Source organism: Rhinatrema bivittatum, chromosome 8 (assembly GCF_901001135.1).
Source record: "Rhinatrema bivittatum chromosome 8, aRhiBiv1.1, whole genome shotgun sequence".
NCBI classification, from domain to species: Eukaryota; Metazoa; Chordata; class Amphibia; order Gymnophiona; family Rhinatrematidae; genus Rhinatrema; species Rhinatrema bivittatum.
Genome location: NC_042622.1, coordinates 12,594,333 through 12,882,264, shown reverse-complemented (window position 1 = coordinate 12,882,264; position 287,932 = coordinate 12,594,333). Strand labels below are relative to the sequence as shown.

At 47.7% G+C, this 287,932-nt stretch overlaps 1 protein-coding gene across 1 annotated transcript; it reads left to right on the top strand.

Annotated features, from left to right (window-relative positions):
- Positions 1–45,499: 45,499 nt before the first annotated feature.
- SLCO4A1 (solute carrier organic anion transporter family member 4A1) lies at positions 45,500–172,928 on the top strand. The gene is given in 18 exon segments (XM_029612402.1): positions 45,500–45,798; positions 52,070–52,114; positions 73,137–73,608; positions 73,610–73,649; positions 73,652–73,846; positions 73,849–74,019; positions 74,022–74,140; positions 74,142–74,160; positions 80,653–80,743; positions 96,904–97,025; positions 111,060–111,171; positions 153,480–153,634; positions 154,879–155,074; positions 166,161–166,326; positions 166,440–166,612; positions 169,375–169,439; positions 169,878–170,026; positions 172,057–172,928. Coding segments are annotated over 16 exon segments (2,121 nt in total). The 5' UTR covers positions 45,500–45,798; positions 52,070–52,114; positions 73,137–73,443; the 3' UTR covers positions 172,240–172,928.
- Positions 172,929–287,932: the final 115,004 nt, after the last annotated feature.

Sequence of the window (287,932 nt, the reverse complement as noted above, 5' to 3'; positions counted from 1 at the left end):
CCTGGGTACGGCCGTTACGTTTGCCAACACTGTCGCAGGCCCAGGAAGATTGCAGCAGGACACTGCCATCGTCGCATGCTCCAGACGCCGCTGACGCTCCCAGGCCGCGGTTTTCCTTTAGGCGCATGAGCATTGTATAGGCCCTGCAGCAAAGAAACTCTGAGTACCACCCTCCGATGACGTCAGGCCGACCGGCCTATTTAAGCAAAGGCTTTGCAGCATTACCTCGCCTCAGCAACGGGTCTCCTGCATCTGCAGTGTGTGTTGTCTCTGCGTCTTGGTTCTGGATTCCTGTCTGCGTTCCTGGTTCCTGTCTTGCCTTGTCCAACCTTCCTTGTCTAGCTTTGCCTTGTCCTGTCCGTCTCGTCCAGTGTCTTGTCTGTCTCCGTCCACCCCTGGCCTGACTTCCGGATCTTGGCCTCTTGCCTGGATGTGACCACGACTGCCTGCACCTGATCACGTCCGTCCGCAGCCTGCCTCACCCTCAGCCTGTCTTTGACTCCTCAAGTCTTCTGTCTACCCTAACCCCCGGCGTGCCCTTGGACTTTTGTTTACCTGACAGCCTTAGAGATCCACCCACCACCAGAAACCAAGCACCGCTGTGGCGGCTCAGGGAAAACAGCACTAATCTCTGAGTTCTGAAACTGCAGGTTTGATTCCTGCTTTCGTACAGTAGGAAGAAAATCAAAAAGTACTAGTAGGCACTAGTAGACTTTTTACTGGGCTTGATGGACTCTTGGTCTGACCCAGCCTGGCATGTTCTTATTTTTTTCTTCTTAAACCAAGGGCTCAACCTGTGGGGAAGGCAGCTGGTAAAGGTGAAGTTCCAGCTTGCCCCACTTCAGGCGCGTTCATCAGCTGTCGGAGTAGGCCTCGTAGGTTGTCAACTAGGCCACAGCAACAATGCTCATACCCATGCCACCCATCACAGGATGGAAGATGAAATGTGTTTGCCATCCAGCTGAAGGAAGACAACGTTGGCTTGTACGCACACCAGTATTGGCTTGATATTCTTTCCTTAAAAAGAAAATATAACTGGAAAGGGGAAAAAGTACAACTTGTTAGGAGAAATTTAATCATAGCCTTATTGTCTGAACTGCTCAGAATCAATGAGGTCAATATTTGGAGACATTTAGCCCGATAACTCAAACGTTATCGGGCTAAATGTCGACTTTTGAATATTTTGGCTCTTATAGATGTATAACTCAATATCTATCTCCAATGTAGCTGGAAAACATAGGAGTGTACTGAGTTAAATTAGCTGGATAAGTTATTCAGTTACCTAAGGGGGTCATTTTCAAAAGGGATCGCACGCGATACCTAGATAGGGGCGGGTACTGGGCGGCGGCCACACCGGAAGGGGAGGAGACGTGGCGGCACCGGGGCGGACGCCACTAAGACGTTGCTGATGGCGAAAAGGTATGAGCCCTTTTCGCCGCCAGTTTCGCGCCCAATAGCACCGCCTTTTACGATGGCGCTATTGAGTGCGAAAGCCGGCAGCGATAGCACCACGGAGGTGCGATCACTGCCGGCTTTACAGGCCCGCGCCCCCGCTTTGCCACCCCACCCCCGTTATTGCCGGATTTTCTAAGGTCTGCGACCTTAGAAAATCCAGGCCTAAGTTAGCCAGATAGACATATCCAGCTAACTTAGATGGGACATACGGCAGCATGGCTAATATTCCCATAGAAATTGCTACTCAGACGGATATTGAGCAGGTCTAACTTAGTCAGATAAGTTATCTGTCTAAGGCTGAATATCGCTACTTAGCCGGATAACTTATCTGGCTAAGTAGCCGCTGCCCTGATGAGTCCATTGCTTACCCACAACTTATCTAGTGGCTGCTTAATACAACTGGATATTCAGTGACTGCTAGACAGCCAGATAAGTCCTACTTATCTGACTATCTGGCGTCTGAACATCGACCTCTAACTGTTTAGGATTTTTTCTTGTTCCTTTTCAGGCTATTCCTCCTTCACACAGAAAGCTGCTCAAGTTCATTTATGGTTTAACTTCATTCAAGGAAGGTGGTATGTAAATGTAACATAACTTAACAAAAAATATAGATGCGTGCTGCATTCATGTTCAGTGCGGTTGCATTTAAACAAGAAAATTCCAATAATTTCGAGGTGGATGCCTCTCACTGTAGACACAAGAAACAGTATTCTTTTAATCACAGATCCTAACTGAAGCCCAAATTTGAAGCTTTCTCAGAACAAATCCCCAGCAATAAACTGATTGAACAATTGCTCAATAGTCCATTTGAAAATTCAGTCCCCCGACGAGGGACTGTGTTTCGCAAGGCTGCATCGGGAGGGACAAGTCCAAACCGAGCAAATATCGGGTTCTCTTCGAGATGGTCAGAACAGGTGTTGGTCAGAATGACGTCATCAGCCGGGGTATTAAGTCCGATTCACAGAAAGGGGATTAAAGGGCACAGTGAATGCGAGCTCAGAAACAAATGTCCGTTTTTGAAAGCAGCTTTCGGATGCTCGATGCAGCCTCAGCTCACAATTCCTTCAAGCCCTTTTTAGCTTGAAGGAATTGTGAGACATTTCTAAAATGTATTTTTTGTTTTTTTAGTGTGTGGAAGGCACTTCCTAAAGAATTGAGACGTGAAGACAATTATCTTCATTTTAGGTGCCTTTTAAAACCTTTGTTTATTTAAGAAGGCTTTTTATTGATTTTTGATGCTATCTTAGGATGCCAGTATTGTACATGATGGTCTGTTTGTGTTTTTATAATGTCTGTTGTTTGCTTGGTGTGATTGTATTGATATTGCATTATCTTGTACATTGTTCAGGGTTCCAGATGGACATTATGAAATTTAAATAAATAAACCTGAATACTTTTAGCCCCACTGAGGGGAGCTAATTCTCAGAAAGCCAATTAACACAGGAGATAACGCTTTTTAGCCATATAAATTGCTTTGAGAATTGATCTCTATAAAATCTATGAAAGATATGGGGATTTAATACTATTTTCCCATCTCTTTATGGAGGGAATTTTCAAACTTCTGGACCAGGTGCAAAGCTCAGGGATATTTTGTACCTGTGGACCTGGTACCTAATTTTTAAAGGGAAAGTACTTGTCGATTTACCTGTGATGGAGCCCTTGCGTGTGACTGTAGACTTGCTGTCTGGGCTGGAGAAGCCACGCCAGCCTGCAGGCAGGTGTTGAGGCTGCATAGTGTGTATAAGGGAAAGGTGTGCAGCTAGAGTCCAGTGACTGCTTAGGGAGGACAGCTGGGAGTGAAGGATGCATAATCAAGGCTGTGTAGATAAGAAAACGTTTTCTTTTTATTCTTACAGTTCACTGCATGCTGACCTCGTATGCAGCATTTCCTTATATCCATGCTTATTTTCTGATTGTAATAAGCATGTTTTAGGTTTCTGTGAGTGCTGGAGGTTTCCCCATGGAACCAGGGTTAGTGTTTCAGAGTATGCAAATGAGATGGTATAAACATTAGGGATGTGCATTCGTTTGCAACAAAATAGGAAATAAAGACGATATTTCCTATTTCGTTGCATTTTGGGGGGCTGACGAAATGAAAGGAAAACCCACAAAATTTCATGTGGTTTTCCTATTGTTTTTTTTGGGGGGGGAGAAAGGGCACATTAAAAAAAACCAAACCCCAAATCCACCCCAACCCTTCAAATTTAATTAATTACAAACCCCCACCGTCCCAACCCTCCAAGGCTTCCCGAACCCCCCCCCCCCCCCCCCCCCCGAGACTTGCCAAAAGTCCCTGCTGGTCCAGCAGGGGTCCCGGGAGCGATCTCCCCCTCTTGGGCCGTCAGCTGCCACTAATCAAAATGGCGCCGGTGGCCCTTTGCCCTTACCATGTGACAGGGACGAGCCATCCATTTCTCCTATCATGTGACAGGGGCCAATCAATGGCAGCGGTAGCCCCTGTCACATGGTAAGGGTAAAGGGGATGGGATCCTGCAATGGCATTGCTGCTCCGGCCCCTCTTCTGGTGTCAGACAGCTCTGGTTGGGTGGGCCTAATGTTCATTATTGCCCAGTTCACCTCTGTTCAGCCTCCTTTGCAGCCTCTGCTCCAGCTTTAAATGGAAAAACATATGTATTATCTACTGTCAAACAGCTGTTTGGTTCAGCCACCTTTCCAGGCACAATATGGATGGACTGAACCCTTTGAATATACAGTAATGTCCGAGACATGAGGAGGTGATAAATTATTCAACTGTGTGTTAAGGATGTGCCTTTTTAAACAAATACAAAAAATGCAACTAATAAGGCTATTTACGGTTTGTTCCACCAAAACTACCCCGAATTTTTCAGATATTTACTCATTTGTCATACTTTTTAAAAATGGGCCTGAATGCTGTGGCCTAGCTCTAGGGGCTGCCTGGAACAGGACAGGCCCTCTAGAAATACTGGGGCCAGGGAGCCCCTCTGACCCCTTCCTGGATCCAGCACTGAAACGGGCAGCAGTGGTTTCCCAGTCACAGCCACCTGGCTCCCAGCACTTTACAAGTGGCCCTGTCTAGCTGGGAACTGCGCCAATGGACGTCTCTTTGGCACCTTGTACTGGTGCGGCTGGCACAACGTTTGATGTAAAGAGGTAATAAGGGCCGGGAAGGGAGCTCCCTGGTCCCCAGCACTTGTAAAGGTCCCAGCTCTGGTCCGTTCAGGGCAGACCCCAGAGTCAGGCCTCTGTGACAGGCCAGGTCTTGATTTAGGCCCCGGGGCCTGGCTCGAAGCAGTTTTTTGGCCCGACAAAGCCAGCCAAGGCCGCTGGAGGTCTATTTTCTTTAGCGGTTCTTTGTTTGTGTTTTTTTATTTGGGGTTTGTTTTTTCTTGTTTAATGTCTTTTTTTTAGTTTTTCAAACAAACCGAACTGAAGAAAACATTAAATAAACTGAATAAAAATGAAAAAAAACCAACCCAAAAATAAACAAACTGAAAATTTTAGGGTTGCATCCCTAGTGCACACAGAGCCAGCAAAAAGCATTGTTCTTTTAATATAAAGGCCTCCGAGAAGCAGCAGAGGGACAACAGATGCCGAGATAACTGGGACAGTGCTTGAGTGGCTTAGTGACTGAGGTGAACACGTCAGGATGACACGAGACGAGAGCATCATCTTGCTATGCTCTGGAAATAGGTGCTCCACAGGATTGTGCTATGTAACATCGACCCATTTATGCAAGTTGCTCTCGGGATTGGGCCTAAATCACAGGGCTTTATGCAGACGATGTGCAGTGCTTCCTAACAACACTGTCAGCATGGTCAGCAATGTTTCCTCCAAGGACTGACTTGCTGTGTGCAAAGGTTTTTTGCTCGTGAGCAAAGATTTTTGGTTTCATTTTGCTATGTGCCCTACTTTCTTTGATGCAAAAAGCCTATCAATTCTATGCTCACAGCAACCCAGTCCTTAGAGGAAACATTGGTAACAGCACGCACACAAGCTCTCTCACATGCACACACACACACACACACACACACTAACACACTTTCATACTCTTTCTCACATATACATACTCATTCTCACAAACGCACACTCTCATTCCTTTCATTCACTCTCCAGACTCTCACGCACATTCACACTCACTCCGTTCTCCTCCTCTTCCACACACACACTCATCTCAGTAACTGCAAACCCTTCACTGCCAAACACTTTGAGAAGTACCACACAAACCCCTGCAAAAATGAAAGACACCTAGAATCTTGCCCTACCATACCAGCACTATCTCAGGACTCAAAACAGCAGCAATGCAAATATTACACCCATGCCCTAGAACATAATACACCACCTACTGGGGATAACAGAACAAGCCGTAGTGCTACAAATTCCTACAGAGAAACTACATGCCAGCAGAAATACTGCACCTCAGTCACACATGCAGAACACAGACAGACCCTTACCTAATGTAAAATAAGAGACTACAAATTAGAAACAGAAACATCCAGACAAAAACCAGACTCTGAATTGTGGCATATTGAAGAAAGAACAAAATACAAATATGAAATGCATATTCCCAAAGATGCCAATCACTAAAAATTCAAAATAATTTTTTTTTACCTTTGTTGTCTGATTTTATTTTTCTAATCGATTGGTCCCAGGCGTTTTTTCCCCACATTCCCTTTCTTGGGTTTTTCCAATTCCTTTTACAGAGTTTCTTTTTTCATTCTGTTTCTTCTCTCTTCACCTGCCTTCTTTACATCTTCCCTCAAACCACACACTCAGGCTCTCATTCTCACAAGCTGTCTCTTTCTAACACACATGTTCTCACTCTCACGTGCTCTCACACACACAGGGTCCCACTCTCACATGTTGACTCTCATACACACACAAACACACACACACACATGGCTCTCAGTCTCAAATGCTCTCTCACACAAACACACATGCTGTCTCTCTCACACACAGCTCTCAATTTCACATGCTAGCTTTCTCTCATATATTCATATTGGCTCTCTTTCACATGCTGTCTCACTCACACACACACACACACACACACACACACACACATAGGCTCTCACATGCTCTCACGCACACAGGCTCTCAACTCACCCTTACTCTCACACGCACTCTCTCTTTCTACAGGGCCTCAGCTTCCCTTTCCCGGCCCTCTGGGCCTCCTCTTCTTGGGCTGCCGCGACAAAGGCTCCATAGCGGCCCTGCCACAGACCGTGCTCCTTTTCTGCATGTGGGCCAAAGCTCCTCCTCCTTCCTGCCTGCGCACCTCTAGCAACTTTTTTTTTTTCCAAGGCTGTGCTGGCAGTAAGGAGGAGCACCTGGAGTTTGGGGCCTTTTCCTTTCTTCGGGCCGTGGTGGGATGGGCTCCATCATGGCCCCGCCAGTATTTCTGTGCGTCTGTAAGAAAAGTTTTGCGTGGCTGCGCACACGCGCAGCTTAGAGGGAACAGTGCTTCTGAAATAAAAGCACAGTCTTGTAATCTCTCTTAACCTTTTTCTTTCTTTCAGTTGCTACTTGTTTTCGTGCAGTAGCTGGAGCACTATGGCCTTGAAGAACATATTATGCAATCTCTCAAGCTCCCATGTCAGGAAATAGTAATTTTAGTTGCAGTTTTGCTAGAGAGTGGAAGGGCCTGGATGGCTGGAATTCTGCCTGACCCTGAAACTGCTGATGTGAGCTGCTAAACTTTTGTATGTTCAGTCTTCATTGGCAACTGGATTAAAATGAGGTGATGTCCTGCATTTGCTGTTGTGTTCTTCTCTAACGGATGGGAAGGGACACCATGCTGTGTATGTACTTCAGCCAAAAGGAAGGAAACTGCTTGCATCTGACATTAATCCTCATTATTAATCTCACCATTCACCCGTCTGTCTTCTATAGAGCACATTATCTCAGTACCTATAGCACGGCAGGGGCAGTCCTTGACTGATACAGAATCAAAGCCTTTTCCATAGAGTGCTAAGAAAACGAATGCCATTCTCATTCTGGGTCAGATCAAAGGGGCATCGAGCCCAATATCCTGTCTCCAGTCCTAGTCACAAATAGCAAAGACTAGATCCAGGGCCAGGCTGTTATGAACTGTGCTGCCCGCGGGTTCCCCCGCGAGCAGACTCACTTACCACGTTGCTGTTCTTCACCCAACGTGGCGGGACGCCGCCGTCGGGCCTCCTGTGCGGCTGGAGCCGCGGTCTCGCCTGCCCCACGCAGCCCGGAGGCCGCCCCGGATTGTCATCCCCTCCGCGATCGGAGCCGCGGCCTTCCTGCCTCTCCCAGCGGGGCCGGGACTGTCCACGACACCATTATCATCTTCGCGGTGCTAGGCCGCAAGCCCCGGTTCCATCCAGCACCTGGAGCCGCCCCCCGGGGCTCCCCGCAGCGGCTGGAGCCGCTGCCGACGTCAGGGCCTGCTCCTCAGGCCCAGCCTGCGTCTGTACGCAAAGACGCTGTGCAGGCCGCTGTCCACGGTCCTGCACAGCCCTGCTTCCTGCTCCTTAGGCGCCGGCGCGCGCCTCTCTTCATGATTTAAAGGGCCAGGCACAGGAAATGTGCTGGCCCCACCTAGGGAGTGGACTTCCTGCCTTGTATTGGAGTGTCATCCCTCTGGAGGCTCCTGCCTTGTAAGGGCTTCTGTTCTTCGTGGAGCTCCTCGTCTCGTCTGCCTTCTACCACGTCTTCGTGTTTTGATGTTTTGCCTGAGGTCCTGGTCCATGTTCTGATGTCTCGTCATGATCTTCCACATCCTGATGTGCCTGCCTTTCCGGATGTTCTTTCCTGTGTCTTCGTCTGGTGCTCCTGAGCCTTCTGTTCCTGTAGAGCTGTGGTTCTCGGATGGTGTGTGCCCGAGAATGTAGCGGTCTGCAGGTGGGATTGGTCCCTGTGCTCCGGAGCCTCTGTTCCCGCCAGCCATAGATGGAGCTTCAGGTGACATCGATTCCGTCATTGGAGTTCCTCCTTGCCTGGGTCTTCCCTGTGCTTGTCCTGCTCTCCTCGTGGTCCGTGACCAGCCTCCAAGGGCTGTGTAGGGCGCGTAGTGGGACAGGGTGGTCCGTGACTCAGTCCCACGGGTGGCCTGAGTAGGGCACCCTGAGAGACAGTGCAAATGTCCTTCCTCCCAGCTGTTGTCAAGTTCCAAGTGTCTTCGTCCGTGATGCCATTGCATCAACCCAAGTGTCTTCGTCCGTGATGCCGTCGCATCAACCAAGTGTCTTCTTCTGTGATGCCGTCGCATCAACCAATGTTCTTCGTCTGCGATGCCGTTGCATCGACCATAGTCCTGTCTACGTGTCAAGTCCCGTCTGCCCTTAACCTCAGGCCAGGCCTGCTGCTCCATGCTGTTCCTCGAAGCAGGTCCGAAAGGGCTCGGAATGGTCGGAGGACCATTCAACTTCCAACATCCTTGGGTGTTGGCCTTGGGAGCCTGCAGGCCTGGCAGAGGGTCAGACAGTCAGCCACGCTGGGACACGCCGTCAACCCTCGGCCCGGCCCGGAAGGTCTGGGCTCGGGCCGAGGCCCAAGGGCACACTAAAACACCCCCGTTCGTAACAGAATGTGAGGCCTTTAGAGGCCGTCCTTCATAACACAGGCAGTGTCCATCCCAAATCTATCTGGCTCATACTGGTTTTTGGAGTTTTCCTCCGGGAACTTGTCTGAACCCATTTTGATCCTGGCCATCTTAACTGCTTTCACCACATCCTCTGTTTAAGGAAGGTTCCTGGACACGTGACCCTGATATCAAACAATATGTAAGATCAGTAGATGATTATCACAGTACTATTAATCTACTTAGAATCCACAATTCTTATGAATCATAAAAGACATTAATGCGTTTGATGTCTGTCATTCTGCCACCTTGCATATAAAACGCCGGTCTTGTCTAATGCCCTGTTTCCCCTCTAAAGCTAAGCAAACACAAGGGGCTTCTGTGAGCTGGAGGCATCCTGAGAGCCTGTGCTGAGGGACCCCTTTTAGATGCCCGTGCTTCCTTCCTTGAGTCTGGCAGTCGCGTCTGAAGAAGGGACCTGTGTGTGGCATCAAAGCAGGCAAAGAATCCTGCTGACTCCCCCCCCCCCTCCCGATCAGGGCCCAGCATTTATAGGGATGGGCTGGGCACCCAGCAAACTTTCATTTCCTTAGTTCCTTTCTCTTTCACGTTTTCTCTATTTTTAAAATGAAACAAACGAACCAAGGAAAAAATGTTGGGCCTGCCCCTCACCTTCCCCTTCTGCCTCCACCAACACAACCTCCCACAGCGCTAACACCAGCCCCTCCCCCCATCCATCCATGGGTCCAAGGGGCAGCAGCGATCCCTCCCTAGTCACTCCCAGTCTTACCTCTATACCGTCTTCTCGATCAGAACCGTTATCCAAAGCAGCGGTACAATCAGGATCACTCAAGTGTGCAGACAGTGACAGAAATGCCTTCCCGAATCCGCCATGTCGCATCTTCTCAGGCCTTTCTATGCACCGGGCCTCCCTCGCAAAATTTCGTTTCACGCAAAAGCACATCCTTAATCACCTTTGAGAGGTCTGGATTCAGGCCACGGCGGATATTCTGCAGGTCCACCTGCAGCTTGAGTCCCTGCTGCACCGTCCAGTTTGTGAAAAAGCAGTTTTACAGCGAGTCAGACCCTTAAAGACCACCGTGTTCTTCAAAATAGAAATGACCGCGCTCTTCCTGCTGACCCTGAAGACCTTCGCTCACGTGGACTTGGCCGGTAAAGAATGCAACAGGAGCCGGTGGTAATGTCTTCTTAATAACCGGCTGGTGCAGCTGAGCGCCTGAACACAGACGGTGAGATTACGAGGACAGATTAGGGGGCACGAGAGGACGGCCTCATCATACTCAGCAGTCTTGTGACCCTTTGTGCTAACGTTTTCCTTCATGAGAAAACAGCGGCAGGGAGACAATGAATCACCTTCTCGGTGGAAATGCTAGGAAAACCTGCTTGTTCTAATAGGTGCCCTGTCTGTTTTCTTTCCTAGTAGAATTACCACTCTTGACTGGCGCCGGCCTTTTATCTGTTCTCTAATTTTGCCTCACATAAGCTCTGCCTTTCATTATCATCATTGTCATCGTGATTTCTATGGCGCATATCCAGATGTGCGCAGTCCCCACTCCTGGGAGCGTACAGTGTGTTCACGACAGACTAACAAGACACACGGACAGATCAGAGGCTGAGAGATAAAACAAGGTAACCACGATGGGGCAGAACTGCGCCAGGTGGGATTAACCGAGGAAGGGGCAGCTCTTGGAGATGAAAAGACGGGAGTCACAGTCCCTATCTCACAGCTTCACGGGAGCCAGCGTCAGCGCGGGAAAGAAGACGTCTATCCGTTTCCCAGGTCTGTCCCGCAGAATCTTTTCCATGCTGGACATCTTGTCCATGGTCCGCTATCCTGTGCTGCAGTTACCGAGCTGTCATCCATGGGTTGGTGTTCACCTCTCCTGAACCGCTGCTGTGTCAAATCTTCATCCTGGCGGGGTTCCTGCCCACTGCTCTTGGGCCTCTTGCCGGCTGTCTTTCCCTATCTGCTGGTCGAATTCTTTAAAGAGTTTTTTTCTCTTGTTTTGCTAATTCTGCACGCGCTGGTGGATTTGCAGTCATTCCCTCCATTCGCCAGAACAATTGCCAGTGCTTAACGATGAGACTGATGACGTTTGCTCGCTTTTGTACTTCAGCGCTATTTGATCATTTAGGTCTGCTGATGCCCTTAAGTGTGCCTGAAGGACTATTATGGTACCTTTATATATGTAATCAATATCAGTAAGACTCATACTGCTTTCAGCTCCTGGGATGTACATTCTTGGCATACACTAGTTCTTACAAATTATGTGATGGGCATGAAAGAGGTTTCCTGTTTTTATACCTAATTTTCCAAGTAAAGGTGTCTGTCTAAGTGTGCCTTTTCAAAGTACATCTACTCTCAGCTCGCTTTCAAGTAGTCCAGAGGATGTCCATCTCCTACCATCGGTCTAGGACCACTCTAGTGTGAGTGTCAACTAACCAAGCATCACTAAGTTTCTGCCCAGCCTTAGGACCCACTCCTAAGATGGGAATTACAGAACTTTTGTGCCTACAATACTTCTGCTCTGCTTTAATCTTGAGTCTCACCACCAGTGACTTAGAACTACCAGTTCATCTAGCCTGAACATCGGCAATATGTCTACACTAGGGAGTTCAATTACCATCCAAAGAACTTCGGCTTACGTGCTTTGCCAAGCATAATTCCATCTGTGACCGCCAGCAGTGACTAAACTTTCTTCTACCATCCTTAACTAACGTATACTAGGAAGTCATGCTTGCCTTTACTTCCTGTCATCTAGACTGCCAAAATCATCCGGTCACCGATACTCCTAAGCTCTGTTCCTTGAATTATTTGTTGGTACCCAACATAAGGAGGGGGTACTGTTGCAATCCTGCCCGCTAGGAGTGCAAGCCGGCTCCCTACCTTCGCGGCCAGTCGGGCCGCTGACACTGTTTTCTTCGCGGCAAGCGTGCCGCCATCGTTGGGCTCCTCTCTGGCTGCCGCTGGTCCTGCGCGGCAGGGTTGGGCCGCCAGGAGCTCTCCCATGTGGCTGGGGATGCCGCTGCCGCTCTAGCTCTGCCGACTGATCCTCTTCGCAGCAGGAGCTGCTGCCGGGGTCCTCGCATAAGCAGAGAGGCCGTCCCTGCCAGTGCCTGCAGCCTCCCTACTCTCTCTGCCTGACTTCTTCACGGCATGGAGCCATTCCAGCAGCCTGCCTTTCGTCCAGCTTCTTGGCAGGTCTGCTCCCGCTGCCTGCCTGCTTCTCCTTGGGCCTTCCACGTGGCTGGGGACGCCACCAGCCTGTCCTCTCTTCTTCCAACTTCCTTAGGTGCGGGCGCGCGCTTCTCTCCTGCTCTTCAAGGACCAGCCAGGTGTGGGCCCCTGCTGACCCCTCCCTGGGCGTTGTCTTCTTCAGCCCTACAAAAGGTCTTAGCATCCATTCCAGCTTTGCCTTCACAAGGAGTTGGTCACTCCTGGGATCCTGCTGTCCTTCACTCCAGGAGTTGTCCTTGTCCAGCACTTCTTCAAGGTCCTGTGTTTCCTGTTCTTCGTTGGAGCTCCATGTCTCGTTCAGATGTCCGTGATCCAGTTCCTGTTGTCCATGTACCAGTCCAGATGTCTGCCTGCTGTTCCTGATGTCCGTGATCCAGTCCTGAAGTCTGTCTCCTGATCCTGTACTCTATGTTCCAGTTCAGATAATTGTTCTCCATTCCTGATGTCCGTGATCCTGTCCAGTTGTCCTGAACCCCTGGTTCCTCGTGCCACTCTTCCTGGTGTGCCATATCATGGTCTGCGACCAGCCCCACGGGCGGGCTGTGTAGGGTGCTTCATGGTGCAATGCCTTCCTCACTTCTGCAGCACTAGCCTCCGGGAGACTTCCGCTTCTGTACTTGTCCCTGGTCTACGGAGTCCCTTGTGCTTGCTCCGTCCATGCCAAAGACTCTGCCAGAACCTGTACCATCAGCGGGGTCCGTACCAGCCACTGGCGGCTGAGAAGGGCGCACCTCGGTGCAGGCCTCTACAGCTTCTGAGACATGTCCCTTTTCATTGCTCCACATCTCGTCTAGAGGCTCTTTGAGTCCAGCACGGTCTGTGACCAGTCAGGGAGATGTTTTCAGTTTTGCTAACTTTCCTTTCAGGAATGTCACCTTAGTACTTGTGTCCAGGCCAAATGTCATGCCGATGTCATCTGAGAAACTCTTCACTACACAAGAGTTGTTCTGTTAAATTGTTACGATTCTGCCTGTGGCTAGGCCATGAGCAGCCTCTCACCTTCAGCTTTCCTGCTTCGCCGACGCCGTCTTCGGTGCTCAGCGGCGCTCAGAGCCACTGTTCTTCAACCTTGCGGCCAGGAGGCCGCCACTGGTGTTCCCTCGTGGTCCGTAGACCGCCCTCACCATCTTCCTGCATGGCGGGCAGTGCAGCCGTGCTCCCTTGCCACCAGGAGGCTACCGACGCTGCTTCTTCACGGCCTGGAGCCGCTGCCATCATCCTGCCCTTGCAGCATGGAGCCGCTCTCGCCTGGGCCTTCCCATGGCAGGGAGTGCCACTTCCATCTTCCTCTTCTTGCAGCCGGTAGGCCGCCCCGGAGCTCCTCTTCATGGCCCGGAGGCCACCGGCACTGTCTCCTCCCCTGCGCAGGGAGTCTCCGCCTACAGTCCTCTCTCCTGCGGCAGGAGCTTCCTCCGACACCTCGGGCCTGCTTCTCCTGCTCTGCAGTGGTCTGTCGCTGTCCCTGGTCCTGCCTCCTTAGGCGCGGGGCTACGCCTCTTCCCTGGATTTAAAGGGCCAGTCCTGGCTCCTCCTCATGATGTCATCTTGTGTGTTCCTCGTCAGCTCTACAAAAGGGCCCATCCTTCAGTTCTTTGTTGCCTTCACAAGAAGTCAGTCATGGAGTTGGACTGCTCCTGGATCCTCCATTCCAGCTCTTCGGTCCAGGAGTCTCTGATGTCGTCCTCCTCTGCTTCTTCAAGGCACTCTGTTCTTCGTGGGAATTCCCTTGTCTTCATTTGTGATTCCTGATCTTTTGTCTACATCTTCGTTCCATGTTTGGTTTGTCGCCGGATCCTATGTCCTTGTCTTCAGATGTCTTCGTCGTCCGATCTTCCTGATGTCCTCACCTTCAGATCTTCCTGAAGTCCTCACCTTCTGATGTCCTGTCTTTCCTGAAGTCTGTCTTCCAGTTGTTCTGCTTCTCGGAGCCTCCTCGATACTCTTGGTTGAGTGACCTGGGGGTCTGAAGTCCAGATCCAGATGCCTCAGATGTCTTGTTCTCCAGGTCACTTGATACCTCCTTGATGCTCTTGATTGAGTGTCCTGGGGGTTGAAGTCCAGATGTCCTGATGTTCCAGGCGTCTTCATGTCAAGTTATCCTCATCTTCAATTCCTTTGATGTCCTCATCTTCAGATCTTTCACTATCAAGCATTCAGACCCTTTTTTGGCTTCTTTGTCAATGAAGCCTTCAGACTCTTTGGCTCCCTCGTCAGGGTAGCCTTCTTCTCGGATATCCTAGTTCTGGATCTACCTCCTAGTGGGCCGTCCTCTCTTCAACTTCGGTCTTGACCTTCTGATTCGTCTTCCGCGCTGGATCTGAAGCCTCCGCTTCTTCAGTTTGGCCTGCGCTGATCACTCCGGGTCCCCGAAGCCTTAGTCCAGGATGGTTGCTGCTATGAGTCTTGGCCGGATTCCTTCATACTGAGTTTTAACTCTTCTGTCGTCTATTCACTCATCAAGTGTCTTCATCAATGTTCCTGATGTCCTTCTGTTCAGCCTTGCCTCAGCCTTATCAAGTACCTTCGTCTGACCCAGTCTTCAAGTATTGTCCGACCATGTCTTCAAATATCGTCTTCTGACTTTGAGTTCCTGTCTCGTTCAGTACCATCATCTTCCCACGACCTCTGTCTGTCCTGACGCATTTGCCATTTCCATACGGCAGGTCCGAAAGAGCTATCGAGTGGCCGGAGGGCTACCCCAGAGACCAGCATTGCATTGTTGGGTCTCTTCTGATGCTTCAGGTTCGGTGGAGGTCAGAGTCCCTGGTCTTTAGCCTGTCTGCCTGTGCTTGGACACATCTCACCTGCCTCGGTGCTTCCACGGAGCTCCTCTCTGCAGTCACGCCGTGGTCCAACGACACACAACTCTCCCCAGAATCGGGATCACTCCCTAGCACTCCTGCAACAAAATAGGTATCCCAGGTGCTGTAGAGTTTGAAGTTATCAACAAATAGTAGGTGAGATGCCACTGGCAGAGGATTGTTAGCTCTAGGATTAAGGCTAATTTCATAACATAATGAATTAATTAGGGTAGTCAGCAGATTTAATGCAAGACAAATCAAAATATGTGACAGGGAATCTGCCTGAAATATTCCCTGCTGGATCTGAATGTCAGGAATTACGTTTTGATCATCCTCATAGTACATGGTGAACCTGATATACTCAATCAGTGCAGGGTTCACTTTGTACATTTGTACACTTTGTACATTTCAAGACAATTTATTATCCAGGAGTGCGAGATGCTATCAAAAGCTTTCTTATAACCAAATCCATTCTATACTGAGGTTTTGACTATTTATACAGCTGGTATGATAGTTTTATTCAGCATCAATTGGTCTTTGCTTCCCTATTATTAGAATCAAGGTAAATTCTCTCTGTGTCTGCTGCAGTGAATAGTTTATAGATTGCAGGTAGGCAGGTTATTGTTCAATAGTTTTTGGGAAAATTATTTGGCTCGTCCTTTGGAAGGAGTTCATTCTCACTCTGATCACTTGTTTTATGCAGTTTGCTAGGGCTTGGTGGAGAGAGGTTAAATATTGAAGCACTCCATCCGGGCATTTCAATTTGGGGTGCATTTTAACCTGGCTTCCAGCTCGGTTGTTGTAACTTCAGGCCATGCCTTAATTTTTTATGTCTGCCTGTTCTGGGCAGCCATTCTGCTTCTCTCTTGTGTGCTACAGGATCTTTATACAAACTTCTCCAAAACTGTTCTTTTCCTGCTTTCATTGGTGGTGCCTGACGACCCCATTCCCGAGTCTAGAAGTGCAGTATGTGCGTTCTCTGTGTGTAAAAGATTTGGAATGGCAGCTTACTGAGTCGTCTCACTTTTGTACTAAATCATTTTCTTACTGTACACAGTCACTCAGCAAGCACTCTCAGATCACTCGCCGTGCTCGTTTTGGGACTGGTCTGCTATGCATGTGTGTGACCACACCAGAGTGCACCAATGGGAGCGGAAGAGGGAAGGCTCAACCTGGGTCTCTCTCTTTTATCCCTCCAAAATAAAAAGAACACCTTTCTCCTGCCCTCCTCTATTCTGGAGCCTTGCTGCTCTCCCTGCCCTGCTTCTCTCCAAGGCCCAGTGCTGATGCCTTACCCCTCACTCAGGGTCTTGGTCTGTTGATACCACTGTGTTTGCTGCCGTACCCCTCATTCTATGCCTTGGGGCATTAATGCTCTTACTGCTGCCTTACCTCTCACTCTGTCCTGCTTTGCCCCTTCGTAGTGCCCTGGGATCTTCGTTAACACTGCTATTGGTGCCTTTTGCCGCTCTCTTGGGTGTTCATGTACCACTTTTGCGCCTCTATTGATGCCTTGGGGTGTTCAGTGCACCATTTGTGATTTTTGTTTTTGTTCCTGTCTTGGTGCCTTGGGGTGCTCCTGACGCTGTTGGTGCTGCTTTGTCCTTCTTACTGTGCCTTGGAGTATTCTATCCTCTGTTGGTGATGCTTTGTCCTTCTTACTGTGCCTTGGAGTATTCTATCCTCTGTTGGCGATGCTTTGTCCTTCTTACTGTGCCTTGGAGTATTCTATCCTCTGTTGGCGATGCTTTGTCCTTCTTACTGTGCCTTGGAGTATTCTATCCTCTGTTGGCGATGCTTTGTCCTTCTTACTGTGCCTTGGAGTATTCTGTCCTCTGTTGGCGATGCTTTGTCCATCTTACTGTGCCTTGGAGTATTCTATCCTCTGTTGGCGATGCTTTGCCCCTCTCGTGGTGTCTTGGACTCCCCATGCCATTGTTCATTACCACTGTTCCCCATTCCTGGAGTCTTGGAGTGCTGTTACCTCTGCTGCTGATGTTTGCCTTCAAGTTTCATTAAACTTGGATAGAAAACTCCAATCTTAGAGTCCACAGCTCGACACCCAAGGCCGGCCCAGAGGTCCCAAGGCCTGCCCAGAGTAGGCCACAGCCAGGTCCTTCACCAGTACTGGAGTTGGGGAGTTCCTTCCCCACCCCTCTTATCACTTCTTGGATCTAGTGTTGAAACGGACAGCAGTGATACCCAGTTGTTCCCACCGGGGTCCTGTTGCTTTAAAAATACCACTGCCCAGTTAGGGATGGTGCCAAAGTGACATCACTTCAGCATCTTACTCCAGTGCAGCCTGCATCATTTTGTTTTATGGCCATAGAAATGTGATTACTTTACATTATTAGATTTGGTAAATTGCCTTTCAATAAAATAAATGTGATGTGTACGCAAATGTCAGTATATAAAAATTTATAAATCAATAAATCAATAAATCAAAGCGATGTACAACTTAAAATTAAGCTCTTCCTATCCTTTGCATATTCTATAATTGATTTCACGACCCTCCGGATCCCGGTATCATTCCTTCTCTGTACTCTTGCTCCCCCTGTATATTTTGTACTCCTGCCCCTTATTTAACCTTATATATTCTCCATTTATTTTCTGTTCCTGTGCATCCCTTGTATATTTTGTACTCCTGTACCTTTCTTAACCATATTTATTTTGTATACTTAAACCTTATTTAACCATGTGTTACCGTTCCTCTCGCTTCGCTCCTGCTCTATATTGTTGGGGTCTCCCCGACCCCCCCAGTTTCTCTTAGTTCTCCACTCCCCCTCCCTCTGTTATTTGTAATTTCCACCTTTTGTTATTATGTAAACCGATATGATGTGTACTTTAATGTCGGTATAAAAAAAACCTGTTAAATAAATAAATAAATAAATAAGCATAACTAACCAAAACTTAATCAACAGTAAAGCATCACAAAAAAACCCAAAAATGCAACAAATATAATGCAGAGATTATGTAATAAACATCATATTAATAGAAACAATACAAACTGAAAAGCTACAATAACATTTCTATAGCGCTTCACGACATATGCAGCACTGTTCAAACACACAAAAAAAGACAGTCCCTGCTCTGGAGAGCTTACAATCCAATAAGACAAACATACCGGACAAGAGACAGGGAATTTCATAATGTAAGACAATGGTTAAAAAAGAATACTTGGAAAGAATAGCAAGAGTAATAACATTACAAAAAAAAAACCCCATAAAATTCAAATTAGAATGATCCTTAAGCTTCAAAACTTTGGAAAGAAGAAAGCCTGAATAGATTTTATTTATTTAAAATGATTCATAACCTGCACTCTCCTGATGGGTTGGGGTGAGGAACAATTAAAACACTGCAAAAACCCCTTAACTTCTGTACAGGAGGACAACATCCAATACAGCAAGCAAAAGAAGGAATCTGAAGCCGACCTCTCAGCCGACAATAACGTGAGGGCTGTTCAGCCAGAGATCAGAAATAAGGCGGGCACCCTTCAATCCGGCAAGCGCCTTTCTGTGTGATAGTGTTAGAAGAGAGGCCGGGCGTGGGCTCCATGCTCTCGGTCAGGCATTAGAGAAATCTCTCTCCGAGTCTCTGCAAGGCAGGCAGGATATTCACAGTAACGTAACATAGTCTGGTAACCCCCCCCCCAGGTGTCACCCCCTCAGTCCCTCCCACCTGGAGGGCTGTGGTGTAGTCTGGTAACCCCCCCCCCCTCCCAGGTTTGCCCCCAGATGTCACCCCCCTCAGTCCCTCCCACCTGGAGGGCTGTGGTTGGAGGCCTCAATACCATTTAGCCCAGCCATTTTAGGAAGCCTTGGAACAGTGAGGATGTTTAATTTTTACTCCGCGGTGAGGCCTCCCAGCTTCAGTTGGAAGCGATACCTCACCGTGCACTCCCTGCCAGAGGGTCCTTCTTCCACTGATTTACAGACGAGAGAGATTTTTACGTCTGACTCCCTTTGGACAAAAGGGCTCTTAACCAGAGGGCGGAAGACCTGCGAGTCCACTCCACACCCGAGGTGGACAAGCACCAGTGAAGGCTGAAAAAAAAAAAAAAGGACGCGTACCTACAGAGAAAATCATTCACGTATCAACGGGCTGACGTAATCTTTACTATTTATGGACAAATGGACATTTATTTAATTATTATCAAATCAGTAAACTTTAATGTAGGAGCCAAAGCCTGGTCCTGGCGTCCCACCCCACGAGATGCACCTCCCCTCTAAACACACGGAAAGAAAGTCACCAGGCTCTGGGTCATAAGTGAGAGCCCCCCCCTAGAAAAAGCCCACTGGGATAAAGAGTTCGAGCAAGGGAGTCGATCGCTGGCCAGAGCAGCCCCGAAGAGCATAAATGCGTCTGTGTGCCCTTGGGATTAAAAACCTCCACTAAGGGTTACAATAATAAATCAGTAACCTAGTAATGAGGGCAGAAAAAGACCAAATGATCTATCCAGTCTGCTCAGCAATTTCTTTACGGTACTTTCATGGGGAAAATATCCAGTAACACTTGATGGCAGGATCTTAGCACCGTAGCCGATGCATGAATCTGTTAATCCAGGGCATTTTTAAATTATTCCGTACTTTGTAAATTAAAAAATTTAAAATCAATCCACCATTGGATTGGGAGCCAATGCAGGGAGCATAGAATGGGGGTAACATGCTTCTGTCTTTGGGGCATTGAGAACAGGTTTGTGGCAGGACTTTGGACTATCTAAGTGCATGCAATTAATTTGCTGGAAGGCCCAGGTACAATGAATTAAAGTAGTTGACAGATGAAAAATTGCTGGGAGCTGTTCTCCCATAAAACACATAGGAACATAGAGGAGATTTCCCTGGGAGCTGTTTTTCCGCAACACACGTAGCCACATAGAGGAGGCTTCCCTGTGAGCTGTTCTTCCACAACACACGTAGCCACATAGAGGAGGCTTCCCCGGGAGCTGTTCTTCCACAACACAAGTAGCCACATAGAGGAGGCTTCCCTGGGATCAGTTCTTCCACAACACACGTAGCCATGTAGAGGAGGCTTCCCTGGGAGCTGTTCTTCCACAACATACGTAGCCACATAGAGGAGGCTTCCCTGGGAGTTGTTCTTCCGCAACATTCGAAGCCACAAAGAGGAGGCTTTCCTGGGAGCTGTTCTTCCACAGCTCACGTAGCCACACAGAGGAGGCTTCCCTGGAAGCTGTTCTTCCACAACACACGTAGCCTCATAGAGGAGGCTTCCCCGGGAGCTGTTCTTTCGCAACACACGTAGCCACATAGAGGAGGCTTTCCCGGGAGCTGTTCTTCCGCAACACACGTAGCCACATAGAGGAAGCTTCCCTGGGAGCTGTTCTTCCGCAACACACGTAGCCACATAGAGGAGGCTTCCCTGGGAGCTGTTCTTCCTCAGCTCACGTAGCCACACAGAGGAGGCTTCCCTGGAAGCTGTTCTTCCACAACACACGTAGCCACATAGAGGAGGCTTCCCCGGGAGCTGTTCTTTCGCAACACACGTAGCCACATAGAGGAGGCTTCCCTGGGAGCAGTTCTTCCACAACACACGTAGCCACATAGAGGAGGCTTCCCCGGGAGCTGTCCTTCCACAACACATGTAGCCACATAGAGGAGGCTTTCCCGGGAGCTGTTCTTCCGCAACACACGTAGCCACATAGAGGAGGCTTCCCTGGGAGCTGTTCTTCCTCAGCTCACGTAGCCACACAGAGGAGGCTTCCCTGGAAGCGGTTCTTCCACAACACACGTAGCCACATAGAGGAGGCTTCCCCGGGAGCTGTTCTTTCGCAACACACGTAGCCACATAGAGGAGGCTTCCCTGGGAGCAGTTCTTCCACAACACACGTAACCACATAGAGGAGGCTTCCCTGGGAGCAGTTCTTCCACAACACACGTAGCCATGTAGAGGAGGCTTCCCTGGGAGCTGTTCTTCCACAACACACGTAGCCACATAGAGGAGGCTTCCCTGGGAGTTGTTCTTCCGCAACATTCGAAGCCACAAAGAGGAGGCTTTCCTGGGAGCTGTTCTTCCACAGCTCACGTAGCCACACAGAGGAGGCTTCCCTGGAAGCTGTTCTTCCACAACACACGTAGCCACATAGAGGAGGCTTCCCCGGGAGCTGTTCTTTCGCAACACACGTAGCCACATAGAGGAGGCTTTCCCGGGAGCTGTTCTTCCGCAACACACGTAGCCACATAGAGGAAGCTCCCTGGGAGCTGTTCTTCCGCAACACACGTAGCCACATAGAGGAGGCTTCCCTGGGAGCTGTTCTTCCTCAGCTCACGTAGCCACACAGAGGAGGCTTCCCTGGAAGCTGTTCTTCCACAACACACGTAGCCACATAGAGGAGGCTTCCCCGGGAGCTGTTCTTTCGCAACACACGTAGCCACATAGAGGAGGCTTCCCTGGGAGCAGTTCTTCCGCAACATACGTAACCACATAGAGGAGGCTTCCCTGGGAGCAGTTCTTCCACAACACACGTAGCCATGTAGAGGAGGCTTCCCTGGGAGCTGTTCTTCCACAACACACGTAGCCACATAGAGGAGGCTTCCCTGGGAGTTGTTCTTCCGCAACATTCGAAGCCACAAAGAGGAGGCTTTCCTGGGAGCTGTTCTTCCACAGCTCACGTAGCCACACAGAGGAGGCTTCCCTGGAAGCTGTTCTTCCACAACACACGTAGCCACATAGAGGAGGCTTCCCCGGGAGCTGTTCTTTCGCAACACACGCAGCCACATAGAGGAGGCTTCCCTGGGAGCTGTTCTTCCGCAACACACGTAGCCACATAGAGGAGGCTTCCCCGGGAGCTGTTCTTCCAAAACACACATAGCCACATACAGGAGGCTACCCCGGGAGCTGTTCTTCCGCAACATTCGAAGCCACAAAGAGGAGGCTTTCCTGAGAGCTGTTCTTCCGCAACACATGTAGCCACATAGAGGAGGCTTCCCCGGGAGCTGTTCTTCCACAACATTCGTAGCCACATAGAGGAGGCTTCCCTGGGAGCTGTTCTTCCGGAACATGTGTAGCCACATAGAGACTTCCCTGGGAGCTGTTCTTCCGCAACACACGTAGCCACATAGAGGAGGCTTCCCTGGGAGCTGTTCTTCCGCAACACACATAGCCACGTAGAGGAGGCTTCGCTTGGAGCTGTTCTTCCGCAACACACGTAGCCACACAGAGGAGGCTTCCCTGGGAGCTGTTCTTCCAAAACACACATAGCCACATAGAGGAGGCTTCCCTAGGAGCTGTTCTTCCGCAACATACGTAGCCACATAGAGGAGGCTTTCTGGGAGCTGTTCTTCCACAACACACGTAGCCACATAGAGGAGGCTTCCCTGGGAGCTGTTCTTCCGCAACACACGTAGCCACATAGAGGAGGCTTCCCTGGAAGCTGTTCTTCCACAACACACGTAGCCACATAGAGGAGGCTTCCCTGGGAGCTGTTATTCCACAACACGTGTAGCCACATAGAGGAGGCTTCCCTGGGAGCTGTTCTTCCACAACACGTGTAGCCACATAGAGGAGGCTTCCCTGGGAGCTGTTCTTCCATTACACACTGTTGCGGGACCGGGCCATACCCCGGTCCCTCCACCCACCTTGGGGCCAGCCCGGCCCGTACGAGTTCCTCTTCGGCCTCCCAGGCCCGTTCCGTGGCCTGCCGCGGCGTCTCCACTGCGAGGGAGACGCCATTGATTCCCCGTTGCTGGCCCTGCCCCCTAGGCGCGTGCGCACGCGCAGGGGCTCTTCTCTTAAAGGGGCCAGCGCGGGAAAACCAAGGACAGCTCCAGGATGACGTCAGACGCTGCAGGGTATATTACCCTGCAGCTGGGATAGATCCTTGCCTTGCAACGAGGTTCTCAGGAGTTCCTGACTTGCTAGTTGCCGTCTGCTCTTGGATTGCTTCTGTCTTCGACCCGGCTTGCTCCTGACTCCGTCTCCTGCCTCCACCCCTTGGTTCTGGTTTCAACGTCCGACTTCTGGCTTCTGACCCGGCTCCGTCCCCGACTTCGTCTTCGACTGCTGTTCCTGGCTTAGTACTGTCTCTGACCTCTGGCTCCGACCCGGCTCCGTCCACGACTCCGTCTTCTGCCTCATCCGTGGCTTGGTTTCTCCTCCGACTCCCGGCTTCCGACTCAGCTGTCTTCCTGGTCTTCACTGGCCCAGAAGATTCACCTAAGTCCCAGCGGCCGGGCCCCTATGGGCACCTCCTGGGGGAGTACCGGCTTCCAGGGAGAAGACTCATCAGTCACCGGGGCGCAACGTCGTCCGTCCTTTCAGCCTTCGCCGAGTCCTTGGTCGCATAGGACTCCACCGTGTCTCAGTGTCGACGCCTTCTCTGAGCCCTCCAAGCCGCCTCCCGGTTGGGACGCTTGCCGTGGTTCTCCACAGCGCACAATCTTCTGTTCCAACCAGCCCAAGGGTTCACAACCATAACACACACGTAGCCAGCTGGAGGAGGCTTCCCTGGGAGCTGTTCTTCCACAACACAAGTAGCCACATAGAGGAGGCTTCCCCGGGAGCTGTTCTTCCACAACACACGTAGCCACATAGAGGAGGCTTCCCCGGGAGCTGTTCTTCCACAACACACGTAGCCACACAGAGGAGGCTTCCCTGGGAGCTGTTCTTCCGCAACACATGTAGCCACATAGAGGAGGCTTTTCTGGGAGATGTTCTTCCGAAACACAAGTAGCCACATAGAGGAGGCTTCCCTGGGAGCTGTTCTTCCACAACACACGTAGCCACATAGAGGAGGCTTTCCTGGGAGATGTTCTTCTGAAACACACGTAGCCACATAGAGGAGGCTTCCCTGGGAGCTGTTCTTCCACAACACACGTAGCCACATAGAGGAGGCTTCCCTGGGAGCTATTCTTACGTAACACACGTAGCCACATAGAGGAGGCTTCCCTGGGAGCTATTCTTACGTAACACACATAGCCACATAGAGGAGGCTTCCCCAGGAGCTGTTCTTCCACAGCTCACGTAGCCACACAGAGGAGGCTTCCCTAGGAGCTGTTCTTCCGCAACACATGTAGCCACATAGAGGAGGCTTTTCTGGGAGCTGTTCTTCCACAACACACGTAGCCACATAGAGGAGGCTTCCCCGGGAGCTGTTCTTCCACAACACACGCAGCCATGTAGAGCAGGCTTCCCTGGGAGCTGTTCTTCCACAACACACGTAGCCACATAGAGGAGGCTTCCCTGGGAGCTGTTCTTCCACAACACACGTAGCCACGTAGAGGAGGCTTCCCTGGGAGCAGCTCTTCCACAACACACGTAGCCACATAGAGGCGGCTTCCCCAGGAGCTGTTCTTCCACAACACACGTAGCCACGTAGAGCAGGCTTCCCTGGGAGCTGTTCTTTCACAACACACGTAGCCACATAGAGGAGGCTTCCCCAGGAGCTGTTCTTCCACAACACACGTAGCCACGTAGAGGAGGCTTCCCCGGGAGCTGTTCTTCCTCAGCTCACGTAGCCACACAGAGGAGGCTTCCCTGGAAGCTGTTCTTCCACAACACACGTAGCCACATAGAGGAGGCTTCCCCGGGAGCTGTTATTTCGCAACACACGTAGCCACATAGAGGAGGCTTCCCCGGGAGCTGTTATTTCGCAACACACGTAGCCACATAGAGGAGGCTTTCCTGGGAGATGTTCTTCTGAAACACACGTAGCCACATAGAGGAGGCTTTCCTGGGAGATGTTCTTCTGAAACACACGTAGCCACATAGAGGAGGCTTCCCTGGGAGCAGTTCTTCCACAACACACGTAGCCACATAGAGGAGGCTTCCCCGGGAGCTGTTCTTCCACAACACACGTAGCCACATAGAGGAGGCTTTTCTGGGAGATGTTCTTCCGAAACACAAGTAGCCACATAGAGGAGGCTTCCCTGGGAGCTGTTCTTCCACAACACACGTAGCCACATAGAGGAGGCTTTCCTGGGAGATGTTCTTCTGAAACACACGTAGCCACATAGAGGAGGCTTCCCTGGGAGCAGTTCTTCCACAACACACGTAGCCACATAGAGGAGGCTTCCCCGGGAGCTGTTCTTCCACAACACACGTAGCCACATAGAGGAGGCTTTCCCTGGAGCTGTTCTTCCGCAACACACGTAGCCACATAGAGGAAGCTTCCCTGGGAGCTGTTCTTCCACAACACACGTAGCCACATAGAGGAGGCTTCCCTGGGAGCTGTTCTTCCTCAGCTCACGTAGCCACACAGAGGAGGCTTCCCTGGAAGCTGTTCTTCCACAACACACGTAGCCACATAGAGGAGGCTTCCCCGGGAGCTGTTATTTCGCAACACACGTAGCCACATAGAGGAGGCTTCCCTGGGAGCAGTTCTTCCACAACACACGTAACCACATAGAGGAGGCTTCCCTGGGAGCAGTTCTTCCACAACACATGTAGCCATGTAGAGGAGGCTTCCCTGGGAGCTGTTCTTCCACAACACACGTAGCCACATAGAGGAGGCTTCCCTGGGAGTTGTTCTTCCGCAACATTCGAAGCCACAAAGAGGAGGCTTTCCTGGGAGCTGTTCTTCCACAGCTCACGTAGCCACACAGAGGAGGCTTCCCTGGAAGCTGTTCTTCCACAACACACGTAGCCACATAGAGGAGGCTTCCCCGGGAGCTGTTCTTTCGCAACACACGCAGCCACATAGAGGAGGCTTCCCTGGGAGCTGTTCTTCCGCAACACACGTAGCCACATAGAGGAGGCTTCCCCGGGAGCTGTTCTTCCAAAACACACATAGCCACATAGAGGAGGCTTCCCTGGGAGCTGTTCTTCCGGAACATGTGTAGCCACATAGAGACTTCCCTGGGAGCTGTTCTTCCGCAACACACGTAGCCACATAGAGGAGGCTTCCCTGGGAGCTGTTCTTCCGCAACACACATAGCCACGTAGAGGAGGCTTCCCTTGGAGCTGTTCTTCTGCAACACACGTAGCCACACAGAGGAGGCTTCCCTGGGAGCTGTTCTTCCAAAACACACATAGCCACATAGAGGAGGCTTCCCTAGGAGCTGTTCTTCCGCAACATACGTAGCCACATAGAGGAGGCTTTCTGGGAGCTGTTCTTCCACAACACACGTAGCCTCATAGAGGAGGCTTCCCTGGGAGCTGTTCTTCCGCAACACGTGTAGCCACATAGAGGAGGCTTCCCTGGGAGCTGTTCTTCCATTACACACTGTTGCGGGACCGGGCCATACCCCGGTCCCTCCACCCACCTTGGGGCCAGCCCGGCCCGTACGAGTTCCTCTTCGGCCTCCCAGGCCCGTTCCGTGGCCTGCCGCGGCGTCTCCACTGCGAGGGAGATGCCATTGATTCCCCGTTGCTGGCCCTGCCCCCTAGGCGCGTGCGCACGCGCAGGGGCTCTTCTCTTAAAGGGGCCAGCGCGGGAAAACCAAGGACAGCTCCAGGATGACGTCAGACGCTGCAGGGTATATTACCCTGCAGCTGGGATAGATCCTTGCCTTGCAACGAGGTTCTCAGGAGTTCCTGACTTGCTAGTTGCCGTCTGCTCTTGGATTGCTTCTGTCTTCGACCCGGCTTGCTCCTGACTCCGTCTCCTGCCTCCGCCCCTTGGTTCTGGTTTCAACGTCCGACTTCTGGCTTCTGACCCGGCTCCGTCCCCGACTTCGTCTTCGACTGCTGTTCCTGGCTTAGTACTGTCTCTGACCTCTGGCTCCGACCCGGCTCCGTCCACGACTCCGTCTTCTGCCTCATCCGTGGCTTGGTTTCTCCTCCGACTCCCGGCTTCTGACTCAGCTGTCTTCCTGGTCTTCACTGGCCCAGAAGATTCACCTAAGTCCCAGCGGCCGGGCCCCTATGGGCACCTCCTGGGGGAGTACCGGCTTCCAGGGAGAAGACTCATCAGTCACCGGGGCGCAACGTCGTCCGTCCTTTCAGCCTTCGCCGAGTCCTTGGTCGCATAGGACTCCACCGTGTCTCAGTGTCGACGCCTTCTCTGAGCCCTCCAAGCCGCCTCCTGGTTGGGATGCTTGCCGTGGTTCTCCACAGCGCACAATCTTCTGTTCCAACCAGCCCAAGGGTTCACAACCATAACACACACGTAGCCAGCTGGAGGAGGCTTCCCTGGGAGCTGTTCTTCCACAACACACGTAGCCACATAGAGGAGGCTTCCCCGGGAGCTGTTCTTCCACAACACACGTAGCCACATAGAGGAGGCTTCCCCGGGAGCTGTTCTTCCACAACACACGTAGCCACATAGAGGAGGCTTCCCCGGGAGCTGTTCTTCCACAACACACGTAGCCACATAGAGGAGGCTTCCCTGGGAGCTGTTCTTCCGCAACACATGTAGCCACATAGAGGAGGCTTCCCTGGGAGCTGTTCTTCCGCAACACATGTAGCCACATAGAGGAGGCTTTTCTGGGAGCTGTTCTTCCACAACACACGTAGCCACATAGAGGAGGCTTCCCTGGGAGCTGTTCTTCCACAACACACGTAGCCACATAGAGGAGGCTTTCCTGGGAGATGTTCTTCTGAAACACACGTAGCCACATAGAGGAGGCTTCCCTGGGAGCTGTTCTTCCGCAACACACGTAGCCACATAGAGGAGGCTTCCCTGGGAGCTATTCTTACGTAACACACGTAGCCACATAGAGGAGGCTTCCCTGGGAGCTATTCTTACGTAACACACATAGCCACATAGAGGAGGCTTCCCCGGGAGCTGTTCTTCCACAGCTCACGTAGCCACACAGAGGAGGCTTCCCTGGGAGCTGTTCTTCTGCAACACATGTAGCCACATAGAGGAGGCTTTTCTGGAAGTTGTTCTTCCACAACACACGTAGCCACATAGAGGAGGCTTCCCCGGGAGCTGTTCTTCCACAACACACGCAGCCATGTAGAGGAGGCTTCCCTGGGAGCTGTTCTTCCACAACACACGTAGCCACGTAGAGGAGGCTTCCCTGGGAGCTGCTCTTCCACAACACACGTAGCCACATAGAGGCGGCTTCCCCAGGAGCTGTTCTTCCACAACACACGTAGCCACGTAGAGCAGGCTTCCCTGGGAGCTGTTCTTTCACAACACACGTAGCCACATAGAGGAGGCTTCCCCAGGAGCTGTTCTTCCACAACACACGTAGCCACGTAGAGCAGGCTTCCCTGGGAACTGTTCTTCCACAACACACGTAGCCACGTAGAGGAGGCTTCCCCGGGAGCTGTTCTTCCACAACACACGTAGCTACATAGAGGACGCTTCCCTGGGAGCTGTTCTTCCATTACACATGTAGCCAGCTGGAGGAGGCTTCCCTGGGAGCATTTCTTGCATGGGAGAGAATAATAACTCATGTAAATTGCATTTTAACTCTACTGTATGTACTTTATTTTGCAGGGAAAGAGCGCCTGCAGAAACAGCAGCTGCAATTCTCTGAAGGTCCTTTCTTATGTGTTTTAAAGTTAGATGGATATAATTAACATATACAGTTGTGCTCATAAGTTTACATACCCTTGGCAGAATTAGTAAGATACGCAGCATTGAAAACATGAGTGATCAGACAAAACACGACTGTTATTTTTAATGTGTTTCAAATTAAACTATTATGCATAATATAATAGCACAATCATTAAACAAATCATAGCAAGAAAGGAAATAATAAAATGGTGCTGTTCAAAAGTTTACACACCCTTAGTTCTTAATGTCGTGATTGCCCCTTTTTGCATTATTGGCGGCTTGAGCTGTTCTGCCCTTTATTTTCTCATGTGGTAAGGCTGCCCATTCCTTTGTGGGGGGGAAGGAAACCCTCCAGATCCTGTACATTCTTTGGTTGTCTTCATGAACTGCAGGTTTGATTTCTCCCCAAAGAGGCTCAGTGATGATGAGGTCAGGAGACTGTGATGGTCACTCCAGAGCGTTCACTTTCTTCTGCAGGCAATGAAAGCTCGACTTGACCTTAAGTTTCAGGTCATTGTCATGTTGGAAACTCCAAGTGCACTCCTTGAGTGGCTTCCTGGCTGAAGAATGCAAAATCTCCTCCAGTATTTTCTGATAAGATGCTGTGTTCATCCGGCCATCAATTTTGATTAAATTCCCTGTGTCGCTGTAGCTCACCTCCCCCCCCCCCCCCCCCCCCCCCCCACCACCACCAAAAAAAGGCAGACATCCATCTCCACGCTTCACAGTAGTGATGGCGAACTTCTCTTCATGGGCCTTGTTGACTCCTCTCCAAACATAGCGAGGTCGATATTCAAAAGTCATTTAGATGGATAACTGAAACGTTATCCATCTAAATGGCTAGGCAGGGATATTCTGTGCCATATGCGCCTACATTTTCTCGATGTGCGCCTAGAATTTAGGTGCTTAAGTCGGAAGTGTTCTGGGGGGCACGCGGGAGGTGTTTCAGGATGGGCCTCAGTTAGCCACGCTGCTTAACCAATGCAGCTAACTCTGATTGGCCCTTAGGGCTAAGTTTAAGATAGCTGAAGATATTCAGCGGCATAGCTGCACCGTTGAATTTCCCCTTTAAGTTAGCCGGATAGTTATATCTGGCTAACTTAACTAGCTGCTCCGTGGCTAAATATTGACTTTAGCATCTATGGTTGTGACCATAAAGTTCAATTCTGGTCTCATCACTCCAGATTCTTTTGTTACAAAAGTTTTGAGGCTTCTCTAGGTGCTGCTTGGCATATTGTAAGCGGGATGTTTTGTGGCATTGGTGCAGCAATGGCTTTTTTTCTAGCAACTCTACCATGCAGCCCGTTTTTGTTCAAATATCTCCTTATTGTGCACGCTGAAACACCCACACCACTTTGTTTCAGAGAAACCAGTATTTCAGAGGAAATTGCTTGTGAGTTTTTCTTTGTATCCTGACAAATTTTCCTGGCAGTTGTGTCTGAAATCTTTCTTGGTCTACCTGACCATGGCTTGGCATTAACAGAACCCATAATTTTCCACTTCTTGATCAGAGTTTGAACAGTACTGACTGACATTTTCAAATCTTTGGATATCTTTTTATATCCTTTTCCTGATTTATAAAGTTGAACTACTTTTGCTCACAGATCCTTTGACAGTTCTTTTGCTTTCCCCATGCTTCAGTAACCACCAGAGTCAGTGCAGCCCTGGATGAAATGCACAAGGGTTTCTGAAAAGCTAAGAAACTCAGCGACTATTTATACACAGACACTAATTACAATCAAACAAGGCACAGGCTACCCTTCATAGCCATCTCAACCTGAGTGTGTGAACTTGAGTGTATATTATCAGCCCAAACATTCAAGAGTATGCAAACTTTTGAACAGGACCATTTTATTATTTCCTTTATTGCTTTAATGGTTGTGGTATTCTGTGATGCATAATAGTTTTAATTTGAAACATATTAAATATAACAGATATGTGTTTTGTCTGATCACGCATGTTTTCTTAAAACACTGCACATCTTACAAATTCTGCCAGGGGTATGTAAATGTATGAGCACAACCCTATATTATGCTTTTGTGTGCAAACCCCTTCTGAGGAAGCATAATAGACTTAACATGTCATCAGAGCTTTTCATGGAGATCCTTTGGTTTTAAATATGTATATTTATTAGTGTTGTGTTCTCCATGTGGGAACAGAATTAGCTTTTCCTTGATGGGGAGCTGGCCACTGTTTACATTTAATATTACATGGGTTGGCCTATGCCCAACAGTGCACAGCCCATGTACTAGCATGTGGGTTCCAAATCTACAGACACTTTGTTGTTTGTAACCAGGGCTGGAAAAATAAACTCTGGCTAATCAGCAGGTCTGACCCATAGGGGTGCAGGTCCTGTATCTTAGCAGGGTGCAAGATCCTGTATCCTAGCATGGCTGACCCATAGGGGTGCAGGTCCAGGACAAATCAGCCTTCCAGTACAATTCTCTTTAATACTCCACCCCTCACACAGCATAATCATCCCCAACATCCCTTTTCGTTAGCATATCTTCTCTTCCATCCCTTCTTCTCACCTGGGTCTGCCTGCTTCAGTGCTAAGCCCCCAGACTGAAACTGGGAGAGAGGACGGCAGACACTGCTACAAAGTGCCGCCTAGAAAGTAGGATCACAGTGTGTGTGTGTGTGTGTGTGTGTGTGTGTGTGTGTGTGTGTGTGTGTGTGTGTGTGTGTGTGTGGGAGGGCCTCCAAAGCAGTCACCTTGAAACTGATATAATAAGATGGGTGCAGCAGAGTACAGTTTAACCCCCAGCTGTGTGCACATTTTTTTGTGTGCAAACTTTAATGTCGATGAAATAAGAAGTGCTGAGAACCTATGCTCAGCATTTTCTGCGTATAAAAATCTAATTTATGCGCACAAAAATATTTTCTGTACCAAAATCACTTTTGTGTGCATAAATTATACTTTCTGCACATAAATCACGCTCTGTGTGAATTGATTCTGTGCCTAGACTTTTATGCGCACAAAAGTGCCGTGCTGTTGTGCACATAAATCAGGAGTGCGAGAGGCTTCTTTTTGCCTCTAATATTAAAATGTGCGCTCAGCCGACGCGAAAGCCTGAGCGCACATTTTAATTCAGGTTTGCATGCTTTTTACCTCCCGTGCATTAGGTACGTATTTATTTATTTAAAAAATGTGTAGCCTACTAATCTACCCAGGCAGGGGGATTATGTGGGACACAGATTACATGAGAGCCGTCATGGGAGGCAACTTTGAAAAGGAGCGAGGCAGGGGAGGCTCGAGGCAATCCGCTGCCCGAGGCGTCCCCCCATGAAGGCCAGGGCGGGGTTTGTCCCCTTTGGTGATTTGTGCTGGGGCAGGGTGGAGGCAGTGACAGATTTAGGATTTAGCCACCCCTAGGCACCGTTGGTGCTGTCACCCGACCTCCCCACTCCCAACAGCTCAGAAGCTGTAAGGCACGGGGTTCTTTGCTCTGCTCACCTCCTCTCCTCAGGTCCCTGAATTGAGAAGGGGGGAGGGGCTGGATTAGGGAAGAGAGCCGCTTTTCTTGGCTCTGCCCCTCTGCTCTCGATCTCTGCACTGGAGCAGGAAGCGGAGGGTTGTTCTCTGCTGAGTGAGATTCAGCACAGCCGAGAGGCAGCAAATCTTCAGCTGCCCTGCTGCCACCCCCCAGAGGTTTGCCGCCCCGGACACAGGCCTAGTGTGCCTGGGGGGGATGGGGAAGGGGAGCAGAAGGGCAGGTGGAGTCAGCAGTGCCCAAAAAGTGACAGATAAATATGATCACTGACTGTCTTTCTAGGAAGCTGGCAGCCCTGCCACACTCCTGGGACCCCTAACTGTATTTCTATTCTGCCTTTCAGCCATTTCAAAGTGGATTACATTCAGGGTGTGTAAGTATGCCCCTGCCCCAGAGAGCTCATAATCTGAGGCAACGGAGGGTAAAGTGACTTGCCCAAGGTTACAAGGAGCAGCACTGGGATTTGAACCCTGGCTTCCCTGGTTCCCAACCTCCTCCACTCCCTATTGCCCATCTCCCACCCTTCCCCAGCATTTGCCCCCATGGGGAATGTCGGGAGTCCACCTGACAGACTCTCGCTTAGGCCGGTGCAAGGGGATTAGACGTCCTAGACAAACCTTACAGCCTTTCATTCCCCCTTCCATTCCTTCCTCACAGAATTAAAAATGATGCATTCTTTTCCATTGTAAAATGTATTAACTGCTTCCCCAACGTAAAAAATAGAGCTTGTATATGGGAAAGGGACATTCAAAGTGCAATCTTCTGAAGTAAAAACAATAGTTTAATAGACTTAATACACGACCTTTCTCATAGTAATCAAGGCGGATTACTGGATCCCATATGGTATTAGGCTTATGGTAAAATGCACTGGGGGTGGACTTGGCCCACAGAAAGCCAGGAATAAACTGAACTACAATTCCAGTACAGTAAGCCTTCCCTATCATAACTGCCAGCACTCAACCTATGAAAAGCCATACTGCAAATATCACATCAGGCCCTAAACACCAGTACTCCTCCTGTTAGGCAAACAGAATAAAGCCAGGTTGTTGGAAATCCCTACACAGTAGCTACATGCAGGCAGAATACCTAAAGCCTCAGTCACACACGCAGAACACAGAGAGACTCTCACCAAATACAGAATACATAAGAAATTGCCTTGCTGGGTCAGACCAAGGGTCCATCAAGCCCAGCATCCTGTTTCCAACAGAGGCCAATCCAGGCCACAAGAACCTGGCAATTACCCAAACACTAAGAAGATCCCATGCTACTGATGCAATTAATTCTTCAACAAACATCAAAATAAGGGAATGCTTGTGTAATGGTGATTTTGTGTACGGTGGCTATATTCAAGGGCAACCAATTTGAGGCTGTCCTTTTATTCGCCCCGTCTATTTCTCTTTATTATCGTAATCTTGCAGTAATATAATTTTTTAATAGCGATATTTTCTTTTTTCTTTTTGATAAAACCCCAACTCCCTGTTTGCTGAGGCGACCCGTGAGTAGATAAATGAATACTTATCGAGGCATCTGTCTCTATTCCTTCTTATAGGGTCGCGTCTGCTTGCCCGACATGGGCCATGTTTCGGCACGGGTGTGCCTGCTTCAGGGGCTACAGGAGGGGTAGCTACTGCGTCCTTGCTGGGTACACAGTGGCTGGTGTATCTTCAACTATGTAAAATTAAATACAAGTAATCTAAGTTTACTACTTGTTGTAACCGCGTATTTTTCTCACTCACCATTTTCAAGTCGCAGGAACTTACTTTTGTATTTACCGTGCTTCTGTTCGTGGGCGACGCCTCCTTTTCCCGTCTGAGGCGCGTATGCCTATTCTGTGCTTTTATACGTACCGCGGGTGTACATCCATTTTCTTCACTAAACCGAGGCTAAATCAGGTGTGCTAAATGAAAATGATTATTGACCTGTGGGCATTTTCCAAAAAACCTTGTATGCGCGGTATCTTAACTACTTACTGCTTTACCTTGTGGAATCTAGATTTTCCTTCTTCCGTAGCCCTACATACCCTTAAATCTACATTTAATTGATTTAGATCTCCTGAACTGACCTTCGAAGATGTGATGCGGACCTGGTGGGAGACTGATTTGTTCTTCGGGGATGTGGTGCGGACCTGGTGGGGGACTGAACTCTCTCACGTCCGTCTAGAATCTTAAAAAAAGGGGGGAGGGGCATGTCTGCTAGCTGAGGGGCGTGGCTCTACTAGAATTGTTGCTACTAAGGTGTATGCGGCATTCTCATGTAATAATGTCCGATTTCTATAGCCTCCTTCTGTATCCCTGAGGCTCCTTTAGCGCTACACTCTTTCTATTCATTTGATTACCCTGAAGAACCCTTCAATTCATGAGGCGGACCTGGTGGGAGACTGAACACTCTCACGTCCGTTTGCTGTCTTAAAAAATGGGGCGTGTCAACCAGCTTGAAAATATGTCCTACTAGGGTATGTGCTTTTTTGTACTAATGGTGTAGCCTATTAAGGGATTAGTACCGTTTTAAACCATACCCATGACATGATATATAAACTACTGCTGTAATCTGCAAAGACCTACTTTGTGTCTGTCACTGTTTATGAAAAAACTGTCCAGTCTATTTCACGATTAAGCCCTTTAGGGGCAGTGGAGCCCCATGTGTAAATAAATTTCTGTTCCATTTGTAGCAGTTTCAAATTCAGATCTCCACCTCTTGGATGTGTGTGCAACTGGAATATCACTGCTGCTTGAAAATCCTCTGGTGTGTGGCCCAACTCTCGCCAGTGATCAGTGAGAGGTGCCCCTTCTACCTGATGTCTCAACCGACTCACGTGCTCCTGAATCCTGTTTTTCAATTTTCTCATAGTTTTACCTATGTATATTTTGTAACAGGAACACCAGAGTGCATATATAACCTGTGTGGAGTCACAATTGTACTCATGTTGAAAATGAAAAATCTTTCTCCCTGGTATTAAGAGTGACATGCCTTCATATACCTGACTGCAGGCGCTGCATTTCCCACATTTCTTATGACCACCTTGCTGGTACATATGTTCTGCTTCCATGGGTAACAGATTGGAATGAACCATGAGGTCCTTTAGGTTTTTGGCCTTAGTTAGGGCAAACATTGGTTTTTCCCCGGAAACTTGGATGGATCTGCAAGATAGACCAATGTCTTAAGATACTCCTTTTCAGCATCTGCATTTGTGGTGTATACGGGAGAACACAGACCATCCTTTCATTCTTCTGTGGGGTTTTGGATGTGAGGAGTAAATCTCTGTTGGCCCATCTCGCTCTTTTGTATGCTCTCTGTACTACTGCTGCTGGATATCCTCTTTGTAAAAACCTCCTGGTCATGTCTTCAGATTGTGCCTTGAATTCCTCTATTGTGGAACACAGTCTCCTTAGACGTAAAAATTGACCTATCGGTAAATTGTCTCTTAAATGGTTGGGATGAAATGAAGAATAATGCAGTAAGGTATTGCGGTCTGTGGGTTTTCTGAAAATGGAAAAATGGAACCCTTGTACTGTCAATGAAATCTGGATATCCAAAAAAGCAATAGTGTGGGGATTGTGTTGACTAGTGAATCGTAGATGTGGATCACAGCTATTTAGCCATCTGATAAATTCGTTCAGTTGTTCTTCTCCACCTCGCCAGATGAAAAATATATCATCAATGAACCTCTTCCATTCTTTCACGTGGGCATAATATGGGCTCTGATACACCCATTTTTGTTCGAATGCTGAGATATACAGATTTGCCAGGTCGGGGGCCATGGTGGCCCCCATTGCTGTCCCTTTTATCTGTTTATAGAAGTTACCTAGGAACATAAAGTAATTTTCCTGTAGCGCTATACTTGCCAGTTCTACTATGAAAGCATTTGGAATTCTTTGTGGTACTTGCTCTGTAGTCAGGATGTTCATGATGAGATCTATGGCTTCAGTTTGTGGAATCGAGGTGTATAATGCTGTGACATCTACTGTGACCAATATAGTTGTTGTAGGATCTGGATGAATTTCTTGTAAACTCGTCATGAGGTGTGCTGAGTCTCTTATATATGATGCTATTTGTGGTATAAACTTGCGTAGTGAGCGGTCTACAAACTGTGACAGAGGTTCCAAAAGGGATCCCTTTGATGAGACTATAGGTCGTCCTGGTGGCTGCTGTAGAGATTTGTGGATCTTCGGTACTGTATAGAATACTGGGCATACTGGATGCTTTACCGTGAGGAACCGTGCCTCTTTTTCTGTGATCCAATTGGCTTTTAGAGCTTCTTCTAGTCTTGCGTCTATTACTTTTTTTATGTCTGTAGTAGGGTCAGCATCCAGTTTTTGGTAATATTCACGATCATTTAATTGGCGCTCTACTTCACTGATGTAGGCTGCCCTATCTTGCACAACCACTGAGCTGCCTTTGTCCGCTGGTTTTATGATGATTTTAGAGTTTGCTCTGATTTCCTTGAGTGCTTGTTCTTCATTGATTGTTAAATTATGTCGTCGTGATGGGTAATGAATGACTCTGTTAAAGCTGCCTTGACGTACTACCTCCGCAAACGTGTAAATCACCGGATCTCGGGCAAGCAGACGCGACCCTAGAAGAAGGAATAGAGACAGATGCCTCGATAAGTATTCATTTATCTACTCACGGGTCGCCTCAGCAAACAGGGAGTTGGGGTTTTATCAAAAAGAAAAAAGAAAATATCGCTATTAAAAAATTATATTACTGCAAGATTACGATAATAAAGAGAAATAGACGGGGCGAATAAAAGGACAGCCTCAAATTGGTTGCCCTTGAATATAGCCACCGTACACAAAATCACCATTACACAAGCATTCCCTTATTTTGATGTTTGTTGAAGAATTATTACTGCAAGGGAAGAGGTTGGTTGATGTATACTGATGCAATTAATAGCAGTGGCTATTAGGAATGTGAATCGTTTTTCTGATGCTTGAAAATATCATACGATATTTTCAATCATCAGAAATCAGGGGCTCCCCGAAACCGATAGGAAAACCTCACGAAATTGTTTGTGGGGTTCTCTTATCGTTTTGGGGGAGGGCGGGAAAAACGGCACACAAAACAACCCCTAAACCCACCCCGACCCTTTAAAACAGCTCCCTTAGCTTCCCCCCCCCCCCCCCAAAATGTTTTAAAATTACCTGGTGATCCAGTGGGGGTCCCGGGAGCGATCTCCCGCTCTCGGGCCGTCGGCTGCCACTAATAAAAATGGCGCCGATGGCCCTTTGCCTTTACCATGTGACAGGGTATCCGTGCCATTGGCCGGCCCCTGTCACATGGTAGGAGTAATGGGCAAGTCACTTTACCCATTGCCTCAGGTACAAACTTAGATTGTAAGCCCTCTAGGGCAGTGGTTCTCAACCTTTTTTCGGCCAGGACACACCTGACAGATGGTTCTCACATGCGTGACACACTGAACATGTGACCATCACGGGACAAAATGTAAATATACATTCTGCATCCTCAGGAACCACGTCGACCCCCAAAAATGGGTGCAGAGCAGAACTAGGACATTACCCGTACAGCTCACCATACAAAAAAAAGATATTCTGGATCTGATGACATCTCAGTAAACGCAAAGCAAACTCTCTTTACTGGCAGGCACAATACCCCTCCTTATGAAAAGACAGTAATTAACCAGGCCCTAAACACTAATACACCTCCTATTGGGAAAACAGAGCAAGCCAAGCTGCTATAGATACCCACTTAGAAATAATTGTAAAACTATACTAATAAATGTTACAAAACAGCTGATGAACAGAATAACATCCAACAATTAAAAACTCATAAAAATTATTAAAAATTATCTAAATATCAAAATATTTCAAAACAGCAGACACATCACATAACACCCAATAATTAAAATGGCAATCAATCAAGAAAAATAAACTTAAAAAGCTGCCTTTACTTACCCTCTCCAGCAACTCTCCTACTCCTTTCCCTTGCAGGCCAATAGCACTCACCAGAAGCAGCAAGGGCTGCTGAAGCTCTGTCCTTACAGTCCTCTTCCTTAGGGCCCACAACCAGTCACAACCAGTCTCTGTCTCTCACAGACCAGTAACTTCCCTAACTAGTATCTCTTCCTCACACACACACCAGTCACCTCCCTGACCAGTCTCTGTCTCTCACACACACACACCAGTCACCTCCCTGACCAGTCTCTCTCAATCACACACATGCTGTCACTTACATACAAGCTCACACATACTCTGTCACTTACAACCACACACACTGCCACTTATGCACCCATTGTACCGCACACACACAAGCTCTCACTCATGCACCCAAGCACCCATTCTACCACATACACACACACACTGCCACTCATGCACCCATTGTACCGCACACGCACAAGCTCTCACTCATGCACCCAGGCACCCATTCTACCACACACACACACACACACACTACCACTCACGCACCCAGGCATGCATTCCAACACACACACACACACACAAAGCTGCCACTCACCACCCAGGCACCCATTCTACCACAGGCACACAAGCTCTCACTCATGCAATCAGGCATGCATTCTAACACACACACACAGCTGCCACTCATGCACCTAGGCATGCATTCCAACACACACACACACACACACACACAAAGCTGCCACTCACGCACCCAGGCATGCATTCCAACACACACATACATAAAGCTCCCACTCATGCACCCAGGCACCCATTCTACCACACACACACACAAGCTCTCACTCACGCACCCAGGCACCCATTCTACCACAGGCACACAAGCTCTCACTCATGCACCCAGGCACCCATTCTAACACACACACACACAAGCTCTTACTCATGCACCCAGGCACCCATTCTACCACACACACACACACACACACACAAGCTCTCACTCATGCACCCATTCTACAACAGGCACACAAGCTGTCACTCATGCACCCAGGCACCCATTCTACCACAGGCACACAAGCTCTCACTCATGCACCCATTCTACAACAGGCACACAAGCTCTCACTCACGCACCCAGGTACCCATTCTACCACAGGCACACAAGCTCTCACTCATGCACCCAGGCACCCATTCTAACACACACACACACAAGCTCTTACTCATGCACCCAGGCACCCATTCTAACACACACACACACACAAGCTCTTACTCATGCACCCATTCTACAACAGGCACACAAGCTCTCACTCATGCACCCAGGCACCCATTCTAACACACACACACAAGCTCTTACTCATGCACCCAGGCACCCATTCTACCACACACACACACACACAAGCTCTCACTCATGCACCCATTCTACAACAGGCACACAAGCTGTCACTCATGCACCCAGGCACCCCTTCTACTACACACACACACAAGCTCTTACTCATGCACCCAAGCACCCATTCTACCACACACACCCACACACACACACAAGCTCTCACTCATGCACCCAGGCACCCATTCTACCACAAGCTCACATGGAGCCTCTTCTCATTGTTTGGCCTCCACTTCTCAGCCACCTCTGGCCAGACCTCCCGCGGTACGCAACGTCTCTCCAGCCGCCTCCTGCAGTGTGCAGGGTCTCTCCGCTCTTCAGCGGCCGGCAGCGGCGCACAGCGTCTCTTCGGTCTTCGGCCCCGCCGCTGGCAACGTGCAGGTCTCTGCGCTCTTCAGCCACCGGCAGCGGCGCGCAGCATCTCTTTGTTCTTCGGCCCCGCCGCTGGTGACGCACAGGTCTCTCTGCTCTTCAGCTGCCGGCGGCGCGCAGGTCTTTTCGTTCTTCGGCCCCGCTGGCGTTGGCGCGCAGTTCTTTTCGTTCTTCGGCCCCGCTGGCGTTGGCGCGCAGCGTCTCTTCGTTCTTCGGCCCCGCTGACGTCGGCGCGCAGTTCTTTTCGTTCTTCGGCCCCGCTGGCGTTGGCGCGCAGCGTCTCTTCATTCTTCGGCCCCGCCCCTAGGGAGAAGGGAAGCACAAGCGGGGCAGTGGAACCGGGAGCCGCGACACACCTGCCGGAGCTTGGCGACACACTGGTGTGTCGCGACACACCGGTTGAGAACCACTGCTCTAGGGATAGGGAAATATCCTACAGTACCTGAATGTAATCCACTCCACTTTGAAGTGCTGCAAGAAGTGGAATATATAAATAGTCATCCTGAGATAGTCAAGGGTGGAGGAATGTTGTGTTTGTGCCTATTCTTGCCCTTGCTCTACCCTCTTTACCTTTGTGGCAACTCCCTTTGACTCAGATGGACAGATGCAGCCGCAGCTTCTCCCTGCCTCTTGGTCCTGGTGTCCCCGGGCTGGCTTGATGCTATGGATCCGCCATGTTCCTGATGATGTAAGGGCGCGAACCTCGGGGACGTACTGACGTCATCCGTTTTCAATTTAAAAGGTCTTTGTTTGCTAACTACAAACGAGTTAGCAAGGAACTCCAACGGGACTTGCTTCGGCAGTCCACGCTACTTGCAACCACGCTCCGAGTCAGCAAGAGGAACTCTTTCCCACTGCTCGGCCTTTTCAAATTTACCAGGAGTACCCACTCCTCGGGGGCCCCGCTCTCTCTATTCTTGATTTCAGATTGTCGGACGGGATCCGGTACTCGCTCCTCGAGGGCCTACGTTCCCGAAGACTCAGAAGACTCCTATTGCCTGGAGGCAATCGCAGACGTGAACACAGTGAGTCCTATTACAGACAGGAACCGGTACTCGCTCCACGAGGGCCATTGTTCCTGATCGCTAAGACTCCCTTCAGTCTAAGACGTTATCGCAGGTACGGAGATCGTGAGTTACCATAGCAGATTGCGGATAGGAATCGGTACTCGCTCCACGAGGTCCTTTGTTCCTAATTCCTTTCTCATACTCTCTTCTTCCTCAGAAGATATTGCATACCTATATCTTATGGATTATTATTGCAGATTATCAGATAGGAACCAGTACTCGCTCCACGAGGGCCTACGTTCCTAAATCTCTCCTAGCCTCTCTTCTATTCCAGAAGCCATCCCATACACAGTTATTGTGAGTTCTATTTCAGACTGCTTACAGAAACCAGTACTCGCCTGCGGCTCCTGTTCCTGAATACTGAAGACACTCTGTTGCATACAGAAGACACTACATAGATCTACTATTGTGAGTGTATCATCTATCATTGGTTATGCCCAGCATACCCTGTCTACTCACTACCTATGGTCTCTCCTTCCAGCTCAACAACTCAAGAGATTGTGGTTCCAGTATCAGAGGGACTTCAGCCCTGCCAGGCATATCAACTCACTACTGCCACCTCTGGTGGTTCTACTTCCAGTCTAATAAAGAACTATCTGTGTTTGTCTCAGTACTCCAGCCTAGCAGACGGTCCCTCTCAGAATCTCCACTTGAGGGCGCTGTCAACTGCCATCGGCCCAGGGATTCACTATTTCTACTAAGTGTTATTCCTACACTAATAAGAGTGATATCATCATCTACCACTCTGTGGGAGCCAACCCACATCAGACCATTATTCCTCTCTCTGCGGAAGCTGATCCATATCAGATAGCTATCACCCATGGGAATCATACAGGTTGCATGTTCATCTTCCACAGGAACAAGGCATAACAGTTGCTACTCCTTCCCTCTGGAAGAGCAGAGCACTAACAGATTGCTACGCCTTAGTAAGATCCATACAGATTGTTACTTCGCCCCTTGGCGGGGTGATCGCTTATAGCTTGTTAACCCCTCCTTCTACGGAAGTATCCAGCATCCAGATTCATAACAGATTACTAACTCCTCCTCTCTGGGGGAGCAGATCTATAACAGATTGCCAACTCCTCCCCTCTGGGGAGCTGGCCTCTAACAGATTATTAACTCCTCCCCTCTGGGGAGCTGGTCTCTAACAGATTGCTGACTCCTCCCCTCTGGGGAGCTGGTCTCTAACAGATTGCTGACTCCTCCCCTCTGGGAAGCTGGCCTCTAACAGATTGCTGACTTCTCCCCTCTGGGGAGCTGGCCTCTAACAGACTGCTGACTCCTCCCCTCTGGGGAGCTGGTCTCTAACAGACTGCTGACTCCTCCCCTCTGGGAAGCTGGCCTCTAACAGATTGCTGACTCCTCCCCTCTGGGGAGCTGGCCTCTAACAGATTGCTGACTCCTCCCCTCTGGGGAGCTGGCCTCTAACAGATTGCTGACTCCTCCCCTCTGGGGAGCTGGCCTCTAACAGATTGCTGACTCCTCCCCTCTGGGGAGCTGGTCTCTAACAGATTGCTGACTCCTCCCCTCTGGGGAGCTGGCCTCTAACAGATTGCTGACTCCTCCCCTCTGGGGAGCTGGTTTCTAACAGATTGCTGACTCCTCCCCTCTGGGAAGCTGGTCTCTAACAGACTGCTGACTCCTCCCCTCTGGGGAGCTGGTCTCTAACAGATTGCTGACTTCTCCCCTCTGGGGAGCTGGCCTCTAACAGATTGCTGACTTCTCCCCTCTGGGGAGCTGGCCTCTAACAGATTGCTGACTCCTCCCCTCTGGGGAGCTGGTCTCTAACAGACTGCTGACTCCTCCCCTCTGGGGAGCTGGTCTCTAACAGACTGCTGACTCCTCCCCTCTGGGGAGCTGGCCTCTAACAGATTGCTGACTCCTCCCCTCTGGGGAGCTGGTCTCTAACAGATTGCTGACTCCTCCCCTCTGGGGAGCTGGTCTCTAACAGATTGCTGACTCCTCCCCTCTGGGGAGCTGGTTTCTAACAGATTGCTGACTCCTCCCCTCTGGGAAGCTGGTCTCTAACAGATTGCTGACTCCTCCCCTCTGGGGAGCTGGCCTCTAACAGAATGCTGACTCCTCCCCTCTGGGGAGCTGGTCTCTAACAGATTGCTGACTCCTCCCCTCTGGGGAGCTGGCCTCTAACAGATTGCTGACTCCTCCCCTCTGGGGAGCTGGTCTCTAACAGATTGCTAACTACGCCCTCCTGGCGGGATGAGCACTAACAAGGAGGCTGCACAAATGTTCTCTTCTCCCTTATATGCACACACTCTCATTTTCATAAATATATTCTTATATGCTCATTCACGAGCGTCCGTTTGCAGTCTCATACATGCTCCCTCACACACGTACTCTTCATGCTCCTTCACACACTGACACACATGTTCCCTGATTCACACACTCCTTCATACAGTGACAAACACACACTTCCTCATACACATTCTCCGAGTCACACACTGATAGGCACACTCCCTGACTCACGTTCCTTCACACACTGACACATAGGTTCCCTCACTGAAACATTGACAGGCGTGCTCCCTGATTCACACATTGACACACGCTCCCTCAAATACTGACAAACATGCTTCCTGACTCACATGCTCTCTCACACACTGACACGTGATCCTGGACTCTCACGTTCCCTCATGCATGGACACACATGCTCCGTGACTCACTTACAATCCCTCATATAATGGCTGATTCACACATTCCCTCACACACTGACACACACACTCCCTGACTCACATGCTCTCTCACACACTGACACATGTGATCCGGGACTTTCACGTTCCCTCATGCATGGACACACATGCTCCGTGGCTCACAACCAATCCCTCATATGCTGGCTGACTCACACATTCCCTCACACACTGACACTCACTCTCCCTGACTCACATGCTCTCTCACACACTGACACGCACTCTCCCTGACTCACTATTCTCCCCACTTACATTGGTGGTCAGGGGAGAATCGGGCACATGGCCCCCAAAAAATAAGAACTGGGTCTTCTTCCTGTTGTTACTGCCTTTTGGTGTGGAAAAGGAGGAGAAGCTGAAAGGCCCTGATGCTTTCATGTTATTTTATTATTATATTTTGCTGGCCAAAGCTGGGCAGGTATGAGGCGAGGCAGCGGGAATAATTTCCAGAGCTATGGCAGCAGAGCCATGGAGGGGGCTCTGCTGCCATAGCTCTGGTATGGTTGCAGCGGCTCCGCAAGCTTGGGGCCGCTGCAACCATACCAACCGTGCAATTGCCGCAGCCACAGCGGTGATTTTTACCATCGAGGAGTGGGGATGTGGCAGCAGTAGGACACCCAACAACTTGCCCCAGTGCCGCAAATAGCAAATCGAGCGATCTCCCTCCAAGCCCCTCGTGCTCCCTTTCCCGGGCTAGTTTTTTTTGGGCGGGAAGCAGGGCATGAAGCGTCAGAGAGGCTGAATGTGATAGGTTGCAGCCTACTAATGAGATCAGCCAATGAAGCATCGGTATGCAAGAGATTAAAGAAAAGAAGGCCCTTGTAACTAACACCAGTACATCGCTCGCACTGGCCTGCGGCACCCCCCTGAGTCATGGTGTGTGCTCTCCCGGGTCCAACACTCCAAAAGCAGGTTATGAATGCCGGGTGAGGTGGCCGTGGCAGGGAGGTTTGAGGGTACTTTTGCCGCCTCAATATCTTGCCGCCTGGGGCGGCTGCCCTACCCTGCCTCAATACAGACCCGCCCCTGGATTGAGGGTGCTAAACTCAACACAACTTACTCCTCCCGGAACACAGTGAAGGAGTTTGCTGAATATTGGGGTGCTTAAGCACCCACCGAACTGGCACCTGTGCCTGCTCCAGTGGTGGTAGTTTGTTCCGTGGTAGTTTCTTCATGGAGAGGGTGGTGAATGCCTGGATTTCCCTGCCGGAGGAGGTGGTGAAGACAAAAATGTTGCAAGATTTCAAAAGGGCATGGGATAAACACTGCGTATCCCAAAAGGCAAGGGGGAGGGGAATGAAGAAAAGAGTGCATGGGGGTAACTTGGTGGGGTGGCAGTTACTACCCTTAATAAATAAGCCTTCATACTAATGATGCAACTCCATCACTGCTCGCTGTTTCAACAGCAGAGGGAAAAGAGGAAAAGGATTCAGACTGCAACCAACAAGGACATTGAATTTTATGGCCTGGGAAAACAAATAAGCATGGGGATAACTTGCTTGATGCAATGGTTACTACTCTTAACCAAAAAGACTGATAGGACACTTCTGATGCACTCCAGGATTGCTCTCTGTAGGCAGAGAAGGAAATTGGCCTCCAACAGTAAGCAACAGGAGCCCTGACCTTGGCGGGCTGAGTAACTGATAAGTATGGGAAACTGGTAACTATGGGATGAGCCATAAGGTCCTGTTCTGCCGTCATTTCTGTTTCTGTTTCCTTGCACCAAGACTGGCAGCTTCTTTTGTATTACCTGCACGGACCCACTCTGTTTTCCAAGCCGATTCACGGCACCTCTGTTTTTTGCCATTTTCTTTCTGGCCTTGTTTTATTTATTTATTTATTTATTTATTTAAATCTTGTTCAACCGATTCCACCTGCTCCTTTTTTTTTTTTTTAGCGCTCTGCAGGGCTCCCGCTTTTATCCGGTCCTCGCGCCGCCGGGGCGCGAGCGGAGAGCTCCACGTGCACCGCCCTTTCCCAGCAGCTCGCGGAGCACCCTCGCGCCGCGGCTGGCTCCGCCCCCCTCCGCTGACGTGGCTCCCTTAATAGGGGAACTCCCGATTTCCTTGGTGCATGCGGGCAACGTGATGGTGCCCTGAGCTGCTGAAGGCTCCGAGTCCAACAAAAAGGTGGCACCTGCCACTGCTATGATGGCCTTTATTTCTATGCACCGCGGAAATAGCTTTGCTTTATTCTTTTTGCAAGCTGGCATTTGCTTTTCTTGAAAATTCTGCCTCCCCCCCTCCTAGCCCCATTGTGAGATTGGTTGGAAGCTGATAAGACCATGGCCGAGTGTTCTGTTCCGATTGGGCAGGATCCACGTCAATCAGCCTTTCGGGTGGGCGGGCTTCTGAAAATCTGAATGGGTGCGTGAGATTATTTAAAAAGAATACAAAAAGTGCGGGGTGACGGAGCTGCTGCAGAGGCAACCCGGGAGGAGAGCGGTGACCGGCGAGTGTGCTCCTGTCTCTAGCAGGTGTGTGCAGCGCCTGCCCGTCGGGATTCATCCTGCCCGCCTCCCATCGAGGTGCCTTACCTGTCCGGTGCATTTATGCAGAGGGGGGGTGAGTGCAAAGGGAGCTTTCCGACAGCGCCGAGGGTGCGATAAATACCGCGCTCTCTGCCCTGCTGCTCATCCTCCGCAGGGCAGCGGAGGTGCCGGGGGCTGTGTTCTGGGACCTGACCTGATGCAGTGCAGACTGAGAGAATGAATGAATGAATACATACAAAGGGGATCCTCCCCCAGGCTGTCTCAGGCTTTCCTTTATGTAAAGTTGGTTTTAGCACAATGAAACGTTGTAGGCTGTTGGGTCACATTTGCGTTAAGAAACGGAAGAATAAAGGCCATTTTGTTTCCATTTTATCAGCAGGTGACATTTTATTTAAATAAATGGAAAAGAGGAACAAAATGCAATTCTGTATTAACCCTTTCGTTCGCTGTTTGGACACTATAGGAACGTTTTTGGGTGTTTTTTTTCCTTGCCTCTCTTTGGGCTTTCCCCATTTGCTGTCTGACGAGAACATGCCCGGTCCCCATGTGGCCGCGCCGCACGTGTGCGCCCACCATGGCGGAAGCAATGAGACGGGGTTCGACCGATCCGCTGCTTCCATTACGCGAACTGGGTGCTCGCCTAGAGCGGCAATAGGCTGGGGGTGGGGCCTAGAACCAGATAGAGCGCTGTACCACAGGAAGGGAGGGCTGGTCTGGGGTCATGGTGGCCGGTGGCTGAGTCAGGGGTGAATGACCCTAGGGTGCTCGCCCCAGCCCTTAGGTTCGATCTCTCTGCCATTCCTCTCGGAGGAGGTGGGAAACGAAAGGACTGCGCTTGCAGGGGGTTAGACACCTGCTCCGTGTTGCAGGCTCTGTATCCCCCCCCCCCTTTCAGTCAGGTATCAGGAAATAACATTTTAATGGCAACTTTTTATGACTGAAGCAACGCCTGGGCAGAGCTTTGTAGAGCAATCGAGTGTGGCCTTGTGCGCGCTTCTTCCTATTTATTGTCAGTGTCTTCTGTTCTAGGAGTTAATCTACTGTGGAGAAAGGGATTAGATTAAGGGATGGGAAATGTCACAAAATGAAAAAGAAATCCTTGTCATTTTAAACTCTTGTGTTCTGTACAGTTTCCTTATTATTGCCTCTCAAAGTGACATAGGCATTTTTTTTTAAAGACGGTAATTCACCCCCAGAACATAGGGCGGTATATCACATTGTGTATGTGATATACCGCCCTATGTTCTGGGGGTGAATCACATTATGTATGTGATAAATGGAAAGCGACTGCCCATTCGCTCACCTTTTAGGACAGATCAAGCCATTCCAGCTTAATTAGTCCATTCTGTATTACTGCATGTTAATGGGGCTCACACTTGTGTGTTTCGGGGGGAGGGGGCTTTTCCATCAGTTTATTTCCACAGGACTTTAGTTATGGATTTCAGTGATTTTCCATGGGTATTTCTCTCCCATTGTTCTCCTCCTCCTCCTCGATGCAGCCAGTATTTTTCCACATACATTTTTGGTAAATCTTTGGGCTGGGACGACTGATAACAAGCAAAGCATTCTGGGCTATCTCAGTCCCAGGCAGGCAGAGTCTGGGAACTTGGCCCTGGTACAGAAGTGCCCAGGCAGAGGTTGCTCCTCCTCCTCCTCTCGCACTAGCAGCTGTAACAAGGAGCAGGGACTTTACACGTACACCAGGCACAAACCAGAGCAGTCAGACTGCCTACAGCAAGTTTGGGTCTTGCAAGCAGTGTAGTGACCGGGTGGGGGGTCCACATAAACTAAAGCCAAGCCTAATAGCTGGTCTATTCCTTCTATATTTATCTATTATATGGTAATGACTCATTTTTTTCCCTGCAGATTGGGTGAGGAAATGTTAACGGTTTCAGAGTAGACAATGTGGTTTTTAAACTTGTGTTGCTTCTGAAAAGGCTGCAATGTTTAAAGCCTGGAGATTGTAATTTTTGCAGTAATAAGCACAGACAGGACAAGAAGGTGCAGGATGAGAGGCTGGAGATTCAGCAGTTTGCTCTTTCCGCTGCTGCTGGCGGCTTCAGTTTTCTTATGATGGCACCGGGGTTCATTAGCAGGTGGGGAATGAGGGATTGGTAAAAGAGGAAGGTGGAGAGGAATCTGTGAGAGGAGGCTTGGAAGGGGTGTTCAGTAAAGAGAAGTCTGTGAGGGCATTTTAAGTAAGGCTACTGTCAGATGAGTCCAGTGGCCAGGGTGAGGCGTAAGGGAGCTGATGGCAGTACCTGCGGCATGAAGTATTGAGAAGATATGTGAAAGAAGAGCAAGATTGTGGAGGATTTTAAGTGCCAGTTTTAGGCCCCCTATCATCTGCACCTGAGAATAAAGCCTTTAATTGCTGTTACCCTCTCCTTAAATGGTAAAACTGGTTACAGAGCTCCAGCTCACGCAGTCGTTAGCTGAATGCATGATGTCCATGTGAAACAAGAGGGGATAAAACCATACTTTTATAATTTTTTGGAAATGATGCTGTTCACGTGGTGGATAGTTCAACCCCAGTACCTGTTGAGAATTTTGGACTCACCTTTCCAAATCTGGGCACAAGGTACTGTAGGCATTTACCTGGCCTTAGGGGGCTCTCACTTGTACCTGAGGCAATGGAGAGCATCAGTGGGAGATGCAGGATTTGAACCTGGAGCTTCCCTGCTGCTTAGCCCCAGTACTCTAAGCACCAGGTCAGAGCCTCCCAAACCTTTAGCCAATGTGACCCCCATGTTAGCCCCTGAAAATTCACACGACCCCAGAGGATGAGCAAAAACAAATGATCAGGGCTGCAATGCTCCACTCTCACCTTTACTGCACTCCAGCTGATCCTCTTCTCAGCCGCTACCCTCTCTAAAGGACCCCCTCTTCTCCTCCAGGGGAGCCCCACCCCCTCTCAGCCCTCTTCCTTTCTGTCCGCTGATCCTCTCTCACCCCCAGCCCCTTCTTAAAATACCCAACTGCTTTTCTATCATCCTCCCTCTCACCATTCCCACCTTCCTCCCATCCCCATCACTCCTCTATCACCTCCTCCTCTCCTCTCTCATTCCCCCAGCTGATCCCCCCCCCCCCTCCCCACCCCTGCTCTTACATCCATCAGTCAATCTTCCTTCATTTCCCCCTCTCTTCAACCTGCAAACCATTGCTACAACCAAACCCCCCTTCTCTAAACCTCTCCCTGTGCCCAGAGCAGTGGCAACATTTTTTTCCCTTTGGGCACCGGGCCAAAGACGGATGCCAGCCAGTGAGAGGAGAGAGCAGGCTGCTGAGGGGGGCAACGTTTTTCTCAGGGGCAGGTTATTTATTTATTTATTTATGAACTGGGAGGAGGAAGAGCCAGAGACAAGATTAAATCAGCGCTAAATAGTATCTAGTCTTCATTCAGGATTATAATAAAACATGTACTCAGGGACTGGATTATTTCCACTATCATGACTTCCGCACCGTCGTCCAAGCCACCCTTTCCTCAAAGCTGGACTACTGTAATGCCCTCTTCCTTGGCCTACCCTCCTCCACCACCAAGCCCTTACAAATGCTCCAGAATGCCATCGCCAGGGTCATCACCAACTCAAGGAAAGCTGATCACATTACCCCAATACTCAAAGAACTCCACTGGCTCCCCATCGCATCCCGAATTCTCTTCAAAATTCTAACCATAGTGCACAAGTCCATCCACTCGCACAATTCCAATTGGTTGGATGAACCCTTTCGTCCTATACGCACTGAACGACCCACTCGCACTGTCAACAAAGGCACCCTCTCCATTCCCCCTTTGAAAAAAGCCCACCTCTCCTCTACTAGGGACCGTGCACTATCCATTGCAGGCCCTAAACAATGGAACGCCCTCCCTACCACTCTCAGGCTAGAGCCATGTTACGCCAAGTTCAGAAAAAAACTTAAAACATGGCTCTTCCGACAAGCCTACCCTGATTAAGTACACCGACTTCTGCAAGTATCTTGCCTACGCCTTGTATATTCCTGTAAATAGTCCGTTGCAGTTTTTATTTATTGCTTTAATTCCTCCACCTCCTGCTCTTTGTATACTCCTCCTTGTTCGCCCTCCCTGTTCATTGTAATTTCTACCTTTAAAGTTACATTGTAAACCGGTATGATGTGTGCATACTAATACCGGTATATAAAAGTTTTTAAATAAATAAATAAATATATATATAAATATCGTATACTCAGGGCTGTAATAATATCAAATGTTCCTGACTAAATAGTGTCAGTTCATAAAGCTCGGGACTGATTAATGTATCGTCAGAAGCCAAATCAGGGATGTGGTATGTCAACTGGAAAACCATGGTGAGTTATTATAGTCATGGCAGTCATAGATCGGTTCAGGGGTGCCCGAGGATAGAGAAGGCAAGGCAATCTTTAGTGGCTTGTGCACGCAGCCCTCCCCTCCCCCGACCTGCAAGCAGCAGCGTTAGAAATGAAAGGGAGCACGGGGGCCAGTGCAAGCTCACGGGCTTCTAAGCGTCACCACAGAAATCCACGCAGGGCTTGCGACGGTCCACTGGCAGCTCACGGGCTTCCTCCCGTCACCACAGAAATCCACGCAGGGCTTGCGACGGTCCACTGGCAGCTCACGGGCTTCTTCCCGTCACCACAGAAATCCACGCAGGGCTTGTGACTCTCCACTGGCAGCTCACGGGCTTCTTCCCGCCACCACAGAAATCCACGCAGGGCTTGCGACGGTCCACTGGCAGCTCACGGGCTTCTTCCCGCCACCACAGAAATCCACGCGGGGCTTGCGACGGTCCACTGGCAGCTCACGGGCTTCCTCCCGTCACCACAGAAATCCACGCGGGGCTTGCGACGGTTCACTGGCAGCTCACGGGCTTCCTCCCGTCACCACAGAAATCCACGCGGGGCTTGCGAATCTCCACTGGCAGCTCATGGGCTTCCTCCCGTCACCACAGAAATCCACGCGGGGCTTGCGACGGTCCACTGGCAGCTCATGGGCTTCTTCCCGTCACCACAGAAATCCACGCGGGGCTTGCGACGGTCCACTGGCAGCTCACGGGCTTCCTCCGTCACCACAGAAATCCACGCGGGGCTTGCGACGGTCCACTGGCAGCTCACGGGCTTCTTCCCGTCACCACAGAAATCCACGCGGGGCTTGCGACGGTCCACTGGCAGCTCACGGGCTTCCTCCCGTCACCACAGAAATCCACGCGGGGCTTGCGACGGTCCACTGGCAGCTCACGGGCTTCCTCCCGTCACCACAGAAATCCACGCGGGGCTTGCGACGGTCCACTGGCAGCTCACGGGCTTCCTCCCGTCACCACAGAAGTCCACGCGGGGCTTGCGACTCTCCACTGGCAGCTCACGGGCTTCTTCCTGCCACCACAGAAATCCACGCAGGGCTTGCGACGGTCCACTGGCAGCTCACGGGCTTCTTCCTGCCACCACAGAAATCCACGCAGGGCTTGCGACGGTCCACTGGCTCGCAGGCCACTGTTAATGCTGCTGCTTGGGGCACTTGCGATGCCATTTGGGGTCCCGACCCACAGTTTGGGAAGCCCCTGCACTAGGCCATTCCTTGGCTGCTGGTGAGAGAGAGACAGGACCACCATTTCTGCTGTCTCAACACCTTGTGGATCGGTTTCCTCAAAATTACCCTGAACTTTGCAAACGATTGTGTGACCTTTACTAGGCAGGCATTTTAAACCTCAAGGGAATTTGCAGCTTATGCAGAAGCTATCAAGAGGGCACATGGAGGTGACTGAAAACTTCTGCTGAACATTATCAAGGTTTGTGACACACAATCACTTTTTTTTTTAGCAGTAATTAACCTATCAAGCCTGTATTTGGGGCCTGGTATTGGATTAGACTGAATGGGTCATTATATTGGCACTGGTTGTTCATATTGTTAGAATAAAAAGTGAAACAAAGTAAGCACACGAGATTTTTCCCATGGAGCATGGACTTGTTTTCACCTGAACTGCAATATGATATTTTCATTCTTCTGCTGTCAGGATTCATTAGTGTAAAAGAACTGAGGCACTCCCCGCATAGTTTTACAATTCTTGTTTTGGGTGTAACATTTCTACAATGCCTCTTTGTTCCTAAATATTTCTAAGTGAAATGGGCTCTCTAATATTTTGCTTCGAAGCTTTGTAAGTGTCTTTTTTTTTTTTTATAATATACTGTTTCTACCTAGATCCCTGGCTGTTATTGCTGGCTAGCACGTCCATGCCTCCCTCACTACTTTCTTTTTTTTCTTACACAGGCTCCTCTTACTGAAGGGGCAGAGCGGTCCCTGGGCCCAAATCTGGTAAGTATAAGACAATATTTCATTGTGACTATTGTAACGGGCAACTATTAACAGAAACATCTGAGACACATCAGATTCAATTTTATTGAAATGAAAATAAAAGGAGTAGGCAGGATGGGAGTGGTGCAGTGGAACTGCAGGGCATCAGTTTTCAGAGACCTTTGAGAGGCACTGGCGTTTCCCTTTCTGTATCCAATTCTCTGGCCTGAGTAGGGATTGGGCTCAGGTCGGAGCAGAACTGAAAGGGCCTTCCCCAGATTCATGGTCCACCAACTCTGCTACCGTTCCCACACAGGATCCATAAAACGAGAAGTGGATTATGTTGGGTTCTGGTAGGTTAAGAGCCGAGAGTTAAACGCATGTCCCCTGACCTACACTGCTACCCAGCTTCTTCAGGGCATGATGGTCACTGTACTTACTGTTACCGCTGCAGGTCACGATTCCCTTTATTGGACCAACAAAAAAAGATGGTGTTGAATGTGAGATAGCTTCCTTCTTCGGCTGTGCATGCACACAGGAAAAGCTTGGAACTGTTTGAGGCTCTTAAGCATCCTGCAGTGCCAGTAACCATTTTATTTATTGTTTGTTTAATTCACTTTAGGACTTGTGTGCTTAGGGCAAGGAACAATAAAACAACATTATTCCTAAAATAAAATAGCTATTAAACATCATGCCATAAAACTGATGAAAACATCAAACAGCCTTATCTTATGATTAATGCAGTGCAGGCAGTCCAGCCCATGAAGACTCCTTCTGAGCGTACTTTTCAGTTTCTCCCGCCTCTTTTTTTTTTTTTTTTTTCCCTCTCTGTGGAAATATGGGGTCTTGCTCTAACTTCAGCAGTGGGGAAATAAAATATGCTTTGATAAAGGGAAGATGCGGTCAGACAAAGCAGAGTTCCTTAGGGAGATGAGAACAGTGGTGGATGAAGGAGCTGCGGTGGGCCTTGGTTATCTGGACAGCAGTGCATCACTTTGCTCTTTTCCCTATTAACTTTCGTCTGCCATTCCGCTGTCCAGTCCCTTACTCTCGCACAAGCTCCTTCTGCATTCCCTTGCCATCCCCTTCTGTTTTAACAACTTTGTAGAATTTTGTTATCTTCAAATCTGATCGCCTCACTTGGGTTACTTCCTTCCTCCCCCTGCCCACTAACGAATACGTTAAACAGCACTGGACCCAATAAAGATCCCTGGGCCACTCCACTGTTGACCTTTCTGCCTTTAGAAAGATGATCAATTAGTCCTCCCCTCTGTTTTGGTTTGTTTCATTCAACTGAACTGAAATAAAACAGCAAAAGAAAAGAAAAACCGAATGAAAAATTAAAAAAAAAACAGTTCCCCTCGCTCCCTGCCAACGAAAGGCAGCACAGAAATAAAAATACTACCCCCTTCTGGACCTGATCTCAGCCCATCTGCGGGGGTCGAGCTGGGGCAGGAATGAGCTGGGGTCCCCCCTGGCCCCGAGGCTGCTCCCATGTTCTTGTACAAGCCAAGCTCAGGGCCAGCCGGCACCATCTGGAAAGCAGGACCCAGCTCCTTCCCCCTCCCTGCAACATCATGGACAGGGTGAGAGTGGGGGGGGGGGGGGGGGGAAGATACAGGAATTCTCAGGGAAGGGGGAGAGGGGGTTAAAGTTTTTAGTGTTGCTGAGAGGATTTTACCCATTTCTGAAATGGTGGAGAGGGGAAGGGCAGAGTATTTTGTCAGTTTATGTCCCCAGAAGGCTCTCTCCTCCCCGGCACTCCCTCCTCTAACTGCCCACACCCCCTTCTCCTCCTCCTCTTATAGATTGTTTAGTGCTTGCAGCCCCCTGTATTCCCTCATCTTTCAGTGCAGGTCACTTGCTTGCAGAGACCTGCTTAAGCCAGCTGAAGTGCTCCTCCGTCTGGGTTACAATTTGGGCTTTATATCGTGAAGGTGGTGGGGTGCGGAGAATTGTACACAAAATCGCCACATGTTTTGACAAAATAATAATGAAATCAGCCCCCCTCCCCCTCCTTAAATGGGGACCTGGTGAGGCCGAAGCGATGGGGGATGACTCCTGCCCCTGCCGGCTTGGTGCCCATGCCGGCGGGGGCAGGAGTCATCCCCCATCGGCTTCTGCCAGGTCTGCAAGCCGGCACCTTTAAGCTGCTGCTTCCTTCCCCCCCCCCCTTGGGAAACGGTGGGGGGTGGAGGGCACCACTGACCCCCAACCGGTCCCTTCTTAGAGGGACCGGTTGGGGGTCAGTGGTGCCCTCCACCCCCCACCGTTTCCCAAGGGGGGGGGGGGAAGGAAGCAGCAGCTTAAAGGTGCCGGCTTGCAGACCTGGCAGAAACCTCCACTCTGCTCTGGGGGCTGATTTCGGTTTTTGTTTGCTCGTCCTCTTTTCTTGGCATGCCAAGAGGAACGGCAGCAAAACCTGCCTGTGTTTCCTAGGACCGAGGCGGGTAGAGGTGTGCGTCTTAAATTTATCCAGGCGGTTCCTTCTGGTTGGAAACAAATCCATGCCCCCTAATCGCAGCTCTCCACCCCACTGGCACTTTCTTACAGAAACTCGACTCCATCACCTCCCATCTCTAAGCCACCCAGTTTATTTTATTTTATTTTTGCAAGCATGGCCTCCCTCTTAATTTAAAGCCTCTTGCTGTCTGCCTGTCTTGACTAGTTAGCTGTACAGTGCTGTGTACTGTACCCTGTCTGTAGGAACGCTGCCTGCAGGATCCGAGCGAGCTGGGCAGATACCATAGAGGATAACCATGATCATTTCCGGGTACCCACCGAGATCTGAAAGAACAGCAAATTCGCTGCACCAAGAAACCAATTAAACTCTTACGTAAATTTGTCCTCCAAGAGTTACTTTTTCTGTGTGGGACGAGCCAAATAGGGCTTTCTGTCGCAATTCCAGCAGACGTCTGAGGTCCAGAACAATCTGGGACTCTCCCTCCCTTCATTTCAAGATTAAATGCCAGGCATAGTTTGGCAGAAGAGCACTGCAAGGCACTGGGAGCAAAACCATTGACCCGAGCAGCAGCTCTTTGCCTTAAATTAGGACCCGTAAGATAGGGAGTGAACTTATCCCTCCTATGAAAGTCGGTACTGCAGGCACCTTTGCGTTTTGTTCTTTAAAGTGCTCAGAAACAGTGAGCTGCTCTTTCAGCATTCAGGCTGTGCTTGGCACCGGGATAGTTGCAAGACAGGAGAAGGTCTGGATGGTGCTGAATCTCCGGGGTGCTTACTGCATGCCCTGGACCAGACGTCTGTGTTAGTTAACCCCTCACTGCTGCCGGCTCGCTCACTCGGGCGTGGATTCTCAAAAAGGTTGACAAAGGCCCTCGCTGTTTGGCTAAACTGGAGAAGCTGTAAAATGCGCAAGGTGCATGCATTTAGCAGGGTAAGAGATGGGCAGCGCCAAAGGCCTGCCCAGGAGGTGTTTTATGGCCGAGCCTGCTGGCACTAAGTGGCAGAGTTCAAGCAGCTAACACAGCTGGCTGAAGGCTAACTGGAGACATTTGCGTTTAGCTGGATTTTGGAGACTTTTCAGCCGAAAACCTAGCCAGTTACATTCTGCGGAAAATTTCCCTACAGATAATTGGTTAAAATTAGCCCATCATCAGTCTTGTACAGCCGTTTTTTTGTTTAAACTGACCCTTAAGTCTTTTCTCCCATTCTGTAGCTCTGGGAACAGGCCTGTTCCTATCAGAACTGGATTGCTGCTTCATGCCAAACCTTGCAAATCTAACTGAATTCATATGTAAAGAGATCTGTAATTCACATATATTACAGGACATTTTACAAAGTGGGGGTAAGCAGAATTATACATGAAAGCGCCAAGAATTTGGATCTATCTTATATATCCTTCCCAATATCAACACTGATCATTAAAACCACATCGTTTAGGTCATGGCATTCTCCATCAAGACTCTTTCTGTACATTTCCCTGATCACAAACTGCATAAAATGTAGAGGTTGCTTGTGAGATTGCAGAGTCTGGATTGTGACCCAGTCTGAGGTTGTGTGTGTGTGTGTGTGTATATATACATTTTTTTTTTTTTTTTTTAATTAGCTTCTTCTGGTATAACTTTGGAAGGGCTCGACCTAGCAATATCAAATTTTATGTGAAGTGAGGTGGCTGGGGGCATCACTCCTTTTTCTGTTTTAGAAATAATTTGGGGAGGGGAGAAGCAGGAGGGGGGGCAAAGTTGGCATTTTGGTCATAAGAAAGGCAGGAGCTGCTTGAACTGAGGTTATCTAGAACGCCAACTGGTTTAACGGGGCAGACGCTGGAAGTGTTCACGAAGATCCTGAAGAAATACCAAACAGACGGCTTCCCGGGTCTTCGGATTATTCTCGTTTCCGAGCGTGCTGGCTGTCAATCTGAACAAATTTAATGGTGTCCCAGTCACTTGTTTTCCACTCTGTAAATATGCGAGCAGTTTAGCAAGACTCGCCCTAGTGCTGTTGTCAGTGTAAATCTATTTTACAACAGGTAGGAAGTCATGAGGGAAGTAACTATGTCAGGTTAAACACTTTACAGGAGCCCAACACATTTGACAGCAGGGTTGTTATAAAGTAAGGAGGATCAGTGATTGGTTAAATGACTTGATAGCATGCATTAAGGACTCAATTTGCCCACATTGGTTTTGGCCTCTGGAGAGTAAAAAAACTGAAACATCTACTCTTTTATAAAGACAGATGTTTAGGAGATATCTGGCAGAAAAGGAAAATAGTTATCTTGGTCTGAAACAGACGCTTGTAGCTAGCACAGATCTGCCCCAGACACCTAGCCCCCCCCCCCCCCTCCCCTTGCCTGCTGATCTTTTACCCCCGCTCATCAGCCTGCAGACCTGACCAGGCTCACTCTCTCTCAAGTCAGCACTGAGCGCTACTCCCAGTCACACTTTTGGGAGACGCTTTGACAATTTTGAAACTCTTACAGGCCGTTGCAACATCGGCAAGCGTTTAAAGGGGCTTTCGTGATTGAGCACCTGCTCCCTTAACGCGCATCTATCCCCCTTTCTCCTGGGTGCCCAATGCAAAATAGATGGTCTGCCCCAGTAAAAAGGAGGTGCTAGGGGCAATGGCAGTAGCGGGTGCCCAGGAGAGGTGGCTGTCAGCCGTTTTCCTAACCTGTCCAGGGGGCACACTTTTTTTTTTTTTTTTTTAAATTATTTTTTTTAGGGGAACTAAAAAATGAGAAATGTCCAAAACGTAATATCGCTAGGATATTAAATCTGAGGAAGAACAGAAAAGCAGTATCTGCTGCTTTTCTGCACACTTTTTGGGCTCCTCCAAAATTAGTGCCTGCTGCTGGGCAGGCGTTCATTTTGCTGAGTAAAAATGTGTGCCTCGGGCATGCTCCTTTTTTTTTTTTTTTTTTTTTTTTTTTTTTATGGGGGGCATGCAATCGTTACCCACCCACACGCGATTGGACGCCCTAACACCTGTTTTGCATCGGGGATTATGGATGCCTTCAGAAACGCAGTCCCCTCACAGATTGAGCCAGTGCACAGTATAGTAGTGAGCTGTTAGCTATGCTTCAGGAAAACGGGAAATTTAGCTAAAGGAAATCCTCTTATACCCCCTTCATAAGGGTAAAGTATCAGAAAACTACCCTGAAAGTGGCCCAGAGATCCAGCCAGATTTCCCTTCAGGATGAGCCCTACAAGGGATTCTGGGCTCGGGGAGATTCCCTTCAGCCTAACCACAAACAGAGGCCCCAGAGGGTCAGGCAGGAACCAAGATTAATGCTAAGAGCTATGTGTGATGCCCAATATTTATAAGATACCTGAACTTCAAGGTAAGCTGTAAATAAACTGCACTTAAGGAAACAGGCGGAGTCTGCCTCCTTTTAACGCTGGCTGTTTCCAAGCCGCCTCCATTACCCACAACACTAAAATAACAAAGTAAAGTTCCAATGAGGTTCCCTATATACCGATCACTGTCTCTGTTCTAGGCCAGGGCCACGCTGTGGCCTGTTCCAGTGCCTGCGTTTTTGTAGCTTATAATACAGCATCGGGCTTGCCTTCATTTCCATTCGGAATGTGCGATCATGGACAACATCTGTTTCATATCATTTTCAATCTGAGACAACACGAAAAACACTTTTTGTGGTTTAGCACACGGTAAAATGATTTGCTGCATGCTAAAATTTAGAAAACAAAAAGAAAAATGCAAAGTAAGTTTTGTTTGTGTTTTTTTTTCTTTCCCTAGTTATTTTTAGATTCACATTTTTTACTTTCTCTCACGCAGGTCCTGCCACTCACCTTTGCATCTACAGGCTTTTGTCATGCATGCAAATCCATCATCATGCGGTGACATCTTGCATACAGTGAGAGTGCAGAATGTAAGGAAGGATTGCATCCTCCCCTACCGCCCCCCGGGGTACCTGCACTTTACTGAGAACTTTTTGTTAGAACTTTTGATTGTATTCTGCCTTGAGACTTAGCTTAGGAAAATGCAGAATATCAGATGTTCATACATAAATAAATAGCAGTGCCCTGAAAGGCTTTCTGGATATTGCCCGCATGGCCAAAGCCAGCACTGCAATAGATATCCGCCAAGCTCTACAACAGGGTTACTGATCAATGCCTTTTTAAGGAAGAAACGTCAAGTTTCTTCAATGGCTGAAATCACATTGTAAAACTTAGACATAATGTAGTAATGCTGTGTGCACACTGATCCAAGGCTTCCTGGTAATGGCTTCTCTGCTTCTGACCTGTCACTCAGGCCGATACAGTAAGGTGCGGGTAGAAAGAGGTGCGTTAGGGCCGGGCGCACCCGCGTTTGCCGCATGCACAGTTCGGATCACATACCGCTCGATACTCTATTTAAATGGCATGCAAATGCAAGCCGCGTCCAAACCCGCGTCCATGAAGCACAATCCATTTTACTGTATAGGCACACTTTGATTACTGTGTACAATTCTGGTCGCCGCATCTCAAAAAAGATATAATTGCGATGAGAAGGTACAGAGAAGGGCTACCAAAATGATAAGGGGGAATGGAACAGCTCCCCTATGAGGAAAAGACTGACGAGGTTAGGACTTTCAGCTTGGAGCAAGAGACGGCTGAGGGGGAATATGTGCCGTTGAGTGGTGATAGGACCTTTATGCTAGCCCAGGGGATGGCATAAAATTTGCTGCGTTGCAAGGGTGCATTGGTCGCGGAAAATGTATTGCATTGTGGGGGATTAGCCTCAAGCACATGAATTTACATCTGATTACCGGGTGTTAGCTATGCAGTGATTTAGACGCACGTTTTGGCCGCGTTAATCCCCCTATTGGATCAGGGGTTATGGACGCGCGTCCAATCGTTAAGCCATGCACAGTGGCTAGCGCACGGTATTGCATCGGCCCCTATGTTGGGAGATCATGGGTGATATTTTTCAAGACTTGACGAGAGACACTTAGAGGGGTTTGCAAGGAAATAATATAAAACGGCCTTGAAGCCGATCTTCCCCACCTAGGGGATCCTGGGCTCTTAAAAAGGTTTGGTGTGCTGAAAACTGAGCCATTAGGGCCTGGTTTCAAAAAGTATTTACATACTTAAAATTGGGTTTTACAAGTGCAAATGCACTTTACACCTGTGTAAGTGGGCTTTTGAAAATTGCTGTAAAATATGCCATAGGATTTACTCGTGTAAATGGTGATTGAAAATTGCTATGATAGTAGGTTACATTTACATGTGTAACTCCTTTGAAAATTAACTTCTTAGGGTCCAAATTTTGAGATATGAACTCTTTGAGTCTAATAACAGTTTTTCCACCTAGGGGTTCAATTGCAAGAGGACCTTGCAAAACTGGGAGACTGCTGGGGATTATTAGGACAGGACTGGAGAATAAAACAGAGAATATCCTAATGCCTCTGTATCACTCCATGGTGCGACCTCATCTTGAGTACTGTGTGCAGTTCTTGTCACCGCATCTCAAGAAAAATACAGCAGAGTTAGAAAAGGTACAGAGAAAGGCGACCAAGATGATAAAGGGAATGGAATGATTCCTCTGACAGGGCTTCCCAAACTATGGGTCGGGACCCCAAACGAGGTCACAAGTGCCTCAAACAACTGTGTTCTTTAGGTACCAGCAGCATGCAATATTAGTAGAGGAAGGAAGTCAGTTTGGGGCCTATGCGTCTGCACACACTCGGGACCTGAAGTGGTACTGCCCTTGCATGAGTTTCTGTGGTAAGAGGAAGGTCTGCAGGAGGTGGGATTGGGGCCACTGCGGGGTCTGAGAGATTGCACTAGCTCACAGGCCCAAGCTAATTTTCCTTACTAATGAGGTTACTGCTTGTAGATCACCATCAGGTTTGGGACCAACCATGAGCAGAGAGAACCAAGTGTGCATAAGCCACTAGAGGTTGCCACTGCTCCTTTCCACTCATCCACCAAACAGAAAAATGTTGGCCCTGAAAGCAGCCTGCCCTCTCTTCCCACCAGTTCTCATTCACTTTCAGCCTGGGGCCCAAAAGAATTTGTTGCTTCTGACAGGCGGATGTTTGAAGGGGGGGATCAGTGCAGAAGATTTGAGGGTTGGATCTGGTGGAGAGTGACTGTGGACGACGAGAGAGGAGGAATAATGGAAGGAGGTCTAGGGGACGTAAAAGTTGTGGAATGTGAGAGATCATCAGCAGAGGTGTGTGTGAGAGAAGAGATAAGAATTGAGAGATGGGGGGGTGAGAGGAAAGACATGACTAAAGATCTTTGGGGTTTTAATAAGGGCTTGGGATGACAGGATCAGCCTGGGGGATGTAAGAAGGGTGGAGGTTGACAGAGGGGGTCCTCCTCCCACAGGAAAGGAGGTTAAGGAAGAGGTGGAGATTAAGAAAAAGGATCGCCTGGAGGGTGGAGGTTGAAAGAGGAATCATTGGACTGTAGGGAGAGTGAGAATGGAGTGATTGATAGAAGGAACCACACGCCTGCTAATTTGTTTAAGTTGAACTCTGGGGTCATGTGACTCTTCATGTGCTAAAGTGGGTCACACTGGCTAAAAGTTTGGGAAGTCTTGCCACATGAGGAAAGGACTACAGGTTAGGGGCTGTTTAGCCTGGAAAAGAGACGGCTGGGGGAAATATGATAGAGATCTGTAAAATGAGTGGAGGGAACGGGTAAATGCAAATCGGTTGTGAGAGTAAATAACCAATTTGCATTTACCTGTTCACTCATGTTGGAGCTGTGCCTTCTCAAGCAAGCCTGCAGTTTGGAGACTCTACAATTGCCACGAGGACACCGTTTTCAGAAAGAACCTCAAGAAGGCTATAAAATTAAATAAATAAAATAAATAAATATGCAGCGGACAAAAAAGAGGGACCTGCCAGAAAATCCAGATAAGATTCCATAAGGACACCGGCAACTGCAGGGGAGGTCTAAGATGCTTTCACCCCCCCTTTTTTTTTTTTTAAAAAGAAAAAATGAGCCAAACCTGGATGAGCCAACAAGGGTCAACTATCCACTTGACATCAAACAGGCAAGAATGGCCACCTCTGCCTTCATGATTTAAGAGCCAACACCTTACTCAATCCAACCTGCAAAAATTCCAAGCCTCAAAACACTCGCCAACCTGCACTCGGCTAAGGCAGTGGAGGAACTCTCTCACTCATAGCAAGGTGTCAATTACTACGTGGAATATCCATGCTTCAGCAACTAGCCCTCTCAAGGGCCATACTAAGAGAAATATCAAGTGGATCTTCATGAAGAACAGTCCCCTGCCATATCAGAACTCTGGAACCGGGTAATCAGAGTCCATCAGGAGTCTTCGCAAATCTGCATACCACAATCTCCTGGGCCAATCCAGTACCACCAAAAGCACCATCCCTATGGTATAACTCGATCTTTCAAATCCTTCTGCCCAACCTGGGCCATGGGGGAAAGCATATAGGAGTTTGCCCTCTGGCCACTCCTGCATGAGGGCATGGATGCCCAAGTACCTTTGATGTCTCCTGAAACTGAAAAAGCAAGGAACCTTCGCATTGTGAAATGTCTCCAGCAGGTCTAGAAATGGGAGGCCCCAGTTGTCCATTATGAGCAGGAATGCCTCGTTTGATAATTCCCATTCTCCTGGGTCCAGACTATCCTGCTGAGAAAGTCCGCTCTTACATTGTCTTTTCCTGCAATGTGTGAGGCTAAGACCTCCTGAAGATGCACTTCTGCCCATTCCATGAGTTAGGCTATTTCCTGTGACACATACTGGCTTTTGTTCCTCTCTGGCGATTGATGTAAGCCACTGTTGTCAGACTACTTGACCCTGCAATCAGTCAATGAAATGTAAGCATTCCAACTGGATGGCCTAGACTTCCAGCCGAATGATCCTCCAAAGAGACTCGTCTGTATTCCAATGCTCTTGCACTCTCAACAACTAGCCCCCCAACCTTAGAGGTTCGCTTCCATCGAGAGTACTAGCTAGTCCAATGATGTAGAGAAACCCCATTTCTTAGATGTCCGCTTGCAACCACCACAGCAAATGTATGCTGATCTCCACCAGTAGGCAAAGCCATATCGAATAGACCTAAGATTGTGGATACCAACAAGCCAGCAGAGTGTGCTGAAGAGGGTGCACATGTGCCCTTGCCCAAGGAACCTCCTCTAGGGTGGCATTCATCAACCGTAACACCTGTTGATAGGACCACACTTTTGGGCATATTGTTGTCAATCGCAACTGCACCAACAGCTGCTAAAGGCTGTCTTCGGCAGGAAACCCTGCCTTGCTTCATGTCAACCGAACCCCAAGATACTCCCAGTATCTGGGATGGCTGTAGATTGCCCTTGCCAAGTTCATCACCCAATCTAGTTCCTGTAGTAAGAAGGCACCTTGCGAGAGACCTGAAGGCTCTCTTCCAGACTCTTGGCCCAAATCAGCCAGTCATCTAAGTACGGATGAACCAGAATACCATCTTTTCTCTACACCGCCGCAACCAATACCATAGCCTTGGAAAGGTTCTGGGCACTGAGACCAACAGAATGGTAGCACTCAAAACAGATGTCACCCCAAAGCAGAAACTGTTGATGCTCCAAACGAATGAGAATAGAAAATATGCCTCTGACAAATCCAGAGAAGTCAAACTCCCCCGACTGTGCTGCCATTATCACTGAGTGTCAGGCTTTCATGCAAAAACGAGTCACCTGCAATGACTGATGACTGTTGACTCCCTTGAGTTCTAGGATGGGATGAAAGGAGCTCTCAATCATGGGCACAATGAAATAAATGGAATACCGGCCCATAATTTCTTGTAATATGGGCACTGGAACTACAGCCTGCAGGCTGAGGAACCTTGACAGCATACACTCCATTGCTTGTCTTCTGCGGAGAGTTACAGGGAGACTCTATGAAATGTCCCGAGGGACACTGAGAAACTCTAGAGCTTAGCCATCTCTTATCACCTGCAGAACTCATGATCTTGACCCACCTCCAATAAAAAGATACAGGTGACACCCCCCCCCCCCCCCCCCCCCCCCATTTCCTGTTCCCGGGGATGGGTCAGCACACCTGCATTGAGTGGCTCAGGGGACACACCACTACCCGAGCCTGTGCCTCCAGGCTGCCTGGAATGAAAGGACTGAGACCTACCCAAGGGCCAAATCATCTGAGAAGCCCCTCCTCTGAAGGGTCGAAATCATCTGAAAACCCATAGCATGACCTCTTGTGCCGAAGGAGTGCAGCATCTACTTCTTATCCTCTGGTAACTGAGGAACCTGAGACTCTCCCCACTTATTGGCCAATTTTTTTTTTCCACTCACTTGAAACAAGAGTGATTCTTTAAAGGGTAATTTCGTGCGCTCAGACTTTGAGATTGTATCAGCCAACCAATTCCTGAGCCCTAGCTTGCCGAAGTGCGGGCCAGATCACAGCCGGCATCTGCCGGTTACATCACTGCCCTGGAATTCGCATCAAACTCATCGACTTCCTGAATCAAGAGCGAGCAAGAAGCTGTATGCAAACTCATTGCCACCGCTTCGAGGCCTGCTAAAGGATGGCCTGTGGTGATGGTCGTCCGCTTGGTGACAGCACACACAAGCGCATCCACTTTCGGAAGCGCACTTGCTCTCTCAACAAGCCGGATTGTTCCCCTTCAAAATTTAGCTTTCCGGGGTGCCCCGTTCAATATCAATCAATTCTTGAATAGCCTCCATATTAGGGAAGAAACATGAGGCTTTATGCCAAGAAAGTCAAAATGGGATCTTTCTTTGGCTCAGAAACGAAATTAGCCCCTGGCCCCGCCCGGTAGCTTCAATGTCTGGGAATTCAGAGCCGGTAACTCATCTCTGTGGAAGAAACGCAACATAGTCCTATACGGTTTCCAGCCCCGGAGGATTTTTTTTTTTCTTTTCTCCAGGGAGTAAGGATCAGCTTCATCAATCCATAGCTATCTGGGTCCCTATCGGTGAGACCCGCACCAGGCCTACACATACTCAGAAGCTCACCCGCAGCACCAGGCGTGTGGGAACCGCAGCCTGCAAGCCTGATCTGTAAAGATGGCTGGAGCCAACTGCACTTGAAGAAAGTCCACCCAAGAAAGGTAGAGGGGTCCATGCCAAAATCAGGTTCTGTGCCCACTCAGCTACCTTCCCCCCTCTGACGAACCAGTTAGGGGAGCCTCAAATATAGGCGAAACCTCTGGCAGCTTTTATTTTTTTTTTTAATTCATTCCCACATCATGCTGGGAAGGACTGGGCTTAGCTAAATCAGACAGATAACTCTCCCTGAGCCTCCAAATGGTGCTGACACAAGTTAGAGGGGACAGCAGGCTGAGATGCCAAAATATGGGAAGCAGCACAAAGGTTAAGGCGCTTAAACTTTCAGTAAGATCCAACAGGTATCTTAGAACTATGCGGCCAGCTGTGCTTGCAATAGGTGCTGAAAAAATTAGGTGCCTAATACATTATTCAGGTAGACGCTCAACTGAGCACCTATCTGGGCACTCCACTTTGTATGCAACTTGAGCACCCGCCTTGGCATCATTAAGTGCACCAATGTGCATCTGAGCACTGAGCGCCCAGGAAGGAGCCCTATGCGCCCAACTGAGTGCCCAGGAAGGTGCACAACCGGGCACAAAAGTGCGAACCAAAGTACCTGAATAGGACAGCCTTATGCATAGAGGATAAAAGCGCGTGAATGCCGCGGAGGCCTGCCTTGCGGTGAACAAGCCCGAGATCAGGGCCTAGCCCAGAAGGCTGCTCACTCTCCAAGCTCTCCAAGGCGACAATGGACATCAGATCAGTGCGCCAAGGGGAGATGAATCCCTAAATCATCTCCTCCTTACTTATTTATTTTCAGCTAAATCCATGCCGACCCAAAATCAGCTACTGGACAAAGGCACTCATCTGAGGGAGGGATCTGAAGGTATCAGCTCAGGAAAACACCTTATGGTCCCTCCCTCAGTTATCACAGGAGGAGCAGGGCAAATTAATTTCTTCTTTTTTTTTTTCTAAGCAATCCCCAATAGTGATGCACATCCACCATCTGCTGGAGACGGAGATACTGGCAGCCTGATGTCAATGCAGGATATTTATACCATGATGTCAGCTTTGTTCAATCTCCATCTGCTGGTAGAGGTGCATAACCCACTGGTCGTGGATCCTCCTATCCAAATGCTAAGAAATAATAATATTTCCTCTGGCTGGTTAACGTATGTAAGGACCTAGGGACCTCTAGAGGTGCCAAACAAGCAAAATAAACATTGAACCAACTGAAACCAGAGTAAACAAAAGACACCAAAAAAAGCAAAACAATTGTATTCTCGGCACATCCCTAATTAGTATGTGTTAGAAACCTTCAAGAGATTTGGATAACTATGTTCTGGCCATCATTCAGGTTCATCTTGTAATGCTTAGCTGAGAAAAAGATGCAAATAACTCCATGCATCTCGTACACTAGGTGAAGGCTGATACATTTGGCTGTGTTTATTCTTTGGTACATGCGTCATTCCTTCTGACTAAGAGAATATGAGATACATTACGGTTACGCCTTTCTGATAAGTGTCTGCGATAGCTGGAGCCCATTCATCAGCAGCCTTTGTTCTCCCATATATATGTGTGTGCTGAGGGTTACAGGCTTTTTCATCCCCGTTTCTCTGCCTTTGCTTTTTTTTGTTGCTTAGGATATTCTTTCGGTGGTAGAAACTCAGTTACCTCTTTGCAGAGACTTCTGGGGGCGTCAGGAGTGCTCCAGAGCTACAAACCCAAGAAAACCCCATGCTACTGAGGCACCAGGCAAGGCACACGAAATGAATTTGTTTGTTTTTTCTGCAGAGTTGCAGTGCATGCAGTCTGGCTTCTTAAGGAGTTCCAGTTCAGTTTTTGTTCACATTTCTGTTTATAATTTGGTGGTTCCTTATACGTTACTTACTGAGAGGGTCTGTGTTCTCTGTGTGTGATTAAGCAGAGGGATCCCACTGTCATGGTTTCTGTGTAGGGATCTATAGAAGTCCAGCTTCTTCTGTTTTCCCAATAGTAGGTAAATTTGAGTTCCAGGAAAACTGTTGCAATATCGCAGTGCCATCTTTCTTGGAAACAAAAGGTGCTGGTACTCACATGGAGGATGCATGGTTTTTTTTTTTTTTAGGTTTTTTTTTTGAGGGACCACAGGGCAAATCAAGCAGGTGGAGGAAAAGGTGCTAGTACTCACTACTGGTAAGTACCTCCTGAGAAAAATCCCTGAATATTTGCAATGTTAGCTTTTCATAGGCAGGGTTTTGCTATTTGAATCCTGAGAGAGCTGTTTTTAGTATGGCAGGTTTGCTAAGTTGGCGTTAAGGAGGTAATTTTCAAAGGGTTTACGCACTTCAATCTAGATTTGACGTGCGGAAGTGGCTTTTGTAAATTGCTACATTTATCACGTAATTCCTTTGGAAAATACCTCCTTAGTGTACATTTTGCTGATGTTTTGTGGTGGTCTCTCTTTCCTGCCCCTAAAATTGTGGGTTCTGTGTGCCTGTATACAGTGTATATCCCATACACAAAGGAGGTAATTTTCAAGCGGATTTATGCACTTAAATTGCTAGGATTCATGCTACTTTTATGCGTAACTCCTTTGAATATTCACTCCAGAGTTAACAGGCAGAACGACGGCAGGCAGAGCTTGCTACTCGTCTCGGTTCAAGGCACATTAATTGAATACGAGACCCTTTTCGGGCCTATGCAATAAAGTGCACGTTAAAAATGTGCATCCAAACTGGGTGGTTCCGTTTCTTAATGCACGCACATCCAACCTCTCCCGGGCGCTCACTGCAATATGTAAATGAGCTGCACGCAAAACGGACGAGCTAGGGATACATTGTCCTATCCCTAGTGCGTGCATGGCATCGGGCGCCCGGGAGAGGTGGATGTGCATGGGTTTAAGAAAAACTGACTTTTTTTTCCTATAACAGCTATTTTACCATCACAATATGTACACACAACAGACACAGCCCGGAACGTGTATATCGTGCACCCCCGGAGGGTTTTTTCTTTTAATGTCGAGGCTTTTTTTTTCATGATGCTGCTTTCTGAGGTTGTTACTCTCCTTAGTAATTGCAATGACACTAAGTCGGAGGAACCACAGCAAAGCATTTTTATTGTTGGTTGAGCCTTGGACGTGCAGGAAGACTCTACGCCCTTCTCCAGGGCAGGAGTAAAATTTTACGGGTTAAAAAGTGCACCTTGGGTGCACAGGGATTTTTTTGCATTTGGAGTAATAGCCAATAGCCTCATCTACATGACGTTTGCACACGAAGGCTATTAACTGCGCCTTTCTCTGAATGTTGCGTTTTGGTCGCGCTAATCCCCCTTATTGCATTGGGGGTTATGGACACGTGTCCAAAACACACATCCAACCACTTGTTAAAGCTGTGTGCTGGGCTGGGTGCACTTTATTGCATCGGCCCCTTTGAGGAGGTAATTTTAAAAGCATTTACGTGCTTAAAATTGGGTTTTACACATGTAACACACTTTTTGAAAATTGCTACAATATATGCCCATTGACTTGTAAATATTTAAAGTGCACTTACCTATTGACATGACTATCTCCTTTCGTTCCTCTGTGCTGCAGCCTCACAGACTGGTGATGCTAGCTCTTCTTTTGATTGAGAGTCCTCTCCATGCCTGTGCCATGTAGGCCGGTGTGCCACATGACATTTGTGTTAATGTAGATTGGGAAACATTGCAGTAAACTAAGGAGACAGCAGCTTAACTGAACATAATCTTGGTTCCCAGCTGTTCGTCTCAGTTTCTCAGGTGATGCTGGCCCCCCTAGTGCTCTCTTACTTGCACATTGCCAGTATTGTTAGTCCTGGGGGAATTCTGTGCAGAGCACAAAATTCTGCACAGAAAATAGCAGAGGAGACCCTGGCATGCCACGAGCGAAGAAGGCCCCTGCGCGCCATTCGTGGGGAAGATGAAGGCCCCCATGTGCCGCAGGACGGCCTCCGCTCGCGGTGAAGACTAAGGCCCCCATGACAATGAACGTGTGTGCGAGGGGGGGGGGGGAGATGCCAGAGTGTGGATGCCAGAGAGAAGGAGCCTATATGAAGAGATGGTAAGGAGTGTGTATGAGAGAGTGGAGCGGGTGTATATGTGAGGATGCGAGTCCTATGTGAAGGGGTGTGTGAGAGAGACATAGGTACCCTTGTGTGAGGACATATGTGTGAGAAAGAAAGGGGGCTTGTGTGGGTGGGTATGCAAGAGAGAGGAAGAGTGAGGGGGGGTGTGGATGTGTATTAGAGAGAGGGAGCCTGTGTGAGGGGCAGTACTGAGAACGGGGTCAAACTCTGGGACTGGGGATAGAGTGGAAGGGGTTGAGCTTAGAGGTGGAGGGAGAGATACTGGCAGGTGGAGGAGTTGGGACCGAAGAGGGCAAAGTGGCCAGGGGAGTAGGGAGAGCGAGTGGAAGGGACACTTGCAGAATTTTCCTAGAAATTCACTGTATCTAATAGCTTTCTTCTGTATTAATTTAAAATGTAAATTACTTAACACAATTTACATGAGAGTCTTTATTTTGACCAATACTAAAGTTTGCAGACTGCTCAGCTTTTGTGCGCAGCTCTGCCCTCTTCCCATGGCGGTATTGGCGGGATGCACGCGCTCCTCCCCGGGTTTGCGCGGCCTCACGCAGTAGTCCTGGAGTGCAGGGCCCCTGGGGTGGCTATCAGAAGCCACCCCAGGGGCTGAGTAATTCTTTTCGGGCTGACACGTTCTCCTCTCCCATCGGTTAGGGGTTTCTGCAGATAAAGAGCGATTGGTTGCAGAGCTGGAGGAGCCTTGATGGCCACGACGATTTGTACCGTTGCTGCCCAAGCGGTTAAAAGGAGTCCTTTTTGCAGTAAAGTACCGTTAGGGAGTAGGGGTAAAAGCAAGCAGCAGCAGGTGGCTCCTTCGAGGCTTCAGCGCTCTGCCACAGCGTTAGAAAGCAGCGCCCGCGGCCCGCGGGCCTCCCTCCTTGCTCCTGCTTTCCTTCAGCCATTCGTGCATGGCCTCGGCACCTCAACGGTAAAGTTTCCTCAAAGCAAAAAGGGAATTTCGTCAGGTGGCAACAGCGCCCGACCTCGCGGCCCGGGGCTCCTCGGCCTTTCATGGACGAAGGTCTCGTATTGGCTCCCCTCCCCCTTCTCCCCTCCAATTTCATTGAGCAGACGCCTTTAGAAACTCGGGTTGTCCACGAGAGGAGGAGCCCGCTATTGGCTACCTGTACTCGGAGGAGAAGAGACTCTGCCGCAAACTATTCGTCCTACTGGCCCAGCGCGCTCCCTACAGATTCCGCTGCTTCTGTCAATGAAAGGTCCGCAAGCAATTGGCTCGTTCTTTCGCATGGATTGTAGACCGAGCAATTAGATTGGCGCGCCTCTGTTTCCTAGCGACCTGGGCGGCGGAGGCGGCCGGCGTGGGCAGGGCCGTGGGGGGCGGGGCTTCGCTCTGAGCAGTTGGCGGTGGAGCTCCTCGGGCCGGCGGTAACATTGTTTATCCGTTTCCGCGCCCCTCCCGCCGGCAGCACCGGGGACCTACAGGGCAGCCCTCTAATGGGCGCTGGGGGGAAGCATGCCGGGGCCTTAGTGCTGAAATACTGAATCTTATTCTACTTCAGCTGGATTTGCCGACCCGCGGCCCTCCACGCTGCGGTGTCTTCCACTTTTACCCCTCCCCCCCCCCCCCATGAGCCTTCCTGTTACCAACCCCCCCTCCATTGCCCAGCGCCAGAGACTTTTCAGTGCCAGCATTCCTCTACCAACCCTCAACTTCATCATCCAAGTGAGCCTTCACGCCCCATCCCAAGCCCCCCAAGCAAGCTGCCTCACTCCCATCCAGGAGCCTTCCTGCTCCTATCCTCCTCAAGTGAACCTTCATGCCCCCCATCCCAAGCCCCCCAAGCAAGCTGCCTCGCTCCCACCCAGGAGCCTTCCTGCTCCTATCCTCCTCAAGTGAACCTTCATGCCTCCCATCCCAAGCAAGCTGCCCTGCTCCTGCCAAAGAGCCTTCTGGCTTCCATCCTTCCTCCCTTTCCTCACATCACTGCACCCAACCCCCCCCTCCCCCCCCCCCCAGAGAAATATAGATCGCCTGCGCTTTTTCTGCCATCATGTTTCTATCTGGTCTACCACCATCTACACAGAACTGCTAAACTCGACAATCCCTTCCACTCCCTTAGACAACTGTGCTTACAGTCCCATGCTTTCTTGAATTCAAATGCTGTTTTCATCTCCACCAACTCCACTGGGAAGTCATTCCATGCACCCACCACACTTTCTGTAAAGAAATACTTAGATTACGCCTCAAGTCTATTCCCATTTATCCTCATCCCATGACTTCTTGATCCAGAGTCTCCTTTTATATTGAAAGATATCCAGAGAAGGGCAACCAAAATGATAAAGGGATGGAACCAGCTCCCCATGAGGAAAGGCTGAAGAGGTAGGGCTGTTCAACTTGGAGAAGAGACGGCTGAGAGGGGATATGATAGAGGTGTTTAAGATTATGAGAGGTCTTGAACGAGTAGATGTGACTTGATTATTTACACTTTCGAATAATAGAAGGACTAGGGGGCATTCCATGAAGTTAGCAAGTAGCACATTTAAGACTAATCGGAGAAAATTCTCTTTCACTCAACGCACAATAAAGCTGGAATTTGTTGCCAGAGGATGTGGTTAGTGCAGTTAGTGTAGCTGGGTTCCAAAACGGTTTGGATAAGTTCTTGGAGGAGAAGTCCATTAACGGCTATTAATCAAGTTTACTTGGGGAATAGCCACTGCTATTAATTGCATCAGTAGCATGGGATCTTCTTAGTGTTTGGGTAATTGCCAGGTTCTTGTGGCCTGGTTTGACCTCTGTTGGAAACAGGATGCTGGGCTTGATGGACCCTTGGTCTGACCCAGCAAGGCAATTTCTTATGTTCTTATGTTCTCAACTTTCCACCAGGGTTTAGGTGTTTAAATCTTTGTCCCCATGTGCTTTAGAACGAATATCACTGACCATTTTTATAGGCACTCTGTGGACCGACGCTGTCTTCTTTATATCCTTTTGAAGGTGCAATCTCTAGAACTATGCGCAGTATTCCAAGTGAAGTCTCACTAGGGAATTATACAGGGCCTTCATGCTGCTTTCTCTCCTACATTTATTTATTTATTTAACGCTTTTATAGACAGACATTCGTTTGCACATCATATCGGTTTGCAGTGAACAATCTAAGGCACGAATGGAAGTTTACACTTTAACACTTTAAACAAAATAACAGTATTTTATGGCAGGAGGAATAGGGAGAAGGATAGTGAGGGGTAATAAGATTAGTGGATGGAAGAAAATAGGAACAATTGACTATAATTTTTAATAAACTGCAGAGATACATGCTCCCATCCCCCTCCTTCAAGTGAGCCTTCATCTTTCAATCCTTTGCCATCTCCTCGCCCAATTTAGCACTCCCACCCTCCATTATAGAGTTGCCAACTTTTCCATGAAACAGGACCAGACGCTTGGGGGGGGGGGAGGAGGGGGCGGCCAGCCGCAGCTGCCCCTCCCTTCTTTTACCTTTTCAAATTGAGCGTTGATTTTTTTCCTAGTCAGATTCTGCCTGCCTGACTTTGGGTTCGACTCTCCTCTTCCTCTGCGACTTCCAGGAGGCCAGCGTGAAGCAGCAACAAGTGAGGCAGAGGAGGAGGAGAATCAAACCGAGCCCCGAAAACAGGCAGATGATTGGAGCGCTGCCAGGTTGGCAGCCACTGATTGGCACCTGGCCTTGCCTGACCGGCTTTCACAGTGTCCGGTTACTTTTTGTAACCGGACCTGTACAACAAGCTGGAAAACTGGGGCTGTCTGGTCCAGAACTGGGCAGTTGGTCACCCTACTCATTAGCCTTTCTGTTTCCTAACCACCTCCTTCACCTCCTCTCTTCCATTTTATCCCTTCAATTCCCCTGTTCTCCGTGAGCCTTCAAACTACTAACTCTCTTCATTTCCTCCCAACTTCATCACTTCCAGAGCCAATAGAAGTTACTGGAGTTGGTTCTGGGCTCAGCAGAGTTAGTAGCATCAGGTTGTGAGTAAAGTGCTCATAATCCCCACAGTGGCCCCCAATGCCCCTTATGGGAATTTGAAAACATACTGTAGGGGACTGCTGCGGTGACTGTGAGCATGCTGTGGCTCATTCCCTGCCGCCAAGACCAGTCCTTACAACTTCCTCTGCCTTAAGAGTGGTGCGCTGGGAGGGAGAAGAGCTTCTGCTGCTAGGCATGTATGTGGGTTGCCAGCAATTTATTTTGCCGGTTTAAAGATCTACCTTCATTAAAATTCAGTCAGGGCTGGCCAAGTAACAGCCAGTTGACAACTTTGAAGTCAACAGTCGCAACCCCAGCACTCAAAAGAGAAGCTTTTGACCTCTGTCTGTTTGTTTTTTTTACCATAATGCTCTGTGTTCCTATCGGGTACTGTGGCAGCTAGAGGGGCATCAGCCTAATATCTCAGAATATCTAATTCATCAGGAGGACCCTTGGCTCCAAAAGTGGATTTTCAGTACTATTATAAATGTATTAAACAGTATTTTTATGGTTTTCTGAGTGAAAGTTGCTTATTTTTACCCATTTGTTTATTTTGCAGAACATGCTTTTGCATCTCTTCATCTGTGTTTTTTTGAATACTATTTGGAAATCAACATTGTGCCATCAAGTCTGAATCAAGTTCGGAACCATATCAGCCTGTTTAGAGCTTCAGAGGAGCGAGAGAAAGAGGGGGGAAAAAAAGTGAGCGGACCCTTCTGGGAATTTCTTGTGGATAGAAATGCCGCATACTTTGGCAATAGAAAACTCCTTCAGTTCGAAGCAGGGAGCTTCTGTGTTTCAACACCCTCTTTTCCCAATGTGAATGAAACTTGATTTGGACACGTCAAGCTCGTTGGAGCCATGTGATGCCCCACTGTGTACTTACGGGACCCTGCATTCAAAGTCCTTCCAGCTCTTCTGACTCTTACACTGAGCTTCTCTCTAATGGAAAATCTGTCACCACAGTGCAGTATGAGGAGGAGGAGGACATCTGTGAAATTAAATTTGTACCATCACCGTCTGAAGAGCAGAAACTTGTGTGGCTGGGGGACATTTACACCAAGCTTCCTAAAGTTTTCAATACATCCAAAGGTGTCCTGTTTTTCCTTTCGGTTGCCTCTTTCCTGCAGGGGTTGATAGTAAATGGTTTCATTAACACAGTAATCACCTCCAATAGAACGCCGGTTTTGACCTCCGCAGCAAGCCACAGTGGCCTGATTGCCAGTACTTATGATATCGCAGCATGTATCTGTTTGACATTAGTAAGTTACATGGCGGCACTGGGCACAAGCCCCGGTGGCTAGGATGGGGTGTACTGATTATGGGCATTGGCTCTCTAGTGTTTGCATTACCCCACTTTGCCAGTGGCAAGTACGAAGTGAATTTCTCGGAGAAGACTGGCATGTGCACGTCCAAACCATACGTATCAGTGTGCAGAAGGCAGTTTCCCATCTCTCCCACTATAGATTTGTCTTCATGCTGGGGCAGTTTCTTCATGGGGTTGGAGCCACACCACTCTACACACTGGGGGTGACTTATTTGGATGAAAATGTCCAAGCCAATCTATTCTCCTGTGTATGTCGGTAAGTAAGTGTATCCAACTTGGATGTGTCAGGCTGGTTTCCTGACTCAAAATGGAAAGCAGACACGGGAGGGGGGGGTTTGTAGGAAATTGCAGATGCATCAAAAACAGTGGGCTTTCCCTGCTTTGTTTGGTTTTTAATCCACTATCAGTTTTGTTGAATTGACCATTACATTGCAGGGCCTACAAAGATTTATATAAGGTATACAAATAGTTCCCGAAAGGGTTTTCACAGGGCTCTTCTTGTTTATCTTCCTTAGCAGACAAGACTGTCCTTTATACATAAAAGCAATAGTATTGGCTCACACATCACCCTGTGCAATATCCTATAATAGCCCTTTAATATCATGACTGTAAGAAGGTAAAAAGGAAAGGGTTGCTAGTTTGTTGCCTTGTTTAGTACACTAGGGGGCAGATTTTAAAAGGGTTAGGCGTGTTACCCTTTCAAACCCCTCCTGTGCGCGCTGAGCCGATTTGGATAGACTCAGCATGCACATATGTCCTGGGGCTTGAAAAAAGGGGCGGGGGAGGGGCCAGAGGCCCTCCGAAGGCCCGCTAGGCCGGGGGCTCGCAGCGCCGTCATTTGGGCTGGCATGCGCAAACCTACACCTGCCCAAAAGGCAGGCACAACTTAAATAATAAAGGTGGGGGGGGGGGGTGTTAGGTAGGGCTGGGGGGTAGGTTAGGGGAAGGAGGGGGGGGGGGAGAAAGGAAAGTTCCTCAGAGGCTGCTCGCAATTTCGAAGCAGCCTCGAAGGGAACGGGGAAAGAAAGCCATCGGGGCTCCCCCTAGGGCTCGGCGCACGCAAGGTGCACAAGTGTGCACCCCCTTGCACGTGCAGACCCCGGATTTTATAAACATGCACACGGCTGCGTTTGCATGTTATAAAATCGGGCGTCGAATTGTGCACGCCGGGTTGCGCGCACAAATCTACGCCCGCGCGTAGGTTCGAAAATCTGGCCTTAAGGGTCAGATTTAAGGATCATGGAATTTCAAGGCAGAAAATGGAAAACAAACCCTTTCTGCAAGTCCGTTTGTTTGCACACTTTTGAAGTTACACGTCTTTTGAAGTTTCCAGCTACAAACTGAACACTAAGGGGAATGAATATTTAGGGCTGAGTAGAGCCATTTAAGCCTCAGTTCTAAAATATCCCTCGACTGCTGCAAAAGAAACAATTCCTAAAGTTGTACCTCATGGAGATTTACTTTATTTTTATTTCTGGATCTTATTCTTTCCAATTTTAGCTCAAGGTGCTTTACAACATGTTTTCAAGTAGAGCTTACAATCTAAGTGGGTATTTGAGGCAAACAGGAGTTCCCTGTACGTACCCGGATCAGTCCAAACTGCTGGGTTATTCATCCCTGCCAGCAGATGGAGTCAGAGAAAGTTTTACTGACACTGTCTCATAAACCCTAGTGCCATCTGCAGTTCTGAAGTTTTTTTTTTCTGGGGCTGTATTGCTTTTGAAGCCTTCCTCCTGGGGGTTTTCTTTTTGGCTTGTTAGGATTCTTTAAGGGTCCTACCCATCTGGTTGAGGCGGGCGGGCCGGGGGTTTGTCACCCTTTTTGTGTTGTCACCGTGGGGTGTACATCTGGTTGACCAGATCCCTCCCCTCACGAGGCGCTTAGGTGGCTGCAGGCTTCAGGGGGAGTTTGTTGGTTTTTTGTTCCTTCTGTTTCAGGTCTGTGTCTTTTACCAACAAAGTTTAAAAAAAAAAGAAAATACTTTACTTCTAAGAGCTGAACAGGCAGCACAGCAGTGTGGGTGACCTCCTCCTCCATTTTCCGGTAAGATCGGCTCGGTTCTGGGGGGGGGGGGGGAGGACAGGACTGTTTTCAGGGTATTTTTCTCCATATTCCTTGGTGTTTCCCTCCCAGCCCCGCTTCCCCAGCATGGCTCGTGGTGCCACGTGCAGGGTGTGCAGCTCTGCGCGTTCGTGGCTGAATCGGGCAGGTCTCTACGCTTCTTGTTTGGAAGGCGGGGAGGGCTCCTCCGCCACGAAGCGGCTCAGGTGAGAGCGCTATTTTCGGCCAGAGCTCTGTCCTTGGTGCTTCTTCCTCAGACGGCGTGGGACTGGGTGGCCAATCTTGGATTTTTCGGCGGCTGTTCCCGTGCCGTCGGAGTGTGGGGGAGGGTCCCATCATGTTTGTCCCCGGCTGTCACTCGGGAGGGGGGGGGCGGAACAGGAAGAGAGGGAGGCGGCCATGGTTTTGCCTGGCTCTACTATTCCTTTGTTAGGCCTGATGGAGCTTGAGCAGTGAGGGGGGGTTTCACCTGAATTTGTACTTTTAATGCATGATGCTTGTTTGGCCAGCCAGTAGCCCCACTAGTGCACTGCCTTTGGCCAGGTCCGTTTCAGGCACAGCCTGGGGGTGCAGTGGGGGCTGTTTCTAGTCAGGCTCAGTCGGGGGGATCCTCAGGGGGCTGGTTCTGGTCTGGTCTAGAGGAGCAGGCCCTCAATGCTCTTAGCTCACAGACTGCTTGATCTGCTGGCACATGGCTCTCAGGCATCTAGACAGCCTCCCAGAGACAAAGGGGAGGAGTCTGACCAGGGGAATCAGGGGGTCCGGTTGATCCGGTGACCTGGGGGACGACCTGGGGATTTCTTCTCCAGAGCCAGAAGACTCCAGGTACGTCTGCTTGTTTAAATGGGAGGAATTGGAGGGGTTGCTACCATTAGCCTTTCAAGTGTTAGGAGTTTAAGATGCCTCAGAGTGATGCGGATTCAGAAGGAGCTGACCCAGTCCTTGTTGGGGTGAGGGGTCCCCCAGTGTCATTCCCATTCCATAAGTCGGTTAGGAAGTTGGTAGATGTGGAGTAGGGGACGTTTGATGCTGGTCTGACAGTTGCTCAGACCATGGGGAAGCTTTATGCTCTTCCTGAGGAGGACTTTGAATGTTTTGCTCTCCCTAAGGTGGATGCGGCAGTGTCCGCAGTGACTAAGAGAACCACTATTCCTGTGATTGAATCCGCGGCATTAAAGGATATGCAAGATCGTAAGTTAGAGGTTCACCTCAAGCGGATTTTTGAGGTCTTAGCTTTGGTGTTAAGGGCTGCGATTTGCACAAGCTTCATGCAGTGTGCGTGCCTCCGCTGGGTGCAACAGATGCAGGGGCACCTTCCGGCGGTGGGGGAATACGCAGATGCATCTGAGCGGGTCGAGGTGGGGCGTATGCTCTCTATGATGTGGTTTGTACTTCCTCTAGAGCTATGGCTTCAGTGGTGGCGGCCAGGAGATTACTTTGGCCGCGTAATTGGTTGGTGGAAGTTTCTTCAAAGATGCATTTGGGCTTCTTACCTTTCAAAGGTCGCCTTTTGTTTGGGGAAGACCTTGAGCAGCTGATTCAATCTCTGGGTGATAATAAGCCACTCCGTTTGCCCGAGGTTAAGCCTAAAGCTAAGAGATTCTTTCAGGTTCATTCTCTGAAAGGAGATCTAGGCCAGTGAGGGCTCCATTTGCCTCTCAGAGACCGTTCTTCTACCCCTCGAGGATAATCTTGGAGGCAGTCCTTTTCGTGGGGCTCGAAGGCCATTCCGAGGGGTCTCAGAGGGTTCAGCAACTGGTGGCAAGTCCCCGCATGAGGCGAGGCCGGTCCACTCTGTCGTTTCCTATTATAGGAGGTTGCTTGACTCAATTTTATGATGAGTGGGGCCAAGATTATGCAGGACCAGTGGGTCCTCAGTGTGGTATAAAGACGGCTACGTTTTAGAAATTGCTCAACCTGTTCAAAAGCTGTTTCTAACTTCCCCCTGCGGTCCAGTGAGCAACACGTTGGCAGTACGGGAGACCCTAAGCACGTCTTCAGAGCTTGGGAGTGGTAATATCGGTCCCCTCTGTGGAGGTTCGCACAGGGTGCTATTCCATCTATTTTCTGGTCCCGAAGAAAGAGGGTACGTTCCGTCCTCTCCTCGATTTTGAAGGACGTCTATGCCGCCCTAAAGTTCCCCGCTTCCAGATGGAGACCTAGATACTATCGATGCCAGTCTCTCTGGCTGGGGAGCGGTTTGTCAACATTCAGTTCAGGGCATCTGGTCTGTGAGAGAATCTGCATGGTCTATCAACCGTTTGGAGACCAGGGCAGTCCGTCCAGCCTTGAGGGAGTTCTTACCATTGGTGAAAGGTCTTTCCAATTGGCAGGGCAGAACCAAGAGTCAGTCAGCTCGGGAAGCTCAAGTCTTAATTCATTGAGCAGAGTCCCACCTAGAGGGAATAGCTGCATCTCACATAGCTGGGGTTGAAATTGTCCAAGCGGATTTCCTAAGTCGGACTCGGTTAGATCCAGGCAAGTGGGAATTGTCATAAGCTGCGATGCAACTCATCAGAAGTCAATGGAAGTCTCCTCACGTGGATTTAATGGCGACTCGTCAGAATGCCAAAGCATTTTGTTTCTTCAGTCGAAGGCGACAGCATGGAGCCGAGGGCATCGATGCTCTAGTTCTGCCCTTGGCCTCGGGGAGGGGGGTCCTACTTTGTGTCCTCCCCCCTCCCCTTGGCCGTTGGTGGGCAAGGATTTGTGTCGCATAGTAAACATCATGGGGAAGTGATATTGGTTGCACCGGAGTGGCCGTGGCGTCCTTGGTTTGCGGATCCCATCAACATGGCGGTGGAAGAGCCAATTCGTTTCGGTCATCTGAAGGGCAGCCTCTTCGTCAGGGTCCCATATTTTCAGACCAGGCTGCTTCACTTTTGTCTAGCAGCATGGCTTTTGAGAGACTGAGGTTGAGGCGTAAAGGTTATCTGGCATCCTGTCTTCACCACCTTATTGCAAGCCAGGAGACAGTCCAGTAATCTAGCTTATGTTAGAGTATGGAAGGTGTTCGAGTCCTGGTGTGCTACTCATGGAATTCGCGCCCTCCAGTCCTCCTTTCCCGATATTTTGTCCTTTTTGCAAGATGGTTTCGCTAAAGGCTTATCTTCTAGCTCCCTTAGAGTTCAAGTGGAGGCCTTGGGCTACCTTCGGGGCAAGATTGGGGATTCTGCTATTGCAACTCATCTGGATTTTATCAGGTTCTTTGGAGGGACTAGGAATTTGTGGCCTTGGTTAGGAGAGTTTGTCCTTCCTGGAGCCTTAATCTGGTCATCTGAGGTTTGTATGTGGTGCCTTTTGAGCCTTTGCGTAGAGCGTCGCTGAAAGACTTGACTCTCAAAGTAGTTTTTCTAGTAGCAATATGCTCTAAGCGGATTTCAGAGTTACAAGCATTGTCCTGTCGGGATCCTTTCCTTCAAATTTCCGATTCAGGGATTTCGTTGTGGACGGTACCTTTTTTTTTTTTTCCTAAGGTGGTTTTCGCTTTTCATGTGAACCAAACAGTGGAGCTTCCAGCTTTTCCAACGATAGATGCGTCCGTTCCACATGTGAAAGAGCTCAAAAGGTTAGATGTTCGGCGAGGCAACGAATGAGTTCAGGAGGTCCAACCACCTTTTTGTTTTGTGGAGCAGCGTGACACGAGGTTTCAAAGCTTCTAAGGCTACTATTGCACTTTGGTTGAAAGAAGTCATTGGGTCCACTTACATTACTGCCGCTAGGGAGATTCTGGCCGGTCTGCGTGCTCATTCTACACATTCGCAGGCGGCCTCCTGGGCAGAGGCGCAATTGATGTCTCCTCGAGAGATTTGCAGAGCGGCGACTTGGAAGTTGCTACATACTTTTGCGCAGCACTATTGTCTGGATTTGGGAGATTTAGGTTCGCCTTCCTTTGGCGGGAATGTTCTGTGAGCGGGACTCTCTGTGTCCTACCCTAAGTAGAGGGCTTGGGTACATCCCAGCAGTCTGGACTGATCCGGGTATGTACAGGGAAAGGAAGATTTTGGTTCTTACCTGCTAATTTTCATTCCTGTAGTACCACGAATCAGTCTAGAATCCACCCATTTTCCAGGAGGTGGAGAGTCGCCTGCTCAGCTCTAGTGTTATCTTATAAAAACAGATTTGTTTATTTACGATTCTCATAATTTTTCAATATTTTTGCTTAGTTGTTTGGTCATTACGTTTTTCTGCTTTCTGCTTGTGTACAGATCTATACTGAGGAACTGCAGGTGGCACTGGGGTTTGAGGCAGTGTCAATAAAACTTTCTCTGTCTCCATCTTCTGCCAGGGATGAATAACCCAGCAGTCTGGACTGATCCGTGGTACTACAGGAACAAAATTAGCAGATAAGAATCAATTTTCCTATAAAATGATTAGCCCAAGGTCACAAGCAATGTCATTGGGAGAAGTGGGATCTGAACTCCTGGTTTGCAGTCCATTACTCTTAACTATGCCTTCCTTCTTTAGTGCGTAATTTTTTGTGCATCTTTGAATTTTTCAGGATAATGACATTTTATCATCTAATTTTGGTACCTGTTTTATTTCATGTAGTCTTAAATTACATAAGTGAATAGTCATCCAGATATTGCTAAAATAAATTTTAGGACAAATTATAACAAAGAGCTTAAAGATTTCTAACTAATACTTCCAGATATTACACCCTTTCAAAAATTCTTTATATCATCAGGTATATTCTATACTGCTGCAATCATTGGACCTGCAATGGGATACCTGATTGGAGGAGTGTTTCTTAATGTTTATACAGAAATCAACACTCAGTAAGTTAACATCAGCATTTCTTTTGCAAAACTGAGGCTTCTTGGCATAAATGTATTGGAATACATTTGGGAATGCGGGTTTAGGAATCATTCTGTGTTCATTTAATTTAAATTACCTTACCTTTCAATCCCCACCCCTTAGTGTAGTTTATTTTATACTTGATTAATAAAATGTATACAAGCTTTCTGTAGTTATAGTGTAATTAAAGAGGGCATTCTTGATCACATCATATATATTGACATTTCCTCCTTGCATGACACAATTTGAATTTTGTACAAATTTAAATGACATTTTAAAACAATTAAAGGCATAAATACAAAGGTATGTGCAAATCAATAAATAAGCGTAAAGTGAAAAACAAGCATGAAAAAAGAAAATCGGTAAAAGTAACTTGACAAATCCATAACAAACAACTTAAGAATGCAGTTAAAATTAATCAAATACAGAAGCAGTAAAATAACCAAGACTACTTTAGGTGGAAAGGCTTGCAGGATCAGAAAAGTCTTCAGAGCTCTCCTAAACTTAAAATCTTTTTTTCCAAACGCAAGGCTAGTGGAAAGGAATTCCAGAGGCTAGGTGCTAGAAATGAAAAGCAGATTTCCCTGGTTCTGTCCAGGGACATTAGTGTCTTTAGGGGAGGGTAGTACTAATAAATCATGTTGGGAGAAACGCAGTGATTGCCAAGGGTAGTAAGAAACTAAGTAGCTAGAGAGGTAAGATGGAGTGTCCTAGTGAAGGGATTTAAACATTAAACACCCAGTCTTAAACTGGATGTGCAGGGAGCCTGGGAACCAGTATAATTCTTGAAGATGGCGGGTGACATGATGCCATATTGACTTATTTTAAACTGGAAGAATCAGTCCCTCCATTTTAGAGTAAGCGAATATGACATTCTCCTAGTACATGGGTGGGCAAATTATTTTTTTGTGCTGGGGTCACATTACAAGTTATCGAGCGCAACAAGGGTTGGAGTGTGGGGCAGGGCAAGATGCAGCAGGGCGAGGCAAGGCGGGTTCCCACACAGCAAACAAATCTCCACCTCTTGCTGCAAGCATTTTAATATCCAACAGGCTTAAGTGCCATCATTTGTAGCACCCAAGGAGTCCCTTCAATCATGGATCCCAGCCTCTACCAAAATCAGAAAAACCTTCAACCCAGCAGGTACAAGGGGTTTTCCCAGCTAGCAGACCACCTCACCTTGGACACAAATGCAGGCCATAATGTATAAATACGAAGGTGCAGACAAAAAACTGGGCTGGAAACCACTAAAAGCCAGACTGATATGCAGTGCAACAATGCAAAAACATTCCTCATAAAGCAAAGTCAAAAAATATAAATCAATCGCAGCAGTACGGAAGCCATACTACTAAAAAGCATAGTTCAAAACAGGGCACCACTTAATATAAAGATTAAAAAGTACTTTAAACATTTCCCCAACAGTAGACATATCAAACACCCAATAATTAAAACTAATAAGGATAAAAAATTCCACCCCCGCCCCTCCATACCTGGAGACTTCATTTCCAGTCACCCTGAGATTGTAGACTTGGATTAGTAGGGGGAAGGAGAGGAGGGTTCACACGGTCTTCCTCCTTTCTCTGTCGCACACACAGACTCATGCACCCGTCACTCCTCCTCCCTCTCAATCACTCTTTCCCTCTCTCCCACCCACCCTCTTCTGTTTCTCATTCTCACCCCTTCCCACCTAGTCATGCCCTTCTCTCCACCCACCTACTCACTCACTTACTCATTCCCTTCCCTGACACTCACCACCTCCCTTTCAGTTTCTCACACTACCCTTCCCACTCATTCATGTCTCTTCCATTTCACTCACTCAACATCCACACCACTTTCCCCTTCCTTCCCATGCCTCCCTTTCTGTGCCTTCCCTTACTCCCCTATTACTCCCCACTCCCATTCACAGCAGCGCGAGGCCTCAGCGAGCACAGCATTAAAACTTGCCACTGCTCCAACTCCCTTGCTCAAGTGTCATGCATCATCAAGGGCGATGATTTGGTCTTTGATGTCGGGCAGGCAGGTTGGAGCATCGGTGGGCCACACATAGTGGAGAGTGTCCAAGTGATAGGTGGGCCTGAATAAAAACCTGTTAGGGCCAGATTTGGCCCGCGGGCTATTGTTTGCCCACCACTGTCCTAGTATATAGTATACTTTCCTAACATAAGTATGATTTTTAGAGCCATCAATGGGGAAGGTACAGCCTGTCTCACTAATTTGTTAATGTCATACACTCCATCAAATTTACTTTCTGGGGCTAAATTGTTGCTAACTATACCATCTGTCAAGCAGCCTCCTTTACACGAAATTTGGCATGGAGCCTTTTATGATGTAGGATCCGTTGTGTGGAACTCTTTGCCGTCAGAGCTCCAGCCAACAACTTACTGTGCCCAGTTATTTCTTGAAGCTTCCTCTTAAGGGTAGTTCTACAGTCATGTAGCACAGGGGATTGACAAAGACATCAGCCATAGGTTAGAGTATTTGGGATTGTCTCTCTTATTTAGGTTGTTTGTATTTAAAATAATTGTGTATATGTTTTTATGTAATCCGTCTGGCACAGATGGACTTCTATAGATAGAATATAAGTACTTCAAATAAATCTAAAAGCTGAATTTTAAAAAGTTGCAAGTGTAAAAATCAGCATATGTGCGTGCAAATAGGGATATCCTTGTGTATATGCTATTTTAGAAACCTACAACATACACGCGTAAGGTGCGGTCTAGGAGCGTTCCCTTCTGAGGCCAACATTTACGTGAGAAAGTTGCTATTTTATAAGAAATGTACCTGGGTAGATTTGGTAGCTTTCTTGCCTAAATGTTAGTCCTGCTCTATATCTGAAGTGATCATAAATGTCTTAAAAATGTAATACTGACTAGGTGTGTGGGGGGGATGGGGAATCTTGATAAACTAGGGGGAGTCGAGGCTGAAGAGCCAGGAAGATCTCAATGACCTGTAAATGGATTGGGCAAACTGGTAGGCTGGTAATACTGGTAATTTCATCGCTGCGCACTTTAGAAAATCTCTTGATTTACATGCGTAAAACTCGACTTACGGGGGATAGATCGTATAAATTACATGTGTAAATCTCCATGCATATATTTTTAAAGTTAGAAGTAAAAATACTTGTGTATAGTAGTTGTGCGACACTTAGCCGGAGCAACTGTGGGCCAAACTAACGGGCCGATACAGTAAAATCGCAGGAGAGTGGGCGAGCGCCCACTCTCCCAGCGCGCTCACAGGCCACTCTCCTGTGCACGTGATGCAGTATTTTAATTTATTTAAATTAGGCCCGGCGGTAAAAAGAGGCGCTAGGGACACTAGTGTGTCCCTAGCGCCTCTTTTTTGACGGAAGCGGTGGCTGTCAGCGGGTTTGACAGCTGACGCTCAATTTTGCCGGCCTGGGTTCTCGAGCCCGCTGACAGCCACGGGTTCAGAAACCGGACGCCGGCAAAATTGAGCGTCCGGTTTTCTACCCGCCAGCCGCAGGCCCATTAAAATTTTTTTTTTATTTTTTACTTTTTAAACTTTCGGGACCTCCGACTTAATATCGCCATGATATTAAGGTCAGAGGGTGCACAGAAAAGCAGTTTTTACTGCTTTTCTGTGCACTTTCCTTTGGGTAGGTACTAATTTCTGAAAGTAAAATGTGCAGCTTGGCTGCACATTTTGCTTTCTGAATCGCACGGGAATATCTAATAGGACCATCAACATGCATTTGCATGTTGCGGGCACTATTAGGTTCGGGGGGGTTGGACGCGCGAACAAATGCCGGCTAACGGTGCGCACTGTACTGTATCGGCCTGTAAAAGGAGCAATTACGAAAGCAACTAATAAAAGTAAACAAAAGCAAGAGAAATAAGAAACCTATCTGGATCTTAAAGGAGGTGGCTGACAAAATAAAAGCAAATATAAAGGATCCCAAAGGAAGGAACACAAAGAAGAATATCTGGCGAAACTGAGAGAAACGAAGAAAGTAATCAAGAAAGCAAAAAGTCCGACTGAAGAAAGGATTGCCAAAGAAGTTAAGAAAGGTGACATTTTTCAGATACTTCAAAGAAAGGTTCGAAGTGGTATAGTGAAATTGAAAGGTGAAAAGGATCAATGTGTGGAGAGAGACGAAGAAATGGCAGAAATATTAAACAAATGCTTCAGTTCTGTGTTCACTAAAGAAGACCCTGGAGAAGGACTGTTACTAGTTAACAAGAAAATGGAGGAAGTTTGAATAGACAAAACTCTGTTTATAGAAGAGAATGTATGGGAAGAGCTAGGAAACTGAAAGTGGACAAAGCCATGGGGCCGGGTGAGGTTCATCCCAGGATACTGAGGGAGCTCAGAGATGTGCTGGCGGCTCCGCTGCATGACCTGTTCAATAGATCCCTGGAAACGGGAGTGGTGGCGAGAGATTGGAGAAGAGCGGTGGTGGTCCCGCTTCACAAGACTGGGAGCAGAGAGGAGGCTGGAAACTACAGGCCGGTCAGCCTCACCTTAGTGGTGGGAAAAGTAATGGAGACTCTGCTGAAGGAAAGGAGAGTGAACCATCTACAGTCAGGAGGATTCCTGAACCCGAGGCAGCATGGATTCACCAGAGGAAGGTCCTGTCAGACAAATCTGATTGCCTTTTTTTGATTGGGTAACTAAGGAATTGGTTTGAGGAAAAGTGCTCGATGTGACCTACTTGGATTTCAGCAAAGCTTTTGATACGGTCCCACATAGGAGGCTTGTGAATCTATGAATATTTTTATGTAAACAGTTATGATCTTGTGAACTTCACAAGGAATGACGATATACAAAACATTTAAATAAATAAAATGAGAAGCTTCGGAGTGAGGGCCAAGGTGGTGGCCTCTATTACAAACTGGTTGACGGATAGAAGACAGCGTGTGATGGTAAAAGGAGCCTACTCTGAAGGGAGAGAGCAGTGTTAAGCAGAGAGCCGCAAGGATCTGTGTATGGGACCAGTCCTGTTCAATTTCTTTGTGAGCAACATTGTGGAAGAGATAGAAGGTAAAGTTTGTTTTTTGCGGACGACACTAAGATCTGCAACAGAGTGGACATGCAGGAAGGAGCAGAGAGAATGAGACGGGATTTAAGGAAGCTTGAAGAGTGGTCAAAGATATGGCAGCTGGGATTCAATGCCAAGAAGTGCAGTCATGCATGTGGGGTGCGGTAATCCAAATGAGCTGTACGCCTTGGGGGATGAAGGGCTGTTGTGCATGGAGCAAGAGAGGGACTTTGGGGTGATAGTGTCTGTGATCTGAAGATGGTGAAGCAATGTGACAGGGCGATAGCTAAAGCCAGAAGGATGCTGGGCTGCATAGAGAGAGGAATAACCAGTAACAAAAAGGAGGTGATAATCCCCTTGTACAGGTCCTTGGTGAGGCCTCACCTGGAGTACTGCGTTCAGTTCTGGAGACCTTATCTCAAAAAGGATATAGACAGGATGGAGGCGGTTCAGAGAAGGGCGACCAAAATGATGGGGGGGGGGGGGGGTATCCATCAAATTACTTATGAGGAGGGGTTGAAAGACCTAAATATGTAAACCCTGGAGGAGAAGAGGTGCAGGTGATTAAATGATACAGATACCTGAAAGGTTTAACTTTTCCCATTGGAAAGAAATCAGTAGAACTAGGGGTCACAAATGAAACTCCAAGGAGAACGACTCAGAACCAACGTCAGGAAATATTTCTTCATGGAGAGGGGGGTGGATGCCTGGAACGCCCTTCCAGAGGAAGTGGTAAAGACAAAAACGTTGAAAGATTTCAAAGGAGCATGGGATAAACACTGTGGATCCCTGAAGGCTAGAGGACGGGAATAAAGATGAGAGTGCATGGGGATAACTTGCTGGTGTGGAGGTTACTACCCTTCACCAATAAATCTTCATACTCTTGATGCAACTCCATCACTGCTCTCTACTTTAATGGCAGGGGGAAAAGGGGAATTAGATTCAGACAGCAACCAACAAGGACATTGGATTTTATGGTCTGGGAAAACAAATAGTTATTAAGAAGAAAACCATATCGACTGAAATGCCACTATTACAAAATTAATGACCAAACCCTCATATGTGAGCAGATATATGGAAGTGACAATGCATTATCTTATATTCACTTATTCAGGTAATTTCTTCAATACCAAAGTGATGTAATATAATCATAGAGTTTGTCATCAATTTTTAGATTTTTTTTTGAAAATATTAAACTTTTTTTAGAAATTTTTTAAAGTTCAATTTAACACCTCAAGGTAACAAATAAGACACTTATCCTTGAAGTTGTGCAGCGGAGGAAAAATTTCCAATGCCCTGCCTCGTTTGCCCTCATTCACCAGACACGGCACATGTTTCGTATGAAAACTTCGTCAGGGGCTCAAGAGCAAATATCTCTAGAAAATGAGAAAACATAATTGAAATACAAAACAGAATCAATCATTATGAAACTGTTCTTAACTGCATTACATACGTGTCTTTATGCGTTTAACTTTTCCAAAAAGCCGCATTAAGGCTAGGCGTTTCTTAATAGCTGTTCTATTTCTACCACAATTTTTCCAGTTTTTGTGTTGCAATTTGGGAAAACAAATAAGCATGGGGGTAGCTTGCTGGTATGGCGGTTACTACCCTTAACCAACATGCCTGATACTTTGGATACATGTCCAACATTGCTCTCTGCTTCAATGGCAAGAGGTAACAGGGAATTGGACTCAGACAGTAATCAACAAGGGCCCTGACTTTGACGGTTTGGGAAGCTTAGTAAGGGGGTGACTTGTATGGCACAGCAGATGCGACTGTAAGCTTCCTGGGAAGACTGCATGAACCGTTGGGTCCTTTGCTGCCGTCATTTTCTTTGTTTCTGTGTTTCTGAGTCTGAAAAGTGCTGCTTATCTGGCTAGATAAGATGGATGGATAAGTCTCAAATAGAGCTACTTATCCAGATAAGTAATACTATTTAAGACTTATCCAGCTATCCTAGGCCTAGATTCATCAAAATGCTGTAAGTAATAAATCAGAAACATGGCGCGTTAGCATCCTGCGATAAAAAGGACGTGGTTAGGGAAATTACTGATATACTGCATTTTCCTTCTTACTCCAAGTTATTTATTTCCTTGTTACATGTAACTGCTACATGTTACATGTAACTGATATACTTCATTTTCCTTCTTACTCCAAGTTATTTATTTCCTTGTTACATGTAACTGCTTTTCTGCACGATTGTTCAAATTGTAAAGTTTATTATAATTGCACCCCTGTTTCTTGTGAACCAGCATGATGGGACTACCGTCTTGAATGTTGGTATATAAAAAAACTTAAATAAATAAATAAAAATAAATATACTGCATCGTGTATGTAAGTTTCGCAACTCGTAATACTCTATCGCATCACATGACACTTTCACATCACAAATCATTTAATGTCTGGCGCATTATTTTCTCTGTTTATACATACCAGCTTCTTCCAGCTGCCCCTTTGACAGTGTGTCAGGCATCGAGGAGAGGAGTTTGTTGGTTGGAGTATAAGAGTTTTTTTGTGATTATCTGAGTGAGTAGTCCAATTTTTGTGTTTTTCATCTACTTTCCTGAACCTTTTGTTTCTTGTGTTTATCTGTGTGTGGAAGTTTTTGTTAGTTTGTCTTGTTTGTTAGTTTGTCCCTTTTTGTATAGAGGTGAGGAGGAGTAAGGAGATGGAGAGGATGAGCATGGAAGGTGTGGGGAGAGGAGTAGGGAAGGAGTAAGATTAGGGACAGGAATAGAGATAGGGAGAAGGAATAGGAGGAGGGAGAAGGGGCTAGGCAGGTAGTGTGGCAGGAGAAGGAGAGCAGGGTAGGGCTAGACAGAGATGGCGAGGGGGGTGGAGTTGGCAGGGCAAGTGTAGGGGGGAAGAGGAAGGGAGAGGAACGGGGAGTAGAAGTGAGAGTGAGGAAAGTGACACCTCTCTGGAAGTGGAAGTGGCAACCCAATCCTCTGGTAGCCAGGCAGCAAGTCTGCCTTGTCTTCGCGCCTACAAGTTCAGTGTCAAGGACAACTAGCTGCTCATCCCTGGGGTCCTTGAAAATTACAACCAGCTGTCTGGAAACTGGGCACTGAAGGCATCCAGGGCAGCCAAGGATCACATATGGTGCATCATCGTCCAGACCATATCTTGGCACAGCAGAATCAAGAGGACCAAACAGCAGGTGACCCACTGCTACTGGAACGTCAAGGCACAGTTCAAAAACAAGGTGGCATGCCAGAGCAAATATCTGTGCCAGACGGGAGAAGGAACCCCTTGCCCAATCCTGATGCCAATGGAGGAGCTCCTGATTCAACAGCTGGGAACGGATGTGTTCGAGGGGATGGACAAGGCCCTGGACATGACGCAAGCCGGGGCTGGGAAGTTCACATCACCTCTAAATGTCAAGTCTGCTACAGATTTCCCCATTTTTTTGGCATAAGATGCTCTCATTGATGCAAAGTGCGCATCTTATGCCAAACAGTACATGTGCACTTCTTAGTCTTTATTCTTATGTCGTCTTCTTTGTTTCCACAGCTCTCGCCCAGGAAACCCAAGGTGGTTGCTGTTGTTGGGGCTTGAGGTACTGCTGACTGTTGCGCCAAAACTGGCCTGCCTGGGCTGGTAGACTGATGTGCCTGGGTGTCTGCTGCATCCTGCTGGCAATGTGGCATGCTGGAGGCAGGTGGTGACTAGCCAACCTGCTCCCAGTGTAGGGATGTCCCCTCTATGAAGCACGAGAGCGTAAGGCTCGTGTTGAGGGGTAAGGGTGTTGCGAGAGGAGCCAGTATTTGGCCTCTCCTCCTCGTCTTCTTCACTCCCCTGCATCTGTGCATACAGTTGCAGTGAAAGGTGGGCTGTACTGCTGGTCCCTGGGGCTTCACAGCTGGGGCAGGTGGTTTCCTGGGCGAGTGCTGTTGAAACAAAGAAGAAGACATAAGTATCAATACTAAGAAGTACACATGTATTGTTTGGCATAAGATGCGCACTTTGCATCAATCAATGTGAGCATCTTCTATGAAAATATGTGGACATCTGCAGCAGACATGACATTTACAGGTGAGATGAACAAACCAGCCCTGGCTTCTGTGGTGTCCAGGTGCTCGTCTGGTCCTAGCAGTTTGATCAGGCACAGCTCCATCGGGGTCAGGACTATGGGGCAAGGGGCTCTTCCCCTCATCTGGTCCAGATACTTATTGTGGCTCACCACATTGGTCTTCAGCTGGGCCTTGATGTCATGGTAGCAGTGGGCCACCTGTTCCCTGGTCCTCTTTATCCCACTGCGCCATATCTGGCCCTTAGCTATCCTGGACATCTTTGCTGCATAGTTCCCAAAACAGCATGCTGTAGGTTTGAGAACTCCTGTGATGAGCATCGAATGTGAACTTGTGCGCATGATGATGAGGCCAACCTGCTGCCAGGAGAACAGAGTGCCAGTTCTGTTTCCAGAGAGGTGGCACTTTCCTCGCTCTCGCTCCTCTTCCCCCTCGTGCACCTGCCCTGGAACTCCCTTCCCTCTGTTTATCCTTACACTGCTCTCCTCCGCCCCAGACTCACCTGCCTATCCTTCTGTCCTCCCCTATCCCTATCCCCCCCCCCCCCCTCCCCCCTCCTCCTCTCTTCTCTCCCCACGTCTTCCGCGGTTCCATTCCTTTCCACCACTCCTCCACCACCACCACTCCTCTACCACACACAAAGGTGGTAACTTTTAAACAGCCGCGCAGGTGTACATATTGCACATGGCGGCTTGCACGAATGACCGGGGCTATTTTATAGTGTGATACGAAAAGGAGTGTGTGCTACTAAGTATGAGGGACCTATCCAATAAAGAAATTCCAGAAGCCCTGCTTACTGCGGGTGGAAGAATTAGGGGCTAGAAACAGTACGGTATATGTTTGACTGGCATCATGCCACGAAAGGAATATTGCCAGCTGAAGGAACTTTTGAAAAGCTGTAACATTTAAAAGATGTTTTACTGTTAGAAGGTTCCCATACAATCTCCACATTAGTTCCAGCTCCTGCATTACAGGGGAAAAGGTGTCTATTATGGTGCAGGATATCTTAGATGACCCCGCATACCAAGCTAATTTATATGATTAACTCTAACTACAAACATTTAGAAAAATGGGGGTGTGATACATCTGGTATCAGTAGGATATGACATTTTATTTAATAAACTACTTTAGCATAAAGTAGTATATGTATATATTCAATGCTAAAGTAGTATATGTGTATATATATATTTTTTTTCTACAACTTGTTTAATTAAATAACTCTTATCTTTAGCCTTTTTTCCACAACTCACTCCTTCTGTTACACTTACTTTCACCTTCAAATAACTTACAATAGCATACACATGTATATGTGCGAACGATTATAAAAACAGCCCTATGCACATTCATGTGTACGAAATTTTGTACAGACATGTACTTGTGCATGCAAATGCTGGCTGACCCACATAAGTGGGGGGATTTTATTCAGTATGCATGCCAACACAACTACCATTTTCCCCAGTCCGTTCCCAGTTCGCCCAGATAAAGGCACTCTGCTTCCTAACCACCCTAATTAACCTTCCTCCCTTTTACTCTAATAGCCCTGACCCTTCAAACCCAGCTGACTAGCCCTGATTTTTTTTCTTTTAAAACGTACATGACTGCCATAGCAGAAGTAAAGTTATGAGCGCAGTTGTGCACATAAATAATTATGCTCAATTTCAAGTGACCTTCCCAGAACGTCCATGTTTCACCCATGCTCTGCCCAGACCACGCCCCTTTTGAGCTTTTTGGTTTGTGCACATACTTGGTGCTTCTTAAAATCTGCGCCGCACGCTCTGGCCTGAGACATGCACATATCTCCCGGCTTTGGTTGCACACAGGGCTTTTAAAATTCATCTTTAAAACTTACACACATAGATAAAGATAAGAGACAAAGATAAAGGTAAACAAATGAGAATACTAAACAGGACAGCTCACTTAGAATTGCAAAGAACCTCTGCTATCCTCCAATCAGCTGAGAACTCACCTCCTCTCTTCCCTATGCCTGACACACCCTCAGAGAGGAAGCTGCAGGACGCTGGTATATATAAACAAGGAAAAAATATGTAAAATGACATATGACGCGCTAATGTGTTGCACAGCACGATACTTTGTCATGCAATGGGATACATTTTTGCGAGTTGTGCAACTTATGTACACAGTGTGGTAGATCAGAAATTTGCCTAACCATGCCCATTTTTTTATCACGGATGCTGAAGTGCCAAATTCTGCTTTATTATAGCATTTTGATGAATCTAGGACTTAGTGAATCAGGCCAGAAAGAATTTGTGAAGAAGCTTGCCATGGAGGCAAAAACTAATAACAAAGCAAAAATCCCTTAAGGGAGTCCCTTGGATTACTAGATGACCAAGGTGTAAAAGAGGTACGAAATGGCAGGAAAACTGAATTAATCTTTTTGTCTTGGTCTTTACTGATGAAGATGTTAGGGCTGATATCCACATCAAAACATTCTTGGATGGTGATGATTCTGAGCATCTAAGCAATCTCTGTAGTAATGGAAGGTGCAGTGGATCAAATTGTCAAACTTATGTGTGACAAATCACCAGGCCCATATGGTATCCACCCTAAAATCTTGAAAGTACTCAAACATGAAATTCCAGACCTACTCCTAGTAATCTGTAACCTACCATTTTTAAAACAGCCACAGTTCTTGTTGACTGAAAGGTGACCGATATTATAACACCATTTTTAAAAAGGGTTGCATGTAGGAAATTATAGACCAGTGAGACCTGATGTCAGTGAGGGGCAAAATGGTAGAACCTATTCTTAAAAACAAAATTACTGGCTATACAGGCCAAGATGGCATTGTGAGGAGCTCTGTATTGTATAGATGTTTTACCTCTTTTCTTTTCTGGTCTGACAATGTGTGAAGCGTAAGGGGAAGTTGCAGATTGTTCCCTCTACTATCCCTCAGCCATCCCCGATGCATCAAGCTGTGATTCCAGAGTTCTTTCTCTCATCCCCTTTGTCATCAAGAGAAGGCCTTGTCCTTGCTGTGTCTAAAGGAGCAGAATAGCAACCAGAGACATTTGGGAGGAAGACTCTCATGAGTCCAAACGACAAGATCCCTTCCTTCCCCAGAGGTTTTAGCGATGGTTGTCATCAGTCCTTGCTAAGGTTTCCACCAGTCACGGTTTGGAAAGCCAGCGCAATGGGGGCCTTGATGACTGAAGGAACATCGTTGCCAGACTCTGACGGATGGAGTCCGCAGCCAGAAGCATGAGGGAGACACAGAATGCAGCCTTGAGGGAGGGGTAGCGTGGGGCCTGAGTTCTCTGGTAAGAACAGTTTCTCCAGTGCCCGAGTTTCTTTCCATTCAGTGCCCAGGTTTGTCTGCGGAGGCTCCGGTTAGAAGGCCTTTACACCAAGCTCTCCCCCATCATCTTAGATAGTATCTGGATTATCTATCCTCGATGGAGCTACCTTGTCCTCTTTGACTCTTTCCGTTAATAATATGAATAGTAGGATGCCAACCCAAGAAATCTCTGTTTTAGCCCACTCTCAGCAGATTACAAATTTGAATCAAAAGACTGAGACATTATCTGATGTTCAATTAATGCTTTTTCAAGATAAGCTTGTGATCCACCATAGAACTGAAAATTTAGAAAATTCTATCAAGATGTTAAATATAAGTTCTAAATGTTCCAGTGGTTTCCATGATTACTCCAGCAGAACTATTCAAATCCTCTATGTGCGATAACTTTGGTATCTCACAAGGAGCTAAGCCCTGTATCAGGAAGGCTTTTAAACTTCCTGATAATAGGAGGACAGAGGCTGAAGTGGCTGGTCAGGTACCATCTTACAGAAGATTTCTTCCGTTAAGATGGGTATGTCAGCCATTTTGGAATCTATGGTGGTAGATGAATCACATAGGGCCACTCTTTTAGTGACATTTACCTCTAGGCAGGATCGTGACTTGGTTTGCCGATAGCTTTTTTGCTGCGCACAGGTTTTGTTTATGGGATACAAAGTTAAGATATTTCCTGATTTCTGTTGAGCTACCGAGGAACGTTGGAGAACATTTTTTGATCCTAGATCTCCTAGGGTTGTTGGGCTTTCTGGATCTTGAAATGTGGGTGGGTTGTGGGTCTGATCCTGCTCTGTATTTTGGGGATTTAAAGTCTTCCAAGAAGAGGTTTGTTTATTGTTTTGTCCTTGAATTCACCTTAGATTTTCTGGTCTCCCTCTTTTTTATTGTGGTCTATGTAAGTAATTGTTAGTTTTACTTAGCTTTTATTTTCTTTCTCTTTGTCATTGGATTGATTGCTGTTTTTTTTTCCTTTGACAGGAAAATTCTTCTGATAAATTTTGTGAACGTTCTAAATAAAAAGTTAAAAAATAATTATTGGCTATATAGATAGACGTTGCTTAATTGGGAAGAGGTTACATGGTTTTAGCAAAGGGAAGTCTTGCCTTACCAATCTATTAGATTTTTCGAAGGTGTAAATAAACATGTGGATAAAGGTGAACCAGTTGATACAGGAGTGGATTTTCAAAGTAGCATACAGTGTAGCAATTTTCAAAAGTCCATTTTCACACTTAAATTCAGCCCTATGGAGGAAATTTTCAAAGGAGTTACACATGTAAAAGTAGCAGTTTTCAAAAGTCCATTCACGCACGTATTTGAAAATTAGCTCCATAGCGTGTTTGGAGTTTTAGAAGGCATTTGACAAATTCCCTCATGAGAGTCACCTCAGGAAATTAAAAAAATTGTGGGATGGGACTCAGTGTCCTATTGAGGATTGGTAACTTGTTAAAAGATAGGAAACAGAGAGTAGGACTAAATAGCTTTCCAAATAGAGAGAGGTTATTCTTGGGGTGCTCAGGGTTCTGGACTGGGACTCGTAGGGTGTGGTCGGGCCTATTGGTTCTGTGGGAAGAGAATGATTTTCATGATTTTTGACCATGGAGAAGGGGTGGTGTGGGGTGGACCCAACCTTCGTACCCCAAGGTTTAAATAACGTTGGAGGGGTTTGGGGGAGGGAGAGAATAGGGCTGCAAGCTCTTTTCTTTCTTTCTTTTAACATTCTGCCAGTGCCTCTTGCCCAGATATGGTTTGAAGATATCTGGATAAGTAGCAAGTTATCTGGCCACACAAGGCCAGCTAACTAAAAATCCTAAACGGCTTTATTCAATCATAGCCAGTTAGGTATTTTTGTTATTCAGCTACCTGTAGCCAGATAATTTAGTGAAGATATGGGACAAGTTATCCGGCTGACATGTCTGCTAACCAGCCTACTGAATATGATCTCTTAATATCCTTGAGGACAATACAGTGAAATCCTGAGCTCAATGCCCAGTGACGGTCAAAAAAACAAATAGAAGAATGTTAGAAATGATCTGAAAAGAAATGGAGAATAAAATGTAGATTATCATGCCACATCTTGAGTGTTGTGTGCAGTTCTGCTCATCCCCTGGAAATAGAAAAGGTGCTAAGAAGGGTAACAAAAATGATAACGGGGATGGGACAACTCCCAGGTGATGAGTTAGGTTAGGGCTCTTCAGGTTGGAAAAGAGACAGCTGAGAGGAGATATGATAGAAGTTTATGAAATCAAGGATGGGAAGGAGTAGGTAAATAAAGATAATTATTTACCCTTTCAAATAATTCTACAATAAGGGGACATGCATTAAAACTAACAACCATCAGATTTAAAATAAATTATATAAAGTAATGTTTTACTCAACACACAAGCTGTGGAATCTGTTGTCAGAGGATGTGGTCAAGACAACTATTATAGCAGGGTTTAAAAAGGTTTGGACAAATTCCTGGAGGAAATAAAACATTAAGACCATAACATAGGATATTGGGCTTAATGGACCCTTGACTGACCCAGAATGGCAGTTTCTTGTTTCCAACAGTGGCCAATCCAGGTCACGAGTACGTAGCAGGATCCCAAATAGTATTTATTTATTTAGATTTTTATGTTCCGCTTTTTGGCACTTCAAAGCATACATCAAAGCAGATTACATTCAGGTACCATACGTATTTCCCTATCCCCACAGTAGCTTTCCCTAAATCTGTCTGGTTATTAATGGTTTATGAATTTTTCCTCCAGGAACTTGTCCAAACCTTTTTTTTTTTTAACCCAGCTATGCAAACTGCCTTTACCACATCCTCCAGCAATGAATTCCAGAGCTTAATTGTGTATTGAGTGAATGAATATTTTCTCTGATTTGTTTAAAATGTGCTACTTAGTAATTTCATGGAGCATCCCCTTGTCTTTTTATAGACCACCATCATATCTCCCCTTAGCCATGTCTTCTCCAAGCTGAGAAGCTCTAACTTCTTTAGTCTTTCCTCATATTGAAACCGTTCCATCCTCTTTATCATTTTGATCACCCTTCTCTTTATCTTTTCTAGTTCTGGTATATCTTTATCCAGTAGACTAGGAAAAGCCATTGTTATCCCTGGGAGTGAGTAGTAAGAAGTAGATCTGGTTTATGGGATTAGCCAGGTACTTGTGACTCAGACTGGCCACTGTCAGAAACAGGATGCTGGGCTTGATGGAACTTGGTCTGACCCAGTATAAGAACATAAGAACATAAGAAATTGCCATGCTGGGTCAGACCAAGGGTCCATCAAGCCCAGCATCCTGTTTCCAACAGAGGCCAAACCAGGCCACAAGAACCTGGCAATTACCCAAACACCTAGAAGATCCCATGCTACTGATGCAATTAATAGCAGTGACTATTCCCTAAGTAAACTTGATTAATAGCAGTTAATGGACTTCTCTTCCAAGAACTTATCCAAACCTTTTTTGAACCCAGCTACACTAACTGCACTAACCACATCCTCTGGCAACAAATTCCAGAGATTTATTGTGCGTTGAGTGAAAAAGAATTTTCTCCGATTAGTCTTAAATGTGCTACTTGCTAACTTCATGGAATGCCCCCTAGTCCTTTATTATTCGAAAGTGTAAATAACCGAGTCACATCTACTCGTTCAAGACCTCTCATGATCTTAAAGACCTCTTGATATCCCCCCTCCTTATATTCATATGTTCTTGCATAGCTGTTATGTAAACTTGAACAGCCAATGCAACACAGAAGATTATTAGTCCACTTGGTCTGCCCATTTGTAGATAAATCTTTTTTGTTTGTTTTCCACAGCACTGATCTCACGCCTGAAAACCCGCTTTGGGTTGGAGCCTGGTGGATTGGGTTCCTGGGAGCCGGATTTGCTGCAATTCTTGTCTCTGTTCCCATCTTGGGTTATCCTAAAATACTACCAGGTACATTATTATTATAACTGTATTTATTTATTTTTATTTATTTAACAGCTTTTCTATACTGACATTAGAATGCACATCATATCGGTTTACATCTCAACAGCAGGTGGAAAATACAATGAACAGGGGTGGGAGAGGGACAACAGTGGAAACTCAAGGGCAGGAGGCTCTAGGGGGAGCCTGAAAATTGATCTAGAGAAGTAACAATAACTCGAGAGGTTACATATTTACATATGCAAATAACTGTACATTATGAGGAAGGCAATGTATTCATCACTTTACCTTTCTTATTCTTTGTTTTTTAATAAGCTCTTGTGCACAAGCTGCTCAATGCTTCCTTGAAATTCAATATGAAAATAGCAAAACTATTTTATAATTTTGTTTTTTTAAATGATCCATAGAAATAAAGGTCAACACACAAGTTATATATGACAACTTTTTATTGCATTAACAATGTATTTTTGACTGGGGGTGAAGTAATTAGCTGTGGGTAGTCCAGCTAAGTTAATTGGATAAACTTATTTAGCTAACTTGTATTAGAAATTGAAAAGCACAAATACTAAGCTATCTAGAAGTTAGTCAGATAAGCTTGTTGGCTAACTTTATGACTACTCAAGTTATCTGGATAATTTAGTTGGACCACACTGGTTGGGTTGGGTGTCTTCCAAACGACAAGCAGGGCCGAAGTAGCCATGACATCTGAATGACGTAATCTGATGGCGCCAAAGAGACTCTTCTTGCCTGGCTCTTAGAGCTTTTTCTCTACTGAGCATATGCTGGCGTTCCCATACACGCGCGTTCCCTTCTAACCCTTCAGTCTTCTTTTGTCAAAGATTCTGGGGCAGATCTTTAAACCTGCGCGCGGGCGTAGATTTATTCGCGCAACCCAGCGCAAACAAATCTATGCCCGATTTTATAACATGCGCATGCTGCAGCGCGCATGTCATAAAATCCAGGGTCAACGCGCGCAAGGGAGTACACAATTGTGCAACTTGCACGCGCTGAGCCGCGCAACCTTCCTCCATTCCCTCCGAGGCCGCTCCGAAATCGAAGCGGCCTCCGAGGAAACTTTCCACCCACCCACCCCCCACCCCCAGTCCTATCTAAAACTCCCTCCTTACCTTTATCGGTAGAGGCAGGCGTAATTTGTGCACGGCGGCTGTTCTGGAGGCCTTGGTCCCGCCCACGGAACGCCCCTTTTTCGAAGCCCCGGGACATATGCGCGTCCCGGGGCTTGCGCGCGCCGCCGCACACAGGGGCAGCTTTTTGGGGGTTGCGTGCGTAACCCTTTGAAAATCTGCCCCTCTGTGCGTGCATGTACCCTCTCTCACTTTCTCTAATCCGTTTGGTACTTTATCCTGTCTTTTCATCTTTAATTTGCTTCGAGTTGCCTCACTGCCTTGACAGCCCCTCAACAGCACTTTTCAGTTCTACCAAAAAGGTTAGTTTAAAAAAAAAAAAGGTGTAAGGAATGCCAGATCCAAGAAGGCCACCTTCAGTGGCTTTAGTGATTGCATGTGTGGTCAAAAGATGTCCATCATTGAAGGCTATGATATTGTTACAAATGTCAGGGGCCTACTCATGACACAGCTAACTGCAATGACGGTGGCCATATGTCTCTAAGATCCCAAAACATGGAGAACTTTGCAGGTCGATAAAAAGTTGTTCCTCCTCGGAGCGGGGCCTTCTCAAACTCCTTCTGTACCAAGCTGAGCAGGAGCTCCAGAAGCAAAGCTTTCCCTTCTGTGGCACCAGTTACTGGATCCATTGCTCTATTAGAGACAAGCAGGGAGCAAAAATGCAGCAAATAAGAGACTTTGAGCCCTTCGCAGGCTCTATGGGGCTCATCAACACATAAGAAAAAGAAGCACTATGCGTCAGAGCCGGTGGCACAGAGGTGCTGCTGAAGTTGAGGCTGGGATCAGTTCCATTGATGCACCTGGCACCATTGATGCACTATGCCCCAGCGCTGTCGAAACACAAGCTTTCAGTGTCTTTGATGCACCATTCTATTCAGCCTCAGATCCATCAACTCCCTGCACTCCAGTGCAATCAGAGCACTGTTCCCCAGTCCCATCAGTGCACTTGATGGATTTGAATAAGGAAGAACCATTGAGGGGTTTGAGGATGATTCATTATCCATCTCAATGTCCTTATCTCATCCAATCTTCTCCAGCAACATATCCAATATACTTCATGCTGCCTCTGGTCTCCATGCATTCACCAGTCAGTTGACCCAGGAGGGGGCTTTTTCCTGGAGTCCATTAGGAGCTTCTCAAGAGGATAAACTGTTACTGGTTGTTAGTGTTCATGGTAGTTGTGGGTGGATCCTTGGGCCAGTGGCAGATAACCACACCCCTGGGGGAAGATCCCAAGAGGGACCAGCGGTCAGGCTCAGAGTTAGGAGACAAACACACACTAGTTCTTTTATTAGACAGTATACTGAACCACCGGAGGTGGCAGTAGTGAGCTGGAAGTGCCCGACTGGGCTGTAGTCCCTCAGATACTGGCCCAAAAAACAAAAAGGAAGTCGGTCAAATAAAGCCGTGAGGAAAGAAAACAAGGAGATGCCGAAAGTCCTTAAATGTTTATTAAAAAGCACTTTGAAAACATTGTCAATGCTGTCAACTTGATTTTGAAACATACACCATGTTTCGCCTTTTTTTCAAAAACTGAGAGCTGAACTTGCTGGTTATTTAAACCAGTATCAGCCTGACTGTAGGAGCGCTGTGATTACAGTCAAATTGGGTACAAAATACACATCATGTATTGGCAATGTTTTCAAAGTCGGGAAGTCCCTGATTTCCTGCTGCTGATACACACACATCATACCGTTATGAGCCTCGGAGCCCATCTGAAAGACAAAATCTCAAGCGCACAATTGTTTGAGCCCTAGAGCTAGTTTTACGGATCAATATGGAATAAGTACATCAACAAGACAATGGAAAACATGTCACTCTTCTGATTGTCATTTGAAATGAGCCCCTGAAGCAGCCCTTTGTTGGGCGAAACTCAGGCCTTGAGTCGGGCAATTGTGGATTAAGTGTTTTTTAATAAACATTTTTAAGGAATTTCGGCATCTCCTCATTTTCGTCCCTCAGATACTGGAACAGCTATCCTGGATACTGAGCTGTAGAGAAACTGAATATAGTGAGTAGGCAGGGTATGCAGAGTTCAGGAGCAGAACCTTGATGGCAACACTCACACAATAGTCTCTTAGAAGCAGCTCAGGAGCTGGAATGGATTAGGCCCTCGAGGAGCGAGTACCTGGTTCCAGGGAAAGCTCTGAGAGAGAGATGGTAACTCACTGGTGTTGTAGGCATGATGACTTCCTGGCCGAAGAGGTATTCAGTGGCAAGTCTGGGAACGTGGGCCCTCGAGGAGCGAGTACCGATTCCAGACTGCGATCTGAAAAGCAAAAGAGAAGCGAGGCTCCCGAGGAGTGAGTACCCCTGGTAAGTCTGAGGAGGCAGAGAAGCTAGGAGCATAACCTTAGCTAACTCCTTGCTAACTCGAATAGTTAGCGTTTTTAGAGACCTTAAATATCTGGTGCGGATGACGTCACCTCAGGGGGATGCCCCTGAGGTTTGCGCCATTGCTGGTACTTAAGTCGGGGCTGTGCGCGTGCCCTTAGGCTGCTGGGAAACATGGCTGAGTGCAGCGTCTAGCCAGTTCGGGGACGCTGGATGGGAGCGGCACGAAGATGCCGCCGCAGCCAAACTTCCAACAGGCAAAGAGGGAGTCGCCAAAGAGGTAAGGTGGGCGTAGTGGAGACGTCGGGCAGCGACTGTCGCAACAGTGGTCTCAGAATCTGATTTCTTTTTCCAGTCTCCTGGTAACCGAATTGGTAAAGGCTTACTGGCAGCAAGTGGCAAGGAGGGCATTCTTTAACTTCTCCTGTTCAGAGAGACGGATGTGTTCCCTCAAGGGAGAGTCCCTCTTGCTTCCATGCCTTGGGAGCTCTCATCAGGTCCCAAGTGAGGTATCTAGCCCCCAACCATCCGTCTCTGCAGAGGAATCTAGCCAGTCTGAGGAGGGTACTCAGGACACCACTGTCTGGAGGATGTCATCTGAGATGACAGAAGTCCCCACCCCAGTTGCCTTCATCGTTGGAGTTGTAGGTTAGTGTCCCTTCATCCCTTGGTTCTGAGGAAGGGTCTACATGAATTCCCTCAGACCCCCTACCTGATCCGCCAGAACATTCTTCACCATCGGAAGACCTCTCATACTACAAATTCTTGGATAAGGCGATGAGCATTAACATCCGAAAGGACAAGGACTCCACACCAAGGTCTTTGGACTTCTCTGGAGTCTGAAAACTCCATCCAGGTATGCAGCAATCTCAGTTTTTTGATCCTAGGGGATATACAGATGAGAATGTGGGAGAATCCAACACCCTGTCCATCAGTAGCCAGGAAGCTAGATCTGAAATATAGAGGCCAATATTCAGTACTACTTGGATAAGTAGGTGGTGGGTAGAATGCAAGCATAATGTTGAGGAATTACTTATCCACGATGGGCCTAGCCGATCTGGCCACACAGATGCAGGAACAAAAGACCAAATTAAATGGCCTACTGAATAGGTTCCTGCAACAGGCCCAGCATCAATTTGAGCAAGTAAACAATTTGCTACAAACCTTGTCTTGATGTTTTGATATGCTGCAAACCCAGTTTCCAAGTCCAGCCCCAGTACCAGCTCTGGGTCATTGTGCACTGCTACCTATACAAAGGGTGCCAAGTGACATTTAAATCCGCACAGGATCTCCAGGCGTCGCGCGTATCCAACTGACAGGCAATCGAGCTGCTATTAGCCCCAGTGAGGATGCCTGTTGAGTTTGCCATCGGGCTTTAATCGTGCCACTTTTTACTTTGGAGCTAAGCCTAGGCAATTTCCATTGCACTTCCATAAGCGGCGCGAAGACATGCCCACAGCAGCATCACAAAGTGTTATGGATTTGCTCCCCCAGAGGGGAGAAGTTAGCAATCTGTTATGGGTTTGCTCCTCCAGAGGGGAGGAGTTGGCACTCTATTATAATCTCCGTGCTGAGTTGTAATCTGTTATGGTTCTGATTTCTGATGGGCGGAGACATCAGATGAGAGCTAGCACTTTGTTGTGCTCAGCTCCTGAAGTGGGAGGAGGGAGCACACTGAAGTAAATAGGTGAATCCTTGGGCCGATGGCAGATGACAGCACCCCCGGGAGGATATCCTGAGAGGGACCACCGGCTAGGCTTGAGTATGGAGACAGACACAGATAGTTCTTTTATTAAACAGGTTAGTAGAACCACCAGATGTGGCAGTAGTGAGCTGGTATGCCCGGCAGGGCTGAAGTCCCTCAGATACTGGAACTGCGATCCCAGGGTTGCTGAGCTGTAGAGAGACTATAGGTAGTGAGTAGACAGGGTATGCTGTATACATAGCCAGTAGTAGATGACAATCTCACATAGAATCTTAAGAAGGCTCAGTAGCTGGAAAGAGTTAGGCACTTGAGGAGTGAGTACCTGGTTCCAGAGAAAGCTCTGAGAGAGTGGTAGCAACTCACGATTGTCTGTATCTGTAATAGCTTCTAGGCAGTAGAGAATCTTCAGAGTCTTCAGGAACATGGGCCCTTGAGGAGCGAGTACCGGTTCCTATCTGCAATCTGAAATAAAGAAAAGAGAGCGAGGCTGCCAAGGAGCGGGTACCCCTGGTAAGTCCGAGGAGGCAGAGTAGCTTGGACGAATCAGTATTCCTAGACTGAGTTCAATTCGTAGTCCTTGTCCTAGTCCGTCCATCCATGCTAACTCCAGTTGTAAGCGTAAGTGAAGACCTTTTATGTTGGAAGCGGATGACGTCAATACAGGGGAATGCCCCTAAGGTTCGCGCCCTTGCTGGTACATACATCGGAGCGCGCGCGCTCTACGTCATCAGGAACATGGCAGATCCGCAGCATCGAGCCGGTCCGGGGACGCCGGGGAGAAGTGGCATGGAGACGCTGCCACAGCAAGCCATCCATCAGACCCGGAGGGAGTTGCCAAGGAGGTAGAGAGGGTGGAGCGAGGGCGAAGAGCAGGCCCAAACGCAACACAAAGGGCGCCAAGTGACATTTAAATCTGCACAGGATCTCCAGGCGTCGCACACCAAAAAGAGCGCAACCAAATGGGCATGCCCCTTGGCGCGCCCTTTTGCGCATATCTATAAAATCATACCCATTTTGCAACCACCAAACTAACAATTATTTCACATCAATACATGCTATGGAATCACTCAAAAATATACCCATTTTATTAATCGCACGTTCAAACAAATAATACCTATTCAAAAAACAGATACCCTCCTCACCATCCCCATTCTTTCTAACTTTCACTCAACAGCATTTACCCTCATAACAATCATTCTATTCAATGCACAATCCATTCTAAAAAAGATTCCCATCCTCCATGACCTTCTTATCGACAACCGCCCAGAAATATGTTGTATCACAGAATCTTGGTTAAAAGATTCAGACATTGCTCTAATTGAGCAACTACAAAAAACACTCTATGATACACACTCAGTGCCCAGAAAAAAAAGAAAGGAGGTGGTCTTTTATTTTTAGCCCTAAAAAATTTAAATTCAAATTCCATTATATTAATATACACTCTCCTCTTGAAATTGCCCTCAACAAATCTAATCAGCTACAAATTATTCTTTTATATGCCCGTCCACGTCTCCTAGAGCACAACCCTTCACCACTTATTGAAGCCATAACAAACAACATCAACATGAACACCCCAGCTATCATTTTAGGAGATTTTAATTTACATGTTGATAAAACTCCCCTTTCAATTTCATGTCAACTTTTACTAGATACCCTGACAGCCATTGGCTTCAAACAAATAATTAAATCCCCGACTCAAAATGCTGGACACACTCTAGATCTAATCTTTATAAATAACAAAATTGATCTCTATGAACCACCCACAGCAACGTATGTTCCTTGGTCAGACCAAAAACTCATTGAAGCTAAAATTCACCTTAACCCTATCCATATTGAACGACACAATCAAATCAAACACATTAAATTCCAAAACTCTGTGCTAGTGATGATTTAATTCAAGTACTACCCAACAGCTTAAAACTATTAAATAAGTCTAATATCAACTCCGCTGTAAACTCCTGGCTTTCCATTACATCTGAAATTGCCAATAATAAATGTCTATTCATTCAGAAAGCAATTCAAATTAATCCAAAATACAAAACTCCTTGGTACACCCAAAAACTCCGAAACATCAAAAATATACTAAGATCAACTGAAAAAAAAAATGGAGGAAAAATCCTACAGACCAATTAAAGGACAAATATAAAACCATTCTTTACATTTATAAAATGGACATTAACAAAGCCAAAAAAGATTTCTATGCTGAAAAAATACATAACTATCAGTTTAACCCTAGAGAACTTTTTGCTTATATCAAAGACCTTACCCAGCATGAAAGTACTCTTACAAATACAAATAACAAATTGATCAACTGCGATGACTTCGCCAACTTCTTTAGAGACAAAATCCTAAATATTATCACAAAAATCCAACCTATAAAGGATCAGACTCTAAACATCCCAAATATTTCTAATACCAGATGGTCACAATTTGAAAATACATCATCCACTGAAGTGCAAAATATTATACAAAAAATGAATCCAGCATCACACCCTATTGATGCTCTTCCAGTAAAAATACTCAAATTAGTTTCTAATATTATTGCTAGGCCAATTGCTGACATAGTAAATATTTCCCTCAAAGAAGGTATTTTTCCTGATAAATTAAAATGTGCAGTTATTAAACCAACTCTCAAAAAAACCTCAACTTGATCAATCCAACATTGCAAACTATAGACCTATTTCCAACCTCCCTTTTATAGCTAAAACATTAGAGAAAATTGTTAATCAACAACTCTCAGACCATCTAGAAAAAAATAATATACTTTTCCCTGCCCAGCATGGATTTAGAAGTACCTTCAGTACTGAAACACTTCTATTATTTCTCACTGACACAATTCTCAAAGGTTTCGATGATGGCCAAAAATGTATCCTCATATTACTAGATATATCTGCAGCCTTTGATACAGTCAATCACCTCATCCTTCTTAACAGATTAAGAGAAATTGATCTCTGCGATAACACTGTCAACTGGTTTACATCCTACTTACCTAATAGATCATATGTTGTCAGAGCAAATAACACAGAATCTAGACAGATATTTCTCCCACATGGTGTACCACAGGGATCTTCATTATCATCAAGACTTTTTAACATCTACCTTTTACCTCTATGTAAACTCCTTACAAACCTCAAGTTAATTTACTTCATCTATGCTGATGAAGTCCAAATTCTACTCCCAATCAATGACAACTTGGACAATACAATAAGCACTTGGAACACCCACCTTAAATCAATTCAACTTCTCTTAACAAAAATGGCTCTCTCCCTTAACAACAAGACTGAAATTCTATATTTATTTAATAAAAATTCACCTCTACTTGATCCCCAACTCGTCAGCTACTCTACAGATAAAGAATTTATCCTTACAACAAAAGATTTGGGAGTCACAATTGATAATGAAATAAACCTAAAGAAACACATTAATAATACAATAAAAGAAGGATTCTTTAAACTACAAATGTTAAAAAGAATTAAACCACTTCTACACTTTGAAGACTATAGAACAACTTTGCAAGCCTTAATATTCTCAAAATTAGATTACTGCAATGCAATTCTTCTAGGTCTTCCAATTTCAACTATAAGACCTTTGCAACTTCTGCAGAATGCAGCAGCTAGATCCCTTTCCAACTGCAAAAGATCTGAACACATCACTCAGATTCTTAAACAACTACATTGGTTGCCAATTTTTCACAGAATAACATATAAAGTCCTAACTCTGATCCACAAAGCTCTTTATAGTAACAAAACAGAATGGATGAAAGACACGCTTCTTTTTAAAGACTCAATTAGAAACCCATGTTCAACAAATACTGGTCTTCTCTTAACCTCTTCACCAAGAATGATACACCATCAATTTACAAGGGACCGTGCTTTTTCCATCGCAGGACCAGCATTATGGAACACTCTACCCACGGAAATAAGACTTGAACAAATGACTGAAACTTTCAAAAAGAAAATAAAAACTTGGCTATTCAAAAAAGAATTAATAACATATTAAGATCAATCACCCATCTTTCATTCATATCCTCTCCTTACTTCCCATTATCCTACCCCTTCCCGTTAATTTGACCTTCACTACATTCTATAACCTTCCCTCGTTTCAACCCACCTTCAGTCATTGATCACATTCCTATTTCTAACATATGTGATATATATATATATCTTAGAATTCCTATCCCATTTTGTTCCCTCATTTGTTATATTTTGTTACATTGTATCCTCTTTTTGTTTCTCAAATTGTTGTATGTAAACCGACGTGATGGCATTTGCTGAATATCGGTAAATAAATAAAATAAATATTCAGACCACGAAGTCCATGTTACAACTCCCACCATCTCTGAGGTATAGTGGTGAACCTAAGGGATGCAGAGGATTCCACAATGTTTGCAAGATGCATTTTGAGCTATAGCCAGCTCGTTTTTTGTTTTTTTTTTGGGGGGGGGGGGTTCAGACTGTATCAAGATCATCTATATTCTTTCCCTGCTGGATGGTCCCGCTCTTGCCTTGTCATCTCCCTTGTGGGACCAAGATGACGTGTTTCTCAGGAACTTGGCTAACTTCACACAACAGTTTTGCCTGATCTTGGACATGGGCATGTCTTGTCTGCTGCCACAGAATTTCGTATTCAGCAAGGCACTTGCTCAGTTGGCAAGTGCACAGTGGAATTTAGTACCTTGGCTTTTGAGTTCGGTTGGGCTGAAGTTAGCCAAACTGCCATTTTTTGGCAAGGATTAATCCAGAAGAATAAAGGACGAATTAGCAACTCAGGATCTCTCTCCATCCCTAGAAGCAATTATCGCCATGGCTATACAAATAAATTTGAAATTTTAGGAACAAGTACGAGAGAAGAAGGCCTCCCATTGGACTATTTCTATGGCTCCTAAACTATTGAACCCCCTGGATGCCACCCCAGAGCCAACGAGGGATATTGCCATCAAAGAGCCCATGCAATTGGGCAGTACACAACTCTCCGTAGATGAAAAACAGATGCAAAGGCAGCATAATCTTTGCCTCTACTGCACAGCACAGGGGCATTTTGTTAGCCACAGACCCATGAAACTGGAGACCTCCGTAAGGAGAAGTCTAGTTGGGAGAGCAGTTTTTCACGATCCTGTTTCTTTCCCACAGTTAATGATACTGGTGTGTTTCACCTTCGGAAAATACTCAGTTCAGACTGAAGCCTTAGTAGATTCTGGAGCCTGGGGCAACTTTATTCAGGAATTACTTCGCCAGTGTAGGTGTTGTACCACCAGTTTAACCACCCCTTGTGTTATCTCTTTCGTTTACGGAGAACTCTTACCTGGCCGCTTTACTACAACCACCATGCCTATCATCAAGAAAGCCTTAAGTTCTAAGTGCTGTCTAAAGTATCCAGGCCTCTTGTACTTGGATTACCCTGGCTCAGTCTCCACCAATCAGCCATTGACTGGAGCACCTTATAGATCATCCACTGGGGTCCATCCTGTCAGGAGCATTGTGCTGTTTCATCCTTATCTCAGGGCACTCTGCTCTGGAGCATCTTGCTTGAAGTTCCATATCTACTTCTCCAGTATACACCCTGTTCCAGCTTTTACCAGGAGCCCTAGCACCTTGCAATCCTGCTGACCACTCAAAAGCTCTGAAGTCTGCCATCATGGAGGTAGAAGCCACTGCCAAGACAGCAGCGGCTATCCTCATCCAACACAATGATATCAGAACCTATAAGTTATATCTTTCCCCTGCTGAAGGGTCCTTGTCAGTAGTACAGGACCAATCAGCGGATGCTTCCTCAGTTCAACTTTGAAACTAAAGACTCCCTGGAAATCATGTTGAAACCCCCGAGTTCCATGATGATAAAGAGGTACCTTCAATGTTTCCCAGAAGCTGAAGATAAGAGGCTGGGGAAGGGTCATCAGAGGAAGGAGTTCTGTTATGTTTACCATTCTCGGGATAGCCCTTTGAGTGGCTGCACTCACCCAAATGCCTCCAGCCATGCCCTGCCGCTCCATGTGGCAGGGAAACGCCTCCACTTCTGCCCTGGTCCCAAGTGTGTGCATGTGGCACACACCGTGCTATGAAGGCCCTGTGGTGGCTGTGTATTTAAACTCTGGCCATGCAACACAGAACTGCCTTAGCAACAGGTCCCTTGCTTTGCTCCAAGCCTGTCTTCAGCTTCAGCCTTCATCCAAGCTTGTCTTCAGCTTCCACCTTGGCTGGCCCTTCAGCCTTGTCTGGTGTCCAGCCTTAGCCTGTTCCTTGGATCTGACCATAGTCCCAGCCCCTTGGACCTTGTCATAGCCTGGTCCGTGCCAAGTCTCATTAGCCCGCTGTCTGCGTAGACCTTAGGGCTTTGCCCCCGAGGTTGCGCCAATTGAGCCATGACAAGAGGGGCTCATGCTTATGTTCCTTGCCAAATTGGATTGCTATGTGTTTCCTTGTTCTCTTTTCCTTCCTGTGCTAAGTTACTCAGTATTGTACCTATCAGTGCACGCAACTCTTGTATGGTTGTCGTGGAGAATGATACCTCATAGTTTTCACATGGTGTTTATAAAGGTAATAGTTCTCCTTGATCAGCAGGGTTGCTCATAATTGAGGGCTAGGCAAAGTGTATAAACTTAAGTGAATAAAGCTCTTTGGGGTGACTTTTTTAAAAGCGTAGCTCATGTTAAAAGGTCCATATGTGCAAGTGTATTTTAAAGCTGCAAATTACTCGTGTATATACACATGCACAAGTGGAGAAACAAAAAAAAAAGCGGAGTTGGAGCATGTCAGGTGCATTCTGGGATGGGTCCAACATTTATGCGCATAAATCCGTATTTTAAATCTGATGGCCACAGTGCGCAGTGGCTTATTAACCGCGTATATTTACTTCTCCTCTTGATGAGGTGTAAGTCTGCAGACATTTCTTTTTAGGTTTAAAACGACTGGATGAGGTCCGGATGACCTCGAAATGGACTGGGCAAACTGGTGGGCTAATGGGTAAAATTGGGAATGGTCTTCATGCGAGCAGGTTTTAAAACCAGTTACCTGCACATGTTAAAGCTGACGAAGTCCTAAGGGAGATGCGTGAATTATAACCGCTTAAAATTAGGGGCACACTTAGGTGGAGTAGGCGTATTTTAAATCATACGTGCATACTTGCACGCATGATTTAAACTTCCTTCTTATGTTCGCTTGCATACACATACGGGTGCCTGCCTGCTGGTTTTAAAGTTACTGACCCTGTGAATAAGTTGCTGCAAGCTAAGCTCTAGACCTGTTTGAGCCTAAAATATGTTTGCTAGAAATCATAGTTCATATGAATGAGCATAGCTTGGAAAAAGTAGAAGTGAGATTGAGTAAAACTGTAGCTGCAAAGCAATGTTATAGGCAGACTTTCCTAAGCGTATATATCAAAATGCCTTTAAACTAAAAAAGTATATGCACATATTTGCCTTTCATACTTGAGCAGGTGCATTTTATAGTGCATGTTTAATGTTAGGCTCAGTGGCTGATATCTCCCAGCAAAGAAAACCTACATAGAGAGACAAAAATACAAGAAGAGCAATTGGGGAAAGGGATATGGGAGTAACAACCGCCATACCTGTGTCCCCAGGATGATTTTTAGAGGGCCAAGGCCTATCATTAAATTCCTCTCTTCTTCCCCTTCCACATTGTTATTTATATCTCTCATTCTCCTTTGTCACTTTATCTTCTTAATACTTTTTCCCAGCTTTCACATCCCAGTTCCTTTCCCAGCTTGCCAGGTTACCAACAAAGTAAAACAAACTTAAATAAAACTTTACTTGTTCTCCTTTAAACACATACAGAAATGTTGTTTTATCGCAGAGTCTGATTCACTAAGGCCTTTCTCCCATTCGGTGGCTATGAGAGAAAAGCTTACTGAATGTGGCCAGAAATCCGCCAGTGGAGTCACATGACTCTTCCTTTTTAACTGCTGAACCTTCACCTCTTTCCTTCTCTAGCTCTTTATTCCATTTTCATTAGCATTTTTGCATTCATCATTTGTGATTTTGTGTTACCTTTTTTTTTATTGTTGGGTAGGAAGGGTTTTCACTACTGACACTTTCGGGCCGACGCCATATTGGCATGTGCTAAGAGGGTGCTCATGATTGGGCGCCTGCTCCCTTAACGCGCGATGATGCAACCTCTCTAGGGAGCTAAAAGAAATTGTGCGCCCCCTCGGCAGTGGGCACCCAGGAGAGGTGGCTGTCAGACGGTTAGGAAAGCAGACGCTCAATTTTAGAGCACTGCCAGGTTATTGTTTTCTTAGGACTCCTTTTTTTTTTTTTTTTTAGTTAAAATGGTTTTCTTTCTATTTTCAGTCAGATGGCTAGAGTTTGGTCAGGGGGTGTGTTGAACAGAGTGCATTTCCCAAGTCCAAAGCAGCAGAAACAAGAACTTGGTCATTAGGTATTATTTGCAGGGTTATAAGTATGCTAAAGGTTCACAAACACTATTACCAGGAAGAGAAAGGCATCACAATACTAACTATGCAGTCTTCCTTTTTGCTTTTTGCCTTAACTCCAAGACATCGGAAGATTTTGGTTTAGTTTTGGTTTTCTACAGCTGGACCAGAATGTTAGTGGCAGAACCTGAGTAAACCGATTCTGGGGAGAAACCTTATGAGATCATGGAATTAGTTTGGCAACCTAATTTCAACACATGCAGCAATGTCCTGAGGGTAGGGTCCTCTCCTCTCACCTACCCATGCCGCCCTGAGAAAAGTACTGTTCATTATATCACTTTTAGTATTTAATCATTCCTGGGGGGGGAGAGATATGTTAATTTAGTTCTTTGCTAATGCTAGAAGGGCAGATTTGTTACAGGATTCTGTAAATGGTGTGTCTTGCATTAAACCTCATTATTGCCACTATAGGGTCTCAGCGGTTCACTCTTAAGAGATGTTCTGAAGCACATCAGTTAAAAGATGGGAGTCACAAAGCAGCCTTGGACCCAGAATTTGGAAAGACTGTGAAAGACCTGCCCAGGTAAAAACCTGCAGCAATAATATGATCATGTAGGCCCACATTGTGTTTGAAAGTATTATGTCGCAGCTTGGGTTCTTGCTGATAGAATTTCTTAATCTAATGTTTGAATAAACATGGGGATGTCAATATTCAGAGCCATTTAGATAGAGAACTTACAAGTTTTGACTATTTCCCTTGCTTATCTGGCTACAATTCAGCCACAAAACAAGGGGTGTGTTGAGGGCATTCCAAGATGGGGTTGAGTTATCTGAATAACCCCGATATTTGGAATTAGCCGGACAAATTATCAGGATAACTGCCTGAGAGCAGATAACGTTAGACTTTACCGGCTACATTCAAAAGAAAAAAAGATCTAGAAGTGCCTCGCTGGAGGCCTGTGCTTCCATCACAGCTACTGAGTGATGGCAGAAGCGCCTGGCCTGAAGATTCAGGGACAGGGGAGTGGGAGGGGAAGCGTGGGAGCACTAGAGGTGTAAAAACTATTTCATATTCACCCAGCACGGGGAGAGGAGGAGGGGAGTGAAATACTTTTGCACCTGGGGGGAGCTGTGTTTGGACCTTTTTTTTCTCCCCCCCCCCAGCAGTTCTTTTGATTATAACCAGTTAAGTGTAAAGTTATCCAGCTTATCAGAGCTGGATAACTTTATACCCAGCAATATTCAAAAGAATATCTGGTTATGTTTACATTTATCTGGCTACAGTTAACTGGATAACTGTTCATCCCAATGACTATCCTGGACTTGCTATCTGGCTAGCTTTAGCCAGATAACTTGCCCATTCTCCTTTTTATTCCATACAAGTTTGACTTTCAGCAGCTTTTTAACATTCCCCATGGGGAGTGAGGATGTCAGGGCATCCTCACTACGAATTACCCTAATATCTGGTAAAACTATGGCGTTCCTAATGGGGCACCAGCAGAGGTAGCACTAATAGCCCCTTCCTGCCCAACCTCCACAGAAGAACAGGGATTGCTTTCTAATTTAAACATGCCATTCCACTATATCTTGTGATTTTCTTTTTCCAGAAGGAAAGGATATCGGTGGCTCACATTAGCGGGGCTATCATTCTGCCTTTATACTTCATTATAGCATTCGACTTAGACCACTTTCTGGAACAGTAGAGTGCTATGAAGGCAATGTTCAAAGGGATTTCAGTGGGTAAAACGGTTGTCTGAAAATTAGCCACCGTCTTTCTGGGTTCTCCCTCGATATGCAGGGCTGAATTAGTCATGACATGGGGGAGGTCATCTGATGGCACTGAATGGACCCTTCTCTCTAGCATGCATGGGAGTTCTGCCTCTTGAGCCTCTTCAGACACAGACAACTATCATCTTTCTCTTTCTCTTGTGCATTTTAGTGTTTCTAGCCTCTCTCTTCATTGTCTCCTGCCCCTGCAGCTCCCACAACAGCACTTTTCAGTGCTACTAAAAAAAATAAAAATAAAGGAAGTTTAAGGAGACCTGGGAAGGACACCACCCCAAGTGGCTTTCTGTGACCGAATTATGTGTCTCTCTCTCTTACCGCTGCCTTGTATACAAATCCATGATTCTGCCAATTGCTACCACTGTGGCAGGATGTCAGGAGCACAGAAAAACCGTGCATATAAAATGGCCAAACACAGCCACTGCTCTTCTCCCACGCCGCTGGCTCCAGTAAGGAATCCTCTCTCCATTTTCCCCCAGGTTCCTTGGGAATTTCTGGTGCGTTGCGATTAAGCAAATCAAAGAAGTGTGGGGTGCTGGAGCACTGAGGCTCCGTGCATTGTACCCAAACTAATTCCCCATGGGGGCCTATGAGGTCTCCCATAAGAAGCGTATTCTTCCGTGGAGAAATCGTCCTCTAAGCAAGAGAGTCACAGAGGGCATTCAGTGCGGAGCATTCGGTTCCATGCGTGCACAAGGCAAGACACTGATTGCTGTCAACGCACTTGCACAGATGAAGCAATCAGCGCCGTCGAAGCTCCCCCTTGAGCACTCCCCTTCCTCCTGTCCGAGGACTTCACCTACACCAACTTGCTTCTGAATATGAGTAAGGCACTGGAGGTCACCGAATAGCAGGATGTCAACTCCAGGACCAAAGTGTTTGGTCTTTTGAAGATCCTGGAAACACCTGCAGAGGTGGTAGCAATCCCCATCCACAAGATCCTGTAGGACTTTCAACTCAAGATGTGGGAAATCCCTCTCACTGGCCACCTGGAAACTCAGTCTCAAGTAGAGTCCAACAGTTTCTGGAATGTGGGGTTGTGCAATTTCCCTACCAATCAGTGGTAGTCAAATCGGCCCTAAAACAAGCCAAGAAGACCCGCCTCTACTCTAACTCTGCTCCAAGCAAAGAGCCTTGTTTCTTGGACAGCTTTGCAAAGTCAGTGTTCCACAGCTCGATGCTGAATTAATTCAGTTACACTGACTTCCCATTAGAGAAGATAAGAGGTGGTTGGCACCTTATAGACTAACCAGTTTAATGAGACATGAGCTTTGGAGAGTCAGATGCATGAAGTATGGTACAGGAGGAGGGTAATATATACATGGTTGGGAGGGTGAGGATACAGAACAAAGAGAAGGCACTGAAATAGGCAGGCGGGGTGTAGAAACAATTGTTAATAGCATTAGAGTCCAGACTACTGATAGCTGAGGTAAAGTGTGAAAAGAGAGAATGATCTGAGAACAGTTAAAGATGGTTCTAGTATGCTATGAAGCTCTTGTCTCTTTTCAGACCTAGGGTGATGGTGTTAAGTTTTTGATGAGTTCCAGTTCAGAAGTTTCACGCTGGAGTATTCCTTTGAAGTTCTTTTTTAATTGTGTTATAACCTTATGGTCAGATAGGGAATGTCCTGGGAGGTTGAAATGTTCTCCTACTGGTTTCTGAATATTGCCATTTCTAATGTCAGATTTATGACCATTTATTATTTTCCTTGGGGATTGAACTGTTTTTCCTATGCAGAGAGCAGAAGGACATTTCTGGCAGGTGATGACATATATTGTATTGGAAGAGGAGCAGTTGAATAAGCCCTGGATGTTGTAGTTGATGTTATTGGGTCCTATGATGGTATTGCCAGGGTTAATATGTGGACAGAGTTGGCATCTGGGTTTCTGGTAGGGTCTGGCTCCTGCATCTGACGAAGTGGACTCTGAAAAGCTCATGCCTCAATAAATTGGTTAGTCTATAAGGTGCCACTCGCCTCTTCTCCTTTTTGCTACACCAGACTAAATATAGCTACCCCTCTGAAGATCTGAACCATTAGAGAAAAGTTAAGTTTAAAATCATAATTCTGGTGTATAAGGTGGTTCAGAAGGCAAGTGCTGAATATTTAAGGAAATTGGTTAGTACCTAATGGTGTATTGATACAAATTTTATTCGTTTGAGAGGTTTATAAGGTGGTACACTGGAAGAGCGCATTTTGGGTGTATCATCAAAATGTGCAATTTGGCACCATTTGATATTAGGTTGGAAACTAATTATCTGGCATTCAGGAAAAAGCTGAAAGCATCATTGTTTTCTAGTTATTGAGGATATGCGGGCTATAGAGAATTTTATCAGGCAATTGATGGTGGGTTAATGATTAACTCAATTTTATTTTCTTATTATAGCAAGCTATTATAAACCAGCCCATACAAGCTTATCATATGTTGGAACCTTAAAATGTGGACTGAGCTATGTCTGAATCTGAGTGATGTGTTTTGAAACTCCAGGGAGGAAGACTTAGAACCAATGTCAGGAAATATTTCTTCACGGAGAGGGTTGTGGATGCCTGGAATGCTCTTCCAGAGGAAGTGGTGAAGACTAAAACTGTGAAGGATTTCAAAGGGGCACGGGATAAACACTATGGATCCCTTAAAGGCTAAAGGATGGGAAAAAATAAAAAAGCTAAACCGGCATGGAGTGGCAGATGGTACCCTTAAGAGAAACATGGGGGTAACCTGCATGGAGCAGCATTACTACCCTTAAGAGAAAAATGGGGGTAATCTGCACTGAGCGGCAGTTACTACCCTTAAGAGAAACATGGGGGTAACCTGCATGGAGCAGCAGTTACTAACCTTAACAGAAACATGGGGGTATCCTGCATGGAGCGGCAGTTACTAACCTTAAGAGAAACATGGGGGTAACCTGCATGGAGCGGCAGTTACTACCCTTAACAGAAACATGGGGGTAACCTGCATGGAGCGGCAGTTACTACCCTTAACAGAAACATGGGGGTATCCTGCATGGAGCGGCAGTTACTAACCTTAAGAGAAACATGGGGGTAACCTGCATGGAGCGGCAGTTACTACCCTTAACAGAAACATGGGGGTAATCTGCACTGAGCGGCAGTTACTAACCTTAAGAGAAACATGGGGCTAACCTGCACTGAGCGGCAGTTACTACCTTGGGAAGCTTGCTGGGCAGACTAGATGGACCATTTTGGTCTTTTTCTGCCGTCATTACTGTGTTACTATATGAACCTGTCATAAAAGGGTTTTCAACCCTGAAGAGACTGCAAGCCACCACAGACAAGGTGAAGGAATATAAAAATATGTCAAAAACCCCTGTGTGCTCTCCTGTGAATGACAAATGTTCTGTAATAACCAGCATCCAGCACTCAGTGTTAACAAGTTGGGAAAAAGGCTGCACTGTTTAGCCTGCCAAGAGAACAGCACTACATAGCCAACAGAATGCTGGGAGATCATTTAAGGTACAAAAGGCGCAGTTTGCTGGCTCTGTGTGTATGTGCGGGGCGGGGATAGCCAGGAAGAGAAGAGTACATCTGGCAGCTCTGCAATCTGTTCTTCTCCTGAAGAGCTAATTATCAAGAGGGAGAGACAGAAGTCTGCCCTCTGAGGAAATAGAGAGACAGACAGCTGTTTTTACATCATAGCAGAGCTACATGTAAAATGCCAACAAGGGACAGAGGAGCCAGGAGCTGAAATGCTGAGAGACTTCCTTTTCAGAGTTATCCACGCCCAGGAGCACATGGCTAGAATACCTTCCTAAGAGATTGAGTTAAGTAATCTAAACTTTTCACAGAAAGTATCTTAGCAGAGGAGGGAGAAGGTTTATTTCTTTGCCTTTTGTCAAAATTCAGTATCTCATCTTAACTGCTTCAGCCTTTCAGCCAAAGTCAAGCATAAACCCTTGCTGGCAGGTCCAGCCACTTGAGATAGGGCTGGGACAGAGAAGCTGATGGGCCATGGTCTTTCTGGAAGAGACTGAAACCAGGCCAGCTTTCAGTTTAGTACCAAGTAAACCATTTGGGGAAGCTCCCCAGGAGAGAGACAGAACTTCCACATACTGCAGTGCTCATCTATTTAGTTTGTCATCTAGCCAGCTCCACCTCCAAGAGGGACTTCTTCATTTTCTTGATTTTTTTTTTTCATAGAATTATGGGGTAGATTTTAATAAAGTATGCCCGCGCGAACAAGAGTATGCCGGATTTTAATAGATACGCGCGTAGCTTCACGTATCCTTTAAAATCCGGGGTCGGTGCGCGCAAGGTTGTGCAAAATCGGCAGCCTGCGCACGCCGAGCCGCGCAGCCTGCCTCCGTTCCCTCCACCCCCCTCCCCCCCCCCCCCCCCCAACCTTTGTTTGAAGAGTTATGCCTGCCAGCTGCGCGATTCCCCGGCCCGGGAGCAGTTTCGGAGGTCTCGGCCACACCCCCGGGCTGGAACCACGCCCGCAACCCTGCCCCCGGATGACGCACCGCCGCAACACGCCCCCCGACACCCCTCCCCCCCCCCCCCCCCCCCCCCCAGGAAAGCCCCAGGACTTGCGCGCGTCCCGGGGCTTGCACGCGCCCCTGAGCCTATTCAACATAGGCTCGGCGCCCGCAGGGGGAACTTGGGGCAGGTTTTCGGGGGGTACGCACGTATCTTACGCGCCCCTATGTGTTTGGGACAGAGTGCAGCCTTTATAAACTGGTGTGAGATTGGGGTGGATCTGTTCCCTTCCCCCCCCCCCCCCCCCCCCCTTTTTGAGTACTCTGTGGTAAAGACAATTTTTGAAAGCTGTGCACTTCCCTGCTTTAAGAGGCTATACCCACTATTATTCTTGCATTGCTTGATTTAAAATAAGAACACCACTACTGTACTTTTCCCATTTAATGTTCTGGTTGGTTTTTCTGTCTACTTACACAATACCAGTAAAAGGGTTATTTACTGTTTTATTCTGGTCTGTGGTGGCACAGGTGAGAGGTTGTTTGGGAAGGGCACAGAATTGTGGTATCGGGGTGACCGGGACCTTGTCTCACCCCCCACTCAGGCTATGAACCTGAAGATAAAACATATTAGTAAATATGGGGTATTTCATAATCCAGGCCAAGGGGGTGCCACATTATTAAATATCACATTGATTATTGTAGTGAAAGAAAATCTGTTGCGGAAAAGGGGCAGCCTGGATTTGATTATTGTGGTGATAGAAAACCTGTTGCAGAAATGAGCTGCTGAGAAACAATGGTTGATATTGTGATTGAGGGATAACATGGAATGGTTTACCAGAGAGGAAGATGATGTTCCTTTAGCGAGGCCATGCTGCAGTCACACGGGTGTGCAAGAGAATGTGGAAAGACCAGGCTGACACAGGAGGGGAGATGGAGGAGAGGAAGAGCTGTAGCTGGGGAGTGTGTGCCCCTGATGTCCCCACAGCTTTTTCCACACCACCATCCTGTCAAGTGCTGAAGAACTAGTAGAGCCTCCTATGAGTCCCCAGAAGTGCCACCCAATGCCTGTGAGGAGAAGATGATGGCACAAAATGAACAGATAGCCAGTCTATTAGAAGGCTCTTTACAGGCCCATCCCTGAATGACAGCTCGTTTTTCTTTCTTTTATTTTTACAAGTTTTATCTGTTTGTCTTATTGTGATTATTTTATTATGAATGTTTTAATGGTAACCTGCCCCGAACTTTGTAGGGTGCGGGCAACAAGTCCTTTTAAATAACTAAATAAATATTATATTGTTTTGATTTTTGAACAGGATCAGGTTTTACCTGTAAACATGGTATATAAGAAATCAGAACTAAATAAATAAAATAAAATATCTGCATGACTGTATAGAGAAACATAAGACTAGAATAGAAGAACATGCCATACTGGGTCAGACCGAAGATCCATCGAGCCCAGTATCCTGTTTCCAACAGTGGCCAATCCAGGCTACAAGCACGGGCAGGGTCCCAAAGGGTATAGAGAGTCCATGCTGCTTATCCCAGGAATAAGCAGTGGATTTCCCAAGTCCACCTTAATAATGGTTTATGGACTTTTCCTCCAGAAACTTGTCCAAACCTTTTTTAAATGCAGCTACACTAATAGCTTTTACAACATCCTCTGGCAGCAAATTACAGACCTTAACTAGTGTGAGTAAAAAATATTATCTCTTATTAGTTTTAAACATATCACCTACTAACTTTATTGTGTGTCCCCAAATCTCTGTACTTTTAGAGTAAACAACTGGTTAACATTTATTCGGCCCACTCCATTCATCATCATCATCATCATCATCATCATCTCCCCTCGACTGTATCTTCTTCTTTAGCCTTCCTTCATAGGGGAACTGTTCCATCCCTTTTATCATCGTTGTCGCCCTTCTCTGTACCTTTTCTAATTCTGCTCTATATTTCTTGAGATGTGGTGACCAGAACTGCACACAATACTCAAGATGAGGTCGCACCATGGAGTGATACAGAGGCCTAATGATATTCTCTGTTTTATTTTCCATTCCTTTCCTAATAATCCCCAGCTTTCTATTTGCTTTCTTGGCTGCTGCTGCTCACTGAGCAGAAGATTTCAACGTATTATCAACGATGACACCTGGCTTCTTTTCCTGAATGGTGACTCCTAATGTGGAACCTTGCATTATGAGGCTATAATTTGGGTTACTCTTCCCTAAGTGAATCACATTGCACTTGTCTGCATTAAATTTCATTTGTAATTTGCATGCCCAGTCTCCCAGTTTTGCAAGGTCCTCTTGCAATTTCTTAAAATCCTATTGTGATTTAACAACTTTGAAGAATTTGGTGTCATTGGTAAATTTGATCACCTCATTGTTTTTCCCATTTCCAGGTCATTCATAAATATATTAAAAAGCAGTGATCCCAGAACAGATCCCTGGGTCATGTCACTACTCAGCTTTTTGCATTGGGGAAATTTACCATTTAGCCCTATTCTTTGTTTTCTATTGTTTAATCAGTTTGCAATCCACAATAGGAAGCTGCCCCATATCCCATGACTTTTTAATTTCCTACGAAATCTCTCATGAGGAACTTTATCAAAATCCTTCCTGGAAATCCAGATCCACTATATCAGCTGGCTCACCTTTATCCACGCGTTTATTTACTCTGTCAAAAAATATAGCAGATTGGTGAGGCAAGGCTTCCTTTGCTAAACTAATTTGGGCTTTGTCCCATTAAACTCTGCCTATTTATATGTTCAGCAGTTTTGTTCTTTATGATACTTTGTACCATTTTGCCTGGCACAGATGACAGTCTCACTGATCTGTAGTTTCCTGTATCACTCCTTAAGCCCTCTATAAAAATTGGTGTTAAATTGGCAATCCTCCACTCTTCAGGTACCATGGATGATGTTAATAGCAGGTCCATAATTTCAGTTTTCAGTGCTTTTGGCACTCTGGGATGTATATCATCTGGTCTAGGTGATTTGTTACTCTTTAATTTGTCGGTTTGCCCTAGTACATCTACCAGATTCCTTGAGATTTGTTTCAGTTGTGCAGAATCATCACCTTTGAATATTATTTCTGGCATGGGTATGTCTTACATCTTCCTCAGTGAAGACCAAAGCAAAGAATTCATTTAGTCTCTCTGCTATGGCTTTGATATCCCTAAGTGCCCTTTGATCATCTAATGGTCCAACTGACTTCCTCGCATGCTTTTTACTTTGAATGTACCTGAAAAAGGTTTTATTATGAGTTTTTGCTTCCACAGCAAGCTTCTTTTCAAATTCTCTTTTTGCTTTCCTTGTCAATATTTTGCATCTGATTTACCAATGCTTATGCTGGTTCTTATTTTTTTCATTCTGATCCCTATTCCATTTCTTGAAAAATGTTCTTTTAGCTATTACAGCCTCTCTCACCTTACCTTTTAACCATGCCAGTAGTCATTTAGATTTCCTTTCATATTTTCCAATGTGTGGAATACATCTGGTCTGGGCCTCCAAGATGGTATTTTTAAACAGCGTCTATGCTTGATGTAAATGCTTAACCTTTGCAGATGCTCCTTTCAGTTTTTTCCTGTTTTCTTCTTTTTATCATAGTCACCTTTTTGAAAGCTAAATGCTGTTGCAGTAGATTTCTTTAGTGTCCTCCCTCTAGTTATTAATTCAAATTTGATCCTGTTCGATCACTATTGCCAAGGGGCTCCAACACTGTTAGGTCTTGCACCAGACCCCTCTTGTTGGTTCTTGTACCAGCAGTCATTTATTTCATCTGGGAACTTTACTTCTCTAGAATGTCCTGATGTAACATGCACCCATTCAGTACTGGGGAAATTGAAATCACCCATTATTATTGTGCTGCTGATTTTGTTTGTCATTTTTTATTTTTAGTCTGCTTTTCAGCACTTCAAAGCGGATTACATTCAGGTACTGTAGGTATTTCACTGTCCCCGGAGGACTCACAGTCTTAAGTTTGTACCTATTAGCTTCTCTAATTTCTTTTTGCACTTTATTGTCTGTCTGTTCATTCTGGCCAGGTGGTCAGTAATATACTCCCACTGCTATTTTATTCCCCTTCTCACCTGGAATTTCTATCCATAAAGATTCAACGTTGCATTTTGTTTCCTGCAGTACGTTTATCCTGTTTTACTCAGTGCTCTCTTTAATATATAGTGTCACCGCTCTACCAATTTGATCCATCCTATCATTGTGATATAATCTGTACCCTGGTATAAGTGTCCCATTGGTTACCCCCCCCCCCCCCCCCCTTCTGCCAGGTCTCTGAGATGTCAATTATAGCTTCCTCTTCATCCAGTGCTATACATTCTAACTCTCCCATCTTATTTTTTAGACTTCTAGCATTTGTATTCAGTGATTTCAAAGTATGTTTTTTGTTTGTATTATTATTCTGCTTATCAGTTGGCCTTTTCCATTGTGAAGATCTATTACCTCTGACCAAACAATGGGACTTCTCTCTGGGTCTAGCACCAAATACTGTCATCAGATAAGTCTTTAGTCAGTAGCCTTCTAGAAAAGTACATAAAGCACTAGGTCTTGTTCATCTTAAGGGAGCAAAAATGTGCAGGTGCCAGGTCCTGGGTCGTAGCTCACTGCTCTAACCACTAAGCTACTCCTCCACTCAAGATTTGGGTCCTGAGTGGAGGAGTAGCCTAGTGATTAGAGTGAATCCAGGCTTCAAGTTCCAGAGGCCCCCACCCCTTGCAGCAGAAGAGAACAAGAAGGCTTATCTGCATATTCTACCCAGCAGCCCATGGGAGAGATCACCATGAGGGAATCCAGGCTCAGGCTCCACAGCCTCAGTTTTCAGAGGCCCTGCACTCGGAAACCCCGCCCCCTTGTAGCAGAAGAGAACCAGAAAGCTCATCTGCATATCCTACCCAGCAGCCCCCGGAAGAGGACTCCAGAGGTCACTGTGAGCAAATCCAGGCTTCAGGCTCCAGAGCCCCAGTTTCCAGAGGCCTGTACCCCTTGCCAGCAGGCCTCTTCCATCTAGCTGGCACAGGAACTCTGTACAGAGGACCAGCCAGGCTTGTTTGGACAAGTCATCTTCGATTGCATTTTTTTTCCTTAATACCTTAGGCCTCATGGGCCTTTTCTTCTGCAGGGCTTTTCGTTTTGGGGCATCTGTTTGGAGGATCTACCCTTAGATCATTCTGCTAAGCAGGGACTACTACACTAACTAGATTCCTGGGAAACTGGGGATGGCATTGCTGGAGGCTCTGGAAAGCGATGAAGAATCTGTGTCAATGCATTGGTCAGGTTGTTAAGAACATAAGAAATCAGAGCGGATGACGTCACCGCGCGGGTCGGACGGCTGATCCCGAGCTGCTCCCCGACCGCTCCTAGCATCAGCCTTCATCGGCGCCCGGAGGCCTCGGTTTTCGCCCTAAAACGAGGATCTGCCTCAGCAAGTCCTGCTATGGCAGCTGGCAAGAAAAAAATCGATTTAAAAAAAATTTCTTTCGCCGCGGGTGCGGCCGAGCTGGAAACGGGCAGTGTGGCCAAAATGGCGGACGGGCCAGGAATCTCTCCCGAGGCGGAGGGGGAGGTGACCCCAAGGTCCCCTGAGCGGGGAGACAACGAAATGCCCTCCCGATCCGAGTTTACAGCGTGGTTTGGGGCGCTGCGAGCAGATATGGCACAGAATAAGAAGGACATGGAGGCAATCATGTCAAGCCTAAAAACGGAGGTAGCAGAGATCGGACACCGAGTGGAGACCTTGGAGGAGGGCCTAGAGGAGCAACAGACTTACAGCCACACTCTCGGTGAGGACCAGCAGAAGCTCATCGATGCCCAGGACGTATTATCCAGGCAAGTGGAAGACTTGGAAAATAGATTAAGAAGATCTAATCTACGATTTAGGGGCATTCCAGAGACCCCTGATAATAGTGACTGTATAAAGGTGGTTCAGGACATTTGTAAGATTCTGCTTCATCCTGAGACGGCTCCAGCGGAGGAGACATCTATTGCTTTAGATAGAGCACACAGATCCCTGGGGACTCCAAGAAATAACCAGGCCAGGGATGTCATTGCTTGCTCTCACAATTTCCAGGTGAAAGAGCGGGTGATGACGGCTGCCAGGGCTCAAGGCTCCCTGCAATGGCAGGGGCAACGGATTGAAATTTTTCAAGATTTGTCCTTCACCACCATTCAAAAGAGGAGAGAGTTCCGGGCTGTGGTGCAGGTCCTGCGTGATCAGAACCTTCGATACCGATGGCTGTTTCCCTTTGGACTGAGCTTTTCTATTAATGGTATCTCCTCCAGGGTTCAAAAGGTGGCAGAGGCCGAGGATATTCTGCGCACGGCAGGCCTCCTGACGGAGGCACGGAGACCGGCGAGGACTGGTACACTGGAGACGCCACTCAGGAGAGACTTTCCAAAGTGGCAGCGGGTGCCCAAGGGTGGTAAAAGGCTTCGAAGGAACTCTGAGGACTCTAATGCCTCCAAGGGGCCAGGCTGAGGGGCGGGACTTCCGAGGAGGGACACCTCCTCGCAGACTCTAGCTTTGTGCGGGCCCTGTGTCACGCCTGGATCCACAAAGGCTGAGGTCTGTTGCCAGGTTCAATTGTTTTCTACGTTTTAGGTTGATGGGGCGACCGTTGTTTCTCTGTGTTTATTCATGTGCGAGCGGAAGGGGGGACGGAGCTTGCTCGGTGATGGCATCGCTCTCCATGCTTCAAGCCCACGTAATGAGTGGGCGCATAAGGGGTGGGGGGGAAGGGTGGGTGGAGGGGGAACTGTTCGAGCCTTAGATGTTTTCTTCCTGGCATTGCATTCGGGTGAGGGGGGTAGATTACAGCTCCTTGGCTGGGTATGGTTGGGGGGTGGGGGTCAGTGTTTACCTGTAGGGAGGTGGAAGAGATTTTTTCTATTATGTATTATTTAGATGGATAGTCTAAAATTAATCTCTGTGAACACGAAAGGTTTGAATTCGCCTATGAAAAGGAAAACCTTTATTCAGGATATGAAAAGGTTACATGCTGATATCGTGTTTTGTCAGGAAACGCACCTGCTCAAGCGGTATGAAAAGCTGTTGGCTGCTAGGGACTACCCTCATTTCTATCATTCAGCGGCAACTAAAGGGGATAAATATTGTGGGACTGGTATCCTGTTTTCCCAGCATGTTACCCAGAGGTGGGCACGATCTTAAGGGACGTAGAGGGCCGCTATATTATGCTGAAGGTGAAGCTATACAACACACAATACACGCTGGTTAATGTTTACGCACCCACAGGTGACCAGGGAGCTTTCTATGGGAAATTATCCAAGTTATTGGGAGACTGGGCGGAGGGGCACTTAATTGTTGGTGGGGACTTCAATCTCACTAGAAACCCTTACCTTGACAACACGGGCTCTAGTCCGGGAGGGAGACGTAAGGAGAGACAAGCCCTCAAACATCTGATTGATGATAGGGGCCTTACAGATATCTGGCGACTATTAAACCCCACGGCTAGAAATTACTCCTTTTTCTCACACTCGCACCATTCCTATTCTAGGATTGATTATTTCCTCCTTGACAAAGCATTGGTCAGCCAAGTCATGGACGCTGATATTGGTAGTATCACCTGGTCTGACCATGCCCCGGTGTGGATCTCGCTGCGGCGGTGTGGGGGGGACCAGGGGACGCGATTCTGGCAGCTCAACGAACGTTTACTGGATGATAAGGCCTTTGTTGAAAAGATTAATGAGGCCATACGGGACTTTCTGGCTATTAATGATAATGGGGAGGTGGCCCCTGGTACACTATGGGAGAGCTTGAAGGCCTTCCTACGAGGCTTATTTATTTCTAGGGCGGTCTATGTTAAAAGAGACAGTGCTAAGAAACGCCTACAGCTTCTAGAATCTATCGCACACTTAGAGCTCCGTCATAAACAGACTATGGAGACCCACATTGCACAACAGCTACGGGAGGAACGTAGGGCTCTTCATGAATTAGAGATGGGAAGGGTAGCGCACCAGTTAGAGCTTCTCAAACAACAACATTTTGAATATGGCAATAAAGCGAGCAAGCAACTTGCACGGAAATTAAGGGAAAAGGAGGCAGCCACTCATATTACAAAAATCCGAACCTCGGATGGGCAATACATTCACTCGCAAGGGGAAATAGGCCAGAGATTTAATGCGTTTTATCAAGACCTGTATGACTCTGACCCAACTATCACAGACCCTGAGATAGCTAATTACCTGGAGAGTGTTCACCTGCCGCCCTGGAAGAGGCTGACAGACAGCGGCTAGACAAGGAGGTGTCACAAATGGAAGCTCTTCAGATTATTAAAGAGCTCAAACTGGGCAAGTCCCCGGGATTGGATGGGTACTCTGGGAAGTTCTACAAGGTATTCGGGGCCCTATTAGCACCACCCCTTATCAACATGTTTAATGACTTGAAGGATACTGGCAGAATCTCCCAACAAGCCAACACTGCGGGAATTACTATCTTGGCTAAACCCGGGAGGGATCACACCCTATGCGGATCTTATAGGCCGATATCTCTCATTAATCTAGATCTCAAGATACTGGCAAAAATTATGGCCAGACGGCTGGGGAGTGTAGCCCATCTGCTGGTGGCTCCAGATCAGTCAGGGTTTATTCCAGGGAGGTTGGCTTCCGATAATGTACGGCGGGTTGTTGAATTGATTGAACATGTCCAGAACCATGATATCCCGGCCACTCTTTTATCCGTGGATGCTGAGAAGGCCTTCGATAGAGTACACTGGCCTTTTTTATTTAAAGTAATGACCAAAATGGGGCTGGGAACGAACTTTCAGTCATGGGTTCATAAATTGTATGACCACCCCCAGGCCCGCATTAAGATCAATGGAGCATACTCCTCTCCTTTTGAGGTCAGGTGGGGCACTAGGCAGGGTTGCCCCCTGTCCCCCCTGTTGTTTGCCTTGACATTGGAACCTCTGGCGGAGACGGTTCGCGGTTCGCAGTCCATTACTGGCATCTCCGTGGGAGGGGCTGAATACAAAGTCTCCTTGTTTGCGGATGATCTCCTTTTCACGGTCACCAACCCTGACTCCTCATTATCCGCTTTGGCACAGGAAATTAGATTGTTCGGGAGGGTGTCTGGCTTCAAGATGAATGAGGACAAATCTGAGTTGCTTAATATTTCTATGCCCGATTTAGTGTACTCAAGGATGGCTGCACATTTACCCTTTAAGTCGGCAAAAAAGTGGATAAAATACTTGGGGGTCAAGATTTGCCCGGATCTGCGGCAATTATTTGACTTAAATTACACCCTGCTTGTCACTTCCATTCAGTCTATCCTGGATAGATGGGACAGAATGAATCTCTCTTGGGTGGGGCGCATTGTGGCGGTCAAAATGACGATTCTCCCTAAATTTGCTATTTATTCCAGACCTTGCCCGCTAAAGTCCCTCTTAAAGCTCTGACTCTTTGGCAACGAAAGCTCTTTCGATTTGTCTGGAAGAGACGGCCTCCACGGGTGGCTAGGTCAGTTCTATATAAGTCTCAATTACAGGGGGGTCTTAATTTCCCTAATCTGTTATGGTACTACGTAGCTAATTTATTAGCTGTGATTATCAATTGGCACTGTCACAGTCAGATCAAGCCCTGGATAGTAATAGAGAAGGCGATTGCAAGGTCTCCTCCCTTGACTACCCACACACTCCGACAGGGGACGGACTAACAACTTTCTCCCGGGTGGTGCTGGACACTTGGAAGTCTTGGAAAAGGCGGCTTGTAGGTGATCTGGTGATGTACCAACATACATCGTTCTTGCATAATCCATTGTTCCCCCCCGGGGCTGGACGCAGCGTTCATTCGACGTTGGCAGCACAAGGGTCTCACTACTTTGGGGCAACTTTGGAAGGGTGGTCTACTCGTCCCTTTCCCCCATTTACAGGCTCAGTTTCATTTAGATCAGTCAGACCATTATACCTACCTGCAGCTTTCCCATCTTTTTTCCACTTACAGGCTATCTCAGCTGTTCTCTCAGGTACAGCCACTTTTTCTCACATTCTGTAGGAACGCCGATCAGGTTAAGAGACATGTCTCTCGGGTTTACGCTCTATTAAATAGGGGCACGGGTGTGGCTGACACGCATCTAGTCCACTGGAACTCTGATCTGGGTGGTATTATGACTGAGAAGATCTGGGAAACGTGTTATCAGCGCATATCCAGGTGTTCTATTTCAGCCACTTTGAAGGAAAATGGCTATAAACTTCTCTATAGATGGTACCGCACGCCGGATAGATTACACAGGATGTCCTTGCGCCCGAATGCTAACTGCTGGCGGTTGTGCGGCAATATAGGCACCTTTTTTCATATGTGGTGGGAATGTCCTAGCGTTGCCCAGACTTGGGCTTACATCCAGGATTATATTCAGCATACCTTAAATCTCAAAATTCCTCTAACTCCCCAGCTTTGTTTATTACAGGTGGACTCCGGAGAGAGCTTTGGTGACGCAGGTGGCTTTAGCTACCAGATGTGAAATAGCGCTCTGGTGGAAAAGGGTTGAGACCCCTGCATTACGTGATGTCCTGAACAGATTAGATAAAGTGTATCTTATGTGTCATCTGACCGCTACTAGGCATGATCAGCTCCCTAAATTCCAGAAAGTGTGGGCTCCATACATAAAGGGGATCCTCAAGGACTGAAACTCCGGAAGCCTTCTTATTGTTGTTATAGAGGTTTTCGATATCACTGACACCATTTTCGGGGAGACGTACTCTCCTCTCTCTGACAATTTACTTATTCAACCATGTTTCACTTCTAGGTTTACCTTCTCCCTGGTGCAAGGCTTGGAAAGGTTTTAGGCGAGGTGGGAGGGGGGGAGGGAAGGGGGGCTGTGGTTCTGAGGGGAAATAACCAAGAAGCATCCATTTAGTGTTCTCAAAGTTTTTATTGTCAATTTGTTACCACTTAGTTTGTACATTATAGTGTTGAGAGGGAATATGCTGTTGTTGTAACATGCTCATATTGTGCCACCCAGCGCTACGGCGGTGCGACACTGATCGGAGACGGTCTTTGAAGACATATTGTCCTGTACTAGTGGCATTGAGTAATGTATGTTCTCATGTCCATTGCTATCCTCTGTATTTGGGAAGCTATTCCCACTTATGTTAACAATTTGGTACTAATAAAAATATAAATTACAAAAAAAAAAAAAAAGAACATAAGAAATTGCCTTGCTGGGTCAGACCAAAGGTCCATCAAGCCCAGCATCCTGTTTCCAACCGTGGCCAATCCAGGCCACAAGAACCTGGCAATTCCCCAAACACCAAGAAGATCCCATGCTACTGATGCAATTAACAGCAGTGGCTATTCTCTAAGTCAACTTGATTAATAGCCGTTTATGCATGTTGCCACAGTGGTTAAGCCTTAAGTAAAGGCTGTTGTCCGATCCCATCGGGCCTGGGTGTGGATGATCTGAGCCCTCCTCAGACGCACCAGCTCTGCTGGTATATGGTAGAGGTGGAGTCCATCCCTCCCTTCCATGTGCTTGAGCATCTTGTGTATTGTCCGCTCTGCTGCTGCTGCTGTGAGCGGTGGTGGTTGAAGCGTTGTCTGGCGCTTCAAAGCCAGCATGTCAGGGTTGATGGGTTAATCTTGCTGGGTGTCTGCTGCCTCCTGCTGGCAACATGGTATGCTGGAGGTAGGTGGAGGCCGGCTGAGCTTCCTCTCATGGTAGGACGGACAGGTTAAGGCTCATGCTTAGTGGTAGTGGTGATACTAGGGGTGTCAGCATTTGGAGGTGTTCTTGCGGCGGCTGCTGCTCCTGCTGCTGCTCCTCCTCTGTCACTCCACTGGCGTTCAACATCCATTTGTAAGGGTGCAGTGAAAGGTGAGGCTTCGCTGCTGGTTCCTGGGGCTTCATGGCTGGGACTGGTGGTTTCCTGGGCAAGAGCTGTGGAAACAAAGAAGAAGACATAAGTCTGAATGCTAAGAAGTACACATGTACTTTGCATCAATCAATGTGAACATCTTATGCCAAAGTATGTGGACATCTGTGGCAGACTTGACATTTACAGGTGAGCTGAACTTACTGGCCCTGGCTCATACCCTCGTTTATCCCCTCGAATACATCCGGTCCCAGCCATTGAATCAGGCAAACCTCCATGGGGTCATCACAATGGGGCAAGGGGCTCCTTCTCCAGTCTGGCGCAGATATTTATTTCGGCTCGCCACTTTTTTCTTAAGCTGGGCCTTTATGTCGTGGTAGTGATGGGCCACCTGTTTTTCAGTCCTTTGTATTCTGCTGCACAGGATATGGCCTAGGCAATTGTGCACCAGATCTGGCCCTTGGCTGCACAGATCCCAAACAGCAGGCCATGCTGTAGTTCTCAAGGACCCTGGAGATGATCATGTAGTTGTCCTTCACGCTGAACTTTAAAGCATGAAGATGAGTCTGCCACCCGATGAACGAAATGCCACTTCTGCTTCCAGAGAGGTGTTACTTTCCTTGCTCTCACTTTCACTCCCCTTCCTCCCTCCCCTCCTGCACCTGCCCTGCCAATTTCCCCACACACTCTCTGTCTATCCTTACCTTGCTGCCACAATCGCTTGCCTATCTCCTGTTCCCAGCCGCCTCCTCCTTTCCCTTCCCTCCTCCCTATCTCTACTCCCGTCCTTGTTTCTAGGCCAACATTTCCTCTTTCTCCTCCTCCTACCACTCCTGCCCTCCTCTTCCCCTCCCTCATCCCCCTTCTCTCCTCACACCTCTCCTCTCTTCTCACGCCGCTCACGCTCCATCCTCTCCAGATCTTCACTCCTCACCACTCCTCCACACCATCACCACCACCACTACTCCTCACCACTACCACTACCACTCCTCCACCACTATACAAAGACAAACAGATAAACTGGACACACACTGATAAAGACAAGAGACAAAGGTAAAGGTAAACAGAAGATTACCTTTACCTTAACAGGACAATGCACTTAGAAATCGCTAAACTCCTATTCCAGCCACCAAACTCCATCAACTCATCTCTCCTCTCTCTCCCATGCCTGACACACTCTCAAAGAGGCAGCTACAAGAAGTTGGTATATATAAACAAATAAAATAATGTGCGAGTTGTAAACTGACATGTTTTGCGTAAAATGACGCGCGATACGCTAGTGCGTCATTGAACGCAATAACGTATCACAAGTTGCACAACTTTCCTATACACTGTGGTAGATCATAAATTTGCCTAACCACTTCCATTTTTTTTTATCTCTAATGCTAGCACACCATATTTCTGCTTCATTTATAGCAATTTGATGAATTTAGGCCCTGGATTGTGAGCCCTATGGAGACAGGGAAATTCCTCCAGTACCTGAATGTAATCCATTCTGAAGTGCCTGAAAAAGCAGAATATAAATCAAATTAATTAATAAACTAAGGTCTCTGATCCTCTCCCTGGAGGGAGAGAATGAACCTTACTACCAAGTCCTCCTGGACATGGAATAATGTCAATGCCACCTCATTCACTCTGTGTATGAATATTTCAATGCTGCAACTTGTTTGTCAGCAGCCACCATCACAGCCTTTTGCATGGCGTGATTCCAGGTCAGCAGCCTCAGGGAGGACATTCACAAAAAGCTTGCCAGTGCATTATGTGCATACAATAACCATTTTGGTGACAAGGTCCAAGACAAGGTGATACAAATTAAGGACCGACATGTAGTGAGTCAATCTCTTTTGGGGACGATGGAGCAGTCAACCACATCTAGATGATTCTTCTCTTACAAAAGACCTTTTTACCAATGATGGCCATTCCAGCCCTTTCCAAGGTATAGAGCCCAGCCCACTCTACCTTCACAGCACCTCCCAGTGAGGGGACATCAGCGGGAATGGTAACAGCCAAGCACCAACTGCAAGCCTAACCAAAGCTGGCTCTCAGTGTTTGATGATTCCGCAGCCCAAGGTCCAGGATCCCCCAGTCGGAGGCAGGAACCAACAGTTCCTGACCAAATGGAAGAACATCATAGGGTCCATTGGGTCCTCCGGCTTGTGGAATGTGGCTAGCCCTTGAGTTTTTCATGCACCTAGTGCTTATCTCGTCATCCAGTTTCAGTTCAGAACCATCTCATATGTTCCAGCTAAGCTTGGAGGTGGAATCGTTACTCTTTCAATGGGCGATAGAACCGGTCCCATCTCAGGAGCATGACCAGAGGCTTTACTCCAGATATTTCCTTATCCCCATGAAGTCAGGAGGTCTGCGACCCATCCTGGATTTATGGAAGCTAAACAAGAGCATTCTGCTCCACACCATTTTATCCTTCATTCAACAGAGGGATTAAATGTATACGCTGGACCTGAAGGATGCTTATGCTCACAACCTGATCCATTAGAAATAAGAAAATAAGAAGTTGCAATACTGGGTCAGTTGTTGTAGCCCCTTTATCATTTTGGTCGCCCTTCTCTGAATTCTTTCCAGAGCAACTATATCTTTGTTTGAGATTCAGTGACCAGAATTGCACACAATACTCAAGATGCGGTCTCACTATGGAATGATACAGAGGTACTATGACATTCTCTGTTTTATAAAGGATCCCAAAAAGTGGAGCACAGGGAAGTATATCTGGTTAAACTGAGGGAAACAAAGAAAGTAATCAAAAAAGCAAAAAGTCAGGCGGAAGTAAAGATAGCCAAAGAGGTAAAGTGAGGTGATGCGTTGTCCTCTCGCACTGAGGATAAGTCTCCCAGGGCTACTGCCCAGGAGGGAAGGGTTAGATCGGTCATCATAGCTGGTGATTCAATTATTAGAAATGTAGATAGCTGGGTGGCTGGTGGACGTGAGGCTCACCTGGTAACTTGCCTGCCTGGTGTAAAGGTGGCGGACAGTGCTGTGAAGGAGCCGGCTGTCGTGGTACATGTGGGCACCAATAACATAGGAAAATGTGGGAGGGAGATTCTGTAGCCAAATTTTAGGTAGAAAGCTGAAATCCAGAACCTCCAGGGTAGCATTCTCTGAAATTCTCCCTGTTCCACGTGCAGGGCCCCAGAGGCAGGCAGAGCTCCAGAGTTTAAATGCGTGGATGAGACGATGGTGCAGGGAAGAGGGATTCAGTTGTGTAAGGAACTGGACAATTTTTTGGGGAAAGGGAAGACTTTTCCGATAGGACGGGCTCCACCTTAACCAGAATGGAACCAGGCTGCTGGCACTAACTTTCATAAAGGAGATAGAGCAGCTTTTAAACTAGACAAGGGAGAAAGCCGACAGTCACTCAGCAGTGCATGGTTCGGAGGAATGTATCTTTGAAGGGTACTAATGAAACAGGAGAGTTATGGCATCCCAACAGAGAAGTTCAAATAAAAGCAAAAGTAGCCCATGTGCCAATAAGTAAAGAATCACCTGAGCTAAAGAATTCCAAATTATCCCTATCAACTGAAAAGATGGTTGTGAATACAAACAAAAAACGCACTTTGAAATGTCTGTATGCCAATGCCAGATGTCTAGCAGTGAATGATGAGATTGACATAATTGTCAATAGATGGTGGGGGTGTAGCACTTTATTTCTGAGAGGGTATAGAGTCCAAGAGGATAAAGATCATACAAGAGACTAAGGGGTAGATTTAAAAAGAAGCGTGCATGCACATATAAGCCCGATTTTATAACATGCGCGCGCAGGTGCGCATGTTATAAAATCCAGGGTCAGCGCGAGCAAAGGGGTGCTGCGCTGGCTTCCTCCGTTCCCTTCCCCCTAGCCTGACCTTCCCACCCCTTCCCCTAACCTTTCCCCCCCTAGCCCTACTCTAACCCCCCCCTGATCTTTATTTTACCTTTTGCACGCGCCGGCCAATTGCCGGCACACGATCTCTGACACAGCGGCAAATGGCCGCTGTGCCAGGAGCTGCTGACCTCGCCCCCGAACTGCACCCACCCCTTTTTTCAAGCCCTAGGACTTACACGCATCCACACGCGTTTGACACCAGGTAGGGTAAGGTCTTCCTCCCAACCACATGGATACGGAAGTTGACATCCCAGGTGCTTCAGTTGATGAACACAATTCACCTGACGGTATGGAGCTATCTCCAAATTCTCGGCTGTTGGGGAGATACTGGTTCCAGAGATGGTTTTCAAGGATGATGATTCAGATGAACTGAACCAAATCACTTTGAACCTGGAAGATGTCGTAGGCCAGATTGACAAGCTAAAGAATAGCAAATCACCTGGACCGGATGGTATGCATCCTAGGGTACTGAAGGAACTCAAAAATTAAATTTCTGATCTATTAGTTAAAATGGGTAACCTATCATTAAAATCATCCATTGTACCTGAAGACTGGAGGATGGCCAATGTAACCCCAATATTTAAAAAGGGCTCCAGGGGTGATCCAGGAAACTACAGACCAGTGAGCCTGACTTCAGTGCCAGGAAAAATAGTGGAAAATATTCTAAAGATCAAAATCACAGAACATATAGAAAGACATGGTTTAATGGAACAAAGTCAGCATGGCTTTACCCAAGGGAAGTCTTGCCTCACAAATCTTCATTTCTTTGAAGGGGTTAATAAACATGTGGATAAAGGTGAACCGGTAGATGTAGTGTATTTGGATTTTCAGAAGGTGTTTGACAAAGTCCCTCATGAGAGGCTTCTAAGAAAACTAAAAAGTCATGGGATAGGAGGCGATGTCCTTTCATGGATTACAAACTGGTTAAAAGACAGGAAACAGAGAGTAGGATTAAATGGTCAATTTTCTCAGTGGAAGGGAGTAGATTAAATAATTTTGTGTCATCTGCAAATTATCACCTCACTCGTACCCCTTTCCAGATCATTTATATATATACTAGCCGTTAAGCCCGTAACAACGGGCTACATTTAAAAAAAAAATTTTCGGTCCATTTCCTTCCCACTCCCTCCCCCTCATTCTCCCTCCTCCCTCTAGTCCCCCTCCCTCTCCCCCCTACCCCTCTATTCTCCCTCCCCCTCTCCTCCCCCCTCCCCTTCCTTCCCCCTCAATCTCTCCTCCCCCCATTCTCTCCTCCCCCTTCCCCTTCCCCTCACTCTCTCCTCCCCTCACTCTCTCCTCCCTCTCCTCAGTCACTCCCCCTCTCTCAATCCCCTCCCCTTTCAGATCATCCACAACCGGCAGACGGAAGATATCCCGGGGGGGGGGGGGGTGTCCCTTCCGCGCACGCGGCGCCGCTACTGCTCGTCGTCGCTGCCGCCGCTACTGCTCCTCCCACTCCTGCTTCTCGCCGCCGCCGCTCCTGCTCCTCGCTGCCACCGCTCCTGCGGCCCCAGCGCCATTTTTTTTTTGGGCACGCTCAGCTCTGACCGACGTGCTCGCCCGCGCATGCGCGGTAGAACTGCTCTCTACTGTGCATTTGCGGGCCGTCGGTCAGAGCCCATTTATAAGGTAGATTAAGAAGAACCGGTCCTAGTACAGAGCCCTGAGGGTCTCCTCTTTACTTTTTTCCACTGTGAAAACAGACCTTTTAATCCTACTCTCTGGTTCCTGTTTTTTTAACCAGCTTGCAATCCACAAACGGACATCGTCTCCTTTCCCATGCCTTTTATCCTGCTGACTATCAGGCACAAGTTCTTCAGCTTGCTGCTTTGTCCTCTCACCGGCTTACTGAACATGGCTCTCCCGATGTCGTCCTTTACACTTTAGAACCTACACTGGTGATTAATGGGTCACAAACAGGCCGAGACTGGAAGAAGTGTGGGAGCGCCGGCCCAGCCACCTCTCCTGGGCACGTGATTCTCTATTTAAATGAGGTGCTGCGCTAATAAGGAGGTGCTAGGGAAAATAGCGCGTCCCTAGCACCTCCTTATTAGCGGTAGAGGTGGCCGTCAGCGGGTCCAACAACTGACACTGAATTTTACCAGAGTCGTTTTTTGAACCTGCTGACAGCCACGGGTTAGGAAAACGACACCAGGAAAATATCGCTAGGATATTAAGTCGGAGGATTTACAGAAAAGCAGTTTTTCCAGGTTGCTTAGAACTTAACGCCTGCTCTTGGGCAAGTGTTACTTTCAGTATCCCAGCTGAGTAACTAATAGGCTCATTAACATGCATTTGCATGTGATGAGCGCTATTAGTTTTCAGGGGGGTTGGCTGCGCGTTTTTGACACACTCTTATTACCCCTTATACTGTAAGGGTTACTAGCGCGTCAAATGCTCGGCTAAACCGTGTGCTCGGCCTGAAATCTTGACCCGGTAGATTGCAGAAATGCTTTCCTCTTTTATCAAAACCGCACTGTATGTCTTTAGGGGAACGTTTACCTTCATTTGCAGCTAGCAGGATTTGGGAAATCAAATTTCCAAAGCTCTTAGAATTCCTTCTTTATTCAGTACTAATTCTTGTAATCTTCTTAGATGTTGGCCTTTTCTGGCACAGCAGAAACGTGGAATTTCTTTTCATACAAAAATGTAGTTCTGCTGCTCTCGCAACCTCATTGCCAGGTTAACTCTTTGAGAAGAGCCATTATTTAGAAAGTAATTTAGAAAGTAATTACAGCTAGGAGGAGGGCTCCCGATGGTCCATGTTACCTGCTTTTTTGGGTCCTTTTCTTAATCTGATATTCCCAGATCTAACTACGAAACACATGTATGCTGTCTGTTCCCATTTTAACCAGTCATTAAAGGCTGCACAGTTTTCAAAAGATATTTATCTACACTGTGCCTACAGAAAATCTCTTCAGAAAATGCTTCCATGATGGTTATTATCTTTATATGCATTCACTAAAATCAGGACGCTTTGCCTTATAACCAGTCACTATAGTTTTGTTTCACGCTACTAAGCAAGTTCTGGTAGAGTGAGAAATACTCTTGCCCTGGCATCTCTCGTTTCCTCTAATATAAGCATAAAACAAAGTAGACAGGAACTGCAAATCGCATTATGTCCACAGTGTTGCAGGAATCGGGACTTGTCAGCGTTAATGGTGATATGGAAGGCATTAGTACTTAATAGAGAGAAAAGAATAGAGCACTGCTGCCAGACATTAAGTATACATGGTAATGCTACTTTTATTAGTGTCCTGTGGCTTGTAAAAACTCAGTGTTCCCAAACTTGAAACAGTAAATGAGTCACAGTGCACTCGTGCAGGGCTCAGACTGCTTAGGGCTGCTCAAAACTTTTCCACTCCTGAAAGAACACTAAAACATACTGATGGAGCTCAGGCCTTTGGCATGGCTCGTAGAACTAATTAGGTGCAGTGTTAAGTCAATCTAAATCTTATTATTACACAACATTTTTGCTCAGGAGCCAATTTTTTTTTTTTTTTTTTTACTTCCAGTGTTTGAGGGGCTGAGGCAATAAAGAGCGTTCAGCCTAGTGAACGGGTCTACACACGGTTGGGTGCACATTTTGGATGCACTAGACTAGCACCCGATGCAATAAGGAGATTAGCGCGCCCAAACCTGCACCCAAACTAATGCATAACCTATAGCACTCATCACATGTAAATTCCATGTAGATGAGGCTATTAGCTATTACCCCTGATGCAGGAAATCGCAGGGTACCTAAAGCATACCTTTTAATGCAGCAAATTTAACTCCATTCCCGGAACTGGGGTAAAGTCTGTACTGGGTAAATGTAACATCAGGATTTGCTAGAGACATAAAGTTTCTGGATGTAATAAATGACTGCTTCATGGAGCAATTGGCTCAGGAACCAACGAGAGAGGGAGCTATTTTAGATTTAATTCTTAGTGGAACGCAGGATTTGGTGAGAGAGGTAACGGTGGTGGGGCCACTTGGCAACAGTGATCATAACATGATCAAATTCAAACTAATAACTGGAAGGGGGACAATAAGTAAATCTGCAGCTCTAACACTAAACTTTCAAAAGGGAAACTTTGATAAAATGAGGACAATAGAAAAAAACTGAAAGGTGCAGCTGCAAAGGTTAAAAGTGTTCAACAGGCATGGACATTGTTTAAAAATACAATCCTAGAGGCGCAGTCCAGATGATTTCCACCATTAAGAAAGGTGGAAGGAAGGCAAAACAATTACTGTCATGGTTAAAAGGTGAGGTGAAAGAGGCTATTTTAGCCAAAAAAAGCATCCTTCAAAAATTGGAAGAAGGATCCATCTGAAGAAAATAGGATAAAACATAAGCATTGTCAAGTTAAGTGTAAAACATTGTTAAGACAGGCGAAGAGAGAATTTGAAATGAAGTTGGCCTTAGAGGCAAAAACTCATAATAAAAACTTTTTAAAATATAACCGAAGCAAGAAACCCGTGAGGAAGTCGGTTGGACCATTAGATGACCGAGGGGTTAAAGGGGCTCTTAGGGAAGATAAGGCCATTGCAGAAAGACTAAATGAATTATTTGCTTCCGTGTTTACTAATGAAGATGTTGGGGAGATGGTTTTCAAGGGTGATGAGTCAGACGAACTGAACCAAATCACTGTGAATCGGGAAGATGTAGTAGGCCAGATTGACTAAAGAGTAGCAAATCATCTGGACTGGATGGTATGCATCCTAGCGTACTGAAGGAAATCAAAAATGAAATTTCTGATCTGTAAGTTAAAATTTGTAACCTATCATTAAAATCATCCATTGTACCTGAAGGCTGAAGGGTTGGCAATGTAACCCCAATATTTAAAAAAGGCTCCAGGGGCAATCCGGGTAACTATAGACCAGTGAGCCTGACTTCAGTGCTGGGAAAAATAGTGGAAGCTATTCTAAAGATCAAAATCGTAGAGCATATAGAAAGACATGGTTTAATGGAACACAGTCAACATGGATTTACCCAAGGGAAGTCTTGCCTAACAAATCTTATTTTCTTTGAAGGGGTTAATAAGCATGTGGATAAAGGTGAACTGGTAGATGTAGTATATTTGGATTTTCAGAAGGTGTTTGACAAAGTCCCTCATGAGAGGCTTCTAAGAAAACTAAAAAGACATGAGATAGGAGGCGATGTCCTTTCGTGGTTAAAAGACAGGAAACAGAGAGTAGGATTAAATGGTCAATTTTCTCAGTGGAAAAGGGTAAACAGTGGAGTGCCTCAGGGATCTGTACTTGGACCGGTGCTTTTCAATCTATCTAGATAAATGAAGCTTGACCGACGTGCCGCAAATGCGCAGTAGAGAGCAGCTCTACTGCGCATGTGCGGGCGGGAGAGCACGTCGGTCAGAGCCGGAGCTAAGATGGCGCTGGAAGGAGCGGCAGCGATATCGGGAGAGTTGGGCGGCCGAGCTACAATAGCTGGGCGGAGCGGCGGCGATATCGGGAGGAAATGCAGCAGCAGGAAGGAGCAGCTGAGGTGCGTGCCAGGGAGGGATCCCCGGAGACCTCCTGTCTCCATGAGCAGGCCGCAAGAGCACAAAAGGGAGAGGGAAGGGGGTGTGGATGAGCTGGGAGGGGATGAGAGTGAGGGGGGAGGTGAGAGTAAGGGAAGGGGAGGGAGAATGAGGGGGCAGGTGAGAGTGAGGGAAGGGGAGGGAGTGGGAGGTGAGAATGAGGGGGAGGTGAGAGTGAGGGGGGAGGTGAATGAGGGGGAGGTGAGAGTAGGGGGAGGGAGAATGAGGGGGAGGTGAGAGTGGGGGGAGGGAGAATGAGGGGGAGGTGAGTGGGGGTAGGGACAATGAGGGGGGAGGTGAGAGTGAGGAGAGGGAGAATGAGGGGGGAGGTGAGAGTGAGGAGAGGGAGAATGAGGGGGGAGGTGAGAGTGAGGGGAGGGAGTTTGAGTGGGGGCAGGGGAGGGAAGGGGGGTGATTGACCAAGGGGGAGGAGGATGAGTGACTGAGGTGAATGAGAAGGGGAAGGGGGAGTGAGGGAAAAGAAGTGTAGACGGGTGCAGTGTCCGAAAACGAACCAAAAACATTTTTTAATGTAGCCCGTTGTTACGGGCTTAACGGCTTGTATATATATATAAATGATCTGGAAAGGAATACGACGAGTGAGGTTATCAAATTTGCAGATGATACAAAATTATTCAGAGTAGTTAAATCACAAGCAGACTGTGATACATTACAGGAGGACCTTGCAAGACTGGAAGATTGGGCATCCAAATGGCAGATGAAATTTAATGTGGACAAATGCAAGGTTTTGCATATAGGGAAAAATAACCCTTGCTGTAGTTACATAATGTTAGGTTCCATATTAGGTGCTACCACCCAAGAAAGAGATCTAGGTGTCATAGTGGATGATACTTTAAAATCGTCGGCTCAGTGTGCGGCAGCAGTCAAAAAAGCAAACAGAATGTTGGGAATTATTAGAAAGGGAATGGTGAATAAAACGGAAAATGTCATAATGCCTCTGTATCGCTCCATGGTGAGACCGCACCTTGAATACTGTGTACAATTCTGGTCGCCACATCTCCAAAAAGATATAGTTACGATGGAGAAGGTACAGAGAAGGGCAACCAAAGTGATAAAGGGGATGGAACAGCTCCCCTATGAGGAAAGGCTGAAGAGGTTAGGGCTGTTCAGCTTGGAGAATTGATGGCTGAGGGGGGATATGATAGAGGTCTTTAAGATCATGAGAGGTCTAGAACGGGTAGATGTGAATCGGTTATTTTCACTTTCGAATAATAGAAGGACCAGGGGGCACTCCATGAAGTTAGCATGGGGCACATTTAAGACTAATCAGAGAAAGTTCTTTTTCACTCAACGCACAATTAAACTCTGGAATTTGTTGCCAGAGGATGTGGTTAGTGCAGTTAGTATAGCTGTGTTTAAAAAAGGATTGGATAAGTTCTTGGAGGAGAAGTCCATTACCTGCTATTAAGTTCACCTAGAGAATAGCCACTTCCATTAGCAATGGTTACATGGAATAGACTTAGTTTTTGGGTACTTGCCAGGTTCTTGTGGCCTGGATTGGCCACTGTTGGAAACAGGATGCTGGGCTTGATGGACCCTTGGTCTGACCCAGCATGGCATGTTCTTATGTTCTTAAGTCAATTCATGAGCCCTTGGCTCATATAAAATAAATACGGTCCTCTATGTCTCCTTTTACTTAGTATCATTGTGACACTTAAATTAACTGCTTGCAGTGATAAAAAAAATAAGAGGTGAATTTTAAAAGCCCGTCGCGCTCCAAAACCGGGAGATAGGTAAGTATGTGTGGGCAGCTCGCACCAAGCCCGTGAATGCGCGTATCTCCCACTACGTGCACAAGTGAGAGAGCCAACAGGGGTGGGGTGTGGGCAGGTCATGGGCGGGGCCAGGGCAGGTCATGGGCGTACCGGGACTTTAACGTGGAATGTTCACTTAAATATTTCCGTGCACAAGCGCGCACCAGAGTCCCCTGCCGCATAACTTTAGTACTGCATGTGTGTAATAAAATAAAAAAATCGAGTCTACTCAACAGGGCTTGAAGGGTCGAGGCTAATGGGGACAGGGAGACTATTAAACTAGGGAGGTGGGAAATCCTATCCCTTAACTGCAGGAACTGGGAATGAACCAGGAAAACCCTATGGTATCAGCGCGCATCCCTTGTAAAATTCCTCCATTTGTGCACACATGCATGTATCCATATAAAATTGTGTGCACGTGTACGTGCATACATCCTGTTTTATACTATATGCATGTATATTATAAAATGGCTGCGTCCTTTGTGCACCCGCACGGCTGTTTCAAAGTTACCGTCCAAATCTGTATTGGCTTGATTAAAAAAACTTCTTCTGGCCGCACCATTTAGATGCTTATAGCATGGGGCACTTAGCTCTGGGCATTTTCAGCAACCTCAGCAAAATAACCCAGAAATTGGCCTGAAGAAGTGGGGTAAAAATGAATGCTCATATTGCGCATCCATTGCAATTGGGGGGTGCCTGATGTATTTGAGCGCTATGGATGCGCAGCCTCGCATTTAAGTTCCCCATTGGGTGCCTAGGGGACGTGGCTCTGCATGTTAGGAAACCCGATAGTGCCCGTTTTCAGCACGCGTCTTATGGCAACGGCCCCTAAGAGTGATGCTTCCTTCCCCAGCTCCCAGCATGCTCCGACCATGCTGTTAAATACCCCTTACCAACCTCTGCCACAGATCTCTCTCCAGTCCCTCCCATGCAGGGAAACCACCTCTGTCTGCTGTGACCATGCTTTTAGTATTGCGGTCTCAGCATACTGAAAAAGCAGCTTTGCTGCTAGTGCTACTCCCTCACCTCAGTTTGCCAACCACTGCTAACACATTGGAGGAGGTTCACGCTCAGAAAAGCAAGACCAGCTGGTCCAGTCCTAGGGATCTCTGAGTTCCTGGCTGGGCAAGAAAGGCCTTCTCTGGTTTGTCAAAGGAGGTGAGAGGGAGAAGAGGAAATTAGAAAGTGATATTGAAAGAAGAAGGATCAGTGGAAAGGCATAATGCATTGAAGGGAGAAAGTATCAGAGAAAGCATAGCAAAAGAGGAATCAGAATAAACCCTAAGAACAAGAAAGCAAAATCATGGTTAGAAGTAAAATAGTTTATTACATGCTTATTTGAAATTAATCGTACCATTTCCACCCACTGCTTGACAACCCTTTTTTCTTTCTCTCTGAAAGGCTTACTGATCAGTAATACACTGCTCAAACATAGGAACTGTTTGCACTTCCTTCCTGTGCTTTCTGTAACATGAGAACAAGATATGCAGTGTGTGAAAAAATAGCTTTTGCTCAAAGGGAAACCACATCCCAACTCTGCACAGGACACAGCTCTTGGGGTTTCAAGAACCTGCTGCAAGCTGTACAGTTTTATCCATTAGAACTAGCAGAAGATGTTTGCATTATTTGATTCATTTGATATCTAGAACCACAAAGAAGAAATACTCTGTGAATGTATAAGAGCTCAGATGTTGCTCCAGATCAGAAGACTGCTGGCAAGAGATGGAAGATGGAATGACCCTAAGATACATTTCTTAGATTTAAAAAAATAAAATGTGTGCGCGGGCTGGCCTGGTGAGCATATGGAAGTTCAAGTCTGTCCTTCCACACTTCAAGTCAACTAGGGCTTGGGATGCTGTGCACGCAGTATTCACTCCCTCCCACTCACCAGGGAGGCAGGAGGGGAACATTGGCCATTGCTGAAGGGTAACACCTGCTGGTCAGCTTCAGGGCTCATGATTGTAAGTTTCCAGAAGCACATGGCACTCAGCAGAGGACCATCACTGCAACGAGAGGGGATATAAAACGAGAAAAATAATCCCGAGTTGTGAATGAAGGCTCGGCAACCAGATCTCAGCTCTGACAGCGACTGAGCTGGAAGCACAAAAGAGCAGGAGGAAACAGCTGGGGCAAAAAAAAAAAAGATCTCAATGTGTTGTGCAGGGAATATTTTACAGGAAAAATATGTGAAGCAGTCACTGCTACAGAAGATTAATTTAATGTTATAATGAGTCAAATTTATATAGCACAATTTTCCATGCTGTAAAATGATTAGGGACCTTGATTTTCAGTTTTTAATTTTATTTTTTCTGGGAATTTCAGTGTTATAACAAAATATCAGTGGAAAAATGACTTTAAGGACATAAGAACTGCCAATTCCAGTAACTTTTAAATAGCTGTGCGGGTGCACATGTACAAGCGTATGCCGGCTCGCGCCAATGGATGCGGCTAATTTATAACACACGCACATAGATATGCGCTCATGGTATAAAATAAGCTGTAGGCACATACATGTGCACACAATTTTATATAGATGCATGCCCGTGCACAAAAATGCTGCCTCTATTGTGTAAGTGAGGGAAGTTTAGTAGATACGCACACTGACGCAATTACCAGTTTCCACAGTTCATTCTCGGTTCGCCCAGGAAAATAATAGGATTTTCTAACCCCTCTAGTTAAATAGCCTCTCTTTTACCCTTTTAGTCCCAACTCTTAGAACCCCACTGACAAGCCTAATTTTTAACATTTCATGACTTCCACGCCATCCCCAGAAATAAAGTTCCACGGTAAGGGACCCCAGTGTACACTTGTGCATGTAGATACTTACCGTACATGCTGGTTTCATTCAAACATCCAGGAAGGCCCATGCCACGCCCCTTTTCTGGAACAAATGTTTGGTGCGCGTACCCGCATGCATTTTCAGATCTGCGTGCTGTGCGTCAGCCCGACTTCTGCACATATCTCCTGGCTTTGGCGCACGTAGGGCTTTTAAAATCATCAAGCTCGGTATCCTGTGTTCAACAGTGGCCAATTCAGGTTGCAAGTACCTGGTAGGATCTCACATAGTAGATAAAGCCCATGCTGATAACGCTCAAGGATAAGTAGTGACTTTCCCCAAGTCTACCTGGTTAATAACAGTTTATGGACTTCTTCTCCAGGAACTTATCCAAACCTTTTTTATTTATTTTTTTTAATATAATTTTTTCTTTATTGATTTTCATAATTTATAATGTACAGAATTCAAGAAAAACAGTACATGCAATAGGTAAATACAGTTTTAAAGAAATAAAACATTAGCACAAAATCACCCTGCATTACTGAACCCAATAATATGGGGGAGGAAGGAAAGATTCAAATCTTTGGAAACATAGACTCCTATGACTTCGAGGCCGAGAAGAGGTTTAATTACTTTTGGCCTTTACCACCTAGATTTAGCTAAGATAGATCTTCCCTCAAGTCTGTTTTGTCTACCAAAAAAGTTTCCAAGTGGGCAGGGTCAGTAAAAATAAATCTCTTAACCTGATATGAAAGAAAACACTTGCAAGGACATTTTTAAAAGAATGTGGCTGCAATAGCTAAGATCCTATTTTTTAAGGATAGAAAAAGTGTCTCCTTCGGGCCTGCCTGACTCTGGAGATATCTGGAAATAAAAAACAAACCCTCTGACCACAAAAGGAAACTTCCTTAACACTGAAACATTTCTGGACTACCAGATCTTTTTCTGAACAAAAAGAGACAAACAACGTAGCTCTTTTGGAAATTTCCTCAGCAGACTCTCTTCAAGGAAGCTTGTAATACCTGGACTAGTTACTATCTCTCCATTTTCTCGCAAATCTATAGTTTCATTACCCCTCGGTTTAAGAAAGTAGAAGATGTTAGAAATTTTAGGGATGTCACCTTCCTCGTACGACAGCATCTCTTTCAAACATTTCATGTGAGGAAAGGAGGCGAGTATAAGGAAAAGTTACCAATCTCAAATTCTTAGGTCTAATCACATTTTCTACATTTTCCATTTCAGTATGCAACAGAATATTATTCTTAATATGTAAACACTCATTATTTTGTAATATTTAAAGTAGAGACAGAAACCTCTAATTCAGATAATTTTTTATCATGTTGTTCAATAGAAACCCTATTAGCATTGACTAAAGAGGAAAGATGTGCATTTACTTGAGATACATTTAGATCTAACTTAGCTAACATCCTCCATACGTCTGTGAGTGTGATATTCCTGGGTTCATCTAAACCCTGTTGTACCAATCCTTCATTATTTGTTAACACGAGATCACTCACAGTTCTTTGATCCAAACCTTTTTTTAAATCCAGCTACACTAATTGCCTGTTTCACATCCTCTGGCAATGAATTCTAGAGCTTAATAGTGCATTGAGTGAAAATAATTTTCTCGGATTTGTTTTAAATGTGCTACTTACTAACTTCATGGAGTATCCCCAGGTCTTTGTATTCTCTGAAAGAGTAAATAATAGATTCATATTTATTTGTTGTAATCCATGAATGATTTTATGGACCTCTATCACATCCCCCCTCAGCCATCTCTTTTCCAAGTTGAACAGCCCTAATCTTTTTAGCCTTTCCTCATAGAGGAGCCATTCCATCCCCTTTATCATTTTGTTTACCCTTCCCTCTAGCTTTTCCAGTTCAACTACATCTTTTTTGAGATGTGGCGATGGGAATTGCACACAGTACTTTAGATGCGATCTCACCATGGAGAGATGCAGAGGTATTATGACATTCTCCATTTTCTTTTCCATGTGTTTCCTAATAATCCCTAACATTTTGTTTGCTTTTTGACTGCTGCTGCACATTGAGCTGAGGATTTGAAGATCCTCACACAGATCTTTTTCCTGGGTGATAACTCCTAATATGCAATCTAACTTCTTGCAACTACAGTGTGGGTTACTTTTATCTATGTGCATCACTTTGGACTCGTCCACATTAAATTTCAACTGCTATTTGGATTCTTATTCTCCCAGTCTCACAAAAGCCTCCTGCAATTTCTCATAGTTCGCTTGTGATTTAACAACTCAGAATAATTTTGTGTTATATGCAAATTGGATTACCTTATTCATCATTCCCTTTTCCAGATCATTTATAAATATATTATAATAAAACACTGGTCCCAATACAGACTCCTGAGGCACTCCACTGTTTCCCTTTCTTCACTGAGAAATCTGACCTTTTAGTCCTATTCTCTGGTTCCTATCTTTTGACCAGTTTTCAGTCTACAATAGGACATTGCCTTCTATCCCGTGGCTTTTTAATTTTCACAGGAGTCTCTCATGGGGAACTTTGTCAAATATCTTCTGAAAATCCAAATAAACTATATCTACCAGCTCACCATTATCAGTATATTTATTAACCTCTTCAAAATGGGCTGGATTTTAAAAGCGCTACGTCCATATATCGGCTTACGCGCGCTGGGCCTATTTTATAAAGGCCCGGCGACGCACATAAAGCCCCGGGACGCGTGTAAGTCCCGGGGCTTTACTAAAGGGTGGTCCGGGGGCAGGGAGTGGGTGAGGCCAGAGGCCTCCGACACAACGGCCATTTGCCACTGTGTCGAAGGATCGCGTGCTGGCAGACTGCCGGCTTGCGCATCCTGCGCCTGCCCTCAGCCAGGCGCAAAAGGTGAGATAATAAATTGGGGGGTGGGTTAGAGTAGGGCTAGGGGGAGGAAAGGTTAGGGGAAGGGGTGGGAAGGTCAGTTTAGGGGGAAGGGAACGGGGAAGCCCGGGGGCATCGGCGCGCGCAAGGTGCACTAGTGTGCAGCCCCTTGTGCGCACTGACCCCCGGTTTTATGACATGCGTGCGCCTGTGCCGGGTAGTACGTGCACATGTATGCCCACGTGCAGGTCTTAAAATCTACCCCAATATGTAGCAGATTGGTGCGGTAAGACTTCCTCTCTGTAAATCCATGCTGACTGTGTCCCATTAAATTAATTTTTTCAATATTTAGTGTGTTTTTTCTTTAGAATAGTTTCTACAATTTTTCCCAGAACTGAAAATATACTCACTGGTGTATATTTTCCAGATCGCCCCTGGAGCTCAGCATTACATTTCCACCCTCCAATCTTCAGGTACATGCTTTTATTGATAGGTTACACATTAATAGTAATAGATCTGCAGTTTTATTTGTTAGTTCTTTCAGAACTCTGGGGTGTAAACCATCTGGTCCAGGTGATTTTCTATTCTGCCCTATTACATATTCCAAATTCACCGTGATATGTTTCACTTCTTTCGAATCATCGCTATTAAATACCATTTCCTGCATGAGTATCTCAATAACATCCTCTTCAGTAAAGACTGAAGCAAAGAATTCATTTAGTCTTTCCGCTATGACCTTGTCTTCACTTAGAGGCAGATTTTATAAATTTGCGCAAGCGTGAACAAAAGTACGCTGGATTTTATAAGATCCGCGCGTAATTTATAAAATTCGGGGTCGGCGCGCGCTAGGGGGTACACATTTGTGTAACCTGCGCGCACCGAGCCCGGCGCGTGCTGCCTGCTCCCTCCGAGGCCGCTCCAAAATCGGAGCGGCCTCGGAGGGAACTTTCTTTCCACCCCCCCCCCCCCCCCCCCCCCACCCCGCACCTTCCCCTCCCTTCCCCTACCTAACCCACCCCCCCGGCCCTATCTAAACCCTCCCCCCCCCCCTACCTTTTGTTGACAGATTTACGCCTGCTGAAAGCAGCCCGCTGGAGCGCCATCACCCGACCCGGGGGCTGGTCCAGAGGCCTCGACCACGCCCCCCGAACCGCCCCCTGACCCCGGACATGCCCCCGGACACGCCCCCCTCCCCACCCCTTTTACGAAGCCCGGGACTTACGCACGTCCCGGGGCTGTGCGCGCGCTGGCGGCCTATGCAAAATAGGTGCGCCGGCGCGCGAGGGCCCTGCGCGTGTAAATCTGGCCGGATTTACGCGCGCAGGGCATTTAAAATCCGGCCCTAAGTGTCCCTTTAACCCTCTTGATCTTCTAAAAGTCCAACTGGTTTCTCTCACAGGTGTCCTCCTTCAGATATATTTTAAAAAGATTTTATTATGAGTTTTTGCCTCTACAGCCAGCTTCTTTTCAAAATTTCTTTTTACTTGCTTTATCATTGTTTTACTTTTAGCTTGCTAATGCTTATGCTTTTTCCTGTTTTCTTCAGGTGGATCCTTCTTCCAATTTTTTAAAGAAGTTCCTTTGAATAAAATAGCCTCTTTCACCTCACCTTTTAACTATGCTGGTAGTTCTTTGGCCTTCCTTCCATCTTTTTTAATGTGTGTAATACATCTGGTCTGGGCTTCCAAGATTATTTAAAAGTACCATGTCCTCATCTGATATAAACTCTTAGACAGTAACTTTAAAAAGAGCGTGCAGGTGCCCATACATGTGCGAATGTGCGCACGAGTACCGTATTTCCACGCATATAACCCGCGGGTAATGTGCGTTTTTACCTACCCCGCATGCCCCCCGCGGGGTATAAACGTGGGCGGGTTATCCAGAAAAAATTTTACAGCAGCGGTTAACATCTCTCTCCCCCCGCCCCGGCGCTTCACGCCTGTCTCGCCCTCACAACCATGGCGGAGCTGTAGCTTCCGGTCGGTGACTGAGAGCCCGGCCGTGCGCTCCGAGAGCGGGCAGCGTCCGCCCTGCCGGGAAAAGCCGCTTAGCACGGAAGGAGCAATGGGGGTAAGGCTGGAGGGAAGCGCGGGTTCTGGCCCAGACCTGAGCGGCGCTTCACGCCTGTCTCGCCCTCACAACCATGGCGGAGCTGTAGCTTCCGGTCGGTGACAGAGCCCGGCCGTGCGCTCCGAGAGCGGGCAGCGTCCGCCCTGCCGGGAAAAGCCGCTTAGCACGGAAGGAGCAATGGGGGTAAGGCTGGAGGGAAGCGCGGGTTCTGGCCCAGACCTGAGCGGCGCTTCACGCCTGTCTCGCCCTCACAACCATGGCGGAGCTGTAGCTTCCGGTCGGTGACTGAGAGCCCGGCCGTGCGCTCCGAGAGCGGGCAGCGTCCGCCCTGCCGGGAAAAGCCCGCTTAGCACGGAAGGAGCAATGGGGGTAAGGCTGGAGGGAAGCGCGGGTTCTGGCCCAGACCTGAGCGGCGCTTTACGGCCTTCCCCTCCCCAGGCTTTAAGCTTGCAAGTCCTGCAAACCGCGCAAAGGTCCCCGGGGTTTAAGCGGCTCTTCCCGCCAGCCTGCTCTCACTGCTCCGTGTTCACGGTCTGATTGTGACAGAGGGTTTCGCATGGAACCAGAAATCGGTTAAATGAACGAATGAATGACCGAGGGATGCGATGCCCCTCGGACAAGCGCCCTGTCTGCCCGCGGGTTATATGAGGAGGCGGGGTATATTAAAACTTTTTTTCATAAATCTGGAAAACCTGCGGGTTATGTGTGTGGGCGGGTTATATACGTGGGCGGGTTATTGTCGTGGAAATACGGTACATATCCACACCACATATTATACATATTATTCACACCACCATATTATTCACACCACCCTAACCACCCTAACACCACCATATTATTCACACCACCCTAACGTTCCAACGCAATGTATCTCAAAAAACAACAGAAGGTAAAACTATTCAGGTGCGCAAGCTATGTGCAAAAGATGAGCTTACCAATGCTCTCAACAAGGAACTACACAACCTTGACCTAACTGATGCTAACACTGCACTCGCAACATGGCACTCTCTAACTAACACTGTTGCAACCAAAATTTGCCCTCTACGCACTAAGAAAATCAAACCCCCCAATACAACAAAAAAACCTTGGTACACTCCCGAAGTAAAAATTCTCAAATGCACCCTTAGGAAACTAGAAAGAGATTGGCGTAATGACCCCTCTCTCTCACGACGTAATGCTTACAAAACAATCTTAAACAAATACCGTGAACAAACTCACAATGCAAAAAAGGAATACTATGCCAAAAGAATTCATGATTTGCAATTTAACGCAAATGCGCTATTTACATATGTAGCCCAATTGACAAAACCCAATACTACACCCCACATGGACAAAGATGCTGAAAAGAGAAGTGAAGAACTTGCCAAATTCTTTCATGAGAAAATCGCAAAAATCATGACCCGATTTCCTAACAACAATCTTCCTGCCAAACCCATCCCCAATATACGGCATGCCACTTTCAATTCCTTTGATCTCACCGGCTCCTTAGAAATTGAAAACACCATTAAAAAAATGAAGCCAGCCACACATCCTAGTGACACTATTCCTACAAAGCTCCTCATATCTATCCCTGAAATAATTGCTCCACACATTGCTAATATTATCAATTGCTCCCTTACCCATGGAGAAGTTCCTACACCAATGAAACAAGCCATCATTAAACCCATACTAAAGAAACCCAAAGCTGAGCCCTCTGACCTCTCTAATTACCGGCCCATTTCCAATCTACCTTTCCTAGCAAAAATCCTTGAAAAAATTGTAAACACACAACTCACAGATTACCTGGAAAAGCATAATTTTCTCGCTCCCACTCAATTTGGCTTTCGTAAGCATCTTAGCACCGAAACCCTTCTTATCTCACTCACCAACGCCATCCTCACTGGGCTTGACAAAGGGCACTCCTACCTCATAGCCATGCTTGATATATCGGCAGCATTTGACACCATAAACCACAATATCCTCATTTCCCGTCTCAGTGAAATAGGTATAGCTAACACCCCCACTGCGCTGGTTTGAATCCTACCTTCAAGATAGACAATACAAAGTCTTCTTCGGGGACAAAGAATCTCAACTATACAACATAAACCATGGAGTACCCCAGGGTTCTGCCCTATCTTCTACCCTTTTTAATATATACATCCTCCCCCTCTGTCACCTCCTTTCTGAACTTGGGCTCTTGTACTTCATCTATGCTGATGATGTACAAATTGTCATCCCAATTACTGACTCCCTGACCAATGCCCTCAAAAAATGGGAAACTGCCCTATCAGATATAAGCGCACTCCTCACCAGCATCAGCTTAGCCATCAATCCTGACAAAACCGAACTCATGATAATCTCCCCCAACAAAGGTAACAACAATGAATCCTCCACACTCTCACCTCTCCCTTTAGCCATCTCTACTGAACATGTCAAAAACCTAGGCGTCACTATTGACAGCCATCTTAATTTTAAAAAACACATCAATAATACTATAAAAGATGGATACTTCAAACTGCATACCCTTAAGAAACTTAAACCCCTCCTATACCAATGTGATTTCCGCACAGTGCTGCAATCCCTACTATTTGCTAAACTCGACTACTGTAACGCCCTCCTGTTAGGCCTCCCCAATTCCACCATCCTACCGCTGCAAATGTTACAAAATGCTGCGGCCCGTATCCTCACCAATACAAGAAGGTCAGATCATATCACTCCCATACTTAAAGAATTGCATTGGCTACCAGTTGCTCAAAGAATCACCTTCAAAGTCCTATCTCTAATACATAAGACCCTATACACTGAGAACATGAACTGGCTCAATAACGCCATACAGTTCCGCAAACACTCCAGAACCCCCAGACCGCAACACGCAGCTACACTCCAATTACCCCCTCACAAAACTACCAGACTCGACACAACCAGAAAACGTGCCTTTGCCTTAGCTGGCCCCTCCTGCTGGAACAGTTTGCCACCTGACCTTCGTCAGGAACTATGCCCAAAAAAATTCAAGCAGAAACTTAAAACATGGTTATTCTTAAAAGCCTTCACATAAAGCAACCACCTTCACTTCCAGCTACTCCCCCCTTGCTTCTCCCTGAGACCAAACTTATGTAAATTTGTAATTATGCATTATCCTTCGAGTTACATAAAGTACTCCTCTCTAATATCTCTATAAAGTTGATGCCTAGTAATCTATTATAACTAATTTATTTAATGTATTTATCATATGTATTAACATTAATATATTCTTCTTAATTCTTCCTTTTATTTTCCCTCTCCCTCCCCTTCCCTGTTTGCATTCCCTGATTCAATTTTTCCTTGTTATAATCTCCTAATGTCCTTTCTAAGTTGAATATTAATTGTAAAGCACTGCCGCTATTTTCTATCTGTTCCAGCGCTGCTGCTAAAGTTTTGTTGAATGTACACCGACATGATGTTACTAAACGAATGTCGGTATATAAAGAACCTCAAATAAATAAATAAATAAAATATCCGCTGGAATCTGTTATTCTATGGTTGACTCTGTGCAGAAAACACCAGTGTCAGCTATTTTGTTATTATGGTTGAAAAAGAAAACTCAATAAAAAGGTTTGAAACATAAAATATGCCTATTGCACATGTATGTGTGCCTAAATTCAAACGGTTGCTCAAGCAAACATAATTTTTGTATCTTCCTTGTCGGCTTTAACGCACACAAGTAAGCATTTTAAAACATGCTCACATGAAGGACATTCCCAGTTTTTCCAATTCGTCCACCAGTTTGTCCAGTCTATCTTGAGGTCATCCAGATACTTCTGGTTCTTCAGCATGCATTTAGCCCAGTTTACTCAGACTGCTCATCCAATTGTTTTAGATGTAAAAAGAAATTTATGTTGACTTACACATAATCAAGAGAAGAAATAAACGTGTGGCTAAAAGCCTGCTGTGCACTGTGGCCGCTGGATTTAAAATACGGATTTACGTGCATAACAGTTGGCCCTGCCCCGGAACGCCCCTGACACGTACCAACTCCACTCCCTTTATTTTTATTTTTTTACTCACAAACGTGCATATACACGCATAATTTGCGAATTGCTTGTACTTGACCCATATGCTCAAGGATATAGGTCTGTTAGCATGAGCAACTCTTTTAATATTCATCCCTTAACTTTTGTAGCTGGACATTTTAGTTTGTTTTTTTTAAACTATTTACTTAATTTTATCAAAGTCTCCCTATTGAAAGTTAAATATTAGTGCAATAGATTTACTTAATGTCCTCCCTCCAGTCATTAAGTCAAATTTGATTGCTGATGCCTGTGTTCCACTAAGCAGTAGATCTAAAATGGCTCCCCTCCGATCAGTTCACAGAGCAGCTACTCCATGAAACTGTTATTTATTTCATACAAGCCGTTAAGCCCGTTAAAACGGGCTACTTTACATTTTTTTTCAGTCCATTTTCGACCACAGCACCCTTCTACACTTTTTCTCCCTCACTCCCCCTTCCCCTTGTTCACTCACCCCTTCCCTCCACTCAGTCTTACTCACCCTCTGTCTCCCACTGCCTCCCTCCCCTCACTCTCACCTCCCCTCAGTCACTCCCCACCCTCTCCCTCAGCCCTCCTCCACTCCCTTTTTCTCTGCACCACAACTTCTTACCCTTCCACTTACTCACATCCCTCTGTCTCTCACCTCCCCCTCATTCTCCCTCTCCCCTCCCTTTAGAGGAGCAAAACGTAAGTTTAAAAAATGGGGGGGAGGACCTGGGATAGGGGGCGGGTAGGGACGTTCCCTCCCAGTCCGCTCCTTAATTAGAGCGGACTGGGAGGGAATTGGGGAAGCCCAACGATGTGTCGCCACGATAATTAGTGAAATTCTACACCCCCCCCCCTTGCGCACGCTGACGGGGACTTTATAACATGCACTCGCCAGCGCACACGTTATAAAACCACGCGTTCCTGTGTAGGCACCGGTTAGCGTTCACACATGGACGTTCGTGCATTCTTTTTTGAAATCTACCTCTTACTGTGGGTAAAATGTATTGACAATTTTCCTTTTGAGCTTTTACCTGGTTGATATGGGCGAGGGGGGAGGGGGATTGGAGGTTAATTATTGGAAAATAATGGACCTTTGTGGAATTTGTTCATGATATACTCTCGTTTTTCTTGTCAATAAAATTTAAATACAAAAAAAAAAATGTATTGACAATTCAATAGCATAGATTGTAGCAATTTTAAAAAGCCCATTTACCCGGGTAAAGTGCCTTTACACATATGAAACCCAATTTTAAGCGTGTAAATGGTTTCACAAATCTTTCCCCCTTCCCTGTATTGTTCTCTCCTGTAGTTTCTCCCCCTCATCCTGTGGCCTGGCGCTGCTGCTCCTGCAGCCGTTCCGTGGCTCACGTCACAACTTTACCTAGTCCAGCAGTGCTAGCTGTAGCCATAGACTAGGATGGTAGATGAAATGCATTTGGCCCATCCACATCTCCTGCTGAGCGTTAGGGTCCCTGCCCCCTGCCTCTCCCTTAATGTTGATAACTGTCCTGGTATCGGCAGCACGCCAGCCACAAGGCTCCTTCACCAGGGCAGTTTCTGGTGCAGGAGGAGCCACCCAGGTAAGATTTTTTTTTAATATAATATTTACATATTTTGAGTACAACTTGTGTTACTATTATGTACATTTTAAGAAATGAGACTAAGCAAGTATTTTTGGAGAGGACGAATTGTCCAGTGCTATCAAATACGCACCAATGGTAAGGGAAGATGGAACAGAAGAACAAAATGCATGCAAAAGGTTTGCCACCAGTTACATCCAGAATTACAGAAAGCCTCAATCTAGGCCCCTAGTCAGTTTTCATGGAAATGTTCCTAATTTATGGATATGCAAATGTCAGATTGTTTCTAATAAGGAAGAAAGTTCTTTCCTCTTGAGAGTGCAGCACAACTAACTGCCATAGCGAGCTGGGGTGGATGGAAACGGAGTCTCTAGTAATTGCGTCTGTCGCATTAATTCCAGATCACTGCTGCTACTGCTGAAAAACCCTCCCTTCATCTTCCTCTGTTTAGCTGGCGCGACGGAAGCCACGCTCATTGCTGGAGTGTCGACCTTTGGGCCCAAGTTCCTGGAATCCCAATTTAGCTTAAGTGCCTCGGAAGCTGCAACCTTATTTGGTAAGCGCGGCTCCTTGGATTCACTAGAGAGGTGGACGTGGAAGCTGAAAGGGCGTAACTAGCCCACAGTCACCAGGGGGAGAGCCGGCAGAGGTGGTGGGCAAGCCTGCAGCAAACATTTTCACTTTCCATTTGTGCTCTTATTACTTGTTAAGTAAAACAAGGAAGGAACATTTTTAGGGCACACTTCTGTTCCAAACTGTTAAATTACCAGGGAATCTTAAATATGCAGGAAGTCAAACAAAATCTGCTTTGAGTCTCTTCTGTGGGGGTAGATTTTATAACATGCGCGCGCCCACCTCCCACCGCACACACGTGGACGTGCCGATTTTATAACCCGCGTGAGCCGGCACGCGCGCATGTTATAAAATCAGGTGGCTGCCCGCACACGCGCGCTGGATTTTATAATCTGCATGCACGTGTGTGCGGCGCGCACCAGGGGGCTGTACTTTCGCAAACTCCGCACAGCGACGCAATCGGGCCTTCCCCAGTTGCCTCCCAGTCCGCAGATTCCCGGCTAATTTAACAGTTTGGAATAGAGGTGTGCCCTAAAAATGTTTTCACTTTCTTTCTTCCTTTCTTTCTTACTTGTTTTACTCCTCTCCAATTAAGGAGCGGACTGGGAGGGAACTTCCCTAACCCCCTTGCCTATCCTTCCTTCCCCTCCCCACCCCTAAAGCTTACCTGCTTTGGCTCAGAAGTAATTGATGCGCGCCAGCTGCCGGCACACGCCCAGCCTTCGACCCGCCCCTTCGCAGAGGCCCGGCACTTGTGCACGTACCAGGGCTTCCGCGCGTGGCCAGGCCCGTTTGAAAATTCACCCAGTGCGCGCAAGGCCCGGCCACGCACGTAAACCCCCAGGATTTACGCACGCAGGCCTTCTAAAATCCGCCCAACATTGTATGAAATGCAGGAGAAAATATGCTAACAATAGTTCTGTACTGCCACGAAGAGCTGACAATCTAAGTTTGAGCATCAGGAAGTTAAGCAATTTACTGAAGCTCACACAGCGAGTGGTACAGAGGGGAACAGGACTGAGGACTTTCTGCCCTGCCCCAGTCCTCAAAACCCCTCTCCATCCCCCCAAGCACATTAGCATATCCCTAATGAATGTGCACTTTCTGCAATCTATGCAGATATATCTCATGCCTATTCATTTGAGGGGGGGAGGGGGGTCTGAACATCAGCCCAAAATAAGCCTCCTATATTGTTTCTCGTACTTAATTAATATCATTTTTTTCCAGGTTATCTTGTGGTGCCAGCAGGAGGAGGAGGAACATTCCTTGGAGGATTCATTGTGAATAAGATGAAGCTTCACTGTTCTGGAATCATCAAATTATGTGTAATATCTGCACTCCTGAGTCTCTTGGCTATTTTCATTTTCCTAATTCACTGCCCAAATATGCCTGTGGCTGGGGTGACAGTGCCATACAATGAAAGGTAAAAACCAAAACACAGTTCTAAAACTAAGGGTGTCGAAGTTAGCCTTGGTCTTGGAAGAATCCTAGAGGAAGCTAAGGCCTGAAGTGGCCTCCCAGTGGAGGTGGTGGAGACCAGCACTTTGGGCTGAGTACACATTCAAGTCCCAGCTCTGGCCCTGGGAACACAGGTAAAGGTTCCCCACATACTGGGCAGGCAGTTTTGAAAGTAAAGCACTGTTTTACCTGTGAAAATAGCTTGGAAAGTTACCCTCGAATAATCATATTTGAATATATTTTTGCAAATTTACGTCCTGCTGTAATTGTAATCTGAAAAGCTCAAACCTTATTTATTTATTTATGGTTTTTATATACCGATCTTCTTACATAATATGTAAATCAAATCGGTTTACAGAGAACAGTTGAAAAGCTTGCTTGTGGGCAATTACATATAACAAAGAACTTTTTTGAGTAACATATTGTATAACTTTTTGAGTAACATTTAAACATAGTAGCAAAAAATACATGGCTAAACATAAACATAAGAACAAGATGTACATGGCATAAGAATTTATAATTTGTAAGTTGCCTGACTATCAAAAACCTGCAGGGTGACCGGACTTTCTCTATTTCATCGCCTGCACCGTTAGCTCCTAATCTTTATTGCAAAAACCTGGCCATTGAAGCCCCAAACTGTTGCTGCTACTTAGCACATGCCCGGGCCCATTTCCATAAAAGTCCGGGGCTCCGACTTCAGCAGCATAGGAGTTGCCATCGTCTTTAATTAAATGTGCCTCAGTCGCCGTTTGATTTAACATCTGTTGTGGGCTCCTTTACTTCACCCCATCTTATCATCTGGCACCCCGCCATGGTCTCCCGGCGACGAAGCCTCAACTGCTGGGAGGACCCCCTAGCTTGGTGCTGCGGCCATCCCTGTCTAGTATAGCTTCGAGCACATTCTGTAGGCCAGAATGAAAAATGTCGAGGCCTATGTCTAATAGATGTACCCCATCCGGTCTAAAACGTCCTGGGCATTGCTCAACGTTCATGTCATGTGCTGTGGTAAACCTATGATGGGCATGAAGCGAGTCATCCATTTGTTTATCTTTCGTCTTGTCTATGGTTTGGTGCGAATGCTTTCCCTTCCAAACTCGACTGGGGATGATGCAGGACCATACTATGCAAGCTTCGGGCATTAGTTCAAAAATTGCTATGCAGTTTCTTTGCATGTTTTGTATCAGCTCGATGCTGCGTTTCAACGTAAGGTCATTCCTGTGCAAATGCAGAATTAATGCATTGGGGGGGGGGGTCAGATCTGAATTTTTGCCAACATCAGTTGGTCCCACATCATACCTGGGCATCCCTTCCATATCAACATCATTCTGTGAACTGCCATACATACCTACGTGAACCCCCAATGGCCTTGTTTTCGCCCATCACAAGGCCTAACCGACAAAGGAGTGCCTGATGATCCAAATGTGCCATAAATGGTGCCCTGTTCCTGAATGGAAACAATGTTACGGTTAAGGCAAGTCAACTTTAAAGTATTTATCTGGCCTTCGATAAACCAGGTATCTTTTCGATTTCCATCTCCCGATCCCCATATGGCCTCCTTAGTTAAACCCCCAAGATGAGGCTGTGGTTGCTGCCCCGATTCTATACCCAGCACAATCTATGCCCGCAGCTTCTAGAGCCTGAACCGGAAGCGTGTTAGAGGGCGTCCATTTTTGTGGAGCAATAATGGGCCTGCCAAATCTGGACGGAGGGCAAGAACCATCCCAGGTTACCTATTGGGCAGGTGCTACCTCATAGCTGTCGCAGTTCCACCTTGGCTTCATTCCCCTTTTGATCAGTTTTCGAGCATCGTATAATAAGGGTCACTCTGGTGTTAGCCATACACAGGTCGTCAACTTGTAGCTCCGTGCCGCCTGCCTTGTCTGACCCGGCAACTAGCTCGCTGATCCTCAAAGCAGCAAAGAAAGCCAAGGAGAAGGTGCAGCTAAACAGCTTGCGACATCGTGGTTGTAACAAAAGAGCTGAACCGCTTGTAGTAACTGCTTCAAGCATTCATAGATGATAGGACATCTTCTGTCTTGCAGCCTACCCATTGCCTTCCATAATTCTCTGTTATGCAAATTGAGATGCCAGGTTTCCATGGCCCAAGACCTTGGAAATGAAGGCGATGCCGGCTAAGCAAGAAGATATAGTAGACCATGCTAGACCCTCGCCCTTGCGCTGCATAATTTATTTATTATTTATTTAAGTATTTTTAAATAGCGGGGCACGTTGGGAACATCACCTCGGTTTACAGGTAACAAAATGCAGCTCCAGGCTTTACAATAAACATAGGGGGTAACAGCAAACTGAATAACCATGTAATGAAAGCGTGAAATTCACGCAGGGGAGGGAGAAAACGTGTCGAAGTAACAGGCATTTTAAAAAAAACCAAACACAGGGAGTAAAATCAAACTGATTAACTATGAACGAATGGCGTGAATTTCACACGGGGGGACGACAAAGATAGTGATTTCCATTCTCAGACGAGGGCTGCTATGACATGCGGGGGGGGGGGGGTGTACAGTAGGAGAACCTTGAGTGGAAGGATAATTATGGTCAGGCGGATACATTATGGTCTGGTGGCGGGAAATAACAATCATTTGGGATTACAGTGTGGGAGGTCAAGGTATGATTTAACAGAGAGATTAGGATTGATCTGCTTGGTAGTTGATCTGCATGGAAGGATTATCAGGGTGTTAAGGGGTTAACTGCAAGATGGATGAGCTGCATGGAAAGGTTTTATCAGAGAGGTGGGGGGATTTCGAGGGAGAGAGTTCTCAGCGGAGGGAGAGGAGGAAGTATTGAGGGGGGAAGTGGATGAGAGGGTTCATGTTACGAGCGCGCGCGGGCGCGGTCGTCTCGGGCGGGTGGTGAGCCCTTGGGCCACGGCAGGACCCCAGGAGGAGCCCAAGGCCACACCGTGGGAGGTGAGCTGAGCAGGCATGGTGAGCCAGGCAGGCAGGAACAGAAACAGGGAGTCCGGCCCTCAGCCGGACCTGCATGCCCATGGTAGCCAACACAGGGAAGTTGACTAGTGAACGGTCCTCCGACTGTTCCTGGCCCTTTCGGACCTGCCGCAGGGAACGGCAATGGGCAGCAGGCCGGACAGAGGCGAGGGCAGACAGAGTCCTTAAACTGAAGACATCAGATGGGGCAGAAGCAGGCTGAAGCAAGACGGAGACATCAGGGCAAGGGCTGAAGCGAGACACTAGAAGGATCCAGGCAAGTAGGAACTCCGATGCTGGGATACTCACATCCGAAGCCCCCTCGGCTGGCAGAGGAAGACATCAGGGTACGGGCTGAAGCAAACACTGTAGACAAGGCTGGACGGGAACATTGCACTGTCCATCAGGGCGCCCTACTCAGCCCACCCGTGGGACTGAGTCACGGACCACCCTGTCCCAGACGCGCCCTACACAGCCCTGGGAGGCTGGTCACGGACCACGCTGAGAAGGAGGGCGCAGGGAAGACCCAGGCGAACAGGACTCCGATGCTGGGAAACTCACATCCGAAGCCCTTACGGCTGGCAGGCACAGGAACAAACATCTAGGCAGGGTCAGAAACAGACATCAAGGCAGAGACACTGGACATCAGGAACAGCAAGCAGAGACAGGACAAGGCGCCATCAAACATGGAGGACCTGGATCAGCTAGGTTACAGGCGACTGTAATGCTCAGATCCAAAGCCAAGACACGGTGAACAGAAAGTCCTTAAATACTGGAGGTAGAAGGCAACTCCCTGGGAGGAGCATGCCAGGACCGCCCACCGCTGGTCCTATAACTAGGGTAGAGAGCTGCGGGCCAGCCCCTAGGGAAGGGCGTCGCCCAACAGGAAGTCCAAACACTGAGGCTGCAAGCCACCGGCATGCCTCAGGAGCAGCTAGGCCTCTCAGGCCCTGGAGCAAGTCCTGGATGATGCACAGGCGAGGCCCTGGCTTCAGAGCGGCCTCTGGAGGAAGGTAAGAGACCTCCTGCAGCGCAGCAGCAGGGGGGGTCGCAACAGTTCAGGTGAGTGCCTGTTTAAAGAGCCAGGTCTTGAGGTTCTGTTTGAATTTCTTTGGACACAATTCCTGGCGAAGGCTGGGGGGCATGTTGTTCCAAAGAACAGGCCCTGCGAGGGAGCGGGCACGTTCTTTGGTGGTTATACGTTTTGTTAGTTTAGGCGAGGGTGTGTGCAGAGTAGACAGATACTGTGTTCTGGTGGGTCTGTCGAGGGTGCGAAAGCGGAGGTGTTCATTGAACCAGTGCATGTCATGGTTGTGGAGGGATTTATGGATGATAGTGAGGGACTTGTATATTATCCGGGATGTGATTGGCAACCAGTGTAGGTGTTTGAGGACAGGGGTGATATGGTCGGATCGGTGGGCATTGGTAAGGATACGGGCGGCAGCATTTTGGAGCATCTGCAGGGGTTGGATAGCATTTTTTGGAAGGCCTAGGAGGATAGAATTACAGTAATCAACTTTGGATAGGATAGTGACTTGAAGAATGGTGCGAAAGTCATTTAGATGTAGGAGGGATTTAAGTTTTTTTAGTGTGTGGAGCTTGAAAAAGCCGTCTTTTAGGGTGGCGTTAATGAACTTTTTTAGGTTATAATGGTTGTCTAGGGTGATGCCGAGCCTGCAAACATGTTGAACAAGGGCATTAACACTGATAGGCCAAGTTAGAGGCATCCTCTTTCTTGCTAGAAAGTTTTATTGTCCGACAAGGAGTCAAGAATCATCCTTCATATTTCAGGGGGCCAAGTCTCCATAGTTCCATAGGTACTGGGGTGCAGATTCAATATGCTTTTGGGGCCAAGGACCTGAAATATGCCCACTTCAGGCGGGAGAGAGAGTCAACGATGTAATTCTCAATCCCAGGGACATGAGCCGCGCAAAAAGTGGTATTATATTGCAAGCATCTTAGCACAAGGTTTCTCAGCAGCCCTATGTTCTGGCTGATAGCCTTGTTAATGGCTTCAGCTACTGACATGTTGTCACATCTGAATATTGTACTAGCATTGCTTAACTGTGCTTCCCAACTGTCGGGTCGATCCTGTAAGGCCGCGGTAATAACAGTGCGGCAGTGTCAGGCGCACCCTTCCTCCCCGCACGCACAGTTCTCTTCACTAACTCCCCGATACTCTCCTCTAATCGCATGCAAATGCATGCCGCGGCTTTAAAGCGGTAGGGAAGGGTTATGCCCGCGCAACCCATTTTACTGTATAGGCGCTTAATACAGTGCCTATACAGTAACCAGGGTGCGCTGGTACCTGTCATTTCAAATGTCATTTGGAATGACAGGCACCATGAAGTGAAAAAAAAAATACCAAAATATGTAAAAACCTGAGTGTTCAAAAAAAAAATTTTTTTAAATACCTGTCGGAGGGCCGCGTGGGTCCAGGCGGCTGGCGGGCGGCGGTGGGAGCCAGGTGGTTGCGTGTTAAATCTAGGCCGCGGGCGGGTGGGCGCCTGTTCCAGGCGGCGGCGGCGGGGGGCGGGTGGACACGCGTTAGTTCGAGACGGTCGGTGGGCGGCGGGTGGTCGCGTGTTAAATCTAGGCCGGGTCCGCACAGGCGCGCATTCATTCACTGCCGGTGGGGGCTGCCTCTCCGGCAGCCCCCACCGGCAGTGAATGAATGCGCGCCTGTGCGACCCCTGCGATTCGGCGCTCAAGGCAGTCACATGCCGTGACGTCACGGCATGTGACTGCCTTGAGCGCCGAATCGCAGGGGTCGCATTCATTCACTGCCGGTGGGGGCTGCCCCGGCAGCCCCCACCGGCAGTGAATGAATGCTGTGACTGCCTTGAGCGCCGAATCGCAGGGGTCGCACAGGCGCGCATTCATTCACTGCCGGTGGGGGCTGCCGGAGAGGCAGCCCCCACCGGCAGTGAATGAATGCGCGCCTGTGCGGACCCGGCCTAGATTTAACACGCGACCACCCGCCGCCCACCGACCGTCTCGAACTAACGCGTGTCCCACCGCTGCCGCTGCCGCCTGGAACAGGCATCCACCCGCCCGCGGCCTAGATTTAACACGCGACCACCCGGCTCCCGCCGCCCGCCTGGACCCACGCGGCCCTCCGACAGGTATTTAAAAATGTTTATTTTTTTTTCTGACAGGTTTTATGTAATCATTACATTTTCTCGATCATCTCTGTATTGCTTTTTTTTTTTATTGTGTTTTATTGTTTTTGAGTGTCTTAAGCGGTGTCGATGGATTTGTTACTAGACTCACAGTCCTAACTCCTACTAGGGGGAGGCGGTAAACTAACACGTTACGGCCGCGGCAAAACAGTGCGTTACTAATGAGATAACCTGAGCGCGCGTTACGGTATCGGAGGGGAATAGCTAATTCCTTCATTATACAGCTAATTCGTTCATTTACATGCCGGGTGGGGAAGGGTTATGCGTCTGTTTTAAGAAGCGCTACGGACGCGCGAAACTGGAGACTGTATCGCTGGTTTGCCTTACGCGTCCGAATTGTGCGCAGCGAGCTCGTTACAGACGAGAAATCTTCAAATGAATGTTACTGTATCGAGCTGTGTGTAAGGCCACAATGGGGAAGAGTTCTAGGAATGTCATGTCCCTGGTGACCCCAAGCTCATGCTATTCAGAAGGCCATCTCTCTGCACTCCAGGCCCCTCGGAAGATCACACCTAAGCCACCGCCACCCTGCCCCCGGTCGCGTCTGAAAAAACTTTAGGTCACTGCTGAACCTGGGGGGTCTGGCCAAATCAACGCACTGTTGTAATTTTTCACAAAGTCCAACCATACCTTAAGGTCCTGTCTGATGGCTTGAGTGACGCATATGTGGTGGAATTTATGCATAAACTTCAAAAGTTGCCAATGCCATTCTCCATAAGAATGCCCTGCCATGGGGATAACACTGCAGGCGAAGTTAAGGAGGCCGATTAGGGACTGGAATTGCTCTAATATGGCCATTTTTGCATGAGCCGTCAGCAATAATGCCTCCTTCAACTTGTTTACTTTCTGGGTTGGGAGCCTGGAAAACCTTGCTTGAAAGTTCAGCTCAATACCTGGAAAAACTATTTTTTGAACCGGGTCTTCCGTTTTGCCTGGGGCTAGGGGAATCCCAAAGGTCTCCGCGATTGTTTGAAAGGTTGCCAGTAGGGATCTGCACTCTTGCGCATCCCTGCCCATAAACAAGAAATCTTCTAGATAGTGGGATGGGTATTTGGATCCTGATGCCTGCTCTTCCACCCAGTGTACAAAGGAGCTGAAATTTTCGGGATATGTACAGGATCGGGATGCATTTGTCAGAAAAAGAATTCTCATATAATTACTATGTTAACATAGATCCTCTTAACTCATTGTTGTATGTGTGTGTCCAGTAAAATGTAAATCACGAGAGCAGTATTGCCCTTTCGCTAAATTAACAGCACATCGTTTTATTCTTTTTATTTAATCTAGCATGTGGTAACTTCAATTCCTTTTAATAAAATTGTAACATCCAATCTCTCAAATGATCTTATCCAGTCTCTCAATGTACTTGAAAAGAGGGTGGCTAGATAAATTGGTTCCAGATGGGCTTTGACAATGAACTCTCTCCTCCAGTACTACCTGTCTCTCCAGCCCCTGAAGCAGGTGGTGTCTCACCAAAATGCTGGCAGTGTCAGGCACAATAAGAGCGCATGACTACAGTATAGTGAGTACATAGGAGAGTTTCTCTTCATTTGGAACCAATTTATCTAGCCACCCTCTTTTCAAGTACATTGAGAGACTGGATAAGATCATTTGAGAGATTGAATGTTACAATTTTATTAAAATGAATTGAAATTACCACATGCTAGATTAAATAAAAAGAATAAAATGGTACGTGTTAATTTAGCAAAAGTGCAATACTGCTTTTGTGATTTACACTCTACCAGACACACATATACACCAATGAGTTAATATAGATCCTCTTAACATAGTAATTATATGATATTGTAGACTGAGGACATTTCTAGAGGCTATTTTGCTTTGAAAAAAGAATTCTCCCCTAAATTTGAAACCTAACAGGTGGAAGGATGCGGGATGAACTGGCAGGAGCCTGAATGCTGATTCGTATCTGCTTTCGCTAGGTACGCCTGACTGTTAAGGCCTTGTAGAATTTTTATGGCCTGGTCTGTCGAGGCGCATTGAACCACACATCGTTGCAGGTCAATCATGTCGTTGACTGATCCTCCTGCAGGGTAAGACAAGTTGTGTATTAATCTGAATTTTCCTGGTTCTTTTTTTGGTATCACTCCCAGGGGGAGAGCACTAAGTTATGGAAGGGAGGCTCACTGAAGGGGCATGTGACTGATCTGGGCCTATCCTGCCCAGATCTAGTTCTTGTTTTATTTTTCCCCAGGCAACATCCTCATGTTGTTTTAAAGATAAGGCTTTGCAAACATTGTGGTGTAGCAATGGGGGGTCTTTTGAGCATGGGATGGGATAACCCAAGGTAAATCCTCTGGTGATCTCTTCAGCTTGAACTGTGTGAGGGTAAAGCTCCAACCAAGGGGCCAGTGCCTTAATTTTGACTGGTGATGGGCCCATTACCATCACCATTTCTCTGAAATGGAGCATGCTGTCATCTCTCCTTGGGGGCTTGGCAGTGAACCAACGGGTGAGATCCACCGCATTTGGCGCATGCCCGCACGGGCAGTGCCCGGTGTTATACTGTCTGCATGTGTTGCACCTCCCAAAGGCCGCCCCTGTGTTTCTAACTCCGAGTGAAAAATACCTGGGGGACCATTTGAAACCAAAAGGTTTCTGCATCGTCATTTCGTCTAGCCATAGGTCAACGACTCTTTGCCGACAGGATATTGAATGGCCTCTGCCAAAGCTGTACAGAATTTTATATCGTAGTTGAGCCAGGCCCAACCTCCATAGCGCTTGCGCGCTCTTATGATGGAATCCAGATACCGTATTAGGTAAGGCACTTGTTCTGGCTCCCTTTCAACTATCACACTCATGAATGTGTGGAAAGTGGAAACTCAATTATTGAGTGTTTTGGGAACCTTCGTTTTTTTGTCTTTGCTCTCTGTCGTGGAATATTTCTCTCTGTTTTCATTGTGACCTTTCTCCTGATCTGAGAAATATCAATGAATTCTCTCTTCCAGATTTTTCTTTTTGTTTTTCTTGATACACCTCTAGCTAGCATGCTGACCCCGCAGCGTTCATCCTCATGTCTCATTCTACCCCTTGTGGATTGCCCTGTGGGATTACCGAGCGCACCAAAGTTTCAAGCTGCCCAAAGGTGCTACTCTGGTTTTTGTGGCCCCATACTCTGGCCTGTGATGTACCCCTGTTAGCGGCCCTCTTTTTTTTTTTTACGTTTCTTAAGGCATTCTACATTAACGTGGCTAGCTTAACTCCCTGTCACTATCGTTGGCATCAGACCCTACTCGGAGAAGAAGGTAGATGAGGTTGTGTCTATGGTCGACTTACCCGGCTCTGGCTGTGGCTTGCCAGTTCTCTTGTTGCCCATGTCTTCACTGGGCTCTTGGTAGTCGACGTTAATCTTTTTGGTGGGAGACCTTATTGTTGCCTTGGGGTCCTTTTTCTGTGACTTCTTGGCGCTCCTATACATGCACTGCCTCAGCCACTCTGTCCCATGCTCTTGTGCCTGCTGTCATAGCTCGACCATCAAGTTGTCTAACTCCTGCTGATTTTTCGAAGCAGAGTGAGCATTTCGTCGTGGCCTGTCTGTGGGGCTACTCTTAGAAGCTTGTTTGGTCTTTTTGGTAGGACCTTGATTTTTTCCTGCTTTGTCTTTTCCTTTTCCAGGGCTCTTCGCCCTGCTCGATTTTCGTGTTGCCATCTTACTTAATAAGTCAAACCTGCGGAGAGAATACTGCAGGAGAGACAGCATTAGACATCTGCTCCTACTCCAAACTATGACTATGTATCAAAAAATACATCTATCTATATATTTTTTTTATCTTCTACTGTATTATCTTTTGTCATCCACTGATATTGCCTTAATTGGCATTTTATCAAATTCGCCCCAGGTCCATTTTCTCCCTGGCTAAGAATTGAATGTCCGTTCTATATAATGGTTAAGACTTGCCTCTAAACTGGCCACCCTGCCTTTCGTCACAGCCATCCCACTTTCCTGATTACTTTTTTTTAAGTTCCCCCAACTGGCTATGTGTTTTCCAGGTTACCATCCTTTTTCCAATCCCAAGATGGCTGACGCTATGTGCGTTACCTGTCCTTCAGCGTTTACCCACCCCAAGATGGCCACCATCATGAGCTTTCCAGGCCACCATCCTTTTTCTGCCCCAAAGATGGCCGCTGAAAGTTTGTTTGAAGGGCCCGACTGCAGCCACCAAAAGCCCACCAGTAGCACCTGACCCAACCCTGGAGGGCCGCTCCATGCGCGATCTCTGCGGGATCGGGCATAAAATGTTCTCTCCCTCCCATTGCTGGCATGAGACCCGGGCTGTGGCAGTCTCCGCGGCCTGATCAGCACGGTGGTCAGGCGGCAAGGACGCAGTCCCCACTGTCCTGCGCGCTTGAAATCTTTCCCCCAAGTCAAGCAAGTCACGTAGCCCGGGCTCCCTATCCATCCCCCGCCTGCTCACTCCTCTCCTCAGGGGCCATCTACCAGGAGCCTCCTGCTGACCGCTGCCTCCCAGGCGATTATTATACATATTTTTTTTTAATATATAATCTACCTCCTCTGTGCACTCGGGTCAAGGAAGAATCCCCGGAATGAAACGGGGACCAATCGCCGCGATGCGTCCCCGAGTCCAAGCGGGAAGCTGCCATTGTGCCAATCATTGCCGCAAAAAGGGGGTCTTCCAGTGAGCTGGCTTCTTGAATTGTGGACTTTCCTGCGGCAGCTCCCTGTGTTCCCTACATCACCCCTACTTCCTTTATCCTCCCCCTCTGTCCCGATCCTATGCTATCTGATCCTGGCATCCCCCCATTCTAATTTCCTCCCCTTCCCTGCCATCGTCCGCTGCACACACATATTGTGCCCTGCCCCAGACAATAGTCCGTGTCAGAAGGTATTTGATGATAGTAAGGAAAAGTGGATACTTTTTATCTGGAATCTTCTGCTTCATTTCAGTCTCTTCGTTCATGAGGTCCTTAATTTGACAGCAACATGCAATGCTGAGTGCAAATGTATAAAAGAAGTATACAACCCTGTGTGTGGACGCGATGGCGAGATGTACTACTCTCCCTGCTACGCAGGTTGCACTGGAGTCTACAATTACCTGGAAAATGGGAAAAAGGTAAAAAGCTGAAGTCTGGCCATTGTAGATTGGGATGGGACCTATCTCTTGTCATTGCCAGCCAGAAGGACTTCAAATACCAGCAGATAATGTGCCCTGCTTCTCTTCTCCAGGTTTACCATAACTGTAGCTGTGTTGGGGACATTTCATCCGCTTTTAGGAACGAGGCGGTAGCTGGGAAGTGTGTGTCTTCTTGTCAAAAGATGACCGTCTTGATGATTTTCCTGTTTCTGGCAATTCTCTTCACCTTCCTGAGCAGCATTCCTGCCCTAACAGCAACACTGAGGTGAGCAGAGAACACTGCATGCCAATTAATCAGGACTAGGGGCGTAAACATTTCCTTTCCAATTATCTGCTTATTGAAAAATGTTAACAAATGCACAAAAGGAGTGAGCATGTCCCGTATAAACGCGTGTAGTGGGCACGTGAGCAAAAATATGCTCAATTTTATAACGTGCATGCAAGTCTGCGCGTATCATTTCAAATGATCCTCCCGTGCGTATGTGTGGTCCCTTTATGCTCGTACTCACAAGTAATCAGGGGGGGAGAGAGAGAGAGTGCCAATCTGATACTCTATATAGCTCCCACTGAAGAGGGGCACTTTTACAAGGGTATACAGACCAATGTAACACCACCCCCAGAAAACTCACGCCCCTCTTACAGTGGGAGCTATATAGAGTGTCAGATTGGCGCTCTCTCCCCCCCCAGTTACTTGTGAGTACAAGTATAAAGGGACCACACATAATATCCCTTTTCCCCTGTTAGCCCTGACCCTTAAAACCCTGCCAATCTGTCTGTCTTTATTTTATAATATAGACAGATCAGAGAGGTTTTAAGGGTCAGGGCTAACAGGGGAAAAACAAAGTCTTATCCCTTACCAGGTGAACTGGGAACGAACTGGGAAAATGGTAATGGCTTCGACAAAATCCCCCTACTTACGCAATAGAAGCAGCATTTGCGCTTATAGGTGCGCGTCCACTTAAAATTGTGTTATTTTATAACATGCGCGCATTTATGTCCGTATGTTATAAATTGGGTGCGGGCCGGCAAACGCTAGCACTGTGCATCTGCGTGCTGGTTTAAAAGTTACCATCCCCGAGTGCTGCTAGCTGGAAAGGATATCAGTGTCCAGAATCTGCCAATATTGGGGAACAAATACCTATATCTTGGATAAAAACTTCATGGCTAGATCATGAATCCTCTTTTGAATTACAGCAGATGTCTCTGAGCTTGCTGTATGGAAGCCTTCCTCCTAGTCACTACCTTTAACTACCAACAGTAAACAGTAAACCAACTTCCTCCTAGTCACTACCTTTAATCACTAGGCCCTTTGGGCTTTGAACTTTACTGTCGGGATTCCTGCTCTCTCTTAGCTGGGTATTTTTAGATCTTTCATGGGAACATAGGTAGGGGTCTGACACAGTAACAGTAAATGATGGCAGAAAAAGATCAACAATCCATCCAGTCTACCCAGTAAATCCTGTCCATATTGCTAAGGTACCAACCGTAAAGTATGATCATTTATAGCATCTCTCCCATATCCAATACACTTTGTCGTTTTCCTCGTTTGAAGGCTACTGTATTGGACAGATAAGCATATAGGCTCCCCCACCTAGTTTACAGTCAGCACCCCTTCCTTCCCATGTCTAACCACAAGGCTTTGTGATAATCTAAAATCTACCAATACTGGCCTGTTTGATCATGATACTATGGGGATAAAAACATAAGAAGGTGCCATACTGGGTAAGATCAAGCCCAGCGCCCTGTTTCCAGCTGTGGCCACAGGTACCAGGCAAGATAGCAAACAGTACATAGATCCCATGCCCACATAAGAAAGTTGGCAAATATACACAGTGGGGCGAATTTTAAAAGCCCTGCTCGCGTAAATCCGCCCGGATTTATGCGAGCAGGGCCTTGCGCGCCTATTTTCCATAGGCCTGCCGGCGCGCGCAGAGCCCCGGGACTCGTTTAAGTCCCGGGGTTTTTTGTCGGGGGCGGAGCCGATCGACGCGGCGTTTTGGGGGCGGGATGCGGCGTTTCGGAGACGGGCCCGGGGCGGTCCGGGGGCGTGGCCACGCCCTCCGGAACCTCCCCCGGGTTGCGTCTCGGCGCCCTCCGGGAGGCGTAAATCCATGGACAAAGATTGGGGGGGGGTTAGATAAGGCCGGGGGGGTGGGTTAGGTAGAGGAAGGGAGGGGAAGGTGAGGGGAGGGCGAAAGAGAGTTCCCTCCGAGGCCGCTCCGATTTCGGAACGGCCTCGGAGGGAACAGAGGCAGGCTGCGCGGCTCGGCGCGCATCGGCTGCCCAAAATCGGCAGCCTTGCGCGCGCTGATCCAGGATTTTATAAGATACGCGCGGCTACGCGCGTATCTTATAAAATCCAGCGTACTTTTTTTTGCGACTGGTGCGCCAACAAAAGTACGCGAACGCGCATTTTTTTAAAATCTACCCCATAAGTTATACCAATTTTCAAAGTGAATTTACATGTGTATGTTTGCTTTGAAAATTATTGCACCAAAACTACCCGCCCAGAATTACATCTGTTAATTTTTGTTCAGAATATTTTCAGGAATATGCACAGAAGAGCAAACTCCTCCATCCAGATAAGCTCATATGCATACAAAACAGATAATCAACAAATAATTAAAATCTGAAGTTTGTTGCCAGAGAATGTAGTAAAAACTGTTATGTTTAAAAATGGTTTGGACAAGTTTCTGGAGGAAAAGTCTATAAACAATTAAGGTGGACTTGGGGAAATCCACTGCTTATCCCTGGTAGTTTTAGCAGCAAGGAATCGATCAGCCTTTTGGGATCCTGCCAGGTACTTGTGATCTGGCTTGGCCACTGTTGGAAACAGGATGCTGGGCTTGATGGGCCTTTGGTCTGACCCAGTGTGGCAACCTTTAAGTTCTTATGAGCAAGTTACCTACTTATCAGGCTGGCAATACTGAAGCAAACCACTCGCACAGATAAAGCAACGTTGCACCTGCAGAAATGCCTTTGACTTCTATTCCTCTCACTGTAGGGTGTGTTGTGTTTCTGTTCTAGGTGCGTCCCTGACAAGCAGCGCTCCTTTGGCCTGGGAATCCAGTGGATAGTAGTAAGAACTCTAGGTACGGCCCTGACTATTACTGTGTGAGCTGAGTTACACAGTCCTGTTAGCAGCAGTGATGTTCACACAAAGTTAGAGGAGAGAAATCGGGAAGGTATTGGAGCAGTAGGTGTCATTTCAGGATAACCCTGCTCACAGTTTTGCACCTTCATTTTGTTACTGTTTGTGACATGTTCAGCACCAGTACTCCTGCTTAGTGCTTTGCAGTCTGCTTTTTCTTCTGTAGGATAATAGGACAATAGATGCTAAAGTATTTTTTGCCATATTTTTGCTCATTGTAGTAATGCTTAGCTCCTGATCTAGTCACAAATGTTTAGGTGCCCAGGATGCTTTATTTTGCAGAAACCTCTAATCAGCCAGACTGCCTTGATCATGCCTTAATGAGTAGGATCCCTATATCTGGACCCTAAAAACACACTATTGACTTGTCTTCATGCAGGAAGTATTCCGGGTCCCATTACCTTTGGGGCAATGATCGATATTGCCTGCTTGCTATGGCAGACTCAGTGTGGAGATGCTGGCTCTTGTTACATTTATCAGAATCTGCTTATGAGTTGGTATACTTTCATTGCTGGACTCGTTTATAAGGTGAGTTGAGAACAAGTTGGACAACATTCACAGAGCTACCAGGCCCCTACAGGGCACTGTCTAGTAAATGGAGATTTACAATAAAGAGGGTAATTTTCAAAGGAACTTATCCAGGTAAAGTAGTGTTTTACCTGCAGAAATAACCCTTTGGAAAAGAGCATGACCAACACGCACAGAAAATAATGCAGATTCACACTGTGGGCACTAACGCCCACATGTGTAGGAGAGAAACACTGAAGGAGGTGGAGTTGGGATTACAGGCATAAGTTTTATTTTAAAAACAATCCACTTAAATTCACTCAGCCAAACTATGCAAACCAATTAGCAGGTGCATTTGTGCGCTCTAAAGCAGGTCTAATGTTATTCAGCTAACTTAACCAGTTATAGTTAAACAGCAGCTAAGTTAGACAGATAACTAAACCCCACCAGAAATGCCCTGGAATGCTGTCTTTTTATCTGGCTAAATTATAGCCAGATAACGACTTATTTAGCCTGATAAGAAGCTGAATATAGAAAACTTGTGTGCTATCCATATCACACATTTTATGGCTTTTATCATTAAATAGACACTTTGGGGGTAATATGCGTAAATTACAGCAGTTTTCTCAAATGCCCATATGTTTGCTTTCAAAATTATGCCCTCACAGAATGACATCTGCTATTAAATGCATGGAAACCTTTTGGGGGCATTTACACACATACTTCTGAAAATACAAATGTATGCACATCAGGCCATTACCGAGAGTAAAACTCTTTTGCCCATGGAAATACGGTTGAAAATTGCCCTCTGTGGGGGCAATATTCAAACTTCCTGAATAGAAGCAAAATTTTTCAACGGGCGCGTATGCAGGTATTTTACCTAACACATGCGTGGAAAGCGGTAGAGTTTGCTGTATATAGACCACTGTAAGAGGGGACACTCAGCTTGCAGCGGGGTTTACATACACAGTCAGAGGAATTAACTGCAAATTAGATATGACTGATGAATTTCTGGCATTTGAATCAATGAAAGCTACCAACAAGGAGAGTTGATTTGTAAGGTGCAGTAGAGACTGCTTTGTTAACTCTTCTTGTTGGTGCCTTTCATTGATTCAAATGAATGAAATTCATCAGTCATATCTATTTATTTATTTAGACATTTTATATACTGTCGTTCCATGTATAGATCACAACGGTTTACAAAATATCTATAGATCTATGACATAAGACGAGAAGTACAGAAATAAGTTAACTATGTAACAGATGATTTTACGAAGCAGTCAGTTTGTTGAGCTTTTTTCAAACTCGGCTTAAGTTTGTTCCTCATGCATCCAATAGTATCTCTTGTCCTTGCTACTGTAGATCTCTACATTCTGATGTTTCTAAGTTAGGTTGTATGCATTTATGAATTTACATCTCTGTCTGGTATCAAACATAATATCTCAGGTAGTGAATTGCAACCGTGCGTCAGGTGTGTGCTCCTTATCGTGGGGACAGTCAGTAGGATTTTATTTTGAGATCTCAGCGTTCGCTGTATTGTGTTGATACGCCTGTCATACCAGTGTTACTCGAGTGAAGGATTTTGATTAACATTAATACATATTAAGGTTGCAGTTAATTCCTCTGACTGTATGTAAAACCACTCCCCCCCCCCCCCCCAAACTCTGTCTCTCAACAGCTGCAGTTGTGCTACAACGTGTGTTAAAACAAATAATGTATCTATGCGGTGACTGTACAATTTTCCTAAGCAAGCCCATTTTTTTTTTTATCATCACAGGCGCTATTTCCGCTATATTTGTAGCATTTTGATGAATCTATGAAAATATGCTCCTCTCTCTTAAATCGATTTTTCCCAAAGCCACTTCATGCTTCTGTAGCCATACTTGGGGATTTTCGAAGCATCTCGTTCTCTAAAGCTTAGCAGGTGGGCTACTTTGCGGCAGCAAAGATGGGTTAGTGCTCAGGTCCATGCTGTGAGCGTGTTGGGGTGGGTAGAATTATTCATTTAAAAGGGGCTTCCTTGCTAACAGTCTTTCTGTGGCCCTCTGCAGGTGCTGGGACTAGTCTTCTTTTTTTTGGCCTTGATATTTTACCAGCCTCCGCCACAAGACTCTCCAAGCAGCTTGGACAACACAGACCGTGCTAGTGCCGAACTTCCAGAGAAGGAATCTTCATTCTCCATGAAAATCAGGCCATCATCTGACCACCCCTCATCCTCTACGGGAGCCTTTTAAGGCCTGCTTTCTGGCCAATCTGCTCAACTGCGATCGCTGTACCTAAGTTTTCCAAATTCAACATAAAATGAAATTATGCTGATAGTTCCATGCCCTCAATAGCTTAAGCCTGATATCCAAGGTGTCCCTTCGAGCTAGGATTGAAACAGTAACACCAAGAAGTGATGTAAGGTTACTGGAATGTAGGATGCTATGGAATACTTAGGTCATAAGCAAATAAAAAAGTGAGCCCCAAATATACGAAGGTCTCTGATCAAAAATAGTGAGCTTCTATATTTTGGGCTCACCTTATTATCTGAGAATTTGATTTACCACCAATCCAAGGTTTCTTCAAAGTAGAAAATACTTCGGACCAGCTGTGTTAAAGGATTTTCCTGTTTCGTGTCTATGGGGGAAAATGCAATGTCTCCGTTAATTTATCGTCCTGTGATCTTGCATTTACATCACCAGTTTTATCATTGCTCCAATTCAAAAGGAACAGGGCGCGTCCTTGCTGGTTTTACCCTATTGCCTCTCAAGAAACTGGAACTATGAGTGGCAAGGTGCCATGAGATTAAAGCTAGGTCTGGCTCCGTCTTTCCCTTTTGACTTGGGGCTATGGGGTCACCCTACTAACTGCACAAGGAACTCTGTCATTGCTTAACCTTCCCTGTTAAAAAAAAAAAAAAAAAAAAGGGCTAAGCACTGTCACATCTTCCACTCTATCAAATGAAGCAAACTGAGTTACCTTTGTAATACTAATAGTATCTAAAGGACTGCGCTGTTTTTATGCTGGGCTTTAATATTGGATCAAAATCCATGCTAGCAAACCGTATTAACATTAAGGACAGTGCTGTTTCTGGCAGACATGATGGGTGCATCTTGAAGCTCTAGAATTTTGTATTGTAAGATTGCTTCTTAGAAATATTGCTTTCTCTAGCCATTGACTAGATGTAATGTAAAGGCTCTCATTGCAGCTACTTTACTGAAGGAGGGAGCCTGCTCCTAATCAGATTTATCTCCTTTTACTGATCTTAGCTCTGAAGATCATCCCCAGTTATGGAACAAACTAACACATTTACCCCATGTCACCTGGTGATCATAACTGGAAGCAGCTATTTTTTTATTTAACAAAAAATGTGAAAATAACCTTCAATTTCTGTGTTTCTGACTTAAAGCACAAGCAGACTTTTTCAGTCTTTCCATGATAACATCATACTTTTTACCTATTTAAATAAGAAAACCTTTCTATACAGAACAATAGTGTGGCCAGCTTCGAAAGCCCTTTCCTAGCTGATTGTAATAGTAGTAGATGGCAGTGTGTTGGGACACCACCTGTTAAAGCAGGAGAGGAAAAGGAACATTTGAGGAGGTGCCAAGGTCCAGTCTTCAGGGCTGCAGAATGGGAAAATCCCATCTCACCGCAGGAACTCAGAAGGAGCTGCACTACTTAAACGTGCTCTCAGACTGTGCTCAGTTCTGCTCTGAGACGGCTCTGCAAATGTTTCCCTCTAGTCCTCTGTTAGGGCAAAGTGACAGAACAGCCTTTAATGTGTGCTATTAAGAAGAGATTTACACTTGCATTTGATCTTTGCCGTTTTACACTGAAATATTACAAATGGGTCGATGCAAGTTATTTTTTACTCTTAAAGCTATTGCTTCTTTACCAAAAAGAGAACCAGGATGAGGTTTTACATCTCCTAATTTAAATATGCAGTTTAAGAGGTTCCTAAATGTTCAGATACATGCCCTGGGGGCATTTACACGCAAAATAATCTGACCCAGGCCACATTTCTATATTCTTTCCTGTGATGCTTTCCAACAGGGCTAATTAGTGAGTGCTGTCAGTTAGTCATACGATTGTCTGATTCTGAATTCTTTTCTTCCCTCTATAGTATATTGCATTAATTAAGGACACTATGGGATAGACTTTCAGTAGCCAAATAGCTGGCCAACCTTTGTCAAATGTTTAAACAAAAACTGGCCAGCTAACTACAGTTAGGCTCCTCTATGTCGCCTTTACAGAAAGACTTAAAGTGGAGCCAATATAAAAACAAACAAATTCCATAAATGTAGATGTTAATAACTTTAAAAACAAAATGATTATCCACAATACTTAGACACAACAATAAAAACAACCCATGAAATAACGAGAAGATGCTATAGTTACAATAGATAGACAGTTACCGCTTAAAATGTATCCCATCCAACAACATACTCATCAAAACCTAAAAGGCAAAAGGATTTACTGAAAATTGTCAAAAATAGTTTTAAGCAATGTGTCAAAATTTAGCGCCTTCCCCACTGACACATTTGAGAGAATAGCCACTTTTTAAAAAACTGCCTAAACATTTAAGAATTTTGTACATGTTGAAAATCAAATGGTAAATAATTCCATATATATGAGCCTGCTGCAGGGAAAGCTCTTTTCCTTGACCTAATAAGGCAGAGCGGCCATAATGAAGGCGTACTTAAATTGTTCAGTTTATTGCATCTCAGGTTGGGTTGTTCTGGTTGGGTTCTACCACTTCAGTCTGTAGTTCCGATACTGAGGCCCAATACCTCTTAATGCCCCGAACATTAGGCTTGGAGGGCAGTTGGAAGCCAGTATAGGTCCCTCAGTAAGGTCATAGTCCTTTCTCTAAAGGTTTTTCCAAAATTGCTCCAGCCAATTTCAACTATGCACTTGTAATTTGTGGATAGCTTTTTCAGAAGGCCCACAAAAAGGGCATTGCAGTAGTTGAGCTATGTTATCACCAAAGCATGCTTTGCCATCTGATGTCTAAGCAGGGGTGAAAGTGGCGTACTAGGTGTGGTGATTTGAATATCCACCTAAAATTAGTGCTGGGCAGGCTATAAATATTCCAAATTAATTAATTAATTAATTAAAGGAGGAATCTAGAAGCACATCCTAGTTTCTAATTTGACATTTAAGGGTACAACAGGCATAGTTTCTCAGTCAGGTTTATTTAAATCCCTTATCCACAAAATCATAGTTTTATTGGCATTCCGCTTAAGCTTGCTAGTGAGTGTCCAGGAGATATCAAAAAGGCATGAATTCAGAGAGCACCCAATGTTGTCAGGAACAAGTTAATGTCAGGCTCTTGAACTTAGCAAATAGATTTAAGCCAGCTATCCCTGCACACTAGCCAGCTAAGCTACTCCCCCTTCTCCACAAGCCAACCATAATCTTTGAGTGGCTAAAGCTGGCAGCCAAGTAGACTTTCAAAACATAGTTAGGTGCCTCACTTTACCAGCTTAGGCACTTGTCATGCCTAGTGTTGGCTGGCTGGTGCCGAAATCACATTCTAGCCAGCTAATTTTTAGTCCCTGCCCAAAGTCCCTCTCTGTGGATACATTTCTCTGCCTTGTGAATTTAGGTGGCTGCTAACATGAGGGGAGGGGCAGGGAGGGAATCACTAAAAGCAGAGCCTTAGCTGGCTTTCTCTGGAAGTTGGCTGTATTAACACTTTAAAAAGTCCCCCATAATGGCTGGACGCAGCCACTCTGTTGTGCTGGGTCTTCAGATGGGGTCTGTCTAGCTGCCTCACTCTATTAGGTGCCCTATTGCTTTGCAAGTTCACTCCACTCCTACGGGCCGAAGCAATACCATGCAGTTCAACGCGCGATTGGACGCACGTCCATAACCCCGATGCAGAACGGGGGTTAGTGTGTCCAAAACACACGTCCAATCGCATGCGTAGGTAATAGCGCTCATCACATGTAAATTCATGTTGATGAGGCTATTATCTATTCCCCCCCGTGCAATAAATAAAACGTGCGGCCTGACGCACCTGCCCTGAGCAGGCGTTAATTTTGGAGGACCCCAAAAAGTGTACAGAATGGCAGAAAATACTGCTTTTCTATACTTAATATCGCAGCGATATTAAGTCGGAGGAACTAAAAAATTAAAAATCCCCCCCCCCGAATTTTTTTTTTTTTAAAAAGGGTTCCAGCAGTCGGGTTAGGAAAAGGACGCTCAATTAACGAGCGTCATTTTCCTAACCTGTGGCTGTGCACAGGTTAGGAAGAGGGATGCTCTAAAATTGAGCGTCCGTTTTCTTAACTGGCTGACAGCCCCCTCTCCCAGGCGCCAGCTGCTGAGGAGACGCTAGGGGCGTGCATTTTCCCTTTGCGCCTCTTTTTTACTGTGGCACCGGATTTAAATGTTAAATTGGGCACCTGGGAGAGGTGGATCGACGCACGTTAAGGGTGTGGACGCTCAATCATGAGCGCGCACCAATATTGCATCGGCCTGCTAATGTAGGAGAAGTAGCATAACCCTCAGCACTTGACTAGGTGGAAGGTGGAAAAGAAATTCCTTTCTGGAAACATTACCCAAACATGAGCAATTCCAGTCCTAGAGGAACACTTTAATCGAGTTTTGTAAGAAGATCCCACCGTTCCACTGCAAAGCACACTTTTTGTACAAAGTTATCGGAAGTCTAACAGAGCACTTTAGAAAGCACTGGGTACTGTAACCACTGAATATTTTGAATGTGCCATAATATAGTGAGAGTGCTTTTCTTGCAGTTTTATTTATTCTTCTCTATTTATGTTTTTGAAAGAGTAGATCTATATACATTTTTCATTTTGTCTAAAGTGATTAGTTTTGCACTGAGAATAGCAACAATAACCAACAGGGACAAACGTGAAAGCAGAAGAGTATGGAGGAGCAGTCGTGGACCAGCCTGGAAGCCACAGCGGAGCTTGACCATGCAGCCTCCCTTTTCTGTGGCCGTTGCAGGGAGCAAAACTTCCTTTTGTTGCTGCTACTGAATCCCACTTTACAGGCTTCTGGGATATTTTGAGGTTTTCCATGGAAGTTATCTAAATGTCACAGGTAGCATCACCGCTGTCCCCTGAATCCTCCATACAGTCCCTGGTAATGATTGTTGCTGGGAATTCAGCTGCACAGTAAGCTTAGGGGACGAAGTCTGAGGCAGAAGAGACTTAACTCTGCTGTGTGCTTGAAATTATTGGCATAAAATGGTATTTCAAACAGTTTCGTATCTTTGGGAGATTCTGAATGTATGTTAGGAATATATGACCAAAGTGAGCAACGAATTTGTTGGTTTATGATCTTTACGTTTGGTATATTGTTATTGTTTTTCAAACTTAAAGTTAACTCAGTCGTTTAAAAATTACCATGAATGCAAACTGTTTTAGGTTGGGGTCAAATACAAGGCTGTATTCGGCACTAAAATGGGCAGACCTTGTGTTTAGTTTTAGGATGGTATTTGCAAAATGTTTATGCACAAGTATGTACTTTTAACATTTGGGGGAAGCACCCGCAAATAGTATTTGAAGGATTTCCTTATAAACATAAAACAGTTTATAAACTGAAACTCTGCCTGTGCACTGTGTCCTTTTCCGGTCCGATGAGCTCGCAAGGGTCTGTTCAAAGATCATCGTAATGTCTGGTGACAAACTGGCATAAAAGTGAAGAGACGGATTATCCACTCTCTGAGCAATCCCAAGTAATTACGGGCAACAGCCTTTTCATTATTTGATGTCAAAGTCTTTCATCTTCCCACCTAAATTGGCCCTTTGGAATATTTACTAAGCTTGAAAAGTAGATGAGTGTATGATGGGGGGGGCGGGGGGGGGGGGGAGTTAGATGCTTAGCAGTGATCTTCAGCACTAGGTCCCCTAACTTAGGACCCTAAATCAAGGAAAATGATTAGCAGGCCTGACTTTAGGAGCTTAAGTTTCACTGAAAATAAGCACCCAATTTAGGGGCCTAAATTTAAGAGCTCAGCTTTTTGGGGGTATCGGCCTCTTTGTGACTTCCTTCAAGTTAATACAAAATTACTGACTGAAGTGAGCAAGGGTAGTCCAGTAAAAAGGGGCCATCTGTGTGACTTCATGCATTTATACTTGGGTTCATCCTGGCACATCAAGTTGTCAATCGGTGCAAAATTTCAATCATCATGGGCCCATAGCTGTGGAACTTGTCTTTTTAATACACGATGTGGGATTGTGTTACTTCTCACAGTTGAAACTGTAATCTATAGTTTGGCATGCCTGGAACTTAAAATCAGGTTTCCCAAAGATGGCCACTAGAAGCCATGTGTGTGTGGAGAATGCAGGAACTCTTGCATTCTCTGTAAATGCAAGCACAAAAGGGTGAATTTTCAAAGTTCTGCGCAAACACACTATTTTATAAACATCTAGCTTATACATGTATATTTTCTTTCATACACACATACTACACGTGTAAAACGGAGGCATCTGGGAGTGTTCTGGAGCTGGGCCAACATTAACATGCGCAAGTTGCTATTTTACACATAGATTTGCCAACTTACTCATGGAATTTTACATCCGTTAGTTATTTGTGTAAGTGATATTTAATGTGTTTATTGTGTACTGTTGGTCAGTTGGGAGGTCTGGGTGAACCAGCGGGAGTTCAGACTGAAGAACCAGAAGAACTGGTGGAGCAATTGGTAAAACTGATTATTTCAATTATGCGCACAAGTTTAAAAATGTATGCGAGTAAATCCTACTTAATTGTGCATAAAATGTACACGACTATACTTTTAAAATACATACGAAAAGTGCGCATTTTCAATAGACTCACATACATGTTGAGAGGTTAAGATACACATATTTTACAATATGCTCTTCCTAGCACCTAGACAGATGGATTCAGGAACAGTGGGTTACGCACCTCTACCAGCAGATGGAGACAGAGCAAACTGACATCACAGTATATATAGTCCTGCAGTGACATCAACCCGCCAGTATTCTCCGTCTCCAGCAGATGGTGGACATGCATTTCTCTACTGGGGATTGTTTCAAATTTTAGAGGAGAATTAATAAGCGCTTTGATTTGCCCCGCTCTCCTGCGGTGATACCTAATGGTCCCTCCCCCAGTTGAGAATTCCTGAGGTGATTTCCATGGTCCCTTAGATGAGTGTCTTGGTCTGGTAGCTGGTTTCCTCAGCCGGCATGGACTTAGCTGATTAGAAATATTGGGTGCAGAAAGCTGAGCATGGCGGTGACAGTATACGCCTTCTCCCCTCGCAGCTGGAGACCATCTCTATACTCAGCCAGGACTTGCTGAGCTCAGGTAAAGCTTAAAAAAAAAAAGGAGGGAAAAGATAGAGACAATGTAGAGGGGTTGTTGTAGGCCTTCCTCCAGTCTCCGTGCTTGGTGTACTGTTCTGACATTCGTTCCCACTCCCATGGGAGGTTAAGGAACTTTGACATCCTGGCAGGTTGAACAACCCGTGTGGGCTAAGCCCTGCTGTTAGGCTTCTTTTCTGTGCGTTGTGTGGTAGACCACCGAAGCATTTTTGTACACTTTTCTCTGTGCGTTAGACTGCCCTCTGCAGGACCGTTTGTGAGTGCAAGTGCATCTGGCTGTGTGTCCAAGTTGTGCGCCCAGTTTCTTTTGGGTGCACTGCTTATGCATGCAATCTGAGAAGCATTGTGTGTACGTTCAGTTTTGGCATGATGACTGCACTTAGTTTTGCGATGCATAGCCTGGGGATGCATAAATTTTGTGTGCATAAATTTTTTGCACCCAAATTTTTCAGCGTGAATTCGGCTGGACACACACCTTCAGCTGCCAGTTAAGCATATTGACGGAATAATGGGCCTTTGACTAAGAATCCTAAGTGCCATTCTCTCTGTGCTGCCTGTCATATTCGGGCATCTCAGCCTGGAGTGCCCTCTAACTTGTGCCAGCGCTGCTTAGAGGCTCAAAGGGAATTATTTTCCTTTGATTTTACTAAGCTTGGTTCTTCCCAGCCAGATGATGGCCTGGTTAAGGACATGACAGGAGAGACGCCTGACCTTGGAACTCCCTTGACTGGTTCCTCAGCAGGGGATGGCAGCTCAATTGGTGCCACACGAGTGCCTTCTAGTTTTGGCATGGACCCCCCTGCTTTTTCTTGGGTAGAATTTTTTCGAGGATTACAATCCTTTATTCAGGTGCAGTCCTCAACCTTGTACAATCCTGTCAGGTCAGATTCCCAGGCGGTGGCTTCTCCCTCTTCCGGTACTACGGTTAAGCATCCGAAGTTCACCTAGATTGGCAGCAGGTACTCTTGATAGGAATCCGGATGGCACTGATAATAAGGCCGATCCCAACTCTCTAGAGCAGTGGTTCTCAACAGGTGTGTCGGGACACACTAGTGTGACGAGGTCCCGGGAGGTAGGTCGCAGAGCCAGCAGAAGACTGATCTTTCCTCATCAGTCTGGGCAGGAGTTGGCTGACTTCTATTGGGTATGACAGGAAGCTGCTCTTGCTTCCTTCTCTTCCTGGCCCAGTGGGAAGTTAATCCCTCTTCCTTCACCCAGATCAGAGCACAATATCACTAACTCCTATTCATATGTGCCCAGCAGGATACCAACTTTATCTTCCTCTGCCTGGCCTGATGGTGAGGCTGTTAATGCTCTCTTCACCCCATGGCATAAGGGGTCATGCCAGAGGATCCAAGCAATTTCATCCCTACAGAGGAGCAATCTTTCAGAGGACTCGACCTTTCGGTAGGTCTTAGTCCTTTCATCTCAGACAATGCAGGCAGGGCACGGGCTCAGATAGTGGAACCTCCTGAGCCTCCCAATGAACGTTTGCCAACCAACTCCTGGGAAAAGGAGATAGAGGACATCTCTCTCTCTCTCTTATCAGAGGTGTGTCAAAATCTCATTGGGTCTTGGAGGAGATACAAGAGGGATATGCGCTGGAGTTTCGCAGTGTTCCTCGGGACATGTTCATGATGTCTCCCTGCCATTCCTCGCAGAAAAAGCAGGCAATGGAGTGTACATTGTCAAGGCTACTCAATCTGAGGGCTGTGGTCCCAGTACTATGTCTCAAGAAAAACGGGTCGATATTCCGCTTATTTCATTGTGCCCAAGAAGGAGAGCTCCTTTCGTCCCATCCTGGATCTCAAAGGAATCAGCTGTCATTTGCAGCTGACTCATTTTTGCATGGAAACATTACACTCGGTGATAATGGTGGTGCAGTCGGGGGAATTTCTGACCTCTCTGGTTCTGTCCAAGGCATACCTCTATATTCCCATTTGATTGGAACACCAGTGTTTTCTGTGATTCATGGTGTTTGGGTGCCATTATCAGTTTCGGGCACTGCCTTTTAGTCTGGCCACCACTCCCAAACTTTTTCCAAGGTTATGGTGGTGGTGGCGGCAGAGTTGAGAGAGGATGAGATTCTGGTACACCCATATTTGGATGACTGGCTCATTCAGGCCAAGTCTCTGGAAGCCTGGTGACCAAAGTGATCTCCCTGTTGGGGAGATCAACAGGAGCTCTGTTGGGTGATGAATCTGGTTTTGGATTTCTTGGCGGACCCTACGTTTCATCCAATGTGTAGCCTTTCATTGAGGTTACTGACCTTGAAAATGGTGTTACTGGTGGCAAAATGTTCTGTGCATCGAATTTGAGCTGTAGGCCTTGCCTTGCTGGGAGCTGTTCCTTTGGGTGACTCCAGCTGCGTACTGTTCCTTCTTTTTTTTCCTAAAGTGGTCTCAGATTTTCACTTGAATCAGTCCATTTCCATTCTCTGGATAGGGAAAGAGATGCGGAGGAATATCGCCTTTTATGGCCCTTGGATGTCAAGAGACATGTCGTGAGGTATCTGGAGGTTTCTAAACCTTTTGGAAAGACGGATTGCCTGTTTGTTCTTCATGGTGGAGGTAAACAGGGTGAGCTAGCTTCACAGGCTACAATAGCTATAAGGATTTCAAAGGGGCACGGGATAAACACTGTGGATCCCTAAAAGGCTAGAGGATGCGAATAAATAAAAAAGCTTAACCGACACGGAGCGGCAGTTACTACTCTTAAGAGAAACATGGGGGTAACCTGCACGGAGCGGCAGTTACTACCCTTAAGAGAAACATGGGGGTAACCTGCACAGAGCGGCAGTTACTACCTTAGGAAGCTTGCTGGGCAGACTGGATGGACCATTTTGGTCTTTTTCTGCCATCATTACTATGTTACTATGTTACTATGTTACTATAGCTCTGGATTAAGGAGGTGGTCACAGCTGCATTTGTGACTGCTGAAAAGCCATTGCCTACAAGTTAGGGCTCATTCCATTAAGGCTCAGGCAGTGTCATGGGCGAAGGTTAGATTGTTGTCTCCCGTTGACGTTTGCCGAGCTGCGACATAGTGCTCCTTACGCACCTTTTCCAGGTTTTATCACCTGGATGTGCAGGCCCAGGAAGACACAGCCTTTGCACGTGCGGTTTTGAATGGACCACAGGCAGCCTCCCACCCTATTTAGGAGTAGCTTTACTACATCCCACTGACCCTATTTAGGAGTAGCTTTACTACATCCCACTGACCACTGTCTGGGTGCTAGGAAATAAGAAATTACTAGTTACGTAATAATTTCCTTTTCTTTAATATAGACAAGTGGATCCACCTTCCCGCCCTTGGCTGCTGACGGGTTTTGCAATTATCCTCCTGAATGGCTATGTGTTCCAGGAGTTACTGGTAAGTGTTAATCCAGTCCCTAGATTAGTGTGCATACATTCTTTGCCTGAGTTCAGTGTTTCCTGTTGGTTGAGTACTGAAATGGTGATCTTTTATTAATCAAGTTTTTGCTAGTCTGTCCACAGTTGGCTTTTGAAGAGAAAACTGGCAGGCTGATGTCACGGCAGGAGTATAGATACTGTGACATCAGTTTGCTCTGTCTCCATCTGCTGGTAGAGGTGCATAACCCACTGGTCCTGAATCCATCTGGCTGGTTTAAGGAAGAGGAAATTATCAGGTAAGTAGTAATTTCTCAGTATCTGATGCACATGGGTTATAAAATCCTGTCTTACATCTGCACAAACAGCCATATATGCATGTATAACCTCAAAAGACTACAACAGGCAAGGCAGAGCAGCACACACCACTGACTAGCTTTACACAAATGGCACTAAACATGGACCAAGTAGATTTTCTAATCTTGTTACTACTTTGAGTGTGTAAATACAATGAATCAAATACTGATTTTTGTTGATCCCTAAATAAGATTCAATAAGACCTTTATGTCAGTGTGAGTCTTGGCTAAACTCCTTGACACATGGTATACTTTCCAGAAAGCACTCAGTTTGAAGTCCTGTTTCACACAATGACAGACCTAGTGTACACCTCCTTTTAGCTACGCCCTCAAACTTTCCCTATATTACAGGCCGATACAGAAAAACACGCAGTCCCTAGCGCCTCCTTTTTGACAGGAGCGGCGGCTGTCAGCGGGTTTGACAGCCGAAGCTCAATTTTGCCAGCATCGGTTCTCGGACCTGCTGACAGCCACGGGTTCTGAAAACGGACGCTGGCATAATTGAGCATCCGTCTTCCGGGCCGCAGGCCGATTTAAATTTTTTTTTTTTTTTACTTTTGGGGCCTCCGACTTAATACTGCTATGATATTAAGTCAGAGGGTGTACAGAAAAGCAGTTTTTACTGCTTTTCTGTACACTTCCCTGGCACCGGCAGAAATTAACGCTTTAGGCAGGCGTTAATTTCTGAAAGTAAAATGTGTGGCTTGGCTGCACATTTTACTTTCTGTATCGCGCGGGAATAACTGATAGCGCCCACAACATGCATTTGCATGTTGTGGGCGCTATTAGTCTCGGGGGGGGGGGGGGGGATGGACGCGCGTTTTCGACGCTCTATTACCCCTTACTGAATAAGGGGTAAAGCTAGCGCGTCAAAAACGCACGTCCAATCGCGGGTTAACTGCGCTCCAGCGGAGCGCACTGTACTGTGTCGGCCTGTTAGAAAGTAGGAAAGAGAGAGAGCCTAAGCGTTGTCTGTGAGAAGGAATCTGGCAGAAATACACGAAGATTTATTTCCCTCTAGTGGCTAATGCAAGCATGGTCAGCCAGAAATGGGCCAAGTGTACCGAGGCACAAAATGTAAGAAAGCCCCCACACCCTCTCAAAGGGATCATGCAGGATGTCTCAATGTTTCAAAGCCATTCAGGCAGCTAGATTCTCCTGGTGCAAACTGTCCACCTCACCGTGCTTACCAGATGTTCCTGGGGGGGGGGGGGGGCAAGTCTCCGCCCCTAGAGAATTAAGCAAAGCACATTGCATATTCTGCAGCAATGCAGATTACTGAAAAATGGCTCACTAACTAGAAATCGCTGATTCCTGTGGGAGCACCCGTTCCTGCATTGTTTAATGTAGCTGCTCTGACTCCAGTGCATTTTCTGTGGTGCCAGAAGTGAAGATTTCAGGTGGTAACTGGGCCAGCCAGGATCCAGAAGGTATCTGGGCTTTGCTGCAGAATGCAGAGAAATAGTGTTTTAAATTTGAAAAATGTGTTGAGAAAACTCAGCTGCTTTATACACCTGTACATTATCCAAAAAGGTTTAAAGCAACATTTAAACGCAGGTGCACAAAGCTGTCTTTTCCAAAACAGACTGTGACCTAGTAATGTCCTGCCAACTATTGAAAGAATCTGTCACTGGAAATTAAGCACTGCTTTTGGAAAGTTTTCAAACATTGGGGGTAATTTTGAAAAGGATTTATGCACATAAAAGTAGCTTATATTGTAGCAATTTTCAAACGTTTACTTCTGGATGTAAAGTGCATTTATGTGCATAAACTCAGTTTCACGTGTGTAAATCCTTTTGAAAATTAGTCCTTAGTTTTTAAGTGGCACTTTAAATTGGAGAATCGGAATTAAAGATTTTAAAATGCACTACAGTAAAAGAAGCTTAAGATTTACCAGGTTCCATTTACCAGCCGTTACCTGCCAGCTCATGTTAATTCCAGGCCTGCTCTGGCACTTTCCCGGGGGGGGGGGGGGGGGGGGTAGGGGTCCTGTTTTCCTTTCTACTGTTACCTGTTTGAATAGCTGATGTATGAAATGTATCCTTGTGTCAATGGCTAACATCTCTTAGAAGTCTGTACAAAGCTCTATAATACTGAATTCAAGCTAATGTATGGTTTTGTACTAGTATTAAAATAAAATTTGATTACAGAGGACTTTTTAAAAATCTTCTTACCCTCCTGATAACTGGGTTATTCTCACTCTGTTTGAGAGCATCAAAGTATGCAGTGCCTTTGGCTGGATTAGTAATCTTGGAGTGGTGGAGAAATGGATCATTTTCCCAGGCTGACTCCGGAGATGGAGAGAACAGACAGGTAGGCTGCGGATAACAAGCCCTACCTTTGGCTCTGCAGGCTGTTAGGGGTCTTGGAGAAATCTGGAATCTTAATTGGTAGTGAGATATTTTATTGCACAAAATAATAACGATGCATAGGTAAGTGTATTTTTATATTTTATTTATTTTATATTTGGCTTCTATATTTTTTTCCAAGGTAAAATTAGATCAACAGCTGAGGGAAAACTTATAAAAAAAAAAAACAAAAACCAATGCATTGTGATTCTTTCCTGAATCCATAAGAAATAATTCATTGAAAAACTTAAGCAACCTTAATATATTCATGAATTTCACTGGCAGTGGTTCAGTTAGTATTTATTTTATCAAAGTAAGACAAATTAATTGTTAATCAATTCCAAGGCCGCCTTCGCTAATCACCATTAATTTCCTGCAGTTTATTCTGACAGTGGAGATTTTGCCTTTCAATAAGATCCGGCTTTAGTGGCCTCCTGTACCTTAGTGCTGTGGGGGTTTATTTTGTCTCTGATGTTTCAGTGCTGAGTTTAGGGGAGAAAGGTTTCAGAGCTGCAAGGTTAGCAAATGAACTTCATATTATGAGAGCTACACCAGTCATACTCTACAGCAGTAATTGTCTTTTAATTAATTTTATGAATTTTGTATTTCATTTTTAGGTATTTATTGTATAGTCTTTCCTTTTATGTGATCTGATGCAATTATGCTTGTCGACTCTGTATACTGCCTCCGGTGATCTTTGTATCGGGGAAGCAGTAAATAAGATTATTTAAATAAAGAAAATAAATCCTAAGAACTCTCTTCCTCAATGCCATCTGCTAGGCTGGCAAGGATCAGAGCATCTTATTCATGCTGGAAGGTGCCTGGACTGTAACATTCGGTTGGTGTATTGCACGAATCAGTGCCAGCAGCATCCGCTTTTGCTATTTGACTCACCAATTTCCTCCAGCCCCTCTTTGGGCTTTCAACTCAGTTAGAACCGGCCTCTTATCGGGCTATGGTACCACGAGTCTTCATTGACAACCGCCATTGCAGTGACAGTCCTTGGCCAGAGGACATGAGCCACCACTCTGGCCAGAATCTGAGTCTGGCCACAAGGTGTCACCACTGAGCAATGGTTGAGATGCCCTTCCCCAAGGGCTGTGAATACTTGCCTTCGCAGCATCCTCAATCCCAGCGAGCCAGCCCGGAAGCAGAAGCTGAGCCTGGGAATTGAATCTAGGTCCCTGCATAGCAGTGCTCTTGCCTCCAGACCAGCATTGTCTCCAGTTTTTAAAGTTCGGTAATCTTTTACGGTCTAAAACAAAAAACACCCAGTAAAATACAATTTATTCAAACTGTAAATGTTATATTAGCAATAAAACATTGAGTAGATAACATCTGCAGCTTGGTTAAACATTTGGACAGTTTGCTCTGTGCCTCAGGAGAAAGGGATATACTCAATGACTCTATTTGGGAGATGTATAATACACCCAACCAGAAGGCCAACAAACAGCCCGATAAAGTAACAAGCTTGTATTCACAAAGGAATATACAATGAAATAAATGTTTGCATCAGAATATGTTACAGATTTTATGCAGCACAAATCAGTAAAGAAAATACAAATTAAAGGGTCAATAGTCCCTCTCCTTGGTCTAAAATCTCTCTTCTAAACCCATCTTTCAAGGGGACTTTACTAATTCCTGACTTTATTTTTAAATTTAACCAGATATCTTCAAAAGATATCCAGTGAAATGGCACTGTTTTGAAGACATTGGAAAGAGGGAAACATTATCTGCACAGACTAGAAAATGTCATTCTGCTGACCTCAACATGCCCAAGGAAGACCCCTTCCTTGGCATGTTGGCAAAAGGATGCACATGTGGCAAAAGGATGCACATTCTCCATCTCACCCACACTTCTTACAAGATGTAAAGAAAACAATTCTCAGGCACCCCAATTCAACCAAGTACAAAGCAAATCAGAAATAGGAGGTAGTTCTGAGCACAGGGACACCCTGAGTATAGATACAGCCAGACCACAGAGATGCCCCGAGTACAGGGACATCCTGAGTACAGACATAGCCCGATTCCAGCCCTGAGTACAGAGATACTCTGATCCCAGCACAGAGTGCAGACACACCCTGATCCCAGCCCTGAGTACAGGGACATCCTGAGTATAGATACAGCCGGACCACAGAGATACCCTGATCCCAGCCCTGAGTACAGGGACATCCTGAGTATAGATACAGCCGGACCACAGAGATACCCTGATCCCAGCCCTGAGTACAGGGACATCCTGAGTATAGATACAGCCGGACCACAGAGATACCCTGATCCCAGCCCTGAGTACAGGGACATCCTGAGTATAGATACAGCCGGACCACAGAGATACCCTGATCCCAGCCCTGAGTACAGGGACATCCTGAGTATAGATACAGCCGGACCACAGAGATACCCTGATCCCAGCCCTGAGTACAGGGACATCCTGAGTATAGATACAGCCGGACCACAGAGATACACTGATCCCAGCCCTGAGTACAGGGACATCCTGAGTACAGACATAGCCCGATTCCAGCCTTGAGTACATAGATACCCTGCTCTCATCCCTGAGGATAGTGATGTCCTGATCCCATCTCTGAGCACAGAGACACCCTGATGCTAGCCCTGATCCCATCCCTGAGTACATAGGTACCCTGATCCCAGTCCTGAATATACGGACGCCCTAGATGCCTAAGATGAAACATCACATCAGAATATGTAACACGTCCTTCTGCCTCATAGTAATAACCCCAAATGCTTCTGCGAGGGATCGCATTTCCAAGAAGTACTGAATGAGATGTTTATTTTTATGAATCAACTTCCAAATTGATTTGTGCAGGTAAAAGGTGTGTCACTCGAGTCTCAGCTTTCCATTCAAAGCCAGGGCTACAGGACTACTTGGGCTGAGCTTCTGCAAGCCAGGATGGTGCAGCGCAGTTTGGTTTACATTTCCGTCATGGAGAGAAACTGCAAAGACTTCAGCTCCAAGGACTGGCGGACGGTAAATGCCGGACAATTTGTTTAAATTTATGTGGGGCCTGCAAGCAAGTTTGAAAGGTTGTGGGCCAGCCAGCGCCGAGGGTCCTGCAGTAATTCGAAATTTCCATGTGTTCCTGGCCGGGCCCTGCCCTCCCCCACCTCCAGCCCCGCCCGTTTGCAGCGCAGGTAAAAGCACCTGTACCAGTATCACCCACAGTCTGTACCCCCCCCGAGGGGAGATATGAAAGAGGTTCATAACATAACGAGCGAGGATGGCTGTTCACCCTTTCAAGTATTACTAGGCCTAGGGGGCGCTCCACGAAGTTAGTGGGTAGCACTTTTACAAGATAATGGAGCGAGTGTTTTTGTTAAACTCCGGAATTTGTTGCCAGAGAATGTGGTAAAAGCAGTTGGCATAGCTGGGTTTAAAATGGGTTTAGACAAATTCCTGGAGGAAAAGTTCATAAACCACTATTGGCCGGGTGGACTGGGGTGAAGCCTAGTGATGAGCGTGAAGGAATGGACCTGTTTGCTGGGATCCTGCTGGGTACCTGTGACCTGGATTGGCCGCAGTCAGAGATAGGGGTTTGGTTTTTTTTGTAAATCTCTGCAAGTCCTTTTTTTTCCTGGAGCCATTTTGAAAGGGAAAAAAGACCCGAAAGTATCCATCGCCGTTGCCTCCACGTAGACAGATTTGAAATGTGCCCTCTGTGTCTATGGGAGGAATGCGTTAGTACAGAGGAGCAATCATAACAGGGCTGCAGCCCCACATTCTCCTCTCGGCCAGCTGACTGGCTTTCATTCCCACCGCCTTATGAAAGAGGCAGGCTGCAGACTGAACCTCTGGCACGGGAGGAGCTCTGCTGCCAGCCTGGGTCTGGAGGCCCCTTCGCTCTCAGGATGGGTAAACGCCCCTTCCTCGGTGGCCCTGGGTCAGTGAAATGCCTCCGCGTCACATCAACGATAAAACCCAATACGCTGACTAGTTCTCCCCCACAGAAGTTCTCCTTTGGCTTGAGGTAGAAGTTGCCAGAAAACAAAACTATTTCCAAGAGAAGATGCAGCTCTTGTGCACCTCTGCGACAGAGAGCAGATTGATAACCAACACCAGAGAGAGCATCTGAGCAGAAAAGTTTATTCTCCTCCAGCTTCCAAACCATCCTGTCACTTTCAGTAAGGAACTGGTTTCCACCCACCCCTGGCTCTGCCCTCCCTTCCCATGCAAATACTACTACCGGGGGCAACTGCAACCGGATATTCTGCGTCAGGTCTTTTGGCAGGCTAAGTCAGTCAAGGACTTTCGGGCCGATACAGAAAAAGAGTGCGGGAGAGCCGGCGAGCGCCCACTCTCCCGACGCGCGCACAGGCCGCTCTCCCGGGCGCGCGATTTAGTATCGGCTCGCATGCAAATGAGGGCCCGCGGTAAAAAGAGGCGGGTTTGACAGTCGAAGCTCAATTTTGCCGGCGTCGGTTCTCGAGCCTGCTGACAGCTACGGGTTCGGAAAACGGATGCCGGCAAAATTGGGCATCCGTCTTCCGACCCATGGGCTGATTTGAATTTTTTTTTTTAATTTTTGATTTTTTTTTAATTTTGGGGCCTCCAACTTCATATTGCTATGATATTAAGTCGGAGGGTGTAGAGAAAAGCAGTTTTTTCTGCTTTTCTGTGCATTTCCCCGGCGCCGGCAGAAATTAGTGCCTACCTTTGGTAAGCACTAATTTCTTAAAGTAAAACGTGCGGCTTGGCTGCACGTTTTACTTTCTGTATCACGTGGGAATAACTAATAGGGTCATCAACATGCATTTACATGTTGCGGGCGCTATTAGTTTTGGGGGGGTTGGATGCGCGTTTTCAACGCGCTATTACCCCTTACTGTATTAGGGGTAAAGCTAGCGCGTCGAAAATGCACGTCCAAACGCGGGCTAACAGTGCGCTCCACTGGCCCGATTGTTAGGTTCACTCCAAAAAACATCCCACGGCAACATCTTAATTCCCGAGGTTTACTGCTCTAGGACTGAGCTCCTCCCCTCTCATCCACTGCTTCTTTTAGTGGAGGAGATTAAAAACCAGGCTCTCCTTTTCATGCCTATTGTCAAAGCTAAAACTCTGACTCCCATCAGTGACGGATTTAAGATTTTGGCGCCCCCAGGCAGTCACTATTGGTGCAGTCACCCGCCCCTCCTCCCCACCCGAGGTTGGACAATAGGGAACAGAAGGCCTAAGGCACAGCCCCCTAGATCCAGTGGCATACGTTTAAAAATTCTGAAGCAAGTTGGCAAACATTTCCATCTTTTATATGACATTATAAAAATAAACTATAATTAACATAGTAATGACAGCAGAAAAAGAACATACGGCCCGTCCAGGCTGCCCAGCACGTTTCTTATGGTAGTGACTGCCGCTCCGTGCAGGTCACCCCCAAGCCTTATGTTAAGGTTAAGTCATATTTACAGTCAAACCAAGCGCCTGTCAAATCTCAAATTACTGCCAGCAACATTTTTATGGGGTGCGCAGCCTTCCTGAAATTCAGACAATGCTGCTTGAATGTGCTTTCCTTCTGGACTTAGCCGTAGAATCTGTCTTGTGCTTTATCCTTAATGTCTGCGTATCATAAAGGTTGGGGCCCAGCGTTGGCTGCCTTCTGAGTCCAATTCCCCTTTTTCCACCGCCAGAGCAGAGAGCGATGTTGCAGTTGCACCTTAAGCATCAAGGCTAATCAGTTAAGGGTAGTAATTCCTGTATTTTATTTTTATTGGGTGAAGAAACGTGATCTCAAGTTTCAATACAGGGAGGAGACCTCAGAGATGGGGAGAGGAAGAGAAGAGATTCAGGAATGGGGGGGGGGGGGAGAGAAAGGGGAAGGAGTGTGAGAAGGAAAGAGAAGCAGGGATGGGGAGGAAGGGAGACTTGGGAGATTAGGAATCTTGGATGGGGAAGAGGAGGGGGAGAGAGCGAGGTTCTTGATTTGAAGAAGGAGAGATGGAAGAGATGGGGAGTAGGTTCCAGGATCTAGGGAGAAGGGAGAGGTAGGAAGGAAGGGAGGGAGGTTCCAGGATCTAGGGAGAGGGAGGAAGGAAGGGAAGGAGTTTCCAGGATCTGGGAGAAGGGAGTGGGAGGAAGGGAAGTTCCAGGATCTGGAGAGAAGGGAGAGGAAGGAAGGGAGGGAGGTTCCAGGATCTGGAGAGAAGGGAGAGGTAGGAAGGGAGGGAGGTTCCAGGATCTGGAGAGAAGGGAGAGGTAGGAAGGAAGGGAGGGAGGTTCCAGGATCTGGAGAGAAGGGAGAGGTAGGGAGGGAGGTTCCAGGATCTGGAGGAGAGAATCCAAGATGAAGGGAGGGAGGATCTGAATTGCAGTTAGTGGGGAGGAGAGGAGGGAGGTGTCCCTAGACTGCTCTGGTCCTGCCCCTCCTTGCACCTCCTCTCTAACATCCTATCTAATATGTCTCACACACACACAAACACACACACACTCACATATACACACACACACACACACACACTCACATACTCACACTCACATATACACACACTCACATACACACACTCACACTCACATATATACACACACACACACTCTCACACACTCACATACACACACTCGCACTCACATAACTGCCCCATCCTTGTTGCCTTCTTTCTCAGAAACACACACACAGACATGCACCCCCCCCAGCTGATCCCCCTCATCCCCCAGCCTCTCTTCCCACCTCCAATGATCTCTTCTCAGCCCCTCCCAGTCTCCCCAAAGTGATCCCCCTCATCCCCAGCCTCTCTTCCCACCTCCAATGATCTCCTCAGCCCCTCCTACTCTCCCCAAAGTGATCCCCCTCATCCCCAGCCTCTCTTCCCACCTCCAATGATCTCCTCAGCCCCTCCTAGTCTCCCCAAAATGATCCCCCTCATCCCCCAGCCTCTCTTCTCACCTCCAATGATCTCTTCTCAGCTCCTCCTACTCTCCCCAAAGTGATCCCCCTCATCCCCCAGCCTCTCTTCCCACCTCCAATGATCTCTTCTCAGCTCCTCCTACTCTCCCCAAAGTGATCCCCCCTCATCCCCCAGCCTCACTTCCCACCTCCAATGATCTTCTCAGCCCCTCCCAGTCTCCCCAAAGTGATCCCCCTCATCCCCCAGCCTCTCTTCCCACCTCCAATAATCTCTTCTCAGCCCCTCCTAGTCTCCCCAAAGTGATCCCCCTCATCCCCAGCCTCTCTTCCCACCTCCAATGATCTCCTCAGCCCCTCCTAGTCTCCCCAAAGTGATCCCCCTCATCCCCAGCCTCTCTTCCCACCTCCAATGATCTCTTCTCAGCTCCTCCTACTCTCCCCAAAGTGATCCCCCCTCATCCCCCAGCCTCTCTTCCCACCTCCAATGATCTTCTCAGCCCCTCCCAGTCTCCCCAAAGTGATCCCCCTCATCCCCAGCCTCTCTTCCCACCTCCAATAATCTCTTCTCAGCCCCTCCTAGTCTCCCCAAAGTGATCCCCCTCATCCCCAGCCTCTCTTCCCACCTCCAATGATCTCCTCAGCCCCTCCTAGTCTCCCCAAAGTGATCCCCCTCATCCTCCAGCCTCTCTTCTCACCTCCAATGATCTCTTCTCAGCCCCTCCTCATCTCCCCAAAGTGATCCCCCTCATCCCCAGCCTCTCTTCTCACCTCCAATGATCTCTTCTCAGCCCCTCCTAGTCTCCCCCAGCTGATCCCCCTCATCCCCAGCCTCTCTTCTCACCTCCAATGATCTCTTCTCAGCCCCTCCTCATCTCCCCAAAGTGATCCCCCTCATCCCCCAGCCTCTCTTCCCACCTCCAATGATCTCTTCTCAGCCCCTCCTAGTCTCCCCAAAGTGATTCCCCTCATCCTCCAACCTCTCTTCCCACCTCCAATGATCTCCTCAGCCCCTCCTAATCTCCCCAAAGTGATCCCCCTCATCCCCCAGCCTCTCTTCTCACCTCCAATGATCTCTTCTCAGCTCCTCCTACTTTCCCCAAAGTGCTCCCCCTCATCCCCCAGCCTCTCTTCTCACCTCCAATGATCTCTTCTCAGCCCCTCCTACTCTCCCCAAAGTGATCCCCCTCATCCCCCAGCTTCTCTTCCCACCTCCAATGATCTCTTCTCAGCCCCTCCTAGTCTCCCCAAAGTGATCCCCTCACCCCCCAGCCTCCCTTCCCACCTCCAATGATCTCTTCTCAGCTCCTCCTACTCTCCCCAAAGTGATCCCCCTCATCCCCAGCCTCTCTTCCCACCTCCAATGATCTCTTCTCAGCCCCTCCTAGTCTCCCCAAAGTGATCCCCCTCATCCCCAGCCTCTCTTCCCACCTCCAATGATCTCCTCAGCCCCTCCTAGTCTCCCCAAAGTGATCCCCCCTCATCCCCCAGCCTCTCTTCTCACCTCCAATGATCTCTTCTCAGCCCCTCCTCATCTCCCCAAAGTGATTCCCCTCATCCTGCAACCTCTCTTCCCACCTCCAATGATCTCCTCAGCCCCTCCTAATCTCCCCAAAGTGATCCCCCTCATCCCCCAGCCTCTCTTCCCACCTCCAATGATCTCTTCTCAGCCCCTCCCAGTCTCCCCAAAGTGATCCCCCTCATCCTCCAGCCTCTCTTCCCACCTCCAATGATCTCCTCAGCCCCTCCTAGTCTCCCCAAAGTGATCCCCCTCATCCCCAGCCTCTCTTCTCACCTCCAATGATCTCTTCTCAGCCCCTCCTCATCTCCCCAAAGTGATTCCCCTCATCCTGCAACCTCTCTTCCCACCTCCAATGATCTCCTCAGCCCCTCCTAATCTCCCCAAAGTGATCCCCCTCATCCCCCAGCCTCTCTTCCCACCTCCAATGATCTCTTCTCAGCCCCTCCCAGTCTCCCCAAAGTGATCCCCCTCATCCTGCAACCTCTCTTCCCACCTCCAATGATCTCCTCAGCCCCTCCTAATCTCCCCAAAGTGATCCCCCTCATCCCCAGCCTCTCTTCCCACCTCCAATGATCTCCTCAGCCCCTCCCAGTCTCCCCAAAGTGATCCCCCCTCATCCCCCAGCCTCTCTTCCCACCTCCAATGATCTCTTCTCAGCCCCTCTTAGTCTCCCAAAATTGATCCCCCTCATCCCCCAGCCTCTCTTCCCACCTCCAATGATCTCTTCTCAGCCCCTCCTAGTCTCCCCAAAGTGATCCCCCCTCATCCCCCAGCCTCTCTTCCCACCTCCAATGATCTCTTCTCAGCCCCTCTTAGTCTCCCAAAAGTGATCTCCCTCATCCCCCAGCCTCTCTTCCCACCTCCAATGATCTCCTCAGCCCCTCCTAGTCTCCCCAAAGTGATCCCCTCATCCCCAGCCTCTCTTCCCACCTCCAATGATCTCCTCAGCCCCTCCTAATCTCCCCAAAGTGATCCCCCTCATCCCCCAGCCTCTCTTCCCACCTCCAATGATCTCTTCTCAGCCCTCCCAGTCTCCCCAAAGTGATCCCCCTCATCCCCCAGCCTCTCTTCCCACCTCCAATGATCTCTTCTCAGCCCCTCTTAGTCTCCCAAAAGTGATCTCCCTCATCCCCCAGCCTCTCTTCCCACCTCCAATGATCTCCTCAGCCCCTCCTAGTCTCCCCAAAGTGATCCCCCTCATCCCGCAGCCTCTCTTCTCACCTCCAATGATCTCTTCTCAGCCCCTCCTAGTCTCCCCAAAGTGATCCCCCTCATCCCGCAGCCTCTCTTCTCACCTCCAATGATCTCTTCTCAGCCCCTCCTAGTCTCCCCAAAGTGATCCCCCTCATCCCCCAGCCTCTCTTATCACCTCCAATGATCTTCTCAGCTCCTCCTACTCTCCCCAAAGTGATCCCCCTCATCCCCCAGCCTCTCTTCTCACCTCCAATGATCTCCTCAGCCCCTCATAGTCTCCCCAAAGTGACCCCCCTCATCCCCAGCCTCTCTTCCCACTTCCAATGATCTCCTCAGCCCCTCCTAATCTCCCCAAAGTGATCCCCCTCATCCCCAGCCTCTCTTCCCACCTCCAATGATCTCCTCAGCCCCTCCTAGTCTCCCCAAAGTGATCCCCCTCATCCCGCAGCCTCTCTTCCCGCCTCCAATGATCTCCTCAGCCCCTCCTAGTCTCCCCAAAGTGATCCCCCTCATCCTGCAGCCTCTCTTCTCACCTCCAATGATCTCTTCTCAGCCCCTCCTCATCTCCCCAAAGTGATCCCCCTCATCCCCAAGCCTCTCTTCTCACCTCCAATGATCTCTTCTCAGCTCCTCCTACTCTCCCCAAAGTGATCCCCCTCATCCCCAGCCTCTCTTCTCACCTCCAATGATCTCTTCTCAGCCCCTCCTAGTCTCCCCAAAGTGATCCCCCCCTCATCCCCAGCCTCTCTTCCCACCTCCAATGATCTCCTCAGCCCCTCCTAATCTCCCCAAAGTGATCCCCCTCATCCCCAGCCTCTCTTCCCACCTCCAATGATCTCCTCAGCCCCTCCTAGTCTCCCCAAAGTGATCCCCCTCATCCCCAGCCTCTCTTCTCACCTCCAATGATCTCCTCAGCCCCTCCTAATCTCCCCAAAGTGATCCCCCTCATCCCCAGCCTCTCTTCCCACCTCCAATGATCTCCTCAGCCCCTCCTAATCTCCCCAAAGTGATCCCCCCTCATCCCCCAGCCTCTCTTCCCACCTCCAATGATCTCTTCTCAGCCCCTCCTAGTCTCCCCAAAGTGATCCCCCTCATCCCCAGCCTCTCTTCCCACCTCCAATGATCTCTTCTCAGCCCCTCCTAATCTCCCCAAAGTGATCCCCTCATCCCCCAGCCTTTCTTCCCACCTCCAATGATCTCTTCTCAGCCCCTCCTAGTCTCCCCAAAGTGATCCCCTCATCCCCCAGCCTCTCTTCTCACCTCCAATGATCTCTTCTCAGCCCCTCCTAGTCTCCCCAAAGTGATCCCCCTCATCCCCAGCCTCTCTTTCCACCTCCAATGATCTCTTCTCAGCCCCTCCTAGTCTCCCCAAAGTGATCCCCCCTCATCCTCCAGCCTCTCTTCTCACCTCCAATGATCTCTTCTCAGCCCCTCCTAATCTCCCCAAAGTGATCCCCCTCATCCCCAGCCTCTCTTCCCACCTCCAATGATCTCTTCTCAGCCCCTCCTAGTCTCCCCAAAGTGATCCCCCTCATCCCTCAGCCTCTCTTCCCACCTCCAATGATCTCTTCTAAGCCCCTCCCAGTCTCCCCAAAGTGATCCTCCTCATCCCCCAGCCTCTCTTCCCACCTCCAATTATCTCTTCTCAGCCCCTCCTAGTCTCCCCAAAGTGATCCCCCTCATCCCCAGCCTCTCTCCCCACCTCCAATGATCTCTTCTCAGCCCCTCCCACTCTCCCCAAAGTGATCCTCCTCATCCCCCAGCCTCTCTTCCCACCTCCAATTATCTCTTCTCAGCCCCTCCTAGTCTCCCCAAAGTGATCCCCCTCATCCTCCAGCCTCTCTTCTCACCTCCAATGATCTCTTCTCAGCCCCTCCTAGTCTCCCCAAAGTGATCCCCCTCATCCTCCAGCCTCTCTTCTCACCTCCAATGATCTCTTCTCAGCCCCTCCTAATCTCCCCAAAGTGATCCCCCTCATCCCCAGCCTCTCTTCCCACCTCCAATGATCTCTTCTAAGCCCCTCCCAGTCTCCCCAAAGTGATCCTCCTCATCCCCCAGCCTCTCTTCCCACCTCCAATTATCTCTTCTCAGCCCCTCCTAGTCTCCCCAAAGTGATCCCCCTCATCCCTAGCCTCTCTTCCCACCCCCAATGATCTCTTCTCAGCCCCTCCTAGTCTCCCCAAACTGATCCCCCTCATCCTCATCACAAAAAATACACCACTTCATCTTCGACCCCAGAGCGCTTTTTTCTTTGGTTTCATCCCTCACTAAACCACCACTGACAGCTATACCAGATGAGAAAGCGGCGAGCAAAGCAGAAGAACTTGCAACCTACTTCAAAAACAAGATCCCAAACCTACTAACTCAGTCCAACAATAACAAAAACACTACGACAGTAACACCACTAGTCGCATCTCCTTCACAAAAGGCAAGCCTTGGGGAATTTGAACAGACATCATCTTAGAGATCGAAAACATCATGAAAAAGCTCAAACCTTCCTCACATCCTCAGGATACCATCCCAACCAACCTCCTCATCACTTGCGCTAAAACCATCTCCAAACCCATTGCACAAATCATTAATTGCTCCCTCGCTCAAGGGTTAGTCCCTGACCCTCTCAAAATGGCAATCATAAAACCACTCCTAAAAAAAACCTAATCTGTCCCCAGATAACCCGGCCAATTTTCGCCCAATAGCTAATCTACCCTTCATCGCAAAAATCTTGGAACGAGTGGCAAATAAACAACTAACAGAATACCTAAACAATAACAACATCCTCTCCCCATCGCAGTTCGGCTTCCGCAAATCTCGAAGCACGGAAACCCTCCTAATCTCATTAACGGACTCCATCTTACTGAATCTCGAAAAAAGACAGCCTTGTCTTCTCATCCTCCTAGACCTAACTGCAGCATTTGACACTGTAAATCATAACACTTTAATAGATCGTCTGTCAGACATTGGTATAAGAGATGTGGCCCTCAACTGGTTTAAATCATTCCTACAGAACAGACATTATAAAGTCAAGGTCAACAAGGAGGAATCTCAACCAGTCACCTGCAACTTGGGAGTCCCACAAGGATCTTCACTCTCACCAACCTTATTCAATATATACCTGCTCCCACTCTGCCAGCTCCTCCTCAACCTAAATCTTATCTACTACTTATACGCAGACGATGTTCAGATACTGATTCCAATTACCGAATCTCTCCAAAAAAACTCTGGACTTCTGGAATACATGCCAACAAGCCATCAACAACTTGCTCACAAGCCTCAATCTGATCCTCAATCAAAACAAAACAGAATACCTACTCATCTCCCAAGACGAAACCTACACACACCCAATTACCAACCTGTCTTCTCAATTAATATTGTCACCACAAGTCTGAAATCGAGGAGTTATACTAGATAACCAAATGAACTACAGATCTCTCATCAAGAACATCGTAAAGGATGGATTCTTCAAATTACAAGTCTTAAAAAGACTGAGACCTCTCCTCCATTTTCAAGATTTCCGATTAGTTCTACAGGCAATCATTCTTACTAAAATAGATTACTGCAATTCACTACTACTGGGCCTCCCTGCAAACGCCATAAAACCTCTTCAGATGTTGCAAAATGCTTCAGCAAGGATCCTAACCAAGACTAACAAAAGAGAACACATCTCACCCATTTTAAAAAGCCTACACTGGCTTCCCGTCAAATTCAGAATACTCTTCAAAGTGCTCTCATCAATCCACAAGGCACTACATAACATTGCCCCACTCGAGCTCAAAATACCTCTCCAACTCCACACCTCCACTAGACCAGTGAGACAAGCCTACAGAAACAACCTTCAGATTCCACCGATGAAGTCAGCATTAAGCAAAAGAGCCTTCTCTACAGCCGGTCCCAAACTCTGGAATGCTCTCCCGTCAGACCTCAAATCAGTGCAATGCCCTACTACATTTAAAAAAAGACTAAAGACCTGGTTATTCAACCAAGCTTTCTCATAATCATCAATCTGCGGAACTTTCCCTGCCAAGGATCCCTTCTTTGGTAACCAGTAGAGAACTATATAAATCATCTCTAGTTCTCTCTAGTACCCCCCAAAGAACTATCAGGTCATCTATGAATCCTTGGCAGTCTAAAAATCAAATACCCAGCCTTACAATCAAATCCTTGGCAGTCTAAAAATCAAATACCCAGTCTTAAAAATCAAATACCCAGCCTTATACCTATCACCTATTTCCTTAGCCAACATTTGGCTCCGTAGCATTTACGTTATGTTATTAACCCCATATATCTGTATCCAAGTTCCTGCTACCTGTTCATTGTAAGACATTAACTTGTCAATGTTTCTGTTTAGAATGTAAACCGAATTGATCAGTAACTCTGTTATTGGAAAGTCGGTATATAAAAGTGCTAAATAAATAAATAAATAAATCCTCCAGCCTCTCTTCTCACCTCCAATGATCTCTTCTCAGCTCCTCCTAGTCTCCCCAAAGTGATCGCCCTCATCCCCAGCCTCTCTTCTCACTTCCAATGATCTATCAGCCCCTCCTAGTCTCCCCAAAGTGTTCCCCTCATCCCCAGCCTCTCTTCCCACCTCCAATGATCTCTTCTCAGCCCCTTCTAGTCTCCCATAGTGATCCCCCTCATCCCCAGCCTCTCTTCCCACTTCCAATGATCTCTTCTCAGCCCCTCCTAGTCTCCCATAGTGATCCTCCTCATCCCCAGCCTCTCTTCCCACCTCCAATGATCTCTTCTCAGCCCCTCCTACTCTCCCCAAAGTGATCCCCCTCATCCCCCAGCCTCTCTTCTCACCTCCAATGCTCTCCTCTGCCCCTCCTAGTGTCCCCAAAGTGATCCCCCTCATCCCCCAGCCTCTCTTCTCCCCTCCAATGATCTCTTCTCAGCCCCTCCTAGTCTCCCCAAAGTGATCCCCCTCATCCCCCAGCCTCTCTTCCCACCTCCAATGATCTCTTCTCAGCCCCTCCTAGTCCCCCCCCAGCTGATCCCCCTCATCCCGCAGCCTCTCTTCCCACCTCCAATGATCTCTTCTCTGCCCCTCTTAGTCTCCCCAAAGTGATCTCCCTCATCCCCCAGCCTCTCTTCTCACCTCCAATGATCTCTTCTCAGCCCCTCCTAGTCTCCCCAACGTGATCCCCCTCATCCCCAGCCTCTCTTCTCACCTCCAATGATCTCTTCTCAGCCCCTCCTAGTCTCCCCAAAGTGTTCCCCTCATCCCCAGCCTCTCTTCTCACCTCCAATGATCTCTTCTCAGCCCCTCCTAGTCTCCCCAAAGTGATCCCCCTCATCCCCAGCCTCTCTTCTCACCTCCAATGATCTCTTCTCAGCCCCTCCTAGTCTCCCCAAAGTGATCCCCCTCATCCCCAGCCTCTCTTCTCACCTCCAATGATCTCTTCTCAGCCTCTCCTAGTCTCCCCAAAGTGATCCCCCTCATCCTCCAGCCTCTCTTCTCACCTCCAATGATCTCCTCTGCCCCTCCTAGTCTCCCCAAAGTGATCCCCCTCAGCCCCAGCCTCTCTTCCCACCTCCAATGATCTCTTCTCAGCCCCTCCCAGTCTCCCCAAAGTGATCCCCCTCATCCCCAGCCTCTCTTCTCACCTCCAATGATCTCTTTTAGCCCCTCCTACTCTCCCCAAAGTGACCCCCCTCATCCCCAGCCTCTCCTCCCACCTCCAATGATCTCCTCAGCCCCTCCTCATCTCCCCAAAGTGATCCCCTCATCCCCCAGCCTCTCTTCCCACCTCCAATGATCTCTTCTCAGCTCCTCCTACTCTCCCCAAAGTGATCCCCCTCATCCCAGCCTCTCTTCTCACCTCCAATGATCTCTTCTCAGCTCCTCTTAGGCTCCCCAAAGTGATCCCCCTCATCCCCCAGCCTCTCTTCCCACCTCCAATGATCTCTTCTCAGCTCCTCCTACTCTCCCCAAAGTGATCCCCCTCATCCCCCAGCCTCTCTTCCCACCTCCAATCATCTCTTCTCAGCCCCTCCTACTCTCCCCAAAGTGATCCCCCTCATCCTCCAGCCTCTCTTCCCACCTCCAATGATCTCCTCAGCCCCTCCTAGTCTCCCCAAAGTGATCCCCCTCATCCCCAGCCTCTCTTCCCACCTCCAATGATCTCCTCAGCCCCTCCTAGTCTCCCCAAAGTGATCCCCCTCATCCCCAGCCTCTCTTCCCACCTCCAATGATCTCTTCTCAGCTCCTCCTACTCTCCCCAAAGTGATCCCCCTCATCCCCAGCCTCTCTTCTCACCTCCAATGATCTCCTCTGCCCCTCCTAGTCTCCCCAAAGTGATCCCCCTCATCCCCCAGCCTCTCTTCTCACCTCCAATGATCTCTTCTCAGCTCCTCCTACTCTCCCCAAAGTGATCCCCCTCATCCCCAGCCTCTCTTCCCACCTCCAATGATCTCTTCTCAGCTCCTCCTACTCTCCCCAAAGTGATCCCCCTCATCCCCCAGCCTCTCTTCCCACCTCCAATGATCTCCGCAGCCCCTCCTACTCTCCCCAAAGTGATCCCCCTCATCCCAGCCTCTCTTCCCACCTCCAATGATCTCCTCAGCCCCTCCTAGTCTCCCAAAGTGATCCCCCTCATCCCCAGCCTCTCTTCCCACCTCCAATGATCTCCTCAGCCCCTCCTAGTCTCCCCAAAGTGATCCCCCTCATCCCCAGCCTCTCTTCCCACCTCCAATGATCTCTTCTCAGCTCCTCCTACTCTCCCCAAAGTGATCCCCCTCATCCCCAGCCTCTCTTCTCACCTCCAATGATCTCCTCTGCCCCTCCTAGTCTCCCCAAAGTGATCCCCCTCATCCCCCAGCCTCTCTTCTCACCTCCAATGATCTCTTCTCAGCTCCTCCTACTCTCCCCAAAGTGATCCCCCCTCATCCCCAGCCTCTCTTCCCACCTCCAATGATCTCTTCTCAGCTCCTCCTACTCTCCCCAAAGTGATCCCCCTCATCCCCCAGCCTCTCTTCCCACCTCCAATGATCTCCGCAGCCCCTCCTACTCTCCCCAAAGTGATCCCCCTCATCCCCAGCCTCTCTTCCCACCTCCAATGATCTCCTCAGCCCCTCCTAGTCTCCCCAAAGTGATCCCCCCTCATCCCCAGCCTCTCTTCCCACCTCCAATGATCTCTTCTCAGCTCCTCCTACTCTCCCCAAAGTGATCCCCCTCATCCCCAGCCTCTCTTCTCACCTCCAATGATCTCCTCTGCCCCTCCTAGTCTCCCCAAAGTGATCCCCCTCATCCTCCAGCCTCTCTTCCCACCTCCAATGATCTCCTCAGCCCCTCCTAGTCTCCCCAAAGTGATCCCCCTCATCCCCCAGCCTCTCTTCTCACCTCCAATGATCTCTTCTCAGCTCCTCCTACTCTCCCCAAAGTGATCCCCCTCATCCCCAGCCTCTCTTCCCACCTCCAATGATCTCTTCTCAGCTCCTCCTAGTCTCCCCAAAGTGATCCCCCTCATCCTCCAGCCTCTCTTCCCACCTCCACAACTCTCACAACCAAATAAAAGCATCTGGACATAATTTGGATTCCTTTTTCGGTGCCTGCATCTTTGTGGTTATTTTTTGGGCTCATCCTCCTCAATCCTTGAGTCCTGTCTGCACTTCAGCAGCCATGTGCAAGGCTAAACCACCCTGAAACCTAAAGCAGTAACCTTTACCTAAACAAACTCATCAGACCTTCATTTACAGTTTAATAACGGAAATCTATGGTTTGTAATCTACTCATGATTCTTCTCTCCAGGTTCTCGTAGACTTCCATATCTAAACCTTCGGCAGCTTTGACAAACGGCAGAAGAGTTTTCCACTGCAAATCAATGATGCTGTAATGGAGAAAAAGACACAGATTTCAGAAGCTATAGAAAGACAGAAAGGCGAGGAATGACCGTGTGCACTTTTGCTTGTTTACACCTGAAACTGGTTTGTAAATTGTAGTCTGAGAATCTGTGGCCTTTCCCTTAGCAAATTCTAAGGGAAAGGCCACGCACGCTTCTAGCCAATACTCGGATGAGTGGAAAGCAGCAGACGGGTCCTCAAATTTGCTGGGGATTGCCAGCCCGAGGCCTCCTCCATTCATTGTCTTGGTGTTTAATCTGTGGCCCCTCTGGCGCACTCTCCCGTAGCTCCCTCCTCTGTGATATTGCTGGGGGGGGGGGGGGGTTAGAAGCTAGGACCTGGGTCAGATTATTTTTGAATGAATCCAAGTGTTCTCCAAAAGACATGGACACAGCAGTGCAAACACCAAGCTCCATCCAATCCTAGCCACAAAGGGGGGGATTTTATTCCATCAGTGAGAGTCGCAGATCCTCAGACTACAATTTACAAACCAGTTTCAAGTGTAAACAAGCAAAAGTGCACACGGTCATTCCTCGCCTTTCTGTCTTCCTATAGCTTCTGAAATCTGTGTCTTTTTCTCCATTACAGCATCATTGATTTGCAGTGGAAAACTCTTCTGCCGTTTGTCAGAAGCTGCCTAAGGTTTAGATATGGACGTCTACGAGAACCTGGAGAGAAGAATCATGAGTAGATTACAACCCATAGATTTCCGTTATTAAACTGTAAATGAAGGTCTGATGAGTTTGTTTAGGTAAAGGTTACTGCTTTAGGTTTCAGGGCGGTTTAGCCTGGCACATGGCTGCTGAAGGTGCAGACAGGACCCAAGGACGAAGGAGGATGAGCCCAAAAAATAACCACAAAGATGCAGGCACTGAAAAAGGAATCCAAATTATGTCCAGATGCTTTTATTTGGTCGTGAGAGTTAAACAAACTGAGTGTGAGTCCTGAATCTGGATCTCAGTGTATTGAGGCAGGAGTAGCAAGGCGGACTGAAGTGAGCAGTGGAGCTCCAGCTTTGCCCTTGCCCAAGGAAGATTAAATATTTTAGTCACTGGAACAAGCAGGGGCAGGTTTACACGGATGGCAGCAGCCGTGGACCGTGCAAAGCAAACGCACGCTGCGCTAGCACTAGGAAGCAGGAATGTGTATGAATGGCTGAAATGAATGACTGCGTCTTTGAATAGGATGACGTTCTCTGCTCATCACCTGTCACCCACGAGGCAATGTATGGAGGATTTTAGGTGTAGCGAGGGGGCAGGGAGGGATAGCATTCTCTCTGAAAGGGAGGTCAATTACACATTGCTCAGGCCCATCCCTAGTAGGCAGGCATTTTTAATCTGTTCGATTTTTGCTCTTTAGGAGCTAATGATGTCTAATTTTAAAGTCCTGGTCCGATCGATGGAATTCCTTTAAAAACAGCGTTCTGGCAGTAGACAGAGACCGTCTTTAACGCGGCAAAAGGTAACCATAGCAGATTGCAAACTGCTGTAACCACGTAGGTGATTTCAAACTCAAATTTTATTTCAGGCAGGCTTTTTGCCTCGGGATCTCTCTTGCAGAAGAAAATGGATTTTTAAGCTTAATGTCATTTTTCTGAAAAGCGCACTTTTGCTGTTGTTGTTTACAGTTATTATCAAGTATTTGGCAATTCCAACGCGTTTTATTGGCCACCTCCCAAAGAGTCAGTAAGTGTCTTTCCGACTTTCAGCCATAGTTTCACTGCTATCATTTTGAAGCATTCATAGGCTCTGTTTTTCTTCACTACCTTAAGCTGAAGTAACTCATCAGAGTCATCCTGAAGCTCCCTGAAGAAGGAGTGTTACCCACTCCGAAACCCTGCAGAGTTGGAGGACCAACTTCAGGACTCAGATAAGTGCACATTACATGTTGATTTGTGCACTATCTTACGTTTACCATAGCAAAAGCAATTTCAGTGCCTGTACAAAGACAGAGGTGAGGAATGACCGATGATTAATCTGGATTTAGGGCTTTAAGGCTATACCATGTTTGCCTGTTGCACCATAAATACCAGGTCTTAGTGTCATTATAGGCTTTACCAATATAGCCAGTGACAAGACATCTATGATGGTCATCCGCCACACCTATATATGATAGTATATGAGTCATTAGCAGCAGAATTTCCTGTTTATTGATTATTTCAAAGTTTCTGCTTTACACAGGGGTATTTTTTTACTCTCATTTTAAAGAGCAGCATCATTGAAGTTCTGAGAAAAAACAACCCTTTTTCAATAATTACATGAAATGGAAGTGCCTTAAGTATCCCGCACGCCAAACAAAAGTCATACAAGCAGGAACGAGAGGAGGACTAATTAGTGCACAGTAAAGGAAACACAGCCTGTGAACCCGTCCTTCTTACCTACCCTGATAAGCTGCTTTACAAAGTGCATGCAAGAGGCAGAAGATGCGCCCGCACACCAGAGGCAATCCTGAAATGAATGACTTTAATTTGGGGGTGCATGGAGATTGATGATAGGGTTGTTGTTGCATAAAGCCATCGTTATCCCCACCCACACAAAGAATTTGCCACCACCTTCTTCTTCCGAGATGACCAGATGTTCTGCTTCAGGCAGGGTCCTGCCTGCTAGTAAATCCCTAGCAATGGTAATGTTAGGCTTCGCTCAGCTTCTCAGCCAGCAGGAGGGATCCGTTCCTTGCTCAACCCTCTCTCTGCCCATCTAAAGACCCACCTGTCAGAGGTAGCGTTTAAATCTTAGGCCTGAGGGTCTGCTTTTAGCCTTATTAACTAAGGTGTTTGCTTTTTCAACCATTGCCTTGCTTTATGACTTGCCCCACATCTCTCGTCTTCTATGTTTGTCTTGTTAGACTGTAAGCTCTATCAAGCAGGGACTGTCTTTTTGGGTGTTTGTACAGCGCTGCGTATGTTGTGAAGTGCTACAGAAATGTTAAGTAGCAGTAGTGGTTTTGTTTGTTTTTTTTTCATTTATATTTTATTAATTTTCAAATAATATAACAAGACAACCTTGTAAGGCAATACAGAAACTCAATCTTAAAAAATATTAAACGTACATCCACATGTATTTACTAATACATATGTGAAATCCTATTTTAACTGCATTTCATTGGGAAAAAAGGGGGGAAAGAATCCAAGTGAAATCAAAGGAGAACAAGGGAAATTAAACCACTTAAACCTCTATTTTCTATGTACCCCTTTTAAACATGGCTTATGTCCCCCCATCCAGGAACTGGCTCAGTTGCTCAGGCATGAAAAAAATATAAGTATTTCCAGCCAACTTTATAACACATTTGCATGGAAACCGTAAGAGGAAACTTGCTCCTTTGGCCAAGGCCTCAGGACGCATTGTTGTAAACATCTTCCTCTGCTGTTGGGTGGCCCTGGAAAGGTCTGGATAGACCCTAACCTTGGCTCCCATAAGGGGAGTACTGATATTTTGAAAATATGCTTTCATCATCTGTGCCCTTTCTGGCTCGGTGAAAAAGGAAACAAAGAGAACTGCCCTCTCTATAACCTCCATATTTGTATTTTCCAGATACTCCGTTAAGTTTACTAAGTCAACCCTGTTATCCCCAAGAGGTAATTGAGAAACTTCCCTTCTAACAGGTAGAAATAAAACTTTCTTTAAGGCAGGCAACTTTTCCACAGGGATCTTTAGTGTCTCAACCGTGGATCTCTGAACAGTCACTACTGCAGGCTCTCCCGTCACTTTTGGAAAGTTCACCACTCTTACGTTCATTCGTCGCAAGTCATTCTCAATCCATTCAATTCTTCTTTGAGATATCGTTCAATCTTTCATAAGAGAGGTATTTAAATCTTGAACCTGTTTTAATTTAGCAGAGATATCTTGAATGACCACAGCTTGTTCTTGGAATTTTCCATTTTTGTTCTTTATCCCCCAAATCCAGTCTTTTATCGATATTTCCCATCTGCTGAGACTGCTCCCTGAGGGTCCGGGCATTTACCATCATTAGATCCCAAAGGGACTCTAATGTTATTTCCGCTGGTTTTTTTAAACTCCCAGGGCTCCAAAATATCAGTTCCTACCTCCTCCCTTCAGGACTTCACGCCCCATGTTCCTGGCGAGTCGGCTCCCATTTCGAGGTTTCCCCTCTCTGAGGTCTCTCGTCCCTTTCCCGAGAGAGAAAGTCCTGATATTCTTGTCCCAGCTCCTGTGGTGTCGGTGGTTCCTCCACACTGCGCCTGCCCAGCCAAACTCGGATCGGCAATCGCAGTCCCCACCGACAGCACAGCAGACCCCGGGGATCAGGAGGGCTCAGAGTGATCTCGCCAGGCGAGAATCCTGCTCCTCTCGAGACTTCCGCAGCAGCATTTGGAGCCCCCACCTGAGCGCCTGGTATCGCGAAGTCAGTCATAAATCGCTGCCCTGTCGGGCCAGGTAGCTCAGGAGGATAGACTCTGACCTTTCCCTTCCTCTTGTGAGGCATTGTTCAAAAAAAAAAATTAGATGAAATAATTACAAGGAAATATTAGGAAGCAGAGCAGTGAGACTCAGCGTCCTGCAGCAGCGGCCATCTTGACTCCCCCCCCCCCCAGTTAGAGGAGTTAACCCAGCAGTAGGGGGTTTCACGGATGCACGACTCCCAGCACACAAAGCACAGGCTGCTGCCAGGGAGTTCACCCCTTTCCTGACCCTCATTTTTCCCAGGGTGGCAGGTGGTCATTACAGGGAGTGGCCTGGCCCCGGTCCCTGAACAGTGAGGCTGGGGGAGCAGCTTCACGACAGGCCTTCGGGGGGGGGGGAACCCACTTCAAACTGCCGGTACTGGCTGCTGCTTTTAACCTAACACCCACCAATTTTAAAAGCAAAAGTATTTGCCTCCTTTACATTTGCAGCAGTGGCTTCGCCTGCAGATAGACTTTACCTGGAAAATAGACTCTGCACGCCCCTCCCCAGGAAGAGGACAAGGCCACACGCTGGACCACACCTAGAGGAGGGCAATGTCCAGTTTCCCTGTGCCATCTGGCAGGCATCCTTTACTCAGCCGGTGCAAAACACACAAGGAGGCCGGGGAATTTCGGAATGAACTGCCCCCTCTGCTTTACCCCGGGCTGTGGACTGCGCTCAGAAGGTGTTTTCTGGTGCCTAATTTACCCATGGAAATGCTTCTCAAAACTGCCCTCTTAGCCTCACCTGGGGGGGGGGGGGGCAATTTTCAGACAGCCAAGTCACCCGGGTAAAACGCGCTTTACCCACATAAATGGCTTTGAAATTTGCCCAGCCAAGGCCCCTGAGTTTCCATAAAACCCCTTTAATTACACCTTTGAACTTTTGCTGATGGAAAGCAGGGAATGGAAGTGCCCTGGAGCTGCTCCGGTCGCGCGACCTCCCGAGGTTCGGCGGCAGAGCGAGGGCAGGGCGGGGTCAGGTACGCGCGGCTCTGCCGGACTCGGCCACTAGAGGGAGCGCGCTGCACACGCAGCAGCCCGGCCGGGCCAGCGAGAAATCCATGGATTGCGGCTAACGCTGCCCCTGGCTGGGCTGGGAGCCCGGTATCGGCAGCGTCGTTCACTACTCGTGTGCTGTAAGTATTGGAATCGGTGAGTAGGGGAGTCCGCTAGCCATCGTGGCTACTCATTCCCTAGCAGTCCTTCAGGAGCCCCCATTGGCACAGCGAGAAGAAGTCGGGGGGAGTTTAGATGGGAGCTGCGGAGCTTCCCGAAGGACGGCCGGCGCCCAGCTCCCGAAAGAAGACGAAATCGTCTCGGCTGGGAAAGCTAAAGCAATCCCAGGAACACATTTATGTGGAGTTTTGTAAGCCTCGGTCTTCTTGGCCTGAGTGGCCCATAGGCAACCGCTAGCCCCATGCATTCTGCCTGCAGGGAATTCCCCCCGAACAGAATTATACAACTTAAAATGGCCAGGAGCTGGATTCAGTCCCTCACATGGATTCCGCTGGTCAAACACCAGTGCTAGCCATGGTTGCAGCCTTTTCCACTGTCAGAAATGCTCTGTCCGAAGATTGCCCGCCCTCAGTGAGGGCACAATCACTGCTGGGATCTGCCCATATCGCCCGGAGCCCTTACTGAGGGCACGTTTGGGACAGGGCAGAGCAATCGGATTGTAGGTGTCATTTTCAAAAAATGTGGGCTCCATATTCCGTCACAGGCCAGGCTGCAAAATTAGCCAGACAGATGTATTCAGCTAATTTAGGAGGGGTATTCAGTGGTGCAATCTTAAAGATGTTAATCTGGCTGACTTTAGGACTATTCTACAGCACGACCAGAGTCAGCCAGCTAAGGTAACTACGCCCTGTGCAAACCAGTTAAACTTTACATGGATGATGGGCTGTTCATCTAAAATGTAACTGCATATATGGGGAAATATTGCAAACCGACAACTTGTGAGCTTTCTGGCTAAATGCCTCTGAATACTGGCCCCTGGGTGTGCTATCTGCAAGGGGGAAAGAACCCGCAAATAAATCAGATTCCTGGGGCAATTATCACATGAAAAGTAGTTTTTCTTTGATTATTGGTGCAAATCCCAGGACTGAAAAGTACCTGTGTGTGTTTGCACCAATGCAGGCAGTTTGATAATTGCCCCTAAATGAAACAAAAGAACTTCAGACACAGTTCTGTTGCAGGAACATTGTCATAAGAACTGGTTTGATGCTCTTTATAAGGCCAGCATGCAGTGTCTGTGACTAGAGAGACCTAATATCTCCTGATAACCCAGTGCTTGGTTGTAGAATACACGACTCAGAGCCATAGCTAGTGATGCACAGGCAATCGGCACCCTCCAGCTCTTATGCTGATTCTATTCCCTCCACCCTAATCCCCAGTCCTCTCTCCCCTTGCACTCTCATGCTTTTTTTACAGTCATTTTTCCACCCCAGGTGTTGTGAATCTCTGTACTGGAGTTAGCAATCTGTTGGAAATCTGATGCTTGATGGGAGGAGCAGTCAGATAGGAGGAGCAATCTGTAGAGAAAGCTCTGTATAGCAGGCTCCTGGAGAGGGAGGAGTCAGCAATCTTGTAGTGTCTCAGATATTGTCTTGCTAGGAGTAGCAATCTGGAATGAATGTGATATAGTTGTGGGTGGATCCCTGAGCCGATGGCAGATGACCACGCTCCCGGGAGGATATGGCTAGGCTGGAGTAAGGAGACAGACACACATTAGTTCTTTTATTAAGCAGGTTATTAGAAACCACCAGAGGTGGCAGTAGTGAGCTGATATGCCCGGCAGGGCTGTAGTCCCTCAGGTACTGGAACAGCGATCCAGGATGGCTGAGCTGTTGAGAAACTGTAGAAAGTGAGTAGGCAGAGTAGGCAGAGTTCATGAACAGAACTAGATGACAAAACTCACGTAAGGTCTCAAGTAAGCTCAGGAGCTGGAAATGATTAGGCCCTCGAGGAGCGAGTACCTGGTTCCAGGGAAAGCTCTGAGAGAGCGATGGTAACTCACAATTGTTTGTAGCAGCGATAGCTTCCAGGCAGAAGAGAATCTTCAGAGTGTCCAGGAACATGGGCCCTCGAGGAGCGAGTACCGGTTCCTATCTGTAATCTGAAAGTAAAGAAAAAGAGCGAGGCCCCCGAGGAACGGGTACCTCTGGTAAGTCCGAGGAGGCAGAGTAGCTTGGATAGGGAAACCTAGACCGTAACCTTATCCCTTCCCTTGCTAACTTGGTTTGTTAGCGTTTTCAAAGACCTTTTAATATTGGAAGCGGATGACGTCATCTCAGGGGGATGCCCCTGAGGTTCGCGCCCTTGCTGGTACAAGAGTCGGGACGCGCGCCCTAGGCATCAGGACAAGATGGCGAAGCTGCAGCGTCGAGCCGGTCCGGGGATGCCGGGGGGAGATGGCATGGAGACGCCACGGCAGCCAGCCGTCCATCAGACCCGGAGGGAGTCGCCGCAGAGGTAAAGAGGGTGGAGTGAAGACGTCGAGCAGCGACGGTCGCAACACCAGGATAGTCTGCACCCGGACAGCAGCTTCTCTCGGTTCCCCCTGCACACAGCCCTCAAGGTCTGCTCGGGGCCTTTCTATAGCTAGGACAGGCCCTGCCAGATTCCTGTACAATTATCTGAAAAATGAAAACCTGCTTCAGCTGAATGAGAAGCCCTGGAGCCCTGTGTCACAGAAAGTCTTTATTCATTGTCCCAGTACCGGACGGTGACGGCAGGGGGACCGCTTATCCAGCTTTATATACAGCTTCAGGAATGTCTGGTGTGGCAATAATGAAATGTATACTGCAACAGAAAAGGATAAGATGTTTGGAAGAAAAACCGAAATATCTGCGAGGGCTTTCGTGGTATCGGTGGTCAGGGGTTTCCTCCCATTTTCTGCCTACGATGAGAACCTTATGTGAATCCAGTTCCACTAGGGATGTTGTACTGATCGGGTCGGGTTGCTACTGGTAACCAGGAGGCTTCTATCTTTATTCCGACTCTGCATGCAAATTCTCTCAAGCCTATTCATTGTGGATATCCTGAAAACCCGACCCAGGACAGGATTGGGAACCACTGCCCTAGAGCCTGGCACATGCCCTGCAACTACTCCCACATCAGGGTTTCAGAGCCGAACGAAGGCACTTGATTGAAAAGAGACAGATCAGATTATTAGGGCCAATCTGCGTCAACCCAAACTATTTAGAATATAAGAATTGCCCCTCAAGTCCAGAATCCTGTTTCCAACAGAGGCTAATCCGGGTCACCGGTGCTTGTAAGCACAGCAAAGCAGAGGGCAGTGCACTAGTGAGGGAGCTCTGCTTATTCCTTCTTTCTGTTAGCTGCCGCCTTCTCACCGGGATACTCGAGTGATTTCCTCTCGCCTTTTCTACGGAAGAAGCACTGGTGCCACCATCACAACTTGCAGGCTCCCTGTCGCTGCCATCCTCTTCTTTCCCAGGCCCGCTGGCCTTACTTCCTCTTGGGGGAGAGGTTGGTTCCGCTGCCCGTTTGTGCCCAAAATGGCCCACTTTTGACTTTATCCCCCCACCTGCAAAACCAACTTGGAAGCTCTCGGATCGTTACGCAATTCAGAAAGCGCTACCTCTCTTTTAACTGACGCGCTCTTGATCCAATTGGCCTCCAGTCTCATTACGTTCCGGAGGATCCAGGGAAGGACTTTATGCTACGTTTGCACAGCTCTTTACTCTTAGATCTGTTGCCAGGGAAAGAGTGGTGCATTCCTTTTCTCAGCCTCCTCTGGGAATTACAGGATCGCATTGACTCTCTCCGGCATTGCTTCGGTCGTGTTGCTCGCTTCTTACTTGGCTTCCTCAACCTCTGATTGAATAACGCTGGGAAACAAACAACACCGTAGGAGGCCCAATCAAAACAGGTTCCCTGCAAGCAAGAAAAGCTTTTCTTGTCTCTTGCTCTTTCCACTATTGATTCTTGTTTTAAATACACAAGAGGGCCCCTCAAAAACTAGAGATGTTTACTTTAGAAAAAAACGGCGTCAAAGAGGGAGGCAGAGTCCCCAGCAGAGCACAGAGGTAACTTTGTAGGTAACAGATTTAAAAAAAAAATGAACCGTGAGGGCAGGGAGCAGCTTTTCAGGGGGGTAAATTGCCTTCGCTACTGAACCCTCTCCAGCATGAAGGGGGCGCGGACCCGCAGAAGGAGCAGTGGGGCCGAGAGGGAGGAGCGCAGAACCGCAGCGTCCCTGCAGCAAACCTGGCGGAGCGGGCACGACGCGCACGACGCGCCCGATGCGCACGACAGACCCTCTGGCTCCCAAAAGCAAATGCAGAGTCCGAGGCGGTCAGCGCTGGGCGAGGGGTTGTGCACTGCCTCGGGGAGATTTCTTTCCTCGAAAAGCAATAACCCCTGGGGGGGGGGGGGGCACAGGCCTGTGGGCAGGAGGCCAGCGGATTGCAATGACCTCTTCCCTTCGCTCGGTGGCCACTGTTTGATTTTCGCTGTTTATAGTGCATGGGTTCCCAGCAAGATAAGAACCGGAGCTTATGTTCTCAAGCTCCCCTAATTTTGCTGAGGGTCACCTTTGAATGCAGGTTTGTTTGGGGGTTTTTTTTTCCCCAAATAAGAGGTTAGTTTATGCCTGATCTAAATAAGAGGAGGGAGAGCTTTACTGGCAAATCTGCTCAACTTCCTGGATCCGCTCTTTCACTTAATAAACCATTGACCAGTTGTACCCGAATAGCTGCAGTCACAGGGAGGGATGTGCGGACAATTCAAGGTCAAACAGTCAAGCTGAGTTTGAGTTTGTCAGCTGCACGACAAACAAAATGACACCACAGCCGCACTGAAGGAAGGGGCAGAAGTTACCTCACTTAGGTGGGGTCCTCTAGGGGACAGCAGCATTGTTAAAGCTCCAGACCCAAGGCAGGAGTAAGTGGACTTCACTCCTATCCTTTGGGCTTTCTCAAGGACCGAGTGGGAGCCAGGCTGAGAGCAAACAAGAAGGAGGGAGCAGGAGGCGTTCACGGAGGGCCTGGGCTGGGTTTACACTATGGCAGGGGGTCAGAGGGGCCTGGCCTGGGGTTAAATTGTGCAATGGGCAGGAAGTGGTTGAGGGACATGGGAAATTTGTTTCTTTGTTATTTTTTAACTGATTTTTTTTGTGTGGGGGGGGGGATTATTTTGGTTTTTTCAGTTCAAATGAATTGAACCAAAAAAATTAAACAAACCAAAAATTTGAATCCCCCTCCCTCCTAAAAAACAAACACACTCAACCCACTGCCCCCAACCTCAACTAACCATCTCCCCCTCTCACACACTCAGCCCACTGCCTCCAACCTCATCTACACCATCTCCCCCTCCCACACACTCAGCCCACCTCCCCCCAACCTCAACTAACCATCTCCCCCTCTCACACACTCAGCCCACTGCCCCCCAACCTCATCTACACCATCTCCACCTCCCACACACGCAATCCAATGCCCCCCAACCTCATCTACACCACCTCCCCCTCCCACACACTCAGCCCACTGCCCCCAACCTCATCTACACCACCTCCCCCACAAACTCAGCCCACTGCCCCCAACCTCATCTACACCATCTCCCCCTCCCACACACTCAGCCCACTGCCCCCCAACCTCATCTACACCATCTCCCCCTCCCACACACTCAGCCCACTGCCCCAACCTCATCTACACCATCTCCCCCTCCCACACACTCAGCCCACTGCCCCCAACCTCATCTACACCATCTCCCCCTCCCACACACTCAGCCCACTGCCCCCAACCTCATCTACACCATCTCCCCCCTCCCACACACTCAGCCCACTGCCCCCAACCTCATCTACACCATCTCCCCCTCCCACACACTCAGCCCACTGCCCCCAACCTCATCTACACCACCTTCCCCTCCCACACACTCAGCCCACTGCCCCAACCTCATCTACACCACCTCCCCCACAAACTCAGCCCACTGCCCCCAACCTCATCTACACCATCTCCCCCTCCCACACACTCAGCCCACTGCCCCCAACCTCATCTACACCATCTCCCCCTCCCACACACTCAGCCCACTGCCCCAACCTCATCTACACCATCTCCCCCTCCCACACACTCAGCCCACTGCCCCCCACCTCATCTACACCATCTCCCCCTCCCACACACTCAGCCCACTGCCCCCCAACCTCATCTACACCATCTCCCCCCCTCCCACACACTCAGCCCACTGCCCCCCAACCTCATCTACACCATCTCCCCCCTCCCACACACTCAGCCCACTGCCCCCAACCTCATCTACACCACCTTCCCCTCCCACACACTCAGCCCACTGCCCCCCAACCTCATCTACACCATCTCCCCCTCCCACACACTCGACCCACTGCCCCCAACCTCATCTACACCATCTCCCCCTCCCACACACTCGACCCACTGCCCCCAACCTCATCTACACCATCTCCCCCTCCCACACACTCAGCCCACTGCCCCCAACATCATCTACACCATCTCCCCCTCCCACACACGCGACCCACTGCCCCCAAACTCATCTACACCATCTCCCCCTCCCACACACGCGACCCACTGCCCCCAACCTCATCTACACCATCTCCCCCTCCCACACACTCGACCCACTGCCCCCAACCGAATGCTACACCACCGTCCCCTACCCACACACTCGACCCCACTGCCTCCAACCTCCTCTACACCATCTCCCCCTCCCACACACTCAGCCCACTGCCCCCAACCTCATCTACACCATCTCCCCCTCCCACACACTCGAACCACTGCCTCCAACCTCATCTACACCATCTCCCCCTCCCACACACTCAACCCACTGCCCCCAACCTCATCTCCACCATTCTCCCCTCCCACACACTCAGCCCACTGCACCCAACATCATCTACACCATCTCCCCCTCCCACACACGCGACCCACTGCCCCCAACCTCATCTACACCATCTCCCCCTTCCACACACGCGACCCACTGCCCCCCAACCTCATCTACACCATCTCCCCCTCCCATACACGCGACCCACTGCCCCCAACCTCATCTACACCACCTCCCCCTCCCCACACACTCAGCCCACTGCCCCCAACCTCATCTACACTATCTCCCCCTCCCACACACGCAACCCAATGCCCCCCAACCTCATCTACACCACCTACCCCCACACACTCAGTCCACTGCCCCCAATCTCATCTACACCACCTCCCCACACACTCAGCCCACTGCTCCCAACCTCATCTACACCACTACCCCTCCCACACACTCAGCCCACTGCCCCAACCTCATCTACACCACCTCCCCACACACTCAACCCACTGCCCCCAACCTCATCTACACCACCTCCCCCACACACTCAACCCACTGCCCCCAACCTCATCTACACCATCTCCCCCTCCCACGCACTCAGCCCACTGCCCCAACCTCATCTACACTACCTCCCCTCCCACATACTCAGCCCACTGCCCCCAACCTCATCTACACCACATCCCCCACACACTCAGCCCACTGCACCCCAACCTCATCTACACCACCTACCCGCACACACTCAACCCAATGCCCCCAACCTCATCTACACCACCTACCCCACACACTCAACCCAATGCCCCAACCTCATCTACAACACCTACCCACACACACTCAATCCCATGCCCCCATCCTCATCTACACCACCTACCCCCACACACTCAGCCCACTGCCCCCAACCTCATCTACAGCACCTCCCTACACATTCAACCTACTGCCCCAACCTCATCTACACCACCTCCCCACACATTAACCCAATGCCCCCCAAACTCATCTACACCACCTACCCCCACACACTCAGCCCACTGCCCCCAACTTCATCTACACCACCTCCCCACACACTCAGCCCACTGCTGCCCAACCTCATTTACACCATCTCCGCCTCCCACATACTCAGCCCACTGCTCCCAACCTCATCTACACCAACTACCCTCCCCACACACTCAGCCCACTGCCCCCAACCTCATCTACACCACCTCCCCACACACTCAACCCAATGCCCCAACCTCATCTACACCAAGTACCCCCACACACTCAGCCCATTGCCCCCAACCTCATCTACACCATCTCCCCCTCCTACACACTCAGCCCTCTGCCTTCCAAGCTCATCTACACCACCTCCCCCACACACTCAGCCCACTGCTCCAACCTCATCTACACCACTTACCCCCACACACTCAGCACACTGCACCCAACATCATCTACAACACCTCCCCACACACTCAGCCCACTGCTGCCCAACCTCATCTACACCACCTCCCCCCCACACTCAGCCCACTGCCCCCATCCTCATCTACACTACCTCCCCCACACACTCAACCCACTGCTCCCAACCTCATCTACACCACCTCCCCCACAAACTCAGCCCACTGCCCCATCCTCATCTACACCACCTCCCCCACACACTCAGCCCACTATACCCTACCTCATCTACACCACCTCCCCCACACACTCAACCCACTGCCCCCAAACTCATCTACACCATCTCCCCCACACACAGCCCACTGCTGCCCAACCTCATCTACACCATCTCCCCCACACACTCAACACACTGCCCCTAACCTCAACACCACCTACTCCAAAACACTCAACCCACTGCCCCCAACCTCCATCTACACCACCTCCCCCACACACTCAACCCACTGCCCCCAACCTCATCTACACTACCTCCTCCACAAACTCAGCCCACTGCCCCATCCTCATCTACACCACGTCCCCCCACACACTCAGCCCACTGTACCCTACCTCATCTACACCACCTCCCCCACAAACTCAGTCCACTGCACCCAACCTCATCTACACCACCTCCCCCACACACTCAACCCACTGCCCCCAACCTCATCAACACCTTCTCTCCACCCACAAACTCAGCCCACTGCACCCAACCTCATGTACACCACGTACCCCCACACAAGCAGCCCACTGCTGCTCAACCTCATCTATACCATCTCCCCCACACACTCAACCCACTGGCCCCAACCTCATCAACACCCCCTCCCCCACACATTCATCCCACTGCACTGCAACCTCATCTATACAACCCCCCCCCCCCCACAGGCATTAATTTATGAGCAGACTGTGAGTGTACAGAAAAGCAGAAAATACTGCTTTTCTGTATACCCTCTATCTTAATAGCTAACGATATTAAGTCGGAGGAACCAAAAATGTAAAAAATAATGTTTTAGAATTATTTAAAAAAAAAAAAAGTGCCGGCCAGTCAGGATAGGACGCTCAATTTTAACGGCATCCATTTTTCTAACCGATGGCTGTCAGTGGGTTCAGAAAACCGATGCTCGTAGAATAGAGCGTGTGTTTCCTGAACCCGCTGACCGAACCAGCTCTTCCGGGCCAAGGAGGCACTAGGGGCACAGAATCGTCCCTAGCAACTCCCTTTAGCACAATCCCTCCTTGAAATATAAGATTGCAGGCCCAGGAGAAGTGGCTCAAAATGGAGCGCCCATTCTCCTGCAATTCTTACTGAGTCTTTGTCCTGTGTGAAGCCCTGAGCGCTAGCAGTAGCCTCCCTCAGCTCGGGCTGAGCCCACTGTGGTAATCCTGAGCCATTTCTCCCTCGCCAGGCTGGCTGAGGGTGATCCTGTCTCCTTTGGTGTTTGTTCTCATGCCCTGCGAGCCCCACAGGACTGCAGATGAGAGACAGAAGGCTTCTGTAGAGAAGGTGCCCGCTATCAAGCAGGAGATGCTGGCAATAGAACCTTCCTAACTTCTTTATAAAGTTAATTCCGGGTGCTTGATCGCACTGTAGACAATGGATTTATTTATCCTTTAAGCATTTCTCCTTTTAATGAGTAAATCCTAGTTCTTCCTGACTTTTGTCTCTGGTCTTTCGGTGCAGTGGATGCTGTGCAGTCAGTGCTTGGTGCGTTTACGCTGCAGCTAGTGACAGGGCTTTGCTGCCCAGTGAGTCAGGGCGCTATGTAGTGTATGACAAAAGCACCGTTCCAATTTCATTCTGACATCATCCGTATGCTAGGTGGGTTGCCATGGATACGAATAACTGGGTTTTCATCCCATAAGTTGCTATCTATTCCATTTCCGGCAGCGTCCGGGGGTCTCCCAGCAGAACTGACCACTTGCCAGTGAAAACACGTCTGTAATTGAGGACTACGAGAGTTAAAATTGTAGGGGGCTCTATGTAAGATGTGAAAACCGTAACTTCGTATTCCTCGTTATCCGAACTCTAAGCTAATTGTTCTAGATCAGTGTTAACATGTAATAGAAAACTGGATTTGATAGATTTGCTAGATAAATGCCTGCCTTGCATACCATCTCTGTAACCATTTTTGTCTGTTAATTATATTATAATTATGAATGTCACTTTGTAAAACGTTGTGATCTATACATGGAAGGCAGTATATAAAAGGCTAAAGAGGTTAGGGCTGCTCAGCTTGGAGAAGAGACGGCTGAGGGGGGATATGATAGAGATGTTTAAAATCATGAGAGGTGTAGAACGAGTAGATGTGAATCGGTTATTTATACTTTCGAATAATAGAAGGACTAGAGGGCACTCCATGAAGTTAGCAAGTAGCACATTTAAAACTGACCCTGTATGGTAATTTCTTATGCTCTTATGTAAAGGCTGAAGAGGTTAGGGCTGTTCAGCTTGGAGAAGAGACGGCTGAGGGGGAATATGATAGAGATGTTTAAAATCATGAGAGATCTAGAACAGGTAGATGTGAATCGGTTATTTATACTTTCGAATAATAGAAGGACTAGAGGGCACTCCATGAAGTTAGCAAGTAGCACATTTAAAACTGACCCTGTATGGTAATTTCTTATGTTCTTAAATATCTAAATAAATAAATGTGTGTGCTAAGCTCTGTTAAAATTGCTGGCCAACATTTTATCTACTGATTTTAAAGCAGGCTGCACCCCAGGACCAGATTTAGGCAGAAGTAACATAGGCTATTGCCTAAGGCATCAGATTTTGAAGGTGCCAAATTCTCAGGCCAAGGAGGCTGCTGTTTGTGCTTGATTTAGGGTCATGTGCCGGCACAGATCCAAAGGGACTGCCTCTGTGGCACTCTGCCTGCGGGTGCCCTGGCTGTGCTGCCATGGTAAAATGGCCACTTGAAACTGAACGTGGCCATTGTAAAGCAGCAGTGCTCTGTGGCAGCCCCTGCAATCCACGTTACGTGGCTCAGAGATTTGGGAGTGGGATAGCATTGGGCTGCAAGGATCCCAACATAAATCCTCCCATCAACATAAAGATGACTTCTTACCCTTTCCCCCACATAAATCCAGGCCTCTGGAGCCCCCCTGAACCTCCAAACTCTAGTTGGGCCCGATGTGCCTGTGGGATCTAACAAGGGAATTTACTATTAAGCTCTTGTGTACACGTAAACAACTGGACCCATATTAATGAATTTGGCAACCAGACGTCCCCTGAACCCATGCACAAAGAATGCAGTATTAATTCTGCTGAAAATCACGTTCCTCCACCAGCTTCTCCATTACTGAGACTTAATTTAATTACTTTTCCAGCAAAACTGGCATAACCACGCCTGCCTCAGAGAGAGCGAGCAGCAGGTTTCGGAGAGGTGGAATCGTCCAGGAGGCTGGCTGTGCGTTAATTCATGGAAGCGGGAACTGGCTTAGGTTCTCCGAGGCTGTGCCGGCTTCTCACTGCAGCCACTCCATATGGGGCCGGCAAGGAATGCGTCCCACGCACCAAGGTACACTCTCTGCATTCAGAGAGAAGAAAAGGGGCTTGCTGTGCCCGTTCCACCCACTGCAGGGTGGTAATTATTGGACTAAATCCAGGCGACACCAGGAGCTGCAGAGTTTGCCACCAGCCTTTACCAAATAAAGCCACTTTTGTTGCACTTCCACATCAAAATTAGATTTTCCATTCTGGAGCTCTGATCTCTCCAAAAGTGCAGCAGACCAGCTTAGTGACACTCAAAAATGGCATCATTTTTTAAATGTACTCATTTATTTCGATTTGATATCTCAGTGTATTAGTTACTCTCAAAATGGGTCACGATTTATCAGTCCGAACATATACATCATTTCAAGGTCCTTACCAGCCAGCATGCGTCCAATAAGCACTCTACTGGCAGGCCGTTAATCCATGCCTAAGCCCACGCCTTCTCCAAAACTGCATCCCTAGTCAGGTCACTGTCTCCCACGCCAACAAGAAGAATGATGCACCAAACCAGCTCAACCGGCAACGTCTGACTCAGTCTATGGAAACAAAGCAACGAGCTGGCATTGAAGCTTTTGTGATGACCGCAGAGCCCGCGATGGAACGTACGGGGAGCAAGTAGTCCTGTAGGTATAATGGTTTACGCATTTATAGGTAAATTTGACTCCTCATACCACTGGAAGCCAGAGTCGGTGGCACATGGTCCCTGGCGTTTCCTCCAACCCGACCAAACATGAAGCATTCACATGTGTAGGTGAAAGTGTGGAATGGAGATGTAGCTCGATAACCCTAGCACCAGGTGAAGTCCTCCATGTTGGAACAGCACAGCCGAAGAGAAGATTTATTGGGCTTCTAACTCTACAGTTTGGCCTTGCCGCGGCCTGCGTGGGACTCACTTGAACAGCTGGGCAGGAGGACAGCGAGAAGCAGCAGCAGGTGCGGCACAACCATGTACCTGTGGTTTGGAGAGATGGAGGACGCAGCGCGTGGGACTTAGCTGAGGTCCAAGTGAAGCGCACGCCAACTCCACAGCTGAGGGAGTCGAACCCGAGCCCTGAAGACAAGCGGGCAGCGTCTGCCTAGGAAACGGAGATGGAAACGGAGATGGGTGGGGGGAGTCAGTGTCCGGTCCTGCTGTGTGGAAAAGCTGGCGACCCTGCCTATCACTTGTGCAAACCTTACCTTGCATTCTAAGCCTTTGGTGTTGGGGATGCTGTAAGCGGGTGACATTTTGTACTGATAGCACAAATCAATGGATATTATTACTGAATGCAAGAGTTGCCATGGGTATCTCTCTCTTAACAAGCCTCTGAGAATGTGTTTCTGATCATCCACTGTTAGGAAAGCTCAGGGATAAGAATGACTCAGGACTTGCCAGGCCTGTGCAACGCACAACCTTGGTAAATCAGAAATGCTAGAGGGGGCCTGATGAGGCACGGATAATAAATATGCAATTACCATGAAACCCCACTGACAGCTGGCACGCATATTGTAAAATGTGAGCAAGCGCCTTGTTGAGCTGATGAGTTGTTATGCCGTGCGTTACCTCCATTTCCTGTTTATTGGGAAGTAGCAAAACTTAAATGATAGTTTGCAGAAAGTCCGCTCTCTCCCGTGCATTAATCGTTTGGGAATTTTTGCTGTTCACGCTGAACCCAGGCTTCCTTAACAAGAGAGGGCGTCCGGAACTGGCTGAGTTGTTTTTGGTTATCTCATATCTATTTACATCAGAACATAAAACTGTGGATAAAGATACATTTCCAAGAAATATCAAACTGTTAATTTGTATTTGAAGCTTCCCAAGGGCTGGAGCTTAATTACACATAATGTTAATTAGAAGGAACACTGCTGATAAGCTTCCAGCCCATGGCTGCAGACTTATAGGAGGAGCAACCACTCGGGAGAGAGCAGGGATACAATCAGTACTGACTCATCGGGCAGGAGGGGCACCCGACCAGGAGAGAGCAGGGATACAATCAGTACTGACTCATCGGGCAGGAGGGGCACCCGACCAGGAGAGAGCAGGGATACAATCAGTACTGACTCATCGGGCAGGAGGGGCACCCGACCAGGAGAGAGCAGGGATACAATCAGTACTGACTCATCGGGCAGGACGGGCACCCGACCAGGAGAGAGCAGGGATACAATCAGTACTGACTCATCGGGCAGGACGGGCACCCGACCAGGAGAGAGCAGGGATACAATCAGTACTGACTCATCGGGCAGGAAGGGCACCCGACCAGGAGAGAGCAGGGATACAATCAGTACTGACTCATCGGGCAGGACGGGCACCCGACCAGGAGAGAGCAGGGATACAATCAGTACTGACTCATCGGGCAGGACGGGCACCCGACCAGGAGAGAGCAGGGATACAATCAGTACTGACTCATCGGGCAGGACGGGCACCCGACCAGGAGAGAGCAGGGATACAATCAGTACTGACTCATCGGGCAGGAGGGGCACCCGACCAGGAGAGAGCAGGGATACAATCAGTACTGACTCATCGGGCAGGAGGGGCACCCGACCAGGAGAGAGCAGGGATACAATCAGTACTGACTCATCGGGCAGGACGGGCACCCGACCAGGAGAGAGCAAGGATACAATCAGTACTGACTCATCGGGCAGGACGGGCACCCGACCAGGAGAGAGCAGGGATACAATCAGTACTGACTCATCGGGCAGGACGGGCACCCGACCAGGAGAGAGCAGGGATACAATCAGTACTGACTCATCGGGCAGGACGGGCACCCGACCAGGAGAGAGCAGGGATACAATCAGTACTGACTCATCGGGCAGGAGGGGCACCCGACCAGGAGAGAGCAGGGATACAATCAGTACTGACTCATCGGGCAGGAGGGGCACCCGACCAGGAGAGAGCAGGGATACAATCAGTACTGACTCATCGGGCAGGACGGGGCACCCGACCAGGAGAGAGCAGGGATACAATCAGTACTGACTCATCGGGCAGGAGGGGCACCCGACCAGGAGAGAGCAGGGATACAATCAGTACTGACTCATCGGGCAGGACGGGCACCCGACCAGGAGAGAGCAGGGATACAATCAGTACTGACTCATCGGGCAGGACGGGCACCCGACCAGGAGAGAGCAGGGATACAATCAGTACTGACTCATCGGGCAGGACGGGCACCCGACCAGGAGAGAGCAGGGATACAATCAGTACTGACTCATCGGGCAGGACGGGCACCCGACCAGGAGAGAGCAGGGATACAATCAGTACTGACTCATCGGGCAGGACGGGCACCCGACCAGGAGAGAGCAGGGATACAATCAGTACTGACTCATCGGGCAGGACGGGCACCCGACCAGGAGAGAGCAGGGATACAATCAGTACTGACTCATCGGGCAGGACGGGCACCCGACCAGGAGAGAGCAGGGATACAATCAGTACTGACTCATCGGGCAGGAGGGGCACCCGACCAGGAGAGAGCAGGGATACAATCAGTACTGACTCATCGGGCAGGAGGGGCACCCGACCAGGAGAGAGCAGGGATACAATCAGTACTGACTCATCGGGCAGGAGGGGCACCCGACCAGGAGAGAGCAGGGATACAATCAGTACTGACTCATCGGGCAGGACGGGCACCCGACCAGGAGAGAGCAGGGATACAATCAGTACTGACTCATCGGGCAGGAGGGGCACCCGACCAGGAGAGAGCAGGGATACAATCAGTACTGACTCATCGGGCAGGACGGGCACCCGACCAGGAGAGAGCAGGGATACAATCAGTACTGACTCATCGGGCAGGACGGGCACCCGACCAGGAGAGAGCAGGGATACAATCAGTACTGACTCATCGGGCAGGAGGGGCACCCGACCAGGAGAGAGCAGGGATACAATCAGTACTGACTCATCGGGCAGGACGGGCACCCCGACCAGGAGAGAGCAGGGATACAATCAGTACTGACTCATCGGGCAGGAGGGGCACCCGACCAGGAGAGAGCAGGGATACAATCAGTACTGACTCATCGGGCAGGAGGGGCACCCGACCAGGAGAGAGCAGGGATACAATCAGTACTGACTCATCGGGCAGGACGGGCACCCGACCAGGAGAGAGCAGGGATACAATCAGTACTGACTCATCGGGCAGGACGGGCAACCCGACCAGGAGAGAGCAGGGATACAATCAGTACTGACTCATCGGGCAGGAGGGGCACCCGACCAGGAGAGAGCAGGGATACAATCAGTACTGACTCATCGGGCAGGACGGGCACCCGACCAGGAGAGAGCAGGGATACAATCAGTACTGACTCATCGGGCAGGAGGGGCACCCGACCAGGAGAGAGCAGGGATACAATCAGTACTGACTCATCGGGCAGGACGGGCACCCGACCAGGAGAGAGCAGGGATACAATCAGTACTGACTCATCGGGCAGGAGGGGCACCCGACCAGGAGAGAGCAGGGATACAATCAGTACTGACTCATCGGGCAGGACGGGCACCCGACCAGGAGAGAGCAGGGATACAATCAGTACTGACTCATCGGGCAGGACGGGCACCCGACCAGGAGAGAGCAGGGATACAATCAGTACTGACTCATCGGGCAGGAGGGGCACCCGACCAGGAGAGAGCAGGGATACAATCAGTACTGACTCATCGGGCAGGACGGGCACCCGACCAGGAGAGAGCAGGGATACAATCAGTACTGACTCATCGGGCAGGAGGGGCACCCGACCAGGAGAGAGCAGGGATACAATCAGTACTGACTCATCGGGCAGGAGGGGCACCCGACCAGGAGAGAGCAGGGATACAATCAGTACTGACTCATCGGGCAGGACGGGCACCCGACCAGGAGAGAGCAGGGATACAATCAGTACTGACTCATCGGGCAGGACGGGCACCCGACCAGGAGAGAGCAGGGATACAATCAGTACTGACTCATCGGGCAGGAGGGGCACCCGACCAGGAGAGAGCAGGGATACAATCAGTACTGACTCATCGGGCAGGACGGGCACCCGACCAGGAGAGAGCAGGGATACAATCAGTACTGACTCATCGGGCAGGACGGGCACCCGACCAGGAGAGAGCAGGGATACAATCAGTACTGACTCATCGGGCAGGACGGGCACCCCGACCAGGAGAGAGCAGGGATACAATCAGTACTGACTCATCGGGCAGGAGGGGCACCCGACCAGGATAGAGCAAGGATACAATCAGTACTGACTCATCGGGCAGGAGGGGCACCCGACCAGGAGAGAGCAGGGATACAATCAGTACTGACTCATCGGGCAGGACGGGCACCCGACCAGGAGAGAGCAAGGATACAATCAGTACTGACTCATCGGGCAGGAGGGGCACCCGACCAGGAGAGAGCAGGGATACAATCAGTACTGACTCATCGGGCAGGACGGGCACCCGACCAGGAGAGAGCAGGGATACAATCAGTACTGACTCATCGGGCAGGACGGGCACCCGACCAGGAGAGAGCAGGGATACAATCAGTACTGACTCATCGGGCAGGAAGGGCACCCGACCAGGAGAGAGCAGGGATACAATCAGTACTGACTCATCGGGCAGGACGGGCACCCGACCAGGAGAGAGCAGGGATACATCAGTACTGACTCATCGGGCAGGACGGGCACCCGACCAGGGAGAGAGCAGGGATACAATCAGTACTGACTCATCGGGCAGGACGGGCACCCGACCAGGAGAGAGCAGGGATACAATCAGTACTGACTCATCGGGCAGGACGGGCACCCGACCAGGAGAGAGCAGGGATACAATCAGTACTGACTCATCGGGCAGGAGGGGCACCCGACAAGGATAGAGCATGGACACGTGACACGTCTGCCATTTTGGGCTAACTTTTCAGGTATTTATTTGTGTGTCTAAGTCTGACGTTTTGTGTCTAAGGTTGACAGGGGATGTGACGAAAGCTATTAGCATAGCTGGGCCTGGACAAGTTCCTGGAGGAAAAGTCCATAAGCCATTTTTAGCCAGGCGGACTCGGGAAAGCCGCTGCTATCCATGGTGATGAGCAAGATGGATTGGATCTGTTCTCTGGGATCCTGCCAGGTACTTGTGACCTGGATTGGCCACTGTCAGAGGCAGGATGCTGGGCTTGATGGACCTTTGCTCTGACCTAGTATGGCATTTCTAATGTTCTTATGTTCAAAGGTTAGATTTGGGGAGGGAATTTGCAAAACCTTACGTGGTCCATGAGGGCTGCAAGCATTCCTGGCTCTCAGAGAGATCAATATTCAATGGTTTTGTCCAACTAACTTTTGGAGCTTGCTGGACACGGTCGGCTGAATATTGGCCTGAAAATAACCAAATATGCAAATCAACTCAATTCTTGAATTAAGTGCATGCAAATATTTCTAACGAATATTCAGGTTTGCTTGCGGTGAATGAGGAGCAGCACAGAGAGCCCCTGATTTAGAGTCATAGCAGAGGTCAATCGGGAATCGATGCCTGAGGAGTCACTCACCTATAACATCAAATACTAATGTTGGCGGTACAATTTTAAATAGCTCTTCCCATCAAAACTTACCATTTAAACATTTTGGAATCAAATTTCAAAGGGATTTCTGTGGGTAAACAGGAGGGAAACCCTCCCCTCCCCCCGTTGGAAAATTGTTTTCCTTCTCTGCTGGAAAAGTGTGCGCCTGGTCCCTGGCACGCATGGGAAAAGGACCGGGCTGGGCTGCGCCAGCACCACCACCCTGGCATTCCTTCACCCCACATACTGTGCACCTGCCAAACTCGTGGAGTGAAAAGAGCCCCTTGCTGGTGCCAGAGGTGGGATTTTCAGCGGTTGACCGGTGCACAGCACGTGGGATAAAGCCCCTTCTGCTGCCACTTTTCTCTGCATGGGGGCTGGGGGGACCATTTTGAAAGAGATATTTTCCATGGAGAAATGCCCGTGTACCCACAGAAATCCCCTCGTGAACTGCCGCCTCAATGTTTTAAAAAAGTACATTTCGATGTCTAAAAGAAAACACTGTCTCCAAATCATCCACTTACATTTATGTATTTAAATAATATACAGCCACCCATCTATAATTCTAAAATAAAATAACACAAATATTACAAAATATAATAAACCCCATATAAAACAAGGCCATATCCCAATTGTGAGGATCCGTGAACCAGCAACAATGTCCAAGTCCACGTCCACCATTAGGGCCTGCAGGTCTGGGATTTTATTGCCCAGCATCTGTGGTCACAGCTTTCCAATTATTCTCCCTTGATTTGCTGCTCTTCCTGGTCACTCTTTCTGCTTTTTTGATCTGCTTGATTTTGATATTTTCTTCTCCCGCTTCCTGTATCGTTTTTTGTTTGTTTTTTTTGTGGTTTGTTTGTGTTTACCTATTTCAAACGAAAACAAAATGACAACAAATTGAAAACAACAAAAAACATCAAAGAAAAATAAGAAAGCTTGGGTCTGCTCCGTCCCCTTCCCTGCTGCCACCACCGAAATCCCCAAAGCATCCCCTCCTCTCCACCTGACTCTCCTGCACGCCTCCTGAGGGGGTTAAGAGGCAGGAGAGATCCCCGGCTGGCACTGTTTTGTTGTAGGGAGGCAGCTCCCTCTCTCTGTACCACAGAACGGCGGCAGCCTCCGGGCCAGCAGCGACCGCCCCTTAGGTTCAGGGAGTGGGGTAAGTGCCTGGGGGAGCGGCAGGCAGGAGCCCGTCCTATTGCGACAATGAAATGAAACCAAGTGCCATTTCGTTTGATTTATGTCTAAAACAAAATGCTGGGGGCATAGCAAAATGAAACTCAAAATATTGTTCCAGCTAAGTAAATCTCCCAGCGGCAGACTGGCCTTCGTGGTGCCAGAACTGCAGCCCATCCCTGTGCCATGCTGACCGGTGCCATGCCGGGCTTTGCTGTGCTTTATAAAGGCTTGCACTAGTTTGACAATCACAGCTGCCTCATTAAAAAAGAAATTCTCCTTTCCTATAACTATTTTTAGCAATTATAATTGTCTTATAAATACTTTCATGTAAATTTGCATAATGTATTGCAAAACACACCCAACTTTGTTAGTTAACCTAAAAACTTTCCAGTAAATAATTACCAGTGCAATTAAAATGTAAATACCTGGAATCACTCTGCACGATAAAGCATCATTTGAAAGCACAAGCTTTCTTTACGCTCACATAAACATTTTTCCTATTTTTAAACTGCTCTAATTATAACAGAACGGCAGTGGCATATGAAGCCCTTTGTACGGTGTCTTCGGGTGGTGGCCTGGATTGCAAACTGCTTGATGGACAGGAGACAGCGTGAGATGGTAACTGGAACCTGCTCTGAAGAGAGAGCGGTGTTAAGTGGAGTGCCACAGGGATCGGTTTTGGGACCGGTTCTGTTCAACATCTTTGCAAGCGACATTGTGGAAGGTAAAGTTTGTCTGTTTGCAGGAGAATCCAAAATGGCCGCTTAGAGAGAGGTTGTGTGCGGAGGAGCTCCCGTTTTTGGTGGAATACCTGGTTCTGATATGCCTCACACGACGCGAAAGGGTAAGCTCCGGGTGGATATCCCGACCACCCCGATGCAGGAGCCTTTCGCAATCAAATATAGAGAATTTCTTCGCACCCACGGCAATTTCAACCCCGGCGGGGAGATCCGCGGTGGCGTTGGGCGGGGAGCTAGGCTTAATGCCTTTGGATGTGATGACATCGTTGAGCCCCGGGGCTCCCAAAACGCCTTCACCCCCGCGTGCAGACCCGACGCAGGATCCGGGGAGGAAAGCTCGACCGGAGTTGCCGAGTGATTTTTTTGTCCCTCGGGAGGGAACCTGCAGAGGCAGATCGGCTCACTATTGCTGCAGGGGGTAAAAGTTCATCGCAGCACATAGACCAGCTGCGGCTGGAAATGAGCGCAGGAGGAGATCTTGAACGGAACCCGGCAGCGTTGATACATCAGGGGGAAGAAAGATTGTTGGCTGGCCCAGAAAAGGGGAAGGAAAGCAGACAAGAAGGATTGGTAAGAGCTATTTCTTCTTCTATAACTGAGATAAACCCTCAAAATGTGACTTTAGAATTGGTATGGAAGACTCTCACCTCCCTGGAATCTGCTATAGGGAATTTATCAAGGATAATGACGGACACACAACAGCGAGTTTGTCAAATTGAACCTTTAATAACATCTCAGTCAAGCAAGATCCAAGTACTGGAAAAACAAGTAGCACAGATGCAAACCACACAAAACACCTTAGTACAAGGAGAATCGATAAATTGCAGAAAAATTGAAAATTTAGAAAATGAACTGAGAGCTAAAAACTTAAGAGTTTTAAACTTCCCTCATATTGCTCTAATTTCCCCATTAGAGCAATTCAAGAAATATCTTCTGGAAATTTTGCAGCTTTCAAAAGATTTAATACCATCTATAACAAAAATATATTTTATAAAAACAGAGAGAAAGGATGGGCAAATGTGATCAGCCTCCAAATCTAGAACTTGGAAACTTAACAGAATTTCTTGAACAACCTTCAGAAGAACAGATTGACTATTGTGGGACATTGTTAATAAGTTTCTCATCGGTTTCAGAAAGAGATATGATTTTGAAACTCCTTCTAAGAAATAGAGAAAAAAAGTATTTGGGATTTAAGCTATGGATGTTTCCAGACTTGACTAGAACGACCCAGCAGAGAAGGAAGATTTTCTTGGCAATGTGTCAGGAGGCCAGGGGTATAGGTGCGCAGATCACCATACGATATCCCTGCAAATGCATTCTTAGATTAAATGATGTGAGATATATCTTTTTTGATCCATCTCAGTTAAGAATATTTCTAGATTCGCATTCCTTGAGTAAACAAAGCTCTATCTAATTCCTGTTTTGGGATTTAAGATAGTTTTTCATTGCTGTGCCTCTCTTTTTTTCATGAAAAAATGTTTTCCTTAATTACTCCCAATGTTATAAGGATTCTCCCTCCTTATTTCCTTATAATGGGATGATTTGGTTTTGTGAACTTATCTCATGCTTATTTTGTGCAATTTAAATGGATATACCTGTGGGAAATTTTATGTTCCTGTATCTTTTTTTGTCTACCTTAATCCCAATCTCTTGATATGCGTGTATTGCTATCATGTTTGTCTGAAAATGCAAAATTAAAAATTAAAAAAAAAAAAAGTTTGTCTGTTTGAGAATGATACTAAGATCTGCAACAGAGTGGACAGGCCTGAAGGAGTAGAGAGAATGAAAATTCATTTAAGAAAGTTTTGAAGAGTGGTTGAGGATTTAGCAGCTGGGATTCATTGCCAAGAAGTGCAGATGCAGTAATCCAAAAGAGCTATATGTGATGGAGGTGAAAGACTGATGTGCGTGGACTGGGAGAGGGTCCTCAGTGTGATCGTGTCTGATGATCTGAAGGCAGTGAGGCAATGTGACAAGGCGATAGCTAAAGGATGAACGCTGGGCTGCATAGAGAGAGGAATAACCAGTAAGAAAAAGGAGGTGATAATCCCCGTGTACAGGACCTCGGTGAGGCCTCACCTGGAGTACTGGACCACCAGGTACCTGTAAAAAGTTTTTGGGGGGGTCGGGAGGGTGGGGGAAGCTAAGGGATTAGTTTTAAAGGGTCGGGGTGGGTTTTTTGTTTATCGGCTCGGGCGCAGCAGATAAACAAAACCGAGATCGGGCCGGACGAAAAAAAAAACACGATGTGAATCGGAAGCAGAATCAGAACCGATTCCGGTTCCGATTCTGCATGGGGCTGCAGTTAGTACCCTTAACCAGAAGGCATGGGGGATACTACACTTAAACAAATAGACGCTGATTTTAACACAACTGCAACATTGCTCTCTGCTTTGATGGCAGGGAGAGGAAATAACAGTATCCGATTCTGAAGCCAGCCAGCACTGGGCCCTGACGTTTACAGTCTGGGGTACTCATATGCTCACATTGGGGATAAAGTTTTTATGGCCATCCAAAAGCAAAGAACATTTATCAGGAAGGCTTCTCACCATGGAAAATTGTAGCAGGAATTTTGTTATGGCCTTGACAGTAGTTTGGTTTTGCTTTAAGTATTACTATCCTTAACATAATGCATGGGGGTAACCTGCGTGGAGCCCTCCAGTCCTAGAGGTGACAGACTCTGTATCCCTGCTCCCATCCCCTGAGCCCTCCAGTCCTAGAGGTGACAGGCTCTGTATCCCTGCACCCATCCCCTGTGCCCTCCAGTCCTAGAGGTGACAGGCTCTGTATCCCTGCACCCATCCCCTGTGCCCTCCAGTCCTAGAGGTGACAGGCTCTGTATCCCTGCTCCCGTCCCCTGATCCCTCCAGTCCTAGAGGTGACGGGCTCTGTATCCCTGCACCCATCCCCTGTGCCCTCCAGTCCTAGAGGTGACAGGCTCTGTATCCCTGCTCCCGTCCCCTGATCCCTCCAGTCCTAGAGGTGACAGGCTCTGTATCCCTGCTCCCATCCTCTGATCCCTCCAGTCCTAGAGGTGACAGGCTCTGTATCCCTGCTCCCATCCCCCGATCCCTCCAGTCCTAGAGGTGACAGGCTCTGTATCCCTGCGCCCATCCCCCGATCCCTCCAGTCCTAGAGGTGACAGGCTCTGTATCTCTGCTCCCATCCCCTGATCCCTCCAGTACTAGAAGTGACAGGCTCTGTATCCCTGCACCCATCCCCTGATCCCTCCAGTCCTAGAGGTGACAGGCTCTGTATCCCTGCACCCGTCCCCTGATCCCTCCAGCCCTAGAGGTGACAGGCTCTGTATCCCTGCTCCCATCCCCTGATCCCTCCAGTCCTAGAGGTGACAGGCTCTGTATACCTGCACTCGTCCCCTGATCCCTCCAGTCCTAGAGGTGACAGGCTCTGTATCCCTGCGCCCATCCCCCGATCCCTCCAGTCCTAGAGGTGACAGGCTCTGTATCCCTGCTCTCATCCCCTGATCCCTCCAGGCCTAGAGGTGACAGGCTCTGTATTCCTGCTCCCATCCCCTGATCACTCCAGTCCTAGAGGTGACAGACTCTGTACCCCCTGCACGCATCCCCTGACCCCTCCAGTCCTAGAGGTGACAGGCTCTGTACCCCCTGCACGCATCCCCTGACCCCTCCAGTCCTAGAGGTGACAGGCTCTGTATCTCTGCTCCCATCCCCTGATCCCTTCAGTACTAGAAGTGACAGGCTCTGTATCCCTGCACCCATCCCCAGATCCCTCCAGTCCTAGAGGTGACAGGCTCTGTATCCCTGCACTCGTCCCCTGATCCCTCCAGTCCTAGACGTGACAGGCTCTGTATCCCTGCGCCCATCCCCCGATCCCTCCAGTCCTAGAGGTGACAGGCTCTGTATACCTGCACTCGTCCCCTGATCCCTCCAGTCCTAGAGGTGACAGGCTCTGTATCCCTGCTCTCATCCCCTGATCCCTCCAGTCCTAGAGGTGACAGGCTCTGTATCCCTGCTCCCATCCCCTGATCCCTCCAGTCCTAGAGGTGACAGGCTCTGTATCCCTGCTCCCGTCCCCTGATCCCTCCAGTCCTAGAGGTGACAGGCTCTGTATCCCTGCTCCCGTCCCCTGATCCCTCCAGTCCTAGAGGTGACAGGCTCTGTATCCCTGCTCCCGTCCCCTGATCCCTCCAGTCCTAGAGGTGACAGGCTCTGTATCCCTGCGCCCGTCCCCTGATCCCTCCAGTCCTAGAGGTGACAGGCTCTGTATTCCTGCTCCCATCCCCTGATCCCTCCAGTCCTAGAGGTGACAGGCTCTGTATCCCTGCTCCCATCCCCTGAACCCTCCAGTCCTAGAGGTGACAGGCTCTGTATCCCTGCTCTCATCCCCTGATCCCTCCAGTCCTAGAGGTGACAGTCTCTGTATCCCTGCTCCCAACCCCTGATCTCTCCAGTCCTAGAGGTGACAGGCTCTGTATCCCTGCTCCCATCCCCTGATCCCTCCAGTCTTTGAGGTGACAGGCTCTGTATTCCTGCTCCCATCCCCTGATCCCTCTAGTCTTTGAGGTGACAGGCTCTGTATCCCTGCTCTCATCCCCTGATCCCTCCAGTCCTAGAGGTGACAGGCTCTGTAGCCCTGCTTCAATCCCCTGATCCCTCCAGTCCTAGAGGTGACAGGCTCTGTATCCCTGCTCCCATCCCCTGATCCCTCCAGTCCTAGAGGTGACAGGCTCTGTATCCCTGCTCTCATCCCCTGATCCCTCCAGTCCTAGAGGTGACAGGCTCTGTATCCCTGCTCCCATCCCCTGATCCCTCCAGTCCTAGAGGTGACAGGCTCTATATCCCTGCTCCCGTCCCCTGATCCCTCCAGTCCTAGAGGTGACAGGCTCTGTATCCCTGCTCCCGTCCCCATATCCCTCCAGTCCTAGAGGTGACAGGCTCTGTATCCCTGCTCCCGTCCCCTGATCCCTCCAGTCCTAGAGGTGACAGGCTCTGTATCCCTGCTCCCGTCCCCTGATCCCTCCAGTCCTAGAGGTGACAGGCTCTGTATCCCTGCTCCCATCCCCTGATCCCTCCAGTCCTAGAGGTGACAGGCTCTGTATCCCTGCGCCCGTCCCCTGATCCCTCCAGTCCTAGAGGTGTCAGGCTCTGTATCCCTGCACCCATCCCCTGATCCCTCCAGTCCTAGAGGTGACAGGCTCTGTAGCCCTGCTCCCATCCCCTGATCCCTCTAGTCTTTGAGGTGACAGGCTCTGTAGCCCTGCTCCCATCCCCTGATCCCTCTAGTCTTTGAGGTGACAGGCTCTGTATTCCTGCTCCCATCCCCTGATCCCTCTGGTCTTTGAGGTGACAGGCTCTGTATTCCTGCTCCCATCCCCTGATCCCTCCAGTCCTAGAGGTGTCAGGCTCTGTATCCCTGCACCCATCCCCTGATCCCTCCAGTCCTAGAGGTGACAGGCTCTGTAGCCCTGCTCCCATCCCCTGATCCCTCCAGTCCTAGAGGTGACAGGCTCTGTATCCCTGCTCTCATCCCCTGATCCCTCCAGTCCTAGAGGTGACAGGCTCTGTAGCCCTGCTCCCATCCCCTGATCCCTCCTGTCCTAGAGGTGACAGGCTCTGTATCCCTGCTCTCATCCCCTGATCCCTCCAGTCCTAGAGGTGACAGGCTCTGTATCCCTGCTCTCATCCCCTGATCCCTCCAGTCCTAGAGGTGACAGGCTCTGTATCCCTGCGCCCATCCCATGATCCCTCCAGTCCTAGAGGTGACAGGCTCTGTAGCCCTGCTCTCATCCCCTGATCCCTCCAGTCCTAGAGGTGACAGGCTCTGTAGCCCTGCTTCCATCCCCTGATCCCTCCAGTCCTAGAGGTGACAGGCTCTGTATCCCTGCGCCCATCCCCTGATCCCTCCAGTCCTAGAGGTGACAGGCTCTGTATCCCTGCTTCCATCCCCTGATCCCTCCAGTCCTAGAGGTGACGGGCTCTGTATCCCTGCTTCCATCCCCTGATCCCTCCAGTCCTAGAGGTGACGGGCTCTGTATCCCTGCTCCCATCCCCTGATCCCTCCAGTCCTAGAGGTGACGGGCTCTGTATCCCTGCTCCCATCCCCTGATCCCTCCAGCCCTAGAGGTGACGGGCTCTGTATCCCTGCACCCATCCCCTGACCCCTCCAGTCCTAGAGGTGACAGGCTCTGTATCCCTGCTCCCATCCCCTGATCCCTCCAGTCCTAGAGGTGACAGGCTCTGTATCCCTGCTCCCATCCCCTGCTCCCTCCAGTCCTAGAGGTGACAGGCTCTGTATCCCTGCACCCATCCCCTGATCCCTCCAGTCCTAGAGGTGACAGGCTCTGTATCCCTGCTCCCATCCCCTGATTCCTCCAGTCCTAGAGGTGACAGGCTCTGTATCCCTGCTCCCATCCCCTGAGCCCTCCAGTCCTAGAGGTGACAGGCTCTGTATCCCTGCTCCCATCCCCTGATCCCTCCAGTCCTAGAGGTGACAGGCTCTGTATCCCTGCTCCCATCCCCTGATTCCTCCAGTCCTAGAGGTGACAGGGTCTGTATCCCTGCTCCCATCCCCTGATCCCTCCAGTCCTAGAGGTGACAGGCTCTGTATCCCTGCACCCGTCCCCTGATCTCTCCAGTCCTAGAGGTGACAGGCTCTGTATCCCCGCACCCATCCCCTGATCCCTCCATTCCTAGAGGTGACAGGCTCTGTATCCCTGTGCCCATCCCCTGATCCCTCCAGTCCTAGAGGTGACAGGCTCTGTATCCCTGCGCCCATCCCCTGAGCCCTCCAGTTGTCCCCTGATCCCTCCAGTCCTAGAGGTGACAGGCTCTGTATCCCTGCTCCCATCCCCTGCTCCCTCCAGTCCTAGAGGTGACAGGCTCTGTATCCCTGCTCCCATCCCCTGCTCCCTCCAGTCCTAGAGGTGACAGGCCCTGTATCCCTGCTCCCATCCCCTGCTCCCTCCAGTCCTAGAGGTGACAGGCTCTGTATCCCTGCTCCCATCCCCTGATCCCTCCAGTCCTAGAGGTGACAGGCTCTGTATCCCTGCGCCCATCCCCTGAGCCCTCCAGTTGTCCCCTGATCCCTCCAGTCCTAGAGGTGACAGGCCCTGTATCCCTGCTCCCATCCCCTGCTCCCTCCAGTCCTAGAGGTGACAGGCTCTGTATCCCTGCTCCCATCCCCTGATCCCTCCAGTCCTAGAGGTGACAGGCTCTGTATCCCTGTACCCATCCCCTGATCCCTCCAGTCCTAGAGGTGACAGGCTCTGTATCCCTGCTCCCATCCCCTGATCCCTCCAGTCCTAGAGGTGACAGGCTCTGTATCCCTGCTCCCATCCCCTGATCCCTCCAGTCCTAGAGGTGACAGGCTCTGTATCCCTGCACCTGTCCCCTGATCCCTCCAGTCCTAGAGGTGACAGGCTCTGTATCCCTGCCCCATCCCCTGATCCCTCCAGTCCTAGAGGTGACAGGCTCTGTATCCCTGCGCCCATCTCCCGATCCCTCCAGTTGGTGACAGGTTCTGTATCCCTGCTCCCATCCCCTGATCCCTCCAGTCCTAGAGGTGACAGGCTCTGTATCCCTGCTCCCATCCCCTGATCCCTCCAGTCCTAGAGGTGACAGGCTCTGTATCGCTGCGCTCATCCCCTGATCCCTCCAGTCCTAGAGGTGACAGGCTCTGTATCCCTGCGCTCATCCCCTGATCCCTCCAGTCCTAGAGGTGACAGGCTCTGTATTCCTGCGCCCATCCCCTGATCCCTCCAGTCCTAGAGGTGACAGGCTCTGTATCCCTGCTCCCATCCCCTGATCCCTCCAGTCCTAGAGGTGACAGGCTCTGTATCCCTGCACCCATCCCCTGATCCCTCCAGTCCTATAGGTGACAGGCTCTGTATTCCTGTGCCCATCCCCTGATCCCTCCAGTCCTAGAGGTGACAGGCTCTGTATCCCTGCGCCCATCCCCTGATCCCTCCAGTCCTAGAGGTGACAGGTCCTGTATCCCTGCTCCCATCCCCTGATCCCTCCAGTCCTAGAGGTGACAGGCTCTGTATCCCTGCCCCCATCCCCTGCTCCCTCCAGTCCTAGAGGTGACAGGCTCTGTATCCCTGCTCCCATCCCCTGAGCCCTCCAGTCCTAGAGGTGACAGGCTCTGTATCCCTGCTCCCATCCCCTGAGCCCCCAGTCCTAGAGGTGACAGGCTCTGTATCCATGCACCCATCCCCTGCTCCTTCCAGTCCTAGAGGTGACAGGCTCTGTATCCCTGCTCCCATCCCCTGATCCCTCCAGTCCTAGAAGTGACAGGGCTCTGTATCCCTGCGCCCATCCCCTGAGCCCTCCAGTCCTAGAGGTGACAGGCTCTGTATCTCTGCTCCCATCCCCTGAGCCCTCCAGTCCTAGAGGTGACAGGCTCTGTATCCTGCTCCCATCCCCTGATCCCTCCAGTCCTAGAGGTGACAGGTTCTGTATCCCTGCTCCCATCCCCTGAGCCCTCCAGTCCTAGAGGTGACAGGCTCTGTATCCCTGCTCCCATCCCCTGATCCCTCCAGTTCTAGAGGTGACAGGCTCTGTATCCTGCTCCCATCCCCTGATCCCTCCAGTCCTAGAGGTGACAGGTTCTGTATCCCTGCTCCCATCCCCTGAGCCCTCCAGTCCTAGAGGTGACAGGCTCTGTATCCCTGCTCCCTCCAGTCCTAGATGTGACAGGCTCTGTATCCCTGCTCCCATCCCCTGCTCCCTCCAGTCCTAGAGGTGACGGGCTCTGTATCCCTGCTCCCATCCCCTGATCCCTCCAGTCCTAGAGGTGACAGGCTCTGTATCCCTGTCCCATCCCCTGATCCCTCCAGTCCTAGAGGTGACAGGCTCTGTATCCCTGCTCCCATCCCCTGATCCCTCCAGTCCTAGAGGTGACAGGTTCTGTATCCCTGCTCCCATCCCCTGCTCCCTCCAGTCCTAGAGGTGACGGGCTCTGTATCCCTGCTCCCATCCCCTGCTCCCTCCAGTCCTAGAGGTGACAGGTTCTGTATCCCTGCTCCCATCCCCTGAGCCCTCCAGTCCTAGAGGTGACAGGCTCTGTATCCCTGCTCCCTCCAGTCCTAGATGTGACAGGCTCTGTATCCCTGCTCCCATCCCCTGCTCCCTCCAGTCCTAGATGTGACGGGCTCTGTATCCCTGCTCCCATCCCCTGATCCCTCCAGTCCTAGAGGTGACAGGCTCTGTATCCCTGTCCCATCCCCTGATCCCTCCAGTCCTAGAGGTGACAGGCTCTGTATCCCTGCTCCCATCCCCTGATCCCTCCAGTCCTAGAGGTGACAGGCTCTGTATCCCTGCTCCCATCCCCTGATCCCTCCAGTCCTAGAAGTGACAGGCTCTGTATCCCTGCTCCCATCTCCTGATCCCTCCAGTCCTAGAGGTGACAGGCTCTGTATCCCTGCTCCCATCCTCTGATCCCTCCAGTCCTAGAGGTGACAGGCTCTGTATCCCTGTCCCATCCCCTGATCCCTCCAGTCCTAGAGGTGACAGGCTCTGTATCCCTGCTCCCATCCCATGATCCCTCCAGTCCTAGAGGTGACGGGCTCTGTATCCCTGCACCCATCCCCTGATCCCTCCAGTCCTAGAGGTGACAGGCTCTGTATCCCTGCACCCATCCCCTGATCCCTCCAGTCCTAGAGGTGACAGGCTCTGTATCCCTGCTCCCATCCCCTGATCCCTCCAGTCCTAGAGGTGACAGGCTCTGTATCCCTGCTCCCATCCTCTGATCCCTCCAGTCCTAGAGGTGACAGGCTCTGTATCCCTGCTCCCATCCCCTGATCCCTCCAGTCCTAGAGGTGACAGGTTCTGTATCCCTGCTCCCATCCCCTGATCCCTCCAGTCCTAGAGGTGACAGGCTCTGTATCCCTGCCCCCATCCACTGAGCCCTCCAGGCCTAGAGGTGACAGGCTCTGTATCCCTGCGCCCATCCCCTGTGCCCTCCAGTCCTAGAGGTGACAGGCTCTGTATCCCTGCACCCGTCCCCTGATCCCTCCAGTCCTAGAGGTGACAGGCTCTGTATCCCTGCTCCCATCCCCTGATCCCTCCAGTCCTAGAGGTGACAGGTTCTGTATCCCTGCTCCCATCCCCTGATCCCTACAGTCCTAGAGGTGACAGGCTCTGTATCCCTGCACCCGTCCCCTGATCCCTCCAGTCCTAGAGGTGACAGGCTCTGTATCCCTGCACCCATCCCCTGATCCCTCCAGTCCTAGAGGTGACAGACTCTGTATCCCTGCTCCCATCCCCTGATCCCTCCAGTCCTAGAGGTGACAGGCTCTGTATCCCTGCCCCCATCCACTGAGCCCTCCAGGCCTAGAGGTGACAGGCTCTGTATCCCTGTACCCATCCCCTGATCCCTCCAGTCCTAGAGGTGACAGGCTCTGTATCCCTGCTCCCATCCCCTGATCCCTCCAGTCCTAGAGGTGACAGGCTCTGTATCCCTGCTCCCATCCCCTGATCCCTCCAGTCCTAGAGGTGACAGGCTCTGTATCCCTGCACCCGTCCCCTGATCCCTCCAGTCCTAGAGGTGACAGGCTCTGTATCCCTGCCCCATCCCCTGATCCCTCCAGTCCTAGAGGTGACAGGCTCTGTATCCCTGCTCCCATCTCCCTGATCCCTCCAGTCTAGGTGACAGGTTCTGTATCCCTGCTCCCATCCCCTGATCCCTCCAGTCCTAGAGGTGACAGGCTCTGTATCCCTGCTCCCATCCCCTGATCCCTCCAGTCCTAGAGGTGACAGGCTCTGTATCCCTGCTCCCATCCCCTGAGCCCTCCAGTCCTAGAGGTGACAGGCTCTGTATCCTGCTCCCATCCCCTGATCCCTCCAGTCCTAGAGGTTACAGGCTCTGTATCCCTGCTCCCATCCCCTGATCCCTCCAGTCCTAGAGGTGACAGGCTCTGTATCCCTGCTCCCATCCCCTGATCCCTCCAGTCCTAGAGGTGACAGGCTCTGTATCCCTGCCGCCATCCACTGAGCCCTCCAGGCCTAGAGGTGACAGGCTCTGTGTCCCTGTCCCATCCCCTGATCCCTCCAGTCCTAGAGGTGACAGGCTCTGTATCCCTGCTCCCATCCTCTGATCCCTCCAGTCCTAGAGGTGACAGGCTCTGTATCCCTGTCCCATCCCCTGATCCCTCCAGTCCTAGAGGTGACAGGCTCTGTATCCCTGCTCCCATCCCCTGATCCCTCCAGTCCTAGAGGTGACGGGCTCTGTATCCCTGCACCCATCCCCTGATCCCTCCAGTCCTAGAGGTGACAGGCTCTGTATCCCTGCACCCATCCCCTGATCCCTCCAGTCCTAGAGGTGACAGGCTCTGTATCCCTGCTCCCATCCCCTGATCCCTCCAGTCCTAGAGGTGACAGGCTCTGTATCCCTGCTCCCATCCTCTGATCCCTCCAGTCCTAGAGGTGACAGGCTCTGTATCCCTGCTCCCATCCCCTGATCCCTCCAGTCCTAGAGGTGACAGGTTCTGTATCCCTGCTCCCATCCCCTGATCCCTCCAGTCCTAGAGGTGACAGGCTCTGTATCCCTGCCCCCATCCACTGAGCCCTCCAGGCCTAGAGGTGACAGGCTCTGTATCCCTGCGCCCATCCCCTGTGCCCTCCAGTCCTAGAGGTGACAGGCTCTGTATCCCTGCGCCCATCCCCTGTGCCCTCCAGTCCTAGAGGTGACAGGCTCTGTATCCCTGCACCCGTCCCCTGATCCCTCCAGTCCTAGAGGTGACAGGCTCTGTATCCCTGCTCCCATCCCCTGATCCCTCCAGTCCTAGAGGTGACAGGTTCTGTATCCCTGCTCCCATCCCCTGATCCCTCCAGTCCTAGAGGTGACAGGCTCTGTATCCCTGCTCCCATCCCCTGATCCCTCCAGTCCTAGAGGTGACAGGCTCTGTATCCCTGCCCCCATCCACTGAGCCCTCCAGGCCTAGAGGTGACAGGCTCTGTATCCCTGCACCCGTCCCCTGATCCCTCCAGTCCTAGAGGTGACAGGCTCTGTATCCCTGCTCCCATCCCCTGATCCCTCCAGTCCTAGAGGTGACAGGCTCTGTATCCCTGCCCCATCCCCTGATTCCTCCAGTCCTAGAGGTGACAGGCTCTGTATCCCTGCTCCCATCCCCTGATCCCTCCAGTCCTAGAGGTGACAGGCTCTGTATCCCTGCTCCCATCTCCTGATCCCTCCAGTCCTAGAGGTGACAGGCTCTGTATCCCTGCTCCCATCCCCTGATCCCTCCAGTCCTAGAGGTGACAGGCTCTGTATCCCTGCTCCCATCCCCTGATCCCTCCAGTCCTAGAGGTGACAGGCTCTGTATCCCTGCTCCCATCCCCTGATCCCTCCAGCCCTAGAGGTGACAGGCTCTGTATCCCTGCTCCCATCCCCTGATCCCTCCAGTCCTAGAGGTGACAGGCTCTGTATCCCTGCTCCCATCCCCTGATCCCTCCAGTCCTAGAGGTGACAGGCTCTGTATCCCTGCGCCCATCCCCTGATCTCTCCAGTCCTTGAGGTGACAGGCTCTGTATCCCTGCTCCCGTCCCCTGATCCCTCCAGTCCTAGAGGTGACAGGCTCTGTATCCCTGCACCCGTCCCCTGATCCCTCCAGTCCTAGAGGTGACAGGCTCTGTATCCCTGCTCCCATCCCCTGATCCCTCCAGTCCTAGAGGTGACAGGCTCTGTATCCCTGCTCCCGTCCCCTGATCCCTCCAGTCCTAGAGGTGACAGGCTCTGTATCCCTGCCCCATCCCCTGATCCCTCCAGTCCTAGAGGTGTCAGGCTCTGAATCCTTGTGCCCATATCAAACTATCCCTTTGTAGAGGGGGATATTCCTGCCCCTTAGATCTCTGGATGGGGTAAGTGATTGGCAGGGTTTGGTTGAGTCCAGGTTTAGGGCACTGTTTCTGCCTTTGGTTGCAGGAACAGCAGCTGCAGGAGGGGAAAGGGTCGAGCAGATATTTTTTGTTTTAGTTTTTTTAAATTAAACCCATACTAGCAAGCCCTGAGCATGGATTCCCCCATAGAAAGGCTGGAATAAAGGGAACTGCATCACATTTTTGTTTAAGTTTGTTTTTATTTATAAATAGACAAAAGGAAATTAAACAACAATGAACAAAAGGAAACAAAAAAAAAATAGAAAATGAAAACCAATCCAAAACATATAAAAGTTCCCTGCCCTCCCCTCCTCTGAGCCAATGGGAGACAAAGATGGGGCGGAAAGCAGCTGCTGGGATCTTAAGGTCGTAATGAAAATCACAAATCTCTGCAAAGAGAATCGGATGGGGATGGGGTCTTCCCCCCTGTAAAATATCTCAGCACCAGTGCTTTATGCAGGAAATATTTAGGCGAAACGCAGGATGTAAGGTTTCTAATCCTTCTCGGGTGGGAGGGACGCAGCAGCTGAGGGCTACGTGGCAGAGGGAGGACGTGGCACTTCCACACCGTGGCTGAGCCCTCCAGACATCGCAAGACCTCTGGAGAGACTTAAACCCAGAATATCTTTTCACTTTCTCCATCAAGATAATTCCTTTTGCGTCCTGAAGCTGGCAGGATGTTTATTCAGCCTTATCTGCGCTCAGCACACCTCTCTCTAAGCAGGTTTTATGCTGAGCTGAGCCCCACAGTCCAGTTACACAATCTGGGGTGGCTTCTGTGGTGGGGGAAGGACCCGAAACGCAGACACCGCGCGTTTGGTGTCTGAAACTGAAGCTTTTCACTGTGCAGCAGCTCTCTCAGAATAGTGGGGTTTCTGCAGGGGGGGCTCTGCTCCTGGCCGGTGCACCCTGCTGGGAAACTCTCACTCCTTTTTCTGCGCCCTCGGATGGATGCACACCCTGACCCCCCAAGGGCTCAATCCCTTTTGTGCTACTCTGGCTCCCGATGGGCAGCAGTCTCCTATGTCTCTAGACAAGCAGCCGACACTCACGTCTTGCTCCTCCTGTGCAGATCTCCATCCATGCTTGGAAGTCTTTCTTCCCTCGGATGACAGAGCCAGGGCCGTAGGTTTCCTCCCTCAGCAGGGGGATGCCCTCCACCCCGCCCCTGGATCCCTCAGGAACAGCCTGCTTAACAGTGCCCTCTACACTCAGGGTTGCTTCCTCCCTCTGCAGCTCCCAGCTATCTCTCTTCTGCCTAGGAGATGGAAGAGTGGCCTTCTCCTTCTCTCAGCTCCAGACGTTTCCTGGGTTTCTCTGACTGACGCCGGGCTGCCCCATTCTGGCCACTCCTAGAGGGGAGAGCACACTCTGTCCTCTGCTGGCAGGAGACCTCAGTGTAGGCCTCTTTACAAATATTTGAGTCTGAGGATGGTTTATTGAGGTGCCTCTGGCAGGCTTAAGGCAAGCTGGCATCAGTAGCATGGGATAGACTTAGTTTTTGGGTACTTGCCAGGTTCTTGTAGCCTGGTTTGGCCTCTGTTGGAAACAGGATGCTGGGCTTGATGGACCCTTGGTCTGACCCAGTATGGCAACGTCTTATGTTCTTAGGAAGGCTCTTCCAGATGGTTCTTATGCTGCCTTGATGGTTTCTAAACCACATTGGGTTGAGCTGTGATGAGGAAGGCCGTTTATAAGTAGAGGTTGAAGGACGAGGTGGAAGTCTTCTCAGGCTTCGGGGGAGCGTGGCTGCTTTGATTTGAATCCGGCTCTTCTTTTGGTTTGATTTTGAAGCAGTACAGGTGATGGTGGTTTTTAATTTGGTGGTTCTTGTGTAAGTTCTCCATTCTGAGTGCTTGTTTTATCCTTAATGTTTTTATATTTAATGTTGTAATCATTTTAAAAATCATAAATGAGATATACGGAATGCAAATCCTCCTAAGTAAATTCTTATGACGGATCTCTGCTTGGCCTTGATGGTCTTGTTAGGAAGCTTAGGTTAGCTTTGGCCGGTTTCCCTCACTGACCAAAGGATTCGTCCAGCCCTGCTTTAAAACGAATCGTTTGCTGAAGATGTTTCAGATTTTATGAAAATACATAAGGGACAAGTTGAAGGGGCTAAGACGTCCTCAGGTGAGGGCAGGGAGGAGACGGCATTCCCAGTGGTTTAGAAATGCAAAACCAGAAGTTGAAAGTAAAAAGAGGGAAATTTGGTTCATAGCAGAGATGCAGAACAGCAAACGGCAACTCCCTGGCATGAGGGCCTGGAGAAAGGAGAATGAAGAGCTGTGAAGTGAGCGGGAGCTCCAGACACAGGCGGGGGACGGTGTTTCTCTCTCTAGAAGGCTGCTATACAGCGCCAGCTCTCCTCCTTCTTGCAATACCCATTCAGGAGTCTCCCTCCTTCCTGTGTCCCCCCTACTGAACACAGCCCTGTTTGCATTAACGCTGCGTCTATGCTAATCTGCGAATTCATATTTAGGCTCTGATTCATCAAAGGCTTTGTATTCTCAGGCCTCTCCTCCCTCCCTCCCTCTGACCTTTCCTATCTTCTGCCCCCACCCTCCGTCTCTTAGCCTGGTCCCCTCCCCCTCCCCCTCTCTTGGCAAGCAGCTCAGTTTACTAAATTGGGATAGCTTGATACTGCTGGATTTAGGTGGTGTGGGAAAGTGAGAAGGGCGGTAAGGTAACAATAATAAGGTTTGCTATACTGGGTCAGACCAATGGGCCATAGGTCCATCAAGCCCAGTCTCCTGTTCCTAACAGTGGCTAAGCCAGGTCACAATTACCTGGCAGGATCCCAAGGGGTAGAGAGATCCCAAGAATAAGCAGGGGATTTCTGCAACTCCACCTTAATAATGGTTAATGGACTTTTCCTCCACGAACTTGTCCAAACCTTTTTTAAACACAGCTATACCAACAGCTTTCACCACATCCTCTGGCAACTTCATTGTGGGTCCCCTGGTCTTTCTACTTTTTGAAAGAGTAAACAACTTATTAACGTTTACTCGTTCCATTCCACTCATTATTTTATAGACCTCTATCATATCTCCCCTCAGCCTTCTCTTCTCCAAGCTGAACAGTCCTAACCTCTTTAGCCTTTCCTCATAGGGGAATTGTTCCATCCCCTTTATCATTTTGGTCGCCCTTCTCTGTACCTTCTCCATCGCAATTATATCTTTTTTGAGATGCGGCGACCAGAATTGTACACAGTATTCAAGGTGCGGTCTCACCATGGAGCAATACAGAGGCATTATGACATTTTCCGTTTTATTCTCCATTCCCTTCCTAATAATCCCCAGCATTCTATTTGCTTTCTTGGCTGCTGCTGCTGCACACTGAGCAGAAGATTTCAACATAAGATTAATGATGACACCTAGATCCTTTTCCTGAATAAGGAATGAGGAACCTTACATTTTGTAGCAGTAATTTGGGTTACTCTTCCCTAAGTGCATCACTTTGCACTTGTCCACATTAAATCTCATTTACCATTTGTATGCCCAATCTCCCAGTTTTGCAAGGTCCTCTTGCAATTTCTCTCAATCCTCTTGTGATTAAACAACTTATTTTTTGTGTAAATCTGATCACTTCACTTGTCCCCATTTTCAGGCCATTTATAAATATATTAAAAAGAACAGATCCCTGGGGCACTCCACTATTCACCTTTTTCCACTGAGAAAACTGACCATTTAATCCTACTCTCTGTTTCCTATCTTTTAACCAGTTTGCAATCCACGAAAGGACATCGCCTCTTATCCCATGACTTTTTAGTTTTCCTAGAAGCCTCTCATGAGGGACTTTGTCAAACGCCTTCTGAAAATCCAAATACACTACATCTACCAATTCACCTTTATCCACATGTTTATTAACACCTTCAAAGAAATGAAGCAGATTTGTTAGGCAAGATGTGCCTTGGGTAAATCCATGTTGACTATGTTCCATTAAATCATGTCTTTCTATATGCTCTACGATTTTGATCTTGAGAATAGTTTCCACTATTTTTCCTGGCACTGAAGTCAGGCTCACTGGTCTATAGTTACCCGGATCGCCCCTGGAGCCTTTTTTAAATATTGGGGTTAAATTGGCCACCCTCCAGTCTTCAGGTATAATGGATGGTTTTAATGATAGGTTACAAATTTTAACTAAAGGATCTGAAATTTCATATTTGAGTTCCTTCAGTACCCTAGGATGCATACCATCCGGTCCAGGTGATTTGCTACTCTTTAGTTTGTCAATCTGTTCACAGTGATTTCGTTCAGTTTGTCTGACTCATCACCCCTGAAAACCATCTCCGGAACTGGTATCTCCCCAACATCCTCATTAGTAAACACAGAAGCAAAGAATTTATTTAGTCTTTCTGCAATGGCCTTATCTTCCCTAAGAGCCCCTTTAACCCTTCGGTCATCTAATGGTCAAACCGACTCCCTCACAGGTTTCTTGCTTTGGATATCAATTCCCTCGACCTTGTATCTTCCACCGAAATCGTTTCCATCCTCAAAAAGATTAAACCTGCAACTCACCCATCAGACACTATACCCACCAAAGCCCTCCTCATGATACCTGATGCCATTGCCAAGCCTATTGCTGATGTCATCAATTGCTCCCTCTCCACTGACATCGTTCCCGATCCCCTCAAGCATGCAGTGGTTAAACCACTGCTCAAGAAACCATCCTTAGACCCTAACGACCCCTCTAACTTCCACCCCATCTCCAATCTTCCTTTCATTGCAAAAATTATGGAAAAGGTGGTCAACTCCCAGCTAACAGACTACCTTGAAACCAACAACATTCTTCATCCCTCCCAATTTGGCTTCCGTAAATATCTCCACAATGAGACCCTTCTCCTCTCCTTAACAGACTACCTCATCAGAGGCATGGACCAAGGTCACTGTTACATCCTTGCCCTGCTGGATATTTCGGCTGCTTTTGATACTATAAACCATAATCACCTCCTCTCCCGCCTTTCTGATACTGGAATCTCTGGCGCTGCACTTAAGTGGTTCACTTCCTTTCTCGCCAACAGACAATTCTCAGTTAAGATAGGCAAGGCTGAATCCACTCATTACGCTCTCTCCCAGGGAGTCCCGTAAAGTTCCTCCCTATCCTCCACCCTTTTCAATATCTATCTCACCCCCCTATGCCTGCTCTTATCAGACCTTGGCCTCAAATTCTACCTTTATGCTGATGATGTGCAAATCGTCATACCTGTTCAAGACTCACTATCTAAAGCCCTTGAATTCTGGAGTAATTGCCTAGTAGCCATAAACACCTACTCACAAACCTCCATCTGGCTCTAAACACATACAAAACTTAACTTCTCCTCTTCTCTCAACATTTCCCTATTAAACCCTCCCTTGCTAACGATCCTGCATACAAAACACTCCACTCACAGCACTGCGCCAGAAACCTTGGGGTTCAGATTGACCAGCAACTGAACCTAAAAAAACATATCAACTTAATCCTCAAGGATGGTTTCTTTAAACTTAATATCATGAAAAAATTGAAGCCCCTATTTCTTGCCAACGACTTCCATACAGTCATTCAGGCCACACTCACATCCAAAATGGAGTACTGTAACTCCCTCCTCCTTGGATTACTTCATTCCGCTATTAAACCCATCCAAATGCTGCAGAATGCAGTAGCTAGAATTATCTCCAATGCACATAAATACGACCACATCACCCCCATCTTGAAAGACCTTCATTGGCTCCCCGTCCCATCCCGTATTCTCTATAAAACACCATTATTCACAAAGCCATTTATACACACAACTCCACTTGGCTTGACGACCCTCTCCGTCTTACATGCCCCACTTGGCCCACCAGAAACTCCAACAAAGCGACCCTCCATGTTCCATCCCTAAAAAAGGCGCACCTCACCTCCACGAGAGAGCGGGCCCTCTCCATTGCTGGAACCACGCTTTGGAACTCTCTACCCACCAACCTCAGAGTAGAGTCTTGCACCTCAAAATTCAGATCCCTGTTAAAAACGTGGCTTTTCAAATAAGCCTTCCCCCAAAACCCTTAGCACTCCCTGACTAATCGCCTCCTCCTATTTACTCCATTATCTCCCCTACTCTGTACATAGTTATTCTAGCTCTGCTAGCACTGTATTTAGTTAGCTCAGCATTGATCATGCTCGTGCGTTACCTGTTACCGTATCTTGCCTGTTGCGATTTCGTACCTCCCTTTGCTTTCTTTGGTTTATGTATCCTCCCTCTCCCCTCTTCCTGTTTTTTGTAATTTCCATTCTTTAGTTTTGCTGTAAACCGATATGATGTATCCACGAATATCGGTATAAAAGACTCATTAAATAAATACATAAATATATTTTTAAAAGTTTTTATAGCCTACGCCGGAGGTGGCCAGCCCTGGTCCTCGAGAGCCACTTACAGGAATGGTTTTCAGGATATCCACAATGAATATGAATGAGAGAGATTTACATACAATGGAGGCAGTGCATGCAAATCTCCCTCATGCATATTCATTGTGGCTATGCTGAAAAGCAGGCCTATTTGTGGCTCTGAAGGACTGGAGTTGGCCACCCTTGGCTTGGGCCCTGCTACTGGGAGCCCGCTTCTGAGCATGGCTCTCATTTAATGAGGGAGTGCCAAAAATAACCTTCCCAAAGAACACAATTAGTGACACTAAGCTGTATCCCCATCTGCTACACCACAATGTCACTATAGTATTTCTAGCAACATTGCTGTGCCTGGTGCCACTATAATAACCTGCGATTAATGAATGGCAAGCATTAGAGAATAATACTGAAGAGAGCGCTAAGCTTGGATACTTTCCTGGCACAGATGCTTGTGGGTTACCTTTGACAATGGTAGGATGGTGCAGGTGACGTAGGAATTACCGAATCAGGCAGCTGCGTTCTCCAGGGAAATCTGGAATCTGACCTTCTTGGGCTTTTCACTATTTTGCTTGACAGAAGCTTAGGTTTTAGGTTGGGGGAAGGAAGATTAACCATAGCCAGCTCGATAGGGAAGGTTTTTCTGGGGTTTTTTGCACGTGGAGTGTCCTCCTGCTCCTTTCCACTTTGAGCTCAGAGCTCGGAGCTAGAGCTGGAATCCAGCACCACAAGTTTTCATCCAGGACCTCCCGGGGATTTCTCCCTCTCTTATATCCCCTTATAACTTCCTTATTTTCAGTCACTACAGCGACAGTCCTCCGTTAGAGGATAGGGTTCGGGGCTGCTTCTGTACCCAGCGATGCCCTAAATATGGCCACTAGGAGTCATAAGAACATAAGATCTGCCATCCTGGGTCGGACCAAGGGTCCATCAAGTCCAGAAACCTGTTTCCAACAGAGGCCAATCCAGGTTACAAGTACCTGGCAAGTACCCAAACATTTAATAAATCCCAGGCTACTAATGCCAGCAATAAGCAGGGGCTATTCTGTATAAGTCAGCTTAGTTACTAGAGGTTTATGGACTTTTCCTCCAGGAACTTCTCCAAACCTTTTTAACCCCAGCTATGCTAACTGCCTTTACCACATCCTCTGGCAATGAATTCCAGAGTTTAATTGTGCGTTGTGTGAAAAAATATTTTCTATGATTTGTATGTGATACTTTCTAACTTCATGGAGTGCCCCCTAGTTCCTCTATAATCTGAGAGGGTATATAATCGATTTACATTAACCTGTTCAAGTTCTTTCATGATTTTATAGATGTCCATTATATCCTTCCTCCATCAACTCTTCTCCAAGCTAAACAGCCCTAACCTCTTTAACCATCCCTCATAGGGGAGCTGTTCCATCCCCTTTATCATTTTGGTTGCCCTTCTCTGTACCTTCTTCAGTGCAACTATATATTTTCTGAGATGCGGCGACCAGAATTGCACACAATACGTAAGGTGCAGTCTCACCATGGAGCGATACAGAGGCATTATGACATTTTCCGTTTTATTAACCATTCCCTTTCTAATAATTCCTAATATTCTGTTTGCTTTTTTGACTGCCGCAGCACACTGAACAGACGATTTCAATGTGTTATCCACTATGACACCTAGATCTCTTTCTTGGGTTGTAGCACCTAATATGGAACCCAACATTGTGTAACTATAGCATGGATTATTTTTCCCTATATGCATCACCTTGCACTTGTCCCCATTAAATTTCATCTGCCATTTGGATGCCCAATTTTCCAGTCTCACAAGGTCTTCCTGCAATTTATCACAATCTGCTTGAGATTTAACTACTCTGAACAATTTTGTATCATTTGCAAATTTGATTACTTACTCATCGTATTCCTTTCCAGATCATTTAGGAATATATTGAAAAGCACTGGTCTAAGGACAGATCCCTGATGACCCAACTGTTTACCTTTTTCCATTGAGAAAATACACCATTTAATCTGTTTCTGATCTTTTAATGTTCCTGTTTGCAATCCACAAAAAGACATTGCTTTCTATCCCATGACCTTTTCATTTTCTTAGAAGCCTCTCATGTGGGACTTTGTCAAACGCCTTCTGAAAATCCAAATACCCTACATCTACAGGTTCACCTTTATCCACATGTTTATTAACCCCTTCAAAAAAATGAAGCAGATTTGTTAGGCAAGACTTGCCCTGGGTAAAGCCATGCTGACTATGTTCCATTAAATCATGTCTTTCTATAAGCTCTACGATTTTGTTCTTTAGAATAGTTTCCATGATTTTTCCTGGCCCTAAAGTCAGGCTCACCTTCCAGTTTTGAGGTACAATGGATGGTTTTAATAATAGGTTACAAATAACTAGTAGTAGATCTAAAATTTAATTTTTGACTTCTTTCAGAACTCTGGGGTATATACCATCTGGTCCGGGTGATTTGCTATTCATCATTTTGTCAATCTGGCTTACTTCATCTTCCAGATTCACTGTGATCTGGTTCAGTTCATCTGAATCATCATCCTTGAAAAACATTAATGATACGGGTATCTCCCAAGATTCTCATTAATAAACACCGAAGCAAAGAAAGCAAACTGAAGCAAGGTTAGAATAAATAATTCATATAGCAGAGAGTAAATGATAATGATTCCAGGACAAAGCACCAAGGGACTCAGGTGGTGAGATAAGCTGCTTGAGTTATGGTGTATTCCTCCAGGAACTTTTCCAATCTCTTTTTAAATCCCGCTATCTAGATGCCTCGATCACATCCCCGGACGACAAATTCCACGGCTTGATTATGCACTGCAAGACAAAATACTTTATCTGATTTGTTTTAAATCAGTGCCCCTATCTTAGTACTATTTACCTGTTCCACCCCACTCATGATTCTATAAATCTCAATCTTGTCCCCTCTCTGTCATTTCTTGTCTTCCCTGTGTGGCCTTTCTTCATAAGGGACTCATTCCATCCCCCATGTCATCTGTGTTGCCCTTCTCTGTACTTTTCCGAGTTCTGCTTTATCTTTCTTGAGATGGTTACAGGATAGAAAAATTAGCTTTAAATTAGAGATAATCATAGAAGACACTTTGTCACTTTTTCTTCCACTTTCAAGGTGTTCTTATATTCTAGAATAACAATTCAATAGGATTTGCATTCACAAAAAAGCAGGGAGTAGCTTGCTTGTTACGGCGGTTACTACCCCAAACCAAATAAGTCTGATACTATATCCAGCATAGCTCTCTGCTTCAACGGCAGGGGAGAAAGACCGATACTTCACTTTCAATGCATATCCAGCATAGCTCTCTGCTTCAACAGCAGGGGGAATGAAGAAAAGTGGATATATATACAGAGAACAACCAACAAGGACTGAATTACTTAGTCTGGGTGTAGCTTGCTTATTGCAGCGGTTACTACCCCCCTAACTAATTAAGCTAGATATTTCACTTAGATGCAGTTCCAACACTGCTCTCTACATTAATGGTGGGGGTGGAAGGGAAGTAGAACCAAAAGGTTACTAAGAGCCAAGAGAAACATAAGTATGAGAAGAAAAAAAGTGTGAAGCTTGCTGGGTAGGCTGGATGGGCCGTTTGGTCTTCTTCTGCCGTCATTTCTATGTTTCAATAAATCCCACTACTTACCCCAGTGGTTTTCTTGAAAGCTTGATGCAGTTGTGTACAACTGTTACAGGGCTTAATTTGTAGAGAAAAAGGAAGTGGAACTGTGGCATGAGGAGGAGAAGGTGCAGGTGTGACCCGTGTGAGACGATGCAGCCAGAGCCGGGTGCAAACTCCCTCTCTCTCCCACGCGGTCCCTCCTCCTTATCCAATGACCCTCCATCCCCAGTCCCCACCCCCAGCAGTGCTCCTCACTTGATGAGAACTGCTGGGGGCCGAGGACAGAGGAGGGTGGCATGGGGCCCTTTCTCTCTCCTCCTGGGGATCCTGGTCCTCCATTCACACCCCTCCATTAATCTCTCAGTGGTCCAACGGCCCCCAAGTCTTGCCCCAATACCTGGTAATCCTCAAGCCCCTCCCCCTTCAGAAAATTATCTTCTCCAGCAACTCTCCTGCTCTCCTTCCTGTCCTCTTTGAGGCCTGCTCTCCTCTGCCGTGGGGGACGAGAGCAGGCTGGCATGTACGACCACTTTCCTCAGCCTCCTTGCACTGGGAGAGGGTCCTGCTCTTAGCCTCCTTGGGGGGGGGGGAGAAGGAAGGAAGGGACCAGAACCGCAGGCTCTCTGTACTCATCCACTTCTTTCCCCTTCCCTCATTCACACTTCCTGACCCTCCAACCAGGGCCGCTGTGAGGGTATTGAGTGCCCTAGGTGAACCTTCTGCCTTGTGCCTGCCCCGCCCCACCCTCTTTCACTGAGATGCCACTCATTGCCCCCCGAGTTTGTGCTTTTCTTGGCTGCGAGCAGGATGGGAATTGCTCGCTGCCAGTCGAGTCTCTACTCCTCTCTGCCACATGGCTGCTGTCCGGTGCCCTGGGTGACTGGCCCTGCGTCCATCTGCCTCACTCACAGACTGTACCTCCCAACTCTAATCTCACTCACTCCCCCTCTCCTCCACATAACCCACAGCCCCTCCCATCTGTTTACTCTTTTACCTTCCTACACCCTCTCACTCCTTCCCCTCATCCCACTCTCTCTTTCCACCCCCCCCCACTTTTATCACTAATTCCTCCCGTCCCTATCCCCTCGCTTTCTTGCCCCCTCGCCCTCCCACAGTGTGGAGATGATGGGGCCCTCAGTGGGGCAGGTAGGTGGCAGAAGTGGTAGGGCTGACGGGTATTCACTCCTTGGCTGTTCTCCCTCACAGCCGCCTCCATTGTGCTGGGAAAAGGCACAAAAATCAAGGCCTTGTGGCTGCTCCCACCTTGGGATGAGCAGCTCCCGCACTCTGCTCTGCCTCCCCCTGGTGCTGGAGGGCCAGAAGTGATCTGCACTGCTATCGGCCCCGCTCTGTTTGCCCAGGGAAGCCTGAAGTGGCTGACGCTGCCAGCTGCCCTCTACGTCTGTGGGACTTGCATAAAAAGGTAGCAGGACACTGTTCTGGGTCACCCTGCCAGAAATGAAGCCCAAACCTGAGAGCAGTAGTGCCGCTCTACAATGCCGGGGTTGAAGCCTTAACAATTTGCACTACTGCTCGTACGTTTCAAATAGTTTCACTAATTCAGAGTGTTCTGTGCCTGCTCTTTGCATCGCCGGGTCTGTTTCAGGATCACCCCTTCCTTCCATTTGCTTCCTGCAGAGGAGGAGAGAGAGGGGCTGGATCGGGGAGCAGAGCGGCTGCTCTCTTCTCAACCTGCTCCAGGTTCACCCCTCACCCCCGTCTTCCCAGGAGACCGCCTGGAGGGGACCCTTCCCCTGCTGCTCTGCCCCCACTGGAACTGCGCTGCAGGCCCTTTCCTCAGAAATGAAACCCTAGCTGTTTAGGACCAGGTTACCATAGCGTTTCTCAAGCAAGATCCCATCATTCATCCCACACTCACACCCACCGTCCCGCTCCTCCCTCCCACCCTCCAGCTTCCCAGGTCCCCAGGGGGGGGCCACTAGCCTGGCCACCAGCCTGGAGAGCGACCTGCTCACCCTGTGACCTGCACTGTCCAGGCTCTCTCTGAAAATGTTAGCAGAGTAAGAGAAAGACAGAAGCAAAAAATCAGTTGTGAGGAGGAGGAATGGCCATGCAGAGCAAGAAATTGTTGGTAAACGCATTTACCCATCAGTCAGAGTACAGAGGTTTTTTTATGCTTTGCCCAAACCTGCTACAGTTTACTTTGCTTTTGTCTCATTATGATTTGTTTTATGTTTGAAGTACTTCCTGTTTTTATGTATAATCCATTGTTTTATGCTTTCATTGTAATCTATGCAGGGCACGCAATCTTATTTATATCCTCTGGGGCTGCTCCAGCTAACCATTCACGCCCAGGCTGACTCTTAATCCCTGGGGGAAGCTCTCGCTTATGGCCCAGACAATGAAAGCAGGTCGCCAGTGTGTATGCTGTACCTCCGGTGCTTCCCATGGGGTGAGAGGCTGTACGAACTCAGGCAGGACCAGGTCTGGGGGTTAAAATAAACTTTACTGAAAATGGCTGCCTGATCCTTCCTCTCCTCTTTCCCCGCCGGCTAGAAAAGTGCTTTCTACTAAGGCTCCAGCTGAAAGGAAGCTCTTTTCAGCGGTTAAAGACTCGAGATTGCCTTATTTCAGGGTGGCTGTTCCTTTAAAAGGGCTTTTTGACAGCGCAGGACTTTTGCATGCAGGCCTCCCTGCTGAGCGAGCTTCACAGGGAAAGCAGCAGTGCCAGGAGAAACTTTGCATTTTATCTCCATGGAGACTGCTGGTGACTTGGGTATTCAGAAGGTAACCTGGGCCTCATCTATGCCCCAAATGATGACCAAACTGCTTTTTTGGCTTTGCTATTAGGCGACATCCTTCTCTTTTCTGAGGGTTGTTTGTTAATGGGAGGGTGACTTTAACTTAACCATAAACCCAGATATAGCTAAATCTGGGAAAGTTTCAGATTATGTGAGAAAACAGGGGGATTTTTTTCCATCATCTCCTAGAAGATGGAGGGTGACCTGACCCATGGAGGAGCATGCACCCAGATGAGAAGGATTACACGTATTATTCTATAGTTCATAATACTTATTCTCCTAATGATTTGCTTTTGGGTAATGCAACATGGGTTTCTGGAACACGTAACGCAACCATAGGTCATATCACTTGGTCCTACCATGCTCCTGTAACGACAGAAAGCTATTTATTTACATCTTTACGTGGACCACGATAATGGTAATTAGATCCTACATTACTCCGAGACTCACAGATGGTGGATATTATTCAACAGGAATTAGAAATATTTTTTTTAGAACAAATGAAACCCATGGAATGGCAAAGCAAAATATTTGGGATATCTGCATCTCCCTTAAGTGCTCCCATAAGAAAGCAAATCTAGCAAAAGAGATTGATCTGAGAAATACGTTAAAGGAAACAGATGTTATTTTTGCATCTGAAATCCTGAGGGACTTCACCTGTCTCTGTGCCTCCAGCTTTTTCAATCTGAATGCTAAGAGTTTATCAGATTTATTGCCGGAGGCAGAATACCTTTGTTTTGTATGCAATAAGCTGTGGATTATTTTTCCCTTGCTTGTTCTTGAGCAAGAAGAAGTCTAGCCTTACTAACTCCAGAAGGTTTATTTTTGTTTAAATCTTCTAATAATACTGACATATGTGTGGCTTATTCACCAATAAGTCACTTAACACCTCAGAAGTGTCCTTTCAGCCAGAAATGGTGGATGATTTTTTATTAGGGATTCCGATAATTGTTTTACCAGAGAGTGACAGAGAATGGTTAGATGCCCCAATTACTAATCCAGAGGTCATGGAAGCAATGAAGCCATTACACTCAGGGAAAAGCTCCGGAGAGGAAGGTCCTACTATGACATATTAAGAAAGCTATGCCACCAGACTGGCTTCTAAATGGACAAATATTTTTAACATGGTTCTTGAGGGGATCCCTTTGCCCAGTTCCATGCGATTGGCTAATATTGTGGTGATTCCTAAGGAAGGGAAAGACCCTCAGCTCTGTTCATCTTACAGACCTATTTCTTTATTATTTCTTTATTAGCTTTTTTATACCGACATTCGTGGGTACATCATGCTGGTTTACAATATAACTGAAAGAGGAAAATACAAAAAACCAGGGTGGGGGGAGGGGAGCAGCTAGGAAGAAAATAGAAGCGAGCAAAGAGAGGGAAAAAAAGGACAGATGAAAATAATATAGGAACAGTACCTGATGGATTGTTTATAAAATATCATTATAATATCATAAAATATCATTAAAATATCATTATAAAAATATTAAAAATATCAGTATTTTATAAAAATTATAAAAATATTAAAAATATCATTAAAATATCTTTATAAAAATATTTTTATAAACAATCCGTCAATCCGTCAGTACGGATTGTTTATAAAAATCTTTATAAACAATGTTATAAAGATTTTGGCAAACATTCTGGCCAATAGACTTAAAGATATTATGGCAGTGGTGATTCCCCCTGATCAAACTGATTTTGACCTAACAGACAGGGAGTGGACAATGTGAGGAGAATGCTGAGCAAGAACATACCCGGCGAGACCATTCTTAAGGCCCTGGATGCAGAAAAGGCTTTTGATCGTGTTGAAGGGGTTACCTATTTTATGTTTAGTCAAAGTTTGGGTTTGGGGATCATTTTATATCCTGGATTAAAAGTTTATATTTTCGACCACAAGTAAGCGTCAACGGTTGTGTTTGTGCCACCTTCTCCTTAGAAAAGGGAACCAGACAGGGGTGCCCACGTTCTCTGCTCCTTTTTGCATTCGCTTCAGAAGGCCTAGCTGCTAAAATTAGGACTAATGAAGCCATTAAAGGTGGTTCTTCTTTAGATGGGAGAGAACACTGCATTGCCCTGTTTGCAGACAATATATTACTTTTTGTGCAGGACTCTCTAACTTCTCTTCCTGTTATTCTGCAATCTATTGCTTGTTTTAGCAAAATGTCAGGATATAAGCTTAACCTATCTAAAACTGAAATATTGCAATTTAATGTTCAGAGTGATGCTAAGAATTTTAGCATCACTCTGAACATTAAATCACTCTTTTCAAATCCTCCCAACTTCAAATTTGCCTAATTTATGCCCCCCCCCCCCCCCAGGGCTCCTAGAATCAGACCCCTCACATCTCATTGAACGCATTGCCAAACATATCAACTACGATTCCCAGCTATAATAATGGGAGACTTCAACCTACACGTTGACGCTTCTCATCAATTCCCCAACTGTGAAACCCTACTCTCATCGCTCAAATACTTGGGTTTCAAACAAATAATAGCCAGTCCCACTCATAAAGCTGGACACACGCTGGATCTAATTTTCCTAAATGAAGGAATCACCCAAGCTTCCAAACCGCTCTGCACACCTGTTCCATGGTCAGACCATCAATTGATTACGACGACCCTTGACATCCCCAAAACCACTCCACAACCATCTCACAAGTCCACAATCCAATTCAGGAAACCGTGCTCCTTAGACAACCTCAGCTCCCACCTATCTAAAGAATTAGATCACCTCGATCTCTCAGATGCAGAGACAGCCACCACCTCATGGTTCAAGATAACCAATAAAGTAGCGGATCTTACCTGCCCTACAATTACCAAAGTAATACACCCGAACCCTGACAACAGAAAACCTTGGTTCACACCGCAATTGAAATCCCTAAAACAAGATCTAAGAAGCAAAGAACATAGATGGCGAAAAAACCCTTCCGCAGAGACAAAGGCCGCCTACAAAGATACCATGCACAGCTACAGGAATATGATCCTCCAAATGAAGAGAGACTTCGCCCAAAAAATTCACCACTTCATCTTTGACTCCAAAGCCCTGTTCTCGTACGTCTCATCTCTTACAAAAACTGCCCCACCAACCATTCCCGAATACCAAGCCGAAACCAAAGCTACAGAACTAGCTATTTTCTTCGATAAAAAAATCTCCAACCTGGTAGCGCCACTTAATGCCAACAATTACCAGTCACATTCCCCCTATAACACCACTATTCAGCAAAATTCGAGACTTGAATCATTCGAGCCCACTTTCTCATTGGAGATTGAAATCTTGCTCAAGAAGCTCAAATCATCCTCTCATCCGTCGGACCCAATACCATCAAATCTCCTCATCTCCATCCCAAAAATCATAGCTAAGCCTATCTCAGAAATCATTAACTGCTCTCTTGCTCAAAGGCTGGTTCCAGACACCCTTAAGATCGCGATACTCAAACCGTTGCTGAAAAAACCAAACTTGTCACCTGAGGACCCCACCAACTTCCATCCGATAGCTAACTTACCGTTTATTGCAAAACTTCTAGAAAAAATCGTAAACAAACAACTCTCCGAATACCTGGACTTACACAAGATTCTTGCCCCAGCACAGTTCGGATTCCGAAAATCACTAAATACAGAATCACTATTAATCTCTCTTTCAGACTCTATCATCCTCAGCCTAGAAAAAAAACAACCATACCTCCTTGCTCTTCTCGATTTATCCACGGCATTCGATACAGTGAGCCACACAATTATTTTAGAGCGCCCCATGGACATTGGTATCACTGGGACGGCACACAGATGGTTCAAATCTTTTCTCAATAATAGTTGCTTTAAGGTCAAAATCAATAACAAAGAATCCCACCCCGTCAGCTCCTCCTTTGGAGTCCCACAAGGTTCTTCCCTCTCTCCTACCCTTTTCAACATTTATCTTCTTCCGCTCTGCCAGCTTCTAGCAAATCTTAATCTAAAACACTACATATATGCTGACGACGTGCAGGTACTAATCCCCATCAAGGAACCCCTCTCCAAAACTCTCAGCTTCTGGAACAATTGCCTTCAATCAATCAACCACCTCCTCGCCAGCCTGAATCTAGTCCTAAACACCAACAAGACGGAGATCCTTATTATATCACATGACGACAAGTACGGACTAAACAAAATACCAATCACTTCTCAAACTAATATCTCCCCGCATGTCAGAGACCTTGGGGTTATTCTGGATAAACAGTTCAGCCTAAAAAAATTCATCAATACAACCACAAAAGACTGTTTCTTCAAACTTCAAGTACTGAAAAAGTTGAAACCCCTCCTCCACTTCCATGACTACCACACAGTGCTTCAGTCCATCATTTTCTCAAAAATCGACTATTGTAATTCACTCCTTCTAGGTCTTCCAGCAAACACTATCAGACCCCTGCAGATGGTTCAGAACTCCGCTGCTAGGATCCTGTCCAACTCCAATAGAAGAGAGCACATCACACCCATACTTCACAACCTACACTGGCTTCCCATCAAATTTAGAATTCTCTACAAAGTCCTTACGATAATCTATAAAGCCATGCACAATCTAACACCTCTTGATCTCAACATTCCTCTACGTCCCCATGAATCCTCAAGACCGATTAGATCTGCATACAAAGGCACACTCTATGCCCCACCAGCAAAGAAAGCCTTAAGGAAACGTGCTCTATCCATCGCTGGTCCCTCTCAATGGAACGCTCTTCCCCCAGAACTCCGACAAAAACCATGCCTACTGACTTTCAAAAAGAAACTCAAAACCTGGCTATTCAAACTAGCTCACCCATAACCAGACGAGCTTCACCATTACCTTACTTTTCAAACAAGCCTATCCATAACCAGACGAGTATTACCACTAACATACCTCTACGAACATTTCCATGACCTCCTTCACTGACTTATTATTGTATATTTATTTATTTATTTAACCTTATTTTATTTTTACTTATACTTATTTTAAATTGCACGGGTGGAGATTTACAGTCTTCTGCCTAATCGATTCTTCATTCTCTAAATGCTTCACTTGTTAACAATTGCTAATTCTTCCCCAGTTGTATCTTCTGTTTTCCCAGTTCTGTGTAACCCGGTTCCATGTAATGCCTGTTGCAATTTTGTGTTACACTGTAAACCGATATGACATGTATCTTGCCTCATGAATGTCAGTATAGAAAAGTTCAAAATAAATAAATTAATTCATTAATGCAGAGTTATCTGTTTCGCTGGGCATCTAAGGCAATTAAATATCTGGTAATTTATATCTCAGGGAACTTAGAAAATTTGTATTATCTTAATTTTGACCCCCTACTGAAGAAGTGCAAACAAGACCTAATAAGGTGATCCCCATATCCATTTACCCAGAGTTTTATTTTTATTAGAAATGCTTCCTATTAAAATTCCAAATACCTTTTTTTCCTCCCTAAATGATATGTTATCATGATTTATTTGGAAAAAGAAGAGGCCAAGGGTATCTCGTAACATATTGTTTGTTCCAAAGGATCAAGGGGGGTTTAACTTGCCAGATTTTACATTTTATCAAAGAGCAATACAGCTAAAAAAACATTTTGTTATGACGTTTGAATCCCTTAGATAAACGATGGGTATTAATGGAAAAAGCTTGGGCTAGAGCACAGGGTTGGAGGTTGTCTCCTTGGATTATCCAGCAAAGCTTCGTCATGAGCACGAGATTCCACCCTTCTATTGTATCTAGTTTATCTTCTTGGTATGAAATGTTAGAGTCCACTGGTATTTCCTCATCTCCCCAGTCACTTTAATTTAACGCAGTTCTCTAAATGGAATAGCTTAGAATGGTTGGCCAATTTTTTTATAAGGGGAGATTAAGGCTTTACATCAGTTGCAGGGCTCTAGGGGTGGGGATCCCCTTCCTATTTTCCAGTTTTTACAGAAGAAAAGGCTTTTTGACTCACCCAACAGTAAAAAGTCTCTGTGGTTAAAAACGGATCCCATTTGATCAATTGGCCACTGCCCCTTCTCAGGGCGGAGGTTTTATTTCTAAGATCTATAAATTATTGTTATCTGGAGAGATTGATGCCCTGCAGAGGATCAATTCTAAATGGGGAAAACTGGTGAATCAGAGCATCTCAGATGGACATTTTTTCTCGTTCTATTTGTGTTACCAGCCAGGGGTCTGGTTATAACGTTTGGCATCACTGGTATTACTGTTACAAAGGGGGCAGTTAGCTTATTTAGTCACATGTTGGTGGCAGCGAGAAGGAATATGATCTGCCACTGGAGATCGTCTTCTTTCCCTCTATGGTGGAATGGATACGTCTACTGTGGAGGGCGTGCACTATGGAATCCGTTCCTTTCCAATTATGGGATTTCTATTCCAATGTACCAAAGATCTGGGAACACTTTTTGCTTAAGGTAGACCTGCTCCTTAAAGGAATGCATTGGATAAGTTTCTTATTATCTGAGCTAGCACAATCTGGGTAAGGACTCAGGCTAATATTTATTTATTGCATTAATGGTTATTATTAGATGTGCACTGTCAGCTAGCTCTGTGTCAATGTGTACCCGACAATGAGTTCGACTTTAAAAAAAAGTAATGTGAGGGTTATAATATGGTGGAAGAAAGGTTAAGAGTTCTTGTGCTATGTTATTTATGATATTGTAATTGTTGAATTGTAAATATGAGATAATCTGGCAATCCTGTAATTTTTAATGTTTTGTTAATAACTTTTTTTTTCGTTAAAATTTTTAAGTTAAAGTCCATTGTGCAAACTGATGAGTTGCGTCTGACTGTAGTTACAGGGTTTCTTCCTGTGCAGGTAGGTGTCCTTAGTACAGAGCCCATGGTGATGTTAAATGCGCTTCCTCTCCCAGCGGCTGTGCTGTGGGAATCCTAGCAGAGAGGTCCCCTTTGCTTTGCGAAAATCCTACCTTTAGAAATCTTCTCTCCCATGGACCCCCAGCCTGTCCTGTTTCCTTGGGGGGAAATCCGGATGGGATCACCTTCTCTTGCTCTTCCTTGGATTCAGTTGTTCATTCTCCTTAGCTGTTACTTTAGGTGATTTCTCTGGTGGAAAAATCTGGGGACCGGGCTATTCACAGCCCTGCAATCCCAGTGGGGAAGGGAGATCCAAAAACCTCCTCAATACTCTTAAGCTACAAAAATTACTTTTAATCTGGAGAGCTTCTCTGCCCTCAGTGTCTCACAGCAGGATCCATCCCTGGTGTTTCCCTCCCTACGGGCCGATTCAGTAAAGTCCGCAGGAGAATGGGCGAACGCCTGCTCTCCCGGCACGGGCACAGGCCACTCTCCTGTGCACGCGATTCAGTATGCTAATTAGGCCCGGCGGTAAAACCAGGTAAAAGGAGGCGCTAGGGACACTAGCACGTCCCTAGCGCCTCCTTTTGGACCGGAGCGGCGGCTGTCAGCGGGTTTGACAGCCGACGCTCAATTTTGCCGGCGTTGGTTCTCGAGCCCGCTGACAGCCACAGGCTCGGAAACCGGACGCCGGCAAAATTGAGCGTCCGGTTTTTGACCCGACAGCCGTGGGCCGACTTCAAATTTTTTTTTTTTTTTAACTTTTGGTAACTTTCGGGACCTCCGACTTAATATCGCCATGATATTAAGTCGGAGGGTGCACAGAAAAGCAGTTTTTACTGCTTTTCTGTGCACTTTCCTGGTGCCCGAAGAAATTAGCGCCTACCTTTGGGTAGGCGCTAATTTCTGAAAGTAAAATGTGTGGCTTGGCTGCACATTTTGTTTTCTGAATCGCGCGCGAATAACTAATAGGGCCATCAGCATGCATTTGCATGTTGCGGGTGCTATTAGGTTCGGGGGATTGGACGCGCGTTTTCGGCCCCTTACAGAATAAGGGGTAAGTGAAAACGCGGGTCCAATGGCGGGTTAAGAGTGCGCTCCGTCGGAGCGCACTGTACTGTATCGGCCCGCTAGTGAGCAGAGTAGGCTACAGGTCCTTGGTCCTCTGAGGGGAGCTCCTTGCCCCAAAGGAGTTTCAGGTTAAACGTCTATCTCCCTATAAATTATAAGAAGGATCCTCTGGCAGGGAGTGAATGGTGAGTGTTTCTTCTAAAGGAAAACCCCTTTGGGCAAGGTCGGGAGACCCTCCCAGAGTGTGGAAGGAATACGTGTTCTCTCTAACTGAACCCCAGGAGGGATAAAATGGCACCGGGTCATCCAATCAGAACCTGCAGGTGGGCGGGGCTGACGGGTTCGGGTGGCTCCCTTTCTAAGTGTGATCTAAGGACGGGGGTGCAGGGATAGTGGATTCTAGTGGACAGACCCGACAGGGGCGCCACAACAGCTAAAAAGATTTTAAAGTAACTCAATAAATGGTGGATGCGACAGAACGTCACAGAGGAATTCCCCCGGGACAGTGACTGCATGAATATCTTCATTTGTAAACTCAAAGAGTCCTGCATTTTTAGAGCTCAGTCTGCCCTTATAAATATGCGCGTGCCACTGAATCAGGCATGGAAATGAGATGCGCGGTTTGACAATGTGTACGGGTCATGATGCCTCGTTTCACAGAACAGCCTCATACTCCAAAGCTGGCAAGCAAAGCATGATTTGTGACCTTGTCTATTCATTCCATCTAATTCAGTTTTGATTTATCTCTAGATGTGGGGCAGGGAGATAACATAGGCAGCAGCTGTGGGAGAGAAAAGGATAAAGATTACCATATCAATGCCTTCCGTTAAATTACCATATGCTCCATTCATAAAGCCATGGCCGGTGAGCCTGCGATTCGTGTGCTTTTAGCTATAGCACGACGACGAGGCAAGTCAGCAGAGATGGCGTTCACACACAACAGGTGCTACAATGCCTTGTTTCCCAGGAGATAGTGATGGGTTAAAGGGGGGGTCAGTGGCAGAGTCACCCAGGGAGTCAATAGGGTTATCCACCTTAAAGGCATCAGCCCATTCATTTATACCATTGAGATTATTAAGCTTTTGAGAGATTAAGGGATGAAAGTTGTTAAAAGTATAATTTAATTCCGTATTCATTCTTCCTGTATAGAAATGCAGCAACAAAAAAGATGACGATGACTTGTATTTACACAGCAATTTATAAGCAAACAGGGTCCCAGTGGGGTTTACACTTCTAATAGTTACAAGCTTGGTACAACTATTTGTGGCGGGCAGGTCAGGCTACCAGTTTTGATGAGTGGCAATGTAGCAGCTCTTTGCAACTAGCCTCAGACCCTTAGAGAGGATTCATTTCTCTGGGGAGTGATACATGGTTTTCACTTTCTGTGCTGCTAAAACTTACCAGGGTAAAGGGGTTTTACTAGCAAAATCTGTGCTCAGCTTCAAAATAATTTCTCACCCATCATCCACTTCTTAAACCAATCTCCAAAATCAATGCCTGCACGTCAGCCTATGCACGGCCTCTCAGCTTCACAGACCGGCCTGTGTGAGATAAATTATCAGTCTCGGGACACATTAAAATAACTGAATTACTTCACTGACTGAGGAGCACAGTCACTGTTTTCTATGGTGAGCAGAAAGCTCCATGTCATGCTGGACAAACCGATCCGGGTCTGGTTTTCTCTTTATTCCCTCTATGGCCCTGCAATCCTGTCTCACCTAGAGAAACGGAAACACGTCCATGCAGCTGCTGGCAGCAAAACTAGGACTGGCTCATCCTCTGCCGTAGGGCATGGAGTCATCGGCTCACCTTCTAGTTTTCCTCTGCTGTGGCTCTCACGGAAAGGCAAGGGGAGGGTCTTGGTTTGTGAATGGAAGGCACAGCCCTGGGGGGCCCCCCCCACAGCCAGCCAGATTTTCAGGATATCCACAATGAATATGCATGAGATACATTTGCATGGCGGACTCACATCCTGGACATCCTGAAAACCGGACTGGCTGTGGGGTTCCCCAGGAGAGGTTTGGGAAGCCCCGCTCTAAGGGAAGAAAGCTCTCAGTACTTCTGAGACCTGTGCTGGAAGCGAGGATGTGAGCTCCAGGTAAGGAAGGCGCATTCTTTTTTATTGTGCTGACGCAGCTCCTTGAGGTTTTTGGAGGGAGATTGGAGAGGGATGAGTGGCGAGTGAGGCTGCCGTGTCAGATCGAGGGAGCACTTTCCCTGCGGCTCAGACAAGGGTGCATTTTGTGAGCACAGTTCTTGGCGTGACAGATATCCAGGACGTGTTCATGGTGCCAGCCATCGAGACCTGCTGCAGCACTTTCATTTCTTACCCTTCTCCGGTCGCGCCGGTGGACCAGGCCCCATCTCTTGCTGCTGCTTTACTCTGCCCGGGGGTGAAGTCAGGGCCAAGCGCGATGCGAAATCAAAGCAACCAGAAGCGCTGACTCCTCCTCCCTTTCCCGTTCTTTCTTCTGAATAGTTTTCTGTTAGTGCTGTACAAGATCATCCATTTCGTGCTTTTCCGGCCCAACTGAACATTCAATTCCAGGATGATTAAGGGACTGCCAGCAACAGAAGCCCAAGTTCTTCCTCGATCACACAAGCACTTCACAGCCTTCCACCTTCCAAATTGCTCACAGCTAGCAAAAGTCTGAAATCCAATATGCGTTATTACTGCCAAAGGCCCGATTCAATCCGCCTTTTCCTCCATCCTGTGTCTTTGGGAAAGGACCTTGATGAACGAGGCCCTAAGCGTTGAGTGAAGGAAGGATGGGGGCGACGCTGCTGTGCAGCTCATCACTCACCGTGACTGCTTCCAGGACCTGCGCTGTTCCAAGCTCTTCCACTCGTGGCATTAACCTTCCTAGAGACAAATAAAAGATGGGGGAAGCAGCCGAGGCGTCAGATCTGAATGCTTAGAAAGTCACCGGAGAAGAACTATTATCACTCATTAAGCATTTCAAATGAAGACATCATACAAAAAAAAAGGCTTAAACAGTCCAGCAAGGTACCTGCTGGCTCTTTTACAACAAACAAAATCCATAATGAACAACAATTACAATCCTTATAGTCAAAATGTTACATCTGGAAACTCCCAACATAACTGTTTCAACACAATAAAAAAACAAAAACAAAAAAAAAACAGGGGTAGATTTTCAAAGGTGCGCTGGCGCACACGCGTGTTATAAAATCCATTGGCCGCACACGCATGTGCGAGCAGCACCCCCTCGGGGGGGGGGGTGTCCTAATTTTGTAAAAGTAGGTGCGGCGACGCAATCCGGCCTCCCCCGTTCCCTCCCAGTCCACCCCAATTAAGAAGCAGATTGAGAGGGAACTTCCCTACCCCCCTCCCTACCCCCCTCCCTCTTCCCCTCTCCTCCCCACCCCTTTAACCCGTCCTAAATACTTACCAATTTTTTTTGTTGCACTACTTACTGCTCCCCTGCAGCAGAAGTAGTTTGCGAGCGCCGGCCAACTGCCAGCACGTGCTTCCCTGGGACGGTGGCTAATGACCTCTGCCCCGCCCAGCCCATGTGCTTCCCTGGGACGGTGGCTAATGACCTCTGCCCCACCCAGACCATGTGCTTCCCTGGGACGGTGGCTAATGACCTCTGCCCTGCCCAGACCATGTGCTTCCCTGGGACAGTGGCTAATGACCTCTGCCCTGCCCAGACCATGTGCTTCCCTGGGACGGTGGCTAATGACCTCTGCCCCGCCCAGCCCATGTGCTTCCCTGGGACACTGGCTATGACCTCTGCCCCGCCCAGACCATGTGCTTCCCTGGGAGAGTGGCTAATGACCTCTGCCCCGCCCAGACCATGTGCTTCCCTGGGACGGTGGCTAATGACCTCTGCCCTGCCCAGACCATGTGCTTCCCTGGGAGAGTGGCTAATGACCTCTGCCCCACCCAGACCATGTGCTTCCCTGGGAGAGTGGCTAATGACCTCTGCCCCGCCCAGCCCATGTGCTTCCCTGGGACGGTGGCTAATGACCTCTGCCCTGCCCAGACCATGTGCTTCCCTGGGAGAGTGGCTAATGACCTCTGCCCTGCCCAGACCATGTGCTTCCCTGGGAGAGTGGCTAATGACCTCTGCCCTGCCCAGACCATGTGCTTCCCTGGGAGAGTGGCTAATGACCTCTGCCCCGCCCAGACCATGTGCTTCCCTGGGACGGTGGCTAATGACCTCTGCCCCGCCCAGACCATGTGCTTCCCTGGGACGGTGGCTAATGACCTCTGCCCCGCCCAGACCATGTGCTTCCCTGGGACAGTGGCTAATGGTCCCCCTCTGCCCCGCCCAGACCATGTGCTTCCCTGGGACGGTGGCTAATGGTCCCCCCCTGCCCCGCCCAGACCATGTGCTTCCCTGGGACAGTGGCTAATGACCTCTGCCCCACCCAGACCATGTGCTTCCCTGGGACAGTGGCTAATGACCTCTGCCCCGCCCAGACCATGTGCTTCCCTGGGACGGTGGCTAATGACCTCTGCCCCACCCAGACCATGTGCTTCCCTGGGACAGTGGCTAATGACCTCTGCCCCGCCCAGACCATGTGCTTCCCTGGGACGGTGGCTAATGACCTCTGCCCCGCCCAGACCATGTGCTTCCCTGGGACGGTGGCTAATGGTCCGTCCCCCCGCCCCACCCAGACCATGCCCCCCAGCCTGCCCCCTTTTTAGGGCCTGGCAATTATGCGCATGTTGTCACGTACTCACATGTCTGGGCCCTTTTGAAAACGCACGCGGCGTGCACAGGGCCCAGCCACGCCCATAAGTGATAATATTTGCACACGTGGACGATTTAAAATTTGGCCGTTACAGTTACTTTGTAGCTTCACAGTAATTTTGAAAGTATGAGGCTTGTGACCATGGATTTAAATATTCTAAACTAACTATAGCGCATTTAGGGTTGCCATCTGGCTCCAGATTTTCAGCACAAGTTGATCCAGTCCTGGTTTTACTTCCCCCTGCATGCAGGTACTTATAGTCTTGCTTTTCTTAGGGAATTCAATAGGGAAATCAGAATAAATCCCAGCATGCAACGGGGTAAAACCAGGACTGGATCAACCTGCTTTGAAAATCTGGAGCCAGTTTGCAACCCTAAGTGCTTTATGCCTTGAAAAATACTGATTGAATTTCAACATGGCTATCTGTCCCGCTGTCACAGGAGCTGTCCAGACCACAGTGCTGAACACTAGTGAAACATTCTTGGATTTATTTGCTGATTCTTGTTTTCTTGTGGGGGGTTGTTTTTTTTCATGTTTAGTGTAAAGATCCACTTGCCTTGGATTGATGCTTTTTTTTTTTTAATGATTTCTATTAATACAGTTACTTAGGACTGAACAGCTGGAACCCTGGATTAGAGGAGCAAAAAAATACATGAATATGCATTTCACCAGGAGCTTGTTGTGTTTGTTTTCTCCTCTTTTTAATTGTCCTTTCTCTGGAAGACTGACTAATTGGAATTAGAAAGCACTGATGGACATTTAAGCAGCCACGGCACTGGCGGGCTGGCCACGTCGTTGGCACGAGCTGTGCACGTGTGTGGGAGCTCAGCAATAGACCGTCCTTCTACTACACCAGAACGGGGGAGCAGGAGAATTTGTTTGCAGTTGTGACAAGGGAAGAGTATAAATCTCCCGATTTCTTCACAGATTTGATTCTTTTTCTCAGACCTGAGTGAGGAAATGCTCGTCTGGGAGCAGCAGTTATAATAAGTCAGTGCCCAAATAATTACAGCAGAGAGTGCAGCCTTTTCCAGTGCTAACCCTGAGAGAGAGAGAGAGAGGGAGAGAAAAGCACAGGGCATGTTTGAATGTAGAAGAATTTCTCTTTACTAGTGAAAAAAGTGGGCTAACTACTAAATCATTAACAATTTTATCAGCAAACACATACTCACCCTGAGAAATTAGAATAGCATCAAACGGGCAGCTAGAATGATCAATGTTTCAAACCCAGCTATATGCCCTGTTTCTCATCATATGCCTTAATGTTCAAGGATCAAAGGAGTTTTTTTTAATGTAAATAAAGTAGAATAAGATGAAAACCCGATATTCGTTATTAGTCAGTTATAAATGCACTCTTAAAAAGGTTACTAAGGTACTTCCAATGACATAAAGAGAGGAATAACCAGTAAGAAAGAGGAGGTGATGATCCCCTTGTACAGGTCCTTGGTGAGGCCTCACCTGGAGTACTGTGTTCAGTTCTGGTGCCCGTATCTCACAAAGGATAGAGACAGGACAGAGGTGGTCCAGAGAAAGGCGACCAAAATAGTGTGGAGTCTGTATTGGAAGACCTATGAGGAGAGGCTGGAGGAGAGGAGGTGCAGAGGAGATCTGATACAGACCTTGAGATAGCTGAAAGGTTTTAATGATGCACAAAATTTGAACCTTTTCCATTGGAAAGCAGTCACTAGTACTAGGGATCACAAAATGAAACTCGGGGAGGGGGGGACGTCTCAGAACCAAGGCCAGGAAGTATTTCTTCATGGAGAGGGTGGTGGATGCCTGGAACGCCCTTCTGGAAGAGGTGGTGAGGACAAACATAGAAACATAGAAATGATGGCAGAAGAAGACCAAACGGCCCATCCAGTCTGCCCAGCAAGCTACGCACTTTATCCATTTTTTTCCCCTTTTTCTCTCTCCCACCTGTTACTCTTGGCTTCCAGTACCCTCCAGCCCTAATTCCCCTCCAGCCCACCACCAATTTAGAGAGCAGCGCCGTATCTGCACCCAAGTGAACGTCCAGCTCAATTAGGGGTAGCAACCGCTGTAACAAGCAGGCCTCACCCTTACCCCATACTCTTACCCACCCAAAAACAGTAAATGAATTAAAAAAGGCATGGGATAAACACATTGAATACCCAAAGGCTGGAGCATGGAAACGAAGAAAAGGGTGCATGGGGTAACCTGCATGGAGCGGCAGTTACTACCATAAGAAGCTTCCTGGGCAGACTGGCTGGGCCATTTGGTCTTTTTCTGCCATCATTACTGTGTTACCTGAGAGCAATCGGTGGTGCAACAGTTTTTTTTTGGTTTCTTTGGAATCCCAGAGTGGCGACTGTAAATGTTTACCAAAGAATTGTTTTGTTACCTGAAGTTTAAAATTGCCATGGACTCTCAGTGAAAATGCGCATGTGCAGCTTGAATGTAAAACAGCTGAAGGAGTAAGGGTGGTGCCTGGACTTTATCAGAAATTAAGGGGCTGCCAGACTGGTCACTGAAGTGACCTGGAGTGAAAGAGCTGCCAACCCCGGTCCCCGGAGTTACCCACAACACGGAGCAAGGATTAAGAGATTGTTATCCTGACTAATGCCTGGGAAGTCAGCGCCATAGGGGAATTTGCTTGTGGGATGCTCCTAAGGCCGACAAAAGGGAAAGCTCCTGGGATATAAGAGGCTGGAGGGTCAGCCTCCAGCCCTAAAGGGGGGAGATGTTACAAACCTTGGCCAAGACACCATTTGAAATGCTTTCCGCTTTGGGGGACGTTCATCTAGGCCACACTGACCTGGTAATCCCTCTTGTGAAGAGTTCACCTTGTTACAGATTATCCTTCATCCAAGCCAAGGACAGTCGCAAGCCTCAGACCCAGAATGAATGCCTCAAGGCTCCTCGCCTTGTCACGCACTGGAAGAGAAAAAAAAATCTTAAGTCAAAGCAATCCTGGCAATATTACATTAAAAAAAAAAATCAGAGGTCGTCACATAGATCGGCGGACATCTAAATGTATCAAACATTATTTGAAGCACTACACCTTGAGGGATGTTAGTGTACAGCAAAAAAAAAAAATATCAGCAGCAACCAATATTAGCTCCTTAGATAATCTATCCAAATGTAGAAGATCTTGCATAATTACGTACTGAGTCACATAAGAACATAAGAACATGCCATACTGGGTCAGACCAAGGGTCCATCAAGCCCAGCATCCTGTTTCCAACAGTGGCCAATCCAGGCCAAAAGAACCTGGCAAGTACCCAAAAATTAAGTCTATTCCATGTTACCATTGCTAATGGCAGTGGCTATTCTCTAGGGGGTAGATTTTAAAAGAAGCGCGATCAGCCTACTTTTGCTTGCGCATCAGACTCAAGCAAAAGTACGCTGGATTTTAGTAGATACGCGCGGAGCCGCGCGTATCCACTAAAATCCTGGATCGGCGCGCGCAAGGCTATCGATTTTGTATAGCCTGTGCGCGCCGAGCCGCGCTGCCTCCCCCCGTTCCCTCCAAGGCCGCTCCGAAATCGGAGCGGCCTCGGAGGGAACTTTCCTTTGCCCTCCCCTCACCTTACCCTCCCTTCCCCTACCTAACCCACCCACCCGGCCCTGTCTACACCCCCCCCTTTACCTTTGTCGGGGGATTTACGCCTCCCGGAGGGAGACGTAAATCCCCGCGCGCCAGCGGGCCTGCTGCGCGCCGGGCCGCGACCTGGGGGCGGGTACGGAGGGCGCGGCCACGCCCCCGGGCTGTAGCCACGCCCCGTACCCGCCCCCAAAACGCTGCCGACACGCCCCCGCAACGCCGCGCGCTCCGGCCCCGCCCCCCGACACGCCCCCCTCCGAGAACCCCGGGACGTACGCGAGTCCCGGGGCTCTGCGCGCGCCGGGAGGCCTATGTAAAATAGGCTTCCCGGCGCGCAGGGCCCTGCTCGCGTAAATCCGCCCGGTTTTGGGCGGATTTACGCGAGCAGGGCTCTGAAAATCCGCCCCTAGGTGAACTTAATAGCAGGTAATGGACTTCTCCTCCAAGAACTTATCCAATCCTTTATTAAACACAGCTATACTAACTGTAGGGATGTGAATTGTGTGATCGATCATCTTAACGATCGATTTTGGCTGAGGGTGGGTTGGGAAATCTGATCGTCTTAGCTGGCCAAAAGTCCCTGGGGGTCCAGCGGGGGTTCGGGAGCGATCTCCTGCACGCGTGACGTCGGGAGCCAGGAACCAAAATGGCGCCGGTGCTACCTTTGCCCTGTCATATGATAAGGGCAAAGGGCCACTGGCGCCATTTCTCTTAACGCAGCCGTGGCCAGAGAGTGGGAGATCGCGCTGGGACACCCCCCCCCCCCCCCACTGGACCCCAGGTAATTTAAAACATATTGGGGGGTTCGGGAGGGTGGGGGATTTGTTTTAAAGGGTCGGGTGGGTTTTAGGGTTGTTTTGGTGTGCCAGTTTTCCCGCCCTCCCCCCTCCCCCGATTTACGATTTTTTGACAATAAATCGGGGGAATTGCTATTGTATCGCGGCTCTAACGATTTTTGACGATTTAAAATATATCTGACGATTGTTTTAAATCGTCAAAAAACGATTCACATCCCTAACTAACTGCACTAACCACATCCTCTGGCAACAAATTCCAGAGTTTAATTGTGCGTTGAGTAAAAAAGAACTTTCTCCGATTAGTTTTAAATGTGCCCCATGCTAACTTCATGGAGTGCCCTCTAGTCTTTCTATTATCCGAAAGAGTAAATAACCGATTCACATCTACCCATTCTAGACCTCTCATGATTTTAAACATCTCTATCATATCCCCCCTCAGCCGTCTCTTCTCCAAGCTGAAAAGTCCTAACCTCTTTAGTCTTTCCTCATAGGGGAGCTGTTCCATTCCCCTTATCATTTTGGTCGCCCTTCTCTGTACCTTCTCCATCGCAATTATATCTTTTTTGAGATGCGGCGACCAGAATTGTACACAGTATTCAAGGTGCGGTCTCACCATGGAGCGATACAGAGGCATTATGACATTTTCCATTTTATTCACCATTCCCTTCCTAATAATTTCTTACATTCTGTTGACAAAGGGACAAAAGGTCTCTAACAATGAACTTCTTGCTAAAATAATTCTCTGCCTGGAGTGTTGTGCAAATTTTTATGGATCTTGAGTAGCACATATACAACAGGTGAAGGAGGATGAGAAACTTGCAGAAACTACTTTTCTTTGCATGTAAGCGGGCAATGAGTGACTGCATACTCTGTGATCCTCATGGAAATGGAGGTCTCTGAGGCAGGAGCCCCCTCCCAAAGAGTGTAAAATGTAGAGTCAGACTCACTAACGTACTGCTCCCTGTCCATCACCACTACGGCACCTCCCTTACCCACTAGCTTGATGAAGACACGAGAATTATTTTGTAAATTTCATATCGTAGCCCATTCTGCAGCAAACAGCTCATAAAATGACTTATGACGTGAAATCTGTGTCGAACGTGATGAAACCAATTTTTTAAAGGCTGCAATCAAGGGGTCACTAGGACCCAGTGGAAGACAGTTGGATGGGTTACCTACCATTGAAAAATCATTAGTGCCCAAAAACAGAGTAAGATTTTCCAGATCAGCGTGTAGCTGGAAAAAAAATCCACATCTGCCGAAGGAACAAATGATCCTCCCTTTCAAAGACCCACAAGCTGCAGAGAGGAAGGAGCCATGCTAGAGATGCTTATGACCAAGCATTGGGAGATATCCATGGAGGAGTCATTGGATGCGCTTGAAGGAAGTGATTTGTGCCCTGATGCCTTCCAGCAAGACTGGGGCAAGGGCTTCTATTAGGGATGTGAATCGTTTTAGGACGATTAAAATTATCGTCCGATAATTTTAATATCGTCTTAAACCGTTATGGAACACAATACAATAGAGATTCTAACGATTTATCGTTATAAATCGTTAGAATCGTGAGCCGGCACACTAAAACCCCCTAAAACCCACCCCCGACCCTTTAAATTAAATCCCCCACCCTCCCGAACCCCCCCCCCCAAATGACTTAAATAACCTGCGGGTCCAGCGGCGGTCCGGAACGGCAGCGGTCCGGAAAGGGGTCCTGCTCCTGAATCTTGTTGTCTTCAGCCGGCGCCATTTTCCAAAATGGCGCAGAAAAATGGCGGCGGCCATAGACGAACACGATTGGACGGCAGGAGGTCCTTCCGGACCCCCGCTGGACTTTTGGCAAGTCTCGTGGGGGTCAGGAGGCCCCCCACAAGCTGGCCAAAAGTTCCTGGAGGTCCAGCGGGGGTCAGGGAGCGATTTCCCGCCGCGAATCGTTTTCGTACGGAAAATGGCGCCGGCAGGAGATCGACTGCAGGAGGTTGTTCAGCGAGGCGCCGGAACCCTCGCTGAACGACCTCCTGCAGTCGATCTCCTGCCGGCGCCATTTTCCGTACGAAAACGATTCGCGGCGGGAAATCGCTCCCTGACCCCCGCTGGACCTCCAGGAACTTTTGGCCAGCTTGTGGGGGGCCTCCTGACCCCCACGAGACTTGCCAAAAGTCCAGCGGGGGTCCGGAAGGACCTCCTGCCGTCCAATCGTGTTCGTCTATGGCCGCCGCCATTTTTCGGCGCCATTTTGGAAAATGGCGCCGGCTGAAGACAACAAGATTCAGGAGCAGGAGCCCGTTCCGGACCGCTGCCGTTCCGGACCGCCGCTGGACCCGCAGGTTATTTAAGTCATTTGGGGGGGGTTCGGGAGGGTGGGGGATTTAATTTAAAGGGTCGGGGGTGGGTTTTAGGGGGTTTTTAATGTGCCGGTTTTGCGATTTTTCGATTTTTCGATTTTTCACGATATTTTACCCCCCCAAACGGCAACAATACGATTCCCTCCCCCTCCCAGCCGAAATCGATCGTTAAGACGATCGAGGACACGATTCACATCCCTAGCTTCTATTAGGGGTGTGCATTCATTCCCTACGAATTGGTAATCTGCAGCGTATAGAGCCATATTCGTTGTATTCGTGGGGAAGCGAAACGTATCGAGATTCCCCACGAATACAACGAATCTTCACTGAATTATTCGGCCGCCTAAAGAAGCCAATTTAAATAAACCCCCCACCCTCCTGACCCCCCCCCCCAAGACTTACCAAAACTCCCTGGTGGTCCAGGAGCCATCTCCTGCACTCATGGCTGGTGCCATCTTGTGCCATCTTGTGCTCTTACCATGTGACAGGGGCTGACCAATGGCACCGGTAGCCCCTGTGACATAGTAAGGGCAAAGGCTATCGGTGCCATTTTGAGTACTGGCAGCCGACACCCGAGTGCAGGAGGTCGCTCCCGGACCCCCACTGGACTTTTGGCAAGTCTTTGGGAGGTCAGGAGGGTGGGGGGTTGTAGTTAATTTAATTTTAGCTGGGAAACGAATAAAAATTAATGTATAAACATATCGGGGGGGCCCCCTTGCCGAATGCAACATAACTGCCCCCCAACGAATACGAATCCCGAGTGCAACGTATGGCATCCCTCTGCACATCCCTAGTTTCTATAGAAAGCCCTTCTCTGTATTGCAGTTGTCATTACCGGGTGAATCATCAGAGCTGTGGGTGTAAATCATGGATTTAAGGATTCAGGGATAGATCAAACCCTTATAATCTAGCTCATCAGATCTTAATTTATTATACTTCAAACATTTTATCTCAGTTTGGAATGATTGCATATGGGATGGAAGTGATTATAATTGATTTTCAAGTAGACAAGGATTGATCTAATTCCTCTTTAATATATTTTGAATGTGTTTTGGCATGATCAATGATCTAATGAACATTTAATTAAAATATATTGTTCCATTTGGTAACAAATTCGGATCTTCCTGAAGCATCTTAGGTTACTTGTAGATTCTCAACCCATGTGGAATCTTCTGTGCATGGGAATCTTCCACCAAAGTGCCAATGTCACAGGGTGAGACCCCTTCCCACTGCTAGGAGGCAGACTCGCTCAGACTGAAACCTGTACAGCCTCTTCTCCCACAGGTGGAGCCCTTGAGTTCTGAGCCCAGCAGGACTTAGGCGAGAGGACCAAGGAGCACTGACAGAGTGCGTCAATAACCAGGCCATGATCAGGGCAGATGAGGCTCCTGCAGCGCCAGTATCCAGGCAGGAGGTCAGGTCCGAGGAGGTTAGCAGGATGGAAGCGAGAAAAGCCAGAGGTGGACAAGAAGGCATAGAGATGGGCTTGAGCAGAGAGAAGGCAGGTTGGAACAGAGGAATGGCAGGGGCATGAACAGGCAACACGTACTACAGGCAAAGGCACGGCAGGAGGACCTGTTGCTGAGGCATTGGCTGGGAGTGTGGCTGGGGTTTAAATACCCAGCCATGCCGACGTCATCATCACGTGCCGCCAGTAGGGTTTCCACTGCGTGGGCCTGCCCCATGGTCAGTCAACCATTACAGCCAATATGTGATTCTGTGTGTATAAGTTGTTTGTTGAAAGATTCTATCTGCGGCCATTGAGGCATGCCCCATCCATATTTTCAGATTGCAGCTGATCATGCGTGAAAGTAAAAGTGTTTTCCCAGGCTGAAGTTGTTATAACCTGGATAAAGTGCAGAGAAGGGCAACCAAAATGATAAGGAACCTGGAATGGCTCCCCTATGAGGAAAGGATAAAGACATTAGGGATTGTCAGTTTGGAGAAGAGGCGACTGAGGGGGGGGGGGGGGGGGGGGAATATGATAGAGGTCTACAAAATCATGAAAGGACTTGAACAAGTTAATGTAAATCGGTTATTTACTCTCTCAGATAATAGAAGGACCAGGGGGCATTCCATGAAGTTAGCAAGTAGCACATTTAAAACAAATCGAAGAAAATTCTTTTTCACTCAGCGCATAGTTAAGCTCTGGAATTCATTGCCAGAGGATGTGATTACGGCAGTTAGTGTAAATGGGTTTAAAAAAGGTTTGGATAAGTTCTTAGAGGAAAAATCCATAAACTTCTATTAATCAGTAAGGAATAGTAGCTTGAAATCTATTTAATGTTTGGGTACTTGCCAGGTACTTGCAGCCTGGTTTGGCCTCTGTTGGAAACAGGATGCTGGGATTGATGGACTCTCGGTGTGACCCATTATGGCAACTTAATATGTTCTTATGTAACCTCCAAACGAATACAATAATATTCCTCTTTTATTGTGTGTTCGAAGGATTTCTCATTGCCAACTACAATCAACAGAAACTTTGTCATAGTTGATTCAGTGGCTTGCAAATTATCCAGTTAATGCAAATCAGCGCAGCATCCTAACCAGCTTCAAATAATGCATCAGACAAGGCAGACAGAGTATCTGAGATACATGATAAATTCAAGTATTGGCAGATTAGAATACTCCATGCATGGGAGGGAAATTGCAATGAGCATAAGATTAGAATACTCCGTGCATGGGAGGGCCCTTGCAATGAGCATAAGATTAGAATACTCCGTGCATGGGAGGGCCCTTGCAATGAGATAAGATTGGAATACTCCATGCATGGGAGGGGCCCTTCCAATGAGCATAAGATTAGAATACTCCATGCATGGGAGGGGCCCTTGCAATGAGCATAAGATTAGAATACTCCATGCATGGGAGGGGCCCTTGCAATGAGCATAAGATTAGAATACTCCATGCATGGGACGGGCCTTGCAATGAGATAAGATTGGAATACTCCATGCATGGGAGGGGCCTTTCCAATGAGCATAAGATTAGAATACTCCATGCATGGGAGGGGCCATTGCAATGAGCATAAGATTAGAATACTCCATGCATGGGAGGGGCCCTTGCAATGAGCATAAGATTAGAATACTCCATGCATGGGAGGGCCCTTGCAATGAGCATAAGATTAGAATACTCCATGCATGGGAGGGCCCTTACAATGAGCATAAGATTAGAATACTCCATGCATGGGAGGGCCCTTGCAATGAGCATAATATTAGAATACTCCATGCATGGGAGGGGCCCTTGCAATGAGCATAAGATTAGAATACTCCATGCATGGGAGGGGCCCTTGCAATGAGCATAAGATTAGAATACTCCATGCATGGGAGGGGCCCTTGCAATGAGCATAAGATTAGAATACTCCATGCATGGGAGGGGCCCTTGCAATGAGCATAAGATTAGAATACTCCATGCATGGGAGGGAACGTGCAATGAGCATAAGATTAGAATACTCCATGCATGGGAGGGGCCCTTGCAATGAGCATAAGATTAGAATACTCCATGAATGGGAGGGAACGTGCAATGAGCATAAGATTAGAATACTCCATGCATGGGAGGGGCCCTTGCAATGAGCATAGGATTAGAATACTCCATGCATGGGAGGGGCCCTTGCAATGAGCATAGGATTAGAATACTCCATGCATGGGAGGGCCCTTGCAATGAGCATAAGATTAGAATACTCCATACATGGGAGGGCCCTTGCAATGAGATAAGATTAGAATACTCCATGCATGGGAGGGGCCCTTGCAATGAGACAAGATTAGAATACTCCATGCATGGTAGGGGCCCTTGCAATGAGCATAAGATTAGAATACTCCATGCATGGGAGGGGCCCTTGCAATGAGCATAAGATTAGAATACTCCATGCATGGGAGGGCCCTTGCAATGAGCATAAGATTAGAATACTCCATGCATGGGAGGGGCCCTTCCAATGAGCATAAGATTAGAATACTCCATGCATGGGAGGGGCCTTGCAATGAGCATAAGATTAGAATACTCCGTGCATGGGAGGGGCCCTTGCAATGAGCATAAGATTAGAATACGCCATGCATGGGAGGGAACTTGCAATGAGCATAAGATTAGAATACTCCATGCATGGGAGGGCCCTTGCAATGAGCATAAGATTAGAATACTCCATGCATGGGAGGGCCCTTGCAATGAGATAAGATTAGAATACTCCATGCATGGGAGGGCCCTTGCAATGAGCATAAGATTAGAATACGCCATGCATGGGAGGGCCCTTGCAATGAGATAAGATTAGAATACTCCATGCATGGGAGGGGCCCTTGCAATGAGCATAAGATTAGAATACTCCATGCATGGGAGGGCCCTTGCAATGAGATAAGATTAGAATACTCCATGCATGGGAGGGGCCCTTGCAATGAGCATAAGATTAGAATACTCCATGCATGGGAGGGCCCTTGCAATGAGCATAAGATTAGAATACTCCATGCATGGGAGGGCCCTTGCAATGAGCATAAGATTAGAATACTCCATGCATGGGAGGGGCCCTTGCAATGAGCATAAGATTAGAATACTCCATGCATGGGAGGGGCCCTTGCAATGAGCATAAGCTTCATCAAATCTCGCTCAGTCCTGCATGACTGCTGCACATGAGGAACCTTTCATTTGGATTCTCTCATTATTCAAAAATTGATTTGATACTATTTATGGCTGCAAAGAAACCTTACGTTTTGTAATCTGCAGGAATTCCCTAGAGCAGAAATCTCCAAACTGCAGCTAGCCTGAGGTCCTTTGCTTATTTTTCTGAGCTGCCATGGAACGCCTTCCAGTTACCGAATCTGGCCCAGGGGGGGAGGTGATTATTTTTGTTCATTTGCAGCCCTGGTGGCAGTAGAAAAAGTAGCGCGGTTTCCCAGGCCCTGCCAGCAGAAGAGCAGCTGGCTGACCCCTGCTGCTGGATTCGGCTGCTGCAGGAAGGCCGGGCCACATCCGTGGAAGATCGAGAGAATGCATGAAGGGAGTGAGAGTGAAGGCAGCGGCTGGGGGTGAGAGAGAAGTGAAAGGAGGGAATTGGGCGCAAGAAGGTGAGGGAGGGGATTGAATGGAGAGGGAAGGGAGGTGGTGAGAGATAACTGGGTGAGATAGAGGGAGGAGAGTGAAGGCAGGGGCTGGGGTGAGAGAGAAGTGAAAGGAGGGAATTGGGCGCAAGAAGATGAGGGAGGGGAGTGAAGGGAGAGGGAAGGGAGGTGGTGAGAGATAACTGGGTGAGATAGAGGGAGGAGAGTGAAGGCAGGGGCTGGGGTGAGAGAGAAGTGAAAGGAGGGAATTGGGCGCAAGAAGATGAGGGAGGGGAGTGAAGGGAGAGGGAAGGGAGGTGGTGAGAGATAACTGGGTGAGATAGAGGGAGGAGAGTGAATAGGAGGGGATGTCAGGTTAAGAAGGGGGTTTGGTGGTCTTCAAACGATGGCCTGGCAGACTTGTGAGGCCACAGAGCGGCTTAAACTGAGGCAGCCTCAGGCCACTGTTAGTCTGAGGAGTGGCCCAATCCTCGAGGATCTGGACAGGACCCCAGGGGTTGGCAAAGGCTGTGAGTTCGGGCTGCACAGAGAGATGGCAAGGCAAGGGACTCAGAACGGAGCAGACCCAGACTAACACTGGAGGTGAGGAATGTAACGAAAGCTTTCCCTTCTAGTATGGAGGGGAGCTGTGCATCCTGGGGAAGGGGTGAGAGAGAGAGAGGTAGGGAAGAAAGGGAAGTGTATGACAAGAGGCGCGAAGATTGTGCCACACCCCCCTGCATCTCAGGGGGAAGGGAAGACAGGGGTTGGGAGGTAGAAACTCTTGTGTGTGCCGTCTTCCACTTGGCTTACCCTCCCCCCATCCTGACGCAGCATTTCACACTCCTCCCCCAAACGCACAGGGGAGGAGAGCCCTCCCACCTCTCTTACAGACGCTCGTTACAGTGGGAGCTGGTATTGAGTGCCCTTTCCTAATGCAGGCACATCCCCATCCCCCAGGCGCCCGATACGGTATTTAAATGAGGGGCTGTGTAAAAAAGGACGCACAAGTACTCAATTGCAGCAGGCGCTCAATCCGCGCATTCGCTTTTATCCTGCTTCTTCAGGCCGACTTTGCTAAGGTTGCTGGACGCCCATAGCTAAGCACCCCTTGCTATTGTGCATGTACATTGCGTGTCCAGATTTATTTTTTTTTTTAAATCAAGCCCGTATACCTTTATTTTTAAATATCGCAAGCAGTAAATTTAAGTGTCACAATGATACTAACCAGGAAGAACTACAGAGGACCGTATATTTTAATTTCTCATGAGCCTTTGACTCGCAGATTGTCTTAACGCCATCTCCGGGGCTGGAGTTAAATTTGCTGCATTAAAAAGTGTGCATTGGGTGCCCAGTGATTTTCTGCATCAGAGAGAAGTTGCTAATAGCCTAATCTACATGGAATTTGCATGTGATGACCACTATCGACTATGCAGTTGTCTGGGCGCGCTAATCTCCTTATTGCATCGGGTGCTAGTCTAGCGCGTCCGAAACGCGAGCCCAACCACATTGAAACCTGTGCACTAGGCTGGGCGCATCTTTTATTGCATCAGCCCCTCAGTGACTTGAAATATCCTCTGTGGCTTTTCCCTTGCAAAGTTTAGAGATCCCTGCCCTAGAGCATACAGTTACTCCCAGAATCAAGGAAAGCTTTTGAGTTCCACATTTGTATACCACAGATTTGTTAAAGAGCTACATCTCTCCAATACATTGTCTTATCTGTGTTAGGACATAAGAACATAAGAAATTGCCATGCTGGGTCAGACCAAGGGTCCATCAAGCCCAGCATCCTGTTTCCAACAGAGGCCAAAACCAGGCCATAAGAACCTGGCAATTACCCAAACACCAAGAAGATCCCATGCTACTGATGCAATTAATAGCAGTGGCTATTCCCTAAGTAAACTTGATTAATAGCCATTAATGGACTTCTCCTCCAAGAACTTATCCAAACCTTTTTTGAACCCAGCTACACTAACTGCACTAACCACATCCTCTGGCAACAAATTCCAGAGTTTAATTGAACAGCTTAGGAAACCCGGAAAAGGGGTGCACGGTCTTTAGTTGTGATGGTGATGAGAAGTCATTACTGCTCGCCTTCTGCTGATCTGTGTGAGTGCAGTTCAGTTCCCAGTGATGCACAAGCTTCCAGCATATTACTATTGCTGTCAATCTCTTGAAAAATCAGATATCGGGTGGCTGAACTGCCCCATGTACTGCAAGGGGTGGTTGTCCCATAACCAAGAAGCAGGAATGGCTCTCATCTTCCTATATTTTAACCCTTCTGTAGCTTCAGTTTCCAGTGCTGCCGCTACTTTGCAAAGCAGTTAAGTTCACTAGAATAACAGAATTACTGGAAGGGATTATATTTTCCTTTCGTATTTAGGCCAGTTCCAACAATACTTCCCGATTCCAGTGTGCTTGAAAGTACAGTCTGTCTGCTACAGTCAATAAGCCAAAATGAGCCATAAAAATCTTCATGTAGAGTCATCCCAATCAAGTCAAGAGCCAAAACCCAAGCTGAGCCACTGGAGCTGAGTCATGCACAGGAGCTTTGAAAGCCAGAGTGACGCACTTTAAACGAGGACACCCTGAGCACTAGACGTCTTGCCAGCACCATCTGGCTTGATTGGTTTATCAAATAAGGTAAATACAATGAGTGTAATACACCTCTGAATGTAACATAGTATAATAACTCACCAAACAAAGGAAAATCGCATTATATAATATTCAACAAAGCTTTTATATTAATATCAAATATACATTTATTCATCTTACACAAAAGTCATCATCGGCATTTTGTATTAATGTTCGTTGAAACCATGTCGGTATGCAGCTTTAACTGAAGTAAATGTGTGGATAGGTCTGGGGTTACCAGGTGCACCAAAGTGGTTTAAACCTTAGATGTTGATATACGATGAGATGAAAGGATTTATTTTCTGGTATATTCATTACTGGTGACTTCTCGATGACTGCATTCCCTTGAAAATTAGTGAAGAGCGGTTTTCCTGTCCACCATTTAATGTGAAAGATGTGAATTGTTTATTTAATTTATTTAAAAATGTTTCTATACCGTCTTTACAAACAAAGTTTAGTCAAAACGGTGTACAAGGAAGTAAATCAAAATAAAAAATAAAAATCTCTTAAAATTACAAAAAGAATATAAAAAATAATAAATACAAGAAAATAAAATCTATAATTATTAAAATACATGTTCTAGTATAACATCAACAGCAATGTGCCATATGATTAGTGCATGAAGGTAGTGTAATAAAAAGATGTTAGATTATTGTTTGATAGGTGTAATTTTGAACGCAATTTGAAAAAGATGTGAGCTACTCACCATCTTGATTGACTTTGGATGGAGGTGGAAACAATATTGATGTTTTGTGAGATTTTTGACGGCGATTTCATCCCTGAGCACGTATCCCCTGAAGAAGCCCTAACGGGTAAAACGAGGGTCCTTGCTGGGATAGAATTAAGAAGGGATAACATCGGATTTTTGGAAATGGGGACAGAATTGATAGTGGACACTTGGAAGCAAGCTTTAAATTGGGAAGCAGTAATTACTGGGCATCGGGTGACAGAATCCTGAACTCCATAATGATTTGGTTTTGTATTTAGGATTTTATATGTGAGTATATTCAGGGTGACAAATGAATGTGTATGTTCTTAAGCGTGATATGTGCAGTGACTGAGTGATGATAGATGAGTGATTTGGTACGGTATTTTGAAAAATATTTTAGGAATATAAATATTGTGGTGCTCCTTATATATTATAGATTACACTATATTTGAAGTGTATTATGAATAATTTTTCTCTGTTATTAATTTTTGTGTAAGATGAATAAATGTATACTTGACATTAATATAAAAGCTTTGCTGAATATTTATACAATGCGATTTTCCTCCGTTTGATTGGTTTATCCCATTCAGCCATGTAAAGGTCAGGCTCCATGTGATACGAGATCCTTGACTGTGGTGAGGTATGGCCTGAGGGCCCAGTAAAGACCAGGAAGTTTATGAAAGTCGCTGGCCTCTGACCAGACAAGCAGTCTTTTCTTTCATCCGCCCTTTATCCAGTGGGCAATGGGGGCAGTTGCCCAGGGCTCACCACTCTCAGGGATCCACTGCATGCTGTAAAGATCTGTTTTTTTTGCACAAGTTTGGATATTTTTACATATTATTTTTCTTGTTTATTTATTTTATCACTAGCAAGTAACACATTTAGTTTACGGGACAAGATGGAATGGGGGAGGGGGAGGTGGTGGGTTGCATATGATAATTTCCAGTTGCACCTACTCAAAAGTGGATGAATCTCATCTGGGCAGACTGGATGGGCCAATCTGGCCTTTATCTGCCGTCACCTACTGTTACTGCATTCCTATGTGCTGTAACTTCTTGAAAACAGGGAAGCAATTGGTCTTGTTTTGTCCAGCATCCAGGAGTGCCTTCACGTAGCCCTGCCAATACCGCCTGTATGAAGTAGATTGGGTGTAAGAGGATATTGTTAAACAAATATTTGCTGCTGTGGCCTGAGCTGTTACAAAATAATAGAAAAAGGCAACTATATAAGTGTATCACACTACTTAGTAAATCAATATATTATAGCGTTACATAAAATTATTGAAACGTATTTTATTTCATACAAAATTTCATAAAGAACATTTTGCATCATCTTCATTACACACTTTGGGGGTCATTTTCAAAGGAGTTACGCATGTAAATGTGACATACTATCGTAGCAATTTTCAAAAGCTATTTACTCGAGTAAAGTGCACTTACTTGAGTAAATCCTATGGACAATTCAATGGCATATATTGTAGCAATTTTGAAAAGCCCACTTACTTGAGTAAAGTGTATTTACTCGAGCAAAAACCAGTTTTGCTCGAGTAAATGCTTTTTAAAATACACCCCATAGGGGGTAATTTTCAAAAGGAGTTACGCGCATAAATGTAACTACTATTGTAGCAATTTTCAAACGCTATTTACTCACGTAAAGTGCATTAATGTGAGTAAATCCTATGGACAATTCAATGGCATATATTGTAGCAATTTTCAAAAACCCACTTACTCGAGTAAAGTGCATTTACTCGAATAAAGCCCGGTTTTACTCAAGTAAATGCTTTTAAAAATCAGGCCCATAGAGAAATATATGTTCAGGAACCACATATAGGGGCGGATTTTAAAAGGCGCGCGAATAGCCTACTTTTGTTTGCGCTCCAGGCGCAAACAAAAGTACGCTGGATTTTAGCAGATACGCGCGGAGCCGCGCGTATCTGCTAAAATCCAGGATCGGCGCGCGCAAGGCTATGGATTTTGTATAGCCGGCGCGCCGAGCCGCGCAGCCTACCCCCATTCCCTCCAAGGCCGCTCCGAAATCGGAGCGGCCTCGGAGGGAACTTTCCTTTGCCCTCCCCTCACCTTCCCCTCCCTTCCCCTACCTAACCCCCCCGCCCGGCCCTGTCTAAACCCCCCCCTTACCTTTGTCGGGGGATTTACGCCTCCCAGAGGGAGGCGTAAATCCCCGCGCTCCAGCGGGCCTCCTGCGCGCTGGGCCGCGACCTGGGGCGGGTACGGAGGGCGCGGCCACGCCCCCGGACCGCCCCGGGCCATAGCCACACCCCCGTACCCGCCCCCAAAACGCTGCCGACACGCCCCCGAAACACCGCGACGACCGGGCCCGCCCCCGACACGCCCCCGACACGCCCCCCTCGGAGAACCCCGGGACTTACGCGAGTCCCAGGGCTCTGCGCGTGCCGGGAGGCCTATGTAAAATAGGCCTCCCGGCGCGCAGGGCCCTGCTCGCGTAAATCCGCCCGGTTTTGGGCGGATTTACGCGAGCAGGGCTCTGAAAATCCGCCCCATACTGCACCAAGTTTCTTTTAAAAATGCAAACAATCATGCCTCATTCATGCATACATACATCTAAAAAAATTTTGAAATCTAATACTAACGCTTCTTTCTTGTTGTCTTGAAATAAATCTTCTTTCATCCCAGCTGCTTCACTGTGTTTCATCAACACTCCCTCCTTTCATTCCTACCTTCTGAACGCTCCCAACACGTTTCGCTTCGACAACAAGCTTCTTCAGGGCAGTAGGAATGCGCTACGGTTCCTGAATCCTTCATACAACTCTCCAGACACCCGAGAGTGGCTTCTCTCCAATCCTGGCCCAAAAGATTCAAGAAAATCCACGGAGGAAAACCCTTCTTTCAAATCTCACCCGTCTTTTCCATTCACCAACACGATGGAAAACGCCCGCATTCCCCCGGCGTCCATCCTATCATGCCATTCAACTGTTTAGATCTGGATCGCTGAGCTGTTACAAAGCAATGCATGCCACGGCTTTATCTGCCATGCAAAGATTCTCTTCCTTTTAGGCCCAATGAATCTCCTGGCTTATTGTCTGGGTTTATGAGATGTCCGCTCCCTGGTCCCTCTGCTCCCCCCACACATCCCCACCACGTTTTCCTATTGGTTTGAAGTTGGACAAATCCCAGTCAGCACCTTACAAGGCCTCCGAGTTGCAACGCGCGGTCCTGCCCTTCCCTTGAGCGTAGGGTAGCAATCGTTGGAAGAGACTTTGTGTTCTTAAACATTACAGAGCAGCTTGCAGAAAAGGGAACACGTTTCACACCCATCCGAAGAGCGAGAGAGAGCTTCGCTCGAAATTCTGCGCCAAAAATATCAAAGATGTTAGCGACTGGTTACACAAGTGACAGACAGGGAAGCTGAGGTGACAGGAAACCTGCTGGAAGTCACTGCTCACAGCTCCCTGCTTTAGATATTTTCTCATATCTTCTCTGCCTGCTTTTTTTTTTTTTTTCCCTTGGGTGATTTTCATTTATCCTGCCGCGTTCAGAGTCTGCCCGATGGCATCATGAACGGCAGAGAACATTAGACACAGTGAGGCATCTCCAGGGCAGTGGCTGCAGCGAGGAGAAGCTTTAATGATGTCTGATCTTGAAAGATGGGAGGATGCATCCGGGGGCGGGGGAGGGATCAGTGCTCTGACTCTGAATTCCATGGACCGACACCAAAGAGCCTGATTTTCAAAAGCATTTACACGCTTAAAACTGGGTTTTACATGTCTAACTGCACTTTACTCGTGTAAGTGGCCTTTTGAAAACAGTTACAATCTATGCCATTGAATTGTCAATAGGTTTTACCCATGTTAAGTGCATGTAATGCGGGTAAATGGCTTTTGAAAATTGCTATGATAGTTGTCCTTTGAAAATTCACCTGAAGGGTTTTAAGGTGACTCGGGAAAGCTTCCATTTCAGAGGCTGGATAAAGGCCGACTGCTCTCATCCCTCAGACCCACAGTGAGATTAAGAAATATTAGCTGAAGAGCAATTTTCAGAAGTCATTTGCACTGGTAAATAGCAGAGATGGAGTTGTTTTGCTTCTCCTTTCAGGGCTGTTTCCTTTCGTTTCAGTTCCTTTAATGTCTATTCTGGTTTTGTTTGTGTGCCAAACATTCAACTGCAAAAAAAAAAAACCAACAAAAAAATACCTTCCCCAAAACAAAAGCAAAAAGAAACCCCCTCCCACTTATGTTTACCCCTTCTGTGGGGGTAAACATAGAAGGAAGGGGGCAAGAGCGAGTACCAGTCCCCTCTGCTTGTAGGATGGCTCTGGGTCTGGCACCTTGGCTGGAAAATCTCCCCCAAGAACAATTAAGGATGTCCGGGCATGTTTAAACGAAATGAAAATGTGAGGGAACATCGGTTTCGTTTCATTTACATAATCCTCCTCCACAATGTCTTTCCCATTGACTTTCATTTAACGAAAAAGAGCTCCGCACAACCTGAGAGCCCTGAAAACAGCAATGTCCCCCCTCCATCCCAGCAGGCAGGACCGCTGGAAGGATATTCGGCACCCAGATGGGCACCCCCCTCCCCCCATAATGAAATACATTTATACTGAGGGAGGTTATGCGACCAAAACGAAAGGGAGACCCTGTGCACATCTCCTTCTCCACTCCCAGCGGCCCTACCCCCGAGGTCTCCTAACTCCTTTCTCGGGTCCCAGGCGGAGCTGAAGAGACCTCTGGGGGAAGCAGTTTCTTTCGTTGTTTTGTTTTTTTTCTTAATTTGTACTTTAGTACAACGTGACACACCCCTGAGGAACATAAGATGGGTGGAGCCGGCAGTCACTCTCCGGTTTCCCTGGCTAATCGTTGTTTGGGCCTTTCCCTCCTTTTCAAACCGGCCATGCTCACTGCTTGATGGTGCATTGAGGAATTGCTTTCTGCAATGTTCAGCCCATCCTCTGGGGCGCACTCTGCTCTCGGACCCTAGCCATTGACAGAGCGCGCCGGGGCCGCTCCCTGCTCACCGAGACAACGCGGACAATCAGTCAGGGTGTTCCTGTATTTTCAGAGGCTGCGCAAATGCTCGAAGAAAGCACCCAGGGGGGACGCCGAAATGTAAATGAGGCTGCTGGCATGGGAGAGAGGAAGACTGCACTACTGCTGCTAAGGAAGAAAGCAATTTACTCTCTGGTTTTCTCCCAGGGCACCAATGAAAATGAAAAGCTGCTAGCGGCTGAAAAAGGTAGGGGAATAGTGAGTGGATTAAGTGCTCATCCAGGGTTGAAATCTGTTTTGGAAGTGTTGAATGTATTCTTCTTGAAAGCGGTCTACGCTCAGAGCCCCTGATGTGCATCTTGCAACCCCTCCAGTCTGGTGCCCAACGTGCAGACTGAACATTGTCTTCCCGAGAGAGCAGGACAGCCACTGACCTAGGGTGTCAGCCGGGACCACCTCAAAGCCAGAGGGCCAGCCCTGCAGGTTGTAGGACCATTCAGCAGGCCAAGATGCTGCAGGCACAATTAAAGCACTGCAACGCTCCTTGCACAGACAGGCGACATCAACTAGACTGTAACCTCGGAGACCTAGAATAAAGTATGTGCAAACCCAGCTCTGCACATGCAAGGTCCCAGCGCTGGCCCAGGACCACCAGCTGAACGAAGGAAGGTCGCAGTAACTGAGTCAAACCATAAGATGCAATGATTTGCACACCAAGTATACACAGCTCTGTAGAGAGACGCAAAACGGACAGTCCCTACCCCTGAGAGCTTACAATCTAATCAAAGACAAACGGGACACACAATGAAAATCAGAAAGAAAAAAAAAAGTCTTTAGGATAGCAAGGCCATGACTGAGAATTACATTGAGAAGGAGCAACTTTTAATTGAGTTACACCATGAGAGCCTTGTGCCTAACAAGGGGCCACAGCTAGGAGAGTAAAGGTCTCCTGCCATTTCCCCACAGCTGTCATCAATGCTAGCATTGCAATAAAGGAGCAAACGTATCAGAGCTGCATGAATCCTGCTGCGACTTCCTTCTCTCTTAGCCCTGAGAGTGGCCTGCCTGTTTTATGAACATGGTGGAAGATGTCAAGCCTGCAAGAGAAAAACCGTCCATTCCAGAATGGATCTGGAGAAGCAGAGTGGGAGGCAGTTACATGTGGACAGCTGGGGTCCCCTGTGGCGCAATCTCTCAGTGGTGTCTGTGGATCCGCTGACTGCCCCTTCGGGAAAGTTATAGGAGACACGACTGGCATCAGTCAGTCCTTTATCTCCAGATGTGTCAACTCTGGACTGAGTGCAGGGGGGAGGGGCAAAAGAGTCTATGAGATGGTCCCTACCTATCACGTCAGAGAAATGAGCCGACAGCTGCCTTGCTCACGTGGGTTTCATTCCTCCAGGGATCCAGGACCTTGAGCAGGTGGGCTGTGATCCTCAGGTGCTGCTGACAGATGTGTAGGTTTTCTGAATCCTGCCACAATGTCAACACATAAAGGCCGGGTCT